General features: G+C 36.3%; 1 protein-coding gene across 1 annotated transcript; it reads right to left on the bottom strand.

Annotated features, from left to right (window-relative positions):
- Window positions 1-23,044: 23,044 nt before the first annotated feature.
- LOC150100014 (F-box/LRR-repeat protein 4-like) lies at window positions 23,045-236,857 on the bottom strand. Its single transcript, XM_090403195.1, has 16 exons — window positions 236,579-236,857; window positions 225,736-225,832; window positions 210,463-210,568; window positions 210,208-210,300; window positions 190,932-191,139; window positions 176,346-176,416; window positions 159,533-159,602; window positions 146,157-146,266; window positions 143,317-143,426; window positions 129,756-129,891; window positions 111,619-111,711; window positions 106,297-106,404; window positions 91,788-91,874; window positions 78,842-78,946; window positions 43,144-43,305; window positions 23,045-24,007 (listed from the first exon to the last, which is right to left on the bottom strand). Exons 1-15 carry the CDS (start codon window positions 236,855-236,857, stop codon window positions 43,173-43,175), a joined length of 1,806 nt encoding a protein of 601 aa, XP_090259321.1. The 3' UTR covers window positions 23,045-24,007; window positions 43,144-43,172.
- Window positions 236,858-240,761: the final 3,904 nt, after the last annotated feature.

Raw genomic sequence — 240,761 nt, 5'->3', positions numbered from 1 at the left:
AATACATGTAAAAAGGCTAATTAAACAATAACTGATAATTCTAAAAGGAGACATCTAAGTAGCTAATGTAAGATAAAAAAAGTCATTAAATTTCCTAACTTATATAAAAAAAGTAGATAAATAAATAAACAAAAGAACAGCAATGGGCAATCCTCTTTCTCCTGCTATTGTACCTTGAACAACCTATTTTTGACAACATTTCACCTAGACCTACTCATCGGATATGTACATTACATTTTTGCTATCAAATGGCTCTTCTGATGAATTACAACAGTTTCTCTCTAAATTAAATGCACTTCGTTCAAGGATTCAGTTCACCTTAGAAATATAAATAAATAAGCAGTTAGCCTTTTTAGATCTTTTAATTCTTTGCCAACCAGATGGTTGTACATTTCTCAGTCTATATGGAGGAGACTCAAACAGGTCATTATATCCATGCTGAATCTCATCACCATTCCAGTCAAAAGGCAGGAACTATGAAAACACTAGTTCATCGGACTCACTCCTTTTGTTCTTCAGAAGAACTATTACAGAAAGAAGTGCAATATATTATTTCCTATTTTCTATCTAATGGATATACGATTTCTTTCATCAAAAGAGTTTTGAGTAGTTTGGATATATCTTCCTCTTTAAATACAGAAGAAATAACACGTATTCCTATCCCTTATGTGCAAGGCATTGGTTTTAAAGTTTTAAAACCACCAAATATTTTTGTTGCCTTTCGACCCATCAGAAAAATCGTCACCTTTCTCACTTCTCCAAGGGACAAGCTTCCACGTCTCAGTCATCCAGGTGGCTACCAGATTCCTTGCTCCTGTGGGTTATCTTATTTCGGACAAACAGGAAGATTTGCTTTTATTCGGCTAGAAGAACACAAGTCTTATATTCATTACCATGAACCTAAACAGTCTGGACTTGCAGAACATGCCATCGACACTAGACATAGAGTTCACTGGAACAATTTAAGAGTCCTTCACAAAAGTCGGTTCCTCATGGAACGGCTTTATAAAGAAAGAGGTGAAACTTTACTTCACTCTCAAAACGTCACTCTCAAACTCTCAAAAGAGGTTCCATGGTCTACGTCTATTCCCTTTGTGGAAAATAATACTTTCAAAATCAGCTAACCTTTTCTAACTTTTTAACTGTACACACACACACACACACACACACACACACACACACACACACACACACACACACACACACACACACACACACACACACACACACACACACACACACACACACACACACGTGTATATATGTTATTTATTTATTTATCTATTTTTTTATAAGTTAGGAAATGTAATGACCTTTGTTATCTTTATTATTATTTTATTATTTAATGACACCTCCAGGGAGTCCAATGACTCATCGAGGGAGAGTGTGCCAACAACATCGAATGATTTAACCCTTCCAACTACTAACCGCGCTCAAACTTGCTTAACTTTTTGCGAGCCATTAATAGCAGAGGCTCTACCAATCGACTAACCTTTGTGGAAAAGGTTGGTCGATCCTACATTAGCTACTTAGGTGGCGCCTTTTAGAATTGTCAGTATTGTTTAATTAGTCTTTTTACATATACTGAAGATGTCTGTGATACTCGGGCGAAAATTCTATTAATGAATAATATTTTACGTGAGTTAATTCCGTTATTTTAAGTAACATGTCTACTCAAGGTATTTCCTTACCGAAACACATTGTCCTTGTGAAACGGTATTACACCTTGGTTTAGTATCGTTTCCCCGTGTGGCGGCCTGAAAAAAGAATAGCCCCCACTGTAGCCCATGCATGTCGTACGAGGCGTCTAAAATAGGTACCAAGTGCCTGGGAGTATAGCTGGGTCACCCTATCTCCAAGGGGTCATAAATACAGAGACCTGGTCCTCCAGGTTGGCGGTTGGGCATGGGTTGAAGATCCCACCCTGAAAAAAATAAACTTGTCTCAAAATCTAAAGAAGAAAGTTGTAAGGCTGTCGAACCGATGATGATGATGATGTATGTATCGTTCTTTTGCTATTTTTTTTTTTACGTGGGTCACACTCATGAAAAGTTTTGCAAACAAATGGTGCATTCGAAGAATTGGCTAAGGATTGTTTTTCTATATATATATATATCTATATACATATATATATCTATATCTATATCTATCTATCTATCTATCTATCTATCTGTATCTATCGCGACGCTGAAGTGTGCAGACGTGTCCAAAGTCGCTCTTGCCTAAAGTTGTATTTTGTGCGGTCGAATGCGTCATGTGGGGGGGGGGGGGGGTGGGGGGGGGGGGGGGTGGGGGGGGGGGGGGGTGGGGGGGGGGGGGGGTGGGGGGGGGGGGGGGTGGGGGGGGGGGGGGGTGGGGGGGGGGGGGGGTGGGGGGGGGGGGGGGTGGGGGGGGGGGGGGGTGGGGGGGGGGGGGGGTGGGGGGGGGGGGGGGTGGGGGGGGGGGGGGGTGGGGGGGGGGGGGGGTGGGGGGGGGGGGGGGTGGGGGGGGGGGGGGGTGGGGGGGGGGGGGGGTGGGGGGGGGGGGGGGTGGGGGGGGGGGGGGGTGGGGGGGGGGGGGGGTGGGGGGGGGGGGGGGTGGGGGGGGGGGGGGGTGGGGGGGGGGGGGGGTGGGGGGGGGGGGGGGTGGGGGGGGGGGGGGGTGGGGGGGGGGGGGGGTGGGGGGGGGGGGGGGTGGGGGGGGGGGGGGGTGGGGGGGGGGGGGGGTGGGGGGGGGGGGGGGTGGGGGGGGGGGGGGGTGGGGGGGGGGGGGGGTGATGCAGGCGGACGCCACTACAAGGTGGGCGCCGTTTCGAAGTGTTAGTGTGAAGTTTCATTCTTTCTTTAAATTTTTGTAAACAAATTAAGTAATAATAATTAGGTAAGTCAATATAATTGCTGCAAATTTACACTTACAAAAAGTTACGAATTTACAAAGTTACAGTTAAAAAAAATTCTTGTAAATTCTTTCCACATGATTATGACAAAAATAAAAATAAATAAATAAATAAATTGCCATTTGTTTCGGGGAGCCCATTTCAGCTTTACAGGCGGGCGTGATCCAGTCTAGCGCCAGCCCTGTATATATGTGTTAAAGATACCAAGCAATTTTATAAACTTGGTTTTAATCCTTATTCCCAAGTAAGCAAACAGACAAGTAAGTCAAGTTTGCACCTGAACATAGATCAGGTCTGCGACAACTCGTGGTAAAGGTGGAATATGTTCTGATCACTTTCCTTAGTATTTCCCCTAATGCAAAGCACATCCCCTTGCAGAGATGTATGATGCTATTCATTAAAGGCAAGGGCCACTACCCAGACCGGTTTCGACCTTTATTGTGGTCTCATCAGTGGGAGCCAGACCCCAAAATGCCAAGGTTGAGGTAATGCAGAGCTTATAAATTTTGACTAAACAAGTTTTTTCCACTTGGTTAGAATATAATAAATTTAGTTTAATCCTTTATCCAAGTGTCAGCAAACCAAGTTTATGCCTGAAGTTCTCCTTATGGACATGTATAATGCTATGCATTAAGGGAAGGGCTGCTTTTCGGTTTCGACCTTTATTCAGGTCTCGTCAGTGGGAGCTTGACCAAGAAGTGGTGATACTAAGGCAGAAGCAATGGTAAAGTCATCTTTACCTATACGAGTTGCCAAAAGGTGTATCACCTTATTATTAAATTACTCTGGATTTAGAGAAAGATGTTGAAAGTTTATTTTTCACTTGGTTAGAGTATAATAAATTTAGTTTAATCCTTTATCCAAGTGTAAACAAACAAAGTTTCACCTGAAGTATCACCAGGACTGAGGCAACATGTGGTAAAGGTGGACCAAGCTCTCATCACTCCTTGTCTCAGTATATCCCATAATGGAAAGCACATCTCCTTGCAGACATGTATACTGCTATGCATTAAGGGGAGGTCCACTACCCAGACCAGACCGGTTTCGACTTTTATTGACATTTCGTCAGTGGGAGCTAGACGCAGAAGTGGTAATACTAAGGCAGAAGCAATGAAATCATATTTACCTATACAAGTTGCCAAACGGTGTACCACCTTATTATTAAACTACTCTGGATTTAGAGAAAGATAGCTCTGTATTACTTCAACCTTGGCATTTTTGGATCTGGCTCCCACTGACGAGACCTCAATAACGGTCGAAACCGGTCTGGTTAGTGGCTCTTGCCTTTAATGCATAGCACATCATACATCTCCACAAGGAGATGTGCTTTGCATTAGAGGAGATACTAAGGAAAGTGATCAGACTTACTCCACCTTTAGCACGAGTTGCTTCAAACCTGAAATACTTCATGTGCAAACTTGACTTACTTACTTACTTGTTTGCTTACTTGGGAAAAAGGATTAAAACCAAGTTTAGAAAATTGCTTGGTATCTTTAACGTATAGTATACCTAAGGTAAAAAACTTTCTACATATATATATATATATATATATATATATATATATATATATATATATATATATATATATATATATCAGAGGCGTATATTTAGCGTGTGCTAGATGTGTGGTGCACATCCACGGAACACTTATAATACCGATTTTATATTATATTGCATTTATTCCTGTTAAAGACTCCCCTAATTGTGTCCTAGTTTCCCAATATTCCTAAAATTAACCACAATATACTAATATTTCCTTAAGAGGACACTTTTCGACTAGTAAACATTGCATCACATTCTCGTTAATAATCCGGTTGTGCAGTCACAAATACGAACACCTTTAAGCTCTTTGAACAGACATACAAATGACGTAGCAGGTGAAATTAGCATTGCAGTATTTTTAAACCACGCTGAAGGCGAGCAGGGTGTGTGCTGAAACAATATCAAGCAGAATTTAGCGGCTGCAATTGGTTATTGTGTCAACCAATCGACTTGAACTTTCGCATTTGTCATGAGTTCCTGTTTTTGTTTTCTGAGTTTCATCTCTTATGTGACAATATAGACAAGTTTTTAATATATAATTTTCTATAGATAATAATATAACTTTTTTGTCATATTTTTAAGTGGGAAACAGTGTTCACGATCTACTGAATCCCGTTTTCTGCCAGAGCTTTTGCGGATTGTACGATTGTAGTAGAAGGAGGTAAGCCTCGCCCTCCTCTTCCAAATTGACTATTATTTATTTCCCCCATTGAGTAATTCAGGTATACCAACCAAATATACCATTTTCCTTCATTACTGTTTTCTAATATATCTTAAAACAAACACATTTGTTTTACACTCTATGTCGATTTGGTTACAATTAATTGATGAATTAAAATATTCACTTATCCTACAATTAATTGAATTGGACCAATTAAGATGAATGTTGATGCACACGTAAAACTTTCATACATTGATACAAATGCAATTATTATTATTATTATTATTATTATAAGGGCACCTCCTTGGAGTCCAAAGACTCATCGCAGGAGACCCAGTCTATTCGCACAATCTATCATACCTCTCTTTGAACCCATTAACAGACGAATACCTCACAACTGACTCTGGCCACCCATTCCACTCATTCACAACTCTCTAGGCAAAAATTCCAGTACTCACACCCCTACTGACCATACCTTTATTCAACTTTCAGGGATGACCCCCTTGTTCTGGTCACTCTAGTTAAGTGCTGAAACATTTCCATTGCATCAATCATATAAAGCCCTTTAATCAACTTAAATGTTCCTATTATATCCCCTATTTTTCTCCTATCATCCAACTTCTGCGATCCCACTCAATCTATTCTCATAGCGAGCATTCTACAGACCACTCAACATATTATTCGTTGTTTTTAGAACACTTACAATAAATCCCGTCCACTGATTCCTCGTGGTACATACAACAAGTCAACATCACCTTGCGGATATAAAGCATGAAGCGTACTCATTAATTTTCGAATTTTAGGGTCTGATTTACTAAAGTTAGTGTATTAAATCACTTGTATAGCCTAAGAATTCATTGCTCAAATTGTCTTCAGTCCATAAACTTTTGTTCTCAGCATTTCCTGAATCTTTTGATGTATGAACTGCGGATTGTTGTTTCTTTTGAGTGAATATTACAATCACCAGCTTCTAACATTAGTAGTTATTTATAGTGCAGATGAGCTGAAATTGTTTTCATATATTTATCCTGCTCAAAATTAAAAGGACTAGAGTCATTAATTTACCCCTTTAATAGATAAAATTGCACATTTATCCCACCAAATTCCACATTAAATTTCTGACTGAAAATATACACCATGTTCAGTAATGAGTATTTGCTGTGCCAAATTTCCATAAATCCGCTAACGCCTTTAATTCCACTATAGTGAGGAGGTTTTGTTCTAACTTTTTTTTGGAAACTGAGAAGGCAGTTTAATTTCTACCGGTAGCCGATGAGAGATAGCTTGCCCAAGACTATCACAAATTATACACGCGTCCGGTGAAGAAAGGCGGCCGACAAGTGCTGCCATCTCGTGATCCCTAATCGAGAGTAGATTTTCTTGAGTTTATGAGATGAAAAATCCGAGTTTCTGGGAGAAAACCCTCCTGCCCATATCAGAGATCAACTAACTCAAGAACAGATCGAAAAAAAAAAAAAAATGAACTAGTCGATGGCTAAAATTGAACTTAGGTCGCCATCCTTTAGGCTGCCATGGATGAGCACGTTATTTCCACTGAGGTAGTACACAGGCCACCGTCGATGAAAAATTTTAATATTTTCATATCCAAGTTGTATTTTCTGCAAAATCATAGACAAAGGTATGTTGAAAGGTAATGGCAATCTTGTAAAAAGTGATTCCTTGTCTAATGCTAAGGCCTTTGACTAGTAAAGTTTTTCGCAATGATTTCATAGTAGCTGTCAGCAACAAACATATTTTTGTTAATTCCAAATATTTCTAGTGATTATAAAATCCAGAGGTTGACTGCTTTCATGTATCCTATCTGTGACATATTTCAGTTAAATTTTTCATCGTTTTGAATTTCTGAGGACCATTTCATAAATCAATAAGGAATTGTCAATTTTAAAAACTGCCGTTTTGTTCAGTCAGATAAATTTCATCATTTGATAAGTAATGGTGTATGGAATTTACTATGATTGTAATGAACAGCTTAAAAATAGTTGGCAGACATGTTATTGGATGATGGACACTTGGGTCTGCACCCTTATCTTTCAAGAGGAAGGTACATCCACATATCATTTCATATAGCCTTCGATTGGGCCTGATTGCAACAAATAATTAAATTGTTCTATCGTTCAACCATGTAGAGTAGTTAGATGTTTTAACTAAAATCCATGCAATTTGTCTCTGCCAGGCACAATGAGACAAATGTGAAAAGTCAGTCAACTGTCCAAGAGCATACTGCAATACTACGTGGGAAAAACTTATCCACTTCTCTGGTGTGTGTGTGTATACGAGGGTGGTCTGAAAGGTTTCCGACCTAACAATGAAAAAACAAATTTATAATTTCAAAATTATTTTTATTTTTCAACATAATTTCCCTTAAGACATACATTTATTCCAGCGCCATTATCCGGTGTCCCTGTAGTGGTTATCAGTAAGATCTGCAAAATACCCATCTATAGCTGCAATCACCTCTTGATTCGAAGAAAAACGCTGACCAGTGAGGAAGATTTTTAGTTTCGTGAAGAGACAGAAGTCAGAGGGAGTAACCATAAACTTTAATGAACTTCGAATGCAATTTCTTTTGGTGTTAAACCTTCTTTTACAAAGAAGTCAGAGGGAGCCAAATCTGGGGAATATGGTGGATGTTCCACCAATTCACAGTGCAGATCCCTTAATTTTCCCATTGCCAAAACACCTTTGTGGGCAGGTGCATTGTTCATCATCTTTCATCAGTGAAAGATGATTTTTTTTCTTCTGTAAACCGGGTATTTTCTCACGAATTTTTTCGTCAAGTCTAGTTAAAAGATAGGAATAATATTCCCCAGTTATTGTTTACATTTTTCAAGATAATTAATAAACAAAATGCCCTTAGCATCCCAAAACACCGATGCCATCACCTTTCCTGCTGATGGAACTTGTTTGGTTCTGAACCGGTTTCTGTCCACTGTTTTGACTGCTGTTTGAATTCTGGTGTGTAATGGTAAATCCAATTCTCATCCATAGTAATAAATCGACGCACAAAATCAGTTTTATTCTTGTTAAAATGATCCAAGCACTGTTCAGAGATTTTCATGCGAGTGCATTTTTGATCTGCTGTGAGCAAGCGCAGAACCCATCATGCCCAAAGCTTTTTCATTTGCAATTCTTCATGTAAAATATATCCTATACGTTCGTTTTGAAAGCCTATAGTCTCAGCCAGTAGCCCGCTCAGGATTTAATCTTGGGGTGGGCAAGCTGAATAGACGATGAATACACATTACGCATCGCATACGACCTATGATGAGCATCTGCAATGATCACTAATTCATAAGTAGTATAGAAACAGAAGACACGACACAAGATAAATAAAAAAAAAAGAATTTTAATTATGAAAAGAATTTTGGAAACTTTCAATCGTTTTTTACCCTTTTTTTTGGGGGGGGGACCAGGCCCCCCCTCTGGGTGCGCCACCAGTCTCAGAAATTTTACGCACTTCGACTTGCCAGTCATCCAATACCATAGAATGCACTCGATCAAGCACACAATACTGTATCATGCGTTTGATCAATGATTTCTGGCATTGTGACACTTTTTGGACGTTCTTCACGTAGATCATCTTAGTTTAAACTGGTAGGTCACGTTTAAACTCGGTAGCCCATTTCTTAATTGTCGAAAACGAAGGAGAAGAGTGACCATAAACTTTAATGAACTTCGAATGCAATTTCTTTTGGTGTTAAACCTTCTTTTACAAAGAATTTTATAACTGCATGATACTCAATTTTATCCATTTCAAGGGATACTGACAACATTTTTGCTTGACAGCTGTATAAAAAAACTACTTGATATCAACTTGCAATTTCACATGGATGCTCATGACAGATGTACCAACTTAGAAAAAAAAAATCTTGCTGATAGTGTTCCCATCTATGGTCAAGGCCGAGAACTTTTCCCACCACCCACTTGTGCATGCGTGTGTGTGTGTGTGTGTGTGTATATATATATATATACACACACACATCATATATTTTCTTCTACTAATCAAAAATATTTTTCTTATTTTTTCACCTGTGTATTAATTCACCTGTGTATTTAACAAGAAATTATTTTTTATATAAACATCTCCTGGAGGCAAGAGACTCACAAAATAATATTCGCATTTTCATCCATATTTTATCTTAGTGTAAGAAACAATATTTGGACGTAATCCCAACTACCATGTATGAGGGAATTGTATCAAGAGCAACTCTTCAGACTGGATTTCATCTTATGAGGTCTCAGACAAAATAATATTGAACGATAAGCAACTCCAAAGAAGACTGGCAACCCAGTATATTCATTCACCACCATCCAAGCAAAAAATCTAATCTTAACATTCTTACACAATTTCCACTGGTGACCACTTGTTTTCTCCCTTTCTGCCATGTAATGAGAAAAGCCTTCAGTGTCAATCGTATAAAACACCTTTAATAACTTATATGCTACTATTATGTCTCCTCTTTTTCACCTATCAGCTAATTTTTGAAGTACCACCCACAAAGAGGATACAGAAACAAGTCCTCTCTACCACTTCTTCATCCCCCCCACAGAATCTGGGTGTCTAGATCTGAATGTAGTAGTCCAGATATGGGCTTAGGGAAACAATACCCTCTTAATCACTGCTTCTTAGCATGTTCAACAAACATATCTGATATGCTGTTTTTATCATCCTTTACACTATGACCTCTAAATAACTTCCTGTCCACAATCACCCCCAGTCACTGGCCTCGTTAGTTTCATCAATATAGCAGTTTGTGATCTCTTAGTTTCAAAGTGCATCACCTTACACTTAGCCACATTAAATTAAACTAACAGCCATTTACCTTTGCCCATACTGCTAATTTATTTAAGTCTTCCTGCAGGATTTCTGAATCGCCTTCATTTACCATTGCTCTTCCAGTTTAGCATCATCATCATTAGCAAACAATTGAATATTTCCTGTCAAATCATTTCCTATATAATTGATATATACAAATTAAACAACGAAGGACCAAGTACTGAGCCCTGTGATATATCACTTGCCTTCTCCTAGACTCAATTCCTCCATAAACCACTCTTTGATATCTGTCCATCAGCCACCCTCTAATCCAAATCACAAGATTCATATCCATCTCCATTTCCTCAAATTTATGTAATACAGTTCTATGTTGAATCTTGTCAAATAATACTGAATTAGCAATAGCCATTTCCATCCTCAGTATTATAAAATGTAAGTGTACTAAGACCTACCTTTGCAAAAACTATCTTGTCCCTTATTGAGAATTATATTCCAAAATCCACCCAGTCCTGAATGCAGTAAGACTATTTTTGTCCTCTTTCACTAGCACCTTCCCAGTCCTGAGGCTTAAATTAAACAGTTGATGAAAGGAGCTGATAATTCCCTTGCACATTCTCATAATACATGGGCCTAATTTTTCTGATAACTTGTGTATGTAGTCTAGTTTTTTGATTAACTGTTTCTTTTCTAGTACAACTCTCAGTTCATAAATTTTAAACTGGTTTGAACATTATTTTATATATTGTTAATTCAGTGTTTTGACAAATTTCTCTTATTCCAATATGAACTTACTTAACTGACTTCTCTCCATACCAGCTTTGTGTATTCTAGATATTTCTGAAAAATTTTCAATGTTACTCTTCTAAATAAATATTAATTTTTATGGTTATTTTTCCTATTTTTGTTTAGGAGATCCCTTTAATGACATCATTGGCTTTCTACTCAATTTTTAGGGCATTTCTGATGTTTTAAAGATATATATATATGAAGAATAAGGAAGGAATAATTTCGAACATCCTTTTAGGATGTTCCTGGTTGAGCGTCATCCAGTGTATGGCGATATTACTGAAGTATGACTGAAATGAAGGGAGTGGGGAGGGAGTTGGAAATGTGGAGTTAGAGAGATGTGCATTCTATTATCTATTTTTTTTATCAAAATAGGCAAGACTTACTAGATATTTCTAGATATCTCATTAAAAATTGTACCTAACTGGCTAATATATTTTACTTGTTCAATAGGTTCTCCAATGAGAATGCAATCAATGTTTTCACAGTTCTTGTCTTATTAATTGCTGATTTTCATGCATAATTTTACATCACTTAAAGAATCCTGAATTTAAATTTAATTCTCGCACTAGATTCATTTAGGCATAACCAGAATGAAACACATTGACAAACAAATTTATTATTACCTAAGACCCCATGGAGTCAAAGAATCATATACTGAAATTCTCTGCAGACACCACATTCTCAGGCAAGGCATTCCAATCATTCACAACTCTGCATGCAAAAAACCTGTTTCTCACTCCGCTACTCACACCCTCTTTATACAGTTTCCAGGGATGCCCTCTGGTTCTCCCCTGATTTCCCACTGTTTTCTGTAGAACCTCTCCAACAGTGATCCTATAACAACCCCTTACTAACTTCTAGGTCTCTATCATATATCATAGACTCTGTAAATTGCATCTTCTCAATCTTTCCTCATATTCGACATTCCAGAGGTCAGAAACTACCTTAGTCAGTCACCTCTGGACCCTTTCCAACATCTTTACATCCTTTTGAAAACCAGGTGACCAAATCTGGGGACAGTAGTCCATGTGTGGCCTAATCAAAGTCTTATACAATGGAACCAGAATCTCCCTACTACAAAAGTCAGTGTCCTCCACATCATTCCCAGAAGTCTTTGTGTTGTCTTCACAATTTTGCCACTGTCTCCCCCCTCAATTTCAGATCCTTATCCACTATCACCCCAAGATCTCTTATTTTCTCCACCTCTGACAATATATCCTCAACCAAGCATAAATTGTTGATCCCATTTTTGTTTCCCAAATTTTTAAAACCTTACATTTTGCAACATTGAACTCGCATCCCCATTCACTCAATTTATTCAAGTCTTCTCGTAAGGCCACAACATCTTCTACTCTTCATAGTTCGTCCCAACTTTGCATCATCTGCAAACAACTGAATATCTCCATCCAAATCTTTGTCAATATCATTAACATACAAGTTAAACAGTAGTGGCCCTAAAACAGACCCCTGAGCCACACCACTAGTGACTTTCCTTTTCCTGGATATTGTACCCCCCCCTCCACACACACACACAACTTGCTGATACCTATCGGATAACCAGTCTCCAATCCAATGCACTAATCTAATATCCAACCCCATCTGCTCTAGTTTGACTATCAACTTATCATGTGGTAATCTATCAAAAGCCTTTACAAAATCTACATATATTGATGTGTATCCCTCTCCTCATCCAAGGAAGCAGTCACCTTATTGTAATAAGTAGATTACTAAAACATGACCTCCCTTTAGCAAATCCACATTGTCCATCAAAGATAATACCATTGTTGTCAACCCAATTCTGGATCCTAGTTCTCACAAGCTTTTCCAACAACTTAACTACAACACCTGACACACAGATAGGCCTATAATTTGATGCTTGGGTTCTATCACCGCCCTTATGAAGCAGCACAATCTTGAACTCTTTCCGCTCCTTAGGAACTTGACCTAGTGCAAGATTCATTAAAAGAATATAGTCAAAGCAGGTGCCAACTCCCTGGCACATTCCTTCAGAATACGTGATATATTATTATGTCTCACAAGCCTTATTAACATCTAGCTTACTCAACTCCCCCATACACCTCTTGCTCACTTAGCCAGTCTCTTCTCCCCATCATCAACTGCTCTCAATCCCTCCATGAAGTCACATTCACAAAATTGAAAGACCATTATGAACTGCTCATTAGGTATCTTCACTATATCTTCCACAACAGAGCTGTCTTTATACCATTTTCCCCAATCAATGTCATCCTTCCATAATCATTCTTTTTTTTTTTTTTTGCTAGCTACATATCGAAAGAACTCCTTAGGATTCTCTTTGGCTTCATTAGCTAACTGGTGCTCATATCTCATTTTTGCTACCCTTACCAAGTCGCCTGCCTTGCCCAGTCTTTGTAATCCTCATGGAGTTGGTTATTACTTCTCTTATGCTGCCTCATAATGCCCTTTTTCTCTGTACAGCATGCTTTATTCATCCATTTCACACCTACCCTATTTAACCTTCTGACCCTTGGAATACATTTAGACATTGCTTCAATTCAAGTTTATTAATAAAGTAAACAAATAATTCAATCTGAAATTTACACATCTTCAGTATGTGACAAATCAAAACAGTAGAATAACAATGCATTCCACAAGTGAGACACAAACTTGCTAGTAATATGGTACAGTTAGTAGAAAACTGACTCTGTTCACAAAAATAAGGATAAGATTTTCCTTATTTTTGGAAGGAAACAGTCAATTTCAATGGGAAATTAATAGCACTTCAGTACTCTTTGAATAAGCAGCCAAATTTAAAACAGCATCTATGTAAAAGACAGGTCTTCAAATAGAAGATTCTGTGGTTCATGTACATGTGGTTTATGTCAATTCCATGCAGAACTTTTTTTTTTTAAATAGAGGATGTAGGACTGATGCTCCTGAAGTCTCTTCAAAATAATGTATTCATAGAGGGGAGTTGTTTTTTTTTTTGGGGGGGGGGGGAATATACACTGGTTATACTGAAGATAATCTGCACGTTTCAAATCAATATCTGTTTATATAAATACTTTAGTAATAAACCTCTTGTGTCTACATATTTCATAATTTGGTTTTATATGGCACAGGTACCATTTAAAATACAGTAAAATCATCTGTATAAAGTAAGATATAGAGTTGAATATCTCCAAGTCTGATATCAGGTTGTATTCCACTTTCCTTTAAAATATGATCTAAAAGATGATTAACAGTGGAGATATGATGCTCTCCTTGTGCTGATTTTACACCAAACCATTTTAGTGTATCTCCTTCAACTTTTGACTTACAACTTAACTTAAATACAGACTATATATTCTTCAACATAATGTCCTGTTTAGCCTCAAATAACTGTAGCAGTTTGAACAGCTCATCGCTTACCATGCCTTCCAGATGCACAAACCTTAAATACAAATCCTTATTCCCATGATTTCTTCATTATTTGTATGAAAATCTGATCTTTACAATCCCTATTTGGCCCAAACTTTTTATTCTTCTCCCAATCTTCTTTTCCATAATTTTTCTTAGCCTCAAGTATTCTTGTGTAAATCTTACCTAGAACACTCAGTAAGGAAATTCCTCTGTCCTTTTCACATTGTTATTTCCCTCAAAGATATTATTTTGATGGATACTATGAGAACTTAACTCCAATGCTGAATAATGTAAGTAATAATAATCCTTTATGTGCGTAACATTTTTTTTGCATTGCTCCACCCACTTCTCAAATATGTGGAACAAGCTTTTGAGACATCTTGCAGAGGAGAGTGTAGTGGTAATGGTTTCATTTCTACATTGAAGGCCAAATTAGAAACTCTTGCTGAAGCACTAGAAATGCCCAAAAAATTAATCAGGACAAAGTTGGGACTGTAGGATCAGTGTTCAACTGCTGGCTCCCAGCACCTCTATTACTACATGTGCTGTATGTAACTATGCTTTATCTTGAATTAAAGATGAGTTTGTCAAGAACTCCAATCTTATTTTTTATGAATTGCTTACCACAAAAGTCACATCTATATAATATTGCAATGCCAGTTTGTTTCCCTCCAAAGTATCCAAGTGCTGAAAAATGATACATCTGAAATCAAAAAGAACTATGTGAACATTTCTTTTCCAAATGAAAATACCATTAAAATTTTCTTTCAGCAAAGGCAAGTGTTTGTTTTCTTAACTGCTGTTTTTAATTTCCAGTTGCAGTGGATTATCCCAGACTCATCATACATGATCATGGATGATAAAGCATGCTCTGTTCATTAGAATGTATGAAGCACATCTTACAGACAGTTGGCTTTGTTGTGTCGGAAATAACTGGCCCACTCTGTGACTGCCATTTGTTTCAGCCACAACATGAGAAATTACTCAAGATAAAGACATGCTTGAGCTCTCAAGAGCAAAGGCATAGAAGCAATGAATAAAGTGTAATTTGAGACTGTAACAATTTAATCAATAATATTATTGTAAAGTAATCCAAAAGCTATGTTATAAATCTAATAAATTTAGTTTAATCCTTTATCCAAGTGTGAGCAAACAAAGTTTGCGCCTGAAAGTATCTTCAGGACTGGGTTAAGATGGTACACACCAGGGCAACTCGTTGCAAAGGTGGAGCAAGCTACCAACACTCCTATCCTAGTATCTCCTATAATGCAAAACACAGCTCCTTGCGGATATGTCTATTGTTATGCATTAAGGGAAGGGCCACTACCCAGACCGGTTTCGACCTTTATTGAGGTCTCTTCAGTGGGAGCCAGGCCCAAGTCGAGATATCAGGCAGAAGCATTTGCAGGTCATCTCCACCTATAGGAATTGCCAATTGGTGTGCCACCCTTTTTTTTAATAAATTACTCTGGATTTAGAGAAAGATGTTGAAAGTTTATTTTCCACTTGGTTAGAGTATAATAAATTTAGTTTAATCCTTTATCCAAGTGTGAGCAAACAAAGTTTGCGCCTGAAAGTATCTTCAGGACTGGGTTAAGGTGGTACACACCAGGGCAACTCGTTGCAAAGGTGGAGCAAGCTACCAACACTCCTATCCTAGTATCTCCTATAATGCAAAACACAGCTCCTTGCGGATATGTCTATTGTTATGCATTAAGGGAAGGGCCACTACCCAGACCGGTTTCGACCTTTATTGAGGTCTCTTCAGTGGGAGCCAGGCCCAAGTCGAGATATCAGGCAGAAGCATTTGCAGGTCATCTCCACCTATAGGAATTGCCAATTGGTGTGCCACCCTTTTTTTTAATAAATTACTCTGGATTTAGGTGGTGGAGCTTGCTCCACCTTTGCAACGAGTTGCCCTGGTGTGTACCACCTTAACCCAGTCCTGAAGATACTTTCAGGCGCAAACTTTGTTTGCTCACACTTGGATAAAGGATTAAACTAAATTTATTATACTCCAACCAAGTGGAAAATAAACTTTCAACATCTTTCTCTAAATCCAGAGTAATTTATTAAAAAAAAGGGTGGCACACCAATTGGCAATTCCTATAGGTGGAGATGACCTGCAAATGCTTCTGCCTGATATCTCGACTTGGGCCTGGCTCCCACTGAAGAGACCTCAATAAAGGTCGAAACCGGTCTGGGTAGTGGCCCTTCCCTTAATGCATAACAATAGACATATCCGCAAGGAGCTGTGTTTTGCATTATAGGAGATACTAGGATAGGAGTGTTGGTAGCTTGCTCCACCTTTGCAACGAGTTGCCCTGGTGTGTACCACCTTAACCCAGTCCTGAAGATACTTTCAGGCGCAAACTTTGTTTGCTCACACTTGGATAAAGGATTAAACTAAATTTATTATACTCTAACCAAGTGGAAAATAAACTTTCAATTCAATATGTTATAAATCATGCCCAATACAGGAAAAGTTATGTTAAGTGACTTCAGAGTTGTTAACCAATCAGCGGAGGGTCTCATCATTACATATCGGTCCATGACACAGCAGAAAAATTTGAGATGTCATCCAGTAACCTCGGCAGTAAGGAGTTCTGTTAAGAGGGCCGCCGACTAAAGAACGTGACCATATGAGACGAATCAAAGACGGCTGTATGAGTGACATTGATAGAGAGGGAGGGCACTCGCTGCCATGATATAAGCGCGGTGCGCTCTTCAAATGCTCTCGTTTCCTGCATTTTTCCTGTGTGCCAGTGAAAAGGCTGAGGATGCTTGTCGCCGGTTTCCAGCAACCCTCCACGTTGCAGTGGGTTCCGTCACGTACAAGTCTTCCAACTGTACAACAAGGAACCAGCAGATAGGGCCATTGGTGAGTTACCACCAATGTAACTACTTCGAAGGATTCAACACTAAGAAATATTTGAGTAGAGAAAGACAGCAGAAATGGCAAGGAAGTCTTGCCATATCCGAGGAAAGATCAGCCATAAAACCAAGGAACAACTTCGCTAAGAAGATTAACCGGTAAGGCAAATTTTCTTACCCTATATGCATAAGAAGTGCTGTATAAACCAGTGTGAACAAAGAGAGAGGGGAAAACCTTAAGCATAGCCTTGCTTGACACGACTAGGAGATCCGTTTAGGACTGAGCGTCTTGTTGGGACCTTCCTACTTTGACTTATGAAAGTGCATATATGTGTGAATTTTAATGGAACAGTTCAAGAAACGAAGTGTTATATGAAATGCATTGATTGAAGGTGCTATTTGTACATTGAGCCTGTGAATTGCATAAATTCTATAGCAAGGAGATTAACTCTCATAAGATCTGTAACTAATGAGATTGAGTGAAAATATCATGTATAAATTTGAATAACTTAATATTGTCAGAATTAACATAACACAGAAGTATCATTCAATCTTAGAGCAAGCCACTAAAGTAACATTGATTAAATAATGCTTCTGAGTTATGGTTTGCATAACCCTGTATTTAAGAGGTACATAAGAGAGATTGAATGAGCTCATTGCATGTGTGCAGAAATCAATTTCTTGTATATTAATACCCTTGCTTGATTTCATGTAAATTATAATTAGTAGTATTAAAATGCATTGTTTTAGATCAAAGTTTGTGTGTTCTGTTAAGCGAGACTGACTTACCACTTATTAAAATTTTGAACCTGTGTAAGTGAAAGGGGAAACATTTGTGTAAGAAAAAGGGGGGGTGCCGTGACTGCATACCACGTGTTCCTGTTACTAAGTATTATTGTAGAGGTAGTCATTAAAGTAGACTTAAGAATCAGGAATTAGTCGCCGGCTGGCGCAGTCATTTAAAACTAAATAAATTTGCCGGAGCTAACTCCTGGTACAAGTAAGAAGTAAAATAGAATAAGAATAAAAACAGAATACAAAGATAAACAAAATACGTAACAGCATACATTTACAATGTGGTGAACCCTTTTCAGTGATAATTATGGGAAGCATTTCTCATAAAGATTATTTTCTATTCTCCTTCAGCACCACCTGATCAGCTTTCTCAATAGTCAGAGCTGCAAAGACAATGTGTGATATCTCTAAGGTTATGCATGAGAAATGCCATGCAGTTTGTGGATGCATGGAATGAATGTAATAGTGGAATGGATATGGAGTTAGGTGTCTGGAGAAAGTTTTTTTCATAGTTTTTTAGGGAAATACATGTGAATAGGTTTTTGTGCAGGCACATACTTCAGTAAATGTGAGAATGAGCAAAAAATGTTGAATGTAGCATCTTGGTCCCAAAATTGAGTGCAGCAGTCAACAGAAGGTGTAAGGATTGTGAATACCAATGGATTCTGCAATTTATGCATAATAATGCCAAGGGCACTCAGAGTAATTTTCTGACACTGGCTAATTCAACTTGACTAAAAGTTATAGGCATTACAAAAACTTAGTTGATAGAGCAGAATAAGTTAGAATATAGTGAAACAGTATTTGCAGGTTGAACAGAGGGGAAATGACAGGTTTTGCTAATGAAAGAAGAACTGAAAGCAAGCAGTAGGATCAGATGAGAATGTAGGAAATACATGGAAGACAGTTCATTTGGGACTACTTAATAAGATAAGAGTCCACCATGATGAAATATAGCTGGTTGTCAACATAAGATTATAGGCCAAGAGATATGGGGAGAAAGTGGATGGCATGCATCAGCAAATTAATGCAATGAGTAATTATTAGGGGCAGCTTCAACATGAAAGAATGGTCACATGGAAAAATGGAATTTATATAGCTACTAAGGGATAATTATCTGAGGTAGCATGTGATGGGGGGGGGAACTCAGTGATCAGGAGTGCTGGATCTGGTGACAGTATCATAGGATCTGCTAATCAAAGGCTGTCAAACACATAGAATTTTACTACAGCGCACATAAACATGTGACAAGCTGAGAGAGGCAGCTTGAAGCAGTGCCATGGCATAAGAATTTGGAAGGGAAAGATGTTAACAGTATATGGAAAGAAGTAGTATCAGAACTACATACCCAGGATCAGGAGGATAAATTAATTTGCTCACAAATGATGCTACCCAAATCAGCAAGCTCATTAGCAGTATACAAAGCACAGGCAAGAAGGGAAAAGTATGATAAGAGGCAAATGGGAGGAAACAAGTGAGCAGTCAAAGAAAATCCCATATTTCTTTTCTACAAAGAAAAAAGGAAGAATGACTAAAGAAGGGTAATTTATTGGTGCCAATGGTAGCGAGCTAACAGAAGCAAATAAAGTAATTATTGAGTGATTACAACTGTGCATACAACTAGGTGGAGATATGCAGTGATGTGTGAGGATGCAATATATTCATAATCATATTCTGCAACAGGATGTTGCAAAATATGATTATGAATTTCTCTGACCAGTAAGTTAGCAAAGGGTCTAGGAAACTTGAGTTTATAGAGTGTTTTTTGTACAGGCTCCCCTTGAGATGAGTAAGTGGGAGAATATGCAAAAAAATGCTGAATGTAGCACATCAGTTCCAAAAAGGATAAATATGTAATCTGGTAAGGTTATCCCATCCTCAAGGGAGTGAGAAAAGCAAATAAAATAGTTCCATTGGATAAAGAAGTTGAAAAATGTAGCAAATTATAGACCAATCAGTATTCAGAAGTTGGTGATTAAGGTATTAGAGAAGTTAATTAAGGAAGAATTCAGGAATGAGTGGATAAAAATATGAAACTCTATGGAAAGGGCAATATAGTTTTGAAGGTATGTCTTGCCATAGTAATTTACTCACTTTCTTTATAAACTAACAGCTGAGTTTGATAAAGGAAAGATGATACTGCTGGACTTTGAAAAAATATTTAATAGGATACCACATGGAAGAACTCACAAATGTACCTTGGAGTTTTATCTTGTGTTGGTTGTAAGATGGAATGCCATATTTTGTCTATTTTATAGGTAGCCACTAGCTAAAAAGGTACTAGATTCCAGTGGCAAGAAGTATCATTCAAAACAACAGCCCTGACTTGGTGGTGCAAGTGTTCTTAGGAAGCCACATGTACTATCGGGATGGGTAATGGTGTTGTTGTGTCAGAAAAAAAACGATGAGTCGCTTTTTTTTTTCTACCCAAATTAAATTATCTCAGAAGGAGTGGATAAGGACATGCTTATGCCTCCGGATGGGAAATGTAACGAATAATGTCCCAAGAACATGTAAATATCCAAGTGTGTAAGCTCTGAACAGTGTTAAAATAACCCATGAGTTTAATGGAGAATAGTTGTAAATGAATTAGAATATAAAATCATGTATAAATTGCCAAGTAAATATGTATAAGCTAGAGCGGGTTTTAAGCCATGTAAAAACAGTCCATGGCCATGGCGTCCAATCGGCAGTCGCCGTATGCGTGACGACACCGCCGAGTGAGGGAGCTGTTTTGAGGTATAAAGGTTTCGGCGGGGATTAGAATCACTCTCGTCTCCGGGTTTCGTCGGCACCTAGTTTCCTGTCGGCGAGCTGTGTAGAGCTTGCCGCCACGTGTAGCAAGAATCCCCCCCCCCCCCTTGCTATGTATGCTACATGGGCCAAGGCTGCAACTACAATGTATTCAGATCCATAAGAAGAAAGAGCCACTGATGAAATCAACGTCAGTGTTCAAATCTGTGTATGAGTGTTTTCGGTTCGTATGGAAACAAAGGAATAGCAAGGCCGCCATCAGTGAAGACACTGTAAGCAGACCAGAATATCCAGTTCAAGGCAAGAACGGTAAGCATAAGATTTTCTTATGTTAAACGTTGGATTAAAGTAACCGTGGGGTAAGGAAGCAGAAGTTAAGGAAACATGCTATTTCCGTGTGGTGCTATAAGAACAGTCTGCGATTTGGACACTTTTGTCTGCAGTTGAGGAGAAAGCATATTAGGCTCCAGGCGAACAGGACGCCGAGGCCCGAACTGTTTGTGTGATTTAGGTACAGTAATATTATATGGTCAGAACATAATTAAATGTTAGCTAAAACTTTTGGAGGGAGGATTAAGTAAGAATAAGAAGTATTACCCTAGAGAAGTTCATGTCAGAATTATTGAGTTGTCTTGTGTATATATGCAATATTACGTGTGATAATATTAGGTAACTTAGTTATAAGAGTCTGCAAATAGATGTACGTATAGAAGTGAGAAATTTGTCTCGAGTAAGGGACTATAATATAGAAGTTTTGGATGTGATTAATTAAGTATAGGGAACCCAGACTCTTTTAAGATTAAGGATTTGGTTAACATGTATACTTGTCTTTGTGCCATAATAAATGTGTTTCTTTATATACAATCAAATGAGTTTGTCATGCTTTCTGAGGATTGAGCTACCGTTTGAAAATTTACGTGCCGTGCATTAAGGGAAACCAATAGTGATATAAGAATCGGGACCACGACTGCATGCCTCATGATCCCTACAATTTCTTTAAGTACTCTTGGATATTGTATCAGAGTTTAGTTACCGGCTGGTGCAGTCTTTAATCAATACAAATTTGTCGGCAAACGAATATCTGATATTAAGTGATACAAAGAATTAATGTTAACTGTAAAGTTAAAGTAAAGACAGAGATATAACAATAAAGCAGTCACAGTCACACAGCACACCAAACGACACGAAAGTAGAACATAACAGTGTGATTTCTAATATAAATTACCTTTCAGTGTGCAAGTTTCCTAAAACAAAAATATTGAACCATTTCATAATTATGTAACTAGCATGTCTAGGAAGGGAATATGTTGACTGTTTAAAAGGGTCTCAAAATGTATCTATGAGTTCCATGAAGCTACATAGGAAACACATCATCTGCATAGCATAGCATACTATTAGTTTATATATAGCTATGTCGAATGCTTGATTTTCTAGATATTCCATAATAAAAATTGGGTGGGGGAGGGTTGAGGGGAAAACTAGTGCAGTTTCATTCAGCTCTTTGTATATCTTTTTTCTTTCCATGAAAAATATTTTGCATGTATAGTGAAGTTGAATAATTTAAATATGTTTTGGGTGGGTGGAGAAATGTTGTTTAATAATGTCAAGGATCTCTAGTGACACATTGATAAATAATAAAGTAATATCAAAGATGATCATGATGTCTGAATCTTTCAAGTAATTAAAGGAAATTTTTAATGCAGGAGATAAAGCTGCCTGTGTGTGTGTGTGAGGGGGGATTTTTGCTAAATGTTTGCAAGTGGGCTGTCTGTCCTATCAACTATTATTTGAAGGGCAGTATTCGGTTTATGCATTTCTAGAGTCCCATATATCTGAGGCAGTTTAACAGTCTCAGGTAATTTCTTTAGGCCAAGATGTAATTTTATTAATAACTCACATTTTTTTCCCTTTTTTTTTTTTGAGATTTAGTAGGATCCTGATCTATGATCTGGTATGTAAAAGTCTTTTAGAAGACTTCATTTTTCTGTTACACTGTCTGATCTATGCTGACAGGCATGGCTGAAATAATTTGCCAAAGATCTGTGAGACAGTCATTCTGAGACCATATTTAGCCTGATTTCTCTGAATTAATTTCATTTTTATCCAACCTCCAGAGAGCACCTTGGTAGAACATCAGTTTTTTTCAAATCAATTACAGTGTGAATTGTTTTTACAATCTGAATGCTGTGTGTTTTGTGCTCTGAAGATGCTAGTTAGAAATTCAGTGAAATAATGTCAATTTGAATAAATTATTTTCTTCTAGTGTTCATACTGTGAAGCATTCTTATGATTACCAAGGTTGGCGATGGCTCTACCAGTGAGTGACTTTATGGAGAGGTATGATAGGTATTGTGTGAATAATGGTTAGCATGGACTTCCTGCAATGAATCTTTGGAACATCTGTGGAGATGTTCCGATTTTCCAAATTATTAGAAAATAATACATATAGTCAAAAAATCTTATTATAAAGGAAGATGTGTAAGAAATCAAAATCATTTTCATTAATGCATTGTGGCAGTGAAAATTTATCTACATTAGATGATTAATGTAAAGAGAACTGAAATTGCTGAGGATATAAAGAGAATAAGTTTTTTTTATTATTCCAAGATTATTCTACATTTTTTTTTTTTTTGCTATTTTTCTAACTATACAGTCAGCATCAAGATGGATAAAAAATTATATTATAAAAAAACAATAACACTAGCACTTGATAAATACAAGAAACATACTAAAACACAATATGTAAAAAAATACCTGTATAACAGGATACATTTCAGCTTGCCAAAATCAAGCAGTCCAACTTCTAGCTTTAGTTATGTTGGAGACTAGAAAAATTATGAGCATGTTGCTCATAATTTTACATTTCTCTTTACATTACTTGGAATTACATGGAATCATTACAATTCAAATGAGATATAGTTTTAATTCCTTTCCAAAAGTTTTAAGTTAAGCATTATGTATAATGGAGGTCTTTTTCTTTATCTACACAGTTAGCACCAGCAGGAATAAAAATTATGATTAAACAAATAACACTAGCACTTAGTATATACAATAGACATACTAGAATGTTAAATTATTTTTAATGTCAATTCAGAAAACAATTCTCTACAATATATTCTACATCCTGTTTAAACTCATAGCAAAGATAATTTAATTTAGAAACTCAATATTTTTCATAGGGTATGAAAAAAGCATTTGATAAAATAACGACTTTTTTGATATACAAGAATTCTTTTATGTCCACGCAGTTAGCCTAGTGGCTGTGCGCTTCGCAACCATATGCCTGGGGAAGGAGTGTTCTAGGTTCGATTCCCATCAGTGATGTGAGGAGCTGAAGGATCTTTCTCAGCCATAGCCAAGTTAGCCAGTCTTGGGTGTGGACAGTAGGGTTTTTCCCCCAGTTTATCCTGGGGTTTTTTCATCCTGCAAAGTAGACAAACCGACCTTGAGAACTCAGGACATAGGATACACTGCGGCATAAGACTGACCACCTTATCCTGTGACAGTTTGAGATCTGATGATTAATAAACCCCCGACACTGTAAGGTAAAAGAGGATAGAAGGAAGATGAGATGAGATGAAGAATTCTTTTAGCCTCTATAATTTAAAAAACGATGAAACATTTCTCCAAATTTCTCAATATATAAATTTCTAACCAGAATCAGTCAGCAGTCCGTTTTGACATTTCAGCTGCCTTTTTTCCTAAAGATTCCTGCACTTTTTTTCCTACAGTACTTTCAGAGAGACTACAAATAAATTACAATGTCCAATTTCTCATTTTAAAATTCGCCATCATTACTTTACTTGAAACTGTCTCATTCAAGATGTTTATATTCAGTGTCAAATATTGTAGATATTTCCTCTGTACCCATGAGCCTTATTATTATACAAATTAGGATCGTCTTATACTTTTAAGCATCTCATGTGGTTTAGTTTTCATCACAGTAAGACCAGTTATGTTGACATATTTTCTCTAATTGCTGTTAGTACTGCTTCTTTAATGTTGATGGTGCTATCTTCAGTTCTTTTGGAGTTGTTCCAGTGGATGGCTTTTCACCATTTTCCCTAGCTTCCTGATGAAGGACCTTACACAACCAATGCTTCAGCTACCATGATATGATGTAATAACATTATAATATATGCCATTCAAAAAAATTTCCAGTCCATCCTCATTTGTGCAGTATCCAAATGGACACCTACTAATATGGAAAGTGAGAGTGAGCACTGGGCTCACTCTCACTTTCCACATTCCTTATAGGCTATGCAAAAGTTGCCACCTCCTAGTTATTTAACTTTGACTCTTAGGTGATTCCATTAATAAGATGTCAGGAAATTTAATCTCTTTATTTTTAAAACCTTACGTATTGATATGGCTGCTTATGAAGTCTCTTGGCAAAAGAAAGACAATCATATGCTTAATTTTATTCACCAACTAAACTTTTCTAGGCCTTTAGCTAGTTTTTGAGTCAGGTGATCTTCGTCATAGGCAATTTTCTTTTGCCAAGAAAACTGGATTTTTAATCCTGCAGCTCAGAAAAATTGACCAGAGCACTTGCACACTTATTTCAAATAATAGCTAGTTAGAATCAGCAAGATGAGACGTTATCAGCTTCTGTACTCCTCTCATCTTGTGTTGAGGCTTAAGTGCTGTGAGGACATCATGTTTGAGGCCTAATGGAATATATACCCCACCATAGTAAATATATACTCCACAACCCATCCCATTCATGTATCATTTACTATCTAGGAGGTTGACTATCACGATGTGACTCCAGGCATAATGACATGTGGTGAGGACCTATCTCTTCCACATATTGTTATAAGTATTCATGACTGTAATCTGTGTATGTGTTCACAGGGCCGGTTTGCCTATTCTGAAGGATGAAAAACCTGAGTTTCCAGGTGAAAAAAATGCTCTATCTCCATATGAGACCGGCTAACTCACCTTTAGTCGAAAGAGACTAGATAGATTCCTCACGTCATAGACAGGAATCAAACCCAGATCTTTCCACCCAAAGGGCTTCATCTATACCGACTGAGCTACAGAGGCTCCACACTCCACCACAGTAAATTCAAAAAAGAAAGACTATTTTTAGAATCTGTGGCAGCACTCAGAAATCAACCGAATTTAAATAAATACAGTTGTATAAAAATTCCCAAAATTTGGGAAACATTGATTATTACAGATCCCACTTTACTAAGCCAACCACAAACACCCATAGAGGGCACACCATCTAGATAGGACCTCACTCAAAATACAACACAACACCTAGTATTGTATTGTATTCTGAGTGTGTGTTACATTAGTTTTTTGTCATCCCTGAAGATATCTTAGTGCCTGAAACAAAATATTGGAAGAATTAAAATCGGTTTTAATTCTTTCTGAGTGCTGTATACATTTCATTAAGTCTCCAACATGTAACTCCTCAGACCTATAACTGTACAAATTGTCAGTAGTTACACATCAGTGATGAATAAGAGTGGAGATTAATTATCTACTACTAATTTCCGGAAGTTATGGCTGCAAAACTAGAGTAACGAAACTAGGAGTTTGAGGAACATCCATAGACAGAGGAAATTCCGAGGGAATATTGTTAAGGCAGCTCACAGAATCATTTGGTTATTGAAGGGCACCCTAAGGCTTATAAAGAAGAATGATAACTTCGGAGGAGATAATGAAGTTATCATTCTTCTTTATAAGCCTTGATACAGCCACACCTGAATTAATGTGCTCAGGTCTGGTCAGCTAGGTTTCTTGGAGATGAAGTGGTGGAGAAGATCTAGAGGCAAGTGACCAAGATGGTGATGTAAAATGTTACATGATAAATAAATTATCATGTTCACAAGTTTCTCTAAGCAAATTACACATAAAGAATTGTCATTGTTTGTATTATTACTATAAATCTTTTTCTATGGGATGCTTAAGATCAAAGCTATATAACTGAGAGGAGACCTCCACATAGCCTATAAAGGAATGCGGAGAACCGGCCAGGGCTTCTGACCTAATATCCAATCCTCACCATCTCGTGGTGCACCCTGTTGGGTATCTACCCAGATACTGAACGAACGAGGATGGGCTGGCAATTTGGGATTTAGCCGACCAAATCGTATTCTTATTGGCTTAAACCAAAATACAAAATGATGGTACAACATGACAAAATTTCATGCAGGCTGGGGCGTCGTCCAGTTAAACAAGGCCCCAGATGTTTTCGCCACAGAATCAGGGCAAACAGCGAAAAGTCAGCTACTGGAACAAATCTGAAAACACACCCCAACTCAACATCACCAGAGTTAAATATCAGTACTATCAACATAAGAAGCCTGAATGGCAAAGAAATGGAGCTAGCTGAGGAATTAGATAAGTACCAGATCGACATAATAGGGGCGACTGAAACAAAGACAAAAACTGGTGAGATCTTTCTGAGCAATAAATACAAAATGTTATATTCTGGCAATGACAATCAAGGAAAAGAAGGAGTAGCTATAGTATTCAACACTAAATACAAGGCTAATCTTCTTGAATGGCAGGCAGTCTCAAGTAGAGTGATGTGGGCAAATATGAGAATGGGGAACTGGACAATGAGACTTATTTGTGCCTATGGTTTCACAGAAGGTTCTACAAAAGGTAGAAGGGGAGGAATTTTTTGATGCTTTAGAGAAAGCAACTGACACAATGAAAAAGGAAAAGTTGTTCCTTGTTGGGAATCTAAATAGCAGAGTAGGAAATGATTGTCAAACACACAAAAATATTTTGGGAAAATTTGGAGAAAAGATCAAAGCTAATAATAATGGCAAATACCTGTTGGATTTCTGCTCAGGACTGGACTGTTATTACTAACACCATGTTCCAACATAAAAATGTTCACAAATTCATATGGAGAGAAGAGACAAGGAATAAGAAAAGTCTCATGGACTATGTTATTGTTGATAGTGATGTTTTCTCCCTGGTGCAGGACACCAGAGTGTACAGAGGATTTGAAATTGGAAGTGATCACTATTTAGTCTTGAACAGGATAAAATTGAATTTCACATTGAAAAGAATGAAATGTAAGAAAGCTTTAAAGCAAATAAAAGTTGAGCAGCTCAATGTCACCTTTATCATCTCTAACTCCTTTTACAACACTCTTTCCTCCATTTCTAAGCTTCTTCAACAACCTCCAGAATATCTTACCACCTTCTTGATATTTATTTTCTATGTTCTTGCCAAAGTCCTCCCATGACTTTTGTTTAGCTAGTTTTACACACTGTTTAGCTTTCTTACATTTGTCTCTGTATTCTCTAAGAGCACAAGCTGACTTATTTGCCAGGAACTTTTGATATGCTTTCTTCTTTTCCTTCACTGCCTCTTTAACTTCCTGTGTCCACCATGAAGTTCTGATTTTTCTATCCTTGCAGACAACCTCATTACATGCCTCTCTGGCTGAATCAATCAGGATTTTCTTCAAGGCTTGCCATTGAATCTCCAAGGTTTGGTTGCTGTTCTCAAACGCTTTCATTTTTCCTTCAATAATCTTTGTGAGTCCCTTGTTCTTCTTGTTTAATAATCTTGTAGAAATAGAAAATACCACCGCAGAATGCATACATGCTACTATAATTGCTACTATAAATTCATATGGATTTTCTGATAACTATATAAAAAATCATTTCATTGCATTTTGTTCTGATGGAGTGATAGTGTAATGTTATAAAACAAATCAGGTGTTGCAATCAAACTTCTACAAATATTTCCCAACGTTGTGATTTGGCATTGCGTTCATCGTTAACAATTAGCAGTAGATGATTCAATAAAAAACATTAAAGAAATAAATCATTTAAAAATATTTATGGATAAATTATATGCTTTTCATCATCAATCACCAAAAAATCAACGAGAATTAAACACGATTGTAAAAGACCTTGGTATCAAAATTTTAAAGATCAGCCGTGTATTTGGACCACGATGGGCAGCTTGCAGTTTACGAATGGCTCTTGCTTTGTGGAGAAATTACCAAGCTTTATGCAAGCATTTTGCATCGAACGATAAATATAAGGGCTTTTTAAACTGACTTCTCAATTTGGAATTTTTAAAAGATCTAGAATTAATGATTGATATCCTGCAGGAATTATATCAGTCAGAAGCTCTACAAAATCGCAATATAAGTATTATACGGGCTAAGTTAGGCCTTTTTTTTTCGACGATGGGAGCCCTTTGTTAAAATATCCATAGCTCACCACTGGCTACAGTTATGTGTCAGTGGGGGCATTATATCAAGCAATACTTAGTCTTTATTTGAGTTGTAAGTCAGCAGTTTGAATTGAATGAAGTACAGGAAGATGGTTTAATATTAAACCTGGTGTGGGACAAGGATGTACATTATCCCCCTCTGTTATTCATTATCTATATTATTATTATTATTACAGGCAGCTCCAAGGAGTCCTTAGACTCATCAAGGGAGGCCCAACATCTTGTCAAGAACAACTATTCAACATTCACACAGTATCTATCATACTTCACCTTGAACTCATTTACAGTCATGGCACACCCACAACAGACTCTGGCAGCTTATTCCACTCGTTTACCACTTTCCTATTAAAAAACCTAGCTCCAACACCCTTGCTAACCACATTCTTGCCCAACTTCCATGTATGGCCCCTAGTCCTCCCACCAGTCCTATTCTCAAAAATATCTTCTGAATTAATCTTATAGAAACCCTACAGTAATTTGAATGTCTTAATCATATCACCCTTTTTTCACCTATCAACCAATTTCTGCAGCCCACAAATCTTCAACCTGTTCTCGTTAGGTTCATTCCATAGTCCTGCTATTATCTTGGTCACTCGTCTCTGGATCCTCTCCACCTCCTCCTCATCGAGAAGAAACTATGGCGCCCAGTAGTCTAGATGGGGTTTTATCAAGGCTCGATACAGAGGAACAATAACCTGTTTTTCTCTGCTTGTTAAAGTATTTTTCAGCAAACAAGTGATTTGATGAGCTGATTTAGCCACTTTTGCAATGTGCTCCCTAAATTTCAACTCCCTATCCACCAACACTCCCAAATCCCTAGCCTCATCAATCTCCTGGAGTACGGTTCCAATGTGATATACTGCTGCTAATCTTTTCACCCCAAAATGCATAACCTTACACTTTGCCACATTAAATTGACATCCATTTTCCTTAGCCCAGTCCTCCAAACTATCCAAATCATCTTGCAAAATTTTGACATCCTGTTCACTCACTATTGCTCTACCCAACTTTGCATTATCGGCAAACAAGTGAACACTTCCTCTCAGATCCTTTCCTATATCGTTAATGAGCAAATTGAAAAGTACTGGTCCAAGAACAGAATCCTGCGGCACACCACTAGTCACAGACCGTCTTTTGGACTCTACTCCTGAATAAACCACTCTCTGATATCTCTCCATCAACCACCCTCCTTTCCATCTCACCAACCCTATATCCATCCCCATATGCTGCAGTTTACTGATTAGAATTCCATGTGATATCCTGTCAAAGGCCTTAGCAAGGTCCAGTAGTATCACTGTAAACCCATTACCCTTATCCTGTTCAGCAGTCACTGTGTTATAAAACGTGAGCAAGTTACTGAGGCATTATCGACCCTTCACAAAACCATGTTGTTCCCGATTTTCATCTATCCAATCCTGTATTTTTTTCTTGACTATTTTCTCCAAGACCTTGACAACAATTCCTGATATGCTGATCGGGATATTGACCGGTAATTTTCAACAGCAGCCTTGGAACCTCCTTTATGCAGTGGAACTATTTTTCCCTCTTTCCATCCCTTTGGGACTAACCCAGACCCGAGACTCGAATAAAACAAAATGGTCAAAGGCACTGACAATTCTTTAGCTGCTTCTCGTACGACACGAGCTGGTATACCATCCAATCCCACAGATGAATTGACACTGAGGTTTTATAATAGACTATTCACCTCCACTTCTTTCACCACAATTCCCGTATTAGCTGTTCGTTTTCATTTCTGCAATGTCACCACCAGGATCATATACGCTTGCAAAGTGCTCACTCAGTAATTCTACTATATCAACTGATTCAGTTACCTCCCTACCATCGGCATTCTTTAAAATCATTCTGCAATATACATTTTTTTCTTTTACTTGCAAAGTATCGAAAAAGCTATTTGGGATTCTCTTTAGCCTGCATGGCTAATGTTCTTTCATAATCCGCTTTTGCTTTTCTTACCACACTTGTTACCCTTCTGGCCTGGGCTTTATCCCGTTCATGTGCCTGCAGGTCACCTTTCTCCTTAAATTTACTCCACAGTTGTTTCTTTTTTTGCGGCTCAAGCTTAATGGTGTTATTCATCCATTTAATCCCTACTTGATTTATTATTCGGACTCTAGATATACAGTCAGCCATTGCCTCCTGCAAACATTTCTTAACCACCTCCCATGCACTATCAACATCCAGCCCTTGCAGTTTTACATGCCATGGCACTGAACCAATCAAACTCCTAAGCTTGTCATACTTACTAGCCCGATAATTCCACATATATCCTGTCTTAATTGTAAATTCCACACCTTTAGCCACCTCCCAAGTTAAGACCCTATGATCACTCTCACCAATTGGTGGCAATGTGGTCATATTCGTTACAGTCAGATCCTCTGATGCAACTACTAGGTCAAGCACTCTCTGACCCCTAGTATTTTTCATTACATGCTGTTGCAGATAGTTATCCCTTAATAACCGCATAAAATCCAATTCCTTCCTCCCATGTGTCCTCTCCTTCCTCCAATCAATGCTACCATAGTTGAAATCTCCCATAATAATTACCCTCCTTCCACTCATTTCTTCTATTTCCTTATGCATACTATCTCCACCATCTTTTCCATCACCCGGTCTATAGCAGCATCCAATTGTATATTTTGTTCTGTTTCAATCTCACACCAAATGGCCTCAAATGTGCTCTTTTCTCTATCCTACAATTCAACTTCTATTCTCTTGGCTGCAGCTCATCAGCTATCATCAATAATACTCCTCCCACCCATTTTATTCTCCCTGTCATTCCTGAACACACTATACCCATCACATTCAATCCCACTAGCTATATCATCTACAGTCAGCCATGTTTCACTAATGCCAATAACCTGTGATCTGGAAGTGCCAACCATGGCCAAAAAATTCTTCCTTCTTGTTCCTAGTACTCCTAGCATTAGTGTACATGAATTTCAGACCCCCATCATCCCCCATCCCTACCTTGATGGCTTATACTAACTATCCCATTCTGATTTGTAGTCCTTATTCGCTTGGGCATATTATACTCATTCATACACTCAACTGCCTCCCTAAGGTCTGCATATCTACCCCCTCCCCCCCTTAATAAATCTAGTTTCCCTGATTCTGCACATCCACTTCATTCAACAACACTTTTTCAAGTCTCCTTACATCGAATCCATTCAAATGCAAGCCATCAATCTTATACAGATCCTATATAAGATTACCACTCATTTCTTCTATTTGCTTGTACATACTATCTCCACCATCATTTCCATCACCTGGTCTATAGCAGCACCCAATTGTATATTTTGTTCTGCTAGCCACAATCTCACACCAAATGGCCTCAAATGTGCTCTTTTCTCTATCCTGCAATTCAACTTCTATTCTCCTTGGCTGCAGCTCATCAGCTATCATCAATAATACTCCTCCCACCCATTTTATTCTCCCTGTCATTCCTGAACACACACTATACCCCTCACATTCAATCCCACTAGCTATATCATCTTCCGTCAGCCATGTTTTACTAATGCCAATAACCTGTGGTCTGGAAGTGCCAACCAAGGCCAAAAATTCTTCTTTCTTGTTCCTAATACTACTGGCATTAGTATACATGAATTGCAGACCTCCGTTGGTCCCATTCCTACCTTGATGCCTTATACTAACTATCCCATTCTGATTTGTTGTCCTTATTTGCTCGGGCATATTATACTCATTCATACATTCAACTGCCTCCCTAAGGTCTGCATATCTACTTCCCCCAACCCTGAATAAATCTAGTTTCCCTGATTCTGCACATCCACTTCATTCAACAACACTTTTTCAAGTCTCCTTACACCGAATCCATTCAAATGCAAACCATCCATCTTATATAGATCCTTTCACCCATCGAACTCGCTCCACACTTCCACACCACTTGTCATGCATAACCTACGCATAAAGTCATTTGCAATTATGGCCCTCCTTCAAAACTCTTCACTGTCATACCACAGCAAAAGACTAATCATCCTAACTCTCTCACTCTTTTCTTTTGCTACCTCAAACAATTCATTCAGGTCCTCTATCATTTCCATTTTATCTCCTTTCAATCATTCGTACCTGGCACAACTATCATTTCTTTCACTCTTTGCTTTTACTCCCTAATAGACTGACTTACATCCTTAATGGTCGCACCAGGTTGGTACGATTTTGTCAAATTCTCTACTATCACACCTCGTACTAACAAATCTCCATACATCACTTGCTCCATCATTTTGTTTACATTTACAATCATACTCTTATGGATCGTATTATGAAGAAAAGTGGTATTAAACATGATATCAATCAAAATTGGAGATATTAATATCAGCTCTTTGCTTCATGCAGACGATGTTATACTTCTAAATAAATCCGCTACAAGTCTGCAAGTCTCTGACTAAATTGAATAAACTGTTGTAATAGATATGGTATGAAGGTCTGCAATAAAAAGACAAAGACAACGAAAATAGGCAGAATCATTGAAAATGTCAACTGCATTGTGAATGGAGAACCTGTGGAACAAGTAAAACATTTCAGCTAATTAGGCACAAATTTTAGTGAAGATGGTAAATTAAATATGGAAATAGACAACAGAATCAACAAAGCTGGTATGGTAGGAAGTCAAATGAATAAATTCATATGGAATAAGAGAGAAATTAGTCGGAACACTAAATTAGCTGTATACAAGACAGTGTTCAAACCAGTTTTAACTTATGGATCTGAGAGCTGGGTCAGAAGTAAAACACTTGACCAAAGACTAGAGACTGCAGATATGAGAGTCCTGAAAAAGATTAGAGGCGTGAACAGATGGCATCGATGGCAATATCATATTAAAAATGAGGATATTAGGAAAGAACTTGACATTGTCAGCATCCAGGAATGCATTAGCAGAGCTAATCTCAGGTGGTATGGTCACTTAAACAGAATGGTAGAGGAAAGATTAGCAAAACAAGTGTTCTCTGCCAGGTTGGCAGGAAAATGACCCAGAGGAAGACCAAGATATAGGTGGATTGAGTATAAAGTGCCTTAGATGACAGAATTATAAGATCTGATAATGTTGGAGTCTTGACAAGTAACAGATTGATTTGGAGGAAAATTGTAGATAGGAAGTTAGTAATGATGTAAATTTTTCATGTAGGACTATCATATCCTGTACACCCCCTTGAGGGTACATGGCAGGAATTTGATGATGATAATGATCTTTTTCTATGTAATAATTTAATTACAAAGCTTTGTTAAACTAATGTGATGCATGAAGTATGATGTCACTATATAAAGATGTTAATACTTGCCCATATATGGGAATTTCTAAAGATGTGCAAAGTGTGACGTCATCATGTCCAGATGTCGATGCATGACCATATATGGAAGTTTTGAGAGATGTGAAGAATGTGAAGTCTGGGCCTTTGTAAGCTCTTGTGTCAAGATGGAATTCATCTGAAGGTTTTGCCTTCTTTCTCTGGGCCCAACGCCATGTGTGGTCTGCCACTGGTCATTAAAAGAAAGAAGTCTTAGGGTTCTCGGCCTTCTCTTAACTGGGTCCACCTCCATGAGAGGTTAGCTGTTGTATCGTTGGAATGCCTCAGTAGAAGAGAGCTGTCCATTGCTGCCATGAAATGGAATCTTCAACGGCAAAGGTGCCACTTGTTGTGCAGCCACTTTCGCCACATCACTGAATTAAGGGTTCAAGAGGGTGCAGAATTATCAATGATTCAGACAAAGAAGAAATTCGGCAGGAGATCAAGAACGATCCAGCAGGAAGAAAGGAAAAGGGAGCACTATCATGTGGACAAAAGAATCAATTCAGAATTACTACATATCTAAGTACTTGCAACTTATTTTAAGTATTCAGATGTGTAATAATTCAGAACAATTCATATCAAGTGTTTCTGTTTGTAGTCAATTGCGATGGCATAAATTATTACGCTAAGATTGTCTAAGTTAATATTATAAGAGTACTGTATGAGGTCACATAAGTTAATATTGAGTTAAGCTTGCTCAAGGTGTGCTTCACATTCAAATTATATACGAATGACTAGTAGGATGTATTAAATTGTATTTAGGTTTTAAGAGTAGAATTGTAGAGAACTCAATCCAATTTAGAAACATTTGTATAAATGTGCTAATGTAGATCGAACAGTATAATGAGAATTCTTGATTTAATTAAATAGTTTGTGAACACAATGGACTGATTTTGTCAATGCATTATTCCAAAAAATTTCGAACCTGCATGTGATTGAGTAATGAAAAGTTGAGTATCTATCTTAGATCAAGTGATTAAGTTTAAGCTATGACTAATCTTAAAGTAAGGATTAAGCTTAGCAGAGAATAAGAACAATATCTACTTTGTCTTCAGTTTAGAATCTTACAAACTCACACTCAATACATAGTCTAACTGGTGCAGTCGAAAAACATAAATTTGTTAGGCTATAGAGTGTGAGCAAATAAGATATAGGAGAATGTAACAAATGGCGAAAGTCAACAATTATGGCATTTTAAAGCCTATAAGAAATAAGATTAAAACAAAGCCAGTAGTTTAATAGTGAATCACCCATAGAATGCTACCTATAATGACAGACTGATGATTGGTGGATAGCAATAGTTTGTCAATAGGTGGAAAAGAGGAGATATAAAAGATATAGATATAGAGATTAAATGACTTAATTGGCGATAAGTTCAGTATGAGAGAGGACATGAAAGGGTTGTTGGAAGAAGTGAGAGTAAAGAGTGAGAAAGTGAAAATTGTCAGTATTTTATCTCACTATGATAAAAATGAATTAAGAAGGAGGGCTATGATGGCACATGATTTGAGGCTGTGTAGAAAGAATGGATGAGAGTTTTTGGATGTGTGGAGTGAGTTTGAGGGAAGACTGGATTTGTATAAGAGGGCCAGCCTACACCTGAATGCATTTGGAATCAGGAGTCTAGAAAAACTAATAACTGGTATGAGACCTAATACAGAGAGTCAGGGAAACTAAATTATAAAGGGAGGAATGGTGGGAATGTGGATGCAAGAGCGACAATGTTATATAACTATATGGCTTCTCCGAAAAGAGTACACAACATCTTTATGATTCTTACAATCCAACACAGAACAGCAAAGATTCAATACGTCGAGTTCCAATTCCTTACATTTCCGGGATTTCAGAACCAATTTCAAGAATTCTGAAGAAATATGATTTAACAGCCACTTTTACACCTATTAACAAATTATCCACCCATTTCCCTTCATCTACAGATAAACGCTCAACCTTGTCTCTACCTGGTGTGTATCAAGTTCCTTGCAATTGTAATCTTTCCTATTTTGGACAAACTAGATGTTCTATAGAAAAAAGAATTCAAGAGCATCAATTCAACACAACAAACCCAAGAAATCTGGATTAGCTCAGCATGGGTTAGAAACAAGCCACAACAACCTTTGGTCCAAGACTCTCCTCCTACACAGATGTCGTTACAAATTTGAACGTTTATTTAAAGAAAGTGTGGAGGCCTTACTTCAACGTCCTAACTTGAATCGTAATGAGTGTATATCTATATCAAAAATTTGGGGAAGTTTAATCAGGATAACACATTAATTTTTTTTTTTTTAATGTAAATTTCCTATATTAGTCTAATGTTATTTAAGATTATTATATGAATTTCTGAATTAATATCTTTAATTATGACTTTAAAAATGTTTACTCTTCTAATATTTAGCGATATGACATCATGCAGCTCGTTCTATGTGTGAATGATCAATTGATCAATTGTTCGTATTCCACCTTGTTTTTTAAAACTATTACTATGTAGCCACTGAAGACCGTCTGCGATATTCAGACCGAAATATTTGGCAAATTAAACATTATTCTTGTGTAAATGTGTATATATTTCTAGTTATATAACTGTGTTAATGACATGAATGGGCTTTATCATGGAAATGTTGACAAGGAGAGAACTATTTCAGGTGTTTCATCCAGTTCAGACCCATCAAATGTGTGAAAAGATGTCCAACTGTATCAGGCAGATTGCAGACAAGACAATACAAAAGAACAAACAGGTAGATTATTATGTCTGTACATGAATACTAGGAGTATCAGAAATAAAGGGATAGAGTTTGTTGCCTTAGTCAATATGTTGCGACCTCCTCAGATTGTGGGTATTAGTGAGACCTGGCTATCAGAATCAGACCTACTAACTGGTATTGAGTGTCAAGGGTACAGTATTTTTAAGAAGGATAGAGAGGAGGGGTGTGCTCCTAATGATATCAGATGACTTGAATCCAGTTAGAGTTGAGACCTATCTGATTGTAGTACTGCTACTGTTAACAGTATTGTAAAAATTCAATGCAACAAGAATAAATTTTTGTATAACGAACGCATCGAGTTTTTACAGTTAGGCAGAACCCAGAACGCCTGTAAATAGTCTTTTCTCTTAACATTTTGTATTATATGTAACATATGTACAGCCCAACAGGAATTAGCTATCTCTTTGAACAAAAGATGAAAAACTTTCAAGACTAAAGGAAACGCTCTGCAGTCGGAAAGCCATTTGAAATTTTGTTTACGAGTTCAACCCTAAGTGACCTCAAGGTCAATGCAAAAAGGAGGCGACAAGATTTCAAACAGATGTTCCGCTGGCTGACTTAATGAGATTAGAACACGAAGACGGAGAAGAAAGGGCTTGTTGAAGGTTCCAGAACCAGGAATCATATGACAACATAAGGGGTTCGTGTAAGTGTACGGGGTTTAGAAAACTGAACCCAGGGTTTCAAAACTGATGGAATATAAGATGGGACTTCCATCTTATATTCACGGGGAGTTTTTTTTTTTTCCACAGAGAAGAAATGAGCATACGAGGAGACAATGTGATAGAAAGCCTGAGAGTGATGTCCTGACGTGTCAAGGAGGAAGCCATGCCTCGAGCCGTCATTTAGCCCAGAAACGTAGATGACCAAGAGACGAATCAGCTGAGGAGCAGCTGAACTTGTCTATGAGCCATTCCGCTTATCTAAGTCCGTGAAGGACTGACAATTCGCGACCCTTTGCCGGTGTATTAACACACCGATGAATCGTCACCCACATCCCGCAAGCCAACCTGATGAATGGCCGGTATCCCAAGGACCTGAAGAGGAGAGATCCAAAACGCGAGATGAAGAAAAGGAAACATAGGAAGTCGCAGCCAATGGAATTGGAGAGTGCAACCCAACAGAAGACAGCTCATGAACTTTTAGAGACTTGTTCTGTCTGGATTTTGATGATTGCATCTAAGAATGAATATAGCTTTGATGACTGCATCTAAAAAAGAGTATAGCTAATTCCTAGGAAATATTTTGGGTTATGATTTTTATCTAATACCTGTATATAATCTTGTATGAATTTTCTTAACTAAGTTCATAATATGTTATACTAATCATAACATGTCCTTAACATCGATTATTCAAGTATTAAGATGTTTGTTAATGATATTTCTTTAGCTAGATAGATAACATCATGTGTGCCTTGTATTAATTGAAGAGAGATATATGCAGGTATTGAGAAGTTTATTAATGATAATTCTTTAAGCTAGATAGATAACATGATGTGTGCCTTGTATTAATTGAAGTAGAGATATATGCAAGTTTGTTTTTAGAGAATTACAGAGGATCAACTTCTGTCCTACAGTGTAAAATATATGCCTGTTTGTTGACTATTAAATCCTATGTTGCATTTTAAATGAAGTTTTTGCCTGATCTTATTTTTAATTGCAATGCATTGATCTTAAATAAAAATCAAACCTAAGCGGGAAACGTTGATATAGATAGTAAGTGAGAAAAGGGCCAGGACTGCAAAGCAAATTGATAACTTGGGGACGATAAAGAGATTTTGTTTTGAAAGATTTAATAACCTACTGGAAGTACTATATTTCTTGCACCATATCGAGGCATGGATGGCGCAGTCATAAAATCTAAATAAATACTTCCATTGCTCTCGGGTAGAAGGAGTATAGAATACAGAAGGTAGGAATCTAGAGTATTAAAAGGGGAATGTATAAAATTAAGTGCCGAGAATATTACGCTGCCGCAGCATCTCCAGGATATATAAGTAAAGAAACTGGAATATATAAAAGAAATGAAACAACAAAATATTACAATGGCGCAGCATCAATAGGATAAATAGCCTGGATATATAAAGAGAAAAACTACAAAGTTTTTTTGCTAAGGCTTTTGACAGAATACAGCATGGTAGACTGATATCAGGATTGTAGAATACTGATTATGAAGACAGATTGAGAATATGTAGACTGCAGACACTAGCAAACAAGAGATAGAGGGGTGATATGATTGAGACTTACAAACTTCTGAAAGGGTCATACAGGATTTCAATTGATGGAATTTTTCAATTTATGGAGGGTGGGGAAAGGACGAGAGGACATCCTTGGAAACTGAGAATGAAAGCTGCCAAGTGTGAGGGCTAGATTTTTTTCTCAGAGGGTGGTACGTGATTGGAATGGAATGCTTGTGAATGAATTCAAGTATAAGTATGATAGTTGGTGTGTGTAGTATGTGGCCTCCCTCGATGAGTCTCTGACTCATTGGAGGTCTCTCTTAGTAATAATAATAATATATAATAGAAATTTAAGTTACCAGAAGGTTTTTATAGGACTAATATAGAGGAAAGATTTCAGCACTTGGCTAGAGGAGGCAGAAACAAGGACGCTTCTGGAAACTGAGTAAAAGTGAGGACTAGACTCTTCCTTGAAGGAGTATGGAATGAGTTGCCAGAATCTGTTACGAGTGTTTTTTCTATCAGTGTGTTCAAGGAGAGTTTAGATAACCTGGGTCTCTGGAATGAGTTTTCAGACTCCATGAGGTATCCATGCAATAACAACAATAATAATAAAGAAACTGTGACCTTTCATGGAAAACTGCTATGAATTTATGGATTATCTAAAGTTCATAAGATTGAAATTCCTTTATGTCATACTGTTAGTTTATTGGTGCTCCTACATATTAAATTGCTAAACTTTGGTCAAAATTAACTTCAAGTTTATAATGGAACTTAACCTTCCTACACAAAAAATACTTCTGATTTTATTATCTATGCACAACTCAGCTTCATTTAAAAGAAATTCATTGATTAATTTTGGGATAACTGTTTACTTCTCTCATAATACTCTTTTCCACCCTTTTGGCTTAAGAATTTCTTTAAACTCTATTTCTTCCCTAAACTTCCAACTTTTCAGAATGTTGACTCTGTTCTAATCAATGCAACAACTGTTCTATTATTTTCTCTCACTAATTCAACTTCCTCTTTGGAAGTACAACTTTGCACAAGCGTACTAATGCCTGATGTGGTAAGCAAAACGGAGGTGAGATGAAAGTCACTTGTTTTAAACAAGACTACAGGTCTTTAATGGTATGAAAACGTCATTGGAAAGTTCAATATTTTCTTCTCTCAAGTTTACAGTACAGAAATATAAAAATTAAATTAGAGATGAGTCCTTTTTACAAATAAATATTGCAATCAAACAGTTTGTAACAGGTCGTAACTGTACAAGATATATACAACTGTACTGTATAAAATTTCTCTTATATGTAACAGTTATATGTAATTATATATCTTATATGTAACTTCTCTTATAATAAAGAAATTTCTGCTTAAAAAAAGTAATTTTTTTTGCTATACATTTAGAAAACATTTATACATAAAATAAAACTATACATTATCCTTTTTATTTATTTATTTAATCAAAATCGGTTACCAATAAAAAAATAATGCAAGATAATCTGATATCGCTAAATAGCAGATGTCCTTCATATGTGCATAATATGCCTGCCTAGTTGGCTGAGTGATTAGTGCACCTGGTCTCCAACCAATAGGCTGTGGGTTCGAATCCCAAAATGGACATGGATGTTTGTGATTGTCTTTAGGTGGGACATGAATATCATTGCCTGGTGCAAGACCACCTTCCCACTATCAGAGGCCTGAAGCAGCATGTTTGGTCTCTGGAGCAGAATTTCCTGACTATGTAAAAAAGAAATCAAAATTACAGAAAAAAAAAACAAACCGAACTGATAAAAATAGAAAAAAAAAAATCCTTAGCCCACACGCAGTACAAAATGTACATGTACTTGCAAATAACTTTGGGAGTGGGAGCAAAAATACCCCAAATATAACGATATGTAGGCTGAAACATTGCATGATTATTTTGGTTTATATTAAATTGAAGTTATTACTCTAACATGGTGGTTGTCTCCTCTTCATCTTTCATTCCACTCATCCATCACTCTTCAGGCAAAAAACATAGTTTTCATAGCCTTGCTAGCTACACTCTTATATAGTTTTCAGGGATGACCTTTGTTCTCTACATACTGAAACATTTCAACATTTCTTTAGCATTTACTCTACAAAACCACTTTGGTAACTTGTTTCTACCATAGCCCTTGTGTTCTGCCCATTGACTATACTTTGAAGCTCACAAACCTCCAGTCATATCTTCATAGAGTACTCCACTGCCTATTTTTATCACTTGCCTCTGAAAAGTAACAAATCCTCTTCAACATTTTCCACATCCTGAAGAAGTCTAAATAAACTAAATCTGTGTGCAAGATGCTATTTATATAAATTTAATCATATCATTCAAAAGAAATTTATTTATCTGACCTTATTTTTTGATTATTAAATGGATTGCTTTCTCTATAAAGTTATTATGGTTGCTGCATATGTGGTTATGGAATCTGTAAACTGATAAAAACAACATTATTGTTTCTTAGATTAGAAGAGAAGAAAAATAATCATTGTCATGGCCAGTCCTTTGTTTTTTTTTTTTCTTTTTTGTCCAATTATGTTTACTATTTCTTAGTAAAGTATGTGAATATATTCTGTTATTTGAAATTAATTCTATTTTATTCCAAACAGAGGAATTGTTATGGAAGGCTGTACAAATTTCATAGCAATGAACAGTTTATTGATTTCAGAGTGAAGTTATGCTTTTAAATTGAATTTGCATTCATTAAGACAAATATGTATTAAATATTGCACATGATAATGAACCATCTCAAGTCATGACTCAGCTTTTGTAGAATTGTCAATTGTTTCCAATTGTTTGAAATTCAACCATCAATGGGCTCCAATTTGCATTCGAATTAAAATAACGCTTGACTTTGAACTTGATGTTTGCATTCAAAAATGTGTAAGCAGAACTAATCTAAGTTGGTATGGTTACTTGGATGGGAGAAGAAAGGTTGGCAAAAACAGCTGCTTGATGCCAAAATGACAGAAGATCCAGAGGAAGACCAAGGTCAAGGTAGATTGGGTCAGTCAGAAGTGTCTTAGAAGAACAAAATACTAGAAATGACAATATTGGCGTGATGCCAAGTAATAGACTAATTTTGAGGAAAACTGTTGATAGGATAATAATAATAATGTAAACTTAATTACGTAGGAAACTGGTGATTAATATAACACATTTGAAATAAATTCAAATACATACAAACTTCTGTTTTCAGTTGGAAGGGGAATGGAATGCTTCAAATTATAAGGTATATATCAAATTATCTAAACTAAATTAATCAAGTTATAGTGTGTCTATATACAATATATACATTAACATAATAATTTTTATCTTCAGAAGATAAATGAAAGATATTTAAGCCATTTATGCTTTGTAGATGGCATAGTTATCTTTATTTTAAATACGCATGAATTACAGACTTGTATCCATGAACTCCAAATTGCTGGCATAAAGATAAACCGAAAGACTCAAGTTATTCAGTAGCTATGTCCAGCCAGAAATAATAAAAATCAATAATGATGAAATTAAACAAGTACATTATTGCATGTACTTAGGTCAAGAGATATCAATGAAACAAAATATTATGGACAAAATAAAAAAAAAGAGCATGATGCTTGGATGGGAAGCATTTGGAAAATTACAGTCAATATTTAAAAAAAAAAAAGCCAAACTACCATTATGCCTGAAAAGAAAAGTTTTTAACCAATGCCTTTTCTTATATTGATATATGGCTGTGAAACATAGATAGACACTAAATGCAAAGGAAATTCAAAAATTACAATATAATTTAGTATAGAAAAAAGTATGCCTGGTATCACAAAAGGAATATGTGGATAAGAAATCAAACCAAAGTCTCTGACATCATAGGAAGAGTGAAACATCTGAAGTGGCAATGGGCTGAGCATGTTGCTTGAAGACAAGTTCAATAATGGACAAAAGGAGTGCTGGATTGGATTCCAGGAGAGAAAAAACAACCACGACACCAACCTAAATCATGGGAAATTGATGACATCATCAGATTTGGAGGAGAGCCATGGAAAGGCAATTTTGGAATAATCTTGGAAAGACCTTCAGCAGTGGATTGACAATGGCTGATGATGATAATTTTTATACAACAATATACAGTTAATTGTTATTGACATAGTACTGTAATTATACTTTGATAATTTTATTTACATTATTTGAAATCTTCATAATATCTTTTGTCATGATTCTTGAAAGCTCTTTTTAAAAACCACATGTGGAAATTCCTCTTTCAACTGCTGAACTGTTTGAAAGTCAATCTGTCCACAAAAAGAAACATCTAACAACTTTATCTTCTTGCACTGCGAGAGAACCCTGTAAGATTAATAACAACACTATTTCAAATTCATTATATATAACTTTGACTTATTCATAATGAAGTGCATTTCCCAAACATTATGGGCTGTAACTAAACGTTATTGTAAAACTTTTAGTGAATAATACCATGTTTAGAGAAACACATCTGGATTAAATGATATGCCTTGTTACACTTTCAATATGCTGATTTCAAGTGCTTTTAAACTGATAAACTATTAGAATAAACCAGTGGTGCACTCAGAAGGGGGCCAAGGGGCCCAGGCACCCCCCCCCCCAAAGAAAAAGGAAAAAACACTAGAAAATTTTCCAAAAATCTTTTCTTAATTAAAATTCATTTCTTTTTATTTATGTTGTGTCATGTCTTCTATTTCTCTACTACTTATGAATTAGCGATCATTGCAGATGCTCAGTCATAGGGCGTATGCGATGCGTAATGTGTATTATCAAATCATCTACTCAATTCCAGGCTCCCCCCAAGATTAAATCCTGAGTGCGCTACTGGAATAAACTGTCTCCTCCCCCCCAATTTAAGATGTTTTATGACTAGTAACTCATCTCTTGAAAATGATTAATACATCTTTTAAAGAAAATAAACTTGCTTTTCATAATTTTCAAGATCCAATTCACAGAAAAAGTGAATTTTTTTAAGTCCAGAGACTTCTTTTTTCAACCATCACCTGCACCTATACATGGTAATGGTATGCTATAGGTTTTTCTATAGCACACCATTACCATGTATAGGAGGTTGCTCCACAAAAGTTTGGACAATTTGAGTAGTATGCACAAACATGTTGCAGTATACCCTTCCACTACTATAAAGGATGAGAACTACTCTTTGTGAATAAGTATGCCAACAGCAGGCAAGCTAAGAGTCTGCATTCTTGGGTTACATGCATTTTTGTAACATCATGTTTTCGTGGTTCAACAATTTTCTTCTTAAACTGAAATGGCAAATTTTAAAGAGCAAAGAATCTGCATCATATATTGCTTTAACCTCAAAAAACTGTTCTAGAAACCCAATGAATGCTTAAGGTAGGCATTTGATGATAATGTTATAAATCAAAGGGTATTCTTGACAACCATCGATATGCATAACACCTGAAAACATTGAATTGAAAATTGTGCTTTAAATTAAAATCTGGAAAACAAAGATGGGATATAGAATTTATACTTGGTGGGGGATATAAGAGATCTTGAGGTGATGGTGGATAAAAATCTAAAATTTAGAGTACACATTGCCAAAATTGTGAGGACAACACAATGAATTCTGGGAATTATGCAGTGGAGACTGACTTGTAGAAGGAGATTCTTGTTCCATTGTATAAGGCTCTATTAGGCCACACATGAACTATTGTGCACTTTCAAAAGGACGAAGAGATGTAGATGTTGGAAAGTGTCCAGAGGCTGTAGAATGTCAAATACAAGGAAAGGTTGAGAAGATGCAATCTATAGAGTCTAGTGGATAGGAGGAAGAGGGATGATATGATATGACCTACAAGTTAGTAAGGGGTTGTTACAGGATCAATGTTGAAGAGATTTTACAGAAAATGGCGAGATATTAGGAAAAAACAAGGAGGTCATTCCTAGAAGCTGTAAATGCAGGTTTTTTTGCATGCAGAGTGGTGAATGATTGGAATGTTTACCTGAGAGTGTGGTGTCTGCAGAAAATTTGAGTGTGTTTAACGAGGAGTATGATGAACTGTGTATATGACAAAAGGACCTCCTAGATGTCATGGAGTCAAAGACGTCAAATTCGTCAGGATTATGTCACATGGAGTCAAAGACGTCAGATGAGTCTTTGACTGCATGGGGTCTTAGGGTAGTAGTAATAATAATGCACAAGGTTCCTTGTATATTGTAGGCAAACTATCATGATGTTTGTAAGACTGTATTGTAGGACTGACACACAGGACCACTCAATGCATTTTGTCAGATGTTTCAAATGTGAGATGCTCACAACATCATTATTCAACAGTTCCTGGCTTCCAAATACACAACAGTAATTTTCTCCCCCTCCTCCACACATTTACCTGACCTTTCCCCTGCAACTTTTACATGACTCAGGAGATCTAGGCAGAATTAAAGGAAGTGCTCTACATAGTTACATTTGAGGACTTCTGGGAATGCATGGAATCATAAAAAAAAAAACCATTGGAATTGCTGTATACATGCTCAAGAGGAGACTACTTTGAAAAAGACAGTGAAAACTATGATTATGGGTAAGTAACACACACACACACACACACACACACACACACACACACACACACACACACACACACTAAAGGGGACTACTACTTTGAAGGAGACAGTGGAAATTAAGAGTTTGGGTAAGTAATGTTCCATGAAAATTCATCAAAAGACAGTTTACCGAACAGCAATTCAGTGAATAAACAATTCATTGAACAACAATTTAACGAATGCCAATTCATTAAATAAACAATTTGTGAACGACAGTTCATATCATGAACAATATGTCGCAAATGCAATTGATCAAAAAACAATTCATCAATAATTTTTTGATGAATTATGAAAGAATTCTTTGAAAAATTATCAGTGAATTGTTTCTTTGATCAAGAAAGATGAATTTTCTTGAAAACTGTTGTTTTAAAGTGTTGGTAAGAATACCTAACGATATCCAAGATGTAGACAACACATGTAGGTGGTCAACGAGATGTTATAATTATTTTGTTGTTTCTGTGGAGGCTTCTGTGGTTAAGAAGTTCAATATAGTTATTCCAGTTTTGTGACCACATGTTTATTAAAGAAAACTGTTTTTAAAAACTAAACAAGTATTAAAAAAACAACACCCAACAAATTTCTTTAGTCGTAAGACTAACTTCTTCAGGGGTAAAGAGGCCTAACAGTTTAAAACACAAACTATAAGAAATTATGAAAAAACAAGTTCATTTGTTGGTATTATATCAAAAAAGTTTGTTAAAAAACCGAATAACACATCTGTACAACCGTTAATGCATGTTAGCTGGAGACAATGCTATTTGTTGTCGTGTTCTGTGGTTCACGCTCACTCTGTCCGAGGTCTGAAATTGGTAAATTTTTAATAAATGATAACCAAATTTGATTTAAAACCAAACCTTGGTTTTTGTTGCATTGAGTAGGCATTTTAATCATATTTGCTGCTTCTTTGAATTTTTTTGTGAAACAATTCTTATCCATATAGAACATGTTTGTTCTATCCCAGAGTACATCATGACCGGTAGAGGTTGTGTGAAATGCCAATCCCAATTTATGTTCTCTCTTATATTTTACGTCCTTTTGATGTTCGTTCATGCGGATTTCTCCTGATCTCCCCATCTGGCCCACATAGCAGATGCCACAGGAACAGTGAATATTATACACCTCTGGTTTTTTCATTGGGTGATGTGGAGGTTTCGGAGGATGAAGAGATCTTGATATTTTTTCAAGCGGCAGGAAAGTCACTTTTATGTTGTATTTGTAGAGAAGTTTGGCTAGTTTATCTGTTACATTCTTTCTTGATATAAGGAAGGGTGACTGCATTCTTGAAATCTTGTTTATTTAAGTTTCTTGTAGGTGTTGTATTGAGAATTTTCTTAATTAACTTAGTATTGTAACCATTCAGTTGTAGGATATGTGTTAAATGTTGTATTTCTTCTTTCCGTTTTTCTTCTGTACTGGGGATGTTGTATGCTTTATCCCTTAAAGTTTTTATTAGGCATATTTTTTTCTTGAGGTGGTGATGTGAAGTAACATGCAGAAATCTTCCTGTGTTTGTTGGTTTTCTATAGATGGAAAATGATAATCTGTTTTTTCTTTCATTTATTTCTATAAGGATGTCTAGGAAAGGAAGTTTTTTATTTTCTTCTAGTTCCAGAGTGAATTTTATGTTAGAATGTAAGTTATTAAGATAGTCTTGAAATGTAGTCAGTTCTAGTGCTATTTCTGGCCAAATGATGAAGATATCATTGCAAACATTGCATAAAAAACACGTTCTTCCTTTATCAAGACAAACTCTGGGAACAAAAAAGAAGGACTAGCAATGGGTTCACCCCTCTCACCAGCTTTAGCAACTCTCTACATGGAAAATTTTAAAAATAATGCTTTACAAAACTGGCACAAAAAAACAAAAATATGGCTCCGCTATGTGGATGATATCTTTCCTGCTGCTTGAAAAAATATCAAGATCTCTTCATCCTCTGAAATCTCTGCATCATCCAATGAAAAAACCAGGGGTTTATTTTATTATTATTATTTTATATAATAATAAAAAAAAAAGAAAAAAGACAAACAGAGAAACAACTTAAATCAATTACTACATGGCCCTGAAGAAACAGTAAAAAAATTACCACACACACACACACACACACACACACCACTCTGGCCGATAGTCGAAGGTATAGACAGCCAAAATTATCACCTAGCCAAGAAATTAGCAGCAACATTCAAGGAGTTGGTAGGTCATTCCTCCTCCTATATCAGAAACACACAACACTTCATAACCATAATCAAAGAATTACATTAGAAAAAGATGATTTTTAGTCAGTTCTGACATCTCTGCCCTCTTTAGGAATGTCCCAATCAATGACACAATACTTCTTATACAGAACAAATTCCCTTCAGATGTCATGGCACTCTTTGCACATGTATTATGCTCTGGTTATTTTGAATGGCAAAACGCTTTCTACCTACAAAAACAAGGCACAGCCATGGGTTTGCCATTATCCTCCCCCTATTGCTAACTTTTATATGGAACATAATGAGCAACATGCCCTAGATTCCTCTCCTTTAAAACCCAAAGTCTGACTTAGATATGTTGACGATGTTTTCGTGATCTGGCCCCATGACCACCAGACCCTAGACACTTTCCTTAGCCACCTAAACAAACAACACAAATGCATACAGTTCACAATTGAAATTCAAAAACAGATACACTTCTGTTTCTAGATACACTTGTAACACGTCTTCCTTCTGACAGTCTTTCCTTCACCGTTTGCCGGAAATTGACACATACTGGCCAATATACACACATAAACTCCTACCACCACCCAACACAAAAACTAGGTGGCATTAATACTCTTAAAAAAAAAAAAAAAACCAGGGCTTTGAAGATCTGCTCCAATGAACAAGTGCTGAAAGACAAATTTAAAGTTATCAGCAATACTTTTCTAAAAAATGGTTCCAGCCAAAACACTACTAACAAAATTCTCTACAAGACTTCAATAAAAAACAGGGATAAATAAAACTACAATAAAACTATAACTATTTCTTACATTAAAGGGACATCAGATAAAATAAAAGAATACTACAGAAATACAACCTTAAAGCCACCTTTAAACCTTCTGCAAAATTAAAAAGCTTACTCAACTCATCCAAAGACCCACTCCATCCGCAGGCCCACCCTGGAATATAATGTATTTATTGCACCTGTAATATACCACATGTAGGGGAAACTGAATGCATAATTCCTATCAGACAAAAGAAATATAAATGACACATTAAATATAATAACTATGGTGAAGCTGGCCTTTCTGATCATACCCTGTGAACACTTTACATAGAATTGACTGGAAAAGCATCAGTTGTTTACATCACACCAAAACATGGTATGAACGCAAATTTAAGGAAGCCTGTGAGATTTTTATCAATCACCCCAATCTGAACAATAATGATGGTCTAAAAATCCCAAGCATATGAAAGGCACATATTCTACCCATGGAACCTTTCTTCCTAAGAGTTAACTATAAACAGGACTGTAGATAAGCCAGAATCCTAAATCCAATATAACAATTGTAATGTTAAAAACAGGACATCATTGTTACTGTAAGAAAACTATCTATAAGAAAGAATGTTTCTCTCATGTTATCTTAAATAGAATTTAGCTTTGATGTACTTTCTAAATAATTAATTTGTAATTTTATCTGTATTTTTTTTTCTGTCACTAGAGGTCATGCCAATAGAATAACTGGTGATCAAATCATTATTTCTTTAACTTACTGTGTGAAATGTAACTCGGCTTGTCCTTGTATATTTGTAAATACTCCAGATGATGACCTTGATATTAAGGTCGAAACATCGGGAAATTAAAATAGTTATTTATAACACGGTTGTGAAGTCCATAATTTCTAAAATAAATGCTGTTCACTGTGCAACACTAAAAGAAAGGAGCCTCCATAGTTCAGTTGGGATAAATGAAGAAGCCCTTTAGTTTGAAAGGGCTTCTTCATTTATAATTTGAAAGGGCTGAGCAATGGCATGAAGGATTTTTTTTATCAGTCCTCTTCAAACTGAAGATGAGTTATCTGGTCTCATATGGAGATGGCTGGATTTTACTCTCTGAAACTTGGGCGTTTCATCTTGGAAACTGGTCCCTATGCGCGCGCACACACACATCTATGGACATAACACATTTACCGGATAAGGAAGACAAAGGGAAACATCTTGTTCTCTAATTATTCCCTAGTTTAATAGCACTGCTACCCCACTAACCATTCAGTTGAGGAGAGAAGGGGAAATAATAATTATAATAATTATTATTTCCCCTTCTAGGAGAAGGAGAAATAATAATTATTATAATTATTATTTCCCCTTCTTTTTAGGAGAAGAGGAAATAATTTAGGAGAAGGGGAAATAATAATTATAATAATTCTCATAGAAAGGCTTAGACGTTGGTTATGCATTTTCACTATATTATTTCAGGAAATTACAACGTACTAGGATATACATTAAAATAAATTTTAATATATTTCTATATTTCGGCAACGTCACGCTGCCATTTTCAAGAACTTAGGTACAAGATATGTGCACGCAGACAAAGCAAAAACAATAAATAAGAAGAATGAAGCTATTATTTCTCCTAAAGTCCTGATGGTGCCCTCTAGCGGGCGATGTTGGTATTCTTGGGCGATTGGGCTGAAGGTCTTCTGATGTAGGTTTCCCAAATTTGAGGAAGTCTCATGCAGCCAAATTTGTTGAGGTTAGGCTCGTTTCTTAGGGCTGAAGCTGATTCTATGAAAAGCCTTTCATATCTGTATTTGCTATGGTGTATTATCCTGGCTTTTTTCCACCGTATTCTATGGCAGGTATCCAGAGCATGGTCAGCAAGACCAGAGTGGCCGTATTGGTGAAACCGGATGTAGTCCTTGTGTTCTGAAATTCTGATATTTGCTGTCCTGCCTGTTTGGCCGAAGTAGGACAGCTTACAACTGCAAGGGACCTAGTACACACCAGGTAGGTCTAGGGAAGGAGGTTGGTCTTTTGTTGTGCGGATCAGGGATGCCAATTTTTTATATGGTTTGTAACAAGAAGTTATGTTTTTTTAGGATTTTTTTGATTTTTTTTGAGGTGCCTCGGATGTAAGGTATGGTGATGGATTTAGAGTAATCCTTGTTGTGAGGGGGAGGGGGGGGGTTGTGGTTTACTGGTTTTAATATTTTTTGGATTTTTTTGGGGGGGTAGCCATTGGCTGAGAACGTGGTTTCGTTCTGTGGTTAGGGCACTGTCATTCGAGCAGATAAGTTTAGCCCTGTTGTGTAGTGTCTTAATGACTCCATATTGTTGTGAGGGGGTGGTGGGATTGTTGGTGAACGTATCTGCCTGTATGGGTGGGTTTTCTATATACTGAGAAAACCAAGGTTCCATCAGGCTGGCGGGTGACTAGTGTGTCTAAGAACGGAATGCAGTTGTTTTTTTCCTCTTCCAGGGTGAATTTGATTCTGGGGTGTTGGTTGTTTAAGTGTGTTAAGAAGGAGGAGTGCATCGGAGCCATGTGGCCAAATAGCGAATACATCATCTACATAGCAAAGCCAAATGGTTGGTTTTTGTGGGGCAGAGTTCAAGGCTTGCTCTTCAAAAGTCTCTATAAAAGTTGGTCAAGGGTGGGGAGAGTGGAGAACCCATGGCTGTCCCCTCTATTTGTTTGTAGAATTTTCCTTGCCAAACAAAATAGCCTGAGTTCATTGTGAACTGAAATAGGGCTGTGATATCGGGAGGAAATTTAGCTTGGATTAGCTCTAAGGATTCTTTGAGAGGGACATTCGTAAATAAGGAGGAGACATCAAAACTGACCATTATGTCAGTGTGTTTGAGTGTAAGGTTTTCTATGCTGGCTTTGAAGTGGGCTGAGTTTTTTTTTATGTATGAAGGTGTGTTGCCAGTATAGTGTGAGAGAGCTTTGGCCAAATGTTTAGCTAGTTTATATGTGGGGGAATCAATGCCATCCACTATGGGATGTAATGGCACATTTTCCTTGTGAATTTTTGGGAGTCCATAAATACGGGGGGGGGGGGTATGGAGTTATATGGTTTTAGTTTGTTGGTGATTTCCTCAGGCCAAGAAGTGACCTTCTTAAGGAGCCTGTGGAGTTTTCTAATTTGTGAGTTGGTGAGATTGTATTCGATAGGAAGGTAAGTGGCACGATCTAACAATAGAGATTTCAGCTTACCTGTGTAATCTTTTTGGTTCAGCACTACCGTGGCATTCCCTTTGTCAGCTTTGGTGATTATTATTTTCTTGTTTTTCTTTAATTCTAATAGCGATTTAATTTCTTTACTGGGCATGTTGGTTTTAGGTGGTTTGGCTTTGGTCAGAACACAAGCTACATCCAGTCGAATATCATTGGTGACGTGGCTTGGGAGGTATCGGATCCCCCGTTCAATCCGTATCATGATATCCTCAGCAGGTATTCTTTTGGGCGCAATGGCGAAGTTGTGGCCACGTGCGAGGGCATCGAGTGCTTCAGGTTTCACACTTAGTGACGACAGATTCACTACCGTATTGGTAGGAAGTTGCGGTTTAGAGATCGCGACCTTTTTTAAATTTTTGAATTTTTTGATGTGTCGGTCTCGGACTAATTTAAACTCTTTCTCTGCTGCAGTGCACGAGATGTCGCGTAAAATCGACCAAATTTCGTGGCTTAAGGTGCTTGAAAGGTCATCTTCGAGTGCCTGTATAGCTGAGTTAGCTTCACTCAGGAAACGGCGAGTGGCAGCAATTTGTTCTCTGAGTAAGGCTTGGCTGGCCGTTTTTACACAGGTAAGCTGAAATCTGTATTGTTAGATCGTGCCACTTACCTCCCTATCGAATACAATCTCACCAACTCACAAATTAGAAAACTCCACAGGCTCCTTAAGAAGGTCACTTCTTGGCCTGAGGAAATCACCAACAAACTAAAACCATATAACTCCATACCCCCCCCCCCCCCCCCCGTATTTATGGACTCCCAAAAATTCACAAGGAAAATGTACCATTACGTCCCATAGTAGATGGCATTGATTCCCTCACATATAAACTAGCTAAACATTTGGCCAAAGCTCTCTCACACTATACTGGCTACACACCTTCATACATAAAAAACTCAGCCCACTTCAAAACCAGCATAGAAAACCTTACACTCAAACACATAATGGTCAGTTTTGATGTCTCCTCCTTATTTACGAATGTCCCTCTGAAAGAATCCTTAGAGCTAATCCAAGCTAAATTTCCTCCTGATATCACAGCCCTATTTCAGTTCACAATGAACTCAGGCTATTTTGTTTGGCAAGGAAAAATCTACAAACAAATAGAGGGGACAGCCATGGGTTCTCCACTCTCCCCACCCTTGGCCAACTTTTATATGGATACTTTTGAAGAGAAAGCCTTGAACTCTTCCCCACAAAAACCAACCATTTGGCTTCGCTATGTAGATGATGTATTCGCTATTTGGCCACATGGCTCCGATGTGCTCCTCTCCTTCTTAACACACTTAAACAACCAACACCCCAGAATCAAATTCACCCTGGAAGAGGAAAAAAACAACTGCATTCCGTTCTTAGACACACTAGTCACCCGCCAGCCTGATGGAACCTTGGTTTTCTCAGTATATAGAAAACCCACCCATATAGGCAGATACATCCACCAACAATCCCCCCCCCTCACAACAATATGGAGTCATTAAGACACTACACAACAGGGCTAAACTTATCTGCTCGAATGACAATGTCCTAACCACAGAACGAAACCACATCCTCAACACGTTCTCAGCCAATGGCTACCCCCCCCCCCCCAAATCCAAAAAATATTAAAACCAGTAAACCACACCCCCCCCTCCCCCTCACAACAAGGATTACTCTAAATCCATCACCATACCTTACATCAGAGGCACCTCAGAAAAAATCACAAAAATCCTAAAAAAAACATAACATAACTTCTTGTTACAAAGTATATAAAAAATTGGCATCCCTGATCCACTCAACAAAAGACCAACCTCCCCCCCCCCTAGACCTACCTGGTGTGTACCAGGTCCCTTGCAGCTGTAAGCTGTCCTACTTCGGCCAAACAGGCAGGACAGCAAATATCAGAATTTCAGAACACAAGGACTACATCCGGTTTCACCAATACAGCCACTCTGGTCTTGCTGACCATGCTCTGGATACCTGCCATAGAATACAGTGGAAAAAAGCCAGGATAATACACCGTAGCAAATACAGATATGAAAGGCTTTTCATAGAATCAGCTTCAGCCCTAAGAAACGAGCCTAACCTCAACAAATTTGGCTGCATGAGACTTCCTTAAATTTGGGAAACCTACATCAGAAGACCTTCAGCCCAATCGCCCAAGAATACCAACATCGCCCGCTAGAGGGCACCATCAGGACTTTAGGAGAAATAATAGCTTCATTCTTCTTACTCATTTATTGTTTTTGCTGTGCTTGCGTGCACGTATCTTGTACCTAAGTTCTTGAAAATGGCAGCGTGACCTTACCGAAATATAGAAATATATTAAAATTTATTTTAATATATATCCTAGTACGTTGTAATTTCCTGAAATAATATAGTGAAAATAATTATAATAATTAAGATTTTTTAACAAAATCTTTTCCAGATTGTCTAAATTACACATAAAATACACAAAATGCATACTGACTGAAAGGAATATCCTACAAACGCACACCACATGTCCACACAACATTAACATATAAAAAGTGAATATCATACTATGCTTCAGTTACATCACATCCATTAAAAACTGCAGTTCTTTTTAATAAATATACTTCACTTCACATGTCTTATAATTCATTTTTCAATGAATTGCTTTTTGATTAATTGCTTTTTTGATAAATTGCCTTTCGGTGAATTTTATTTTCTAGATATCTTAAGTAATGCCAGGGGAACGGTCGTATATTCAGGGAGCTCCCGAAAGCTAAGTACAATTTTGAATGGAAATTAGAATAAATGTTAAAAATCATAACGTAATATTGTCTAAATTTGGTAGCTTGTTGTGTCTGTGTGATTTTGGTGTAAATTCCGTAAATTAATTTAGTCTTTAACGATACGTTTCATATATTTGAATATGGCGCCAATGCGACGTAAGATAATGGCGTCCAAAAATACGACGCCATTGTTCAAAAACTGTAGTGTGAGAGAGTTTGTCCGGTGTGATGTGTGTGGAATGTATGCATTCCCGAATGAGTCTGGAGTATGGGTTGAAAGTGATAGTGGTGGGAGAATGTGTAGAAAGTGTATGCAAAGTGAGGAGTCGAAGTATGTGTCAGGTTGTGAGACAGTTATGGTCGAAGAAAGCCAGAATGCGAGTGAAAATAGTGGCTCGATAGGGAATTGCAGTGTACAAGATGGCAATGTGAGCGGTGATCTAAGAAAGAGTGAGAGCAATTATACAGAAAGAGAAAATGGTTTGAATGATAAAAAAAATGAGGAATTATTTGTAGGAAGTGAGATCGCTAGGCTGCGCGCAGTGATACAAGATGCGCAGCGGCAATTAGAGCACCTGCAAAACTCTTTCCAGAGTGATTCGGCTAACGGAAATAAACAGCGTGGGCGAGTTTCCGAAATGAAGGATAGAGTATTGTATGGTGACTCGTTATTAAGAGGAGTAATAGATGGGAGTGTAACTAAATCGTACTTGCCGGGTGCGAAATTTAAGGATGTAAGTGAGAGCATTAGAGTGCAAAAACAGAGGGTGAAAGAAATAACTATTGTGGCTGGTACGAATGAATTGAAAGGTGATAAATTTTTTATGAGAGAGGACTTGAAAGTATTGTTAAAGGTAGCGAAAGAAAAGAGTGACAGAGTTAGAATGGTGAGTCTGTTACCGCGGTATGACAGAGAGGAGTTTAGAAGGAGGGCCATAATCGCAAATGATATTATGCGCAGGTTATGCGGACGGTGTGGTGTGGAATTTGTGGACGTGTGGAATGAGTTTGATGGGCGAAAGGACTTATACAAGATGGATGGACTGCATTTGAATGGACTTGGTGTGCGGAGACTGGAAAAAGTGTTGCTGAATGAAGTGAAAATGGATGTGCAGAACCAGGGAAACTAGAACTACCAAGGAGGGGGGGAAGTGGATATCCAGACATCAGTGAGACAGTTGAGTGTAAAAATGTATATAATGTACCTGAGCCAGTAATAAGGACAAAAAATGGGAATGGGATATTTAGAATAACGCATCAAGATAGGGGTGGGACAAAGGGAACACTGCAATTCATGTATACTAATGCCAGGAGTATTAGGAACAAGAAGGAAGAATTTTTGGCCTTGATTGGCTCTTCCTGGCCACAGGTTATTGGCATTAGTGAAACATGGCTGACGGAAGATGATATAGTTAGTGGGATAGAATGTGTAGGTTATAGTATGTTTAGGAGGGACAGAGAAAATAAAATTGGGGGAGGGGTGTTATTGATGATAGCTGATGAACTGCAGCCAAGGAGAATTGAAGTATTGCAGGATAGTGAAAGGAGCTCATTTGAGGCTATTTGGTGTGAGATTGATACTGGCAGAATAAAATATACAGTTGGGTGCTGCTATAGACCAGGTGATGGAATAGATGGTGGAGATGGTATGCATAAACAAATTGATGAAATGAGTGGAAGGAGGGTAATTATTATGGGGGATTTCAACTATGGTAACATTGATTGGAAGGAGGAGAGGACACATGTGAGGAAGGAAATGGATTTTATTCAATTATTAAGGGATAACTATCTGAAACAGCATGTAATTCAAAATACTAGGGGTGTGAGAGTGCTTGACCTGGTAATAGTATCTGAGAATTTGACTGTAATGAATATGACCATGTTGCCACCTATTGGTGAGAGTGATCATAAGGTCTTGACCTGGGAGGTGGCTAAAGGTGTGAAATTTGTGATTAAGACAGGGTATATGTGGAATTACCGTGCTGGCAAGTATGACAAGCTTAGGAGATTGCTTGGATCAGTGCCATGGCATGTACAACTGCAAGGGCTGGACGTCGATAGAGCATGGGAAGTGATCAAAGAGCATTTACAAGAGGTTATGACTGATTATATACCTAAGGTCCGAATAGTGAAACAAGGAGGGGTTAAATGGATGAATAACACCATTAAGCTTGAGCTGCAAAAAAAGAAACAACTATGGAGGGAATTTAAAGAAAGGGGTGACCTGCAGGCACACGAACGGTATAAAGTACAGGCTAGAAGGGTAACGAGTGTGGTAAAAACAGCAAAAGCCGATTATGAAAGGAAACTAGCTATGCAAGCAAAAGAGAATCCCAAACAGTTCTTTCAATATGCTGCAAGCAAGAGAAAAACTATACATGGCAAAATGATTTTAAGGAATGATGATGGTAAAGAGTTCACTGAACCAGTCGATATAGTGGAGTTACTGAACGCGCACTTTGCAAAAGTATATCATCCAGGTGGTGACGTTGAAAAAATGAAGGAACCATTAGTTTATATGGGAATTGTGATGAATGAAGTGGAGGTGAATAGTCTATTACAGAACCTTAATGTGAATACATCTGTGGGATTGGATGGTATACCGGCACGGGTCTTGCATGAAGCGGCTAATGAATTATCAGTGCCCTTGACCATGTTGTTTAATCTGAGTCTCAGGTCTGGCTTAGTCCTGAAGGCGTGGAAAGAGGGGAAAATAGTTCCACTGCATAAAGGAGGATCCAAGACTATGGTTGCAAATTACCGACCGATCAGCATATCAGGAGTCGTTGTCAAGGTCTTGGAGAAAGTAGTCAAGGGAAAAATACAGGAATGGATTGATGAAAATGAGATACTGTACAGAGGACAGCATGGCTTTGTGAAGGGTAGATCATGCCTCAGTAACTTGCTCAAGTTTTATAACAGGGTGACGGCTGAACTGGATAAGGGAAATGGGTTTACAGTGATACTACTGGACCTGGCAAAGGCGTTTGACAGGATACCACATGGAATTCTAATCCGTAAACTACAACATATGGGAATGGATATAGGGTTGGTGAGATGGATAGCTGGGTGGTTGATGGAGAGATATCAAAGAGTAGTTTATTCAGGAGTAGAGTCCAAAAAACGGCCTGTGACTAGTGGTGTGCCACAGGGTTCTGTTCTTGGACCACTGCTGTTTAATCTGTTCATTAACGATATAGGGAATGGTCTAAGTGGGACAGTTCATTTGTTCGCTGATGATGCAAAGTTGGGTAGGGCGATAGTGAATGCAGAAGATGTCAAAGTCTTGCAAGATGACTTAGATAGATTGGAGTTCTGGACTAAGGAGAATGGATGTCAATTTAATGTGACAAAATGTAAGGTTATGCATTTCGGAGTGAAAAGATTAGCATCAGTATACCACATTGGTGGAACTGTACTCCAAGAGATTGATGAGGCCAGGGACTTGGGAGTGTTGGTGGATAGGGAGATGAAGTTTAGGGGGCACATTGCGAAAGTAGCTAAATCAGCTCATCAACTCACTTGGTTGTTGAAAAATACCTTGACGAGCAGAGAAAAACAAGTTATTGTACCTCTGTACCGAGCCCTGATAAGACCTCATCTCGACTACTGTGCCCAGATTTGGTCACCTCGGTTCCTTCTTGATGGGGAAGAGGTTGAGAGGATCCAGAGGCGAGTGACTAAGATGATAGCAGGTCTATGGAATGAACCATATGAGAACAGGTTGAAGATTTGTGGGTTGCAGAAACTAGTTGATAGACGAAAAAGGGGAGATATGATTGAGACATTCAAGTTGCTAAAAGGATTCTATAGGATTAATTCAGATGATATTTTTGAGATCAGGACTGGTGGTGGGAGAACTAGGGGACACCCATGGAAGCTGGGCAAGAGCGTGGTTAGCAGGGGTGTTAGAGCTGGTAAATGAGTGGAATAAGCTGCCAGAGTCTGTTGTGGGTGCTATGACAGTGAGCGAGTTCAAGGCAAGGTATGATAGATACTGTGAGAATGTTGAACAGCTGTGTGAACATGATGTTTAGGGCCTCCCTCGATGAGTCTAAGGACTCCTGGAGTAGCCCGTGGTAATAATAATAATAATAATAATATTCATACATATCCATACATACACACATATATATATATATTCATACATATCCATACATACACACACACACACATATATATATATATATATATATATATATATATATATATATATATATATATATCCATACACACACACACACACACACACACATATATATTTTATGGTCAAATTCCCAAATTTTTTGGGTAGCATCTTGTAGATCTCATATATGGTTTCGATAAAATCAAAATAAAGCATTACTCAAAGAAAATCACAGGGTCTATGAACTCTTTAAAGAACATGACAACATAACACAGAGCAGTGACCCAGACTTTCTTTTGATAATAAGATTAAGTAGACATGAAAAATAAAGACTTTACTAGGTGATAATTTGTACTATGCTAGTCAGTTGTTTATATTTAATGTGGCACTGTAAGGTATTGGGCTGACCTACTAACGTACATGAATCTGATTAAATGAACAAGAAAGATTGTAAATTGCTGTCCTAAGAGGTTATTCAAATAGCAGAAGAAAGAAGAAAAATGAATCTTCAGAGAAATAAAGAAAGGGTTAAACAGAGTTGAGTGTAGATTTTTAGTAACAGTCTGGGAAAGATAAAGAAAATCTGAACAAAAGATGCAAGGAAACTGAAGAAAGTTTCCTTGCACCTAACAAAATAAAATATAATGGTAGGGTTTAAACCACCAAAACAAGTTTCATGCATTTGAATGGTTTTAATTCATAGAACAAGAATAATTAGAAAATAATTAATATTATTTAACTTATTGCTGATATTATGTCCAGCACCTTCAGAGCACAAAGAATAGTTTGTCACAGTACATGAACAGCAACAGTTAGCAGTGGGACCAGTTTAAAAATTGTAACAAACAACATATGGAACTGAAGTCCTAATTGGCATGATCTACCATTGGATAATCAATAATGCTTTTGATAAAAATGCGCTTACTACTGAACTCACTAACCTGTGCCACATGGTTATAATCCTCCAAAAAAATAGAAAAAATATTAAAATCCTCTTTGTCACTCAATACATGAGAACAGAGCAAGACTGTTACCATCCCATACATTCAATACACATTGGAAAAGATATCCAGAGTGCACAATGAATATCAGCTCCTCACCGTATTTACACCATATATCAAATCAGCAACTGTTATCCATTTGCCTAAGGACAAACTCTTTCATGTATCACATCCAGGAGTGCAGGAAGTGCTCCGTACCTGTAACCTGGCTTACTATGTATAATAAATTTAGTTTAATCCTTTATCCAAGTGTGAGCAAACAAAGTTTGCGCCCGAAAGTATCTTCAGGACTGGGGTAAGGTGGTACAACACTAGGGAAACTCGTTGCAAAGGTGGAGCAAGCTATCAACACTCCTGTCTCAGTATCTCCTATAATGCAAAACACATCTCCTTGGGGATATGTCTAATGTTCTGCATTAAGGGAAGGGACACTACCCAGACTAGTTTCGACTTTTATTGAGGTCTCTTCAGTGGGAGCCAGGCCCAAGCTGAGATACCAGGCAGAAGCATTTGCAGGTAATCTCTACCTATAGGAGTTGCCAAATGGTGTGCCACCCTTTTTTAATAAATTACTCTGAATTTAGAAAAAGATGTTGAAAGTTTATTTTTCACTTGGTTAGAGTATAATAAATTTTTTTTTTTTTTTCTTTCTCTCTAAATTTCTCTAAACTGGATTTCTCTAAATCCAGAGTAATTTATTAAAAAAGGGTGGCACACCATTTGGCAACTCCTATAGGTAGAGATGACCTGCGAATGCTTCTGCCTGGTATCTCAGCTTAGGCTTGGCTCCCACTGAAGAGACCTCAATAAAGGTCGAAACTAGTCTGGGTAGTGGCCCTTTCCTTAATGCAGAACATTAGACATATCCGCAAGGAGATGTGTTTTGCATTATAGGAGATACTGAGACAGGAGTGTTGGTAGCTTGCTCCACCTTTGCAACGAGTTTCCCTGGTGTTGTACCACCTTACCCCAGTCCTGAAGATACTTTCGGGCACAAACTTTGTTTGCTCACACTTGGATAAAGGATTAAACTAAATTTATTATACTCTAACCAAGTGAAAAATAAACTTTCAATGGCTTACTATGGACAGACAGAAAGAAATGTTGACACCTGCTTCAGAAAAATAAATAATATATATGACAACATTGTTAATGAAAATCAGGCACTAACAGACCATGCTTTGAATACTTCTTCACACAGGATCAAATGAAAATAAAAACACTACATAGAAGTCATTACAAGTCAAAGACTCTTTTTGGAATCAGCAACAGTTTAAAACATTCCTTACATCTCAAAGTATAGCTATATTAATTTACCAAAATTTTAGATCCAATTAATCTTTAACAAGATTAATTTGATCTTAAAGTCATATTAAGACCAAATTAATTTATTATTATTACGGGCGACTCCAAGGAGTCCTTAGACTCATCGAGGGAGGCCCTAAACATCATGTCCATCACAACTATTCGACATTCACACAGTATCTATCATACTTTGCCTGGAACTCATTCACTGTCATAGCACCCACAAACTTTGGCAGCTTATTCCACTCATTCACCACTCTAAAAGTAAAAAAACCACCTCTAACACCCTTACTAACCACACTCTTGCCCAGCTTCCATGGATGTCCCCTAGTCCTCCCACCACCGTCCTGTTCTCAAAAATATCCTCTGAATTAATCCTATAGAAACCCTTCAGCAATTTGAATGTCTCAATCATATTTTGCCTTTTCTGCCTATCAACCAATTTCTGCAACCCATAAATCTTCAACCTGTTTTCATAAGTTTCATTCCATAGACCTGCTATCATCTTGGTCACTCGCCTCTGGATCCTCTCAACCTCCTCCCCATCAAGAAGAAACCTAGGTGACCAGATCTGGGCACAGTAGTCGAGATGGGGTCTTATCAAGGCTCGATACAGAGGAACAATAACTTGCTTATCTCTGCTTGTCAAAGTATTCTTCAGCATCCATGTGATTTGATGAGCTGATTTAGCCACTTTTGCAATGTGCCTCCTAAACTTCAACTCCCTTATCCACCAACACTCCCAAGTCCCTGGCCTCATCAATTTCCTGGAGTACGGTTCCACCAATGTGATATACTGCTGCTAATCTTTTCACTCCAAAATGCATAACCTTACATTTTGCCACATTAAATTAACATCCAATCTATCCAAATCATCCTGCAAAATTTTGACATCTTCTGCATTCACTATTGCCCTACCCAACTTTGCATCATCAGCGAACAAATGAACCATTCCTCAAAGTTCCGTCCCTATATCGTTAATGAACAAATTAAACAGCAGTGGTCCAAGAACAGAACTCTGCGGCACACCACTAGTCACAGGCCGTCTTTTGGACTCTACTCCTGTTGCCGTTTATGGATCAGCATTCCATGTGGTATCCTATCAAAGGCCTTAGCCAGGTCCAGCAGTATCACTGTAAACATTTTACCCTTATCCAGTTCAGCTGTCACTGTGTTATAAAACCTGAGCAAGTTACTGAGGCATGACCTACCCTTCACAAATTCCCTTGACTACTTTCTCCAAGACCTTGACAATGACTCCTGATATGCTGATCAGTCAATAATTTGCAACAGTAGTTTTGGATCCTCCTTTATGCAGTGGAACTATTTTCTCCTCTTTCCACTCCTTCGGGACTAAACCAGACTCGAGACTCAGATTAAACAATATGGTCAAGGGCACTGACAATTCTTTAGCTGCTTCACGTAAGACCCATGCTGGTATACCATCCAATCCCACAGATGTATTCACATTAAGGTTCTGTAATACACTATTCACCTCCACTTCATTCACCACAATTCCCATATAAACTAATGGTTCATTCAATGTCACCACCTGGATGATATACACTTGCAAAGTGCTCACTCAGTAATTCCACTATATCGACTGATTCAATGACCTCCCTTCCATTGGCATTCCTTAAAACCATTCTGGCATGTACAGTTTTTCTTTTAATTAATACTTGTTTAATTAATTAATTTTAGTTAATACTTGTTAAAACTGTCTTTTTATCAAACAATAGATGCTGCCAATTAGAAGGTAAGGTTCTTGTGTGTTATCTGTTATAATTTTTAAGAACTGGCTGCTAAAATGGTTTGTCACATGAACTAGCTATTCATGTGACAAACCATTCTTTGTGCTCTGAATATGCTGGGCACAACATCAGTGATATATCAACAGATACAGAAATGACATATAATAATTTAGTTTAATCTTTTATCCAAGTGTAAGCAAACAAAGTTTGCACCTGAAAATATCTTCAAGACTGAGGCAACTCGTGGTAAAGGTAAACCAAGCTCTCATCACCCCTTGTCTCAGTATCTCCCATAATGCAAATCACAGCTCCTTGCAGATATGTATAATGCTATGCATTAAGGGAAGGCTCACTACCCAGACTGGTTTCGACCTTTATTGAGGTCTCATCAGTTGGAGCCAGATCCAGAAGTGGTGATGGTGATACTAAGGCAGAAGTAACAGAGAGGTCATATTTACTTATACGAGTTGCCAAACGGTGTACCACCTTATTATTAAATTACTCTGGATTTAGAGAAAGATGTTGGAAGTTTATTTTCCACTTGGTTAGTCTATAATAAATTTAGTTCAATCCTTTATCCAAGTGTAAGCAAACAAAGTTTGCGCCTGAAAATATCTTCAGGACTGAGGCAACTCGTAGTAAAGGTGGAATTTCACGCCTTTAATTTCACACACAGCTCTCATCACTCGTCTCAGTATCTCCCATAATGCAAAGCACATCTCCTTGCAGATATGTATAATGCTATTCATTAAAGGAAGGGTCACTACCCAGACCAATTTCGACTTCTATTGAGGTCTCATCAGTGGGAGCCAGACCCAGAAGTGGTGATACTAAATTTCCATAAAAAATAAACTTCCAACATCTTTCTCTAAATCCAGAGTAATTTAATAATAAGATGGTACACCTTTTGGCAACTCGTATAAGTAAATATGACCTCTCCATTGCTTCTGCCTTAGTATCGCCACTTCTGTGTCTGGCTCCCACTGACGAGACTTCAATAAAGGTCGAAACCAGTCTGGATAGTGGCCCTTCCCTTAATGCTATGCATTAAGAAAAGGAGATATGCTTATACATATCAGCAAGGAGATGTGCTTTGCATTATGGGAGATACTGAGACAAGGAGTGATGAAAGCTTGGTCCACCTTTACTACATATTTGCTTCAGTCCTGAAGATAGTTCAGGGGCAAACTTTGTTTGCTTACACTTGGATAAAGGATTAAACTAATATTTATTATAGTCTAACCAAATGGAAAATAAACTTCCAACATCTTTCTCTAAATCCAATAAATAAATTACAATTATTTTCTTATTATTCTTGTGTTGTGAATTAAAATAGTTAAGATAAACAAAACATCTTCAGGAGATAATAGTCAATAAAACAAAGAATTAAGCTACAAGCAGAAAATGATCACAATGCTAAATATTTTTAAAAGACAACAATTTGATGTATGCATATGTTATGTAGAAATTTGATGATTGGTGGCATTATGCACACCACTGGTATCTGTGTGTGCATTAGATGTTATATGAGACTAGACATAATATTCATATAATATCATGCTTTGTTTGCTAACATATCATGAATATGTTAACAGTTCAGATCATGCTTTAAAAGCTCTGGAGTAGAAATTGTGATCTCCATGAAGAAAATAACATTACAGGAAGAGCAAGAGATCTTTAGAAAGATAAATTAAGTCATGGGAAAGTATCTCTAGACTGGAAGTAGTAAAAAAATAATTTAGGAAAAATTTGATGAAAAAAAGTATCTGGAGGATTTGTACTAGATATTAATACTGAAAGGAAAGAATTTGTTGAGGACCTATGATAATGAAAAGCAAGGTGATCTGGCCAATGGAACAGCTATCAAAAAGAAAATGAGAAAAAAGAGCTGATGGTGCATGAGTGGAACTGCTGATAGCAGTTGGTGATGAAGTAGTGAACATATTAACTGAAATCTATCAATAGATTTGGAAGAAAATATAAGTGATACCTCCAAGAAGTCCAAGGACTCATCGAGGACCAGATCTTTATCTATATCAGCCCTTCTCATAACATGTTTGCTATAAATATTAAAAAGATAGGGCAACAATATACACTCCTGGCTTATCCCTTTTTCCATGTGAACATTATTTTTCCAAAGAGTGTTTTTACTGATATTTCTTGGTTGCTGTACTAACCGAGAGATAAGAAAACACTGGTAATCAGCCCATTTTCAAAAGTCAAATCCAGAATTACAGAACCACCGGTTTAATTTCACACACAAGTAAAGTTATGTTGAAAGTGATCAAAAAAAAAAAAGAAAAAAAAAAGGCTAAACCATATGTGAATAGAGAAATGTTAAAAAAAGTAAAAAAAACAGGAAAGGTTTTTTTAGGAAAGTTATTGACCTTGATGACAGTGATTGACAGTGATGTTTTCTCCCTGGTGCAGGACACCAGAGTGTACAGAGGATTTGAAATTGGAAGTGTTCACTATTTAGTCTTGAGCAGGATAAAATTGAATTTCATATTGAAAAGAATAACGTGTAAGAAAGTTTTAAAGCGAATAAAAGTTGAGCAGCTCTCAGATGTGAGCTGTAGACTAAAATACACAAAGATTATTGAAGAAAAAATGAAAGAGTTTGAGAACAGGAATCAAACCTTGGAGATTCAGTGGCAAACTCTGAAGAAAACATTGATTGATTCAGCCAGAGAGGCATGTGGTGAAGTTGTCTGTAAGGATAAAAAAATCAGAACTCCCTGGTGGACACAGGAAGTTAAAGAGGCAGTGAAGGAAAAGAAGAAAGCATACCAAACGTTCCTGTCAAATAAGTCAGCTTGTGCTCTTAGAGAATATAGAGACAAATGCAAGAATGCTAAACACTGTGTAAAACTAGCTAAACAAAAGTCATGGGAGGACTTTGGCAAGAATATAGAAAAAGGTGACATGAAAACGGGAGAAAAAGATATCCTTGAAGTATGGAGTAATTACTTTGAAAAACTGCTAAATGAAAAAAGCAGTGATGTCAGCACAGTGGTAAAAGACATTGACCAGGCATGCAGTCAGGAATACATATCCATACTTGAAGTAGAAAAAGCCATCAAAGGCTTGAAAAGTGGAAAGGCAGCAGGAGTAGATGATATTCGACCAGAAATGCTGAAGTATGGTGGTATAAGAGTCTTACAGTGGCTGCACTGCATAGTTCAGAAAGCCTGGACAGAGGGACGAATTCCCGATGATTGGAGTAGAGCTCTCATAGTACCCATATATAAAAAGGGAAATAAAACTGAATGTGAGAATTACAGAGGTATTTCCCTACTGAGTGTTCCTGGCAAGATCTATGCAAGTATACTTGAGAAACGGTTGAGAAGAATTGTGGAAGAAAAGCTTGGTGAAGAACAAGCTGGATTCAGGCCAAATAGAGGCTGTCAGGATCAGATCTTCACTTTACGACAAATAGTCGAGAAAGCATGGGAATATAACAAAGATCTGTATTTAAGTTTTGTCGATCTGGAAAAGGCATATGACAAGGTGCCAAGAGAGAAGCTATTCAATACGCTGCAGTTATATGGTGTCAATGGGGCATTATATCAAGCAATACTTAGTCTTTATTTGAGTTGTAAGTCAGCAGTTAGAATTGAAGGAAGTACAGGAAGATGGTTTAATGTTAAATCTGGTGTGAGACAAGGATGTACATTATCCCCTCTGTTATTCATTATCTATATGGATCACATTATGAAGGAAAGTGGTATTAAACATGATATCAAAATTGGAGATGTTAATGTCAGCTCTTTGCTTTATGCAGATGATGTTATACTTCTAAATAAATCTGCTACAAGTCTGCAAGATTCTCTGACTAAATTGAACAGCTGTTGTAATAGATATGGTATGAAGGTCAGCAATAAAAAGACAAAGACAATGAAAATAGGCAGAATCATTGAAAATGTCAACTGTGTTGTGAATGTAGAACCTGTGGAACAAGTAAAACATTTCAGCTATTTAGGCACGATTTTTAGTGAAGATAGTAAATTAAATATAGAAATAGACAACAGAATAAGCAAAGCTGGTATGGTGGGAAGTCAATTGAATAAATTCATATGGAATAAGAGAGAAATTAGTCGGAACACTAAATTAGCTGTATACAAGACAGTGTTCAAACCAGTTTTAACTTATGGATCCGAGAGCTGGGTCAGAAGTAAAACACTTGACCAAAGACTAGAGACCACAGATATGAGAGTCCTGAGAAAGATTATAGGCATGAACAGATGGCATCAATGGCAGTATCATATTAAAAACGAGGATATTAGGAAAGAACTTGGCATTGTCAGCATCCAGGAATGCGTTAGCAGAGCTAATCTCAGGTGGTATGGTCACTTAAACAGAATGGGCGAGGAAAGATTAGCAAAACAAGTGTTCTCTGCCAGGTTGGCAGGAAAACGACCCAGAGGAAGACCAAGATATAGGTGGATTGATACAGTACAAAGTGCCTTAGACGATAGAAATATAAGATCTGATAATGTTGGAGTGATGACAAGTAACAGGCTGATTTGGAGGAAAATTGTAGATAGGAAATTAATAATGATGTAATTTTTTTTTTTTCATGTAGTACTATCATATCCTGTACACCCCTTGAGGGTACATGGCAGGAATTTGATGATGATGATGATGATGATGAGTTATTGACCTTTTTAGTTATCTTACACCAGCTACTTAGGTGGCGCTTTTTGGAATTGTCAGTTAGTGTTTAATTTTTGTGCCTAATTGTACTGAAGATGCCTGTGACACACAGGCGAAAATTATACTATTAAATAATATTTCTACGTGAGTTTTTCCGTTATTTATTATGTATAGGTAGGTTTTAGGAGAGGTAGTAGAGAAACTAGAGACCAGATTGCAAATGAAAGATGGCTATTGGAAAGCAAGAGAATTTCAAAAGGAAGTATTAATCTGTTTTATTTATCATAAAAAAGCAATTGAGTATTGATCACAACAGACTGTAGGATGTGATGGAAATAATGGGAATTTATCTGAGCATCTAATTCTCTTAATCAGAACTGTACAGCAACCAAGAAATATTTATAGCGAATATGCTATGAGAAGGGCTGATATAGATAAAGACCTGGCATGAATTAAGATTGGAGGCAAAAAAATAAACTTAAGATATGGTGATGATAGAACCCCCCCCCTCCAAGGAAGAAACTATAGATGATCTGGAATGGTTGATTTTGTTAGTTAATCCCCCCCCCCACTCTTAATTTAAATATCTATAAAACAAAAGTGATGACTTCTGGCAAATTTAGATGAATTTATAACTGAGAGTGAAAAAATACATATGGCTAAGGATCTAAAATAAGAAATGATGGGCAATATGAAGATGAAATTAAAACAACAGCTATAAGGAAGAAAAAAAACTGTTCAAGTTGACAAAAATTATGAAAAAATTAGTAAGGCAAAAGTTAGTCGTCTTTCCACTAGTGATGTAACAATGTGAAAGCTGAATCATTAAAAATAAAGACGGCAAACAAGTTCATGTAAATTGTGGATGTGGAAGAGACTATTAAGAATCTCATGGACTGCAATAATGACTAACAAAAAAATTTTTAGAGAATATTAAGACAGAATGCTTCTTATTGATATTGATTACTAAACAGAACTTAACGTATAATAAATTTAGTTTAATCCTTTATCCAAGTGTGAGCAAACAAAGTTTGCACCTGAAAGTATCTTCAGGACTGGGGTAAGGTGGTACAACACCAGGACACTCCTTGCAAAGGTGGAGCAAGCTACCAACACTCCTATCTCAGCATCTCCCATAATGCAAAACACATCTCCTTGCGAATATGTCTAATGTTATGCATTAAGGGAAGGGCCACAACCCAGACTAGTTTCGACCTTTTTGTTTGCTCACACTTGGATAAAGGATTAAACTAAATTTATTATACTCTAACCAAGTGAAAAATAAACTTTCAAGAACTTAACGTACTTTGGACATGCGTGAACAAATGAATCATTGAAAAAAAAATGTTGGAAGGTCAAGAGCACAAGAAGAAAGGGAGAAAAGTTGGATGATAACAAAGGAACTTAGTAATATAATATTACAACACTGCTGAAAGAGGTGACAAGAGACTGAGTGAAATGGAGAGTATGTTCACAAGATTACTACTACTACTTCTTGACATTTAGGATCTGGGCCTGTCACAGGATAGCCTTCCATTGTTCAAAAGTCTGTGTCTTGTTCCGCCAATTCTTTACTTATTTTCTTTAAATGATCCTCCACATCATCAAGCCATCTGCTTTTTGGTCGTCCTCTGGGTCTAGATCCACCCAGTCCAAACATGAAGACCTGTTTTTACAGCTTTGTCATCTCTCATTCACTGAACATGTCCTAACCATTTCAGGCTTCTCAACTTTATTTCAGTAATAACATCCACTTCATTGAATTTCTCCATTATTTCTTTATTGTTCCTCACCCTCCAAAGTTAATTCTCATTAATTGGGCCAAAAATATTTCTTAATATCTTTTGTTCCCATATTTGTACTTGGTTTTGATCTCTCTGGATGACTGTCCATGTTTCACAGCCATACAAAAGTATGGGTTTGAGGATTACTTTATATAGCTGGATTTTACTTTTTATCAAAATTGAATTAGATTTTAATAGTGGTTGAATACTATAATAAGCTCTATTTTCTGCAGCTATTCTATAAGTAATTTCAACTGACACATCATTACTTTGCTATTACTGAACCCAAATATGTGAACTGGTGTACTCGTTCAAAGGTTTCATCTACAGTGAAACTTTTCCTTTTCTTTTAGTTTCGTTTGTTTGTAGTCCCATTTTCTTTGTCTCCTCCCTCATTTGTCTATAACCCTCTCTGAGACTTCTTTCAGTCATTTCAATACAGTCCACATCTGCAAAATCCAAAAGCCATACACTTCTATTCATAAAAGTTCCACCTTTGTTTATGATTACATTTTGTAATACAAAATGTAATCAAGGCATATGTTGAAAAGCATTGTTGACGGTTGATCTCCTTGTCATAATCCTTTGGTTATCCTGAACTCTGGTGTGAATTCACTCCGTACTTGTATTCTATACATGGTATTTCTGAGTGTGATTTTAACTAATCTTATTAATTTGGGTGGAATTTGGAATTCCCCTCATAACTTTAAATAGCTTATCTCTATTAATGTTATCATAAGCTTGTTTAAAGAGTCCACAAACAAATAGTGTAGATTAGTATTAAACTTGTAGCATTTCTCCATTATAGTTTGTACTGTAAAAATATGGTCTATTGTTGATCTACCACTTCTAAAGCACACTGATAGTAGTCACCCAACATTTCTTCTATAAAAGGCTACAATCTAGCCACCTTGCAAATATTTTGCAAGTCACTTCTAACAGTGATATTCCTCTATAATTTTGGCACACAGACTTGTCATTTTTCTTATGATATGTAAGATGATAGAAGTATCCCATTCAGTAGGCACAGACTAGTTTCTCAAACCTCTGACAGGCACTCATGGATTTTAATTAATGGTGATTGCCCACCATATATTAAGAGCTCAACTGGTACTCTGTCTTCACCAGATGCTTTATTATTTTTCATTCTCTTTAGAGCTAATTCCACCTCATGTAGTTCTGGTGCTTCCTCTGTCTCAGCTTTTCTTATACTTGTCAGGGTTTCATGGATTTCATGGATTTTAATTAATGGTGATTGCCCACCATATTTTAATAACTCAACTGGTACTCTGTCTTCACCAGGTGCTTTATTATTTTTCATTCTCTTTAGGGCTAATTCCACCTCATGTAGTTCTGGTGCTTCCTCTGTCTCAGCTTTTCTTATTCTTGTCAGGGTTTCGTTAAGCTCATCTTCTAGAATGTTAGTTTCCAAGCTTGTTTTGTCCTGAAGGAATCTTCAAAATATTCTGCCCCTTCTCAAAATATCCTCCTTTCCACCAAAGTAAGTTGCTCTCACTGTGTCTGCAAAAAGTTGTTCTGGGCTGAAATCCACCTTTAATTTTCTTTATCTTATCATACATTTTCTTAATTTGGCCTGTTTTCTTCAAAATCTCAATTTCATTTAGCCTTGCCTTTTCCTATTCGTGCTTCTTTCTTCTGCACATCTTTTCAGCTTGTTTTCGTTTTTCTCTATATTCACTGATTGTGTTTTCCGTTCAAGCATCTTTAGACGACCTGTATTTCTGTCTTCAACATATTTTCTACATTCTGAATCATAACATTATTTCGTTTATCATTGTTTCTGAATCCGAGAACTTCTTTAGCCACTTTAGTAATTTTATTTTTATCTATAGTCATATCATTGACATATTCATCCTCTTTCTCTTCATTTATTTTTCTCTCAATCTTTCAACATATTTTTATCTGATTATTTCATCTTTTAATTTTTGGATGTCATATCTTGATGGGGGTGCTTAAGGGTCAAAGCTATATAACTGAGAGGAGCCCTCCACATAGCCTTTAAAGGCATGTGGAAAACCGACCAGGGCTTCTAACCTAATGTCCAATCCTCACCTTCTCGTGGTGCACTCTATTGGGTATCTACCTGGATACTGAGCAAACGAGGATGGGCTGGCAATTTGGGATTTAGCCGACTAAATTGTATTCTTATTGACTTAAACCAAAATACAAAATGATGGTACAACATGACAAAATTTCATGCCGGCTGGGGCGTCGCCCGGTTAAACAAAGTCCCAGATGTTTTCGCCATGGAACCAGGGCAAAGAGCGAAAAGTCAGCTACTGGAACAAATCTGAAAACACACCCCAACTCAACATCACCAGAGTTAAAGATCGGTACTATCAACATAAGAAGCCTGAATGGCAAAGAAATGGGGCTAGCTGAGGAATTAGATAAGTACCAGATCAACATAATAGGGGTGACTGAAACAAAAAAGACAAAAACTGGTGAGATCTTTCTGAGCAATAAATATAAAATGTTATATTCTGGCAATGACAATCAAGGAAAAGAAGGAGTAGCCATAGTATTCAACACTAAATACGAGGCTAATCTTCCTGAATGGCAGGCAGTCTCAAGTAGAGTGATGTGGGCAAATATGAGAATGGGGAACTAGACAATGAGACTTATTTGTGCCTATGGTTTCACGGAAGGTTCTACAAAGGTAGAAGTGGATGAATTTTTTGATGCTTTAGAGAAAGCAACTGATACAATGAAAAAGGAAAAGTTGTTCCTTGTTGGAGATCTAAATAGCAGAGTAGGAAATGATTTCAAACATACAAAAATATTTTGGGAAAATTTGGAGAAAAGATCAAAGCTAATAATAATGGCAAATACCTGTTGGATTTCTGCTCAGGACTGGACTGTTATGACTAACACCATGTTCCAACATAAAAATGTTCAAAATTCATATGGAGAGAAGAGACAAGGAATAAGAAAAGTCTCATTGACTATGTTATTGTTGATAGTGATGTTTTCTCCCTGGTGCAGGACACCAGAGTGTACAGAGGATTTGAAATTGGAAGTGATCACTATTTAGTCTTGAGCAGGATAAAATTGAATTTCATATTGAAAAGAATAACATGTAAGAAAGTTTTAAAGTGAATGAAAGTTGAGCAGCTCTCAGATGTGAACTGTAGACTAAAATACACAAAAATTATTGAAGAAAAAATGAAAGAGTTTGAGAACAGGAACCACACCTTGGAGATTCAGTGGCAAGCCTTGAAGAAAACCCTGATTGATTCAGCCAGAGAGGCATGTGATGAGGCTGTCTGCAAGGATTGGAAAATCAGAACTCCATGGTGGACACAGGAAGTTAAAGAGGCAGTGAAGGAAAAGAAGTAGGTGTTGAAGAAGCTTAGAAATGGAAGAAAGAGTGCTATAAAAGGAGTTAGAGATGATAAAGGTGACATGAAAAAAGGCAGAAAAAGATGCAGTGAGAGCACAGTAGTAAAAAACACTCAACAGGCATACAGTCAGGAATACATATCCATACTTGAAGTAGAAAAAGCCATCGACGGCTTGAAATGTGGAAAGGCAGAAGGAGTAGATGATATTTGACCACAAATGCTGAAGTATGGTGGTATAAAAGTCTTACAGTGACTGCTGCACTGCATAGTTCAGAAGGCTTGGACACAGGGACGAATTCCAGATGATTGGAGTAGAGCTCTCATAGTACTCATATATAAAAAAGGAAATAAAACTGAATGTGAGAATTACAGAAGTATTTCCCTACTGAGTGTTCCTCGTAAGATATATGGAAGTATACTTTAGAAACGGTTCAGAAGAATTAAGCATTTTACCTTGGGTATAATAAATGTTAGTGGCCCCTTGCCTTTAATACAAAGCATCATACATCTCCTCCAGGAGATGTGCTTTGCATTAAGGGTAAATATTAAGATTAGTTATCAGAGCTTATTCTACTTTTACCATGAGTTGCCTTGGTCTTGCACTACGTGCAGGGTCAGCTAGACTTGCAACACTTGCAGGCGCAAACTCGACTTGTTTGTCTGTTTGCTTATTTGGGAAATGGAGTAAAACCAGGTTTAAAATAGCTTGGTATCTTTAACATTTATTATACACAAGGTATAATACTTTCTACGGCAATATCATATTAAAAACGAGGATATTAGGAAAGAACTTGACATTGTCAGCATCCAGGAATGCGTTAGCAGAGCTAATCTCCGGTGGTATGATCACTTAAATAGAATGGGCAAGGAAAGACTAGTAAAACAAGTGTTCTCTGCCCGGTTGGAAGGAAAACGACCCAGAGGAAGACCAAGATTTAGGTGGATTGATACTGTACAAAGTGCCTTAGACAATAGAAATATAAGATCTGATAATGTTGGAGTCTTAACAAGTAACAGACTGATTTGGAGGAAAATTGTAGATAGGAAGTTAGTAATGATGTAAATTTTTCATGTTGTACTATCATATCCTGTACATGGCAGGAATTTGTTGATGATATCTTGATGTTCCCCTTCCCCTACTTTATTAATTATTCTTCTTTATTTATGTTTAATTCTTAACAAGTAATGATCTGTATCACAATCCACCCTCTAAAACTTCTTATATCACAAGATTTATCTGATTTTCTGTTATTCTATCTGCCGATCTCCAGGTAATTTTATGCACTTTTTTTTATGTAGAAAACAGGTTGTAGATATGATCATATTATTGCCACTTGCAAAATCAATTAGTCTCGTGCCATTTTCATTACTTTCTTCATGTACACTATGTCTTCCAGTTGCTGGTTTTAAGGTCTCTTCTTTTCCTATTTTGGCATTCATGTCTCCTAGAACCATTTTAATGTCATGTTTTGGTGACTTATCATATATCTTCTCCAGTAATTCATAGAAGTTCACCGTATCTGCTTCACAAGAGTCATCAGTTGGTGCATGTGTACATATAAATGAAATATAGAACATCTTAAACTTTATTCTCAGTACACAAAGTATTGAACATCTTAAACTTTATTCTCATTGATTAACTGGTTTAAAGTCAAGAACTAAGTGTTTCCATTTTTTATCAACCAAGAATGCAGTACCAAAGGCTTTTTGATCTACTCCATTGTAAAAAATAGTATGTGTTCTGGTATCAAATATGCCACTTCCTTTCCATCACACCTCCTGCAATGCTGTTATTCTCACTCTTTATCTCTAATTCTTCTCTCTCTCTCTCTCTCACACACACACACACACACACACACACACACACACACACACACACACACACCTCAATGCTCCTGGTCTGTTCAGGCTGAAGACATTCCAGTTTCCAAACCAATATTCATAATCCTTTTTCCATTGTCCAGGTCATTCAGTGAAGTCCATTCGGTTAATTTTCCTTTTGACTTTCTTAACAAGTTGAGTTTTTACAGCGCAGAGTTGTTATCCTGTGCCCAACTTTACAAGAAGGAACACGGCTATACCCCAGGGGACTGGGTACCCATTTTAGTCACTTTTTACAACATGCATGGGCAACACTGAGACTATTCTTTAATCTCGGTCACCACAGGGTGTTCATAAGATTAGCAAAAGTTATAAATGGCTAGACAGCATATAAAAATAGATGAGTGACATCTGCTTCCTATTAAATAGACTATTTCTTCTACGAATGATTTGGGTATAATTTGAACAACAGTGAAAATATGCTCAATGTTTGAATAAGCATATTTAACAGTTTGAAATAATGAACATGTGACATGAAGGCTGTTATGAGATCACAATAAGTGTCCTCAGTATTGTGTATGATAGTATTGCTATCATGATTAGAACAGGTCAGATTTATAGAATCACAATCAGGAATTATTAACAGTGGTAATATGCAAGGCCATATCTATGCCTTTGTGGATCTTTCAGCAGTTTATGAGTTTTGAGAATAAAGTCTAATCACAAAATTCCCAGTGGTTATGTCATCTTCTCAGGATTGTTAAATCTTATAAACAATGTGCAATCCAAGAATGATTTCAAACTATTAAATTTAAGATATCTATACTAACTTATTGCTTTTTTTTCCTTTTAGTTTTTATATCCATGACATCCCTACCACTGTCTTGTGGAAATTTATACATGCAGCTGCAACTCAGAGTTCTCTTTTCAGTATGCAGAGGACTTATCAAAACTTAATAACTATAATACTTTAAAAAGAATTGCATTTACAACTCAATACAAAAAACTGAAGTTAATGCTTTCCACTGGCAATTATAGCCAATCAAACTATGTTCCTAAAGTCTGCTTTAAAAATGGCACTGATTCTACAACAGAACCCCACAGTATCTTGGAGTGACTCAACAGATGACTCTGCTGGTTAATTAAAATCTCACAATAACATCTTGCAAATACCAGACGTTTTTGCAGGATGTTATTCCACAGCAAAATGCTACTCTGCAGTGTGGCTTAATAATGTTAACACTTCATTAGTTGATGTTCAATTCACGGCCATGAATATTTCTGGAACAATATGATCAACATCAACTTACTGACTTTCAACTGTCAGTTATACTGCTCTCCTCTCCACTATGGAGGAGAAAGATTTTAGACAGCATGGTGCATAAAATTATTGAGAAGAGCGATTTGATATACTAAGTTGGAATTATAGATGATCTACATAGAGAACCAATCTGAAAATGTTGCATGAGTTATATAAACTTTCAGTCCTCATCTTCTTGAATTTCCCATTAGTGGCTGCCAGTGTACCCTTATTTCAGAAATTCATCATCATCACTAACTTCCTATCTACAATTTTCCTCCAAATCAGTCTGTTACCTGTCAAGACTCCAACATTATCAGATCTTATATTTTCTATCTTCTAAGGCACTGCTTCCCAAACTTATGGATGTAAAGGACCCCTCAGAAAAATTAAAATATTCCATGGCCCCCATCGAAAAAAAAAATTGTAATAGACATATATTATTATAATATTTATTGTATTTATATTCAATACAAAACATACACAGCGAATATTGCAAAAATCAAATGCAAATATTACTTTTTTTAGCATCTTACATACACATTTGACATGGCAAACTTAGTCTTAAAACATTTTAAATTTGTTTTCATTATTTCACGGCCTCCCTCAACAAAACTAACTGCCCCAAGGGGGACCGCAGCCCCTTCTTTTCTGGATCTTTTTCCTGCCAACCTGGCAGAGAACACTTGGTTTGCTAATCTTTCCTCGCCCATTCTGTTTAAGTGACCATACCACCTGAGATTAGCTCTGCTAAAACATTCCTGGATGTTGCAATGTCAAGTTCTTTCCTAATATCCTCATTTTTAATATGATATTGCCATTGATGCCATCTGTTCACACCTCTAATCTTTCTCAGGAATCTCATATCTGTGGTCTCTAGTCTTTAGTTAAGTGTTTTATTTCTAACCCAGCTCTCAGATCCATAAGTTAAAATTAGTTTGAATACTGTCTTGTATACAACTAATTTAGCGTTTTAACTAATTTATCTCTTATTCCATATAAATTTATTCATTTGACTTCCTACCATACCAGCTTTGTAGATTCTGTTGTCCATTTCAATATTTAATTTCCCATCGTCACTGAAAATCGTGCCTATACAGATGAAATGCTTTATTTGTTCTATAGGTTCTCCATTCACAATGCAGTTGATAATTTCAAAGGCCTATTTTCATTGTCTTTGTCTTGTTATTGCTGATCTTCATATAATATCTATTACAACATTTATTGAATTTAGTCAGGCAATCTTGCAGACTTGTAGCAGATTTATTTAGAAGTATAACATTGCCTGCATGAAGCAAAGAGCATGCATTAACATTTCCAATTCATATTTTGTTTAATACCACTTTCCTTCATAATGTGATCCACATAGATAATGAATAACAGAGGGGATAATGAACATCCTTGTCTGACAGCAGATTTAACATTAAACCATCTTTCTGTGCTTCCTTCAATTCTAACTGATGACTTTCACCTCAAATAAAAACTAAGTATTGCTTGACATAATGCCCCATCGACACAATAAAACTGTAGCATTCTGAATAGCTCCTCTCTTGGCACCTTGTCATATGCCTTTTCCAGATCGACAAAACTTAAATACAGATCTTTGTTATATTACCATGATTTCTCAACTATTTGTCATAAAGTGAAAATATGATCGTGACTGCCTCTATTTGGCTTGAATCCAGCTTGTTCTTCACTAAGCTTTTCTTCCACAATCCTTCTTAATTGTTTCTCAAGTATACTTGCATAAATCTTGCCAGGTACACTTGGTAAAGAAATACTTCAGTAATTCTCAACATTCAGTTTTATTTCCCTTTTATGATATGGGTACTATGAGAGCTCTACTCCAATCATCTGGAATTCACTCCTCTGTCCAGGCCTTCTGAACTATATAGTGTAGCTACTGTAAGACTTTTATACTGCCATACTTCAGCATTTCTGGTTGAATATCATCTACTCCTGCTGACTTTCCACATTTCAAGCCATTGATGGCTTTTTCTACTTCAGGTATGGATATGTATTCCTGACTGCATGCCTGTAAGTGTTTTTTTACCACTGTGCTATCACTGCTTGTTTCATTTGGCAATTTTTCAAAATAATTACACCATACATCAAGGAAATCTTTTTCTCTAGCACAGTTTTACAGCACTCTTTCCTCAATCGCTGAGCTTTTTCAACAGCCTCTAGAATATTTTGCCACCTTCCTGATATTTATTTTCTGTGTTCTTGCCAAAGTTTTCCTATGACTTTTGTTTAGCTAGTTTTACACAGTCTTACATTTGTCTCTGTATTCTCTAAGAGCACAAGCTGACTTATTTGCCAGGAACATTTGACATGCTTTCTTCTTTTCCTTCACTGCCTCTTTAACTTCCTGTGTCCACCATGGGGTTCTGATTTGTCTATCCTTGCAGACAACCTCACTATATGCCTATCTGGCTGAATCAATCAGGGTTTTCTTCAGGATTTGCTACTGAATCTCCAGGGTTGTTTCAAACTCTTTCATTCCACCCCTCCCTCCCTGCGAATTTAGAAGCCATTTTCAGTAATTCAAAGATGTAACATTCTGTGTCAGCTTGTTAAAATGGCTGTTTAGAAAAACACCCAAATAGTTGATTAACATACTTTGTTAGTACTAGCAGTTTTTTTGTGTTGCATTTTTGTATGAATAAATAGGAATCAATAATTGAAAAAAATCACTGAGTCCTGTGATTTTATAATAAAATTAGCCCATCACAAAATTATGACAACATTTTTAAACATTTAATGTTTATAAATAATAATGTGTAAATCTGTTGACTTTCAAATTTCAAACTATTTCTTTTTTTTTTTTTTTTTTTTTTTTTTTTTTTTTTTTTTTTACCAAAAATGATCAAAATATTTTTTATTTTTATTTTATGATGTGCAAAGCAAATTGCATGATTTTTAATTATTGCCTAGAAAATTAAAACCACTAAAGTGAAATGTAATAATCAATAATATGATATATTTCTTATCATCTTCTGGTATATTACCCACAAAGGGTAATAGATAAGACTTCAATAAAGGTCAAAACTGGTCTGAGTAATGACCTTTCCCCATAATGCTTAGCAATATGCACACATGAAAGGATGTGTGCCTTGCATTATGGAATACTAAGACAATTAAAGTGAAATCATTAGCCTCTACATAAAAGTAGCCTAGACTGTACAGGAGTTGAAGGAAAGTTAGATGCCAAATTATTTTGATTCGTAAAAAAATTGAAATATTTACAATACACTTACCTGTAAATGCCATCATTTGTAACTTCACTGGATCCTAAAATTTCTAACTGTTCCAGTTCTCGACAGTGGACAGCTATTGCTATAAGATCAGCATCGGAAACTGTTCTAATTTTAAAATACAGAAAATTTTAATTTTAGAGTAAAGAAGTTTGGACTATTACTTTCTTTATTGCAACCAAGTAGATTTATTATCATTTTATTTATCCAAAAAATATAAACTTTTTTTTATTTTTTAATTTTTTTTTGAAGTCAGGTTGGCAGCAAGTGTCTATCCTTCAAGCCTTTACTGATGATATCCTTTCTTTTAGGGATTACTGATGATAAGCCCAAGATATAGATGATCAAGGTTTTCATGAGAAAGTATGGCAGACAACTGATCTTTGTCTGTGATCTTTTCATGTTCTGCATACCAAAAGTTCCTAGCAGATTCCTTCTTCAAAATGTTCTGGAGGACATTGAAAAAGATTAGAAATGGAGGAAAGAGTACTGTAAAAGGAATCAAAGATGATAAAGTTGACATGAAAATTGTAATTATGAAACCAGCAGTGTCACAACTGTAGTAGAATATTTTCAAGAGGAATGCAAAGGAGTGTGTGTATATGTATATATATACATACAGGGCCGTGCCAACCTGAGGGTGCAAGGGGTGCACCACACCTGGGTGGCATTTTATGTAGCTAATGTATAATTTGGATTATACAATGCAGTATTAGGGACGACCGATAAAAGTTTGCACCCAGGCAGCAAATACCCTTGGCATGCCCCCTGTGTGTATATATATATATATATATATATATATATATATATACTTAGGGTAAACAAAAAAGCCATAAAAAACTTGAATGTGAAAAGGCAGCTGGAGTTGATATTCGACTAGAAATGCTTAAGTACAGAGGTATAAAAGTTTTGCAGGGTCTGGTCAGAAGGTCAAATTCCACATGATTGGAGTAAAGCTTTCATAATTCCCATCTATAAAAATGGAAATAAAATTAAACTTGGGAATTAAAGAGGAATTTCTCTATTAAGTGTTCCAGATAAGATTTTTGCAAGCATACCTGAAAAAGAGATTGAGAAAAATTGTGGAAGAGAAATATGAAGAATAACCTGAGTTTGGCCCAAATGCAGATTGTCAAAATCAGATTCACTTTATGATAAACAGTTGAGAAATCACAGAAATATGACAAGGATGTGTACTTAAGTTTTGAAGATCTGGATAAGGCATATGACAAGGTGCCCAGCAAAAAGCTTTTCAAAACACTACAATTATATAAGGTAAATAGAACATTATACAGACAATACATAGTCGGAAAGTTAGAAGTCAGTTAAAGTTGAAGGAAATACAGGAAGATGGTTTGGTGTAAAATCAGGGAAAAAAAAAGTGCACATTATCTCCACTTCATCATCTATATTGATCATATTATGAAAGAAAGTGGCTCCTTTATGCAGATGAGGTTGTACTCCTTATCAAGTGCAAGTCTCCAGGATTCTCTAACTAAATTGAATAACAACTGCAACACATTTGGCATGAAAATCAGCAATAAAAAGACCAAAACTATGAAAATAGGTAGGAGCACAGAAAACATCAGCTGCATTCTGATGGAGAACCTATAGAACAAGTAAAATATTTCAGTTATTTAAGCACAGTGTTTAGTGAAGATGGCAAGTTAAATCTGATAGAAGACAACAAAAATAAGCGAAGTTGTATGGTGGGTTGCCAGCTGAATAAATTTACATGGAATAAGAGAGAAATTAGCCAAAACACCAAACTAGCAGTATACAAGGCAGTGCTCAAACTAGTTTTAAGTTATGGATCTGAGAGTTGAGTTACAAATAAAGCACTTGAGCAAATATTAGAGACCACAGATATGAGAGTTCTGAGAAAAATTAGAGCCTGAATAGATGGCATCAATGGCAGAATCATATTAAAAATGAACACATTAGTAAAGAACTTGACATTATCTGCACTCGAGAGTGCATGAGCATTGTTAATCTATGAGGATGGTCACTTAAACAGAATGAGAGAAGAAATGTTAGCAAAACAACTGTATTCGATGCCAAGATGACAGTGAAAAAAAAAAAAAAACCCAAAGGAAGATCAGGATTTATGCGGACTGATTCAGTAAATAGCACCTTAAAAGTACAAAATGTTAGATAAGACAATGCTGAAATGCTCACAGCTGAACAAGCAAACAATTTTTTCCTGCTTTTTTTTTTGTTGTTGTTGTTCATTTATTTTAATTTTGATTTCAAAACCAAAATGCAGTCCCTTTAAGCATTTAATTTCAATTCAGAGTTAATTCAATATCAGCTTATCACAGGTGTGACTTTCAGTCTGTGATAATCCATCTGTTAGAGTAAATAACAGAAATATTGCTTTTAAAGAAATTATGTATTTTCATATTTGTTCATATTCCTTTAACCTGCACTAAAATAATTATACTAAAAAAGCAAACAAAGACATGTAGGAATTGTTAAACATCAGTAAAAGCAAAGAATAAATCTCTCACAAAAGGGTATTTAAGTGAATGTGTGGAATGGAAGTTGTTTACAGCAAAGTATAAATGAACAATATTTTACACAACTTTGTCAAAAATCAATACACTAATGGTGCAGTGATCTTCAACAGAAGCTTATTAATAGAATTAATGAAAAGATTTATTTCTGCATATGTGTGCAAAGACAGTGGAATGTTTCAGTCAAAACAATTTGACTAGATTGTTTGGACTGAAGTTCTGAATAGCATCAAACTTCTGAAATGGAAGCTTTGCATGGTATTGAGATAATGCTTGCAATGAAACATCATTCTAGAGGAATAGTAATATAAAATAGTCCTTCTCTCTAAAAACAGTGCAAGAGAATAGCAGGTATATAACTGCAAAGTTATTTACAAATCTGACAGATACTGAGAAAAACAAAAGCTCAATTAAAAAAAAAAAAAGTTTCTCCCATAGCAGACATTAGGGTACTACTAAAAGTAGTGCATGGTTTACAACTTTATACAGAATTAAGCTGATGTCCAAACACTGGTTCTAGATTGAGATGATTCTTTTACTTGTATTGCTTCTTGTCAAGTTGAGTAGATGGCATACTGCTTACTAACCAACCAATCTTGCTATGAACTGAAACAGACTGTAAAACAATATTCTCTCTAAAGATAGAGCAAGAGAACGGCAAGAAAATTGCACTGAATTTTACAGTGGACAATAAAAAATGTCTTTGGGTGGATGTATTTTTTATCCAGTGTGAGATTCCATATTTGCTCTCTAGAATAGCTTTTTCAGATTATCAGACTCTTAGCCCATCCAAAGTACTGAAATGGGTTTAAAAAAACTAATCTTTGTGTTTGCAGGTGATTATACATTATTTGATAGCTGTTGTTTATGTGGGTCTATTTTAAACTAACCACAATCACACAGGAATTAAATCCTGTGTGTGTGTGTGTGTGAAAGAGAGAGAGAGGTTTTAAACCCTGATTGCATCACATTATTTTATATAATTTGTGTCATATTCAAATTTTGATATATTATTTGATTATATCAATTATGTATCTGTTTTATATAAATTTATTTGAATGCTTAGGATTCTTTACAGAAAACCTCCATTCAACTATGCACTTGGAATTGATATATACTTGTGATATAAATTAAATCTTGGTTCTAAACATAGTACTATCTTAATTCTTGTAGACAAACTTATACGTTGGTAAGACATAACTGTCAGGTTTTAGGGAAAGACAACGTATACTAGAATATTAATTTAACACTTTAATTAATACTTCCTATATCTTGGTAATGTCACATTACCATCTTCGGGGAACACAAAATAATGATATGTGCATGCAGGCACTAACACTAAACAAATATGACTGAAGTCAGTCCTAGAGTCCTAAAGGTGCCCCCTAGTGGGCTAAATTGGATTGTCTTGGCTGTTAAAACAATTTGACAGTAGTTAGGGCTGATGTTTTTAGAATGCTTCCCATATTTGGGGCAGTTTCATGCATCCAAATTTGTTGAGGTTTGGGGAGTTTTTTTTTTTTTTTTTTAAGAGCTGAGGCTTTCTTCCAGCATATTTTGTGGTGGGTGTCCAAAGCATCGTCAGCAAGTGGCTGTATTTGAGAACTGGATATAGTCCTTATGTTCAGATGTCCTGAAATCAGCTGTTCTGCCTGTTTGGCTATAGTAGGACATTTTGCAACTACAAAGGACCTAGCATACTCCAGGTAGGTCTAGGGGAAGTGGCTGGTCTTTGGTGGAGCGGATAAGAGATGCCAATTTTTTATATGGTTTGCAACAAGTTGTCAGGTCATATTTTTTTAGGATTTTTGTTAGCTTTTCAGAAGTACTCCGGATATAAGGAATGGTGATAGATTTAAAGCAATCTCTGTTATGAAGGGGGAGAGGGATTGAGGAGGGTTGTGGTTAATTGGTTTTAATATTTTTGGAGGGTTGTAGCCATTGGCTACAAAGGTGTTAAGAATATCGTTAACTTCAGTAGTTAGGGTATTGTTGTCTGAACTGATTAATTTTCCCTGTTATATAAGGTTTTTATAATTCCATATTGCTGGGAGGGGGGAGGGTTGAATGTATCTATCTGTATGTGTAGGTTTTCTGTAACCAGAGAAAGCCAGGGATCCATCAGGCTGGCATGTAATCAGAGTGTCTAGGAAAGGGAGATTGTTATCCTTTTCCTTTTTAAAGGTAAACTGGATCCTGGGGTGTTGACTGTTTAAGTGTGTCAAGAAGTTGTGGAGTGTATCCAAGCCATGCAGCATAGCATAGACAAACAGTAGGTTTATGTGGAGCAGAGTTTAAAGCTTTTTCTTCAAAGGTCTCGCCAGGGGTGGAGAACCAATGGCTGTCCACTCTGTTTGTAGAATTTTCTTTGCCAAACAAAATAGTCTCAGTTCATGGTGAACTGAAAGAGGGAGGAAGTGAACTGAGATATTGGGAGGAAGAGGTCCAAGGTATCTTTGAATGGGACATTGGTAAATAAGGAGAGGACATCAAAACTGACCATTATGTTAGTGTTGGAGTGAGCGGTTTTCAATACTGGCTTTAAAGTGGGCTGAATTTTTTTGTGAAGATGTGTTGTCAGTATATTGTGTGAGCACTATGGCTAAATGTTGCATGTGGAGGAATCGATGCCATCCACAATGAGACATGATGGCACATTCTGTTTATGGATTTTTGGTAGTCTATACTTTCAGGGGGGGGGTCTAGAGCTAAAAGGTTTTAGTACTATCTTAACTAATTATTACATAACTTGCCTACCATGGAACTTAGAACACAGTAACAGAGTAATAGTCACTGAAGGTGCACTAAATACCACATGCAGCAGGAGGTTTCCAAAAGGTACATAACAGTCTGATGTTTTTTTTTTTTTTTTTTAATGCGTGTTCTCATCCATGAAAGGTTATTATAAACCTAAAGAACATTTTGTACCGTGGGCAGGCTAAGGATTTATTTATTTTTTTTTTTTTTTATTTTTGCCATTTTTATCAATTTTATATGTATTTTTTTTATTTATTTTTTACATAGCCTACTCTAGATACAAAACAAGGAACTTTTTTTCAAGACATTTCAGGCCTCCAATAAGTGGGGTATGGTCTCACACTGAGCAATGAAATTCATCTCCCACTTAAAGATAATCACAAACATCCCTGCTCTGGTAGAACTCACTGTCATGCTCTGTTTTAATGCTTTAAATAGGACATCTATGAGGAAAATTATCAGTGTGACTCCATGAGGAGGGGGGGGGGGATCATCATTAACTGAATTGCTCTCACATTTAGATAGAATTAAGTATTTTAGGGAGATTTTGTGATGTACCATCCCAAATGTGTGAACAGTATTCCAAGGTTGGTCAGATTTATATAGCATTAGCAGTTGTAAAGGTGAGAAGTAGTTCTTGAGTAGAAAAGGAAAGGACAGACATCTATTTTTTTGATGTTGAAGAAGATACTGCAATACATTTGTGCCAGGAAAGGTTAAAAGTCAGCCCAAGAAGAGAAATCTTGTTTGGCAATTCTGGTATTCTCAAAAAGTAAGTGAAAGTGATGCAAAACATTTTTTACAAGAAATAAGATAGCAGGAATGCATTTTGGTAGTAGCAAGTTCACAAAGTTATATTTGTTTTAATGAAGAATGGTAAGTAGATAGAGTTTAAGAGATTGGTTAAGAAAGATTCTGAAACTTTTAATGACTGTGCAAAAACTGTGTGTTTTTGCACAAAGAACTATGTGTTTTTCAAATAAATAATCTATATTGTTGGTTATTAATTAGCTAGTGGGCTTCTTCCAGGTAGTGAAGTTTGTTGTTGATACTAATCTCCATATTTTTTGGGAAATCTGAAGTGAAAGCAATGGAACAAATAGCTTTGATGGCAAATTTTTTTTTCTTCCAACCTTCACTGAATGGATAGAATAGTTTTTTTTAATGCTACATTATTATTATTATTATTATGAATGTGAGGACCCAACAGAAACTCGTGTTTAAATACTTATCATCTCTCTCTCTCTCTCCCCTTCCCTGAACATATCTGTCAAAGATGCAGATGTTTTCCCAACAGTATTCTTAGACAGCTTCCATAGATGACAGTGAGTTCTACCAAACCATTCATAAGCTGCAAAATCTCATCTGTATGTATACTGAAGAATATATTTGAAATGACCAATCTGAGGGAATACAATCCTAGATCTCAGAATGATTATTGAAAGAGGAATTTTTCAAAAGAATAAAAATACTCTGATAGTTTTTCTTGAATTGGAAAAAGCTTTGATAGTCTTGATTGGAACCAAATGCTTCAAATCTTAAAAACAATAAAGGTAGATTGGAGAGAGAGGGTGCTCAGGTTTAATTTCTACAAGCACCAAGAAACTCAAATAGAAACAACCAACAGCAAAACTAAAACAGCAAGGAAACATAAAGGTGTAAGACATACGTGTTCTCTTTCTCCAATACTGTTTAATCCCTACATTGAAGAAGCCATAGTTTCCTATAATTAATTATAAAATTAATTATAAGAAAATTGCTAATCGCAAATAAAGCAAATCTCTTGAAAATGCATTTGGAAATAAATAATCAACCCCATACAACATGTAATTTCCTTTAAATACCTTGAGATTATAATGGAAGATGGAGGAAGCCAATTAGATAGAAAAGCAAAAACAAACTTGCCAAAAAGGCTTCATATAACAGAAGAACCATTTTTACTAGTAAAGGACTCAACATTCGGTTTAAAAAAAAGAGACTGGTGGAAACACGCGTATAGAGCATAGCATTATATGGTTATGAGACTTGGACATTAACAAAAGAAGACACCAAAAAAGTTGGAGGTATTCCAACTTTGGTGCTGGAGAAGGATGATAAAAATTAGTTGGACAGAAAGAAAGACTAATGAAGTTTTAAACATGATTCAAGAAGAGCAGTTACTAATGAATCTCATCAATAAGAGAAGAAAAAACCTAACTGGACAACACCAGAGGCATGGAGCACTGCATACAGAAATAATGAAGGAAAGGAGCCAAGACACAGAACTACGAAGAAATGAATATGTAAGCACAGGATAGGATGTTATGACATAATGCTGCTACACCAATCTTCAGATTGATACACCTGAGAAGAAATCTATACTGCAAGATCCCCATACTAATTTGTATGTTTCTATCACATCATATCGCCTTTCCTCCATCTATTCCTCAAATTATGAAGACCACATTTCTTAAATCTGTCCTCATATGCACAATTTCATAGGCTAGTTATCATCTTAGTTTACTTGCTGCCAAATCTTTTCATTTTTACATCTCCTTGGAATACAGGCAACAATCCCAGATGAGTCTTTGACTCCATGAGGTCTTGAGGTAATAATAATAATACCGATAAGACCACATTTGGATTACTCTGCCAGTAATCCAGATCTTATCAAAGCTTGTAAAATGGGACAATAACTTCCTTATTCCTACAGGTTAGTGTTCTTTTTAACAGTGCTGTTATGCAATGTGATGACTTAACCAGCTTAGCAACATGACTCCAAAATTTTAACTCAGTCCACAACAATCTCCCACGTCTCTAGCATCATTGACTGCTTTCGATCAATTCTCATTAACATAATGTTCTGCCTGTAATGTCCCTTGTTCAAAATACATAACTTTATACTTGACAGCATGACTGACATTTGCCCATATAGTCAATCTTTTCAAATGAACCTGCAAGAATTCGGAATCAGCTGCATTCTTTATCACTCTCCCTAACTTAGCACCATCAATAAATAACTGAATATCACACTCAAGACTGTCTCCATTAATATACATATTAGTTAACAATGGCATACATGCACACTGCTGGTCCCCCTCCTCTTCATAGACCAAGCACCACAATACATCATCCTCTGATACCTGTTGCTCAGCAACTCTCCAGTCCCTATCAAAAGTTTATTTAGCAAACAAATAATCCCTTTGGGTTCATTAACACCCTGTCAAATGCCTTTCCAAAATCCAAAAGTATTGTGGTATATCCATTTTCCCTTATCCAATTCTGCTATGAATATGAGCATATTGCTAAATCAAGACCTAACTGTTAGAAAGCCATTATGTTCTCTACAGAGGATTCAACTGTTGTCTGCCCATATTCAGATGTGATTCTTAACCATCCTTTCCAATACTCTGATGACCACACTAGAAATACTAATTGGTCTATAATTTGATGCATCGCCTTAGTTCTATCCTTGTATAATGGAATTATCCAGTCTCTTTCCACTCATTAAGGATCATGCATGTGCTGAGACTCAAATTGAACAACCAGGTTAGAGGAATCACTAACTGTTTAGCACACTCCATCACCCATGCCAATATTCCATCTAACCCAACTGCTGTATTTGAGTTAAGCTCTTGTAACTGCTTTTATACTTTAACTCATCTACCTCTATTCTTTTATTCAGTTCACCCCAGCATCCAGAGAGTAAATGGATCTTCCTGGAATATATAACTTGCTGAAGTAATCACTTAACAAACTCTTATTTCTTCTGCATTTGACATTTTTCTACCATTTGCATTTACTAAGGTTATGCCTCAATAATCATTCTTCCTTTTTCTTGCCACAAAGTAATAAAATTCCTCCATAATGAAGGTTTATTTTCTTGATCATGAGAATTAGTAATAATATTTTTGGTTTACAGATCAAGTGTTGATCAATTTTATTAACTTAACCAACTAATTTTGCCACACTTTAACTGTTGGCATCTTCAGGACACTACATATAAGCAAACAATCTCACAATTATGTGTAACTATAAAACTGACAAGAATAACTGTAAAAAAACTGACTAGAATAATTACAAATAAAATAGTATCGAACGTGCATGAAACACATATCGCATGTACAAGATTAGCTAGCTGTTGCTAAGGAACTTTCTGTAGTTTGTATTAAAGTTCATTTCTTTTGTTTTTAAAGATTTGATTAGGGTTTTCCATATCTCTGGGAGTATTAGGCCTTGATTTCTGTTAAGGTTAACAGTAAGAATGGGCGACTGTGGCTGCTTCTTTGAAAATTCTTGAATGGTAATCTTCCTCTAAGTAAGGGGAACAACTTTTGTCCCACTCGATGACATGGTTATGAGAAATGAGACGAGAGTCCAGAAATGTCCTGTTTGTTATTTTTGACATAGCCAATGTGCTCTTTTTGCCTGATTTCAAGGCTTCTTGAAGAAGATATTCAATATATAAAACTATTGCAATTCCGTTTGTAAGTGGCATCTCCTACAAGCTCGCAGCCTCCTCAAACAACACAAAATAAGAGGAACATTTAAACCAATAGAATCTATTCGTCAACTACTAAGATCTCCAAAAGACAACCACTCTTTCTATAAATATGCTGGAGTTTATAATATTCCATGCTCGTGTGGCTCTAGTTACATCAGACAGACTTCGAGAAGCCTTGAATCAGGCAAAAAGAGTACACTGGCTATGTCAAAAAAAACAGACAGGACATTTCTAGCCTATTGTCTCATTTCTCTACAACTAATCATGTCATCGAGTGGGACAAAAGTTGTTCTCCTTACTTAGAGGAAGATTACCATTCAAGAATTTTCAAAGAAGCAGCCACAGTCGCCCGTTTTACTGTCAACTTAACAGAAATCAAGGCCTAATACTCCCAGAGATATGGAAAACCCTAATCAAATCTTTAAAAACAAAAGAAATGAACTTTAATACACACTACAGAAAGTTCCTTAGCAACATCTAGCTAATCTTGTATACGCGATACGTGTTTCACGCACGTTCGATACTATTTTATTTGTAATTATTCTAGTCAGTTTTATAGTTACACATAATTGTGAGATTGTTTAAACTTATAAGTGCCCTGAACCACACTTTAACGCCAACAGTTAAAGTGTGGTGAAACTAGTTGGCTAAGTTAATAAAAACACTTGATCTGTAAACCAAAAATATTATTACTAAAATTCCTTCATATTTCCTTTTGCCTGTTCAACTAACTTCTCTTTGCATATTTTGGCTTAGGTACTAGGTTAAAAAGCTGTCACTCTCATATCCTGTTCTTCATAGCACTCCAGAATATCAAACACTGCTCTTTTCATGATATCAGATGAACAATATCCCCTTTGGAAGTTTTTTCCACTTGATTAGACTATAATAAATTTAGTTTAATCCTTTATCCAAGTGTAAGCAAACAAAGTTTGCGCCTGAAGTATCTTCAGACTGAGGCAACTCATGGTAAAGGTGGACTAAGCATTCATCACTTGTCTTAGTACTCCCATAATGCAAAGCACATCTCCTTGCAGACATGTATAATGTCTATGCATTAAGGGAAGGGCCACTACCCAGACCGGTTTTGATTTATTGAGGTCTCGCCAGACCCAGAGGTGGTGATACTAAGGTGGAAGTAATGGAGAAGTCATATTTACCTATACGAGTTGCCAAAAGGTGTCTTACCTTATTATTAAATTACTCTGGATTAGAGAAAGATGTTGGAAGTTTTTTCCCACTTGGTTATACTATAATAAATTTAGTTTAATCCTTTATCCAAGTGTAAGCGAACAAAGTTTGTGCCTGAAGTATCTTCAGGTGAGGCAACTAGGTAAATATGACTTCTCTATTACAAATATTAATAGAGAAAAAATATGAAAATTAAATGAAAACCAAACCTTAGAGATACTGTAGCAAAATCTGAAGAAAACTAAATTAATTCAACATTTTCCTCAGAATTTAAGTACATGATGAAGCTGTATGAAAGGATAGAAAATTAAAACTTCACTGTAGACACTGAGAGCAGAAGAAGTTAAAGAGATAACCTTGCAACAAAGAAAAATCATACTAAAATTTCTTGGCAAATAAGTTAGTATGTGCCCTTAGAGAATATAGAGACAAACATAAGCAAGTTAAATTATGTGTAAAAAGAGATAAATCAAAGTATTTTTTTCATCATTTAAATCAAAGTCTTCTTTTCTTCCTTGATTTATTGATAAATCAATAAATCAAGGAAGAAAAGAAGATAAATATCATGAAGGTTGCCAGCCTGGTTGTTAAACTGAAAGTGGCATGTTATCCTATCCACTGTGGCACATGGATGTTGGTGAATGTGTAAGTGGCAGATGATTTCATTGCCTGATATAACTTTTTCAAGAAATTCAGGCATCTAGTATGCAGGATGGTGGTCTATAGAGCAGGGTTTTTGGAAATTTAACCCATTATCTAGTTGTGAATGAGCTAGATAATCTGGATTATCTGGCCCCTCCATAATATCAATATACTATAGATTCACCCAAAATGGATGGGATTCACATACTTTTTTTTTTTTTTTGAAGGATACTGAAAAAGCCTAGAAATTAAGGAAAGAAATAATGTAAAAGGAACCTGAGATGACAAACACTGAGGATATTCTGGATTTCTAAAATATTCACTAAAACTGTACATTGAGATAATCAGAAAGAAAAAAAAAGAGACATCAGGTACCCGAGATGATTCAAACACAGTTCTTGTTGCAGATCCAAATGCACTGTTTCTGCTGACTTCAATGCCACTCGTTCATTTTGATCTATACTAAGATTTTCCAGCTTTTGTTCTCCGGCTGCTGATCTAAGCTGATTATTTTAATGGTGCCAAGTATCTTTTCAGTATCAGTAAGTTGGAAACTGCACTGACACATCAGCAATCTCTCTCTCTCACACACAATTTTAAGACTGTATTAGCTTTATGAGAACAAAAAATTAGTCTGAACTCATTAATCTTTAATTTTCTCCTTATCATTTGCACATAAACGATTTCCATTTGCTATGAAGAATTTGTGCTGTACAAGTTATGGAACATATCAGATTAGATTATTCTCTTAATTTGTCAGAATATATGTAAACAATTATCTAAGCATGAACAAATCACTGTACAAAGAAGTTTATATAATACAGAGCCAAAATACCATGATTTTCATATAGCATGTGTGTTCATATCAATAGTAAAAAACTATGCTGCACAGATAAAACTGAATTTTATTATCTCTGAATTAGCACTGAACAAATAAATAACTAAGGTCATTTTATTATTGTTTCAAAGATAATAATGAACTATTATTACTGTACAGCTGACTTTCACTATAGCAAACCTAAGGATCACCGAAATGGTTTGTTAGAGTAGATGCTTTCAACAGTGAATTTCTTTTAGCACATCAATCTATTTAAAGTGGCTTTGGTCAAGAAATTTCAATAGTTTTGTAGTGAGCGAGTTTGTTGTAGAAGTGTTTTTGCAGGAGGGAGTCAAATGTGTTGAAATTAAACATATAATGAACTAAATTCATTTGATTATTATACAAAGTTAAGTGAGTTATTATTATTACAAAAGTAACATTCATTTGAATGAAGTCTAAAGTAGTTGGTAATATTGTTTTAAAATCTTAAAATGCTATAGTAATTTATCTTAATAATACACTTATAATTAATCATGTTACCTAATAGCAGTCAGAAATAACTTTCGAAGTTTATGACATTTATAAACCAATTGTCTCAGACATCCAGAATTTGCATCTAGTTCAAAGCTAAAAGAAGAAGAAAAATTTTGACATTTAATGCTTATTTCAGATGAAAACAAATAAACAAATTTGATTTTCAAATATATAGCTGAAATATAGTTCTAAATGTTCTATTTGGTAAATAAATGAACGTTTTGAGAAAATAATTAGAAAAAAGGTACATTCCATGCTTAAATCAGAGACTATTTCTGATCACTTCACTTACTTAGTTATCTATTAATTAGCCTACTACAGTGAGAGCTGATTGTAATCAGAAATAAATCTTGTAAAGATTTAAACACTTTTGCTGTTGTGAGAGAAAACAAGGCTATGAAGTGTGTCCATATTACAATAATCTACCATTTGTCTGATCTTCAAAACAGCAATCCTTCAAAGTGTCCAACCCATAAGTCAACTGATTGCTAAAATTGCACTTTCCCCTGATGCATGAGCACAAATACACACCTAACTCTCTCGATTTACATGGCAGAAGTACTGCATAAATGAAAATCAGAAATCTGAACTAGCATTTGAACAGAAAATGCAGGGATAGGTTCAGTAACACTCAATTAAATATTATGTATTTTTTAAAATAAATGTAACACTACTTTTCTGTAATAGATACACAACAAAAAATTTAAGGATAATAAAATATGCTATAAAACAAAATGAATACTTTTATTTAAGCAATTACAGACATAGTACAATATATAATATTGTACTATGTCTATATATAGCGCCTCTGTAGCGCAATTGGAAGAACAATGGTACATTGCGCCCTTCGATTGGAATAGGCCTAAGTTCGATTCTCGTCGTGACGGGAGGAATCTTTATGTGGACTTTTTCAATCGAAGGTGAGTTAGCCAATCTCATACAGAGATAGGCAGGGTTTTTTCTCCCGGAAACTCAGGTTTTTCATCCCGCATACAGACAAATTGGCCCTTCAGAACACACGCAATTTACAGACAAAAAATACTAGTTGTGGTGGTGGGCGGTAGATGGCGTTGATGGAGATGATTGGTAGTAGAGGTGGAGACAGTTGTATAGTAGGTGTCCTCCCACCAGACTCCTTGGAGGTGTCAGGAATAATAATAATAAAGCAATGTTTCAAACAATTTACATTAATGAATAATTCAGTAGTATTTACATTAGCTAGTCTACCAGTTATATAATAATTATAGGACACTTATAATTATAGATCATTTAAATCCACATTGCATACAATATAATATTTTACAAATTAATTATTACATCTAAAAACTGCATGCATGTGTCTGGCAGATTGATATCTCAGTGTACCATAACAGTCGAATAACAACTGGTGTGACATACTTAATAGCCATACTACCAGTGGGTACAAAACCCATAACAATAGATATAGAGAAGCTGCATAGCTGTTTAAATACAATATGCACAAATTTTTATTTTTATTTTTATTGATTCTTAAGCCAAGTCAAACCAAAATCATACTGTGTCAAACAAAAGCATTTTTTTGACCATGCAAAAATAAATTGTGCAATTCAAGTAACATGTAAATTGAAGGTTAGTTGTACCATGAAATGGATAACATATGGAAAAAATTATAGTACTGTCAGGGAAAAAAAAAAAAAGCACTAAAAATTTTTTTCCGAACATTCTAAAATGGATGCAATTCTAAAGAAAAAGTGATTTATATATAGCAGTTAACGATAAAAAACATCTGCATCCAAAAATTCGGGCTTCTGCTTTCACTCAAGGTGTTACTTAACCTCCAAACAGCTTCTAACTCTATACTAATTCACAAATCCATCTGACCACTGAATATTTCTCTCATATCTGAGGTGGTATCACTAAAAGCTCAGAAAAATACTGGATTTTGTAAAAGAGCCCTTTCACACTAAAGTAATTCATTATTAGTAAGCAAAGTAAACTAGAAGCAAGGATTTCCTTTTTAAAACAATGCCACAAAACAAACATAATATCTGCCTTTGCTAAATTTAAAGCTATCAAACGAGGTGCTCGTATTTACATCAACACTAGCCAGTGCGTGTATGCAACCAATATGATCTGGATTCCAAACAGAATTTCACTCTCAACATTTGCAACATCTCCGATCTTAAACAGTGAAATTCTTAACTTAGTTTCTCCAATAATCTTAACGATAAAAATAAGGCACATCATTGACCACAAGTTTGACTCACTTGTTCAAAAGCAAAAACTAGCCAAGGTCAACCCTGCAACCAACAAATGAGTAGTCAACATATCTGGACGCTCCCCCCTCCCCAACACACACACACACACACACACACACACACACACACACACACACACACACACACACACACACACACACTTCAGTACTCGCCAAAGGACAGGATTTTGCTATAATGGCTCACCATTACAAAAGCAGATAAAAAAAAGTGATAGTTGTCATGGACACTACAGAGTATGCCAAAAAATTTCCCTTCTACAAGATCAAGTCACTTTTTCTTCTTCTTTAGTATTCTGCAATTGAGCATTGAGCAGGTTCTTCTTTTAGTAGCAGAAACTTTCCTTCCACTCTCTTCTGTTCTGAGCCTTCTCTTTCAAGGTTGTGTACCTGTCTCCATTGAGCATGTCATCTAGCATTGTTTTCCTTACTCTTCCTCTGGGTCTTTTTCCGTCTATTTTTTCCTTCGATGGCATCTCTTGATGATTCCATTCCCTCTCAGAATATGTCCGATCCAGTTTCCCTTTCGTCTTTTTATCCTCCTTAACAGACTTCTTTCTTTCTTCTTCTACTCTTTTAAGACCTCTTCATTAGTTATTTTATCTGTCCATTTGATTTTTTCCGTCCTTCTCCAAATCCACATCTCAAAGCTTTCCAAAATCTTAATTTCTTCTTTCTTCAATGTCCAAGTTTCAAATGCATAGATGGAAACACTCCACACATAACATTTTATTAGTCTTTTCTTTAGGTTTCTATCCATTTTACTTCTGAATAAATTCCATTTTCTATTAAAGGCATCTCTTCCCATTGCCATTCTTGCTTTTATGTCACTTTTAATCTTCCATCACTGCTAATAACACTTCCTAGATATTTAAATCTCTTTACTTGCTTCAATTTTTCCCCATTTATTCTGATATCCATATTTGCCTCTTTCCTTGCTATTTTCATCATCTTTGTTTTTCTGATGTTAATTTTCATTCCATAATTGATACAGGATTCCAGTAATCTGTTCAACAGATGTTGTAGTCCTGTTTCAGTGTTTGATAGTAATGTCTTGTCATCTGCGTATCTTATTGCAAATATCTGTCTACCTTCAATCTTTATTTCTTCTTCCGAATTCTCCAGTTCTTCTTTTAGCATTGCTTCAGAATACATGTTGAACAAAACTGGTGACAGAGAACAGCCTTATTTTACTCCTCGTCCAATGATACCTTCCAAAATGGGTCTTCAATTTGTTATGGTGTCTTCATCCCAAATTAACATCAGAAAAACAAAGATGATTTTCATCATCTTTGTTTTTCTGATGTTAATTTTCATTCCATAATTGATACAGGATTCCAGTAATCTGTTCAACAGATGTTGTAGTCCTGTTTCAGTGTTTGATAGTAATGTCTTGTCATCTGCGTATCTTATTGCAAATATCTGTCTACCTTCAATCTTTATTTCTTCTTCCGAATTCTCCAGTTCTTCTTTTAGCATTGCTTCAGAATACATGTTGAACAAAACTGGTGACAGAGAACAGCCTTATTTCACTCCTCGTCCAATGATACCTGGTTCTGTTGGACCATATATGAACTCACCATGGCAGTTTGTCCCATATATAGTGAGATAATTAGCCTTGTATCTTCCCAATCTATACCAATCTTTTCCATTACTCCCACAATCTTATCCCATTTAACATAGTCAAAAGCTTTCTCAAAATCTATATAACAGATGCTAACTTCTTTATTCACTTCTAGACTTCTTTCACGTACTATTCTTAACAGTCCAATCACATCTCTTGTTCCCATACCCTTCCTGAAACCAAACTGATCTTCTCCAAGAAATTCTTCCACTTTAGATGCAATTCTTCGTGTTAAAATTCTCATAAGTATTTTTGATGTATGGGAAATGAGGCTTATTGTTCTAAAATCCTTGCAGTTTGCTGCATTACTTTTCTTTAAATTCAATAATCTGAATTTTCTACTCAACCAAGTAATCAGTTAGGATGAAGACACCATAACAAATTGAAGACCCATTTTGGAAGAACCTCCTGTTTTCATCATCATCAAATTCCTGCTGTGTACCCTCAAGGGGTGTACAGGATATGATAGAACTACATGAAAAATTTACATCATTACAAACTTCCTATCTACAATTTTCCTCCAAATCAGTCTTACTTTTCAAGACTCCAACATTATCAGATCTTATATTTCTATCGTCTAGGACACTTTGTACCATATCAATCCACCTATATCTTGGTCTTCCTCTGGGTCATTTTCCTGCCAACCTGGCAAAGAACACTTGGTTTGCTAATCTTTCCTCACCCATTCTGTTTAAGTGACCATACCAATCTGAGATTAGCTCTGCTAACGCATTCCTGGATGCTGACAATGTCAAGTTCTTTACTAATATCCTCGTTTTTAATATGCTATTGCCATTGATGCCATCTGTTCACGCCTCTAATCTTTCTCAGGACTCTCATATCTGCGGTCACTAGTCTTTGGTCAAGTGTTTTATTTCTACAACAGCACTGAAATCCATAAGTTAAAACTGGGTTGAACATTCTCGTATACAGCTAATTTAGTGTTCCACCTAATTTCTCTCTTATTCTATATGAATTTATTCAATTGACTTCCTACCATACCATCTGTGTTGATTCTGTTGTCTATTTCCATATTTAATTTGCCATCTTCACTAAAAATTGTGCCAAAGTAGCTGAAATGTTTTACTTGTTCCACAGGTTCTCCATTCACAACACAGTTGACATTTTCAACGATGTTAACTATTTTCAATTTCTTTGTCTTTTTATTGCTGACCTTCACACCATATCTATTACAACAGTTATTCAATTTAGTCAGGGAATCTTGCAAACTTGTAGCGGATTTATTTAGAAGTATAACATCATCTGCATAAAGCAAAGTGCTGACATTAACATCTCCAATTTTGATATCACGTTTAATACCACTTTCCTTCATAATGTGATCCATATAGATAATGAATAACAGAGGGGATAATGTATATCCTTGTCTCACACCAGATTTAGCATTAAACTATCTTCCTGTACTTCCTTCAATTCGAACTGCTGACTTACAACTCAAATAAAGACTAAGTATCGCTTGAAATAATGCCCCATTGACTCCATATAATGTAGCGTATTGAATAGCTTCTCTCTTGGCACCTTGTCATATGCCTTTTCCAGATCGACAAAACTTAAATACAGATCTTTGTTATATTCCCATGATTTCTCAACTATTTGTCGTAAAGTGACGATCTGATCCTGACAGCCTGTATTTGGCCTGAATCCTGCTTGTTCTTCTAGTAGATCTGCCAGTCTTAACATAATATGATAAGTTGATGTGACCAAGAACAAGGAACCTTGTAAACACCTGGAACAGAGAGGGGGGGGGAGACGAATCCTTAACCTCTCTACTGGCTGAGGTGGATGAAATAGCGAGACCAACTTGCACTTCTTATCCATGTTATTCAATAGGTGTTACAGAATTGTATCCAGATTTATCTGGACATTATATATATATATATATATATATATACACACACACACACACACACACACACACACACACACACACACACACACACACACACACACACACACACACACACACGTCCTAGCCGGTTGGGGGATTAAGAGAGCAGAGAAGGGAAGCCACCTTCAAATAAGGTTTGAAAGTAATGTAGAGATTATATTTCTTTAAAGTTCTAGTTATTTTTTTTTTTTTTGAAGTGCCCCAGATATAGAAAATAGTAATGATATTACTGTAGTCCTTATGTTGAGAGGAATGTGAGATGGAAGGGACAATTAATTTGTAAATCTCTTTTGTACTGCAATCATTGGAAAGGAAGGTTTGGTGAATAAAGGTGAGTTCCACTGCAAGGTTAGCTTGAGGTTGAACAGAGATTGAAGGCGCTGTTGATAAGGATTATGATAATCCCATATTGTTGAGAAGGAGGATGGTGGGAAAGTTTATATATATATATATATATATATATATATATATATATATATATATATATATCTATCTATCTATCTATCTATCTGTCCTGCCATACAACTTCATGGATCGGGAGTCAGCATTGGAATTCACCAAAACAGCGCTCTAAAAGTAGAAATAATCGATACCTTTCCTGGGTGTGCAATATATGCACTCATTACAACTCAGACAGGAAAGAAAATATATATCATTAACATATACATCCCACAAAATGACCAGCTTGCAGTGCAGGTACTGGAGTTTGTGCGAAACCACCTCAGCAAGGTGAATGACCACATCATACTGGCAGGGGATTTCAACTGCACTCTGGATCCTGCAATGGACAGACAGCAATGCCAAGAACATCGACACTCACTAGTTCAGCTTCTCCAGGATGTAATAAATGACTTCGAGCTGACTGACACCTTCAGACACTTGCACCCACATGAGAAAATGTTCTCCTGGAGAGCCAAAGGTGGTCCTACCAGTGTCTTATACCAGGCACGGCTCGACAGATACTACACATCGATGCACACAATACCCTACATCAGGAGAGTCACATACCATCCATCTCATGCATCAGACCATGATTCCATCCTTCTTAACATTTGCTTTCCTGGACATACCAGATACAAAGGAGGAGCATACTGGATATTTAACAACAGCCTACTAAAGGATACAGAATATCTCAGAACCTCTAAAATCTATATCGAAACTCTCATCAGAGATATACCTACTTCACAATCAATTTCCGAGTGGTGGTCACTTTTTAAATCCAAAGTTAAGGTATTCACCCAAAAATATAGTCACCGAAGAAATTTGAACAAGCATTCAGCCCTTAAAAATTTGCAACAACAACAGCAATTGCATCATCCAGAATCTGAGGAATACCAGTCCCTAGAAGCCACCATACGCTCACACCTAGAGCACTCTGCAAGAGGAGCACTAATAAGAGCACGACGCAAACATATTAACTTCGCAGATGCCCCTACAAAGTATTTCTTTTCACTAGAAAAACGCCAACAAGAGTGCACCACTATATCTGCTATTAAAACAGATAATGGAAACATCATAGAAAATGATGACGAAATCCTCTTATATACCTTGCAGTACTACAAAAATTTGTACCAAGCCAACCCAACATCTATGGAGGCCACGAATAAAATTCTCTCCGATGTGAAAAGACTCTCACCAACAACAAGGAGTAACACAGAACTCCCTATCACGTTACACGATCTGAAAACTGCCTGCACCTCCTTACCTAAAGATAAATCTCCTGGCATAGACGGGCTCACCACTGAATTTTATCAGTCCTTCTGGGAACAGCTTGGACCTATCCTCTACAGAGTATTTGTCGAAGCGAATACCAATGGCTTTCCACTCAATATGACAACATCAGTTATCAAACTCATTCCAAAGAAAGGAGACGCGACGAAACTAGGAAACTGGAGACCCATCTCTATCACAAACACCGACTGCAAAATTATATCCAAAGCCATTGCCAACAAACTTAAACCCGCTCTGAGCGAAATAATAAATAGGCATCAGAGCTATTCCATCCCTGGAAGATCTATCCACGAAAACTTACATCTCATAAGGGATCTCATAAGCATAGCGAACAACAACAGTGAAACAATGGGTCTTGTAACACTAGACCAAGAAAAAGCTTTCGACCGCGTTGAACACCTTTACCTCTTCAACTGCTTGAAAGCATTTGGTTTTGGCTCAGGCATCATTCACTCTATTAAAATGTTGTATGCCAAGGCACAGTTTTGCATGAAAATAAACAACAGGCTTACCATAACTGCACCATACAGCAGAGGTATTAAACAAGGCTGTCCACTCTCCGGTCCTCTTTACACAATTGCCATCGAACCCTTTCTGTGTAGACTCAGCATGCTGCTCAAAGCATTCCGCCCTAAACTTCCCTACCAAACCATAACCCTGACAGCATATGCTGATGATGTTACAATCATAGCCCGCAAAGAAGAGGACTTTCATAACATACAAATGGCATACCAACAATATCAGGCAGCCTCAGGAGCCAAACTAAACACACATAAAACCACAGGACTGTGGTGTGGCAAATGGAAAAACCGAACCGATTCCCCAATGTCTGGTACCTGGTCCACAGAGGGAAACAAATACCTAGGGATTTACCTAGGAAACACACCCTCTTATGTGGATAAGAACTGGGAAACACTAAACAAGCGTTTCAAGCAAGTTCTAGGAAAGTGGGCAGCAATACGAGCCTCTGCCTCCACAAGAGGGAGAACAATAATCGTTAACCAAATAGCCACCAGTGTCCTTTGGCATACACTAAAGATCCTTACGCCACCAGTTCAATTCATCAAACAAATAAAGTCAACCATATATCGATTCATATGGAATAAAACAAACTGGCTTTCCTACTCCCAGCTATGTACTTCTCTCAAAGATGGAGGACAAAAGTTGGTCTCCATTGACAACAGGATAACAACGTTCCGCGCTCGATTTCTCATAAATGCCCTACAACAGGAAATATCACACAAGTGCACCACTGAGTATATTTTCACTTCTGCCACTAGAGGTCTCTCTCTCTCCACCACCTTAAGAATGACCACAGCTCAAGTGCCTGTAAATTTAACAAACTTCTACAAAGACGCCCTTCGACGATGGAAGAAGCTAAACCTCCAGCACACAGTGAAGACAGCATCCCTACCTGAAATCCTCATGGAACCCATCTTTCACAACACGATGGTAAGAAGCCCGATCACTCAGAAAGAATTTTTCTTTCCTCCATGGAGCTGGCGAAACGTGAGGATCTTGGGTGACATTCTTTCTCCAAGCCTCACCTGGCGCTTTCCAAATTCGCTCGAAAACCTGGAATATGGGAATGAGTCTGAGCAGATAGACACCGTAAAGGCCGCTTTTCAAGCCGCTATGCCTGATAGCATAACAGAAGTGGGGCTTATTCCTCCAAACTCAGAAGTTTTGGCACCTATCTTTCTGATAAAAACCAATAACTCATGGGAGAAACTTACACCCAGCAACACCAACAAGATCTACAGCACCCTAACACAACAGTCAAACCAAAGCACTTTGATGGAAAATCCTGCATCATCTGATCAAACACTATTTCAATGGGATCTACCATATCGCACAAGAGCCATCAAACCTGACGCAGATATTCAGTGGAGAATGTGGCATAATATATTACCTACTCCTACTAAATTACGAAAATTTAACTCAAACGTCTCAGATAACTGCCTCTTCTGCTACCAATTAGGAACGGTCCGGCATGTCTACTTGGAATGCCCAGTCAACACTAAATTAATCAGTTTGACTCGGAAAACGGCAGCTCTTACCTGTGGTAATCTTCATACAGAAGAGGAATATTTCAATCTCGTCCATGTGGAGCCAAATAACCATTCATTCTGCAATTACCTTTTCATCACCGCAAAAGCGGTAATATACAACTTCTACCTCAGACATACAAGACCAGACAGCACAGCAACTTCACAGAGAGAGGCAACTCACCAACTCACTGCAGCCTTCCAACAAAAGGTGAGATGTCGGATCCTACACGAACATCACCACCATAGGCAAAACAACACATTAGATCTTTTCCACCAAGAATGGAATCCACGGAATCAACTCCTGGCTGAGCAGGGCGACTGCATTATAATCCACTTTCCAGCATAGAAGTGACACCTTTACCCCCCCCCCAAAAAAAAAAGAAAGGGGGAAGAAAGAAGGATTGTTGTGCTTAACAGTGCGAAAATTAATCAGCTGGCACTCTCATGTTAATAGATAATATTGTGCAATAGTAACTTCTATGTTCTTCCACATTTATGTTCTTATGTTAAAACAAGATCTTATGTTATCATGTTAAAATAACTCTTAATGGCTTTAATTTATTTAAAAAAAAAAAAAAAAAATGTAATTAGCCTTATAAGTGACTTCGATGTAACATACCTCAACAAGAGTATGAGCATGTAACCTCTCTGTCTGACTGCAGAGAAAACCAAAAACCGGTTAATCCTGTATATAAGATTGTTATGTTTACAATAAAAAAAAAAAAAAAAAAAAAAAAAAAATATCTATCTATCTACCAGTGTGGATGGTTTTCTGCAAACTGCAAAAAAGAAGAGTGCCAATGGGCAGACATATGATTACAGTATCTAAAAAAAGGTAAGTTCTTGTTTTCTTTTTCAATAGTGAACTGGACTGTGAGGTGCTGACTGTTGAAGTGGAGGAGGAGGAAAGAGTAGTGTGTCTGAACCATGTTGCCAAATAGAGACATCATCATCAGTATATCTTAACCAAACAGAAGGTTTGAGACTGGCAGTATCAAGAGCATGTTTTTCAAAATGCTCCAAATAGAAATTGGCCACAGGGGGAGAGCCCATGGAAGTACCCTTCATCAGTTTATAAAAAAGGTGCCCTTACAAGAGAAGTGACAAATGTGGATAACAAAATTAAAGAGATCAATGTTGGGGGGGGGGGGGAATAGAATTTTTCAGTAAATTTGGAGTGTCAGAAAAGGGAATATTTGTGAATAAGGAGGTGACAACAAAGTTCACTGTGATATCATTATAGCTTAAAACTAAATTCTGGATTGAGGATTTGAGATGTGTGGAATTTTTTTATATAAAAAGAAGTGTAGCCAGTAAATAGAATTAAAGATTTGTTTAAGTTAAGGGATATTACATCCCATATCGTTTCTCAGCCGAATAAGAAACTCAAAGAGTTTCATGCCGAATATAGTAGAACTATATAAAGTTCGGCGATTCCAAGCGTAAGCAAATACCTGGATACTGCAGCAACTGACCATGGATTCAGTTGCTGTCTTTCAAAATTAGCAATATTGCATTACATTAAGAACTTAAAAGGAACTATGGGTTTATATATATATATATATATATGGGGTGTATGGAGAGGTAGCACCTTAGTATTGATGTCAGCCACTGATCTCAGGGTCAGGATGTTGGGCTCTGGTCCTCACATACACTCAACTCTCACTTATGGCTCCACGAAGTTGGTAGTGCACACCAGCAGCCACACCCCAGTAAACCGTCTCGGCTGGCAGACTAAACTAAGTGAGGGTATCAGCAATATAGAATGCTGTAAATAGGGAATTCACCCCTTATGTGCACGAAGTCTGGAATGGCCAAGATGGCAAAAGAATCAACACTGACTGATCAATGGCATGACAGCAAGATGTGCAGCACATTGAGGGCACACTCCTGACATCTAAGGGACTTGTGGCCAGCCGTCGTGGAAGAGATCGGAGCCTCACCACATATTTATCCATTGTCAACCATGAAACACACCATGTCACAATATGAAGTTAGAGATGTGGTTGAGACCCCTGCAACCATCAGCTCTTATAACTACAGGGAAGAAGAGCTTAAAACTGGGAATTGTAAGACAAGAACTACTAAGGTGGTGTATGAAGATAATATCCCAAACCCTACAGGGAGGATATTCTCAGATATCTCGTCTGAAAACCAGGAGCAATCTCTTGAAAATAGTAACATGGAACGTCAGAACACTCTATGAGGCAGGCAAATTAGATAACCTACTCCAGGAATTAGAAGTGATAAAGGCCGATATCGCAGGTGTCAGTGAAGTGAGGTGGACAGATACAGGCATAATAAGAAGAAAAAAATCATACTATAATCTACTCTGGCAGTGACTTACACCTTAATGGAGTAGCGCTTGTCTTAAGTAATAGAATTGCAAAATCTCTACAGGGATATTGGCACATAAATGACAGAATCATAACAGCCAAAATAACTGCACAACCATTCAACCTGTATATTATCCAAGCATATGCGCCAACCCAAGATCACCCAGACGAAGAGTTGGAACAATTTTATGAAGACATCCAAACTGTAATCTCCAGTGCTAAGTCAGATGATGTTATTATATTGATGGGCGGCCTAATTGCAAAAGTGGGGTCAGAAAAAATCTCATTTTGCATGGGAAACCAAGGGCTTGGAATCAGAAATGAAAGAGGTGAAAGAATAATTCAATTCTGTGAAACCAATGACCTAATAATTGCCAACACACTATTTAAACATCCTCCCAGAAGACTATATATCTGGACAAGCCCTGGGGACATCTATAGAAACCAAATTGACTATATAATAATAAGCAAAAGATTCCAAAATGCAATAACACAAAAAAAAAAATATCCTGGATCAGACCACAACCCAGTGATTGCAAAAATCAAAATAAAACTTAAGATACCAAGCCAACCATTCATAAGAGAAACTTATAATTCAGACTCACTTAACAACCAAGAAGTTAAAGACTGCTTTATAAAAGAATTCACAAAATCCCTTAACAAGTCTTATAGATGAAACCCTCAAGTATAGCAAACAGTATGGCCTCAGTTTCAACTTTAAAAAGACAAAAATCATGATAATTTCAAGAGAAAAGAAAATACCAAAAATATGCATCGATATAAAAGGAAATAAATTAGAACAGGTGCAAAAATACATATACCTTGGACACTTGATCACAGAGAATGGCAGGACAGAAGATGAAATTAGAAAAAGGATTGAAATCGCAAGATCAACTTTCAACAGTATGAAAAATCTACTAACATCTAGAGAGCTTTTAATTTCTGATGAAAGAAATTAAAAAGAGAAAAGTCAGATATTTTGGACATATTCTGAGACATAACTGTGTATAAAGGGCACTTCTCGAAGGAACTGTTGAGGGAAAGAGAAAGAGAGGAAGACAATGACCGGAGTGGATGAAAAATATAGGAGACGGGACCTATCTCTCATATGAGGAATGCAGCAGAGAGGCGCAGAATAGGACATGGTGGAGACACATGGTAGTCAATCTCCTGGAGGGAGAAGACACCTGACAGGATATATATATATATATATATACAGGGTGTTCGGGATAAATTTGACAGTTTCGTAAGGAAAAAGAAAATCTTCTTTGTATCTATTAAATTTAATGAATTGACAAAAAAACATTACAGGCAGAGTTAATTACAATACTATCAACAAGATTTACTCAAAATAACCACCATTAGCATCGATCACAGCTTCAATTCTGCTTCGGAACCTCGAACAAGCTGATGCTACAGTTTCCCTGGGAAGGGCCGCAAAAACTGTTTTAATTTTAACCATTAACTGGGCTTTTGTATTACTGGAAGTGCGATTGGTGTCTTTTTCAACTGCGCCCCATACAAAATAATCCATGGGGTTAAGGTCTGGGGAGTTTGGAGGCCAAACATTTGGACTGGTGAAGTCGTAGAAATTTTCAGACAACCATTTTTGACTTTTCCCAGAGGTGTGGCAAGGGGCCGAATCCTGCTGCCATACATACGGCCTACCATTGGCTACCCTTGTTATCCAGGGCTTGACTACAGTTAGCAACTCCACGAACAAAGCCCGAATTCCAATGCCAGGGTTCTTCAACACCTGTTCCTGCAGATTTGCGAGGAATTCTGCTGTACGAACGCAATCAGATCGTCTGCTAGGGATCTTTCTTCTTGCTACATCCTCGTAGTCACCATTGCAAGTCTCTAGTTCATGCCTGATTGTTTTTACTGTATTCAGGGAGCATTGGGCAGCAGTCGTAATATCCTTATTTTGATGGCGGGCACGAATCATCATGATACAAGTTATTCTCTTCCATGATTCAGGTGGGTTCCAGCTATCCATCCTTTCTGACATCTTGTATATGAATGAAGAAGGGTCCAAACTTTTAAATGAAGAGAAGTGTGTGTTAATACATGTAACTTACGGAAAAATATAATTAATTATAAATATGTCAAATTTATACCGAACACCCTGTATATATATAAAGGCTACAATTTTATTGATTAATTATGTTTGTCTTTAGAAACATTATTGGAATGTTCACTTTTAATGGATGATTTTTGGATATATTAAAGTAGGCTGCTTCAAGTCAAGTCACTGGAAAAAAAAAACTAGAATATTTGAGATGATATATTTCTAATCTAGTTTTTACAATGACTTTACTTGAAACAGCCTATGCTTGAACTATTTTAAGGATGTAGAATTGTTCTGTTTGAAATACAAGCAGAATGGATTACAAAATGGTTTATTACCATTATTGAAAATATCTACTTATGACTTTTATTCCTGTCATTTATATACTTTGACCTGAATTTAACTGATGTACCACTGGATTTAGTATGAGCAGAACTTAAATAAATGTTTTCTTTTTTCTAGATGAAAAAGTTTAGGATGTAGCATATAAGTGTGCAAGATAATTGTCTACAAAATATAACTAATTCAACATCACTACTTACCACCACCCTAGTTCTATTTCTAGAAGTGCTTGACAGTTTTCAGCTATTACTGCAACTCCTGTAGCAGTTAATGTTCTTGCTCTCCATAAGTCTAACGTCTTCAGATTTCTAGCATAAAAAATACACATTTGTAAATAATATATACTGTAACCATGTATTAAGCAGAAAGAAAATGCACCAAGAGCACAAGTCAATTTGGTTGGCTGAGAAGATAGCATCTCTGCTTTCCACTTCATTAGTTGTTGATTAAATTCTGCTGTGATGGTGGATATTCAGTGCCCAATGTGAGATTACCACCCTGCTTAGTGGAATCCTGAAATGGCTTGAAAATATTATGATGTTATTTCTAGAGTAGGGATTCTATGCGCACAGTCCTCAAATTTACTACAGGTTACCAACTTTTTGTGTGTGTAGGATACACAAAAAATACACTATACTGTAGTTAGCTAACAACTGTCATCCAATGTGATGAATGATGTGCTCAACATCAAAAGAACTGGAGGGTGGAGTGGAGGAATCTGAAGTTATATTAGTGACCTCTTAATAAAATAATGTATCATTTCATTATTTTATTAAACATGTTCTTATTTGTATGTTTGCAAAAACTGTTAGAAAACAAAATACTTTTTTAATACTAAACAATTTTACCAATGCATTAATGTAAAGTGAATAGCTTAAATATACAACGAAATATCTAGTCATCTTAGTTAAATCCTAATCATATCCTTTCAAAGAAGTTTATTAGCATTTAACCTGATATTAAGACACAATGTATTTATTATGCTAAAACATGCATGCCTGAATGCATGTGTCCATTCATAGGATAGTTTGCCTGTTTCAAAAAAAGAAGTAATCTGAGAAAACACCTAATAAAATTTCTCTAATAAAATACAAGTTAGCCTTGAACCTAGCTCTCTATTTGGAGAGCTAGGTTCAACACATCTTCAGGGATTACAAAAAAACTAATATAACACACATACACACTCAAAAACAATGCAATATTAAGTGAAAGACGTGGGTGACTCCTATCTAGGTGGTGTGCCAATAAAATAAAATTACACTAAACTAATAGTATACTAGGCGTTTTCAAAGCATTTCTGATCTGAAAGTTGGGTTAAAAATAAAACAAATGGATCAAAGATTATCTTTTATTTATAACACAAGATGTGAAAGTTTTGAAGATGAGGAGACTGAATGAATGATATCAATGCCAGAACCATACAAATAATGAGACTAAAAAAGAAATGAAGTTGACAGCAATAATATGATAATATGTAAGCAGAACTGAAGTGGTACTATTACTTAAACACAAAAATATGCAAGATTCATTACAAGTGAAAAAAATTCTGAGGAAAATCCTGATACTGATGAATTAATTTGAAACTTAATATATGAAACATCAACTTTGAGGAAAACTGTTGATAGGAAATTAATGAAATAATTAATTTAATTATTTCATTAATACAAGCTATAAAAAATTACTTAGGAGGAGTACTGTAGTATTTCTAAAATTATAATTTATAATTAACATACTCGCCACTAGAGGGATTCACGGTGTGTAGTGTTTGTAGAGAGTTCCCGAAAAGATGTGTTATTTTGAGTAATAATTGGCAATATTGCTTGAATCTCAACGTAATATTGTTTACTTTTGTTAACTTAGTGTGTCTGTGTGATTTTTGGTGTGATTTCTGCATTATTTAAATTAGTATTTTGTTAATATACGATAGATAGCGTAGCACATGGCACCAATGAGAAAAAAGACAATGGCGTCCAAATCATCGCCGTCTTTGTTTAAAAATTTTAACTTACGGGGGGTTCGTTCGGTGTAAAGTCTACGGGATGTATGCTTTTCTTAGAGGGGCTGGAGTTTGGTTCGATAATGATAGTGGTGGGAAAGTGTGCCGAAAGTGAGGATTTGAGGTGTGTCTCATGTCACGAGATTGATGTTAGATGAAAGCCAGAATGTGATAGAAAATAGTGATATGATAGGAATTTGCAATGTAGTACCAGACAGCATGGAGAGCGTCGTTGAAAATGAGAGTGAAAGTAAAAATACAGAGCGAGAGAATGGTTTAATGGATAAAAAAAAATGAAGAGTTAGTTGCAATGAGGGAGATTGCACGGTTGTGCAGAGTGATACATAGGGAAAAGCGGCAGCTGAAGCAATTGCAAACCAAGCGCATTAGCTAACGGAAAGAAGCAAATGTGTGATAAAAAAAATAAGAGTATGATCGGGAGTGTAAGAAAAATGAAGGAGCGACTGTTGTACGGTGATTCATTAGTAAGAGGTGTAATAGATGAGAGTTTGACAAAATTGTACTTACCTGGTGCAAAAATTAAGGATGTAAGTGAGTCTATTAGAGTGCAAAAGCAGAGGGTGAAAGAAATGATAGTAGTGCCAGGAATGAATGATTTAAAAGGAGAAAAAATTGCTATGAGAGAGAGAGAGAACTTGAAGGAATTACTAGAGGTAGCAAAAGAAAAGAGTGACAGAGTTAAGATAGTGAGTCTGTTGCCATGGTATGATAGAGAAGAGTGGAGAAAGAGGGCCATAACTGCAAATGACTCTATGCGAAGGTTATGCAGGAGGAGTGGTATGGAGTTTGTGGACGTGTGGAGTGAGTTTGATGGGCAAAAGGATTTATACAAGATGGATGCTTTGCATCTGAATGGATTTGGTGTGCAGAAACTGGAAAAAGTGTTGTTGAATGAAGTGAAAGTGGATGTGCAGAATCAGAAAAACTAGAGCTATTAAGGGGGGGGGGATATGCAGACATCAGTGAGCAGTTGAGTGTAAGAATGTGTATAATATGCCCGAGCTAGTATGAAGGACAACAAATAAGAATGGGATAGATAAGGCATCAAGATAGGGGTGGGACTTACCGGCTTTTGCATTTCATGTATACTAATGCCAGGAACATTAGGAACAAGAAGGAAGAATTTTTGCCCTTGGTTGGCTCTTCCTGGCCACAGGTTATTGTCATCAGTAAGACATGGCTAACAGAAGATGTTGATAGTGCATGGGAGGCGGTTAAGGAGCGTTTGCAGGAGGTAATGGCTGACTGTATACCTAGAGTCCGAATAGTAAATCAAGTAGGGGTTAAATGGATGAATAACACCATTAAGCTTGAGCTGCAAAAAAAGAAACAACTGTGGAGGGAATTTAAGGAGAAAGGCGACCTGCAGGCACATGAATGGTATAAAGCGCAGGCCAGAAGGGTAACGAACGTGGTAAGAAAAGCAAAAGCGGATTATGAAAGGGAATTAGTCATGCAAGCTAAAGAGAATCCCAAACAGTTTTTTTGATATGCTGCAAGTAAAAGAAAAAATGTATATGGCAGAATGATTTTAAGGAATGGCGATGGTAGGGAGATAACGGAATCAGTTGATATAGTGGAATTACTGAGCGAGCACTTTGCAAGAATATATCATCCAGGTGGTGACATTGCAGGAATGAATGAACCAATAGATTATATGGGAATTGTAGTAAATGAAGTGGAGGAGAGTAGTCTATTACAAAACCATGTCAATAGATCTGTGAGATTGGATGGTATATCAGCACGGGTATTACGTGAAGCAGCTAAAGAATTGTCAGTGCCATTGACTGTTTTGTTTCATTTGAGTCTTGGGTCTGGGTTAGTCCCGAAGGGGTGGAAAGATGGGAAAAACAGTTCCAATGCATAAAGGAGGTTCCAAGACTGCTGTTGTAAATTACTGACCAATTAGCATATCAGGAATCGCTGTCAAGGTCTTGGAGAAATTAGTCAAGAGAAAAAAATACAGGATTGGATAGATGAAAATGGGATACTGTGTGGTTGACAACATGGTTTTGCGAAGGGCAGATAATGCCTCAGTAACTTGCTCACTTTTTATAACACAGTGACGGCTGAACTGGATAAGGGTAATGGGTTTACAGTGATACTGCTTGACCTTGCTAGGCCTTTGACAGGATACCACATGGAATTCTAATCAGTAAACAGCAGCATATGGGGATGGATATAGGGTTGGTGAGATGGATAGGAGGGTGGTTGATGGAGAGATATCAGAGAGTAGTTTATTCAGGAGTAGAGTCCAAAAGACAGCTTGTGACTAGGTGTGCCACAGGGTTCTGTTCTTCGACCACTACTATTTAATTTGTTCATTAACGATATAGGAAAGGATCTCAGAGGAACTGTTCATTTGTTTGCTGATGATGCAAAGTTGGGTAGAGCAATAGTGAATGCACATGATGTCAAAATTCTGCAGGATGATTTGGATAGATTGGAGGACTGGGCTAAGGAGAATGGATGTCAATTTAATGTGGCAAAATGTAAGGTTATGCATTTTGGAGTGAAAAGATTAGCAGCAGTATACCACATTAGTGGAACTGTACTCCAGGAGATTGACAAGGCCAGGGATTTGGGAATGTTGGTGGATAGGGAGTTGAAGTTTAGGGGGTACATTGCAAAAGTGGCTAAATCAGTTCATCAAATCACTTGGTTACCGAGGAATACTTGACAAGCAGAGACAAGCAAGTTATTGTTCCTCTGTATCGAGCCTTGATAAGACCCCATCTTGACTAACGTGACAGATTTGGGTGCCAGGGTTTCTTCTTGATGGGGGAGGAGGTGGAGAGGATCCAGAGGTGAGTGACCAAGATGATAGCAGGTCTATGGAATGAAGAACTTTATGAGAACAGGTTGAAGATTTGTGGGTTGCAGAAATTAGCTGATAGACGGAAAAGGGGTGATATGATTGAGACATTCATATCTCAAAAGATTAATTCAGAGGATATTTTTCAGAACAGGATTGGTGGTGGGAGGACTAGAGGCCATCCATGGAAACTGGGCAAGAGTGTGGTTAGCAAGGGTGTTAGAGCTAGGTTTTTTATTTGGAGAGTGGTGAATGAGTGGAATGGGCTGCCAGAGTCTGTTGTCGGTATCATGACTGTGAATGAGTTCAAGGCGAAGTATGATAGATACTGCGTGAATGTTGAATAGTTGTTCTTGACATGATGTTTATGGCCTCCCTCGATGAGTCTGACTCCTTGGAGTTGTCCCTAATAATAATCTCTCAATATAAAAATAAAACCAAAAAATTGATCTTTCTTAGCTTTTTCACTAAAGATAAGTCAGTTTGCTATTGCATTGAGACAGTCAATGACTATGAAAAAATTTCATACTTTTCTCAAAATATTAAATTTGCAGGTTAAGCAACGAATAAACTATATTGTGTGTGTGTTGTTTAAGTGAATAAATTTGAATTACTTTTCCCCTTCAAATTTTATGTAAATTTTTTATATTATAACTTAACAACCAAACATGTTGATATGCAAATACTTACTTCAGATTTCTTCCTATTTCTACTGCAACTTCATTCAAATTATTGATAGAAACACATCCACCAAGGCATAAGTGTTCTAGTTTATGACAAGACCTAAACAAATCATTTTAAAGAACAATTTTATTTGAAAAAAATAAAAATAAATAAATAAATAATATATATATATATATATATATATATATATATATATATATATATATATATATATGTATTAAAAAAATTAATGCTTGATAATTTCCCAAAATTTTGGAAGAGAAAGGCAATCATTATAAGCTAATGTAGTAATCTTGCAAAATTCGATGCGGTAAAATTTTATTAAAAATTTCCTACATCGATTTTACAGAGGTCACAAATCATGTGAAAGGAACAAACTTGTACATTACTGTATATTAGTGGTATTCAAACTTTTTTACTATGCAAGCTATATTTCTATAATAAGTTATTCGGCGATCTACTCTCTTATATAGATCACGTTCCCCCAACCTGATATCTCATTACACACAAATAAACAACTAAAATAATACACAACTAAAAACTTTATTTGTGTATTTAAAAAATTATTTATCACTTTTAATTATTTTAATACAACAAAAAAACAACAACAAATATATCGGAATAAAATATTTCTCTATTTTGGAAAACCAAAGTTAGAAAAAACAACAGATTGATTACAAACTCACAAGTTACAGGAAATGCTAGTTGATTAAAAAAAAAAGTTAATGTGAAATTTGGCATTGTTTGGACCTCGCAATATTTTCATAGTCAAGTTGATATGAAGAAGTGGCCAATCGCAGACAATCATCCAAATGATCACTTGTAATTTGGTTTCTTAATTGATTTTTTATGTCATATTTTGATCCGAAACACGACAGAATTTTTCGCGTGATATCAGTTAATATTGGGAATTTTTCATGTGCATACTTCCAAAATGACTTCATTGTTTATTGATTTTAAATGTAAACTATTCTGAATGTTTATTATCTCAAATTCTACTTCAGCTTGGTTTATATCAAACAGCCCACTAATTTTATTTGAAATGGATTATTGATAAAAGAAACAATCATTTCAGTTCTATTAAAATCTTTAAATCTTGAATTTATTTCTTCCTCAACTAATTCTATTTCACGAATAAATTCTTTTAAATCATAGCAAAGCATTTCTTGATTTTTCAAAAAATTTTAATAAAAATGGGAGATATCTAAATTTGCAGTCATTTATATTTTTCTTTGATAAAAGTCAGTATTGTTGGAAAGTTTTCATTGAACTTAACACGTCAATTAAATTTTTATCTCTACCTTGTAACTGTAAATTTAAATTGCTTAATTTTGTACAGAAATCTACTAAAAATGATAAGTGTAACAACCATCTTTTATCACTCAATTGTGGATAAATATCTCCTTTTTCATCAAGAAATTTTTTTATATCGTTAATTAATACAAGAAATCTTTCTATAAATTGACTTCTGCTGAGCCAGCGAACATTATTGTACAACAGAAGTTCCCTATCATCATCTGCCTTTAATTTAAATAACCGGCGTTGAAGGGCTTTTCCTCGAACAGAATTTACAATTTTAAATGTAATTTAAATTTAAATTAAGCCAAAACAACTTTTGTGCTTAATCTTTTACTACACAGTACTTGTTGGTGAATAACATAGTGGTACGTTAAAAAAATCTGGATATTTGTCATCGTTTTTACATAATGAAATGAAGCATGATTTATTACCTATCATTGCAAGAGCACCATCAGTTGTAACAGACACAAGTTTAAAAAGTGGAAGTTTGCGTTGTTTCACAAATTCATCAAATGCCGAAAAAATGTCTTCTCCCCTAGTCCTTCCCAACAATGGGATAATTTTCAAAAGTTCTTTACTTGAATAATCTTGAAATACCATGCTAATAAATAGTACGAACTAAGCAATATCAGTAAGTCATTTGATTCATCAAATTGCAATGAAAACGCAACACACTGGTGAATGTCTGACATTAACCTGGCCTGAAAACTTTTCTACGGCAATTGGAACTCTTCCTTTCGGCAATTTGAAACCTTGTCTGCAGCCTAGAAGTAGTCTCTCTCTCTCTAGTGACGTCTCGAACTGAGAAGCTCCTTTCTGGAAGTGGGAAACTCCTCTCTCAAGCAACGTGTATCCGGGCAGTCTCTCTGACAGCGACTCTGGACTAGGCAGCCTCCTCTCTGACAGCACTTCTGGAACCGGGACCCCTTCTGCTTGCTTCAGTCCCTTTTTATTAGGCTTCCTCTCAGACCTCGCATGACGTTTGGCAACCCCCAAAGAATCGGTATGAGTCTTTCATCTTAAGTTTCAAGTTCGGCACGCCTTTTGTTCTCCTCCGCTTTCTTTTGATTGTAAGTTTCCGGCCATCGGAAAGTTGTTTGAACTCTTTCTGACTGACTTCGGAGATGTTTACACTTAGAGCCTTTCTCATACATACAAGTTTCAATAACAATCTTTCTAATGCCGCCATGTACAGCTTCGGCGACAAAAACATTGCCTTTGTTTTTAACACTCTAACATATTCTTATTAAAGCAGCATATACAGTTAGCTTCAAAAGAGTTATTTACAAAAACATTTAATACAAAATATACCAAGACAAACAAAGTTTATTTTTTTAAAATATTCACATGGGACTTAACCTAAGTAAAAAATCGATGTAATGTGCTTTGGAATATTTAATATTTAAGCTACAATTGAGTTTTTACACTTTGCTTATAATCGTATTCACTCGGCTCACTGTTTGACTTCCACTGATTCAAATTAATTCATTTATGCGGACTTATAAGAAAATTATTGATTTGACAATTTTTAACGAAAAATAAATAAAGCAATACACTTAAAGCGAATTAAAAATAATGATAAATATGTTTTCAGTTTTAATTAAATTTGTAAGTAAGGAGGAATACGCAAGAGATCGACAAAAATTGCTCCGCGATCGACTGGTCAATCGCGATCAATGGGTTGAACACCCCTGCTGTATATTAATGGTGAAATACTGATTGTAAACATGTAAAGGTAACTGACTAAAGAATAAAATAGAATTCTTCAAAAATTACACAATATTATAAAGGTTAGAATTATACATTAAGTTAATTAAGTTAATAAGTTAATTAGAGCCTGTGTAGCTCAGTGGATGTGGCGTTTGCACACCACCGCGCTAGGCCGCACGAAGGAAGTCTTGGTTTCGAGTCTAGTCGGCGACTAGAGGAAATTTTTCTAAGCCTTTTTTCGACCGGTTCCCGAGTTAGTCGATCTCTGGCACGGGCAAGCAGGTTTTTCCTCCCGGAAACTCAGGTTTTTCGTCCTGTAAACTCAAGAAAATCGACCGTAGAACCCACATTATTTTTCAGACATTAAATATATTGTGTTAGGGTTAGAGACCACGAGATGGCGGCACATTTGAGCCGTCTCTCTTCACTGCGTACCGCTTAATTAGTGATAGCCTTGGGCCATCTGTCTCTGATTGGGTACCAGTGGAGATTGAACTGCCCACTCAGTCTCCAAAAGTTAGATAGGGCTAAATGGCCTCGCCTACTCCCGTATATACGGGAATAAAAAGGCGTTAGCTGATTTTTTTTTTTTTTTTTTTATTAAGTTAATTTAATATTGAGTTCTGATGTGAAGTTGTAAGCATGACAGAATGTAAAAGTATGCCCCAAGTTAAGAGGATTTAGATAAGATTATGTTTTTCCTCCCGGAAACTCAGGTTTTTCGTCCTGTAAACTCAAGAAAATCGACCGTAGAACCCACATTATTTTTCAGACATTAAATATATTGTGTTAGGGTTAGAGACCACGAGATGGCGGCACATTTGAGCCGTCTCTCTTCACTGCGTACCGCTTAATTAGTGATAGCCTTGGGCCATCTGTCTCTGATTGGGTACCAGTGGAGATTGAACTGCCCACTCAGTCTCCAAAAGTTAGATAGGGCTAAATGGCCTCGCCTACTCCCGTATATACGGGAATAAAAAGGCGTTAGCTGATTTTTTTTTTTTTTTTTTATTAAGTTAATTTAATATTGAGTTCTGATGTGAAGTTGTAAGCATGACAGAATGTAAAAGTATGCCCCAAGTTAAGAGGATTTAGATAAGATTATGTTTTTCCTCCCGGAAACTCAGGTTTTTCGTCCTGTAAACTCAAGAAAATCGACCGTAGAACCCACATTATTTTTCAGACATTAAATATATTGTGTTAGGGTTAGAGACCACGAGATGGCGGCACATTTGAGCCGTCTCTCTTCACTGCGTACCGCTTAATTAGTGATAGCCTTGGGCCATCTGTCTCTGATTGGGTACCAGTGGAGATTGAACTGCCCACTCAGTCTCCAAAAGTTAGATAGGGCTAAATGGCCTCGCCTACTCCCGTATATACGGGAATAAAAAGGCGTTAGCTGATTTTTTTTTTTTTTTTTTTATTAAGTTAATTTAATATTGAGTTCTGATGTGAAGTTGTAAGCATGACAGAATGTAAAAGTATGCCCCAAGTTAAGAGGATTTAGATAAGATTATGTTTTTCCTCCCGGAAACTCAGGTTTTTCGTCCTGTAAACTCAAGAAAATCGACCGTAGAACCCACATTATTTTTCAGACATTAAATATATTGTGTTAGGGTTAGAGACCACGAGATGGCGGCACATTTGAGCCGTCTCTCTTCACTGCGTACCGCTTAATTAGTGATAGCCTTGGGCCATCTGTCTCTGATTGGGTACCAGTGGAGATTGAACTGCCCACTCAGTCTCCAAAAGTTAGATAGGGCTAAATGGCCTCGCCTACTCCCGTATATACGGGAATAAAAAGGCGTTAGCTGATTTTTTTTTTTTTTTTTTTTATTAAGTTAATTTAATATTGAGTTCTGATGTGAAGTTGTAAGCATGACAGAATGTAAAAGTATGCCCCAAGTTAAGAGGATTTAGATAAGATTATGTTTTTCCTCCCGGAAACTCAGGTTTTTCGTCCTGTAAACTCAAGAAAATCGACCGTAGAACCCACATTATTTTTCAGACATTAAATATATTGTGTTAGGGTTAGAGACCACGAGATGGCGGCACATTTGAGCCGTCTCTCTTCACTGCGTACCGCTTAATTAGTGATAGCCTTGGGCCATCTGTCTCTGATTGGGTACCAGTGGAGATTGAACTGCCCACTCAGTCTCCAAAAGTTAGATAGGGCTAAATGGCCTCGCCTACTCCCGTATATACGGGAATAAAAAGGCGTTAGCTGATTTTTTTTTTATTTTTTTTTTATTAAGTTAATTTAATATTGAGTTCTGATGTGAAGTTGTAAGCATGACAGAATGTAAAAGTATGCCCCAAGTTAAGAGGATTTAGATAAGATTATGTTGGCGATTTGATAGTGTACAAAAGGTATTGAAGGTCATCATCGACTGGAGATTTTCCACCAAAACTGAAGGTCAAGACAACAGTGATGTCAGTTATTTACAGAAGATTCAGGGTTCTCTGACCTTAAAACGAGGACCCTCGGAATCATATAAAAGGGGTCTTGAGAACCTCTAGCAGCTGGGGGAGTTTTTCATCTTGCTGCAGTTCGTTGGCCCACTCGGACTTCCGTATTCCATCAGATCGTGACCCCCCCCCTAGGCACGGGGAAAACTAGGAGAGGCAGATAGTATATAGGACAGCAGTCAACAGAACCGCCACAAATCTTCAAAGCTGGTAGAACTGTATATGTTTCTACAAATTTGTGAGCAAATTCTATTTTATTAATGCTGAGATAATGATTAAGAATTGTATGTCCGCTAAACATAGCTTTGTTAAAATAGTTGTATAAGTTGCTATAAGAAATAATTGAAGTTGAGAATTAGCTAGTGTATATATATATATTGAGAAGAATGTTAGCCAAAGATATAGATTGTAACAGCCAGTAATTGCCTATATTTTGTAGAACAAGTTAATCAAGTATTGTGAATAGCAGGTCTAATTTGTAAGGTTACAATTTGAGCTCAAGATATGTATCAGTGAGAAATTGTTTAATTGTGTATCATATATTGTAAAGTTGCCTAAGTTAAAATAAACATGTTTTATTTGCTTAAATTATTGCCTGATCTTTGACCAATGCACTGTCTCATAAAAACAACTGAACCTGTGTGCTAAAATTAGAGAAATTGCCTCGACTGAATATTTAAGGAATTATTTTAGAAACTGATATTTTCTATAAGTGTTATAACTAAATTTCTCATGCTATAAAATTAATTCAGGGTAGCACAGTCGAAAAACAATATAAATTTTCCCTGAATTCCATAGTGTGGGGAGATAGTTAACTGTAACCATGAATTGTCTATTTCGGAGGCCTTTCACTTCACTAACAGCACTAACACTTATAGGAAGTATAAAGAATTACAATTGGGGAATAAATTAATCAGCTTAAATTAGAGCAAGGTAAAGATAAATAAAAATAAACTCCTTAGCCCATCTGTGGTACTAATGTACTTTTATGTAGCCCCCACATAAAACATAGTTTTATGTGGGAGCTATATAAATTTTTTCTGGAAACTACATAAAATTTTTCTTTGATTATATTATAATTACAGATATGGAATTGCTTGGTACTATCCTATTTGATCCTATGGCTAGTGTGGTTAATCTTATGGATAGTGCTGTTGCCTCCATTTTTACTTTTGGAGAAAGTAACTAATTCATGATTTGATAAGATTGAAGGCAACAGTGGGTTGGAAAATCTTTGCAAACATGCTCAGAATTGCCTATTAGTTTTTTTTTGCAGACTTTTTCTGCCTCATTTGGAGGATGTTGAGAGAAACTGTCAATGATTTCATGTATACTTCTTGGGTTATAGCTATTTAAGAGCTACCTGTTTGAGAATTTCTAATTCTCAAACAGGTGGACTTAATAATTACTTATTTTTGATGGTGTGCAGATTCACAGACAATTTTCCAAAGAGAGAAACTAGTACATATTACCTGTGTACTAGTTATATGGGTAATATTATAGCCATCTTTTACCTTTATTAAAAGCCAAAAGATGGCTATAATATTACCCATCCTATATTGGTTATCTGCACTGTCATACTTGTCCAGTATCTACCTGTCAATATATATCAATTCCTTAAAGAAGAGGGCAAAAAGACTGCTCACATCTCATCAAAAATAATGAAGGTCATCAACAGCCAACTTCTTTGCTACCTGATGGCCTACCAATGAATTAGTGATCACCAATATGGTGATCACCAATAAGGATACAGAATACATATTCTACAACAGCAGTCAGATTGGATTGTTGTGAATTATATCCAATGCCAGAATTTTATGTCTGATAGGTGTACATGATCTTCTGGCCGAATGGTTTGTTTTGTGAGAGGAAAAACCCTGCCACCTCTATATGAGATAACTACAAACCCTCTAGTAGATCTATCAACCTTATTCACCTTTATAACACAAGCCAGGGAGAAATATTTCATGTGGTTGTTCTTGATATTTCTAGGGCATAGCAGCTAAGCTTCCTTGCCATGCTATCAACTTATGATCTGCCTTCAGTCCTTTGCAAGCTGATTGTCAGATTTCTTTCTCATTGTTCACTGTGTCATGTTGGATAGTTTTGTTCTTCAGATTTCTCTATTAACGTTGGTATATCTTAGAAATCTGCTTTTGCCCACACTCAAAACAAGAGGGTATCCTTAATGCCCAATTCAAATTACCATTAAGTAGAACAGCATACAAATAATCACCAAAATTCCTTCTTCCACAACATTAAATACCATTTCATATAATTCAATTATACCAGAATAAATGTATAAAGATTTGGTATTTTTTAATATTCATATATGCACAGGTTGTGATACATCATGGATACTTTTCTACAGTTAAATATCAGAATAACTGTGATTATGCATAACAGGTCCACTAGTTTTTTTTTTTTGTTTGTTTGCTTTTTACCTTGTGCCTCAGAGCACTTCCATATGTGATATCCCCCCTCCCCCACTACTTCCTGAATTATAGAAATTAAAAGAAACAGAAAGCAACCATAATCAAAAGAATATACCGTAGTGGCCATATAAATGAAACAAAAAAGACTCAATTTGATAAACATCATTACTGGAAAATAATCGTGTACAATTATAGAACAAAGTACTTTTGTTTCATAGAGGATAAATCTTTTTAATATATATATATATATATATATATATATATATATATATATATATATGTATGTATGTGTGTGTGTGTGTGTGTGTGTGTGTGTGTGAGTAACAAGTAGCTATAATAACAAACACTAAATATGAGGATAATCTTCTTGAATGTCAAGTAGAGTGATGTAGGCTAATCCAAATGGGGAATTGGACAATGAGACTTATTTGTGCTTATGGTCCTACAGAAGGCTCTAATAAGGAAGTAGAATAATTTTTTGAGGCTATTGGAAGTTTTTCCACTTGGTTATACTATAAATTAAAGATACCAAGAAATGATATTCTTGGTTTAATCCTTTATCCAAGTGTAAGCAAACAAAGTTTGCACCTTAAGTATTTTCAGGACTGGGGCAACTTGTTTATAGAAGCTAATGACTTCACATCACTTAACTTAGTATCCCATAATGCAAAGTACATATCCTTATGGACATGTATAATGCTATGGATTATGGGAAGGGTCACTGCCCAGACTGGTTTCGATCTTTATTGAGATCTCATCAGTGAAAGCCAGACCCAGAAGTGATATCAAGGTTGAAGTAATGTAGAAGTCATATTTCCATATACGAGTAGCCAAAAAATGTCACAATTTGTTACTAAATTACTCTGGATTAGAGATAACATATATCCAACATTTATCTCTAATCCAGAGTAATTTAGTAACATGGTGTGACCCTTTTGACTACTCACATGTGAAAATATGACTTCTGCATTACTTCAACCTTGGGATAACTTCTGGGTCTATCTTTCACTGATGAGACCGCAATAAAGGTCGAAACCAGTCTGGATTATCCTTATGGATATTATACATGTCCATAAGGATAAGTGCTTTGCATTATAGGATATGAAGGCATTAGCTTCTATATACGAGTTGCTGAGTCCTGAAATTATTTCAGGCACAAACTTTGTTTGCTTACACTTGGAAAAAGGAATTAAACCAAGAATATCATTTCTTGGTATCTTTAATTTCTAGTATAAGCAAGTGGAAAAATTCCAACATCTATCTCTAATCGAAGGTAATTTAGTAACAAGGTGTGACCCCTTTTGACTACTCGTATATGGAAATATGACTTCTGCATTCTTCAACCTTGGTATTGCTTCTGGGTCTGGCTCTCACTGATGAGATCTCAATAAAGGTTGAAACTGGTCTGAGTAGTGGCCCTTCCCATAATGCATAGTATTATACATGACCATAAGGATATGTGCTTTGCATTATGGGATACTAAGGCAAGTGATGTGAAGTCATTAGCTTCTATATACAAGTTGCCCAGTGCTAAAGTTACTTCAGCATTTGGATAAAGGATTAAATCAAGAATATAATTTCTTAGTATCTTTAATTTATAATTTTTAAAGCATTACAGAAGGCAGCTGACAATGAAAAAGGAAAAGTTGGTCCTTGTTGGAGATCTAAACAAGAAATTAAAAAAAAATGATTTACAGACATATAAGAATGTTTAGAAAAATTCAGAGAAAAGCTAATAATAATGGTATGTATCTGCTCAGGACATGGACTAATTATTACTAACACTATATTCCAACATCAAATGGAGCACAAATTCACATGGAGAGAAAATGCAAGGAATAAGAAAAGTCTCACTGACTATGTTATTGTTGCCAGTGATGTTTTTCTACTGATTCAGGACACGACTATACGGATTGAAATAGGAAGTGATTACCCTTTAGTGTGGAGCAGGATAAAATTTGAAACAAATCAAAGTTGAACAGCTATCAGATGGGAACTGTAGCCATATACACAAACATTATTCAAGAAAAATTGAAAGAGTTTGGAAACAAGAACCAAACCTTGGAGATACAGTGGCAAACCTAAAGAAAACATTGATTGATTCAGCAATCAATGTTTGTGGTGAGCATGTGGTGAGGTAATAATCTGCAAGGATAGAAAAATCAGAACTCCATGGTGGATTCAGGAAGTTAAAGAGGAAGTGAAAGAAGAAGAAGAAGAAAGCATTTCAAAAGGTCCAGGCAAGTAAGTCAGCTTGTGCTCTTAGGGAATATAGAGAAAAATGTAACAAAGAAAAGTATTGTGTAAAATGAACTAAACGAATGTCATGGGAACACTTTGGCAAGAACATAGAAAATAAATATCAGGAAGGTGTTAAAATAATTCTGGAGATTATTGAAAAAGCTCAGATATGGAGGAAAGAGTATTGTAAAAGGAATTAGAGATGACAAAGAGAATAGGAAAACTGACAATAAAGATATCCTTAATGTATGAACTAATTACTTTGAAAGACTGCACAAAGTGAAAGAAGTAGTGACAGCATGGTGGTAGAAAACACAAAACAAGAATGCCATCTTGAATATATATATATATATATATATATATATATATATATATTTGTATTCATAGTAGACAGAGCTATCAAAAAACCTTAAATGTAGAAGGGCAGATGGAGTAGATGATATTCAACCAGAAATGCTAAAATATGGAGGTATAAAAATTTTTCAGTGGCTACACTTCGTAATTCAAAAGGCCTGGGTTAGACGGTCGAATTCCAGATTGGAGTAGAGAATTCATAGTAGCTATCCATAAAATAAAGGTAATAAAACGGTTCCATGAAAATTCATCGAAAAAAACAGGTAATTGAAAGACAATTCATCGAAAATGCAATTCATCGAAAAAACAATTCACCGAAAATTTTAACTAAAATTACATTAAATTGATCCAGCTAAAGAGGAATTGCTAATATCATTTCGAAACTTTTTTTTCGATGAATTTTCATTGAAAAAAAGATTAAATCAAACTGTTTGATCTATTTAGAACAAAAATTGAATGGTGCAGAAAGCTTCTTGTACCGACAACGTCTACTAATTCCGCTAAGTCAGAGAGTGTGTATGTAATTATGTATTACAATAATACATAATTTAGACAACTTATTTCTTTGTTGCTATGAATATAGCTGAAATGAAAACTGGAACAGTTTGACATTTTCTTGTAAAAGTTTCAAATAGCGATTCTGAATCAGATTCGCTATTCTAATAATTCAAATAATTCAATTTGAATTATTATGGGATGAATAAAATTCATTCCATAATAATTGCTGTATTGAAGTCGCATATTACTACTAGTAACAATAATAATGGAGTCTGCATAGGCTGAGTTTTTCCTCCTGGAAAACAAATCAGTCCCATGAACAGACATGAAACAGTTATCGGAAAAGAAAGACAATAAGAAACCATATTGTTCTATAATTATTCCCTATTAAAGTAGTATTGCGTTCTCACTCTGCACAGTTCAGTATTTGTTCTAAATGAATCACTTTTATCATAACATTTTTGAAAAGTTAAAATTTTCGGTGAATTGTTTTTTTGATGAATTGCATTTTCGACAAATTGTCGTTCGATGAACTCTCTGGATACCAATAAAACTGAATGTGAGAATTATTGAGGAATTTCTCTACAGAGTGTTCCTGGTAAGATTTATGCTAGTATTCTTGAAAAACAGCTAAGAAAAAATATGGAGGAGAAGCTTGGAAAAGAACAAGCTGGGTTCAGGCAAAATCAGGTTGTCAGAATCTGATTTTCACTTTAAGACAACTAGTTGATTAATCATGGGAATATAACAAGGATCTGTATTTATGTTTTATAGATCTGGGAAAAGGCATGTGACAAGGTGCCAAGAGAAAAACTGTTCAAAACATTCTAGTTATATGGTGGAAATGGGACATTATATCAAGCAATAGATAGTCTCTGTATGAGTTGCAAATCAGCAGTTAGAATTGAAGGAGGTACATGAAGATAGTTTGATGTTAAATCAGGTGTGCGACAGGGGTGTACATCATCTATATAGATGATGTACACCCTTGTCGCACACCCTAACCATATAGATGATTATTCATCATCTATATGGATCCCATTATGAAGGAATGTGGAATTAAACCTGATATCAAAATTGGAGATACTAATCAGCTCTTTACTTTATGCAGATGATGTTATACTCCTAAATAAATCCAGGAGCATAGAAATCAAATTGAATAACTGCTGTAATAAATATTATTACAGCATTGAATAACTGCTGTAATAAATATTACAGCAGTTATTCAATTAACTAAGTACAGAATAAGGAAGAAATGATAATAGGCAGAAAACATCAACTGCATCACGAATGGAGAACCTATAGAACAAGTAAAATTCTGCTATTTAGGCTATATCTAAGCTATTTTAGTGAAGATAGCAAATTAAATTTGGAAATGGATAAAAGAATTAGTAAAGCAGGTATGGTAGGAAGTCAACTGAATAAATTTATATGGAATAAGGGAGAAATTAGTCAAAACACTAAATTAGCTGTATACAAGACAGTGTTCAAACCAATTTTAACTTATGGATCTGAGAGTTGGGTTAGAAGTAAAACACTTGATCAAAGACTAGACTGCTGATATGATAGTCCTGAGAAAGATTGGGGGGGGGGGGGGTGAATAGATGGCATCAATGACAATATCATATTAAAAATGAGGATATTAAGAAAGAACTTGCCTTTGTAAGCATTTAGGAATGCGTTAGTAGAGCTAATCTCAGGTGGTATGGTCACTTAAACAGAATAGGAGAGGAAAGATTAGCTAAGCAAGTATTCAACTTTTTCAAGCAATATATAACAAAAGGAACTTGAGGTCAAAGAATGTTAGATCAGATTATAATGTCAGAGGATGTTTCAGATGTAACTATTCTGCCTCTGGTTGGTGATAGCAGTGATCATGTGGTGCTCATTTTGGAAGTGGCTAAGTTTATGAATTTCCATTCAGGACAGGTTACATGCTGAACTACAAAGCAGAAAATAATGACCAACTGAGGAGTATACTGGGTTCAGTGCAATGGTATCAGCTGATGGCTGTGAAGATTAACGACAGTGCATGGGAAGCATTTAAAAAAATACTTAAATGATGCAATATCAGAATGTGTCCCGAAAGTTCGAAGAATAAATAGGATAAGAGTCAAATGGATATGTAATCTTATCAACCAAGAGATTTGTAAAAAAATCAATGATGTGGAAGGAATACTGTGTGTATAAGGATGATGTCCATTATGAAAATTATAAGCAACAGGCCAGAAGAGTCGCAACTGTTGTATGGAAAGCTAAGTTTGAGTATGAAAATAAACTGGCTCTGCAAGCAAAAGATAACCACAAAGAATTCTATTGATATGCCACAAGTAAAAGAACAAATGAATATAAAAGAAACTCTACTGAATGTAGAAGAGGTTGTTATGAGTACCCATTTTGCTAAAAGGCTATCAACCTGGTGTATGCAATACTAAGCTAACTGCTATTTCTTCACTAGATGAAGTAATTCAGGCATATGAGGAGGAGGTATTAGAGCTGCTGCACAAACTGGATAAGAATTCAGCAATAGGGGTGGATGAGATATCAGCATGGATGCCAAAAGATTGTTTATCTGAATTGGCTATTCCTTTAAACAGGCTATATATAATTTGAGTCTCAGAACAGAGATTCCGCAGGACTGGAAAGAATGTATGGTAATCTCATAGCACAAGGGTGGTGCAAAGCAAAGATCGATGTATCCAACTATTGACCAATCAGTATTTCAGGAGTGGGGGTGAAGATTTTGGAAAAGTTGGCTAGGGCTAGCATTCAGAATTGGGTTGCCAGAGAAAGCCATGAACGGCATGTGTTTACTAAGGGAAGGTCATGTTTTAGCAACTTGCTCACATTTTATAATAATGTTACCATTGACTTAGACAAGGGGAATAAATACACCATGATACTTTTGGATTTTGCTAGGCTTTTGACAGAATACAGCATGGAAGAATGTTGTATAAATTGGAGAATATAGGTTTGGATTATAAAATATTAGCACAGATAAGAGGATGGCTGATCGACATATCAAAAATGTGGTATACAGGGATGTAAGTCTGCAAAATTTAAGGTAACCAGTGGTGTACCACAAGGATCAGTCCTTGGTCCACTTATTCAATCTATACATTAATGATATTAGGAAGGATTCAACAGCCAATATACAGCTATTTGCTGATGATTCAAAGATAGGTAGGTTAATCAAGAATGATGCCGATATGCAGTACTTGCAGAATGATTTAAATACGCTAGAATTGTGGGCAGATTGCAAATACAACTCCAAATATAGTTTCAATGATGAAATGAACTTTGACATGTAAAGATAAGGATGTCATATTGTCTCTTTACAAGGCCTTGATAAACCTCACTTGGACTAATGCGTGTAGGACTGGTCTGCTGGTTTCTGTTGTGATTCTGATACAGTGGAGAAAGTGCAAAGGAGAGTGTTAAAAATGATATTGTGGAACACTGATTATCAAGACAGTTTGAGAATTTGTAAACTGCAGACAACAGCAAACAGGAGAAAGATGAGTGATATGATTGAGATGTACAAACTTCTGAAAGGTCATACAGGATTTTAGTTGATGGAATTTTTAATTTCATGGAGGGTGGGGAAAGGACAAGAGGGCATCCTTTGAAGTTGAGAATGAATGCTGTTAGATATTTCTCTCATAGTTAATGCAGTTGTGTGATTGGAATGAGTTGCCATTGGATGTTGTGTGTGCAAACAGTGTGAATGAATTCGAGAACAAGTATGACAGCTGGTGTGTGTGTGTGTGTGTGTGTGTGTGTGTGTGTGTGTGTGTAGTACATGACCTCTCTAGATGAGTCACTGACTCCCTGGAGGTCTTTCTTAATAATAATTATATATACACATACACAGAAAACCTCGCTTAACATGAATTCGACATGCACGATAATCAGTTAGCGCAACTGAGTGAAATGATACTATTTCCCGCTTTAAGCAAGCAAGTAATCAGTTAATGCGATTTTTTAAAATTATGCGAAATTTTTTGTCGCAAATCTGCAGCAAGCGGAAAAGCTGGAAGTCATTAAGAGACATGAAAGTGGCGCTAGTAATATGATTATGCTGGACAGAGCGAGTCTACAGTTCGGACTATATTAAATAAGAGCAAAGAATACAAAGAACAAGGAAAAGTTGCTACTGCTTCTTTAAGGATGCAGATCACCCAAAATAGAAGCCATTTAATGATCAAGATGGAGCGTCTTCTATCGCTCTGGATTGAGGATTATAACCAAAAAATAATACCTCTTAGCAGGGAATATTCAGGCAAAAGCTCTCAATATTTTTACCTCATTGAAAGAGACCAAATTTCAAGAGGAATGTGAAAGCTTTACTGCAAGTTTAGGATGTTTTTGACCATTTCAAAAATTGAACTGAACTGCATAATGTAAGAATAACTGGGTAATCTGCAAGTGCTGATAAAGATTCTGCAGCCAAATTTCCTGAAGAATTGCAAAGCATAATTCAGGAGAGCGATTATGACGATCAGTAAATATTCAATGTCGATGAAACTATGTCGATGATGGCATATGCTTCCAAAATAGGCGTATGCCAACAAAAACTTTCTTCGCTAAAACTGAAGCATCTCAAGCAGAATACAAAGTATCTACAGATCTTAGCTTTATTAGGAAGCAGTGCAGAAGGTGACTTTAAACTCAAGCTTATGTTAGTTTATCATGCACCAAACCCAAGATCTAGCATTACTGAAGAAATCGTGCAATTGGAAAAGAATTAATGAACTTGGATTTAATGAACTAGGTAATGAAGGTGTGAGAAAGCTGCTCGTTTCCCATTCAAAACAGTTAAGCGAGAATGATCTTCAACTAGAAGTTCACTATTGTGCATTAATTGATGGATTAATTAACTGCATTAAGCGAGGTTTTCCTGCCTTTATATATAACTAAAAACTAGTGACAACAGAATTAGATAAGGGAAATGGCTATATCATAACAGTGATGGACTTTGCAAAGGCATTTGAGAGTGTGCATATGAAGAAGATAGGCAGTGTGAACAAGAAGAGAACGTTACAAAGCTAACTGCAAAAGAACTTGAGCTAGTTTTCAATCACATCGAGTATGCTAATTTTGTTCGATGCTGATCCTGATATGGAACGAAGCTTCAAAGTCTGCCGAAATCTTGATAAAGCAATCGCCAGCAATTGTAAATTGCATGACAAGATGAAAAAGTTGAGCACGATTCAAACATTTTTACTTAATTTTTTTGTAAAAAAAGTAGCTCAATCAAATGTTTAGACATTAAGTAAAAATTTAAGCAATTGATTTTTGTTAACTTGGATGATTTTATCCTCTAATTTACGCTAACTGATGGATGAATCATACTCATTCCTATTGTTTATTGTATTCGCTTAAAGCTATTTCTGCTTAGCATGCATTAATAGATAGATTAATTAACCATGTTAAACGAGGTTTTCCTGTATGTGTATATATATATATATATATAAACTAAGAACTAGTGACAACAGAATTAGTGCAAAGGGAAATGGCTATATCATAACAGTGATGGACTTTGCAAAGGCATTTAACAGATACTAGAGAGTATACAGTGAAGTAGAATCCAGGAGAATGAGGATGACTAGTGGATGTTTCAAGTCTCTTGCACTAGGACCACTACTTTTTAAGTATATTAATGATACAGGGAATGATTTGAGGAAGGGATATTCAATTGTTTGCTGATGATGCACAACTGGAAAGTACAATGGCTGATGCAGGTGATGTATATCCTTTAGGATGATTAAAATAAATTGGCATTGTAAGCAGAGAATAACAGTTGTCAATTTAATGTTTCAAACTGTAAGGTTATGCACTTCAGGATGAAAAGTCAAAATGATGGTACTGCATTGCAGAAAATTGATTAAGCCTGAAATACTTTGATAATTTTAGGGACAATGGTGGATATAGAGTTGAAGGTAAGACAGCATATTGCAAGAGTTGACAAAATAGCTTGAAGGATTACTAGGATATTGAAAAACACACTAACAATTAAAGATAGGAAAGCTATTGTCACTCTTTATTATGAGGTTTTCCCCAACTTGACTACTGTGCACAGATTTGGTCACCTGGGTTTCTTGGGATTAGGAGGTGGTGTTGGTGGAGAGGATTCAGAGACGAGTGATCGAGCTTGTTACTAGTCTATGGAATGCTATTTATGAGGATAGACTGAATGTGTGTGAGTCAAAAAGTTTAGTTGATAGGTGGACAAGAGGGAACATGATAGAATCTCATAAGTTAATAAAGGGGTTCTATAAGACTGACACAAAAGAAATTTTTCAATATATGACAAATAGAGAGAACTAGGGAGTCACCCCTAGTTCTCTATTCTAGTCATCCCAGGAAGTTGTGTAACAGTGGAATTAATAAGGGTGTGCATTTGGCAAGTAATAAAATGAGTAGAATGATTGCCAGAAATAGCTGAATGCATGACAGTGAATGAGTTTAAGGAGAGGTATGATAAGTATTGTGTGTATAAAGGTTAGTGTGGTCTCCTGCAATGAGTTTTGTGACTCCATGGAGGTATGCATTTAATAATATACTACTCTCCACACTCCTCCCACATTTCTTTTAATCTTTATATATGATTGTGATCGAATGGTGAGACGGAGTTGTAGAGCAGGTGCCCTCCCTCGATGAGTCCTTGGATTCCCTGGAGGGTGTCTAATAATAATAATATTACACTTAACTCAGTGTGAGAAAATGATGCCCATCCAGTTTGAATCCAGTTGTTTGAATCCAGTATCAAGTATCAGGGTTTTGCAAGTGAAGGTGAGTCAACCAGTCTGAAATGGAAGCAGCAAGGCTTTTGCTCTCAAAAACTTAGGTTTTTCATTCTGCAAAACAGAAAACCCGCCAGAAGACCACCCAAAATTTAGTCATAACAGACATGATTAATTTTCTGTCCACCTGATATGTTGTGCATGCTAATTTACTGAGAAACATCATTGTTATATATTTAACATTTATCATGCCTAAGTATTTTACTTGTTCTGTCTTCAAGTTTTGTGGTGATAAATATGGCAATTTTGAAAAATCAAACTCATTTGAGACTGGCACTGTGAATTTATGAAGCTGTCTTTAATTCACACAATTATAACTTGGAAATCTCACCTGAGAATTGTGATAACAGAGTGCTTGTCAATTAAAGTTCTATATACATCCAGTAAAAGGAGGTCAGGAAATCTGGATATCTGCATAAAGCCTAGGTTAGTTAGCTCCTTCTGCCGGCAACTACGCATTTCCAATTCTGCATTAACAAAAAAATATAATATAAAATACAATACCAATTCCGCTTAATAAAGTCAGAATTCTTATATGAATTCATTGAGCTATACTAAAGAATTCATAAAATTAATGATTAATAAAATTTTTTATTCTTTATAACGAATTATGTATTTTAAAAATTTAATTTTATACTGGAAAAATTATACTTACGATTCAAAGAAATTAAAGTATAAAGCCCACAGACATCCCATTATGCAAAAAGATAACCTGAAGTATGTGCATAAATCCAGTAATATTTCATAGATCTTTTATACTGAATGTAACAGACCTGACTGTATAAAGCTTATGATAAAAGTTATGAAATTAATTAATTTTATTAATCTAGTGTCCCCCTCTTATATGCATATGTAAATTGGGAAAAATTATATCATCTATATCCATAAAAGTAAGGACAAAGTTAAAAATGCTATCAATTGCAATTGATTAGTCACTGAAAAATATCTTATATTTAACAATTCTTCATTGTTTAATCAAGACAAATTAGCCCTACAATTTGAATAACATATTATCCTCAAACAATTAATCTTATTTAAAATAAATGTGAGAAATACACAATAAACAAAAGTTAGGCATCTCCTAAGGAATGATATTTATTCTCTGATTTATTTAATAAAAGATTTGAATTGCATCCACGATGCAAGAACTTTTCCATTTCAGGTAAATTAATTGGGTATTGCACTGACTGCTATTTTTGCATGACAAAGATATCATGATTATTCTCTTCAAAGTGTTTATTAAATATTCAAATTTATCATGGGCAGTAAGACCTGTTGCCTACTGTACTGATCTTCCCATTCCAATGCTATCTTAAAATGTATAAATATTTTAAAAGTGAGTGTTGAAAATATTGGAGCCTAGTCCTTAGGAATGATCCAAAGTTTACTCTTATAATCTTGAGTCCCATATCATAAGCAAATGGAATGATATAGTTTACATTAAGCAAGTTAAGTTAAGAATAAGTCAAATGACAATTCCATAATGCAAGACTGGAATTTACTGTAAAAGTATACCAACATGAGCCATTTTTTCTTGTAAGTGCAAAAATTTGCTCATGAAATTTTATTATATATACGAAAAACTTTGCTATTGTAAACCATACATTAAACCATACTGTAAATGGTTTGAAATGTTATGAAAAAAATCCTGCACAAGGCACAGATCACAAAAGAGAAGTTTTTCAATATAACAATAACTTTTAAAACCTTACTAAAGCAAAAATAAAACTAAAAAGTAAGCTAAAATTGAAAAAAAACTACTATGGACAGATAACAAGCTTACAATTACAAACAGATTATGCCTTATTGACACACTAGCTAGTTCAGCTTCTATATGGAAGTGAAACTTGGACCCTCCTAAAAGAAGGTGAAAGGAGATTGCTAGCATTTGAAATAAGGTGCTATAGACAACTCCTAAAGATATATACTGATCACATCACAAATTTTGAAGTAAGACAAATAATCAGTTCTTTCACTGGTCCAAAGGATAACTTAACTAAAATTCAAAGGAAACAACTTATGTTGTTTGGTCATATCAGCAGATCAAATGGTCTACCAATGCAAGTTCTTGAAGGATAGGATTTATTCCAGGAACTCAAGAAAGAGACAGATCCAGAATAAACTGGATAGACAACATAACAAATTGCACAAGTGCTTCACTTACAGAGCTGAAAGCCAAGAGCCAATCAAGACTCTTTGCTTTCAGTAGATATTAGGAATATTTCATAATATCTACTCTAAGGTCTTTTGTGGACTATGGGATAAAGAAAAAAGAAGAAAGCAAAAATAAAAGAGGCATCTATGTAGGTCTCCCTAAACCTATACAAGATATAAAGTAGCCTGGTTTACGATATAATTTCCTAGTTTACCATTTGTATTGGCTTTTTGTTGATCTATTTATTATACATTATTTTTCTTTATATTTAATCCTTTCTTTTTACTTTCTGCATTCAATTCACTAATCATTTGTTGAAGTTCTTCTGCAGAGTTTCCTAAAAGAACAATTGTCATCAGCAAATCGTGGGTGATTTAGTTCTTTCCCATTTACCATCCAGATTTTTAAAAATTTCTTTTAGGACTGCTGTAAATAATTTAAATGAAATGGCATCTCCCTATCTCTTTTTTTTTTTAAATAGGAAATTTCATATTTGTTCCTGATTTTATAGCTGCAGTTGAATTTTTATATAAAGGGCAATCAAAATTAAAGTATCCCTTTAAGGCCTCGTGGAGCATCACTCATCCAAATGCTGTGAAACTTTGCAGTAATACATTGTGCACCATACAGAATCAATATTTGAGAAAAAAAAAGTAGTTCTAAAATTCACCACCAGGAGTGCTGTACGATGCACAGAATTTAGATGTAGTAATTTTTCTGCATGTGTAAGAAGGAGAAAAGAAATACAAGCATAAATAACATTTTTATTCACTTCCATTATACATTGAATGAGCTGTAATGTTCAATCTACTGCCCTACACAGTATTCCACAAACTGCATCTTTTGCAGCATGTTCAATAGCAGAAGGCAGCTGGTTGGGAATGATGTTTCATACATGCTGCATTATGCTGTCTTTCAACACTGTCGATATCAGGACAATCCCAATAAACCATGTCACTGAAAAATCCTCAGAGCCAAAAATCACAGGGGATCAGATCAGGGGAATGAAGTTGCCATGTAGTGGGAAACACATGGCTGATCAACTCTGGCTTCTGTGAAACGTTCTTGAAGAACCTCCTTATACAGATTGACTGATGTGTAGAAGGGCTGCATCCTGTATGAAAAGGACTCAATCAATGAACAGGCACTGCTATAGCTGTGGCACAACAAAATTGTTTATCATATTTATATCTCATATCATATGTTTATCATAGTTTATCTCAGTAACTGAGCAGGTCACAGGAGCTGACTGGCGAATGTCCTCAAAGAAGAATGGCCCAATGATAAATGAAGCTGTAAACACACCAGACAGTAACTATGAGTAAATGCAAAGGAATTTCTTGGATTGCATGCAGGTTTTGCATAGCCCATACCTGGAAATTGTGGGTATTCACAGCTCGATTCAGGTGAAAACCAGCCTCATTTCCCCACAAAATCATCCATGGTCATGCAATGTTCAACTCCACTTGAGCAATGAATGTTAAAGCGAATGTCAGCCAACTTTCAAAGTCCTGCAGGCGCAACTCCTGTGTCAGGATTATCTTGAATGGGTAGAAATACATAATCTTCCATAGAAATTTCCACACAGTTGTGTAAGGCAGCATATGCCGGCCTGGTTAGCCACATGGTTAGCTTATCTGTTCTCTAGCCAAAAGCTGTAGGTTCGAATCCCACCGTGGGCATGGATGTTTGCGACTATCTGCGAAAATACTAGTGGTGGTGGTCGGCAGTAGATGGCATTGGTGTAGATCAGGGTTTCTCAAACTTTTTCTACGACAGGACACTTCACAAATTCAGAAATTTTCACGGAACGCCTTGGTTATTTTGTAATGTATTAATTAATAATTAATTGGTAATTTAGGTGATTTTTTATTATTAATTAATAATTGATAATTAAACAATTAAAGTTTAATTTAATTGATGTTTTAATTAATTTAAAGCATCAATAAACCATCCTCAAAATAATTTGTATTGATTTTCATTGACATATCCCATTCTGATCACCAAAAATTTATAATATTATTATAAGTACTTACGAGTGAATGCAGACTTTTTCTCCTGTGTGCTGGTAGTTTTCCCCTCCTTTTGTACATCCTGGATATCTTTGTAGACTTGAGGTGGATGACTCACTATTTGTTCCTTCACAAACACCTTCAAAAAGAGATTTCTTAATACCAAAATTAAACAAAGTGCCTTGTCTCTTATTCATATTAGAATTTAAATCTGTATTCGTATTACTTTTAAAAAAATCACGGCACTCCGGTTTCAGAACAAGCACTTACACACTGCAATACGAACTTGCGAAGAAAGTATTCAGTATTACTAGACCTGAGAACCAGATACTGATTACCTTGATCTTCAATTTCATGGAAAAATTTTCTTAATACTTCCTTGCTGATTGGTCACTGACATTTGCAACACAGATGTTTCATTCAGTTTTGTGGAGACGGAGAGTTATGGAGTAGGTGTCCTCCCTCGATGAGTCTTTGGACTCCCTGGAGGTGTCATGTAATAATAATATCCATACATCTGATACAGCACGTGCACTGCAGGAACCAATACTGTAATTCATGGTCAACCCCCACAATGGCAGTAGCAACTTCATTCACTTGTTGTGAACTGGCTGGTTGCAACCTCTTCCAGGTCTAACTCCCAACGATCCTGTTTCTTGAAATGACTAATCGTTTGTCACAGAGCACATGGAGATAGAAGACCCTGTTGATATTTCTTCAGATGACAAAATTTGCAGAGTGCAGCAACAGCACTGCAATTGTTTAAGTAGTACAATTTTGTGAGTAAAGCACGTTGGAGCAAGGTTAGTGCCATCACCATGGGCAGCATTGATAACAAGAATGAAGGGAAATACCATGTCCATCTTTTCAAACCCTCCTGGCACCTGCTGAGTTACATGATATGCAAATTCCATGCATCTGGTGTTTACAACACCCCTTGTGGTGAATTTTGAACTACTTCTTTTTTTTTTTCTTCTCAGATATTGCTTCTGCATGAGGCACAACATATTCCTGCAAAGTTTTGCAGTATTTGAATCACTGGATGGTGCTCTGCAAGGCCTTAAACAGAGATACTTCAATTTTGATCATTCTGTATATGGCCAAGTATACCAATGTCGTTTTTTCAATTCCTTGAGTTAAGAGCTTCTAAAATATTATATTGAATCAAATGCCTTTTCAAAATCAATATATGCAGAGATCTAAAGGTTTTTGGTATTCATTTGTCTTTTCAATGATTTGTCTTATTAGATATATATGATCAACAGTGTCCTGAATCCTGCTTGTTGTGAAGGTTGGTAAAAATTTATTTTGTATTCTGTTGCTAATGATTTTTGTAAAAAATTTGTATATTGTTGAAAGGAGACTGACTGACAGGGTAATTTTTAATATCTTCTCTGTCTCCCTTTTTTAAAAACTATAAGGATAGCATTATTCCAACTCTTTGGTATTCTTCTGTCTTAGACATGATATATAAATTTTACTTAACATAGTCATGACTGGTTCATCTGGTGTCTTTCCATTACACACACACACACACATTTTTTTTTCCACACACAAAAGGCAAAAGAGCCTATAGCAAACAAATGTGTGCTGATTGGCACCTAGGTGGTTAGCTTATACTAAGCCAACTGCCTTGAATTTCTTCACTGTCTGGGAATGCTATCAAGTCATCTCTATGGCTGAATACAGTGAACTAAAAGGATGGAGCAATTCTAGAAACCTTTTATAACAAGGAATTTTAACTTCTCCTGATGAATATTAAAAAACATGGATGATCAGCACCACCTGCCAAAATTTCAGCATCTTCTAGAATTATCCTTACCTAGCTTAAAAATCCATGGACTAAGTAGAATTTCCACAATACCAAGATGTATAGCATTTTTATGTCACATTGCTGATATTAAAATATCGAAATTATTTTTGTACCACTAACTGGTGGAGATATTGCAAAAAAACTTGTTATGCTTTATGTAATGGAACATACAAGGCTATTTCAAATAAGCAGAGCAAAAGGGGAACTACATAATGCATGTTCTACTATTTCCAATGTTTAAGTAACTATTTGATGGCATTTACTGGAAGGTGATTATGCACATTTTCTACAATGGTAAGCTTGTAACTTCATTAAGTTAAATAGTGTCATTGTTACTGCCACTGTGGAAGTCCATACCAGAAAAGCTGGAATATATCCATGTTCTGCTATTACTAATGGATAGAATGCCAGTTCTGGGATAACACAATAGTCTCAGGATAAGTTACACATTGCCATAGCATTCAAAACAAAACTTGACCCTTTTAAGAATCCATCAAAACACTGGAAGATGAAACTTGGTAGTACCAGAAAAGGTTTGCACATGTAAGCTTCTTTTGGTGATAAAGAGCAGATTTCATCGTTATCCCAATCTGCCTAAGGATGTGGAACAGAAAGGATCATTGTTAGATGTTGTCAAATGCTCAAGTCAGATCCATTGAAGGTATTTCCAATGGAGATCCCCTCCCCATACTCCCCAGAAAGATTAAATTGTACTGCTCAGTCTGGAACTCCAATACACCTGTGTGATTTTTGTTATGTATTTTGTTTCCAATTTCAGCTTGTCTGTTCTTGATGAAAAACTGATTTGTAGTATTAGAAAAGAAATAAGCCTCCAGTTATTCAGTCACTACTGAGTTTTGGAATGAGAAAGTTTTGTGAAAGGCTACATATTCACTTGGTATGTAATCTGAGGAAAGAGAGAAAGGAATTAATGAGTATAACTTCTTAAGATAAAGGAAGAATAAAATTTCAAGTCTCATAGTTGAGTTCCATTCCAAAGTATCTATCCTGCAGGTTTCCTTGTCTGTATAAAGAATGTATACAGTCTGTATACATTCTTTATACTTTCTACAATAACAGCTGTAATTTTTAAGGAGTTGATGTCTTCTCCATCTACACATATCTGGGTGAGCATCTCTTCACAGAATTTGGTGAATTGTCTGTCGAAAAATGTGGCTGAAGGGCTAAGCATTGTTGTAGTTTTATTCTGAAATGCCTTTCTTATACTTGTTTCTGCCTCTCTAATTCTATTTGGGTCTGGGGTGGGATGGTCTCTACAAAGGTATATTAGTTTGCAACAAACTAGATTTTCCCTTTATAAAGGACTTTTAACGTTTTTTTTCCTTTTGAGCAGTGATTTTCAACCTTTTTCATAATACGCCACACCAAGACTAATTATTAAAATTCTGCGGCACGCTAAAAATATATTATTTTAATTTTTTTGATGATGGAAGACAAACACTAATAAATAAATGTGCAGATTACGACATTATTTCTTTAAATTAATTTCTTTTCATAAATCTCGCGGCATACAAGTTGAAAATCGCTGCTTTAGAGGAATGCAAGTTCCTACAACTCCATTTGATCATATTTTGCTTTACTGCTTCCACACAGATTTGGGTAAGTATCCTTTCTTCACAGAATTTGGTGAATAATCTTTTGAAGAACGTGACTATGCATCCTAGTCTGAAGTGATCATTATGACTGACTAATTAATAATGAAAACACTTATTATTATTCAGGCCTCCATGGAGTCAAAAGACCCATCGTAGGAGGTCCTTTCTAAGAAACACAAGTCTATCAAGACTCATCGAGGGAAGTCCCTCCTAGGAAACAAAGTCTATCATATCACTCCTTAAACGCATTGACCGTTCTCACTCCCACCACTCCATCAGGCAATGCATTCCATGGTTCAACCACCCTCCATGCAAAGAAACCACTCCTCACCCTCTTGCTCACAGTTTCCTTTCGTAACTTCCAGGGATGGTCTCTTGTCATCACTCCTTCCTGCTGTTCAACCAAGCAAAAGAACTCCCCAGTGTCAACCCTGTAACCACCTCTCAACAGTTTAAGAGTCTCAATCATATCATCTCTCCTTCTATCCACCAAACTCTGCAGCCCACAATTCCTCAGCCGATCCTCATAACTAACATTGTACAGTCCTGAAACTATCTTTGTTATCTGCCTCTGTACCCTTTCCACAGTTAATTTATCCCCTTCAAATCCTGGGGAAAGATCTGAGAACAATAGTCTAAGTGTGGTCTGATCAGTCTTATACAACGGAATGATAACCCTTTTATCTCTGCAGGTCAGTGTCCTTCTCATTATTGCAGCAATCCTCTGTGTTACCTTCACTACCTTTGCAACATATCCGCTAAATTTCAGGTTTCTATCAATCATCAACCCAGATCTCTTGTCTCCCCTACTTCCTCAAGTTTAACTCCTCCCACAGAGTATATAGCATCCCATCGATGTGTCCCAAACCTCAAGTCCTTACATTTTGCTGCATTAAACTGACAGCCCCATTCATTTGCCCATCTAGCTAGCTTATTCAAATCCTCTTGCAGGGCTACCACATCTGCACTATTACTAATTCCCTTCCCAGCTTTGTATCATCTGCAAACAACTGAATATCCCCTTGCAATCCCTGGACAATGCCATTGATATAAAGGTTAAACAATATAGGTCCCAGCACTGAGCCCTGTGGAACCCCACTTGTAACCTTCTGCCTCTTTGATATTACTCCACCATACACAACTCTCTGATACCTATCGGACAGCCAATCCTGAATCCAGTTGACCAATCTAACATCCAGACCCATGTGCTGCAACTTGAATATCAGCTTATCATGTGGCACCCTGTCCTAAAATGCCTTTGCTAAGTCTAGGAAAATGGCAGTATATGCCTTTCCCTCATCTAATGCTCTTGTAACTTTATTATAAAAGTTACCAACTAGGTGGTTATATGAACACTGTCCCTGTATTTCTGGCTAGCTCACTGTGACTGAAGTTATATTGATAAAGTTCGGTACAGACATCTTCTTTCCACTACAAAGGTGACTTTTCCAGAGAACCAATAAGGATTATGACTGTCGCTGCCCTATATATATTTCATATAAAAATCTCTTGTTTACTTCTTACCTGATTTTCTACCATCACAGGCATTACTAAGCTGCCATGTAATATAAAACCCTGTAACAGTTTATCAACAGTTACATCTTTAATGATAACTAAATAATTCCTCCTAGCATAAGGAAAAATATATTACTGGTCTCAATTTCCTCTTTTAAAACGTCAGTCACTTGTCTAGTCCCTTCACATCTGGAATTTCAATTCCAAAGGGTGGCATTGCAGAGAAAATTGGATCCATCATCTCAAAATTAACCATGCTTATGAAAAACCTTAAGTCACACAACTGAAAAAAAAGTAAAAAAAGAATCCCTTGGTTTAGAAAAGATTCTATAAAATTACTAGCAAATGTTGTAGCTGAACTACTGTGAAACAGAAAAAATCATACAGTGCAGATATAAAGGGTGCACTATCAGCAATATTGTAACTTCATATGAAATTACCAGCAGATAAATTCTACAATCTTATAAAGATAGAGACTGCTAACTCAAAAAATCCTACACTAATGTTGTGTGTGGGAAAGAAATACTACTAACTAAATACTGCTTAAAAAAAACACTTATCTACTGTACATGCAGCAGATAAGTGCAGAGATAAGCAGATACTTATCTGAATGCATAACCTTTACTGATGTTTAATCTGTAGAGATTCAACAGAAGTTATATTTACATATAGCAGCATGATGTAGCACCCATATTATTACAAAACTCTGGATTGGAGATAGTTGTAGTGAAGTTTTTTTTGCTAGAAAGAGAATTAAATTATACTTGACAAGAATTATTTTCATCTAACTGAAGCATGAGCAAACTAAAGTTTTTTTTATTATTATTATTACGGGTATCTCCATGGAGTCAGTAGACTCATCGCGGGAGACCCAAACTAGCAAAACAATATCTGTCATATCTCTTCTTGAATTCATTTACAGACGAAGAGCTCACAACTAAGTCAGGCAATGAATTCCATTCATTCACCACCCTCCAGGCAAAAAACCTTGTTCTGACACCTTTGTTAACCACACTCTTCTTTAATTTCCAGAGATGACCTCTTGTTCTTCCATCACTTTCACACAGCTGAAACATTTCCCCTGCATCAATCCTATAAAAACCTTTTAGTAATTTGAATGTTTCTATCATATCCCCTCTTCTTCGCCTATCAACCAATCTCTGCAATCCACAAGCTCTCAATCTATCAATGTAGGGAGCATTTTTTATATCACTCACCAACTTGGTCACTCTTCTCTGAACCCTCTCCACAGCCTCCTCATCTCCAAGGAATCCAGGTGACCAGACCTGAGCACAGTAATCCAAATGTGGAAGTATCAATGCTTTATAAAGGGGAATAATAACCTCTTTATCTCTGGATGTCAGTGTGTTCCTCAACAACCAAGTAATCCTATGTGCAATCTTGAACACCTTAGCAATGTGTCCTCTGAACTTCATCTCCCTATCTACCAATACCCCTAAGTCCCTAGCCTCATCAATCTCTTGGAGTACCTTTCCATCGATGTAGTACACAGCTGGTAATCTTTTAATCCCAAAATGCATGACTTTACACTTTTCCACATTGAACTGACATCCATTTTCTTTTGCCCATTTTACCAGCTTATTTAAATCCTCCTGCAAACTTTCAACATCAGCTTGATTTTTTTTATTGCACTACACAACTTTGCATCATCAGCAAACAACTGAATATCTCCCTTTAAGCCGTTTCCTATATCATTTATATACAAATTAAACAACACTGGCCCAAGCACAGAGCCCTGAGGCACACCACTGGTCACCTGCCTCATTCTGGACTCGGCTCCTCCATACACCACCTTATGGTATCTCTCCCTGAGCCATTCTCCTATCCATATCACCAATTTAATATCCATTCCCATCTGCTCCAATTTGCGTAACAGTGTTCTATGGGGTATCCTGTCAAAAGCCTTAGCAAAATCCAGAAGTACCACTGTGTAGCCAGTTCCTTTGTCCAACTCAGATGTTATTCTATTATGAATAGTTAATAGATTGTAAAGCAGGATCTACCTTTAACAAAACCATGTTGGCCTCTATAGAGTATCATATCCTGATCCACCCATTCTTGAATTTTGTCTTTAACCAACTTTTCCAATACTTTTACCACTACTCCTGAGATGGTGATTGGTCTGTAATTCAATACCGCAGTTTTAGAGCCACCCTTATGCAAAGGTACCACTTTGCCTAACTTCCACTCCCTAGGGACCATACCAGAGTTCAAACTTAAGTTAAATATCCAGGTGAGAGGGGTTGACAATTCATTTGCACATTCACGCAACACCCGAGCTGATATTCCATCTAAGCCTACCGCAGTGTTTGCATTTAAGTTTTGCAATATATTTAATACCTCTGATTCTTTAGCTTCAATTCTCACATTAGGTATTGCTGTAGGTATAGAGATATCCTCACTTGGGTGATAGACTTTTGAAAAGTGATCACTCAGTAACTCGACTATTACATCTGATTTTGTCACTTCAATACTATCAGCACCCACTAAGGTTATCCTTCCGAAGTCATTCTTCCTCTTACTTGCCACATAGCGGAAGAACTCTTTGGGATTACCCTTGATCTCTTTGGCTAAGGTCTTCTCATAATCTGATTTAGCTTTTCTTACTATGCTGGTAACCTTCCTAGCTTGAGCCTTGTACTGCTCATGGGTGTCCTGATCGCCTTTCTCCTTGTAAATTCTCCATAACATTTTCTTTTTTTGCAGTTCAAGCTTGATACTACTGCTCATCCATCTAATGCCTGCCTTGTTTGACCTCCTAACCATGGGGACACAATCTGATATTGCTTTCCTCAGATACCCGCTGATTTTATCCCAAGCACTGCTAACATCTTTCCCTTGCAATATGTTCTGCCATGGGATGGCTGCAAGCTCACTCCGAAGCTTGTTATAATTGCCTAACCTGTAGTTCCGTACATACCCCTTCTTAATAGAAAAATCCACAGATTTTGCAACCTCCCAAGTCAATACCACATGATCGCTTTCACCAACTGGAGGTAACGAGGACACCTTACTTATGCATATAACCTCTGAACCAATAACCAGGTCCAACACTCTCACACCACGTGTCCCTTCAGTTACGTGCTGTTTCAAGTAATTATCTCGTAGAAGATGTATGAATTCCATTTCCTTTTTGCTACGTGATATTTCCTCCTTCCAATTGATATCACCGTAATTAAAATCCCCCATAATAATCACCAAGCCTTCACTCATTGCACTAAGTTGCTGATGCATGAATTCAATATCTCCCCCCGTACTCCCTGGCCTATAGCAGCATCCAACTGTATATTTGGTTGCGTTGGTCACTATTTCGCACCAGACTGCCTCAAATGAACTCTCATTCACATGTCTATCATCATGATATACTATTTTCTTTGGCTGCAACACATCAGCTATCATCAACAGTACTCCTCCTCCTGTTCTATCTTCTCTATCCTCCCTGAAAATACTGTACCCATCACATTCAATTCCAGTGACCACATCTTCTGCTGACAGCCAAGTTTCACTAATGCCTACAACTTTTGGTGAGATTTCACTGACTAATGCCATAAATTCTTCTCTCTTATTTCGAATGCTTCTAGCATTGGTATACAAAAATTGCAGATTCCCTCTAGATCTTGTACCGGCTTTAGAACTGATATATAAGTCACTAACTACCGTAGTCCTATGCCGATTTTTATCCCCTCTCTTCTGCAATTTATTCAGTCTATAAGGATCAATAAATACACAATCAGTGCTAAAGTTTCTCTCTCTTACACTCAACCTTTTCAATATTAGTTTCCCTGCCCAATAACTTCAACCTGTTCAGAAAACAATAACTTCTTCAATCGCTTATATATCTTCATGGCTACTTATATATAGAGGAGGCAAATGACTTCATGTCAAGTTGTCCCAGTATCCCAAACACAACAACATGTCCCCTTTTAGGTATTTATAATGCCACATAAGTCAGTGAAAAACACTTGTTACATCTCTATTCCAGATCACTGTAATCATATAGTGATATATGACTGCAACTTGTATATGAAAATATGACTTCTACCACTGAGTTAGCTATCAGTATCTCCACCAGTCTAGCTCCTACTAATGAAACCTCAATAAAAGCCCAAACTACCATGCACTTGGGGCTTTTCCATAATTAGACAGGAAAAAAGCTTTTAAGTCACACATGCATTAACTCAAAACATGCATTAACCAGTCTCCTGTATAAAAAATTCTTTTATCTCCATGTGAGACTGGTTAATGCATCTTCAGGAAAATATCCTTATAAAAGGTTCCTCACCCTAGATTGAGACTTCAAACTAGGTCGTAAAACCTTATCGTGTTTGTATGAGTTCGATATCACACCTCAATCAAAAGAGCCCTACGTCATACTGACATAGAGTAAAATGGTGTATCACACATGTTACTACAAAACTATGGATTACTGGAACTGTAGCAAGTGCTTTAAAGATTTCTTTACTCTATATGCATTCAAACCAAGTGTTTCCATCTGAAGGATCAATATCATGATTACATTGTGAATGAGCTATGGAAACACTATGGTATCCTTTATTTTTAAAGAACCTACATAATCTGCAAAGGAATATAATAGATTTCTACACACACGTAAAACATTTTAATCAAATTGTATAATAGGATGACAAGTGCAAGTTTTTTTTTTGCAAACATTACACTTTTGTTAAAATTTTGCACAAATATTTTATTCATAATACAGTTCAGAATTACAAGAAAGGTTATATATTGCAAGCATACAATACCTTGTAAGTTAGGACAGAAATCTGCAATTGCTTTCATTGATTGGTTGTTCAGGAAAGAACAATTGGATACCTTGAGGCAGGTTAGATGTTCGCCAGAGTCACTTAGAAATCTGAACATAAACAAAATAGTTTTAATTTTAATGTAAAAACGCTATATACTATGAGTATTAAGAATTAAGAAGAATACATTTTGTATGTAAAAAGAAAAAAAAAAGGCACATAAGCAGCTTTATTTTTTCAGCATGTCAAAACATGTAATTTTTTGATGCTTTTTAATTGTTTTGCTAATTATATTAATATTAATATAATATAATTAATGTCTTAGTTAATATAATATAAATTATATTATATTAACTAAGACAACTTAAAAATGGATTAAGAAAAGCTCTTCTTTTCTTTTAAAGATATTTGCCAGAAGTTTACAAAATGCCATACTGTAGTGTCTTGATCTAATTACCATCAAGATCTGTAAAGAAATTGATTTTCTTTGATTAAAACTTAATTACTGAATTATTCGAGTGGTAAAAATCTGTGGGACAGGTCCATCTTATGAGGGAAGGCTGAAAAGTTCTGATAAACACCCAGAATAAATATGATATTAAAGCATTGATATAACCACAAGAAAGAACACATCTTAAAAACCTTTAAGACCCATGTTTCATCAAATTGTAACAATTTGATCTTTTTCTTTTAGGATATATATAGACATGTCAGAGGTTTGAAGAAATTCAAAGACACATAGGTGCAGGCCATCATCAAGTTTTTTGTACTGCAAGAAAAGTCTGCAACTGAGAGTCACCAAACTTTGTGTGAGAGTTTAGGGGGACTGTGCCCAGCATATCCAACAGTTGCAAGATGGGTGGTCAACTTGTGATGGGTGGTTCCCCTTCCAGTCATGCTTCCAACATTCAGTGTTCCCACTCGCAACATCCTCTCCACCTGTTGGGCTCGCTTCTTTAACCGCACCTGCCCTTGATGCGGTAGCCCTCATCCACTTCTCACAGCTGTAGGGCGATGTGGCTGTGCGTTGCTTAAGGGGTACGCCCTAGCCCTTATATCATTTTCTCTTCGATAAGAGGGTGCCGATCAATCTGAAAGGCAAAATTTATAGGACAGTAGTGAGGCCAGCTATGACATATGCTATAGAAACTGTGGCCCTGAGGAAAAATAACATCAGCAGGATGGAAGTAGCAGAGATGAGAATGCTTAGGTGGATGTGCAGTGTGACCAGAAAGGATCATCTGAGAAATGACTATGTCAGGGGAACAGTGAAAGTTACGAACTTAGGAGCGAAAATACAGGAGGCAAGGTTGAGATGGTTTGGTCATGTGATGAGGAGGGAGGACGAATATGTGGGAAGAAGGGTCATGTAGATGGATGTGCAAGCAAGGTGGAAGCGTGGGCGGCCAAAGAAGAGATGGAGGGAGCTGGTAGAAGAGGACTTGAAGATGAAGAACTTGGATGTGGTGACAGCCCAAGACAGGAAGGTGTGGAGGAGACTCATAACAAACAGTGACCCCACTTAAGTGGGAGAAGCTGTAGAAGAAGAAGAGGATTCAAGAGATTTTAGGTCATTTTGAGCAATCAGGGGTAGATTTTTAGTTAATATTGTAACTGTTGATGAAACATGGCTTTATCACTATGACCCAAAGACCAAACAACAGTTAATGGAGTGGAAATACAAAGTTAAAAAAAAAAAAAAAAAAAAAAAAAAAAAAAAAAAAAATCAGCAGGGAAGGTTCTTGCCAGTCTTTTGGTATATGGATGGTATGATTCTTATGAAGTACCTCAAAAAAAGGGTGAAACTGTTACAGCAGCAGTTTATTCAACAGCTCTGAAGGAACTGAAAGAGGTATTAAAGGGAAAATGCCACAGGAAACTGAGCAGAGGTGTGTTGCTTTTTGAGGGACAATGCACTTGCTCACACTGCTCATGAAATCCAACAGACAATATACACAACTTGGGATTTCAATGTCAGCCTCACCCACCCTATAATCCAGACTTGACTCCATCTGACTATTTCCTATTTCCAAATTTAAAGAAACACTTGAAAGGAACAAAATTTACCACAGGTGATAAAATCATATCAGCAGTGAGGACTGGTTTGTGCAATAAGGGAAAGACTTTTTTCTCAGAGGATTGCAAAAGATTGCAGCAGCATTGTAACAAGTGTATAACACTATGTGGGGAATATGTAGAATAATGAGTAAATTACATATTTCTACCTCAATTCTTTCACAGTGATTATCACAACTTTTCAGCATACCCTTATAGGTAACAAATCAAAGAAGACAAAGTCAAATGGAAGAATCTGTTTTACTATATAACATAAATAACACAACCTATATTATTGTGGATAATAGGGCTTATATCATCCATGATTATCATTCATTTTGCTAGGGTATATTTATTATTTGTTTGTAGCTTATGATAAAAAATGACTTGCATTTTACTTTATTTTTTATCATAAAAAATAAAGTAAAATGCAAGTCATAAAAATGCTGTTCTTATGACAAAATTTAACTATTAATTTTAAGAAATAACTGGAGAGTAATTTTTTAGTCCTCCCCACCCCCAGGTATCAAGGTTTTTATTTTTCAGCTTCTGTATCTATGAGTTTAAATGAGTTTATGAATATACCAAAAACAATAATGCAAAACAGAAGTACAATAAAAAAAGTTCCACATTTAGAATGAAATGTTCAAGTTTCGTTAATACCTCATTCACAATGCTACTAGAACTAAAAGGTAATTTCTAACTTTAATGGTATATAAAATGTATATAACAGCAAGATTATTACATTTTAGTCAATGCAAATAAAACTTTAAATGTCAACCTACTGAGAAAATACTTCAGAGTCAAGTTTACTGTTTCCTCCACACCATGACAAATTGAGGCGTTGCAAAGAGGAACATCTTTTCTGTAAGCCTTTTAGAGTTGACCCAGTTACCTAAGATTATACAAAAAAAATAATAAAAATAAAATGGCTTAAAGAGTTATAATCTTCATTTCCTTTTAAATGCACATATATAAAAGTAACAAGCATTTGGATAAAACATTTTATTTACAAGTACAGGCCAAGAGGGTAATGCTTGTTGTCCTATAAAATACATGTTGTCTAACCTCCTCATGTTTTATAAGTTCCACATGAGGCTGGCCAACTAATCTTCAGCTGAAAACTTATAAAGGGGCATAATATTATAGATGGGATTTCTCAAACCTAGTCTTTTTCAAATCAAGGAAAATGCTGGAATATTTTCATGAATATAGCATGGAAGTGTTGTGAGTGATGTTTAGTACAATTTTTGCATGTAGCAACAAATCAGCAGAAATGCCACTGGAAATTGATCAGAGACTATTCATATCAGTAATGTCAAAAGATGGATTAACAAAATAAGCACAAGAAAATATGCTTTATATATTAAATTTATATCTAAATACTATATCTATACATCAGACACACACACACACACACAGTATAGTAACACCATATTAAATCTCTATACATTAAATTACATGCTTTGGTGTACATCATTTCAATGTTGCTAAGCATACAGTTTGGCGAGAGAAGATGGAATGAGGTTAACCATATTGGATGAACCTCACTTCACTTCAGGAGGTGAAGGAGGCAAGGTATCTGTGGATCTTGGTAAATAAGAAACTAAAGTTCAGGGGACACACTGCGAAAGTTGTAAGGTTACCCATAAAATTGAAGCAATTATAGAAAATTCTTCTATAACTGATTCTGTATAGAAGAAGTTATAAAAGAATTCATTTGGATTTCTGTGCACAGAATTGAACACCACTCAGGACACCAATACTGCTCTCTCTCTCTCTCTCCAAGAAAATACTGGAGCTGGAGAGAGTGCAGAAGCAATTAACTAAGACCGTCTTGGGGCATGGAATACTGAGTATGAAGACAGATTGAGGAAAAGTGGTCTTCAGAGCTTGGCAAATAGGAAGAAGGATGTATGATTGAAACATAAGTTGGTGAGAGGAGCCTATCAAACAAATAATTATTATTGTATGGGCACCTCTTCAGAGTGGAAAGACTCATTGTGGGAGACCCAAACTATTCACACAATCTATCATACTTCTCCTTGAATCCATTAACAGACAAAGTACTCACAATGAACTCTGGCAACCAAACACACTCATTCACAGCTCTCCAAGCAAAAAATCCAGTCCTCATACCCTTACTAACCATACCTTTATTCAACTTCCAGGAATGACCTCTTGTTCTGAAAGTTAAGTGCTGAAACATTTCCCCTGCATCAATTCTATAAAGCCCTATAATCAGCTTAAATGTTTCTATCACGTCCCCTCTTTTTCTCCTATCAACCAACTTCTGCAATTCGCACATGCCCTCAATTTATCCTCATAGGGAGCATTCCAGAAACCACTCCCATCTTGGTTGCTCACTTCTGAACCTTCTCCACCATTTCCTTATCCCCAAGAAACCAGATCTGAGCACATTATTCCAGATGTGGACATATTAAGGTCTTTTAAGTAGGAATAACTTCCTTATCTCTACTTTTTAGTGTGTTCTTCAATAACCAAATAATCTTATGAGTTACCTTAGCAACCGTAGCAATATAACCTCTAAACTTCAACTATCTCTCTCTACCACCATCCCTTAATATCCCTAGCTTCATCTATTTCTTGGAGAACAGTTCCATCAATGTGGTACACAGCTCATAATTTATTTATCCCAAAATGCATAACTTACATTTCTCCACATTAAACTGACACCCATTATCTTTGTACATATTGACAGATTATTTAAATTATCCTGAAAGGTCTCCACATTAGCTTGATTCACCATTCCTCTATCTAATTTTGCATCAAACAGTTAAATATTTCCTATATTTGACTTGGGAGGTGGCTATAGATGTGGAATTTACAATTAAGACATGGTACGTGTGAAATTATTGGGCTGATAAGTATGACAAGCATAGGAGTTTGATTGGTTCAGTGTCATGGCATGTACAACTGCAAGGGCTAGAAGTTGATAGTGCATGGGAGGTGGTTAAGAAGTGTTTGCATGAAGCAATGGCTGACTGTATACCTAGGGCCTGAATAATAAATCAAGTAGGGGTTAAATGGATGAATAACATCATTAAGCTTGAGCTGTAAAAAAAGAAACAACCATGGAGGGAATTTAAGGAGAAAGGTGACCGGCAGGCACATGAACAGTATAAAGCACAGGCCAGAAAAGCAACGACTGTGGTAAGAAAAGCAAAAAAGGATTATGAAAGAACAAGCTAAAGAGAATCCCAAACAGTTTTTTCGATATGTTGCAAGTAAAAGAAAAAATGTATATGGCAGATTGATTTTAAAGAATGCCGATGGTAGGGAGGTAACCGAATCAGTTGATATAGTTGAATTACTGAGCGAGCACTTTGCAAAAATATATCATCCAGGTGGTGACATTGCAGAAATGAATGAACCAATAGATTATATGGGAATTGTAGTGAATGAAGTGGAGGTAAGCAGTCTATTGCAAAACCTCAATGTCAATACATCTGTGGGATTGGATGGTATACCAGCTCGTGTCGTACATGAAGCGGCTAAAGAATTGTCAGTACCCTTGACTATTTTGTTTAATTTGAGTCTCGGGTCTGGGTTGGTCCCGAGGGGGTGAAAAGAGGGGAAAATAGTTCCACTGCATAAAGGAGGTTCTAAGAGTGCTGTTGTAAATTACCAACTGATTAGTATATCAGGAATCTTTGTCAAGGTCTTAGAGAAAGTAGTCAAGAGAAAAAAATACAGGATTGGATAGATGAAACTGGGATACTGTATGGGGGGACAACATGGTTTTGTGAAGGGCAGATCATACCTCAGTTTTATAACACAGTGACGGCTGAACTGGATAAGGGTAATGGGTTTACAGTGATATTGCTTGACCTTGCTAGGCCTTTGACAGGATACCAAATGGAATTCTAATCAGTAAACTGCAGCATATGGGGATGGATATAGGGTTAGTGAGATGGATAGGAGGGTGGTTGATGGAGAGATATCAGAGAGTAGTTTATTCAGGAGGAGAGTCCAAAAGACAGCTTGTGACTAGAGGTGTGCCACAGGGTTCTGTTCTTGGACCACTACTATTTAATTTGTTCATTAACAATATAGGAAAGGATCTGAGAGGAAGCGTTCACTTGTTTGCTGATGAAGCAAAGTTGGGTAGAGCAATTGTGAGTGCACAGGATGTCAAAATTTTGCAAGATGATTTGGATAGTTTGGAGGACTGGGCTAAGGAAAATGGATGTCAATTTAATGTGGCAAAGTGTAAGGTTATGCATTTTGGGGTGAAAAGATTAGCAGCAGTATATCACATTGGTGGAACCGTACTCCAGGGAGATTGATGAGGCCAGGGATTTGGGAGTGTTGGTAGATAGGGAGTTGAAGTTTAGGGGGCACATCGCAAAAGTGGCTAAATCAGCTCATCAAATCACTTGGCTTCTGAAAAATACTTTAACATGAGACAAACAAATTATTGTTCCTCTGTATCAAGCCTTGATAAGACCCCATCTAGACTACTGTGCCCAGATATGGGTGCCAGGGTTTCTTCTTGATGGGGAGGAGGTGGAGAGACGAGTGACCAAGATGATAGCAGGTCTGTGAAATGAACCTTATGAGAACAGGTTGAAGATTTGTGGGTTGCAAAAATCGGTTGATAGGCGGAAAAGGGGTGATATGATTGAGACATTCAAATTACTGAAGGGTTTCTATAAGATTAATCCAGAAGATATTTTTGAGAATAGGAATGGTGGTGGGAGGACTAGGGACCATACATGGAAGTTGGGCAAGAATGTAGTTAGCAGGGGCGTTAAGAGCTAGGTTTTTTACTTGGAGAGTGGTGAATAAGTGGAATAAGCTTCAAGAGTCTGTTGTGGATGCTATGACCGTGAATGAGTTCAAGGCGAGGTATGACAGATACTGCGTGAATGTCGAATAGTTGTTCTTGACATGATGTTAGGGCCTCCCTCGATGAGTCTGTCGCCTCCTTGGAGTTGCCCGAAATAAAAATAATAATATCATTTATGTACAAATTAAACAGTAGTGGTCCCAGCACTGAACCTTGTGGCACACCACTAGTCACCTTCATTCTGCCCCTCCATATACCACTTTTTGATATTTGTCCAGCAGCCATCCTCTTATCCACATAACCATTGTCATTTCCATCCTTATTTGTTGTAATTTGCGTAATACAGTTCCATGTAGTATTATGGATTTGCCTTTGCAAATCCAGCAGAATCATTGTATAACCATTTCCCTTATCCAACTCAACTGTCAGTTCATTATAAAAAGTTAGTGAATTAGGAAAGGCATGACTGATCTATCATAAAATCATGTTGCCCCCTCATAGAGTATCATATTCCTATTCATGCATTCCTCTTTTTAATCATTTTTTTCTAGTCCTTTTATCACTACTTGTGAGATACTAACTGATCTATATTGCCACTGCAGTCTAAGAATCTCCCTTATGCAAGGGAATTATTTTGTCCTCTTTCCACTTCCTTGAAATTTTACCAGAGCTGAGATTTTTGCTCGGCAGATGGTTAGCAAGTGGAATGCACTGCTAGAGTGGATGGCGAGTGTTCCTACATTGAATGTCCTCAAGGCAAGGTATGATAGTTGTGGTTTGTGAGTGTTCAAATCTTCCCAATGAGTCTTCGAACTCCATGGAGGAAGTGATACTAATATTAAAAATCAGCCTAGACACAAGGCATACTACTGGACACTACAACTTATGAAAAGCAAAGAAAGGAAGCGGAATGGATTCAGATTCATCAAGGCAGACAAAGAACATCAAAGACGTTTTTTAAAAAATTGGATGTTTTAAGTGCTGGCCTAGTTCATCAAGTGGATCTGCTTGATGAACTAGGCCAGCACTTAGTTGCAGAACAAGCTGTGGGTTCAAATACTACACTGCAGGCATAGTTGTTTGTGAAATCTTTAGGTGGTAGATGAATTTTATTGGTATGGTTCTATTACTCTGCTTATTGAAGGTCCAAAGTAATAACTTGAACAAGTTCTATGTTTTGTTCTTTAGAGCAGGATTCCAAGATTATCTAGCACAGCTCACCAACAGTACCAATATAAGATAGGCTCAACCTTCATGAATGGGATTCACATAAAAATACATGGTGATAACAAAAAGATAGGATATGATATCCCAAAAATTGTTGTAAATAGGTACCATGATTATTTGAGAGAGAGAGAGAGATGAAAGATTAAACATGTGAGATTCGTTGATTACACATGTCCAACACAATTTTTGCTGACTTTTATATGAGACTTGTTTTTTACTAATTTGGGTGCGCTGATTTCAAATATCAAACCCATTTTTCTCTATCACGTCAGGTTTTTTCTCTATGGCATTTTCTTTTTGCTAATTTGTAAATTTTTGATAGTCTTAAGGAGGCAGTACTATTTAGAGGATCAAAAAAATCGATTTTTTAATATTATTTTCTGAAAGTATGTACTTTTAAAAATCTGTTCTTAACTTTTTATCAAGAAATTCGAAAAATTCCCGAAGATATAGCCTATTATTCAAAGCGGTGCACAGATCAGAATCGGAGCGCTCACCGCTCTCGCTTGTTAGTAAACGAATAAATGCGTAAGAACCTGCAATGGCAAGTACTGGCGCTTTGAATGCGAGAGAGGCTGATAATTAGATACATAACTACTTAACAATATTCATTAAAAATTACAAGAATATTTATAAAAAAATAATAATTTTACTTACACGAGTTTCAGGGAATAAATTTTTGTTTGTAGCAATTTCTGCTATGTGTTCTGTTTTGGCAATCCCTTTGAATACTCCAACAGTAGTCGGTCATCATGTGAGAATCCCATCTTCCTTGGTACCGATCTTCCATAGTTTTTAAGTCTTGATGAAATCTTTCGCCTTGTTCATCGCTTACAGCACCTAAATTCTCAGGAAATCTATCAAGATGACCGTATAGGAAAAGAAGCTTTATGCTAATTTTTCATAACTAAGTCGTGGAAATTTTTCACATATGTATTGGAAACAGTTACCTTGTAAATCTAAAGCTTTAACATACTGCTTCATAAGACCTAGTTAGAGGTGGAAAAATGATTTTTTCTCTGTCGATTAAAGGTTGATTTATAACATTCTGTTCTCCACGATTTAAGGATATTCTAAGAGGCCAATGTTTCTGACTCCAGTGTTGGTTTCTAGCTCGACTATCCCAGAAGCATAGAAAACACGGAAACTTTGTATATCCTCTTTGTAACCATTTTAAGATCCACACAGATGATCCAGTTATGGTCTGTATATTTTAATAACTTCAGAACCTTTTTAATGTCCTTATATGTTTCCTTTAAGTGGACTGAATAGCCAATAGGAATTGAGCCTTATACATTCCCATTGTGTAGTGAGACACACTTGAGACTTCTGCTTGAACTGTCGATAAATAAATGCCACTCATTTGGATGATATTGTACAACACTCATTTCAGTTAGTAAACCTGACACATTGTTACAGTAAACAAACCCACACTTGTGTTTAAAATATTATACAAGATTACTTTCCCTGCTACGATAAAAAGTTATCTTCGTATCTTGCTCCAGCACATTTTTTTCATTTAATCATGAAGCTAACAATTCCGATGATTCCTTTGATAGGCCCAAATCTCTTACTAAGTCATTCAATTCCGCTTGAGTAAAACGTTGCGGTCAAGAACTAGAAATTAAATTTTCATTGTCTAAATCAACATCCGGGTCTTGCTCCTCAAGAACATCTGGCATATCCCAATCATGCTCATTCTCAAGTAAAGGAAGTCCTTTATAAATTGGCATGGCTATTTCATTGGAATGAGCAACTGGCCGAATTGCTGACTCGAGATTTGGATACACAATTTTTTTCTTATTCTTCTTATTATAACCAGAAGTCTAAACTAAACAAAAATAGCAATCCTCTACGTGATTTTTCGGTTCACGCCAAATCATTGGAATGCCAAAAGCTAATTTTTGGCGTTTTCCCTTGCTTCACTGTCGTAAATTTTCTACACGACTTACTTTATTTGGAGCCCATGAATTGTCCTGATCTGCAAGTTTTACGTCAAAGTATGCAAAGTACACTTTCTTAACGAAATCAGTGATATTTGTCCTTTGACTGGGAACAGTAAAGCTGCCACAAATGTAGCAGAAGGAATCTACACTATTGACACATTTTCGAGTAGTAGACATGATGTATTTTCTTCACTGCCGACTAATATGCAATTAACAAGACAAAAAAAAACCAGAGACTTTATTGAAATGTTATAAGCACTCACCATACTTTCACGATCGATTAACGATTGACTGATTTCGATCGTTCTTTGTCCACTATGACGCATATAGCATTCATTTGTTTTAGGCAGTTGTCATCGCCTACTTTTCATCACCTAAATGTATTAGGTCGGTTATCGGTCTTTCTCGCATTCAAAGCACCAGTACGTGCTGTTGCAGGTTCTTAAGCATTTATTTGTTTACTAACAAGCGAGAGTGGTGAGCGCTCCGATTCTGATCTGCGCACCGCTTTGAATAATAGGTTATATCTTCGGGAATTTTTCGAATTTCTTGATAAAACGTTAGGAACAGATTTTTAAAAGTACATACTTTCAGAAAATAATATTAAAAAATCGATTTTTTTGATCCTCTAAATAGTACTGCCTCCTTAAAACTATCAAAAACTCACAAATTAGCAAAAAGAAAATGCCATAGAGGAAAAACCTGACACGAGAGAAAAATGGGCTTGGTATTTGAAATCAACGCACCCAAATTAGTAAAAAACAAGTGTCAGATCATAATCAGCAGGAAAAAAAAATTTTTTTTGTTGGCCAGTGTTATTTATAAGTCTGCTGCAAACCATCCACCTCATTTTTTAAAAGATATTATTACTGACAGTGAGATTTGGGTCACTAAGCTAGGATCTAAGCACCAATCCTACTAATTAAAGAGAGTACAGCATCTCTTGTACCAAAAAACTCAAGGCTTTCCAAATTAGATGCAAAAATCATAGCGACTATCTTCAGAAAGAATGAAGGCATCATCAAATTTCTGAATGCAACATGCATAAAACTAAAACAGTATTAAATGAATAAGTTTATGTTATTACTAGCTTCCTATGAACATTTTTTTTTCAAATTAATCTGCTATTTATCAGGGCACCAATACTGTCAGTTTTTAAATTAAGATCTTCTAAGACACTACTAATTACATGAACAAGTCAATGTCAAGTTCTTTTGTAGTATCTTCTTTTTTTATAAGATTCTACCACTAATGAATCTGTTTGTAGATCAAGTTTTTGTCATAATTCTTATATATATAATCATTAGTCACAATTTAAAATGATGGTACAACATAACAGAATTTTGTGTAAGCTGGTCAATGCCCGATTAAACAAGGCCCCCTGTTGTTTTTGTCAGGGGAACCAGGTTGAACAGAACAAAGTCAGATACTGGAAAAAATCCTGGAGTGCAGCCCAACTCAACATCAGCAGAGATCAAGATTGATATTATCAATGTAAGAAGCATCAATGGAAAATAAACTGGACTAGCAGAAGAATTGGATAAGTATCAGATCAACATAAAAGGAATGACAGAAAAAAAAAGACAAAAACAGGTGAGATCTTTTTTAGCAATAAATAAAAAGAATTATATTCAGACAATCACAATCAGGGAAAAGAGGGAGTAGCTTTAGTCCAACACTAAATATGAGGATAATCTTCTTGAATGGAAGGCAATATCAAGTAGAATGATGTGGGCAAATATCAGGATGGGGAACTGGACAACGAGACTTATTTGTGCTAATGGTCTCACAGAAGTTCTACGAAGGTGGTCTGAAATGTTCTCGGCCTAACAATGAAAAAACGAATTTATAATTTCAAAATTATTTTTATTTTTCAACATAATCTCCCTTAAGACTAATACATTTATTCCAGCGATGCGAGGAGGAGTTTTAGTTTCAGGAAGAGACAGAAGTCAGAGGGAGGCGAATCTGGAGAATAGGATGGATGTTCCAACAATTCATAGTGCAGATCCCTTAATTTTCCCATTGCCAAAACACCTTTGTGGACAGGTGCATTGTCCTGATGAAAGATGATTTTTTTGTTCTGCATACCTGGTCTTTTCTCACGAATTTTTTTTCTCTAGTCTTGTTAAAAGATCGGAATGATATTCCCCGGTTATTGTTTTACCCTTTTCAAGGTAATTAATAAACAAAATGTTTTTATCATCCCAAAACACTGATGCCATGACCTTTCATGCTGATGGAACCAACTTTGTCTTCTTTGGTGCTGAACAACCAGCTTCTGTCCACTGTTTTGACTGCAGTTTGGATTCTGGTGTGTAACGGTGAATCCAAATCTCATCCAAGTGTGAGCAAAACAAAGTTTGCACCTGAAAGTATCTTCAGGACAGGGGTAAGGTAGTGCAACACCAGGCAACTCGTTGCAACTAAACTTATTATAGTCTAACCAAGTGAAAAATAAACTCTCAACATCTTTCTCTGAATTCGGAGTAATTTAATAATAAGGTTGCACACCCTTTGGCAACTCCTATAGGTTAGGATGACCTCTCATTGCTTCTGCCTTTGTATCTCCACTACTGGGCCTGGCTCCCACTGACGAGACCTCAACAAAGGTTGAAACCGGTATGGGTAGTGGCCCTTTGCCTTAATGCATAGTATTACACATATCTCGTCAGTGGGAGCCAGGCCCAGTAGTGGAGATACAAAGGCAGAAGCAATGAGAGGTCATCCTAACCTATAGGAGTTGCCAAACTGGGCCTGGCTCCCACTGACGAGACTGCAATAAAGGTCGAAACCGGTATGGATAGTGGCCCTTTGCCTTAATGCATAGCATTACACATATCCGCAAGGAGATGTGCTTTGCATTATAGGAGATACTGAGATAGGAGTGATGAGAGCTTTTTTCCACCTTTGCAATGAGTTGCCTGGTGTTGCACTACCTTACTCCAGTCCTGAAGATACTTTCAGGTGCAAACTTTGTTTTGCTCACACTTGGATAAAGGATTAAACTAAACTTATTACAAATCTCATCCATAGTAATAAATAATAAATCGATGCACAAAATCAGTTTTATTCTTGTTAAAATGCACCAAGCACTGTTCAGAAATTTTCATGTGAGTGCATTTTTGATCTGCTGTGAGTAAGCATCGCACCCATCTTTCACAAAACTTTTTCATTTGCAATTCTTCATGCAAAATATATCCTACACATTTTTTTGAAATGCCTATAGTCTCAGAAATTTCATGCACTTTGACTTGCCGGTCATCCAATACTATATCATGCACTTGATCAATGATTTTCTGGTGTTGTTACACTTTTTGGATGTCCTTCACTTGGATCATCTTCAAGGCTGGTATGGTCACATTTAAACTCGGCAGCCCATTTCTTAATTGTCAGAAATGCAGGAGAAGAGTGCCCATAAACTCTTATGAACTTCGAATGAATTTCTTCTGGTGTTAAACCTTCTTTTACATAGAATTTTATAACTGCACGAGACTCGATTTTTATCCATTTCAAGGGATACAGACAACACTTTGTTTTATACAGCTGTCTGAAACAAAACTACTTGATAGAATGACTTGCAATTTCACATGGATACTTATGATAGATGTACCAACTTAGAAAAAGAAAAAAATCTTACCGATAGTGTTGCCATCTATAGTCGAGGCCGAGAACTTTTCAGACCACCCTCGACATGCCAACTCATATCACCACCCTTTGCAAAAATTTGGAGTCATTAACACCCTCAAAAACAGAGCTGTACCAATTTGCTCTAATGAACATTATGGTAAAACCATAGCTATCCCATACATTAAAGGGTTATCAGAAAAAATTAATAGAATCCTACACCATTACAATCTTAATGCCACTTTTAAACCACCTTTAAAATTAAAAAACATATTCAACTCCTCTATGGATCAAATTAAAGATACCAAGAAATTATATACTTGGTTTAATCCTTTATCCAAGTGTAAGTAAACAAAGTTTGCACCTGAAATATAATCAGGACTAGGGCAACTCATATATTGAAGGTAATGACTTCTGTCCACTATTTTGACTGCTGTTTGGATTCTGGTGTGTAATGTGAATCCAAATCTCATCCATAGTAATAAATCGATGCACAAAATCAGTTTTATTCTTGTTAAAATGCGCCAAGCACTGTTCAGATATTTTCATGCGAGTGCATTTTTGATCTGCTATGAGCAAGCACATAGCAGATCACATCACTTGCCTTAATATCCCATAATGCAAAGCACATATCCTTATGAGTATGTATAATGTTATGCATTATGGGAAGGGTCACTATCCAGACCGGTCATCTCTGGTCTGGCTCCCACTGACGAGACTTCAATAAAGGTTGAAACCAGTCTGGGCAGTGACCCTTCCCATAATGCATAGCATTATACATACCCATAAGGATTAATGCTTTGCATTAAGTCATTAGCTTCAATATATGATTTATATAATTTCTTGGTATCTTTAATTTGCAGTATAACCAAGTGGAAAAACTTGCAACAACTAACCTCTAAGGATCACCCCCTCCCCATTTGCACATCCTGGAGTTAATTGCATCTCTTGCACCTGTAACTTACCTTATATTGGGGAACCTAGATACAATCCCTATCCATAAAAAAGAGCACAAATGACACATTAAATTTAACGATTTTGGTGAAGCAGGCCTCTCAGATCATGGTCTTAACACCCTACACCAAATTGATTGGAAAAGTACTTGCTCATTATATCATAGAAAAACCTGGTATGAACTTAAATTTAAAGAAGCCTGTGAAATTTTGATTAATCATTCCAATCTTAACAATAATGGTGGCATAAAAATCCCAAGAATTTGAATGGCATACATTCAGCCCACTTAGTTTCCAGCAAACTCTGACTTTAGGACTTTAAGCAATTTTTCAGCTTTTATTGGCCACTATCCATACCAGTTGGCTGTAATTTATATGTATACTTATATAAGTAATATATATATTTTTTATTTATTAATTTTTTCCTTTTTGTAAACATGTTGCTCTCCAGCTTAATTTTGTAATCTAATGGATAATAATAATAATAGGAATCTAGCTTTGATGTAGTAAGGTTTTCCGCCAGAGGTCAGGCCAACAGTTGTAACTGTTGGTCAGTAACTTGAGCTTGTCATGTAGATTGTAGTGCAACTTGTTTCTTTGTATATATGTATATACTCCAGATGATGACCTTCATGTGAAGGTCAAAACAGCGAGTGTTTATTTTGGTTTATATTAAACTAAAGTTTTACTCCAACACGGTAGTTGTTTTCATAATTTGCATGATGCACAAAATGTGTTGTTCTCACTCCAGACATGAAAGAGAAGACCATTCCAAAACAGATGCTTTTATGATGCGACTCATTTGCATATAGCACTGAAAGCATCATTTGTATAAGATAATCAGACTCAGCATCACCCTTTACATAATGTACTGTACTACCTGACTTTTATATGTTTTTTCCCTTTTCTCCCAAGTTACTGTGATTTTTCTCTTTGTTCCTTAGTTTATGAAAACTAGTGTATTATTGATGGGCTAAGAGTTACATAGTCTGAAAACTCTGTGCTTTAGACCAAACATGGAACTCTTTTTCTAACATATTTTCAGGACTCCAAGAAAGTAGGGTTGTGGTTTCATACCAGGTAACAAAAAATTATCATTTATTATTATTATTACGTAACACCTCCAAGGACTCGTTGTGGGAGGGTATTCCATACTACACAACTTACCATGTATACTTAAGCTTTCACAAACATCCACCAATAATGGATTCAAACAAACAGAGTTGAATTCAGGAGTTCAACTATTGCTGAACTCCTTACAACCCTGTAAGGAGTTCAGCAACATTCTCAAGTAATTTGACATTTGAGATTATGTAATTTTCAGGCACTACAAAGTGTTGGAATTGCACCACTAGGGTTACACTGCATATTAAAGTTAATTTATCCAAGAAATTGTTTAACCACCCAAATGGCCATGACATCTATAGACATCAAGGTAACCATGGATGCGAAGTGCAAATTAAAATCGTAATACCATTGATATTACATTGAAATATATGATGAATACAAAGTGTATGCAGAGTGATGTATTTTATCCATATGGCTGGTTGGGTGGTTAAAACTGTAGGAATAATAAACTGTACACTAACACTTACTTTTGTCCAATATGGCTGAAGATCGAAATCACTGTACAGCACAGCATCATAACAATGCTTCTGGAATAGCCTTCAAATGGAAGAAACGTGAATTTTTTTTTTTTACTGTTATACTAATAAATTCTGTAATAATGATGCTTTCTACTTTACCCAACACTGTTTAATAATTATATTAAAAAAAAAAACATGTTACAGGTTGAACCAATATCAAACAAACCAACCCCACTTCACTAGGAAGCTTTTCTGCTTTGTTGAATATTATATGAAAACGTAAAAATTGCTTGCATGTATTTTAGGCACGAAGTGACTGCTTCAAAATTGTGTTTTTCTGCATGTTTTACAAAATGCACATGCACCTATCTTTTCTCTTTTTCTTCCATTCAGATGCAAATTAGTCCTGTAATTATAGCTGCATAACTTTCATTGATATATATAGAATCCTTACAAATATTTGTTAGGCCATATTAATTTTTGTTTCAACTGGCCCATTTGGAGGGACAATGTTCTGAATACAATTGTCTACAATACAACTATTGTGATAACAATTGGTGTTGCTACACAAGAATGCTATTATACAAGATCTAGTAGAAAAGAAAATGAGTTCCCCCCCCCCCCGACAACTGGCAGAACTGTTGAGCCAATGATGATGTGGTATGTTAGAGCGATTCCTGCTCCTTCAGTCAGTAGCAATTTCTCCTCAGTAGGGTAAACACCTGTCGAGTTATTGTGTTTTTAGTAAGTGTGTCTGATCTGTTCATCGCAAAAATGGAGAAGTGAAATCTTGAACAATGAGGTGTGATTCAATTTTGTGGTAAACTAAATGACAGTGCTAAATGTTCAATAAAATTAAGTGGGCAGTAATGATTTTTATTGTATGCTTAAGTGTATAAATAACACAAGACATTTTTGGAAAGGACAGCAAGCGTGGAAGATGAGTGGCATGCAGGGCAGCCTGTCACAACAAGAATATACAACTGCTTGGAGTGACTGTCAATCAAATTTACTACAAAAAATATCATTGAATGGTTGTGAAAACACCACTTACAGGTGCATCCAGAGATTGTGAATGATTGGATCCTGCATCAGAACAATGTATCTTCTCATTCTGTGCCGTCAAATTCAAAAGTATTTAGCCATAAAATACATTCCAATGTTGGAACACCATCGTATTCACCAGTTTGTCTCTGTATGACTTTTTTCTTTTCCACAAACTCAAGAACAAGATGAAAGGTGCCCAATTTGAAAATATCCATAAACATCCAATTGTCAACAGTAGATGACTAACAGTCCTCTACTGTTAGCCATAAATGAGCTAACAGTAGAGGACTTCCAATTCTATTATACTGCATATGGAAGGAACGTTGGAACTGGTGCATTTTGTGCAGGGAGGGGATTACTTTGAAGGTGACCACGATGTATCAGATGATTAATTAAATACACAATTTTATATGAATTTTGTCTCATTACTTTTCTGCTAAACCTTGTAAAATTTTTGATTGTCAAGATTGTCTGCATTTCCTAATTTGATGTATATAGCATTTAACTAGATTCTGCATTAATATCCACTACAACTCCTCTCAGTAAATAAAAAGCGGAGTCCTGAAGTTACTTCATAAATAAATTTGCATTTGAACATGTTTATTACAACAGGGATAAATGAAAGACTAATTTCTTGTTAACTATAATATAAGTTGTGTGCAAACATAAGTAGCTCAGTGACAAAAGTGAAAACTTTTTCAGCCATTAAATTCTATTTATTTGATTATTAGAAACTTGAACAGCATAAAGAGCACAAGATTTCAATATTTTTGCAGTACAATTTTTTAGGATTAAGCATTTCGGATTTTGAGGAACAATTGCCAAAATTAATTAATTAGATCCTATTAGCTGAAATAAGTATTTCTTCAAAATCTTTTGAATTTTCAAAATTAACTACAGTTCTATATTACACCTTTGATATAAAAATATATGTCCAGTTTGCAGTTTACATACTGTGTAATATGTGAACTTTCTTTGGCCTTTTTCAGGCATAGATACATTTGATAAACATCATTATGCAAACAAGTTACAATCCTCACCAGTGGGCAAGAAAATGGACTGTCAGAGCACAGTCAATCCCAAATGAGTGAAAAAAAATTACACAATAAAGATGATGAAAACCATTCTGATAATATTAATAAATTAATATGAAAGCGAGAGATAAAAGGTTCATTTAAAGTTTGAACCTTGGGATAGATGAAATGGGGAAGGCAATTCCAAAGAACAGAGGTAGATGACATGAAAGAGACGAGAAGTTTGATTTAATAAATTGGAAGCTAAAGTGTGTATGAATGTTGTTCGTGTTTTTATGCACTTGGAAAAATGGTGATGTCTAGTTTGGTGGAGCAGTAACTATGAATATACCCTATTAAAAAGGCCTAATGAAAAAAAAAAAGAAAAAGGAGTTCATTTATAGGCAAATGACGAGAGAGAGAGAGAGAGAGAGAGAGAGAGTGTGTGTGTACATGTCATCTATTAAGCAGATTGTCTTGCTCAATAAATCAAGATTCTAAGGAAGGTTTTTTGGTGCAACAAGGATAGCGAGGTTTTTTTTTTTGTTGTTGATTTTTGTTTCAATAATGGAATACCGTGAGTTAGCATAATCAAAATAAATATAAAAACGGAGATAAACTCACGTAAAAAACTTATTTAATGTAAAATTTTCTCAAATTAAACAAAATGGTCAAGGGTACTGACAATTCTTTAGCAGCTTCACGTATGACAAGAGCTGGTATACCATCCAATCCCACAGATGAATTGACATTGAGGTTATGCAATAGACTACTCACCTCCACTTCATTCACCACAATTCCCGTATAATCTATTGGTTCATTCATTTCTGCAATGTCACCACCTGGATAATATATTCTTGCAAAGTGCTCACTCAGTAACTCAACTATATCAACTGATTATTCAGTTACCTCCCTACCATCGGCATTCTTTAAAATCATTCTGCCGTATACATTTTTTCTTTTACTTGCAACATATCGAAAAAACTGTTTAGGATTCTCTTTAGCCTGCATGGCCAATGTTCTTTTGTAATCCTTTTTTGCTTTTCTTACCACACTCGTTACCCTTCTGGCCTACGCTTTATAATGTTCATGTGCCTGCCGGTCACCTTTCTTTTTAAATTCCCTCCATGGTTTTTTTTTTTTTTTTTTGCAGCTGAAGCTTAATGGTGTTATTCATCCATTTAACCCCTTCTTGATTTATTATTCGGACTCTAGGTATACAGTCAGCAATTGCTTCATGCAAACACCTTCTTAACTGCCTCCCATGCACTATCAACTTCTAGTCCTTGCAGTTGTACATGCCATGGCACTAAACCAATCAAACTCCTAAGCTTGTCATACTTACCAGCCCAATATTTCCTCATGTACCCTGTCTTAATTGTAAATTCCACACCTTTAGCCACCTCCCAAGTCAAGACCCTATGATCACTCTCACCAATTGGTGATAATGTGGTCATATTTGTTACAGCCAAATCCTCAGATGCAATTATTAGGTCAAGCACTCTCTGAACCCTAGTATTTTCCATTACATGCTGTCGCAGATAGTTATCCCTTAATAACCGCATAAAATCCAATTCCTTCCTCCCGTGTGTCCTCTCCTCACTCCAATCAATGTGAAGGCGAAATCTCCCATAATAATTACCTTCCTGCCACTCATTTCTTCTATTTGCTTGTACATACTATCTCCACCATCATTTCCATCGCCTGGTCTATAGCAGCACCCAATTGTATATTTTGTTCTGCTAGCCACAATCTCACACCAAATGGCCTCAAATGTGCTCTTTTCTCTATCCTACAATTCAACTTCTATTCTCTTGGCTGCAGCTCATCAGCTATCATCAATAATACTCCTCCCACCCATTTTATTCTCCCTGTCATTCCTGAACACACTATACCCATCACATTCAATCCCACTAGCTATATCATCTACAGTCAGCCATGTTTCACTAATGCCAATAACCTGTGATCTGGAAGTGCCAACCATGGCCAAAAAATTCTTCCTTCTTGTTCCTAGTACTCCTAGCATTAGTGTACATGAATTTCAGACCCCCATCATCCCCCATCCCTACCTTGATGGCTTATACTAACTATCCCATTCTGATTTGTAGTCCTTATTCGCTTGGGCATATTATACTCATTCATACACTCAACTGCCTCCCTAAGGTCTGCATATCTACCCCCTCCCCCCCTTAATAAATCTAGTTTCCCTGATTCTGCACATCCACTTCATTCAACAACACTTTTTCAAGTCTCCTTACATCGAATCCATTCAAATGCAAGCCATGAATCTTATATAGATCCTTTCGCCCATCGAACTCACTCCACAAATTCCACACCACTCGTCATACATAACCCACACATAAAGTCATTTGCAATTTGTTGATATAATTTGTTTGTATAGGAAAAATAATTCAGAAATTGACTGTTTTTAGTACTCCGACATTAAGCTACTAAGATAGCACTTTTTGGAATCATCTGTTATTGTTTATTTGCAGTTCTATGATCCTGTACTGAAGATGCCTATGATACTTAGGCAAAAATTTTACATTAAACAATTTTTTTTCCACATTTTCCTCCATTTTTTATTTATTTTGAGTAAGTTTTTTGGAGACTAAATATGGATGTAATATGTTTGAATCAGGAAAGCATAGAGATGCAAGTCAGCCAAAGAAGAGAAATCTGATGCCAAATGAAGATGTGAGGTGAGATCTTAAATAAGACGGGACTATGTTTTGGTAGCAATGCAGTTCACTAGATTACCATTCTCCAATGGTGTGAGAAGAAAGATATTTCAGTTTAAAACATTACTTATGGCAAATCTTCAAGTCATTTGAGTACTGCATGGTCTTGCAAAAAAAAAAAAAAAGCAGCATGTGGAAAGAAATAGGTTTGTTGTTACCAGGATTGGTGATCAGCAAGAAAACACTAATGTATAGAAGAAAGAGTGCGAGTGAAAGCACAGAACAGGAAATCCCAATATCAATAAAGGGAAGTAAAGGTGGGAAACTATCCATCACGACAAACAGTAAATGACCAGAAAGGCAAGTGATCAAAGAACTGAAGGCAGACCATAAGATGGTGTTTATGCCAAACCACGAGTAGATTAAATAGCCTTAGAAATGTCAAGAGTGACTAAATGAAATTGATCCAAATCTTTCCATTGCTCGTGTCTAAAGATTAGTAAAGTGAGCGAGGAGATCTGCTGTGGAATGAAAATGGCAGAATCCATATTGGTGATAACTAATAAATTGGAAGGACTTCATTTAGCTCAATGCTACTTGAGAAGGCAAATTTTCTGCATTTGGGCTTTTCAAAGACTGATTTAAAAAAACATATTGTAAGCTACAGTGTAGGCTAAGTGTGAAATTGGAATTTTTTACTTGAGCCATTTGGGGGATAACATGAATTTTTAATCATCAAGGACTGCTTTCCCACACTTCTTTGGAGAACCAGGGCTTGGAGAGTAATCCAATGTCTTGTGTAGAGTGAATACACGAAATAATCATTTCATGTATTCAATCAAAGCAGGTGTTTGCATCAAGAAAGCAGAAACATCAATCAGACCACTTAAATATTAAATTATGTAGAAATCATGGAGGTTATCCAATTTGGTACTCTTAAGAGTCAGAGAACATGGAGCCAAGTTAGATGGACAAACAGTGACCTCTGGATGAGATGGACAAGATGCTGGACATTTACAGTACATCTAGAGAGAGAGAAGGATAGTAGAGAATGAGCAGAATTATCCGACATTCTAATTGATAGATAGACAATTTGTGTTACATTACCACTAATAACAAATATTTCAGCATATCATCCAGCCAGATATGGGAAATTAAGGAATGCTAGCCAGTTTGAATTCTAAACACTGATATCACTAAGGAAGGTGATCTCAATTTGGATAATTATATTACACACCATCAATCTTTATGGATGAATAATTAAATATCAGGTTGGTTATTAGAATTAAGAGAGAAGTATTTACTGCACTACATTAAAATAGCAAAATGTGGGAAAAAATTTTTGCCACACTCTGCAACGTTTCTGACATGAAATTTATTTCTGACATGAAATGTCATTATTATATGAATATCCAAAACTTCAGGGTAGTCCAAAGACTCATTGTAGAAAGTGCATACTAACTATTACTGATACAATACCTATCATACTCTCCTTGAATTCACTCATGACCATTTCTACCAACTCATTTCATTCATTCATTCATTAAAAAAAAAAAAAAAATCTAGTCCTCATGCATTTGCTTACCACATTCTTACACAATTTCGAGGAGATTTCTTGTTCTCTCCCTTCTTTTCACATGCTTACTGAAAAATTTCATCTGCATTAATCCTATGAAACTCCTATGGTAAAAACCCATTTAGTAACATATGTTTCTATCATATTACCTTGTTTCTCTTAAAGAATTTTTATAACCCACAAATCTTCAGTCGTCTTAATTCCATGGACTTGTTTAACTTCTTGGGCAATCACCTCTTGATACACTCATCTACTCCTTCATTCAATAAGAAGCAGTGAAAAACGATAAATGCCAAGAAATGAAGAAGACTAAATTTGTATGCAGTAGTCTAGCTGTGGCTGTTATCAAAACATTATAACGAGAAATAATAACCTATAACCTTCCTACCTTTACTTGTCACCATGTTCTTCATTGAATTCAAGAGATCCAATAAACAATTTTTCCTACTTTTGCAATATGCCCTCTGAACTTTCGACTCTGATCACCATCATGTTTAAATCTCGTGTTATCAGGTTTATGCAATTCATTTCTGTCTATGTAGTACACAGCTTGAAATCTTTTCATTGCAAAGCATACAACTTTACAATGCTAACCATAATACTTTCCCCAATCTGTTAGTATTTTATATCGGAAATTATAAAATACTAAAATCTAATATAAAGTACAAAAATTGTTAACTATTTCATCATCAGCAAGCAACTGTATATTCAAATTTCCATTTCAAACGATTTCCTATTTATAACTAATGTGTAAATTAAACAGCAGTGGTCCTAATACACAGCTGTGACACCACTGATCACTTGCCTTATCTGAAACACACTTCTTTTGGTTTGCTATCTGTCTGCCACTGGTTGAAAACCCATCTTCATTTGCTCAAATTCATGTAATAGTTACATAGAGTCTCTTCAAATCTTTGGCAGAGTCTAGCTATACTATCAAATGTCACTTTATTACAGAATGTGAGCAAATTACTAAGTCATACCTTCACAAGGCTATGCTGTCTCCTAATTATCACATCCCTGATATGTACCCTTGGGTACAGAATATTATGGCAGTAGTTTATATCACTATTAACTTCCTATTGTTGGATTCTGAATGAGGAGAATTGGAAATTATTAATACTTCATTCAGAGTCCAACATAATCTGCCATTCCCTAAGCCAAATTTGCTCATCAGACTAATAATCTCTTGTTAATAGCATGCTATTCATATGATTTCTTTCAAGTTATGTTTATTAATATTTATTCGTTCATTTATTATTTTTATATGAAGTACAGTTGTAAAAACTATGTATTAAATGTCACTTATTATTATGAGATTAATGTTACTGATACAGAGATAAAATTTGTAAAATATGCAATATTTTTATGTTGTTAGTAAAATGTAATGTATCCAAGTAATTCTTCAAAATAAAACTTGATTGGTTGTTGTGAGAAATTATGTTATTTTTAGCCAGCGTGTGCCTTAATGTGAGTTACTGTACAGTATGCAAACCAGTTCAGTATCAACAAAACCAGTTAGAACCAGATTTTGGCAGGAAAGGAGAGTAGGATGTCATAAGTAGTACATGAAAAAGAAGAAGAGTGTGAAAAGAGGAGGGGGAGAAATAACCTGGTGTTGAACGGAGTAGGAAGGACTGAGAGCCGCTCTGTATTTTGACTTATCTTTCTTCGAGCCCTTATTCTTTTATAAATTCCTATCGCCTCACAGAAGGATAGCGTTGGATGGAAGGATAATAAGAATAAGTAAGAAATATTGAAAGTTAGGCAATTACGAGCAAGAAGATAAATTCTCCCGAGTTAACTAATCAGTTACTGAAACCCATGATTCTATAATATATGTGTGCTCTCAAAGTGAAAGTATTCAAGAACCAAAGAGTGTTTCTAGGATTCTCGATGATGAGGAAGCTATACTGTTTATACCGGTAAGGATATCTTTTCTATGCCTCGTGTGAAGTTGAAGCTTGATTCTGGAGAACATAATATAGTTCATATTACTGAAATTAACAGTCAGGGTTGAATGTGATATAGTGAAGCATTTCCTCATAAACGTAACATATGAAGTATCTCTGGATTAATAGTTCATATTTGAATGTGTGATATTCTGAAGCCTGTTACATAAGAATGCAATGTAAAATTGTGGCATCATTGGCAGAAACATATTAAAAATGAATTATTCAGGGTTGTGTGAGCAGAGCAAATCTCAAGTGATATTAAGAAAATGAAGGTAAGAAAAAAAAAGCAAAATGGGTGTTTGATCTCAGGAAAAAAAACTAGAGAAAGGCCAAGATGGATTGATGTAGTTAGCAGTGCTTTAGAAGGCTGAAATATATAAGATTTGATAGTATTGGAATCCCAACAGATAACAGAATAATTTGGAGGAAAATTGTTGATAGTGTTGGATCCTACTTTCTACTCTGTTGTATATTCTAGCTGTTGACTGACTTCACATTCAAACACAGAGAAAATTCATTTTTAATATGTTTCTGCCAATGATGTCACCTGTTCATATCCTAATTTTTCCTCAGAATTCTCATATCTGTGGTGGTCTCCAGTCTTTCTTTGATCAACTGCTTTATTTTACACAACTTACAAATCCAGAAGTTAAAATCAGTTTGAACACTGTCTTGTATACTGCTACTTTGGCATTCTACTAATTTCTCTCTCTCATTCTATATGAGTTATTAAATTGACTCGGGCTAGTGGGTTTTTTCTCCTGGAAACTCAAGAAATTGTCCATAGAACCCACACTATTTTCAGACTGGACTGTAAACACGACAGTAGGATTAGGGACCACAATATGCCAGCACTTCTGAGCTGCCTCTCTTCACCGGATGCCATGTATAATTAGTGATATAGTCTTGGGCCAGCTATCTCTGAATGGCTGGTGGAAAATGAACTTCCCCTCAGTGTTCAAAAGTTAGATAGAGCTAAAACGACCTCACCTACTTCCTATATAGGAATAAAAGGCAATAGCTTTGCTTTGTATATTTTCATATTTGTCATTTTCACTTAAGCCTGTGTGCCTAAATAGCTGAAATGTGTCACTTGTTCTACAGTTTTCCCATTCAGAATGTAGCTGATGTTTTTGATGTTCCTGCCTATTGTCATTTGATCGGTGATTTTCATACCAAATTTATTAGAGCAGTTATTCAGTGCAGTTCCGGAATTCTGCAAACTTGTACCGTATTTATTTATGAATATAATATCGTTTGCATAAAAGTAAAGCACTGAGATAATTAGCATTTCCAATTTTGATAGATGCCACATCCTTTCATAATGTGATAGATATAGATAATGAATAACAAAGGAGATAATGTGCATGCATGTCTCACACCTGATAGACTGTATAATGCTTAGTATAATGTCCTATCATACGTTTGTAGTGTTTTGAAGGTTTTTCTCGTCTTCTTACTGTATTCTAAGGATTTCTCTATAATATCAAGAAAAATGAAATAAAATAAATTAAAATTATTATTACTTACGGCATCTCCACGAAGTCCAGAGACTCATTGCAAGAGACCCAATCGACTCCTTGAATCCATTCATCATCAGGGAACTCACAACAATTCTGGCAATCCATTCCACTCACTACTTTCCATGGTAAAAAAAATATGATCTGCACACTCCTCCTGACCACATTCTTACACAGCTTCCACAGATGGACCCTAGTTCTCTATTTCATATAGTGAAAAATTTCACTTAAATCAATTTTATAAAACCCCTTTAATATCTTAAAAGTTTCTATCATGTTCCCTTTTTTCTGCCTATCAACCAAACTTTATAACTGACAAACCTTCAACCTATCCTTGTAGGGAGTATTCCACAGACCTGTCACCATCTTGGTCACTTGTCTCTGAATTTTTTTGACCACTTCCCAGTTCTCAAGAAACCCAGGTGATCAAATCTGTGTGCAGTAGTCAAGATGTGGCTGAATCATAGCCTTATAAAGAGGGATAATAATTTCTCTATCTTTACTTTTAGTGTGTTTTTCAACATCCAAGTAATTCATTGAGCTATTTTACCAAACTTTTGCAATATGCCCACTGAACTTCAACTCTGTCGACCATTATCCCCAAGTCCCTAGCTTCATCAATTTTCTGAAAACCAATACCATCAATATGGTACACCATATGTAACCCTTTTCAACCCAAAGTGCGTAACCTTCCATTTTGCAACATCAAACTGATACATTATCCTTTGGCCACAATGCCAATTTATTTAAATCATCAATCAGGATATCCACCATCTTTATCAACTATTGCTGTCCCCAATTTTACATCATCAGCAAACAACTGAATATCACCTCTTAAATCTTTCCCTATGTCATTTTGATATACAAATTAAAGAGTAGTGGTCCTAGTATCGAACCCTGAGGCATTCTACTAGTCATCAGCATCATCATTCTCCTAGACTCCATTCCACCATATACTACTCTTTGGTGTCTGTCTGTCAGCTATTCCCCTTATCCATGCTAAGAGCCTCATATCCATTCCCATCCTCTCCAGTTTTTGTAATAGTTTTCCATGCCTTGGCAAAGTCAAGTGATATCATGGTGTAGACATTACCTTTATCCAATTCTGCTGTCAGTTTATTATAAAATATGAATAAGTTACTAAGACAGGACCTACCATTTACAAAGCCATGCTGCCCACTATAGAGTATATTGCATCCCTATTCACCCAATGTTGTATTTTACCATTCACTAATTTTTCCAATACTTTAATAAACACTCTTGATAGATTAATTGGTCTGCAGTTTGCTACCCATGTCTTGGAGCCACCTTTATGCAATGGTACTATCTCACCCTGTTTCCACTCTCTTGGAATCCTACCAGAGATAAGACTTTAGACTGAAAAACTTTGTCAGAGGCAATGCCAATTCTTATTCTTATTTAAAATATAACTAGTCATAACTAGCTGTAAGACATTCCTTGCATATAATGCAGGGCAGGCTATTCCTTGTTGCTGGTTCCACTGAATATATGTATATACACATATAAATATACATATTAATATAATGACATACTTGAAATAATTATTTCACAGAAATTTATTTAAATTAACATATGTGGGCTAAAGGTTGTATCATCTGGAACCCTACTCTAAAGACTATAAATGGCTTTTCACATGTCACCTCCCCAACTTCAAATAAGCAGGGAGATGGTCTCGTGGCACAAATGAAAGCCTGGAGGCCAGTTTACAGATGATTCAGTGATAATAAGTAATTTTAATGCAATGACATGTATTGTATGGTTTAATTAGAAAACTAAGTTTGTGAAGCATTTACAGATACTTCTCTAATGTAACACTAACACTGTCACTTTAAAGAGTAGTGGCCCTAGTACCAAACCCTGAGGTACTCTAGTCAATCATCATCATTCTCCTGGACTCCATTCCACCATATACTACTCTTTGGTGTCTGTCTGTCAGCTAAAAAGATCAAGCAACCATTTTTCTTATTTTTCTTAAAGAATCCTTTTGAATAATTTTTTTTAAAAAAAGCAGATTTTTTGTATTTTCATCATAATTATGTTAATGACACATTTAGTTCATTAACTGATTGACTGGTCACCTGTTCCCTTTAATGATGCTAGTGTTATACTAGAAATTAGTTGAACAAGCTTTAATAAATTTATACTTTTTTAATAAACCATGTTTTTATCTATATTACTACCTTAAAATAATTATTTCACAGAAATAATCACATCAAACAACATCAAGTAAGCTTAAAATATAAATAAATAACATTGAAAAATTATTTAAACACAACCAACATGCAATGAAAATATCAATGGGAAAAATTATGGCATTTTTGTGGACAAATCCTACTTAGAAATAAAAGTTTGTTAACAATAAAATGTAAGGTAAAAAAAAGAACTAAACTTTTACAAGTTGTAGGTTTAATAAATAGAATTCTAAATTCTTACTTAGTAACAAAAGAAACATGCAACATCTTAGTCATACTAATATCGTATAGAAGTGAAATACAGTATTAAGACAAGACATTATTATTTTATAATTATTCAGGCCTCCATAGAGTCAAAAGACTCATCGTGGGATGTCCTTTCTAAAAAACAGAAGTCTATCAAGACTCATCAAGGGAGATCCCTCCTAGGAAACACAAAGTCTATCATACCACTCCTTAAACGCATTGACCGTTCTTGCTCCCACCACTCTATCAGGCAATGCATTTGATGGTTCAACCACCCTCCATGCAAAGAAACCACTCCTCACCCTCTTTCTCACAGTTTTGTAACTTCCAGGGATGGCCCCTTGTCATGACTCCTTCCCGCTGTTCAACCAAGCAAAAGAACTCCCCACTGTCAACCCTGTAACCACCTCTCAACAGTTTAAAAGTCTCAATCATATCACCTCTCCTTCTTCTATCCACCAAACTCTGCAGTCCATACTCCCTCAGCCGATCCTCATAACTAACATCGTACAGTCCTGAAACCATCTTTGTACCTTTCCACAGTTAATTTATCCCCTTCAAATCATGGGGACCAGATCTAAGAACAATAGTCTAAGCATGGTCTGATCAGAGTCTTATACAACGGAATGATAATTTTATCTCTGCAATTTTTTAACCCTTTTATTTATGACATGTAAACCAAATGACAAATATGTTATAAACAAAAGGCTGAAATAGATCAAAAGGTCTATATTATCAATTACCTATTTTATTAACTGCAGGGTGAAGGCCTCTCCCATTAAGGGAGGTTTTTTGGGTCTACTACTCCCATGGTGACCCAGTTCATATTGGGAGAGTATATCTATACTTGGGTGAATGAATAAAGGTGGAAGACAATCACAAACATCCATGCCTATACAGGATTCGAACCTGCAGTCTCTTGGCTGGAGAGCAGATATGCTAACCACTCGGCCAACCAGGCCAGGCAATCAGTGTATAATTAATATTTACGGTACATCTTACAACAGCCAGTGGTTTTGGATTCTACTATGGTGCAATGTTGCTTGTAACTTGTAAACCTTGTTCTAGATAAGCTGAAGGTATTTTAAATTTATCATCATCAAATTCCTGACATGTACCCTCAAGGGGTGTTACAGGATATGATAGTACTACATAAAAAATTTACATCATTACTAACTTCCTATCTACAATTTTCCTCCAAATCATTCTGTTACTTGTCAAGACTCCAACATTATCAGATCTTATATTTCTATCGTCTAAGGCACTTTATACTGTATCAATCCACCTATATCTTGGTCTTCCTTTCGGTCGTTTTCTTGACAACCTGGCAGAGAACACTTCTTTTGCTAATCTTTCCTCATCCATTTTGTTTAAGTGACCATACCACCTGAGATTAACTCTGCTAATGCATTCCTGGATGCTGACAATGCCAAGTTCTTTCCTAATATCCTCGTTTTTAATATGATATTGCCATTGATGCCATCTGTTCACGCCTCTAATCTTTCTCAGGACTCTCATATCTGTGGTCTCCAGTCTTTAGTCAAGTGTTTTACTTCTGACCCAGCTCTCAGATCTATAAGTTAAAACACTGTCTTGTTTATAGCTAATTTAGTGTTCCGACTAATTTCTCTCTTATTCCATTTGAATTTATTCAATTGACTGCCTACCATACCAGCTTTGTTGATTCTGTTGTCTATTGCCATATTTAATTCACCATCTTCAGTAAAAATCATGCCTAAGTAGCTGAAATGTTTTACAGGTTCTCCATTCACAACACAATTGACATTTTGAACGATGTTAACTATTTTCAATTTCTTTGTCTTTTTATTGCTGACTTTCATACCATATCTATTACAACAGTTATTCAATTTAGTCAGGGAATCTTGCAAACTTGTAGCGGATTTATTTAGGAGTATAACGTCGTCCGCATAAAGCAAAGAGCTGACATTAACATCTCCAATTCTGATATCATGTTTAATACCACTTTCCTTCATAATGTGATCCATGTAGATAACGAATAACAGAGGGAATAATGTACATCCTTGTCTCACACCAGATTTAACATTAAACAATCTTCCTCTTCCTTCAAATCGAATTGCTAACTTACAACTCGAATAAAGACTAAGTATTGCTTGATACTCCATTGACACCATATAACTGTAGTGTATTGAATAGCTTCTTTCTTGGCACCTTGTCATATTCCTTTTCCCGATAGACAAAAAATTAAATATAGACCTTTGTTATATTCCCATGCTTTCTCAACTATTTGTCGTAAAGTGAAGATCTGATCCTGACAGTCTCTATTTGGCTGAATCCAGCTTGTTCTTTGCCAAGCTTTTCTTCCACAATTCTTCTCAACCGTTTCTCAAGTATACCTGCATAGATCTTGCCAGGAACACTCAGTAGGGAAATGCCTCTGTAATTCTCACATTCAGTTTTATTTCCCTTTTTATATATGTGTACTATTAGAGCTCTACTCCAATCATCAAGAATTCTTCTCTCTGTCAAGGCTTTCTGAACTATGCAGTGCAGCCACTGTAAGACTTTTATACCACCATACTACAGCATTTCTGGTCAAATGCATTACTTCTGCTGTCTTTCCACATTTCAAGCCTTTGATGGCTTTTTCTACTTCAAATATGGATATGTATTCCTGACTGTATGCCTGTTGAGTGTTTTTTACCGCTGTGCTATCACTGCTTGTTTAATTTACTAATTTTTCGAAGTAATTACTCCATACTTCAAGGATATCTTTTTCTCCTGTTTTCATGTCACCTTAATCATTTCTAACTCCTTTTACAGCACTGTTTCCCCCATTTCTGAGCTTCTTCAACACCCTCCAGAATATCTTACCACTTCTTGATATTTATTTTCTATGTTCTTGTCAAAGTCCTCCCATAACTTTTGTTTAGCTAGTTTTATACAGTGTTTTGCTTTCTTACATTTGTCTCTGTATTCTCTAAGAGCACAAGCTGACTTATTTGCCAGGAACTTTTGATATGCTTTCTTCTTTTCCTTCACTGCCTCTTTAACTTCCTATGTCCACCATGAAGTTGTGATTTTTCTATACTTGCAGACAACCTCATTACATGCCTCTCTGGCTGAATCAATCAGGGTTTTCTTCAAGGCATGCCACTGAATATCCAAGGTTTGGTTGCTGTTCTCAAACTCTTTCATTTTTTCTTCAATAATCTTCGTGTATTTTAGTCTACAATTCACATCTGAGAGTTACTCAAATGTTATTCTTTTCAATATGAAATTCAATTTTATCCTGCTGAAGACTAAATTGTGATCGCTTCCAATTTCAAATCCTCAGTACACTCTGGTGTCCTGCACCAGGGAGAAAACATCATTATCAACAATAACATAGTCAACGAGACTCTTCTCTCCATGTGAATTTGTGCACATTTTTATGTTGGAACATGGTATTAGTAATAACCAGTCCATGTCCTGAGCAGAAATCCAACAGATATTTGCCATTATTATTAGCTTTGCTCTTTTCTCCAAATTTTCCCAAAATATTTTTGTATATCTCACAATCATTTCCTACTCTGCTATTTAGATCCCCCAACAAGGACCAACTTTTTTTTTTTTTCATTGTGTCAGTTGATTTTTCTAAAGCATCAAAAAATTCCTCCACTTCTACCTTAGTAGAACCTTCTGTGGGACCATAGGCACAAATAAGTCTCATTGTCCAATTCCCCATTCTGATATTTGCCCACATCACTCTACTTGAGACTGCCTGCCATTCAAGAAGATCAGCCTCGTATTTTATGTTGAATACCATGGCTACTGCTTCTTTTCCTTGATTGTCATTGCCTGAATATAATCTTTTGGATTTTTTTGCTCAGAAAGATCTCGCCAGTTTTTGTCTTTGTTTCAGTCGCCCCTATTATGTCAATCTGGTACTTATCTAATTCTTCAGCTAGCTCCATTTCTTTGGCTTTCAGGCTTGTTATGTTGATAGTAGCAATCTTTAACTCTGGTGATGTTGAGTTGGGGTGTGCTTTCAGATTTGTTCCGGTAGCTGACTTTTCGCTGTTCGCCCTGGTTCCCTGGTGAAAACAACAGGGGCCTTGTTGAACCGGGCGATGCCCCAACCAGCATGAAATTTTGTCATGTTGTGCCATCATTTTGTATATTGGTTTAAGCCAATAAGAATATAATTTGGTCAGCTAAAACCCAAATTGCCAGCCCATCCTCGTTCGTTCAGTATCCAGGTAGATACCCAACAGGGTGCACCATGAGAAGGTGAGGATTGGACATTAGGTCAGAAGCCCTGGTCGGTTCTCCACATTCCTTTAAAGGCTATATATGGAGGCTCCTCTCAGGCTTAAAAGTATGTTTTGGCTGGAAGACAGGATTCCAGACTAATTAAATTATTCCTCATCTCCACCCTATTAAAAAAAAAAAACACACTGACAGATTTCTAGCTTTCACAGGGGAATCACAATTAAAAATTGAAGTAAATAATCTGAATGGACAGTAATGTTCAATCAGGTTGCCTTGAAAAATTATTTTGCTTGTGTCTCTTTTTTCCTTTCACTCTAAAAAACTACAGTACTACTTACTTGCATACTTGAGAAGCAATACATAAAGACTGAAGATCGAGATAACTAATAATCAAATGAAGAATTTCACTCTGAAAATAAAACAACCACCAAAATTTCTTTTATATAAATATTTAAACAATATAATTCATTTAACAAAATTAAAGCAATGGTAATTAATGTACACCTTGAAATATGACATATTTACACATGAAAGAAGTTTACTGATAACATGAAATCAGATATTTCATCAAATATTTCAGACAAACTAACAAACTCTTCATTATCAGAAATAATAACAGGCAAATTCAAATGACAAAACATACAGCAGTCATTTTTATTCATAATAACATCCATGAAGTTCAATCCTGGAAGGATCACTCCTGACTTAGTTTAAACCAAATATGATATAGTAAACAGTTTACTACAATTAAGTCCCATCCAAAGCCCCATTGGGCTTTGGATGGGACTACTAAATGGCTAGGTTTTGTTAGAGTGACATTATACAATGTTTGCTACAGTGAGAGACAACTGTATAATGTTACTGAAACAAAAAAATTTAGTTACCAGGAATTAAAGTCTCCCAATCAGAAAGGAGAAGCAATCATTGCAACTATAACTAGGTTATAGTAATAAGTGTCATAGCTTTCTTTAAATAAATATTCATATTTAAAATGGCTTCTGCAGATCACATATTCTTATATTTAGGTTTAATGGAAAGAAAACAACACACATTAATAGTTCCAATATTTCATATCTATTACAAACATTTTCTGGAATATAATATAAAAATTGTAGAAACACCACACAAGTGGAAGATGTTATACTAGAAGTTGAAAATCCTAGAAAGGGAAAGTGGGGGCTCTGTGGAGTGTTGGTAACTTGCCTTGCTGTTGGATTGATGTTCTAAAAATTTGTTTCACAAATTTGGGGAAATTTAACACATCAACACTTATTTAGATTAGGTTGGTTTTTTAAATCTGCTGCCGATTCAAAAAAAAAAAAAAAAAAAAAGTCTTTTAAGTTTGAATTTGCTGTGGTGAAACATAGTAGTTCCCCCCCCCCCCATTTGATTCTGTGCAAGGTATCCAAAGGCATGGTCATCTAGATCCAATGATCCATAGTTATGGTCTCAGATGTCTCTTCTTGTCCTCTTCTTCCATTTAACTTCCCATTTATAATCAATTGAAGTATCTTATATTTTTCATTACAAAGTAGGTGATGAAGATATGCAGTTTTTCTTCTTTTTATGGTATCTAAAAGTTCAAGTGATTTCCCCATTCTTCTAGTACTTCTTGAACAAACGTTTTTGCTGTCCATGAAATTTGTAACATTCGTCTGTATAATCCCATCTCAAACGCATCAAGGTTTTTTTTTTTTTTTTAAATTGATGTTGTCTTCAAGATCCAAGTCAAGGTGTTTCAAGGTGTTCATACACAGTGTTGATTTCATCAAAAGAAAATTTTTTTTCTTGCCATTTCAGTTCTAACTTTTATTTCCATTTTTGGATTGCATTCTTCATTTAACCAGCATCTGAGAATTAAATTTTGTCACTCTATTTGTTTCCCATTTAAAGAAAGTGCTGAATTAAGAACTGGTTTCTTGCTTATGATCATTAGTTTTGGTGATACAGCAATCCTTGATTAGTGCACTTAATGCATTCCTTAAAACAGGCGCATTAATCAAAAATGCACTAATCGAATATAATAACCTATGGGAAAAAGTATAATTCGTTCCACAAATTTCTTTTTTGAACCTTAATTTTTTTATAAAAGAATTAAGGTATGTCTCAGGGCCTAGTTAAAGGAAAACCATGAAGCCGAAAGACAATAAAACATATTCAGAATATAATTTTATTATTCTACTTCTTAACAAAGAGTTGAGCTAATGTAGTTTGGCAGGCATTTTATTTCTTTTTTTTCATACAACCGACGGTATGGCGCTATTGTCTCTTCTACTCTTCTGCAAATTTTACTGCTTATCTCTTCACCAGGGTCAGCCTCTAAGTATTGCTGCTTAAAAACTTCAACTGTACAAAAAATATTTTCAAATTGTTTCTGTGAAATCTCTTTGGCTGACTATCATTGAGTGCTAGATGCACATCTTCCAGCTGTGCATCTAGCACTCAATTCTTCAGAATGAGATTTAATTAACTCTTGGAGATATCATTATCGTATTAATTTTCCGACGTCCCAGAACAACTCATCCCAGAAGACGGATTGATTACCCTATTATCGGAATGGATTCTCCTTTTTGTGACTTGCGCAGAAGTATCGAAGGGTCTCAAATCTGTGGGCATACTATAGCATACGACATAAATTTTGGGCGGTAAAAATTTGGAACATAGTATACATAGCGTTCATGGAAGTAGTGTAGTATGCCGTTATTTTTAATGTAAACCTTGTAAAATGTTTTAAATTGGTAACTAAATTATTTCATTCTGGTGAGTGATTTTCTAAAATAGTTAGCCATAAAAATGTATAGATATTAAATTTTTAAAATGTATATAGGCACACTAATTGAATTTGGGTATCGAAAAAAATGACGCACTAATCGGGGGCACATTAATTGAGGGATTACTGTATTTATTTTTAATTTCATTTTTTTCACTCTCTTTCTTCACTAGTTCCAGAAGATTTTGAAGATCCTGAACACTGTCAGCCAGGAGAGTTGTGTCATCAGCATATCGTTACTGATGATTTCACAATTTACATTAATCCCTTCCTCTCTTCCTTTTAAGATTTTTTGAAATATGGCTTCTGAGTATATATTAAAAAGAAGAGGTGCCAGCACACATCCTTGCCTTACCCCTCATCTGATGTTAATGGAGTCTGTAATAATGTCATCACTTGAACAGATGCCTTTTGGTTCCAATATAAGTTTTCAATGATCCTGATGTCTTTACTATCTAATCCAATTCTTTTTAATAATTCAATCATTTTAGTAAGTTAAACTTTTCCAAATGCTTTCTCGAAGTCAATGAAGCAAACGAATACTTCCTTGTTTTGGTCACTACATTTTTGAAATAAGATTTGAGAACAGAAAAGAACCTCTCTCATTCCCAAATCATTTCTAAAGCTGAATTGGGTATCACTGATGGCATCTTCACCTTTTCTGTATATTCTTTTATGAATTATTTTCAGAAACATTTTGAGAACACGACTCATTACACTGATCATTCTATAGTCATTACAAACCTGATCTAGAGGCAAAATATGGAACGTTTTCATATTTGGTGACAAAAAAGCATGAGACACTGTGAGACAGTGGTCTTCCACCTAAACTATGGACCAACTTAGATTTTTTTTTTTTTTTTTTTTTTTTTTAAAATACTGGAATTCACATGAGAGGTAGAAGAACCTATAGCACATTAGTGCCTCATAACTTTTACAGTATAAACATCACCAAGAAGAAATATATATTTATTAAATTTACTATATTTATCTGGTTTTCTAACCAGCATCATCAGAGCACAATTATAACTGTGATAGGCACACAACACTAAATTCCCCAATTATGTAGTTTAATGCTATGTGCCTATCACAGTTATAATTGTGCTCTCATGATATTAGTGAGTTTAATAAATATATTTTTCCTCACTTGGTGTTGTTTATACTATAAAACATTATGAATCATCAACACCAAAATCTTTCTATAAGCATGTTAGTGTCATGCATCTGAAGAATGTGATCACTGGGAAAGAAGCTTATCGACATTTTTCTTGAAGAGTGGAGGTCGTAGTTGTTCAGAAACAACTCATGAGGATGTTCTGAAAGAGGGAGAGAGAAAGAGAGGTGGTTGGAATAAAAGAGCAGAAGCAGGTTAAGTGTATTTGCAGTTGTACTGAAAAGGGATGCTGAGTAGCTGCTGCTCTTATATTGACAGATCTGACAGAAAGTGGAGGGATGATGGTTGCATTTCAGTGGAGCAGTAACTATAGAAGTATCTATAAAAAGAGGATGAAGTGAGTCTGCGAGAGAGGTATTATGAGCTGTATTACTCTCCTCTGAACAACACTCTAGATGAATTTGGGATTTATATATTAGTAACTGTATGTGTGAAAGTAGCATCTTGAGTGGAAAATAATGCCTTCTTTTTATGGCGACTATTGATGTGATGTGATGTGATGTGTTTTGCAGGGAGAGGCTGAAGTAAATGTCAGTCCAAGGAGAGAGAGATCTGATCAAGTCTGGTGCTTTGTGTATTACTGACAGTAAGGTAGATGAGCTGAGATGAGATGCCTTTTATGAGAAACAAAGCAAGACCATGTGTCTGGATAGCAGTAAAGGTGACTAGGTTATCCTTGCCAATGAAGGATGGTGTTTAAGGCAATGGTTGCAGATGATCTTGAAGCTTAGGATCTGAGTACTGTATAGTCTGTAAAATTATTACAACAAATGGAGTGTACTGTCATCAACAAAGCTCTTGATAAAATGAGTGGTGAATGAGAGTAGGTCATTTGTGTATAACAAAAAAAAAAGATAAGGGTAACAGAACAGAGCTCCGAGACATTCCTGTATTGATAACAAAGCTTAAAGAGAGGAATCCATCCACCATGACATGCACTGAATGACCAGAGAAAAAGCTGACTATCCAATTACAGAAGGCAGCAAGTAGAATAAAGGAAGGCAATTTACTTAAAAGCAATGGACATGCCAAGAGCAACAGCAGGTTTCTCCAAATCTTTTCATGGCACACTTATGGAGTCTATGTTTTTATATATCTTAGCCATATCCTGAAAAGGCTATTTTGAGAGCTAATGATACTAACTATTAGAAGCTAATAAAAAAAAAATGAGGTCTAATGAAAAAAATTACTAGACCTAATAAAATGGCCATTCAGTAAATCTTAACCTCTTTTTCACTTTGAAACTCCAGATGAATAGATAAAGCAAAACTAAGTATCATTGTAAAATGCATTTAAAAAATTAATTTCAGTTGTAACTTGAGGAATTTGATCCTCTTTTCAGTTTCGTTACAGAAACATTTCATGGCTTACTAATTAAATCAATTCTTAACTAGGTCATTTATAACCTACTGTGGTTATAAATTAAAAACTCGCAGTTATCAGTTCAATGGGCCACACTGTGATAGTACCTACACAAAACAGACAAGAAATGCATGCATAGTACAACTGTTCAGATACTGCTAACAACCTTGTAGACAAAAATAGTACTGTAGGAAATTATTAATAGGTAATACCTCTAAGGATTCATTGTTAGAGAACACTCCACTACACATAACCCATCATATCCATCACATAATCCTCTCCTCTTTCCACCCACCCACCCACACCCACACACACAATGCATCTGACTGATTTGCCTGATTACAGGATGAAACTGAAAAAACCATTGTGAAGAGTCCTCTCATCACTGAGAATCAAACTTAGTTTTTTTTTTTTTTTTTTTTTTCAAATGAAAAGAACAATGTCCTGTTATTAATTAGTATTTCATTTTTATTTCCATGTGCACATGGAAGTAAAAATGTTGATAAAAAAGATGATATATCAGGTCATTCCAAAAGTAATGCCATTTTTTAGGGGCATGAACAGATGGCATCAATGGCAATATCATATTAAAAATGAGGATATTAGGAAAGAATTTCATATTGTCAGCATCCAGGAATGCATTAGCAGAACTAATCTCAGGTGGTATGGTGGTCACTTTAGCAGAAAAGGAAAGATTAGCAAAACAAGTGTTCTCTACCAGGTTGGCAGGAAAGAGACCCAGAGGAAGACCAAGAAATAGGTGGATAGATACAGTAAAAAGTGCCTTAGAAGACAGAAATATAAGATCTGAAAATATTGGTGTCTTGACAGTTAACAGACTGATTTGAAGGAAAATGCATAGATAAGAAGTTAGTTAAGGTTTAAATTTTTTATGTAGTACTATCATATCCTGTACACCCCTTGAGGATATATATCAGGAATTTGATGATGATGATAATACACTCCAGTCTCAAGTCTTTCCTGCAGTGGCAAAGCTGCATGCCACCAGATGGGCCCCATGTTGCAGACTGGGGAATGGCCACCAGAGAAAGTGGCTAGCTGCAAATAGCTAATAAGCTATCCTGGAGAAGTAGCAATACTAACAGGATGTGGTGGGTTAGTGGACAACTCCAATAACTCTATAAAATACCACAGAAGTCCAATGATGGTACTATATCAAGGTGAGATTAAGGCCACCCTAAGCCTAAAAATAATCAATATGCACCTTCTTACATTTCTCCCAAATGTTTCAAGGAAGACTGAGGGTTTGTCAGATAAGTGTTGATGTGCTGACAGTAAAGACAAAATACGATTGAAATTGGATGCCAAAGAATAAGAGAAAAGACTCGTGCCAGCTTGGACATCGCTCAGTCAAACAAGGTCTGCGTTCCCAATCAAGCAATCAGAAACAAACAGAAGTACAAAGGAAAGTTCCAAAAAGCTAGAGACATCTCAAAACTAAATGAAGACAGGTAAAGAATAGCATATCGAGACATGCTGTTCTTTACCTGTCCTCATTTAGTTAAGACAGGTTAAGAACAGTATATCAGGATATGCTGTTCTTTACCTGTCTTCATTTAAGAAGAACAGCATATCAGGACATAATGGGAACTAAGCTTAAGACCACAAGTGAAAAACAAAATATAAATACAAGAGCAGAACGACTAACTGCAGTATTAAAAAAAGCGGTAGAGAAAGTAATTCCTGAAAGAGAGAAGATCAACAAGAAATGGATAACTCAGGAAATCCTGAAATTGGTACAAGAGAAAAGAGAACTGAAACTTAAGTGATATTTCAGAGGCAGCAGATGAGTAATACCTTAAAAAATGCAACGAAATATGGAAAGCAGCAAAATCTGATAAAGCCAAATGGCTGGAGGACCAATGCAAAGACATTGAACAGTACTATGGAAAACACAAAACTAGAGCAGTCTATAAACTTATAAGAAATGTCAATAGGAAGTGGCAAACAAGATCAGTAGCAGTCAAAACTATATGCTATAGAAGTGATAAAGTATTGATGGACAAGATCGAAATCATACAGAGATGGAAAAGATATTGCAGCGAACTATATAAAAATCAACTAAATAATACTGTGACAGAAGTAATCAAAGAACTAAAAGCAATCTCTCCACCAACAGAGATCTTTGAAAATGACATCTTGAAAGAGGAGGTGAGCAATGCTATAAAACATCTAGAACAACAAGAGTCCTGGAAATGATAACATAATAGGCGAGGTGCTAAAATATGGGGAGAATTGGTTGTAAAAGAAATGCATAAGCAACGTAATGAAATACGGAGGTCAGGATATGTCCCTGAAGAGCAGAAAATATCGGTCTTGGTTGTTCTTCATAAGAAAGGCAGTGCTTTAGAATGCACCAATTACAGAACTATTGCACTAATTATCTTGGCAGAGTGCTGATGAAAACACTTACAGAACACCTGAAGGTCCATATGGAGGCACATCCTCCTGATGAGCAAGACAGATTTCGAAAAGATCAAAATACAGTGCAACAAATACTCGTACTAAGACTAACAGCAGAAAAAGATCGAAGAAAGAACAAAAAGATATACTAGTGTTTCATGGACTTCCAAAAAGCTTTTGATAATATTGACCAAAATATAACATGGGCTGGGCAGTCTTGGAATCCTATGGTGTGGACAATAAACCGATCTTCCTGTTGAAAGATATAAACAGCCAAGCACAAGACACAGTCAGGATAGCAGTTATGACTGGAGATGGTTTGCCACTAGTCAAGACAAACTAAGACAAGGGGACCTAATATCACCAATCATCTTCATCACACATCTTATCTAGAACACTAGATAAGATTTAAGAAGAAGGTGGAGGCATTTCAATAAATGGCATGAAAATAAACTACCTGTGCTTTGCAGATAACATCATCCTGATTCAAGAAGATGCAGCAAGGCTGGAATTGACACTGCAAACACTACATGCAGAAGGAAAAAGATATGGGCTAAATGTTAATTTTGAAAAAACTAAAACAATAATATTCAGACAACAGAAGTTACTGAACAAAGTTAGCATAGAAGGATTTCAACTGGAAAATGTGGAACACTTCACATACCTTGGATGCCACATAACATATGACTTGGACCCAAAAAAGAGATAAAAATTAGAATAGCCAGAGCAACAGCTCTCTTAAAAGCCATGGACAAAATATGGAAGAACTGAGCTATAAAGATACACGCTAAACTGCGTATTGTAGAAACCTGTATCTTCAGCAGCATGCTCTATGGATGTGAGGCCTGGGTAATCCTGAGAGAATCTGAAAGGAGGATATTAGCATTCGAGAGGAGGTGCTATAGAAAGATCAATGAGGAAATATATAGACGAATACAACCAAAAAAACCCTTATCCAGAAAGTAATCAAAAGGAAACAATGTCTATTTGGCCATATATGTAAAACGAACGATGAGAGGAAATTAAAAATGCTGCTCTTTGGGATGATTGAAGGAAAGAACAAAAGAAGATCAAAATGGTGTGGAAACTCGTTACACATACTGAGTCATCTTGTATAAAATAGAATGCAATAGAAGAATCATATCAAGATGGCATCAGATGCCTATGGGCATTGAACCCATGTTTTTGTTGTTAATATAAAGCGTTAACTTTTTACAGCTATCTCTAATCTAGAGTATTTTAGTAGTATGGTGATACACTATTTTACTACTTGTATAGGGAAAATGTATGACTTATGCAGTGATTATCTTATATCTTCCTTGATCTTACTCCTGCTGATGAAACCTCAGTGAAGGTCAAAACCAGTTTGGGTAGCTACCTTTCCCATAATTTATAGTAATAAAAAGTACGAAAGGAAGTGTATGAGGATTGGCTGAGGGAATGTGGACTGCAGAGTTTGGTGAATAGAAGAAGGAGAGGTAATATGATTGAGACTTTTAAACTGTTGAGAAGTGGTTACAGAGTTGACACTGGGGAGTTCTTTTGCTTGGTTGAACAGCAGGAAGGAGTGATGACAAGGGGCATCCCTGGAAGTTACAAAAGGAAACTGTGAGCAAGAAGGTGAGGAGTGGTTTCTTTGTATGGAGGGTGGTTGAACATTGGAATGCATTGCCTGATAGAGTGGTGAGAGCGAGAACGGTCAATGAGTTTAAGGAGTGGTATGATAGACTTTGTGTTTCCTAGGGGGGGGGCACCTCCCACGATGAGTCTTTTGACTCCATGGAGGCCTGAATAAATAATAATAATAAAAGTGTAGGTGGAAACTTTGTTTGCTTGAATATACTTTGTAATACAAGGTAATATATAATATACTTTGTAACCAAGAAGGGTTGGGGGGGATATTCTATCAAAAGCTTGCTTAAGGCATAACTACAGCTTGAAATAGGTTGTTGCTGACTGACAGTAATAGAACATGTAAGACAGGAATGTCATTTTGTGATTTTGATATATGAAGTGTAAGACTCCTAGTTACAGACCATACTATCAAAATCACAAAATAATATTCCTGCCTATTCCTCATTCTAACAAATTCATTTGATGTCTCTATCACTCCCCTAATGCTACCAGTCAAATTGAACTTTTTGATTTTTTTCTTCTGTTTTGATGTTTATTTTCTCCAGTCCAACTTTCCCAACAGTGAAGTCAACTTCCTTGAAGCTTTTAATGATTATAACTCAACACGACTTACCTTTTCTCACTGTACAGATCATGTAGGTAAAGCAACTTACACAAACTGTTCACATGCCTAACCTGAATAGCAGATAACCCTAACCACTCTCCAAATATCTTAGATCTCTTCTCTACTAGTGATACTTCTAAGTCGCTGCAAGTATTGTTTGTCCTCTAAATAATTCAGCCACAATCTAACACTGATCTTTTTCCCAGTGGGGAACACATACCCAAACACTCTCATCAACATGCTATTTAGCTTAAGGATGCAAATGGGATGATCTTCATTTAACTTCCATGCCTAATTCTTTTGGTTGAAGTATTATTTCCGGCTTTCTGACTCAAACATATGTCACCAAAGTAATTCTTAATGGCATGGAAATATTTATTCTCCAAGTGAAGAATCAAGCATATTCTTCACTTGGCTGCAGCTGGCTTGCATCCAAAACTCCCTTTTCATTTATTACTTACACCAGAGCCCAGGTTGATATGTAAATTCGATGCAACATCATAATTCTTACATTGTTTAATTGCATCGATTTTACAGGAGTCACATCTGAAATTCAAAGAATTGTAAAATTGTATATATAAGAGATGTAAACAATAATATCAGCCCATATAAAATTAGCCCAGAAAAATTTACATGATACTGTAGATAGAAGATATATGAGTGTGCAATTCAAAAGAAAATCCCTTAGAGATCAAAAGTAAGTTAGAATTATCTACATAAGTAATACAAAATGCCCATCTGTAGAGACCCCAAGGAATTAAACATGCTAAAATAAAGTAAACAAGTATCTAAAAATAGAAGTTTAGGGGCAATTACCTTAGAGTTCAGAAATATATTTGATGTATCACTTGGTATAGGGTAGAATGGAAACCCACTGCAACCAAAACAATCCGACACTGCCGTCAAGGTCGATAGCAGAAGGGGCGGTATACATCAGAAGCTGTTATGCTATGCTGAAAAAGGGATTAAACTACACTTCAGGGACATAGAAGTCAGAACTTTCTAGAAGGAAAGGAGTTAGCACGCGATGGGTACGGGGATCTCAGACCTTAGTTCAAGGTTTGTGTGAAATATCCTGGGGTCTAAAAACTTCGCGCAGGGTCCTGTGAGAGGCAAAATAAAAAGTCAGCAATGGACTGACAAGGATCGACTGGGAAAAATCGACTAAGGTGGATCGACTTGGAGAGATGTGACGCCAGGAGAAAAGAGGGAAGTTGATCCATGAACTACGTACGATCCCAGATGAAGTCATGGAGGATAATCGGAGGTGAAACCTCGTAGAGTGAGCAATGGCCCAGGACCAAGATGACCCTACTTCTGAGTGCCTACTACACCGAAAGAACGTGTTCCAGCCCTGTGAGTAATTCCAGAGGAGAACATGGTGTCCATGATGCATTTGAAGCGATAGAGCAAGCCGTAACAATAGAGGGGGATCCAGAATAAGCCCGAAGAGAAGATACGATTAAAGTGCAATTGTGCCTATGAAAGAATTAATGTGAGTTGAATTTTTTTGTCAAAAACTTTCTCTTAATTTATGATGTGAAGGACTGTTTTGGATAGACTGAATTCATAGGATTGAAAGATGTAATAGATTGAAAACTAATTCATATGAAGTAAATCTGCTTTTAGAATAATTGAAAAGATATTATTAAAAGTTTAAGCTTACGTTGTATTGTGCTGAATTGATAAGAAAATTATAGAATTTAGAACTGTAACGGTGTGAGAAGTTAGTTGCTAAGTGAGTGTTACATTTTTTATCGTGAAAGTTAGAATTGGAGATTTTATTAGTCAAAGCATGATAATTCCTAGATTGTAAATGGGCTAATAGTTATTTGATATATAGAATTAATTGTTTGGTGAGTTACGTCTTAGATGCTTATAACATGCCTAAGAGTTGTCCTATGTGATGTTTTAATTTTGATGCTTAGCTTTGAGAGGAAATGATAGTAACATCATTTAAATGTATACATTGTATTAATGTCTTAGTGTGAATAAATATGTTTGTTTTATTTATAAGAAGTGACGTCTGATCTTTTTAGCAACCGCACTGTTCCCAAATAAATCCGATCCTGTAAGCGGGAAAGAAAGAAACCTCCAGGAGATTGACGAGGCCAGGGATTTGGGAGTGTTGGTGGATAGGGAATTGAAGTTTAGGGGGCACATTGCAAAAGTGGCTAAATCAGCTCGTCAAATCACTTGGCTTCTGAAAAATACTTTAACAAGCAGAGGCAAACAAGTTATTGTTCCTCTGTATCGAGCCTTGATAAGACCCCATCTAGACTACTGTGCCCAGATATGGGCGCCAGGGTTTCTTCTTGATGGGGGTGGAGAGGATCCAGAGACGAGTGACCAAGATGATAGCAGGTCTGTGGAATGAACCTTATGAGAACAGGGTGAAGATTTGTGGGTTGCAAAAATTGGTCGATAGACGGAAAAGGGGTGAAATGATTGAGACATTCAAATTACTGAAGGATTTCTATAAGATTAATCCAGATGATATTTTTGAGAATAGGACTGGTGGTGGGAGGACTAGGGGCTATACATTGGAAGCTGGGCAAGAATGTGGTTAGCAGGGGTGTTAGAGCTAGGTTTTTTACTTGGAGAGTGGTGAATGAGTGGAATAAGCTGCCAGAGTCTGTTGTGGGTGCTACGACCGTGAATGAGTTCAAGGCGAGGTATGACAGATACTGTGTGAATATTGAATAGTTGTTCTTGACATGATGTTAGGGCCTCCCTCGATGAGTCTGTGGACTCCTTGGAGTTGCCCAGAATAATAATAATAATAAAATTGGTACGAACTTTATGTCAGGAGTTAGCCACGACTGTAATTAACTGTATAGAGGTGCTTTACTAGAGGTAGAATAAATTTCTTATGCCAATTAGAGATTTTTAGTGGTACAGTCTGGAATAATCAAATAAATTTCTAGAAATCTCAAGTATAAGTTTAATATACTGAAAGTAGAGAAAAGGAATTAAGATTAACTGACTATATAGAAAGGTAATGGATAAGGATAAAGTATAATAAAGTTAACAAATGAGAATATAGAGACGAGTCAAAAGAAATAGATAAACAGATAAGAGGAAACATAGATATTTTACAGAGGAGTAGAAAACAGTATAGAAATATTACAAAGGCACAGTAACAGTAACATTAGATTAATAAGTAAATATTAAATAAAAGATAGAAACCTCCTCAAAATATTACAGATGCAAGAAAACTATCAACACATCCAAAACTAATTTTGAAAAGCTAAAAATAGGAAACATGCATCCTGTCCAAATGACAGACATCTTCTGGCCATCTCTTGCCAATGCTATTGGCTATAAAAACTTCTGTCCAATATTGCTCCACCTACACTTGGGTGGTTCTATATTGCATCATCACTCACAAAGAACGTCAACCTCCTGGTTTCTTACTTATCCTCAAATTCAAATGCAACTGAACTTGGCAAGTGTTCTCCAACCATTCCAAACATTGAATATTTTACTTTGATCTTTTGTCAGAAAATATTGGAAGAATCTTGTCCAAACTGGATACCAAAAAAGTCTTCTTGTCTCGATGGCATTTTTTAAGAGTTGAAAATAAGCTCAAGAGTTGACTTCCATTGTGTATCACTTGTTTTTATGCTCTCTCTCTCTTATTTCACTAGTATTTATTCTACAGTCTGTCAATAAACTCATTCCTAGGAAAGGTGACAAATCCTTATTCTCAAACTACAACCCAATTTCTCTCACATCATCTCTCTCTCTCTCTCTCTCTCTCTCTCTCTCTCTCTCTCTCTCTCTACAGTAATGGAGAGACCCACTAACACACCTCTTATTCTACCTTAAAGGCACTCAACTAATAAACAAATCATATCATGGATTCCACCACAGTCAATCAATAGGAGATTTACCTATGTCACTCATCTTTGGATAAATACCATGAAAAGTTTGTGAATCTCAAAGAGGTTTCTCCTGATATCTTCAAGACTTTTAAGTGGGTGTAGTACAAATGTCTATTAAGTTCAGATCATTTGGTCTGACTTGACTTCTGCAACTGGACACACACAATGCATGATGGAACAAATCTGCTTCCAGAACATTAGTCTCCACTACCCTAAATTTAGACCTACAAACTATTCTTCAATGGGGATTTTCAAATAAAAATGATTGATAGTAAATAATTCCAAATACAATTCTGCCTTATCCCCCCCCCCCCACACACACACTAAGGAACGATTTTCTTCTAGTCTTGACAACACTAAAATCTCTAAATAGCATGATAACTCTCTTCTTCTTATTACTTCAACATTAAATCTTTCTTGGCATAAATACATAATTACTGCCCCCCCTCCGCATCCAGAAAATTAGGATTCTCTTTCACTCAAAGCATCAAATATAAAATTTAACTATAACCGTATATAAATCTGACCACTGAATACATTCTCACATTTGGGGTGATACCACTAAGAGATCACTAAAAATATTTGACATGATAAAGAACAGAGAAGTTAGATTGATTAACGACCCAACTCTCACCAATTCACTCCATGCCTTTACACACAGGTGTTCAGTTTTTACTGCTCTTGCATCTTCTACAAATATTTCTATGGCCACTATTCATCTGAACCACCATAAATAATTCCTCTGTTAGCAGTTAAATCCAATGAAGCACACACAGCAATTATTCAATAATCCTTCATAGTTGAACTCCAAACCCACAAAACAAATTTTTCTTTGTTCATCCTTTCTACTGCTGCTCTCTAGAAGTCATCTTCTATCTTATGCTTCCCAAGAATAGAATCCACAGCTCTTCAAACCAAATGCAAGCAAGTTCCTTCCTATCCATCCGTGATACTAACATACTACAGGTTGACCAACCTCTTACATATCGATCATAAAATAACATAATGATACCTATAAACTAGTAAATATTTAATAAACAAGTTTAAAGTTTTCAAGTTCAAACTTACTGGAAGCATGGAGAAATATAATGGACTACCTTCTCCATTTTCAGAAATGCTTAGTGATTTCATGTGATTCACAAAAAAATGATCTTTGTTCATTGGCATCCTTGCTATTTTGTCTGGATGTAGCTGTACAACACTTCCCACCACAAGAATACAATCAAATTCAGAGTAATAATCAAGGTGCTTGGTGAAAAATTCCAACCTATATTTTCTTAAAAAAAAAAAAAGAGAATTCAAATAAAAAAAAAAAAAATACAAGTAATGAGATGATGTATTAATCTAAAGAAAATTAATGCAGTCACCTCTCATTATAGCAAATGCAATTGCAATACAGCAAACTCATAACACTGGACAGTCCTAACCAAAACTGCTTGGACAGAAAGCTATGCTAAAAGAAATTCACTATAGCAAATTATCCATAATAACCATGTGTATGGTACCTACAAGTTTGCTATGGTGAGAGGTGATTGTATTATCCAGTGAACTATGAATTATGAACCAATTCTACATGCTATTGAAGAAAATCTTTCATATCTACTGTGTAACTATGAGCTGAATGTTTTTAGATGTGTGTGTGTTTCACAAAATATGTAAACATCCATTAGGTTCAATTTTATCCATCCACCAGCATATTATTCCACCATTCTGGCTTGACTGATTCCATTAAAATTTGGTGTTCAGGATCTTGACTAAAATCAATCAATTCAATTTTGTTTTAAATCAGATTGTTTTTAGCAACAATACTGGCAAAAGAACTTAAAAGAAACAAAATTACATGGTAAAAATGACAAACAGATGAAATGTTCATGGTACATTAAATCAATAACAGCTGAAGTTCAATAATAATGAATATGGTCTTTTTATGATTATCTTTAATCATTTCCCTTCTTGTTTCATTAAAGTAAACTTGGAGTAAACAGTCATCAAATTATCATATATGAGGAGGAAGAGGAAGAGGAGGTCTGGAAAGTTCTGATAAACACCCAGACAAAAATGATATAGCCACAAGAAAGAACATACCAGTAGCAGAGTAATGAAGGTAACTTATGTCCTTATATACTCGTATGTTCTTTCTTGTGGTCATATCAGTTGCTTTAATATCATTTTTGTTCTAGTTGTTTATCAGAACTTTCCAGACGCCCCCCTCCTCCTCCTCATATATATATGATAATTTGATGACTGTTTACTCATACAGTACAGGATACATTAACAGTAATAATGATTAAGTTTACATTATTAGAAACTTCCTATCCATAAATTTTCACAATTATTCTGTTATTCATCAGGACAAACATTGTTTGGTTTTACACGCTCAGTCCAAAAAGAAACCGAACTTTTCAAAAATAGAAGAAACTAGTGGCGTCACCTGTTGTATCTTTTTGTTGTCGAAAGCGGCAATCTTCATTAGGGTTGTGTCAACTGTTTATAACATTTGTTTCATTAGAAGCTGAGTTATAGTGCCAAGAGTGAGAGTGTGTTTTGACGAATGGTCAGTTGTCATGATATTCATGCCTTATGAGACGAATTCTCGCTATCAATCACTTTAAAACTTTGAGATAAAACTCGTCATTGACTGTTTGGAGGGCAGAAGGAATTCTTATAGATAATGCCTTTGGAATCGTAGAAACCAATCGGCATTGTCTTTACTTTTGAGTTCTCCAAGCGACTTTTTTTCAGATTCCCCTCTTCTGGTGGTCTCCACTCAGCACTCTGGCGCTTTCTTTTGGGCTCATACTCAAAACACCATTTTCGTCACTAGTAACAATCGTTTCAAGGAAGTTTGAATCCTTACAAGCGGTTTTAATGACCTTCCAGTGTCCAGTTCGATACATCTTTTGATCATCAGTGAACTTACCGGGGAACAAATCACGAATTCAATTTATGAAGGCTCAAACTCTCGGTCAAAATGTTGTGCACAGCTGATTTTGGAATCTCCAATTCATCTTCAATCAATTTCACGGACAATTTCAGGTTTCCTTTCATGAAATCACACACTTTGTGGATGTTAACTTCACTCAGTCCAGTTTTTGGATGGCCAGCTTTTCATCATCCTCAAGCGTCTCACTACCACTTTGAAATTGCTTAAACCACTCGTAAACTTGAGTATGGGATAAGCATTCATCACCATATGCTTTTTGAAGCATTTGATGCGTTTCGGTAAAACTTTTACCAAGTTAAACACAAAGTCAATCGCAGCTCTCTGTTTGAAACTCATTTTCTGACCTTCGTCAAAACACACTGTCACTCGGCTTCTAATGAAACAAATGTCATAAACAGTTCATACAACACTAATAAAGGTTGCCGCTTTCGATACAACAGGTGATGCCACTAGTTTCTTCTATTTTCGAAAAGTTCGGTTTCTTTTTGGACAGAGGTCTCTAATGCACTTCTAATCCATCTAAAGCTTGATCTTCTTCTACATCTTTTGCTGTCACCCTGGCATCAAACACTTGTTTTGATAACCTTTCCCATTTTGTTTAAGTTATCATACTACCTTAGATATGCTCTGTACACACATTATCTAGCACTAATAATACCTTCTTACTTTCAAATATGATGCTGAAATCACCATCTATTCACTTCTTCATTTTTCCTCAAAACACACACACACACACACGGACAGACAGACAGAGTTGGTCCTTACTGGGGATCTAAATATCAGAGTAGGAAATGATTGTCACACATACAAAAATATTTTGGAAAAATTTGGAGAAAAGAGCAAAGAAGCTAATAATAATGGCAAATACCTGTTAGATTTCTGCTCAGGACATGGACTGGTTATTACTAACACAATGTGCCAACATAAAAATGTGCACAAATTCACATGGAGAGAATAGGCAAGGAATAAGACAAGTCTCATTGACGATGTTATTGTTGATAGTGATGTTTTCTCACTGGTGCAAGACACTACAGTGTACAGAGAATTTGAATTGGAAGTGATCACCATTTAGTCTTGAGCAGGATAAAATTGAATTTCATGTTGAAAAGAATAACATGTACCCTCAAGGGGTGTGTACAGGATATGATAGTACTACATGAAAAATTTACATCATTACTAACTTCCTATCTACAATTTTCCTCCAAATCAGTCTGTTACTTGTCAAGATTCCAACATTATCAGATCTTATATTAATATCGTCTAAGGCACTTTGTACTGTATCAATCCACCTATATCTTGGTCTTCCTCTGGGTTGTTTTCCAGCCAACCTGGCAGAGAACACTTGTTTTGCTAATCTTTCCTTGCCCATTCTGTTTAAGTGACCATAGCACCTGAGATTATCTCTGCAAACACATTCCTGGATGCTGACAATGTCAAGTTCTTTCCTAATATCCTCATTTTTAATATAATATTGCCATTGATGTCATCTGTTCATGCCTCTAATCTTTCTCAGGACTTTCATATCTGCGGTCTCTAGTCTTTGGTCAAGTGTTTTACTTCTGACCCAGCTCTCAGATCCATAAGTTAAAATTGGTTTCAATTCTTGTATACAGCTAATTTAGTGTTCCGACTAATTTCTCTCTTATTCCACATGAATTTATTCAATTGACTGCCTACCATACCAGCTTTGTTGATTCTGTTGTCTATTTCCATATTTAATTTACCATCTTCACTAAAAATCGTGTCTAAGTAGCTGAATTGTTTTACTTGTTCCACAGGTTCCCCGTTCACAACACAGTTGAAAATATCAACAATTCTAGCCATTTTCATTGTCTTTGTCTCTTTAATGCTGACCTTCATACCATATCTATTACAACAGTTATTCAATTTAGTCAGGGAATCTTGCAAACTTGTAGCAGATTTATTTACAAGTATAATATCGTCCGCATAAAGCAAAGAGTTGACATTAACATCTCCAATTCTGATATCATGTTTAATACCACTTTCCTTCATAATGTGATTCATATAGATAATGAATAACAAAGGGAAAAATGTACATCCTTGTCTCACACCAGATTTAACATTAAACCATCTTCCTGTACTTGCTTCAATTCTAACTGCTGACTTACAACTCAAATAAAGACTAAATGTTGCTTGATACAATGCCCCATTGACACCATATAACTGTAGCATATTGAATAGCTTCTATCTTGGCACCTTGTCATATGGCTTTTCCAAATCGACAAAACTTAAATACAGATCTTTGTTATATTCCCATGCTTTCTCAACTATTTGTCGTAAAGTGAAAATCTGATCCTGACAGCTTCTATTTGGCCTGAATCCAGCTTGTTCTTCAACAATTCTTCTCAACTGTTTCTCAAGTATACTTGCATAGATCTTGCCAGGATCACTCAGTAGGGAAATACCTCTGTAATTCTCACATTCAGTTTTATTTCCCTTTTTATATATGGGTACTATTAGAGCTCTACTCCAATCATCGAGGATTCTTCCTTCTGTCAAGGCTTTCTGAACTATGCAGTGCAGCCACTATAAGACTTTTATACCACCATACTTCAGCATTTCTGACTGAATATCATCTACTCCTGCTGCCTTTCCACATTTCAAGCCTTTGATGGCTACTTCAAGTATGCATATGTATTCCTGACTGCATGCCTGGTTAGTGTTTTTTACCACTGTGCTGTCATCGCTGCTTGTTTCATTTAGCAGTTTTTCAAAGTAATTACTCCATACTTCAAGGATATCTTTTTCTCCCGTTTTCATGTCACCTTTATCATCTCTAACTCCTTTTACAACACTCTTTCCTCAATTTCTAAGTACCTTCAACAACCTCCAGAATATCTTGATATTTATTTTCTATGTTCTTGTCAAAGTCCTCCCCTGACTTTTGTTTAGCTAGTTTTATACAGTGTTTTGCTTTTGTCTCTATATTCTCTAAGAGCACAAGCTGACTTCTTTGCCAGGAACTTTTGATATGCTTTCTTCTTTTGCTTCACTGCCTCTTTAACTTCCTGTGTCCACCAGGGAGTTCTGATTTTTCTATCCTTGCAGATTACCTCACCACATGCCTCTCTTGCTGAATCAATCAGGGTTTCCTTCAAGGCTTGCCACTGAATCTCCAAGATTTGCTTCCTGTTCTCAAAACTCTTTCATTTTTTCTTCAATAATCTTTGTGTATTTTAGTCTACAGTTCACATCTGAGAGCTGCTCAACTTTTATTCACTTTTAAACTTTCTTACATGTTATTCTTTTCAATGTGAAATTCAATTTTATCCTGCTCATATCCACCATGAGCAGGATAAAATTGGTGCAGGACAGTCTGGTGTCCTGCACCAAGGAGAAAACATCACTATTAACAATAAAATAGTCAATGAGACTTTTCTTATTCCTTGTCTCTTCTCTCCATGTGAATTTGTGAACATTTTTATGTTGGAACACAGTGTTAGTAATAATCCGTTCATGTCCCGAGCAGAAATCCAACAGGTATTTGCCATTATTATTATCTTTGCTCTTTTCTCCAAATTTTCCCAAAACATTATTGTATGTCGGAGAATCACTTCCTACTCTGCTCTTTAGATCCCCAACAAGGACTAACTTTTCCTTTTTCATTTTGTCAGTAGCTTTCTCCAGAGCCTCAAAAAATTCCTCCACTTCTACCTTAGTAGAACCTTCTGTGGGACCATAGGCATAAATAAGTCTCATTGTCCAGTTCTCCATTCTGATATTTTCCCAAATCACTCTACTTGACAAAGCCTGCCATTCAAGAAGATGAGCCTAGTATTTTTTTTGTTAATACTATGGCTACTCCTTCTTTTCCTTGATTGTCCTTGCCTGAATATAACATTTTGTATTTATTGCTCAGAAAGATCTCACCAGTTTTTGTCTTTTTTGTTTCAGTCATCCCTATTATGTCGATCTGGTACTTATCTAATTCCTCAGCTAACTCCATTTCTTTGATAGTACTAATCTTTAACTCTGGTGATGTTGAGTTGGGCTGTGCTTTCAGATTTGCTCCAGTAGCTGACTTTTCGCTGTTTGCCCTGGTTCTCTGGCGAAAATAAAGGGGACCTTGTTTAACCGGTCAATGCCGCAGCTAGCATGAAATTTTGTCATGTTGTGCCATCATTTTGTATATTGGTTTAAGGCAATAAGAATACAATTTGGTCGGCTAAATCCCAAATTGCCAGCCCATCCTCGTTCGTTCAGTATCCAGGTAGATACCCAATAGGGTGCACCACGAGAAGGTGAGGATTGGACATTAGGTCAGAAGCCCTGGTCGGTTCTCTGCATTCCTTTAAAGGCTATGTGGAGGTCTCCTCTCAGTTATACAGCTTTGACCCTTAACCACCCCTGAAGCAAGAAAGTTTTAAAGTTAATAAAAGTTGAGCAGCTATCAGATGTGAACTGCAGACTAAAATACACAAACATTATTGAAGAAAAAATGAGTTTCAGAATAGCAACTAAACCTTAGAGATTCAGTGGCAAACCTGAAGAAAACATTGTTTGATTCAGCAAGAGAGGCATGTAGTGAGGTTGTCTGCAAGTATAGAAAAATCAGAACTAAATGATGGACACAGGAAGTTAAAGAGGCAGTGAAGGAAAAGAAGAAAGCATATCAAAATTTCCTGGCAAATAAGAGCTTGGGCTCTTAGAGAATATAGAGACAAATGCAAGAAAGCATAACAGTGTGTAAAATTAAACAAAAGTCATGGGAAGATTTTGATAAGAACATAAAAAGCTCAGAAATGGTGGAAAGGGTGCTGTAAAAGGAATTATAAATGATAAAGGTGACATGAAAACTGGCGAAAAAGATTTCCTTGATATATGGAGTAATTACTTCAAAAAATTTCCAAATGAAACAAGCAGTGATAGCCCAGTGGTAAAAAACACGCAGCAGGCATGCAGTCCGAAATACATATCGATACTTGAAGTAGAAAATGCCACGAAAAGCCTGAAATGCAGTCAGAAATACATATCCATAGTTGAAGTAGAAAAAACCACGAAAAGCCTGAAATGTGGAAAGGCAGTTAGATTAGATGATATTCAACCAGAAATATTCAAGTATGGAGATATGAAAGTCTTACAGTGGCTGCACTGCATAGTTCAGAAGGCATGGACAGAGGTGAATTTCAGATGATTGGAGTGGAGCACTCATAGAGCCCATATATAAAAATGGAAATAAAACTGAATGTTAAAATTACAGAGATATCTTTCTACTGAATGTTTCTGGTAAGATTTATTCAAGTACACTTGAGAAATAGTTGAGAAATATTGTGGAAGGGAAGCTTGGTGAAGAGGAAGCTGGATTCAGGCCAAGTAGAGGCTGCCAGGATCAGATTTTCACTTTACAACAAATAGTTGAGAAATCATGGGGATATCTGTATATAAGTTTTGTAGATCTGGAAAAGAAATATGAAAAGGTGCCAAGAGAAAAGCTATTCAAAATGCTACAGTTGTATGGTACCAATGGGACATTATATCAAGCAATACTTAGTCTTTATTTGAGTTTAAGTAAGCAGTTAGAATTGAAGAAAGTACCAGAAGATGGTTTAATGTTAAATCTGGCATCAGACAAGAATGTACATTATCCCCTCTGAAAGTGGTATTAAACTTGATGTCAAAATTGCAGATGTTAATTTTAGCTCTTTACTTTATTGCAGTTGATGTTATACTTCTAAATAAATCTGCTACAAGATTCCCTGACTAAATTGAATAACTGTTGTAATAGATTTGGTATGAAGGTCATATTTTCAAATGCATGTTTTCAAAATATTTTCAATGCAGAAGCACTGAAAATATTTACTGCATTGTGAATGAAGACTCTATAGAACAAGTAAACATTTCAGCTGCTAAGGCACGATTTTTAGTGAAGATGGTAAATTAAATATGGAAATAGGCAACAGAATCAACAAAGCTGATGTGGTAGGAAGTCAACTGAATACATTTATATGGAATAAGAGAGAAATTAGTGAAAACACTAAATTAGCTGCATAGTGTTCAAATCAATTTTAACTTATGGATCTGAGAACTAGGTTAGAAATAAAACACTTGACCAAAGACTAGAGACCACAGATATGAGAGTCTTGAGAAAGATTAGGGTGTGAACAGATAACATCAATGGCAATATCATATTAAAAATGACAATATTAGGAAAGAACTTCACATTATTAGCATCCAGGAATGTGTTAGCGGAAAGATTAGCAAAACAAGTATTCTCTGCCAGGTTGGCAGGAAAAATACCCAAAGGAAGACCAAAATATAGGTGCATTGATACAGTAAAAAGTGTCTTAGAAGGCAGAAATATAAAATCTGATAATGGTGGAGTCTTGACAGGTAACAGATTGATTTGGAGGAAAATAGTAGATAGGAAGTTAGTAATGATGTAAATTTTTCATGTAGTACTATCATATAAAAACGATACAACAGCAAATGAAAGTTTAGGAATGACCAAAAAATTCAAAAAAAAAAAAAAAACCTGACAATATGGGACAATATAATCAAATTAATAATCAAAATGAAAAAAAAAAAGCATATCACAAATGATTAATCAGTAAAAGATTAGAAGATGAAATAGGATATAGAAGAGTAAGAGCCATAGCTAAAAGAGAAGTTAGAAAAAGATGGAGAATCATGGAACAAATTTGCTTGTGATTTAGAACATGATTTATATAAAATAAGACCGAATATTAAGTACAGATACTAAGAAAACGTAAAAGTAAACACCGAATTTAAATTAGAATAATTTCTAAATTTCTATACAGAATTGTGAACAGATAAATATTTTAAAAAAGATAACTGGCAAAAATTTAATGAAAATGAAAAGTAAATAACTAAAGAAGAATTAAAACAGCCTGAAAGAAACAAGAGATGTGAAATCACCTGGAGAGGATGGGTTAGGTTCGGAATTATATAATTATGCAGGAATAAGTTTCAAAGAAATATTCCAATTATTTTTAATAAAATCTATTCAAACAAGTAACCCACCAATAGAATGGAAAAAAAGTAATTGTGATCCCTATCTTTAAAAAAAGGTCGTAGAGATGACTCTTATTCTAAACTCCTGTTACAAAATATATAGCAGAATTTTAAATAACAAACTAACGAAATATTCTGAAAAATTTATTTTGGAAATACAGAATGGATTTAGAAAAGGATGATCTTGTATAGACCTGGCCTTTTGCCTAAAATTAATAACAGGAAAGAAGAGAATATAATTTAGAAACACATATTACATTTATTGACTTGGAAAAAGCATTTGACAAAGTTAAAAGAAGCATTTTATTTAACATATTAAAAGAGACAAATAACAAATAATATTCTAAAAGCTATAGTAAGTATATATGAAAATAATCAAATACAAATAAGATTAAATTATGAACTATCATGTACAAGAGAGATAAACCAAGGAGTCCAACAGGGATGTCCCCTTTCAGCAACTCTTTTTAATATTTATCTAAATGAAATTTTTTAAATACGAGTCTTGCACTCGGTGCAAGGCTTGTAAGGAGGGCAAGATTGTGCCACTTCATAAAGGAGGTGATCGAACTCAAGCATCAAACTATATGTCTATCTGTGTGTCAGGCGTTGTGGTTAAGTTGTTGGAGAAGCTTGTGAGAACTAGGATCCAGAAGTGGGTTGAAAACAATGGTATTATCTTTGATGGACAGCATGGATTTGCTAAAAGGAGGTCATGTTTTAGTAATCTATTTACTTATTACAATAAGGTGACTGCTTCCATGGACAGAGGAGAAGGATGCACAGTAATATACTTATAATAAATTTAGTTTAATCCTTTATCCCAGTGAGAGCAAACAAAGTTTGTGCCTGAAAATATCTTCAGGACTGAATATAGTGTTGTACTATCTTACCTGGGTAAGTAGTGCAACACCAGGGCAACTCGTAGCAAAGGTGGAGCAAGCTACCAAAACTCCTATCCCAGTATATATTGGCAGCTCCGCTTTCGTCCGTGGGAGTTACTATGATGGTTTCTGCATTGTCAGTCTCTTCTGTTGGGATCGCATTGCTGGTCTCTGCAATTCTGGTAGGTTTCCCTCCCTTACGGGACCTTTTCGTTGTCTTAGACATGGCGGCATGATCAGGAGTGGCCTCAAGAGGCGGAAACTCTTCCTGTGTTGCAACCTTTTCATTACTTGGTTTTGTTGCTGATGTGATTGCACCACCCATCCTCTCTGCGAGGGTTCTGGATGGGCAGGTGTCCACTTTGTGGTCAATGACCCACATTTCAAACAAGCTGCCTCACATTTTTCTTGGTTGTGGCCAATTTTTAGGCAGTTCTTGCATTTTATGCAAGGGCAGTCTGCCCCAAGATGATTGAAGGCGCCACATCTAAAGCATTGCCTTTTGATGCCTGGGTAATTTACCATTACACAGGCAGATCCTATGAGGACAAAGTTAGGAACTTCGGTCCTCATTTCAAGAGAGATAGTTACCTCCCCTGACTTCCACTCAGGATTGTCGGAGTCATTGTGAACCTGGATTTCCCGTACAACTCCCTACTCAGAGAATACGCTATTGATTATATCGTTCTCTGCATATTCTAGGGAAAATCGTGGTATCTTAAGGATTCTCAGGATGCTCCCAACCATGAAGGGAGATACTTTTATTTTACCACAGTCAAACCCTTGGAGAAGCTTTTCTCTGGTCTCCATTTTTTTGGTCACTACCTGGTATCTTCCTCCCCTGTAAGGGGTAAACCCAAAAATGTTCTCTGCGCCGATGCAGTCTATGATAGCTTTCGCCATTGCCCTTGCCAATATTGTGGAATCAACCTCAATTCCGAGGGTATGCACACACAGCAGAATGGAGGGCATGATTAGATGGGGGGGGGGCTAACTAATCCCACCACCAAGTGTTTAATATTTGCCCAGTCTGGGGATTTAGGAAGTCCTGTAAATTTCCGGTTCAATATCGTGAACCCCGATGGGACTTGTACTGATATTAATGTTTAAGAACAGATACTACGAAATGCTAGTAGCCTGTTAAGCTGATATGCACAGACACTAAACACTTAATCTAAGCCAAAAGACCGAGAAGCGATCACACTACAGAAATGATCCTATGAAGTATGATCTTTGAGTTGCCCTGGCGTTGCACTACTTACCCAGGTAAGATAGTACAACACTATATTCAGTCCTGAAGATATTTTCAGGCGCAAACTTTGTTTGATCTCACTGGGATAAAGGATTAAACTAAATTTATTATAGTCTAACCTAGTGATAAATAAACTTTCAACATCTTTCTCTAAATCCAGAGTAATTTTAAAAAAAGGTGGCAAACCTTTTGGCAACTCCTATAGGTAAAGATGACCTTGCTACTGCTTCTGCCTGGTATCTCCAACTCTGGGCCGGCTCCCACTGAAGAGACCTCAATAAAGGTCGAAACTAGTCTGGGTAGTGGCCAATCCCTTAATGCATAACAGTATACATATCCACAAGGAGATGTGTTTTGCATTATGGGGATAAAGATACTGGGATAAAGGATTAAACTAAATTTATTATAGTCTAACCTAGTGATAAATAGATTTGGCAAAGGCTTTTGATAGATTACCGCATGATACGTTCATAGTCAAACTGGAGTGGATGGGGGTTGGATATTAGATTGGTGCATTGGACTGGAGACTGGCTATCTGATAAGTATCAACAAGTTGTGTATGGGAGAGCGATATCCAGGAAAAGGAAAGTTACTAGTGGTGAGCCTCAGGGGTCTGTTTTAGCACCATTGCTGTTTAATTTGTATATTAATGATATTGGTGAAGATTTGGATGGAGATATTCAGTTGTTTGCAGATGATGCAAAGTTGGGAAAAACCATGAAGAGTAGTGAGGATGTTGTGATCTTGCAGGAAGACTTGAATAAATTGAGTGATTGGGCACGGAAATGGGGATATGAGTTCAATGTTGCAAAATGTAAGGTTTTAAAATTTGGAAAACAAAGATGGGATGCAGAATTTATGCTTGGTGAGGATACATTGTTTGAGGTTGAAGAAATAAGAGATCTGGGGGTGATAGTGGATAAGGATCTGATATTTAGGGGACACATAGCCAAAATTGTGAAGACAACACAAAGGCTTCTGGGAATGATGCAGAGGACACTGACATGTAGAAGTAGGGAGATTCTTTTTCCATTGTATAAGGCTTTGATTAGGTCACACATGGACTATTGTGCCCAGATTTCATCACCTGGTTTTCAGAAGGATAAAGAGATGTTGGGAAGGATCCAAAGGCGACTGACTAAGATAGTTTCTGACCTCTGGAATGTTGAGTATGAGGAAAGATTGAGAAGATGCAACTTGCAGAGTCTAGTGGATAGGAGGAGGAGGGGAGATATGATAGAGACCTACAAGTTATTAAGGGGTTGTTATAGGATCAATACTGGAAAGGTTCTACAGAAAATAGTGGGAGATCAGGGAAGAACCAGAAGTCATCCCTGGAAGCTGTGTATAAGGAAGGTGTGAGAAGCTGGATTTTTTTATGCAGAGTTATGAATGATTGGAATGCCTTGCCTGAGAGAGTGGCATCTGCAGAGAATTTGAGTGTGTTTAAAGCATGGTATGATGAGCTGTGTGTTTGATAAAAGGACCTCCTAGATAAGTCTCTGACTCCATGGGATATTGGGTAATAATAATAATAATAATAAATAATAATAAAATGGAATAAAAATTTCCATCAAGCTATTAAACTTTCTCCTACTGTGAACTTAAACACTCTTTTTTGCTGATGGCTAAATAATAATTAAAAATTCTGAAGATAACTTACAGAAAGATATTTTAAATTTAAATGAGATAGCTAAAGATTATGGAATGACAATATCAACAGAAAAATAAAAAACGATGGCCTTTAAAGGACAAGATCCAGTAAGAACTAAAATACTAATAGATAACAAGAAGGTAAATGTAACTACCTAGGATGTATGATTATATATGAAAATGAAAAAAATATAAACCTAAAAATTGCAAAATATTTAAAAATAACAAGTGTAATTAACTCTATATTTAAATCTAACCTAGTACAAAAACAAACCAGGCTAAACGTATACAATATGTTATATCTACCAGTCGTATTGTATGGAAGTGAAATCTGGACAAGAAAACAAAAAAAAGAGATTAATAACAGCTGAAATGAAGTTTATGAGAAAAACTGCAAAGTATACTCTATTCAATTATAAAAGAAATGAAAAAAAAAAAAAAAAGAATTAAACCAGGAATCAGTAATAGAAAAAATTAAAAAAATATAAACCTAAATGGACAGAACATGTTGAAAGAATGAAAACAGAAAGATTACCAAAACAAGTCTTAAATTACAAAACTACCAGGAAAAAGAAAACCAGGATGTCCTCTAAAGAGATTCAATGATAACTTCTAAGGCTGGAATAGGCTACTCTAGGCCTAAATCCTTGACAAGCATGACGACGATGATGATGATGATTATCATATGCTGTACATCCCCCTTGAGAATACACGTGAGGAATTTGATGATAACAAAGTAAGGTAATGAGCATGTGTATTATGTTTGCAATTTAAGTTAAATGCATTTTGAAAATGCAAAAGTACCTATTAGGTTCATTTTGTCCATTTGTCTACATACAAGTTATCCCTGTACTCTGGGATAACTTGAACTTCAGCATTTGTTAGAGATTCAACAGTTAGAAATTCAGCATTTGGAATTCTAATGAACCAAAACTGGTATGTGAGGAAAAAAAAATATCACTTTAATTTGCAGGGTTAAAAAAATAGATAAAACTACAAAACTAACATGGCATCTCCTGGTCATATGACAGATGAGGATTCAGGCTACCTTTTTTTTTTTTTTTTTTTTAAATTGTAGATAGATGCAAGTATTAGTTCAATAACATCTTTAAGCTGCCATATATGTATATAACAGATGTAAATAAAGCATTTATTTACAGCAGTTACACAAATGAAAAATTTAGAATGTTTTTGCGAAATTAAATGGAAACATTTTTGGATTTCGGCAATAAGATTGACACGTTTACAGATAACTGTGTTGTTAATTGGTGTAGCACTTTTCACTTCACCAAGAACTTCATGTTTATTTTTAATACTGTAACAACAGTACTCCATGGTAAGTTTAGTTTGAGGCCTATCTCAGTGTTTGATACACCATTGTCACTACATATAATAACTATATCTAATGTAATAAGTTTATGAGTCTTATTTTCACATTTTTGCAAATGTAAAAAAATTGATTTTTATTTCCCACTATTAAGAATGATAAAATAATAAACAGTTTACAATTCAGTGAAATGCCGAAATACAAAGAGATGCAATAAGCAACAATGTCATAAACAAACTGAGCCTACAAAAATTGTGCTTCAGTTGATTCATGATAGAATGAAATCATGTTGCTAAAACAATCATACGAGCAGATCATTGTAAAACTAAATGTCATAAGGTGGAGCATTACTGTATTATAATAACACTGCTCTGCCTGAAAGGAATAAAAATAAATAAAATTTATTCAGTCGTATACAACAATAAGCCCACATGGGTGTGTGTATATTGTGCACACCTCAACTCTGGTTTTAATTAGGTAATTTATTGGTGAAATAATTTAAATTTATATGGAGCTGCCAGACAGGTTGGCAGCTAGTAATGGCTAATATTTGATGATGAATAAGATTCATCATCAAATTCCTGATATGTAGCCTCAGGTTGGGTGTACAGGCTATACTGCTAGTATTACATCAAAAAGATTACATCATTACCGCCTATTGAAAATCTTTCTCTAAATTAATCTGTTATCTGTTCAGGACTCCAATATTATCAGATTTTATATTAGCTTTGATTATACTGGTGTCTATTTCTACATTTAACTTGCCATCTTTACTACAAATTGTGCCTAAATGTAGCTTAATGTTTTAATATTTTAAATGTTTCATTTAGCAAGTTTAAAAAAGTATTTACTCAAGACATCTAAAACATCTTTAAATTCCACTTTCATATGCCAGCCTGGTTGACTGAGTGGTTAGCGTATCCACTAAAAAGGCTGCGGGTTCAAATCCTGTCATGGACATGGATGTTTGCGATTGTCTGTGAAAATACCAGTGGTGGTGGTCGGCAGTAGATGCCGTTGGTGTAGGTGGAGATGGAGTTGTAGAGCAGGTGCCCTCCCTCGATGAGTCTAAGGACTCCCTGGAGGTGTCAAATAATAATAATATCACCTTTATCATCTTTGATTCCTTTTACTGTACTCTTTCTTCCATCTAAGCTTTTTTTTTTTTTTTCAGTTGCCTACAGAATGCTGTATGAGTTTTTTTTTTTTTTTTTTTTTTTACTAAGTAACTAGAGTTTCTGAGTTTATTATTTTTTCCCATAACTGTTTACTAGTCATACTTTACTACATTTCACTGCATTCATGGTATGTTTTGAAGCATCTGCTGGCCCAGAATTAAGGAATGACAATATCCAGTGAACAACATATTTGGCTGACTTAAAATGCATAATCATTATCCTTTCTTTCATGCTTACACAAAAGAAAGTATTTCGTGTAATACTTCCCATCTGAAAAATTATGGATACAACCAGTGGTAAGCTATAAGGGGTTCAGAAGAGAGAGATATGGGAATGAAAGAAGAGGAGAGAATAGAAACAATAGGAGCGAGGGAATGGTAAGAGGTATAATGTATGGCGACTCAATGATCCGTGGTGTTCAAGATAGGATGCGTGAGGAGTGTTTGCCAGGAGGAACAATAGAAAGAGTGGCTATGGCAATTAAGAGAGGTGAAAGGGTGGATGAGATGATTGTGATGGTAGGAACGAATGACTTGAGTGGTAATGTAAGTCGGGCAGCGAGAGATATGAGATTTTTGTTTGAGACTGTACGGAAGACAGAGAGGAAAAATAGTGTGCGTGTTGCCTAGGTATGATAATGATGAGCTGAGCAGAAGAGCGGTGATATTAAATGGCATAATAGCGAGAATGTGTGACAAGAGAGGACTAGTATATGTGGATGCTTGGAGTGCGTTTGAGGAAAGAGAGGAGTTGTATGCGAGAGACCGTTTACATTTGAATGAGGAAGGACGTAGGCATCTGGAGAGATTGCTGTTCTGAACGAGTCAGTGTGTCCCAGGGAGGATGATAGCAGGGGTGGCCTCTAGTGGGAATGGATACTTGGGAGAAGGGAGACAATGTCAGGTAACACTGAGCCCAGTGGAGTCTAGAAGGGATAATGCTGGGTATAGAAACAATGGCATTTATATGCTGTATACTAATGCCGGAATAAGGGAGAGGAATTGGTGGCGCAGATAGCATCAGCCTGGCAAAAAATTATTGCGATCACTGAGACGTGGTTGACAGAACGGGATATAACAACAGGAATAGAAGTCACTGGGTATAGCATTTTTCGTCAGGATAGGAGGGGAAAGCGTGGTGGAGGGGTGCTGCTTATGATAAGTGATGACCTATGTCCTCTAAGAGTGGAGAATTTGGAAGGAAGTGAGATAAATGATTTTGAGAGCATATGGTGTGAGGTAGAGGTAGGCAAGACAGGATATTTAGTGGGGTGTTGCTACAGACCCAGGAGCACAGAGGATGGGGACCAGGAGATGTTTAGACAGCTAAGTTTGGGAAGTGCAAGAAGAATGATTGTTATGGGAGATTTTAACTTCAGTAGTATAAATTGGAGAGAGGAAGTTGCATGTAGCAATAGGGATATGGAATTTCTAGAATTCTTGAGGGACAAATGTCTTAGGCAAAATGTAACAGAGGGAACAAGAGGTTCAAAAATTTTGGATTTGGTTATAGCATCAGAAGAGTTGATAATAACTGAGTTGACATCTCTCCCACCAGTTGGAGAGAGTGACCATATGGTGTTGACTTGGAAAATGAATAGACATGCAGGAGTATCAAAGAGACGGGAACTTATGTGGAATTATAAGGCAGGTGATTATAATAGTCTTAGATGTCAACTTCGGGAAGTTTCATGGAGGCAGGAATTGGAAGGCCGGGATATCACCAGTGCGTGGGAAATTGTGAAAGAATATTTGTTATCAGCAATGGTAAGTTGTATACCACAAGTGAAGAAGAGGACGCAATTTGGAGTAAAGTGGATGACAAACAATATTAAACGGGAATTGCATGCGAAAAAGAGGCTATGGAAGAGATATAAGGAGACAGGTGAAGAGATGCATGAGGAATATAAGACACAGGCCAGAAGAGCGACTAGTGTGGTAAGGAAAGCGAAACTGGAATATGAGAGGAGATTGGCCCTAAGATCCAAAGAAAATCCTATGGAATTTTTTAGCTATGTGGCCAGTAGGAGGAGAAATGACTGTGGAAAAATGATATTGTGGGATAAAAATGGCAATAGAGTGACTGATACAGAGGACATAGTGGAATTGTTTAATGAACACTTTATTGGAGTATTTCATCCTAGAAGAGTCAGTTTTAATGCTAGAGGGATAGGACTGGTTCGAGGTCTGGAGGTAGAGGAGGAGAGTGTGTTTCAGATACTGAGTACTCTGGATGTCAGTAAAGCTGTGGGACTGGATGGTATTTCACCACGAGTTTTGAGAGAATGTGCTAGGGAATTGACAGTGCCTTTAACATTGCTTTTCAATGAAAGTCTGGCTTTGGCAAAGGTGCCCAGGGAATGGAAGGAAGGTAAAATAGTGCCATAGCATAAGGGTGGTAACAGACTGGAAGTGTCTAATTATAGGCCAGTCTGTGTGTCATCAGTAGTTGTTAAGATCTTGGAGAAAGTAGTGAGGGACCGTGTACAGCATTGGGCAGATGAGGGTAATGTTATCTGTGAGAATCAACATGGATTTGTGAAAGGACGCTCTTGTTTTAGCAATATGCTAGCCTTTTATAATAAAGTTACAAGAACATTAGATGAGGGAAAGGCATATACTGCAATTTTCTTAGACTTGGCAAAGGCATTTGACAGGGTGCCACATGATAAGCTGATATTTAAGTTGCAGCACATGGGTCTGGATGTCAGATTGGTCAACTGGATTCAGGATTGGCTGTCTGATAGGTATCAGAGAGTTGTGTATGGTGGAGCAGTTTCCAGGAGGCAGAGGGTTACAAGTGGGGTCCCACAGGGCTCAGTACTAGGACCTATATTGTTTAACCTTTATATCAATGACATAGCCAGTGGATTGCAGGGGGATATTCAGTTGTTTGCAGATGATGCGAAGCTGGGAAGGATTATTAGTAATAGTGCAGATGTGGTAGCCCTGCAAGAGGATTTAAATAAGCTAGATAGATGGGCAAATGAATGGGGGTGTCAGTTTAATGCAGCAAAATGTATGGTCTTGAGGTTTGGGAAACATCGATGGGATGCTGCATACTCTATGGGAGGAGTTATACTGGAGGAAGTAGGGGAGACAAGAGATCTGGGGTTGATGATTGATAGAAACCTGAAGTTCAGGGGACATATTGCAAAGGTGGTGAAGGTAACATAGAGGATTGCTGCTATTATGAGAAGGACACTGACCTGCAGAGATAAGAGGGTTATCATTCCGTTGTATAAGTCTCTGATCAGACCACACTTGGACTATTGTTCTCAGATTTGGTCTCCAGGATTTGAAGGGGATAAATTAACTGTGGAAAGGATACAAAGACGGATGACAAAGATGGTTTCAGGACTGTACAAGGATAGTTATGAGGATCGGCTGAGGGAATGTGGACTGCAGAGTTTGGTGGATAGAAGAAGGAGAGGTGATATGATTGAGACTTTTAAACTGTTGAGAGGTGGTTACAGGGTTGACACTGGGGAGTTCTTTCGCTTGGTTGATCAGCGGGAAGGAGTGATGACAAGAGGCCATCCCTGGAAGTTACGAAAGGAAACTGTGAGCAAGAGGGTAAGGAGTGGTTTCTTTGTGTGGAGGGTGGTTGAGCCGTGGAATGCATTGCCTGATGGAGTGGTGGGAGCGAGAACGGTCAGTGAGTTTAAAGAGTGGTATAATAGACTTTGTGTTTCTCAGGGGGGGGGGGGGACCTCCCCTCGATGAGTCTTGAGAGACTTTGTCTTAGGAAGGACCTCCCTCGATGAGTCTTTTGACTCCTTGGAGGCCTGAATAACAATAATAATAATAAATGGATTTAATTTGTCATTTTTTTTAAATAATAAGTCCAGAAAATAAACCAATTTTCAAGTATTTAGATAACTTTTATATAGATATATGGATAACTTTTTTTTTTTTTTTTTTTTTTTTAACTCTCTCTCTCTCTCCTGCAGCATGCATATTTTTAGTTTTTGTACAAAATTAAAAAAAAATAAATAAAAAAGATTCAGTTTATGAATTAGTTTTTAATGTAACAGAACAACAACAGTTTCATGGAATAAAATGAAAGAAGAATAAAATACATCACATAGTAATTAATAATAAAATAAATTACCTAGCTTTGAAATTTACTTTCTGTAAAGGAGGACTAAATATTCTAGACTGAGGAGAGCAAGATTCTGGTGGTCCACTCCACAAAACTTCCCATCTGCAGAAGTAGTTTATGCTTATTTAGTAATTTGATCTTTTGATATAAAAAACATTTCAAGTTTATGGTATTATATAAATAGATAAAATGCTTATATATTTAATTTTCTTAATATATAAAGAAGTTTCAAAATAATTACAGACAACATTTAAGATAACTTACTTTTCACATCTCTGATTGTATGCGAGTATTCTGACAACTGCTCCAGGATTGTATGTTTCAAATATATCCATCTTCATTGGGTAAACTGATTCATTAACTTCAATTTCTTAAAAAATAAAATAAAATAAAACTGAACTACTCATTTACAGAGTACAGCTGTTTAAAGCTGATTATGATATTTAACACCATTTTTTTTTGCATTAAACAATTTTCCCCATTACTCAACAATGGGCTTCTCTACCCATCACTGAACAGCAGTTCAATATTATGTTGGCCAACAGAGAACAAAAGTAGCATTTAAGAAAATGAATGTGGAATTCAATATTATTATTATTATTATTATTATCATCTATTTCTGTAGTTATAGATAAAGTTTACAACACACACACATTTGGTAGTATCATCACACGCTTCTGAAATAGTGGAATAGTTATAAAAGCAACTAATAGATCTACTATTTAAAAAATAAATAAATAAAATAATTCATTTCTGCCATTTATTCAGTCATTACATCTTATTTACTATATATTTTATGAATCTTAAAGAAGAAAATAAGTATAGTGACTCACACTATAGTAAACACTGTTATAACAAATTCACACACTATAACAAACTACTGAAAAGTCCTAAGGTACAATGTTATTCAATATAGCTAAGTATCCACTAAAAAACTACTCCTGAGGTCTCTACAAGTTCTCTATAGTGAGAGCTGGTAGTAATATCATTTATTCTTAAATGCAGCACAAGTCTGCAGAATTCCGTAACTAAACTGAATACCTGCTGTAATATATTTATGAAAACCAGCAATAAAGAGAACAAAACTATTAAAATAGGCAAGAACATAGAAAACATCAACTGCATCCTGAATGGAAAACTTACAGAACAAGTAAATATTTCAGCTATTTAGGTACAATTTTAGAGGATTTGACAAATTAAAATATAAAAATGGACAACAGAATTAGCAAAGTTGTATGGTACAGAGTCAAATGAATAAAATGATAAAATAAAAAGGGAAATTGGTCAAAACACTAAACATGCTGTATACAAAACAGTGTTCAAACTAAGAATGGGAAATGGAATCGAATTTGAATCAATAAATGAGCAAAATCAATATTTCTTGGATTTAAATAATTAAAAAAATAAGATGAACTGATTTTTTTGAAAAATCAAAATCAAATTTGGATTGGAGTCAAAATAAATAAATAAACAAAAAAAAAAAACTGGAATTAGAATTCAAATTGATAAAAAACATTTTAAACTAAAATAGAGAAATAAAACTATAATTACAACACCAATTACAACTGGTGTACTATTTTTATTTATTATTACACATCCAAATAAAAAAATTAGAATAATCAAAGAAAATGCATTGAATGATTTGCAATTCTAATTTATTGCACAGAAAATAATTATTAGTAAATATGAATTAGTGTCATCTAAATCTACATACTTCATAGATACTATAACCATATAAATGCATAAAAATGCAATATAAATGATAAGAAAACTATTATCTGAAAACATTCACAAAATTAGAATAATTTTTAAAGCGGTTCAAAATATTAGAATAATGCGAAAATAAATGCACAAAATTAAACTCAAAGGGAAACAACATGATAATTAGCACTTTGTTGCATCTCCCTTAAATTTTATGAACATTCGTAAATGGTTGGGCATATTATTTACTAGTAGTTCACAGTCTTTTTTTTTTTTATCCAAACATGCCCATATGGTCTGCAGACTAGAAACAAGTTCATTTTTGTCTCTTGGGGCAACTTCTTGAAGACATTTCTTCATATAATCAGTATAATTCCAGCCAAGGAATTATACTGATTTGTCTTTCTTTGAGCAATCTAGTAGTGATCTTGGAAGTGTGATAAGAAGCTGAATCTTGCTGAAAAACGACATCACATAAATTTTCTGATGCCAATAACATAAAATGCTCAATAATTTCTTGGTACACTTTGGAATTGACTTTTTCTTACACAATACACAGCCTACCTGGACCCTCTGCAGTCATACAAGCCCACACCATAACAGTGGTTGCAAATTTCACAGAACGTTTCATGCATTCTATTCATGCATGGGACTGCTAAAAAGTACCTCTTGACCCCACAACAGTCTTTGCTTACACCATCACACTCTAGCTGCCTTTTGCTTGGAAGTCATAAGTGGCTTCATCTTAGGCACGCGATTTAAAACCCAATTTGTGAAGTTGTCTCAATGTCGTAGATTTAGGCACATTCACACCTAGTTCTTTCCATCTCCTGTGAAAATACCTTACACTTCAGAAGAGGATTTTCTTCAATCTCCTCTCATTTCTTGATGTAATTATTACCTTTCGACCACAACTGTAGTCGAAAGGTAATAATTTAGTGATTATTTTGAAAACTCTGGTTATTAAAATACTGTCTTAATACTCTACTCACACTTGCTCGAGAACATTTCAATCCTTAGCTATAAGCTGTTGAGTTTGGCCTTCTTTGTGTAGAGACACCATACAAAACTTCTTAGCTTCCGATATGTCACTAATTCAACCCATATTTAGCAAACGATCAACTGAAATCCACAAACAAACAATTTCTCACACATGAGTCAATCAGCTACTGAAATATGCTATTTCTATGCTTTCCTCAAAACCAATCGGAAAATTTTGGAATATTCTAATACAGTCATACCACAACTTGCGCGAATCCGGAGTTACGTGGTTTCATATATGTATGTATTCCCGTGCCGCTTCACGCATCACCACTAGTCATATCTTTCCGGCACCGGCCGCCTTTGCCAGTGTCGCACATGCTGTGAACAAGCACTGACGTGTTTCGCACGGTCTCCATTCAAACACAATTTTTATTGATTACAAACCTTGTGATTGTTTAATGTTATGTTCTTGATAAAAATTTTATCACATAAAAAATAATAATGTCGTCCAAAGGAAGCAAGTACGATTCTTCTACAGCTAGCAAGAAAAGAAAATCATTGACTTTGGAAACAAAACATCATTAAGGATTTTGAAGGCGGAATGAAAATTTGTGAGCTAGCAAAGAAGTTCGATCTACAGGAATCCACAGCAAGAACAATCATAAAAGAAAGGTTTACAGATTTTGGAGGACATAGATTCTAATGAGGAACGAATTGTAGCCACAAGGTAATTATTATTATTATTATTATTATTCAGGCCTCCAAGGAGTCAAAAGACTCATCGAGGGGAGGTCCCTCCCTGAGAAACACAAAGTCTATCATACCACTCTTTAAACTCACTGACCGTTCTCGCTCCCACCACTCCATCAGGCAATGCATTCCACGGCTCAACCACCCTCCACACAAAGAAACTACTCCTTACCCTCTTGTTCACAGTTTCCTTTCGTAACTTCCAGGGATGGCCTCTTGTCATCACTCCTTCTCGCTGTTCAACCAAGCGAAAGAACTCCCCAGTGTCAACCCTGTAACCACCTCTCAACAGTTTAAAAGTCTCAATCATATCACCTCTCCTTCTTCTATCCACCAAACTCTGCAGTCCACATTCTCTCAGCCGATCCTCATAACTATCCTTGTATACAGTCCTGAAACCATCTTTGTCATCCGTCTTTGTATCCTTTCCACAGTTAATTTATCCCCTTCAAATCCTGGAGACCAAATCTGAGAACAATAGTCCAAGTGTGGTCTGATCAGAGACTTATACAACGGAATGATAACCCTCTTATCTCTGCAGGTCAGTGTCCTTCTCATAATAGCAGCAATCCTCTATGTTACCTTCACCACCTTTGCAATATGTCCCCTGAACTTCAGGTTTCTATCAATCATCAACCCCAGATCTCTTGTCTCCCCTACTTCCTCCAGTATAACTCCTCCCATAGAGTATGCAGCATCCCATCGATGTTTCCCAAACCTCAAGACCATACATTTTGCTGCATTAAACTGACACCCCCATTCATTTGCCCATCTATCTAGCTTATTTAAATCCTCTTGCAGGGCTACCACATCTGCACTATTACTAATAATCCTTCCCAGCTTCGCATCATCTGCAAACAACTGAATATCCCCCTGCAATCCACTGGCTATGTCATTGATATAAAGATTAAACAATATAGGTCCTAGTACTGAGCCCTGTGGGACCCCACTTGTAACCCTCTGCCTCCTGGAAACTGCTCCACCATACACAACTCTCTGATACCTATCAGACAGCCAATCCTGAATCCAGTTGACCAATTTGACATCCAGACCAATGTGCTGCAACTTAAATATCAGCTTATCATGTGGCACCCTGTCAAATGCCTTCGCCAAGTCTAAGAAAATTACAGTATATGCCTTTCCCTCATCTAATGTTCTTGAAACTTTATTATAAAAGGCTAGCATATTGCTAAAACAAGAGCATCCTTTCACAAATCCATGTTGATTCTCACAGATAACATTACCCTCATCTGCCCAATGCTGTATACGGTCCCTCACTACTTTCTCCAAGATCTTAACAACTACTGATGACACACAGACTGGCCTATAATTAGACACTTCCAGTCTGTTACCACCCTTATGCAATGGCACTATCTTACCTTCCTTCCATTCCCTGGGCACCTTTGCCCAAGCCAGACTTTCATTGAAAAGCAATGTTAAAGGCACTGTCAATTCCCTAGCACATTCTCTCAAAACTTGTGGTGAAATACCATCCAGTCCCACAGCTTTACTGACATCCAGAGTACTCAGTATCTGAAACACACTCTACTCCTGTACCTCCAGACCTCGAACCAGTCCTATCCCTCTAGCATTAAAACTGACTCTTCTAGGATGAAATACTCCAATAAAGTGTTCATTAAACAATTCCACTATGTCCTCTGTATCAGTCACTCTATTCCCATTTTTATCCCACAATATCATTCTTCCACAGTCATTTCTCCTCCTACTGGCCACATAGCTAAAAAATTCCATAGGATTTTCTTTGGATCTTAGGGCCAATCTCTTCTCATATTCCAGTTTCGCTTTCCTTACCACACTAGTCACTCTTCTGGCCTGTGTCTTATATTCCTTATGCATCTCTTCACCTGTCTCCTTATATCTCTTCCATAGCCTCTTTTTCGCATGCAATTCCTGTTTAATATTGATTGTCATCCACTTTACTCCAAATTGCGTCCTCTTCTTCACTTGTGGTATACAACTTACCATTGCTGATAACAAATATTCTTTCACAATTTCCCACGCACTAGTGATATCCCGGCCTTCCAATTCCTCCCTCCATGAAACTTCCTGAAGTTGACGTCAAAGACTATTATAATCACCTGCCTTATAATTCCACATAAGTTCCCGTCTCTTTGATACACCTGCATGTCTATTCATTTTCCAAGTCAACACCATATGGTCACTCTCTCCAACTGGTGGGAGAGACATCAACTCAGTTATTATCAACTCTTCTGATGCTATACCCAAATCCAAAATTTTTGAACCTCTTGTTCCCTCTGTTACATGTTGCCTAAGACATTTGTCCCTCAAGAATTCTAGAAATTCCATTCCCCTATTGCTACATGCATCTTCCTCTCTCCAATTTATACTACTGAAGTTAAAATCTCCCATAACAATCATTCTTCTTGCACTTGCCAAACTTAGCTGTCTAAACATCTCCTGGTCCCCATCCTCTGTGCTCCTGGGTCTGTAGCAACACCCCACTAAATATCCTGTCTTGCCTACCTCTACCTCACACCATACGCTCTCAAAATCATTTATCTCACTTCCTTCCAAATTCTCCACTCTTAGAGGACATAGGTCATCACTTATCATAAGCAGTACCCCACCACCACTCTTTCCCCTCCTATCCTGACGAAAAATGCTATACCCAGCGACTTCTATTCCTGTTGTTATATCCCCTTCTGTCAACCACATCTCAGTGATCGCAATAATTTTTTGCCAGGCTGATGCTATCTGCACCATCAATTCCTCTTCCTTATTCCGGATACTCCTGGCATTAGTATAAAGCATATAAATGCCATTGCTTCTATACCCAGCATTATCCCTTCTAGACTCCACTGTGCTCAGTGTTACCTGACATTGTCTCCCTTCTCCCAAGTGTCCATTCCCACAAGAGGCCACCCCTGCTATCATCCTTCCTGGGACACACTGACTCGTTCAGAACAGCAATCTCTCCAGATGCCTACGTCCTTCCTCATTCAAATGTAAACGGTCTCTCATATACAATTCCTCTCTTTCCTCAAACGCACTCCAAGCATCCACATATACCAGTCCTCTCTTGTCACATATTCTCGCTATTATGCCATTCAATATCACCGCTCTTCTGCTCAGCTTATCATTATCATACCTAGGCAACACACACACTATTTTTCCTCTCTGTCTTCCGTACAGTCTCAAGCAAAAATCTCATATCTCCCGCTGCCCGACTTACATTACCACTCAAGTCATTCGTTCCTACCATCACAATCATCTCATCCACCCTTTCACCTCTCTTAATTGCCATAGCCACCCTTTCTATTGTTCCTCCTGGCAAACACTCCTCATGCATCCTATCTTGAACACCGCGGATCATTGAGTCGCCATACGTTATACCTCTTACCATTCCCTCGCTCCTATTGTTTCCATTTTCTCCACTTCTAGCATTTCCATATCCCTCTCTCATTCTGTCTCTCCTACTACTGTTTCCATCCTCTCGTCTTCTAGCATTCCCATACCTCTCTCTCATTCCATCTCTCCTACAGTTTCCATTCTCTCCTCTTCTAGCACTTCCATATCTCTCTCTCATTCCATCTCTCCTACTGTTTCCATCCTCTCGTCTACTAGCACCCCCATACCTCTCACTCATACTCCCTAAATTCTCTCTCTCTCCTACTCTGATTCGCCTTGCATTTATCTCTTCCATTCTCCTAATCTTATCTTTCATACTTCTGCTCTCATTCAAAAGACATTCCACCTCCTCTTTCAACTCATCTATCTCCCTCTGCAGGTCAGTCACTCTTAATCTAAATTCACTCTCCCAAACAAAACCATCTCCTAAACCTTCACAGTCACTCACACCTTCCACACTATCAACTATTATTTTCTCATTCTCTCCTATCACACTACTTGTCTTCTTACATTCATTCCCCGTTCCTGGAGCAACAAAGTCGGATATCGATATATCTAATGCACTTATTTCCTCCAACTGCCTGCATTTTGCGCACATACGCTCTCCACTCTCTTTAACAAGCCACATACGTAATTCTCGAGACGCATACATGCCGCAAGTACTGCATGCCACAAAGTCCCTTATGATATTGCTAATAATTGAGTGCTTAAATGGCAGAGGACTTGGCGTTACGTCACTTGCGACTGCTGCTGAATCCACCATCATTCCTTACTGCCGAGTAGCGTAATCTTTAATAATTATTCAATTAATAAATAAGAGGGGAAAAAAGTACAAACATCAGAACATTTAAGTACTAAATATAATTAAACAAAATGAAATATAACTAAATACAGTAACTTAGCTTCGTTTTGTCTTCCACCATTACGCGTTCAATTCCGACGGTACCAAAATATGTTATATCGCGACAGCAACTAACTTCCAAAAAACAACCACTGAAGTACACTCGTATTCAGAGAAACAATTTAGCACTCAAAATCATGGAAAAACGGGGAAAAAAGTGGACTATTCACCGATTAAAAATCACTTTCTTCTGCACAGCTCAAATTCACCGCCACGTGCTACGGTGACGCTAGCACCACTCAGAAATAAAGTAAGGAATAAAAAAAATCATTAGATTGCTATGAAGAAATTTTGCATGACAAGAAAAAGACATTATGCCGTCAGACGAATCTATTACATTTTATGAAACCACTGACATCGAAATAACTTTCTTTTTTTTTTTTTTTAATGTACGAAAAACTACAATTATGATTATATTTTTTAAAAAATATAGGTGTTTTTGTAAACCTTTGGTCCCAATTAACTAATATTTTGTATGTTTGTATGCAAAATTATACCTGAGTTATGCGAATTCGACTTACATGCTTTTTGCTGATCCCACCTACCGCGTAACTTTGGGGTATGACTGTATTTTGAACCATGTTAAAAATTATTCTAATTTTGTGAATGTTTTCAAATAATTTTCTTATACATAGATTTAGATTATTCTAATTCAATATTCGGTAATAATTACTTTTTATGCAATAAATTACAATTGCAAATCATTCAATACATTTTCTTTAATTGGTCTAATTTTTTTATTCAGAAGTGTATTTTATTATTACAGTATTAATTTATTTTTTGAATTACACAACTATACCTGGCCTGGTTCCCTGCAACTTTAATAGTGTAGCCTCCTGTTTATTCATTTGTGACTGAGACACCTGAAAGTATGACTCATGCTACTTACTATTATAATAACAGAATAAACTCACGTAAAATATTCTTTATTAGTACAATTTTCACCTGAGTATCACAGGCATCATCAGTACAAGTACAAGGCTAATTAAACAATAACTGTCACAGTAGCTGTAACTAATTAAACAATAATATTCACAAAAGTTGGTTCCTCACAGAACAGCATTACAAAGAAACATGAAACATTACTTCACTCCACTAGCCTAAACAGATCTAATGGTCTATTTCTCATCCCCCCCCCCCCCCCCGTGAGAGATAGTACTCTATAAATCAACAAATCTTTCCTAACCTTTGTTATTGTATACACGCACATATATATATATAAATTTTATTTGTCATCATCAAATTCCTGCCATGTACCCTCAAGGGATGTACAGGATATGTTAGTACTACATGAAAAATTTACATCATTACTAACTTCCTATCTATAATTTTCCTCCAAATCAGTCTGATACTTGCCAAGCCTCCAACAATATCAGATCTTATATTTCTATTGTCTAAGGCACTTCATACAGTATCAATCCACCTATATCTTGGTCTTCCTCTGAGTCGTTTTCCTGTCAACCTTGCAGAGAACACATGTTTTTATAATCTTTCCTAGCCCATTCTATTTAAGATTCTATTTCCATATTTAATTTACCATCATCAATAAAAATCGTGCCTAAGTGGCTGAAATGTTTTACTTGTTCCACAGGTTCCCCTTTCACAACACAGTTGACATTTTCAATGATTCTACCTATTTTCATTGTCTTTGTCTTTTTATTGCTGACCTTCATACCATATCCATTACAACAGTTATTCAATTTAGTCAGGAAATCTTGCAAACTTGTAGCAGATTTATTTAGAAGTATAACATCGTCTGTATACAGCAAAGAGCTGACATTAGCATCTCCAATTGTGATATAATGTTTAATACCACTTTCCTTCATAATGTGATCCATATAGATAATGAATAACAGAGGGGATAATGTACATCCTTGTCTCACACCATATTTAACATTAAACCATCTTCCTGTACTTCCTTCAATTCTAACTGCTGACTTACAACTCAAATAAAGACTAAGTATTGCTTGATATAATGCCCCATTGACACCATATAACTGTAGCATATTGAATAGCTTCTCTCTTGGCACCTTGTCATATGCCTTTTCCAGATCGACAAAACTTAAGTACAGATCTTTGTTATATTCCATTGCTTTTTCAATTATTTGTCGTAAAGTGAAGATCTGATCCTCACAGCCTCTATTTGGCCTGAATCCAGCTTGTTCTTCACCAAGCTTTTTTTTCACAATTCTCAACCGTATCTCAAGTATACTTGCATATATCTTACCAGGAACACTTAATAATGAAATGCCTCTGTAATTCTCACATTCAGTTTTATTTCCCTTTTTATATATGGGTACTAGGAGAGCTCAACTCCAATCATCGGGAATTTGTCCCTCTGTCCATGCGTTCTTAACTATGCAGTGCAGCCACTGAAAGACTTTTATACCACCATACTTCAGCATTTCTGGCCGAATATCATCTACTCCTGCTATCTTTACACATTTCAGGCCTTTGATGGCTTTTTCTACTTCAAGTATGGATACTTATTTCTCACTGTATGCTTGTTGAGTGTTTTTTTACCACTGTGCTATCACTGATTGTTTCATTTAGCAATTTTTCGAACTAATTACTTGATACTTCAAGGGTGTCTTTTTCTCCTGTTTTCATCTCACCTTTATTATCTCTAACTCCTTTTACAACACTCTTTCCTCCATTTCTAAGCTCCTTCAAGAATATCTTACCACCTTCTTGATATTTATTTTCTATGTTCTTGCCAAAATCCTCCCATGACTTTTGTTTAGCTAGTTTTATACAGTGTTTAGCTTTCTTACATTTGTCTCAGTATTCTCTAAGAACACAAGCTGACTTATTTGACAGGAACTTTTGATATGCTTTCTTCTTTTCCTTCACTGCCTCTTTAATTTCCTGTGTCCACCATGGAGTTCTGATTTTTCTATCCTTGCAGACAACCTCAACACATGCCTCTCTGGCTGAATCAATCAGTGTTTTCTTCAAGGTTTGCCACTGAATCTCCAAGGTTTGGTTCCTGTTCTCGAACTCTTTCATTCTGTCTTCAATAATTTTTGTGTAATTTAGTCTACAGTTCACATCTGAGAGCTGCTCAACTTTCATCCGCTTTAAAACTTTCTTACATGTTATTATTTTCAATATGAAATTCAATTTTATCCTGCTCAAGACTAAATAGTGATCACTTCCAATTTCAAATCCTCTGTACACTCTGGTGTCCTTCACCAGGGAGAAAACATCACTATTAACAATAACATAGTCAATGAGACTTTTCTTATTCCTCGTCTCTTCTCTCCATGTGAATTTGTGAAAATTTTTATGTTGGAACACAGTGTTAGTAATAATCCGTTCATGTTCCGAGCAGAAATCCAACAGGTATTTGCCATTATTATTATCTTTGCTCTTTTCTCCAAATTTTCCCAAAACATTATTGTATGTCAGAGAATCACTTCCTACTCTGCTCTTTAGATCCCCAACAAGGACCAACTTTTCCTTTTTCATTGTGTCAGTTGCTTTCTCTAAAGCATGAAAATATTCCTCCACTTCTACCTTAATAGAACCTTCTGTGGGATCATAGGCACAAAAAAGTCTCATTGTCCAGTTCCCCATTCTCATATTTGCTCACAACTTGAGACTGCCTGCCATTCAAGGATTAGTATTGTATTTAGTGTTGAATACTATGGCTATTCCTTCTTTTCTTTGTTTGTCATTGCCTGAATATAATATTTGTATTTATTGCTCAGAAAGATCTCACCGGTTTTTGTCTTTTTTGTTTCAGTCACCACTATTATGTTGATCTGGTACTTATCTAATTCCTCAGCTAGCTCTATTTCTTTGCCATTCAGGCTTATGTTGATAGTACCGATCTTTAACTCTGGTGATGTTGAGTTGGGGAGTGTTTTCAGATTTGTTCCAGTAGGTGACTTTTCTCTGTTCGCCCTGGTTCCGTGAAGAAAACAATGAGGGCCTTGTTTAACCAGGCGACACCCCAACCGGCTTGAAATTCTCATGTTGTACCATCATTTTGTATTTTGGTTTAAGCCAATAAGAATACAATTTGGTCGGCTAAATCCCAAATTGGCAGCCCATCCTCATTCATGTGCACCACAAGAAGGTGAGGATTGGACGTTAGGTCAGAAGCCCTGGTTGGTTCATTTAAAGGCATTCCTTTAAAGGCTATATGGAGGTCTCCTCTCAGTTATATAGCTTTGACCCTTAAGCACCCCAGCATAAATTTTATTTAGTTATTTAAATTTTTTGTTGTTGTTGAAATAAATTTAGGAAATTTAACACATTCGCTGCCAATTACGAGTATACTCGTAGTTTGTATATGAGCTTCACAAGCCAACTACGAGTATACTCGTATGTCGATTTACCGACCTCCTATGCCAAGCGCCAGCTAATCCGTAATATAACACGTAATTTGTAAATCAATTTAAAACTGATAAAATCAATAAAAATAATAAAATGAAATCAATAAAATAAAAACCAATTTATTCAAATTACGAATGATACTCTTTAAAACAATTTTCCACGCACAATGGTGGTTTTTCCTGGCAAACAGGACAATAATAATGTGTTTCGCGCCATTGTTTGTTTCGTGTACATACTCAGCATGGCTTTGGCGGCAAATATTTTTTTCTGTAGGTGGTAAAATTTCCAAATAATGAAGATCCCAAATCCTGCTGATATTCTGTGATGCTGTAAGCTCATCCATTCCAACAAAAACTGAGATAAATTGATCTCTAAATTTTAACGCAGTCATTGCATTTCCAGTAATTAGATTATAAAATTTATGTGCAATTCGAATGTATATATCAAAAATGTGTATTGCCAATTTCTTTGGCCATCTAATTGTCTTTCGTAAGGGGGAATAGTAAGAAAGCATGTGATCAGAAAGATCGATGCCTGACATACCCAAATTATAGTCCCTAACGATATTTGGTTTTAATTGAATTTTACCATTCCGATTTTTTGCTTCAACCATTTCAAATTTGCGCATATCTGAAATGGAAAGAACTTCCCTCTTATCCTTCCATTTGTGATGATGAATTCATTAAATTCATCATCACTCATATTAGCATAAGCTTCTAATTCTCTATCAGTAAGTTTTCTTTTACTGGTCATGGCGAAACTGAAGGATTTTAGAGACTAGACGCAATAAACACATTCTTCAGCGCATGTAATATATGGGTGGTGGTGATACGAGATTACTCGTAGTTGGCGTATGAAACAAAATTCTGTCTGATAAGCCGGCTACGAGATTACTCGTAGTCACCTTGAAGACATGAAAGTGCTTGGCGTGCGGGAACAAACTATGCCCGAGTAGTATGGTAGCAAACGTGTTAACCTTAGCTACTAAGGTGGTGTTTTGTGAATATATCAGTTATTGTTTAATTAGGCTTTGTACTTGTACTGATGATGCCTGAGATACTCAATTGAAAATTCTACTAATAAACAATATTTTACGTGAGTTAATTCCATGATTATAATAGTAAGTAATATGTCTACTCATGGTATTTCCTTACTGAAACTTATATGACTCATGAATGCTGCTCATGTTACTTCTTATGATTCTACAACCCAAATCAAGCCTTGGCATCCTGAATTTATTGCCTCCAACCTTGTCTGATCAAAATCTTACTTCTCCAGTGTGAGGACATTGTAATACGATGATCTTGACTAATGATGTCTATCCATCTTGTTCTAGGTTTTCCTTTTGGTCTTTTATAATTTTACTATTTATTGTCTTCTTAAGAATGTTTTAATTTTTCATATGAAAAACATATCCTGACCACTGCAACATTTTGAATTTTATTACACCCAGAGCCAACTTAACACGGTAAGCAGGCGATGCATTGCATTGAGGGGTGCTGAACTGAGTAGAAAAAAATAAATAAAAACACATTTTAATATTAGCATTTATTAAATAATGAATATGCTAAATATATTGTAATAAATGCTGCGACTTTTAATAACATTCAGCAAAAACTGCAAGATGTTTTTCGCTATGATGAAAGCACCAGGGCATCGAGTTACAAGTGTGTGTGTGGGGGGATCTCACATTGCAGACTTTTTTTTTTCTTACATGCAGCATGCATTCGCTGCATAAAATCAAGAAAAGTAAACTTTTAAATCATTAAATTTTTCATACATTTCTTTTTCCATAAAAAATGAAATGATTCTTGTTATTGTGCAATTTTTCAAGTTTGTACATTTCTAATTTTAATAGCTCATAGCCACTAATCAGCATATAGACTAGAATTACAGATACTTATGTACCTGTAATTCTAGTCAATGTGCATTTTTTTATGTTTTGTGATTTTTGTGCTGATAATATATGTAATTTTCAAAGTACACAATTTTACATAAAATGTGGTTTTTTTATAACCTTTAAAATTTAACTACATTTAAAATAAAGTAAGGGATGCTCAACTTAAAATTGCATCGGGGCACCAGAGCCCTACTGGATATTGCGGGGTGTTTATAAAGCTGATATATTCTGGATGTCGGGTTTGTCAACTGGATTTAGGATTGGCTGTCTGATGGGTGTCGGAGAGTTGTGTGTGGTGGAGAAATATCAAAGAGGCAAAGGGTTACAGGTGGAGTTACGCAGGGCTCAGTGCTCGGACCTATGTTGTTTGGCCATTATATCAATGACATTGTCCGTGGAATGCAAGGAGATATTCAGTTATTTGCAGATGATGCGGGGCTGGGAGGGGTTATTAGTGGTAGTGCAGATGCGGTAGTCCTGCAGGAGGATTTGAATGGGCTAGATACATGGGCAGATGAATTGGGGTTCAGTTTAATGCAGCAAAATGCAAGGTCTTGAGGTTTGGGACACATCGATGGGACGCTGGATACTCTATGGGAGGAGTAAAACTGGAGGAAGTAGGGGAGACAAGAGATCTGGGGGTTGATGATTAATGGAAACCTGAAATTTAGGGGACATATTACAAAAGGTAGTGAAGGTAACACAGAGGATTGCTGCAATAATTAGAAGGACACTGACCTGTAGAGATGAAGGGGTTATCATTCCATTGTATAAGACCCTGATTAGACCACACTTAGACTATTGTTCTCAGAGCTGGTCCCCAGGACTTGAAGGGGATAAATTAACTGTGAAAAGGGTACAAAGGCAGATAACAAAGATGGTGTCAGGACTGTACAATGTTAGTTATGAGGATCGGCTGAGGGAGTGTGGACTGCAGAGTTTGGTGGATAGAAGAAGGAGAGGTGATGTGATTAAGACTTTTAAACTGTTGAGAGGCGGTTATGGAGGTGACACTGGGGAGTTCTTTCGCTTGGTTGGACAGCGGGAAGGAGTCATGACAAGGGGCCATCCCTGGAAGTTATGAAAGGAAACCGTGAGCAAGAGGGTGAGGAGTGGTTTCTTTGCATGGAGGGTGGTTGAACCATGGAATGCATTGCCTGATAGAGTGGTGAGAGCGAGAATGGTCAATGCGTTTAAGGAGTGGTATGATAGACTTTGTGTTTCCTAGGGGGGACCTCCCTCGATAAGTCTTGATAGACTGGTGTTTCTTACAAAGGATCTCCCACGATGAGTCTTTCGACTCCATGGAGGCCTGAATAATAATAATAACAACAACAACAACTCATGGTTGTATTGGATGTCTCATCAATGAGACACCATATTATATATATATAAAGTAAGGTGTGACTTTAAAATCACATTCTTACAAACCACTGGGCATACTTTTTTGATTTTCATTTTATGCAAATAACCTTAAACTTGAATGTAAAAACAGAAAAACATTTAATTAAAGAAGTAATAACACCAGTTTTTATTAAAAAAATGCACTTGACATAATTTAACCTACCTATAAAATCATGACTTCTAACATATAAACCTAGTGGAAGTGGGCTTGTAAAAGGCTTTGAAGATGGAGAAACAGTGTTCCATGATCCATAAGCTCTCTATAATGAAATACATAATTTAATGCAAAAAAATTTCAGAAACCAACTAAAGTCAAGACATTACAAGACAATGCAAAAAGAGAAGTAACAGTCTGATTTATCATATATATGTTACCGGCAAAGTGTGAAAACCGCATTCTATAGAATGCCGAAAGTGGGACATCAAAGTATGAAACGCTTAGATTTTCACACATTTCCTATGCATCCTATAGAATGCCAAAAGGCTAATCGGCAAAGTATAAAATACTCCCGACAGTGACTTTTAACGTCGCAAGGCAAATGACGTGACTTTCGACGCTCGCCTCAAACAAAGAGCCAGAGCACTTCCTAACCTAAACCTAACCTAACCAGAAATGGTTAGGTTACGTTTAGGTTAGGTTCATGCCGCCTGTGGAGATGAGAGTAAAGACAATGGAAATGAGAAAATAGAAGGTTATGATGGTAATATTTTGTGTACTCTTTGCTTCAATATTGAGAATGCTGTTGAAGGTAAAATTCGATCTAAATTGAATCTGGAAATATAGGCCGAAAAAATGAAAATGGATTCCAACAATAAATTTCCTCCTGCACCTTTGGGGGCCACTGCGTGAGTTTCTATCCCAGACGTCGACAAGGGACGGGGTGACTCACACAATCTGCTGGCGGTTGTTATGAGTGTGACAGATGATAGTTTTTATCGACTTGGAACTGCTGAAGGAATTTTAAACCAACTCTATGCCAGATCACAATTCACTTTATGTCCCAAGGATTTACTGAGAGTTGGAGACATTCCTGACCATGAAATAGCTCTCCGGTCAGCCGCTTCCGCTCTGTCCACAGGTAGCAGCCAAGGGTTCGTGAGGTGTACTTGCAAGACTAAGTGCCGAAATTTAACGTGCTTTTGTATGAAAAAAGCAGTTAAGTGCAATTCAAAATGTCATTCCAGTCTACCTTGCAGCAACAAGTAGTTCAGCACTGGTCTTTTTCTATATAGAAAAATCCGGTATCTTACATTTTGTACTTCTTACATTTTCACATGCATCTTTTCAATAAAAGCCATTTTCATACTTTGCCAAAATAGTATTTGTCATTCTATATAATGCCAAGGCATTCTATACAATACCTAGGGAAAGTATGTAAAATATTAAAATAAAATAGGCATTTCATACTTTGCCTAAAAATGTCACCCATTCTATAGAATGCCTGCTTTTCACACTTTGCCACATTACATTACATTACATTACATACATACATACACTTCATAAATTTTATTATTATTTACAGTATCTCCATGGAGTCTGGAGACTCATTGTGGGAGACTCAAATCAACCATCATACACACAAATTCTATCATACCTCTCCTTGAATCCATTCACCATTAGGGAACTCACAACCAATTCTAGCAATCCATTCCACTCACTCACTCACCACTCTCCAAGCAAAAAATCTGGTCAGCCCACTCTTACTAACCAATGTTGTGGTACTTCACTCTTACAAAACTTCTACGGATGGACCTTAGTTCTCTATTTGTGATATATATTGAAAAATTTCACTTAAATCAATTTTATAAAACCCCTTTATTATATTAGAAAGTTTCTACAATGTTCCCTCTTTTCTGCCTATCAACTAAGCTTTATAACCCACAAACCTTCAACCTATTCTCATAGGGAGTTTTCCACAGACCTGTCACCATCTTTGTCACTCATCTTTGGATCTTTTTGACCATCTCCTAGTCCCCAAGAAACCCAGATGACCAAATCTGTGCAGTAGTCAAGATGTGGCTGAATCATAGCCTTATAAAGTGGGATAATGACTTCCTCATGTTTACTTGGCATGTTTTTCAACATCCAAATAATTCATTTATCACTAGGTTAGACTATAATGGATTTAGTTTAATCCTTTATCCCAGTGAGAGCAAACAAAGTTTGCGCCTGAAAATATCTTCAGGACTAAATATATAGTGTTGTACTATCTTATCCAGTAAGTAGTGCAACACCAAGGCAACTCGTGGCAAAGGTGGAGCAAGCTACCAGGCACTTCTAACCCAGTATCTCCCATAATGCAAAACACATTTCCTATGTGGATATGTATACTGTTATGCATTAAAGGGATTGGCCATCTACCCAGACTAGTTTCGACCTTTATTGAGGTCTCTTCAGTGGGAGCCAGGCCCAGAGCTGGAGATACCAGGCAGAAGCAGTAGCAAGTCATCTGTGCCTATGGGAGTTGCCAAAAGGTTTATCACCTTTTTTTTAAAAATTACTCTGGATTTAGAGAAAGATGTTGAAAATTTATTTATCACTAGGTTAGACTATAATGGATTTAGTTTAATCCTTTATCCCAGTGAGAGCAAACAAAGTTTGCGCCTGAAAATATCTTCAGGACTAAATATATAGTGTTGTACTATCTTATCCAGTAAGTAGTGCAACACCTTTTGGCAACTCCCAAAAGGTGATAAACCTTTTGGCAACTCCCATAGGCACAGATGACTTGCTACTGCTTCTGCCTGGTATCTCCAGCTCTGGGCCTGGCTCCCACTGAAGAGACCTCAATAAAGGTCGAAACTAGTCTGGGTAGATGGCCAATCCCTTTAATGCATAACAGTATACATATCCACATAGGAAATGTGTTTTGCATTATGGGAGATACTGGGTTAGAAGTGCCTGGTAGCTTGCTCCACCTTTGCCACGAGTTGCCTTGGTGTTGCACTACTTACTGGATAAGATAGTACAACACTATATATTTAGTCCTGAAGATATTTTCAGGCGCAAACTTTGTTTGCTCTCACTGGGATAAAGGATTAAACTAAATCCATTATATCCAAATAATTCGTTGAGCTATTTTATTAACTTTTGCGATATGCCCTCTGAACTTTAACTCTTTGTCCACCATTATCCCCAAGTCTCTAGCCTCATCAATTTCCTGTAAACCAATACCATCAATATGATATACCACATGCAAACTTTTCAATTTGCAGTGAATAACTTTACATTTTGTAACATTAAATTGACAATCATTATGCTTTGCCCACAATGCCAATTTATTTAAATAATCCTGCAGAATATCTACATCACCTTTATCAACTGTTGCTCTCCCCAGTTCTGCATCATCAGCAAACAACTGAATATCGATTTTTAAATCTTTTCCTATGTCAATGATATACACCGATGTAATTTGCATTGAGTACTGCATACAATTTCAGGAAATTAGTGATTGAATGTGCTAAAGAACTGACAGCTCTGTTGACCTGGGTTTTCAATGAAAGTTTGACTAAGGGCAGGGCTGCCTCAGACATTGGTTTTTCGGCCTCAGACTGATGTCCCACGCCCAGAGTGGCCTCACACTTTCAAATTTCTAAGAAAATTTGATAATAGAATTTTTGATGTTTCGGATATGTATGCATACAATTTCAGGAAATACAACTATATGTATTTACTGTTTGTAAATTATGTTTAATAAAATTATATGATTTTTCGATAAAAAAATTCTTTTGTAAATATTTTGGAACCCCACTAATAACTTTTTCCTGAGGCCCCACAAAACCTCTAGCCAACCCTGGCTATGGGAAAGGTAAACAAGGAATGGAATGAAGTGCCATTGCATAAGGGTGGTAGCAGACTAGAGGTGTATAATTATAGGCCAGTTTGTGTTTCATCAGTAGTTGTTAAGATCTTGGAGAAATTAGCGAGGGACTATATATAATGTTGGGCAGATGAGGGTAATGTTATCTGTGAGAGTATAAAGTGTATAATAAAGTGACAGGAGAAGTTGATGAGAGAAAGGCATATACAGCCATTTTTTTTGGATTTTGCAAAAGTATTTGACAGGGTGCCACATGATAAGCTGATATTTAAGTTGCAGCACAGGGGTTGAGATGTCAGGTTAGTCAACTGGATTGAGGATTGGCCATCTGATAGACCAGTCCTGAATCCTGAAATTCATGGAATATATTGCAAAAGTGGCAAAGGTAACCCAAAGGATTGCTGCAATACTGAGGACACTGACCTGCAGAGATAAAAGTCATCGTTCCATTGTATACGAACCTGATCAGTACACACTTAGACTATTGTTCTCAAATTTGGTCCCCAGGATTTGAAGGAGATAAATTAACCGTGCACAGGGTACAGAGAGTTATGTATGGTGGGGCAATATCAAGGAGGCAGAAGGTTACAAGTGGAGTCCCATCCCACAGGCTCAATACTGGGACCTGTATCATTTAACCTTTATATCAATGACATTGTCAGTGGATTGCAGATGATGTGGAGCTGGGAAGGGTTATTAGTAAGAGTGCAGATGTGGCAGTACCTGCAAGAGGATTTGAATAAACTAGACAGATGGGCAAATGAATGGGAGTATCGGTTTAATGCAGCAAAATGAAAAGTCTTGAAGTTTGGGATACATCGATGGGAGGATGCATACTTGATTGGAGATGTACTGAAGGAAGTAGGGGAGACAAGAGATCTGGGGGTGATGATCGATAGAAAACTGAAATTCAGGGAACATATTGCAAAAGTGGTGAAGGTAACCCAGAGGATTGCTGCAATACTGAGAAGGATGCTGATCTGCACAGATAAAAGAGTCATATTTCCATTGTATAAGACCCTGATCAGACCACGCTTAGACTATTGTTGTCAAATTTGGTCATCAAGATTTAAAGGGGATAAATTAGCTGTGGAAAGGGTACAGAGGTGGATAACAAAGATGGTTTCAGGACCGTACAATGTTAGTTATGAGGATCAGCTGAGGGAATGTGGACGGAAGGGTTTGGTAGATAGAAGGAGAGGTGATATGATTGAAACTTTTAAACTGTTGAGAGGTAGTTATTACAGGGTTGACAGTGGGGAGCTCTTTCGCTTAGTGGAACAGCAGGAAGGAGTGATGACAAGGGGCCATCCCTGGAAGTAAAGAAAGGAAGCTGTGAGCAAGAGGGTGAGGAGTGGTTTCTTTGCATGGAGGGTGGTTGAACCGTGAAATATTGCCTGATAGAGTGGTGAGAGCAAGAACAGTCAATGAGTTCAAGGAGTGGTATGATAGACTTTTGTGTTTCCCAGGAAGGACCTCCCACGATCAGTCTTTTTGATTCCATGGAGACCTGAATAAAAATAATAATAATAGAAACTGCACGTCACTTGATATAGAAATTTTAACTCAGGTTTTGTTTTTTTTTTCTTTGCTATTCAATATCAGGAAACTTGCTAGCAGTGCTATGTTGTTGAGGATTGAGGTTGGGGGGGGGGGGTAGGGAGATCCCATATTTGAGATAATGTTGTGTGCATTACAGTTTATAAGAAATTACATTATTTTTTAATCCTTTGCCTAAGCATGAGTAAGCAACCATTTTAACATATAGTATCTTCATAAGTAGGCTACAATTTAATTACGAACTTGTCATGTGGCAATCAAAAGTTTTATAAAATCTAAGCATACTACTGTACATGCATCTTCCTTTTCTGGCCAATTCACTTGTCACCTTACTGTAGTATACCTAAGTAAATTGGTAAAACATGACTACTCTTTAACAAAACCAAGATAACTATTCACAGATAATACTGCTGTTATTAACCCAAATTTGTATCCTAACTCTTACCAACCTCTCCTACACCATAACCACAACTCCAGATACACAATTGTAGCATCAGCCTTATCACCACCGTTGTGAAATGGAACAATTTTGCCCTCATTCCACTCCACTTGAACTTGCACTATTGCAAGACTCTTGTTAAACAAGTGTGCCAAAGCTGCCATTAACTTCTTCAATTATTCCCTCAAGACATTGTGATATGTCATCAAGTATTAAAGTATGGGTCAAACAAACAATGAATAAGTACAATGATATGTTATGAAGTAAACAGGTTTATTAACAAAGAAATATGTTTATTTCTTTGTTACCTGTGCATCACAACTATCAGTGGAATATTGGTTGGATAAAGCATTAACAATGGTAGATTACATGCTCAAAATGGACAGGATTACATGCACTATGAAACCTGTCTTTCAAGACAGGTTTCATAGTGCATGAGAAGGTTCCCTGTCATCTTGGAGTACATGGGTTGGGACATCAGCTGGACATGTGAAATTTTATCCCTTAGTTCATCAAGGGTTCAAGGCAGTCATGGTGAAATACACATTCCTTCAACATACCCCAAACGAAAGGGTAATCGTATGACGTGTGACCTACCCCTTAGTATCAAGCATTACTTGTGACATATTCTATGGAATGTGATCTACCAATGCACGTCACGTATGAAGTGTGACCTACCATAGGAGAGGACACATCGTGTCCGGGGATAGACTTGGCTGTATATATATAAAGGCGAGCTACTGTAGGATCTACTCTAGGTAGATCTACTCAACCATCAACAGTGAGGAAAGCGCAGTAATCTGGCTTCAAGAACAGGGCATTTTTCAAGATGAAGCTGCTATGCCTTGGTGTACAGGATTGGGATGTGGAGGAGAGACAAAGACGGTTGTTTGAATGAAGAGAAAGCAAGATGGGACCGTCACCAGCTATCCTGAGTTCAAGTGCAAGAGGAAAGGGTGCCAATCAACACAATCGGTTCATCGTTTCATCAACTTCACTTACTTAGATAGCTCCCCTGTGCACACAGCAACTTTTCTGTATGGAGTATTTCGGAGGTTGCATTTCTTGGTGTAGCGACCTGTCTACTGCACAAGTGGAAGAACTTACTGGTCACTGCCACCAAGCAGTACTAGAATGGTTTAACTTCTGCCGTGATGTCCCCTTTCAACTTTGGGAGAAGAGAGACAAAATGGGAGGACCTGGCATGGTTATTCAGATGGACGAAACTCTACTGCGAGATCTTGGTGACCATGAAACTGCACGTGTGGAAGATGTTGGCAGTTACAAGAAACCTCTTCTTCAAGAAGTGCCTCCTGGATGGAGAAATTATGGCAGAAGGATGGACGGGTCATGGGTTTTTGGGATGGTCCAGAAACATTCTAATCGGATTATCGAGAGTCAATTCTTTGTGGTAGAGCGTTCTCTTCACTCCATTATCACGGCGGAGGTTACACTTTGAAGCACCCTCCATTCTGACGAATGGTTGACTTACAGAGGCTTAAAAACTCATGGCTATGTACACCAAACTGTAAACCATAGTGAGAACTTCGTTGACCCAATAACTGGAGCACGCACCCAGCTAATTAAAAGGCTGTGGGGAGATCTTAAACTGAAGATGTTGAGAAAAATGCATGGGACAACCCCTGACTTTCTGCCAAGGCACCTCATTGAAACTTGGTGGCACAGACTTAAGACCCAACGAACAGATTTAAAGCATTCATTCGAGACATCAAGGCTACATTCGGCAATTAATATATGCAAATCCTGCCAATAGTCTAATGTACAGTAACGAGGGGTATGAAGCACCTGTGGCAAGTGTCTAACTTGTGCCCCCCCAACCCAAAAATGACAAAAATTTTGAAAAATTTAAAAATGTAACAAGTTAAATTTTACTAAATGCAATATGTTAAATACTTGCTATTAACCCCATCAAAATGAGTTGCAGTGTTTCAGAATTTGTTGCCTAAATCGGCGTATTGCCAAAATTTAAAAATACAATATAAAATAGCGGACTTTTATATCTATTTATTTATTTTATACGTTTTGCACCCCAAACCTAGTTGCACCTGTGGCAGGCACCAATTTCACCACACCCTCGGTTACGGCATTGCTAATGTAAATAACACAAGGCAATAAAATGTTTCATTACTTTTAATTAGTATATTCATTGATATATAAATTGTACATACTTAATAGTAAGCGGTAGGTCACACCTCATATGATTACTGCAGTAGTAGGTCACACCTCATACTTGATACTAAGTTCTAGGTCACACCTCATACGATTACCAATGAAAGCATCAAGTGATATGAGATCAGGATAACATGAAAGGGGAATTCTGTGAACCTCAAAATGAGCCTCTTGAGGAAGTGTTCTGATAAATAGGCTCTAGAACCACGTGATGTGTGACAGGTTGCTCTATTCTGTTGGAATATCTGTGCACGAAATAGAATGGTTTTTGCAAGACACATCCTATGCAAATCATGGGGGAATGGAAATGACACAATCTCACTATAGTAGTCGCTATCAAGCTCACAGTTACATCACCCTCTTCAATGAAGTAGGGCCCAATTATGTCACAGCTGGAAACTGGAAACATGCAGTGACCACTATGTGATCACTTCATGATCAGTCTTGCCAACTAAAAGGAAATTTGGCATCCTATTCACAATCACATCATCTGATGATACAATCAGAGCTAAGATCTCAATCCTCATGTGCCCTCCATTACACAATGTTTAAGAACATTATGCTGCAAGAACTAAAGAAAACCAATCCATTTTTTATTTATTTATTTTATAAATGTTATTGGTTATTTTAATATTAATGTATATTTTCATGGAGTTTGTAATGATCAGTTTTTCATGTATCTTTTATTCTTATCTTGTTTATATATATATATATATATATATATATATATATATATATATATATATATATATATATATATATACATACATACATACATACATACATATATACATACATATATATACATACATACATATACATACATACATATACATACAGGGTGTTCGGGATAAATTTGACATATTTATAATTAATTATATTTTTCCGTAAGTTACATGTATTAACACACACTTCTCTTCATTTAAAAGTTTGGACCCTTCTTCATTCATATACAAGATGTCAGAAAGGATGGATAGCTGGAACCCACCTGAATCATGGAAGAGAATAACTTGTATCATGATGATTCGTGCCCGCCATCAAAATAAGGATATTACGACTGCTGTCCAATGCTCCCTGAATACAGTAAAAACAATCAGGCATGAACTAGAGACTTGCAATGGTGACTACGAGGATGTAGCAAGAAGAAAGATCCCTAGCAGACGATCTGATTGCGTTCGTACAGCAGAATTCCTCACAAATCTGCAGGAACAGGTGTTGAAGAACCCTGGCATTGGAATTCGGGCTTTGTTCGTGGAGTTGCTAACTGTAGTCAAGCCCTGGATAACAAGGGTAGCCAATGGTAGGCCGTATGTATGGCAGCAGGATTCGGCCCCTTGCCACACCTCTGGGAAAAGTCAAAAATGGTTGTCTGAAAATTTCTACGACTTCACCAGTCCAAATGTTTGGCCTCCAAACTCCCCAGACCTTAACCCCATGGATTATTTTGTATGGGGCGCAGTTGAAAAAGACACCAATCGCACTTACAGTAATACAAAAGCCCAGTTAATGGATAAAATTAAAACAGTTTTTGCGGCCCTTCCCAGGGAGACTGTAGCATCAGCTTGTTCGAGGTTCCGAAGCGGAATTGAAGCTGTGATCGATGCTAATGGTGGTTATTTTGAGTAAATCTTGTTGATAGTATTGTAATTAACTCTGTCTGTAATGTTTTTTTGTCAATTCATTAAATTTAATAGATACAAAGAAGATTTTCTTTTTCCTTACGAAACTGTCAAATTTATCCCGAACACCCTGTATATATATATATATTTTTTTTTTGTTAGGGCTAGTCTTAAAGTTTGGTGTGCTAATATAGTTATGGTCAGGTTTTAAATTTATTTATTTTCATTAATATTGTAGGTTATTTATATTAATATTTTTACTGTTGTTTCAAATTTGTATTATTATCTGAGAAATAATTTAGTTGGATTAATTTTCAAAATTGTATAAGTTAGCTATCTCTTTTAAGAAGCTGTGTGCACTGCTATTATTAGTGAATAGCGTTTGGTGATGTCAGTCACAATACATGCTACATGTGTCACTTGGTTTGTAGATATTTTTGTTATTTTGAGAAGTAGTTTTTCTGTGCTCATATCCAATAATTCAGACTGGTCTCACGTATTTGTACCAATCATCATTATTATATGAACATGCTACTTCTTTTCATTACAAAAAAAAAAAGTTATTCTCTATTGCTCCCAAGCACTCCTATAATATTCTACTCTATGCATTTCAAATATTCATCAAATCTCCAAATATTACGGTCCTCACAGTTCCATTCATTTCTACAGTGCCATCCGTCTCTCTCTCTCGCACACATTCCTCTGTTCTCTTTCATTTTCCCAATTCTCCCATTTTCTGTCACTTTGCTGAATTTCCACTCTCTTTCTTTTGTTACTTCGATTTCCATTAGCTTTATTCTCTCCGACTATTATTATATAATACAGCAATTATTATGTTTATTATTTCTGGGAAAACTCCCATGTTACTCCTCTTAATAAACTATTACAATTACGGCTATTTTGCCTGCTTCAGTTTAGGAGTGCCCCTGTTTAAATGTCATTGGCTATTTACTCATGGATTCTTAGGGCATTGTAGATGTAAATTTACCAAAAAGTATATGTAGCATAAGGAAGAGAAATTTACACATACCTTTTTCTGGGTGTTGCGGCTTTTCTTCTTTCTGCGATGTCCAAAAACTACTAGTACTTGTAGATGTAAACTAATTTACATCTACAATGCCCTAAGAATCCATGAGTAAATAGCCAATGACATTTAAACAGGGGCACTCCTAAATTGAAGCAGGCAAAATAGCCGTAATTATAACAGCAATTATTATTAGCTAAATAATTCTGAGTGAAATATTTTATTACTATTTCCTAAATTGACGTTCTGGACACCGAAATTAAACTGCTTACACGTTGTTTCTGATACAAAATAAAAATCAAAACATACATATTACGCACGCAATAAAAACATAACCAAAATTAATTTAATACCAGTGAAAAGGTTTCGGTGAAATCGCCGTATTTCGGAAAAACTGTAGGCTTTCCAGTAACATTACAAGCTGTATAAGATATACTCAAGTCATTCCCATAGTGAGAACTGAAGTCCGTAACTTCTTGAGCGAACTGTTCTAATACCGTTCCATGCTTTATAATAGGTGATAAACTTCGCAACTCGCTCTCCATCATACAGCTGGAACACTTGCACGTCTGAGATTCACAGCAACCTTCTGTTTTGACACTTAGCTGCTGTTTACATAAACTCTTACACATGCTTTCTGATATTTATATAGATGGCGCTGAGCAACAAGTATAATAAAGCAAAATTTTAAATGGAAATAATTGATATAAAAGATCCAAACATTATTTCTAAGTCGAATGTCGAAACTTTCGACTTTGAAATAATGTTTGATCTTTTATATCCACTATTTCTATATAATTTACGTCGCCGAAATGAAGCCGTATGGCTCTTTCTTTGATAATTGCAAATCTATACCTCAAAAATAGAAGAAACAGCAAATGTTAGTGTCGCCGATACTTTATAGTTTACTATATTCGGCAAGGAACGCTCTGATTCCAATCTTTGAGTTTCTTATTCGGTTTTAAAACTATGTGGGATTTAATATCCCCTTAATTTAAGTAATAGAAGAAACAGTACTGTAAAAGAAATCAAATACTGAAGTACTACTGAAGAAATACTGTGTAAATGTTTAAACAAATTACTTTCAAAGTCTTAAAAGACACAAGGAATGATAGAACAGTAGTAGACAATTTTAAATTAGTACATACCATTTCTTGAAGTAGAAAAACTATCAAACTTTTGAAATGTGGAAAGGCAACTGGAATACATGATATTCCCATAGAAATGCACAAATATGAGGGTATAAAAGTTTCGCAGCGTCTACACTGCATAATTCAAAGGATCTAGTCAGAAGGTCAAATTCTAGATGATTTGAGTAGAGCTCTCACAGTTCTCATCTATAAAAAAAAAAGGGAGAATAAAGTTGAATGTGAGAATTACTGAAGAATTTCTCTGCCGAGTGTTACAGGTTACATTTATACAAACATTCTTGAAAAGAGATAGAAAAAAATTGTGGAAGAGAAATTGGAAACGAATAATCTGAGTTCAGGGAAAGTAGAGGTTGTCAAGATCAGATTTTCACTTTAAAACAACAACAAAAAAAACAACAAAAAAGTAATGCCTTTTTTTTTCCTTACAGGGAGTAGGCGAGGCCGTTTTAGACCTGTCTAACTTTTGGAGACTGAGTAGGCAGTTTAATCCCCACTAGTAGCCCAAGCTATCAGATATAACTTGGGCCAGCTATCAGAGATAGCTAGAGAAAGGCTATCACTAATTAAGCAGCCCACAGTGAAGACATAGTTCAACAAGTGCCGCCATGGTTCATAACCTAAAACAATGTCTGAAATAGTGTGGATTCTGCGGTCGATTTTCTTCAATTTAAGGGACGAAAAACCCGAGTTTTTTATTTTTTATTATTACTATTATTACGGGCAACTCAACGGAGTCATTAGACTCATCGAGGTAGGCTCCAAATCATATTCATCACAACTATTTGACATTCATACACTATCTATCATACCTCGCCTTAAACTCATTCATTGTCACAGCATCCACCACAGACTCAGGGAGCGCATTCCACTCATTCACTACTCTAAAAGTAAAGAACCCAGCTCTAACACCTTTACTAACCACACTTTTGCCCAGATTCCATGGATGTCCCCTAGTCCTCCCACAACCAGCCCTGTTCTCAAAAATATCTTCTGCATTAATTTTATAGAAACCCTTCAGTAATTTGAATGTCTCAATCATATCTCCCCTCCTCCGCCTATCAACCAATTTTTGCAACCCACAAATTCTCAACCTGTTCTCATACGGTTCATTCCACAGACCTGCTATCATCTTGGTCACTCGCCTCTGGATCCTCTCCACCTCATCCCTATCAAGAAGAAACCTAGGTGACCAAATCTGAGCACAGTAGTCTAGATGGGGTCTTATCAAGGCTCAATAGAGAGGAACAATAACCTGCTTGTCTCTGCTTGTCAACGAATTCTTCAGCAACCAAGTGATTTGATGAGCTGTTTTGGTCACTTTTGCAATGTGTCCCCTAAATTTCAATTCCTTATCTACCAACACTCCTAAATCTCGTGCTTCATCAATTTCCTGGAGCAGGGTTCCACCAATGCAGTAAACTGCCGCCAATCTTTTCACCCCAAAATGCATAACCTTACATTTTGCCACATTAAACTGACATCCATTCTCCTTAGCCCAGACCTCCAATCTATCCAAATCATCCTGCAAAATTTTGACGTCATCTACATTCACTATTGCCCTACCCAACTTCGCATCATCCGCAAACAAATGAACTGTTCCTCTCAGATCATTTCCTATATCATTTATGAACAAATTAAACAGCAGTGGTCCAAGAACAGATCCTTGTGGCACACCACTAGTCACAGGCCGTCTTGTGGACTCTACTCCCGAATAAACCACTCTCTGATATCTCTCCGTCAACCACCCTCCTATCCATCTCACCAACCCTATGTCCATTCCCATATGCTGCAATTTACTGATTAGAATTCCATGTGGAATCCTGTCAAAGGCCTTGGCAAGGTCCAGTAGAATCACCGTAAACCCATTACCCTTATCCAGTTCAGCCGTCACTGTGTTATAATACGTGAGCAAGTTACTGAGGCATGACCTACCCTTCACAAAACCATGCTGTCCCCGATACAGTATCCCATTTTCTTCTATCCAATCTTGTATTTTCCTCTTGACTATTTTCTCTAAGATCTTGACAATGATTCCTGATATGCTAATCGGTCGGTAATTTACAACAGTAGTCTTGGAACCACCTTTATGCAGTGGAACTATCTTCCCCTCTTTCCACCCGCTCGGGACTAACCCAGAGCCGAGACTCAAATTAAACAAAATGGTCAAGGGTACTGACAAATCTTTAGCTGCTTCTCGTACAACACGAGCTGGTATACCATCCAATCCCACAGATGTATTGACATTGAGGTTATGCAATAGACTACTCACCTCCACTTCATTAACCACAATTCCCGTATAATCTACTGGGTTATTCGTTTCTGCAATGTCACCACATGGATGATATACTTTTGCAAAGTGCTCACTCAGTAACTCAACTATCTCAACTGATTCAGTTACCTCCCTACCATCGGCAATCTTTAAAATCAATCTGCCATGTACATTTTTCCTTTTACTTGCTACATATCTAAAAAACTGTTTAGGATTCTCTTTAGCCTGCATGGCCAATGTTCTTTCGTAATCTTTTTTGCTTTTCTTACCACACTCGTCACCCTTCTGGCCTGCGCTTTATACCGTTCATGTGCCTGCCGGTCACCCTTCTCCTTAAATTCCCTCCATAGTTGTTTCTTTTTTTGCAACTCAAGCTTAATGGTGTTATTCATCCATTTAACCCCTACTTGATTTATTATTCGGACTCTAGGTATACAGTCAGCCATTGCTTCATGCAAGCACTTCTTAACTACCTCCCATGCACTATCAACTTCTAGTCCTTGCAGTTGTACATGCCATGGCACTGAACCAATCAAACTCCTAAGCTTGTCATACTTTCCAGCGCGATAATTCCACATGTACCCTGTCTTAATTGAAAAATCTACACCTTTAGCCACCTCCCAAGTTAAGACCCTATGATCACTCTCACCGATTGGTGGCAATGTGGTCATATTTGTTACAGCCAAATCCTCAGATGTAATTACTAGGTCAAGCACTCTCTGACCCCTAGTATTTTCCATTACATGCTGTCGCAGATAGTTATCCTTTAATAACCGCATAAAATCCAGTTCCTTCCTCCCGTGTGTCCTCTCCTCACTCCAATCAATGCGACCATAGTTGAAATCTCCCATAATAATCACCCTCCTTCCACCCATTTCTTCTATTTGCTTGTGCATACTCACCACCATCTTTTCCATCACCTGGTCTATACCAGCACCCAATTGTATATTTAGTTCTGCTAGCCACAATCTCACACCAAATGGCCTCAAATGTGCTCTTTTCTCTATCCTGCAATTCAACTTCTATTCTCTTTGGCTGCAGCTCATCAGCTATCATCAACAATACTCCTCCCCCCATTTTATTCTCTCTGTCATTCCTGAACACACTATACCCATC

This window comes from Typopeltis vanoorti, chromosome 13, assembly GCF_054136105.1.
Source record: "Typopeltis vanoorti isolate ZY-2024b chromosome 13, IOZ_Tvanoo_1.0, whole genome shotgun sequence".
Taxonomy (NCBI): domain Eukaryota; kingdom Metazoa; phylum Arthropoda; class Arachnida; order Uropygi; family Thelyphonidae; genus Typopeltis; species Typopeltis vanoorti.
This window is presented reverse-complemented; position numbering and strand designations above follow the sequence as displayed.

What these genes read in the sequence shown, in the direction of transcription:
- LOC150100014 (XM_090403195.1), bottom strand. Translation starts at nt 236,857, where the DNA reads ATGTGTAAGAGTTTATGTAAACAGCAGCTAAGTGTCAAAACAGAAGGT. An exon ending in AAAGTAAATTTCAAAGCTAG is followed by an intron (nt 191,140 to 210,207) that starts GTAATTTATTTT and finishes TTTTTTTTTAAG; the next exon opens with AAAATATAGGTTGGAATTTT. An exon ending in TTTCTGTCCTAACTTACAAG is followed by an intron (nt 129,892 to 143,316) that starts GTATTGTATGCT and finishes TTGTTAATGCAG; the next exon opens with AATTGGAAATGCGTAGTTGC.